The 288,358-nt window shown below is 36.3% G+C and overlaps 6 protein-coding genes and 1 long non-coding RNA gene across 13 annotated transcripts in view; 4 read left to right on the top strand and 3 right to left on the bottom strand.

Moving 5' to 3' along the window:
* Nucleotides 1-88,062, top strand: part of LOC133529021 (UNC93-like protein) — a 127,727-nt gene extending 39,665 nt beyond the window's left edge. Inside the window, exons 2-8 of one of the 3 annotated variants that reach the window (XM_061866649.1) lie at nucleotides 28,803-28,868; nucleotides 67,883-68,570; nucleotides 69,153-69,375; nucleotides 70,887-71,052; nucleotides 74,617-74,884; nucleotides 85,024-85,220; nucleotides 85,632-88,062. In XM_061866649.1, coding sequence (XP_061722633.1) covers nucleotides 67,904-68,570; nucleotides 69,153-69,375; nucleotides 70,887-71,052; nucleotides 74,617-74,884; nucleotides 85,024-85,220; nucleotides 85,632-85,754 — 1,644 coding nt within the window. In that variant the 5' untranslated portion in view covers nucleotides 28,803-28,868; nucleotides 67,883-67,903 and the 3' untranslated portion in view covers nucleotides 85,755-88,062. Of the gene's footprint in view, nucleotides 1-28,802; nucleotides 28,869-56,469; nucleotides 56,628-67,882; nucleotides 68,571-69,152; nucleotides 69,376-70,886; nucleotides 71,053-74,616; nucleotides 74,885-85,023; nucleotides 85,221-85,631 lie in introns of those variants that run through there. The other 2 variants (XM_061866802.1, XM_061866723.1) reach the window with 2 other exon arrangements.
* An 18,631-nt stretch (nucleotides 88,063-106,693) lies between these two features.
* LOC133529452 (uncharacterized) lies at nucleotides 106,694-155,049 on the top strand. Its single transcript, XM_061867165.1, has 8 exons — nucleotides 106,694-108,007; nucleotides 135,294-135,446; nucleotides 135,879-136,421; nucleotides 147,663-147,761; nucleotides 149,258-149,419; nucleotides 151,450-151,657; nucleotides 154,368-154,480; nucleotides 154,716-155,049. The coding sequence occupies exons 1-8, from the start codon at nucleotides 107,815-107,817 to the stop codon at nucleotides 154,985-154,987; spliced, it is 1,743 nt and encodes a 580-aa protein (XP_061723149.1). The 5' UTR covers nucleotides 106,694-107,814; the 3' UTR covers nucleotides 154,988-155,049.
* Nucleotides 155,050-155,472: 423 nt separating this feature from the next.
* On the bottom strand, nucleotides 155,473-209,938 carry LOC133529291 (cold shock domain-containing protein E1). The gene is made up of 17 exons (XM_061867017.1): nucleotides 209,711-209,938; nucleotides 208,913-209,392; nucleotides 206,282-206,514; nucleotides 194,717-194,896; nucleotides 192,277-192,473; nucleotides 190,803-191,010; nucleotides 183,172-183,357; nucleotides 181,499-181,650; nucleotides 180,873-181,056; nucleotides 171,221-171,412; nucleotides 170,525-170,650; nucleotides 169,919-170,103; nucleotides 167,546-167,763; nucleotides 165,980-166,156; nucleotides 164,593-164,770; nucleotides 163,484-163,650; nucleotides 155,473-160,578 (listed from the first exon to the last, which is right to left on the bottom strand). Exons 2-17 carry the CDS (start codon nucleotides 209,028-209,030, stop codon nucleotides 160,562-160,564), a joined length of 2,718 nt encoding a protein of 905 aa, XP_061723001.1. The 5' UTR covers nucleotides 209,031-209,392; nucleotides 209,711-209,938; the 3' UTR covers nucleotides 155,473-160,561.
* A 4,465-nt stretch (nucleotides 209,939-214,403) lies between these two features.
* LOC133529709 (uncharacterized) lies at nucleotides 214,404-227,406 on the bottom strand. Of its 2 annotated transcripts, XM_061867538.1 has the most exons (6): nucleotides 224,192-227,405; nucleotides 220,957-221,160; nucleotides 219,840-219,965; nucleotides 219,569-219,661; nucleotides 218,129-218,257; nucleotides 214,404-214,689 (listed from the first exon to the last, which is right to left on the bottom strand). In XM_061867538.1, the coding sequence occupies exons 1-6, from the start codon at nucleotides 224,493-224,495 to the stop codon at nucleotides 214,547-214,549; spliced, it is 999 nt and encodes a 332-aa protein (XP_061723522.1). In that variant the 5' UTR covers nucleotides 224,496-227,405; the 3' UTR covers nucleotides 214,404-214,546. The 2 variants fall into 2 exon arrangements, with proteins under 2 accessions (XP_061723522.1, XP_061723588.1); XM_061867604.1 differs by lacking the exon at nucleotides 219,569-219,661 and having other exon boundaries at nucleotides 224,192-227,406.
* Nucleotides 227,407-231,343: 3,937 nt separating this feature from the next.
* Nucleotides 231,344-269,059, bottom strand: LOC133528354 (uncharacterized). Of its 4 annotated transcripts, none has more exons than XM_061865757.1 (15): nucleotides 268,831-269,059; nucleotides 262,772-262,823; nucleotides 256,773-256,907; nucleotides 256,599-256,673; nucleotides 256,218-256,324; nucleotides 255,448-255,515; nucleotides 255,134-255,236; nucleotides 253,978-254,130; nucleotides 249,242-249,976; nucleotides 248,588-248,648; nucleotides 247,858-247,988; nucleotides 246,894-246,972; nucleotides 245,946-246,072; nucleotides 242,087-242,155; nucleotides 231,344-241,147 (listed from the first exon to the last, which is right to left on the bottom strand). In XM_061865757.1, exons 8-15 carry the CDS (start codon nucleotides 254,123-254,125, stop codon nucleotides 241,088-241,090), a joined length of 1,410 nt encoding a protein of 469 aa, XP_061721741.1. In that variant the 5' UTR covers nucleotides 254,126-254,130; nucleotides 255,134-255,236; nucleotides 255,448-255,515; nucleotides 256,218-256,324; nucleotides 256,599-256,673; nucleotides 256,773-256,907; nucleotides 262,772-262,823; nucleotides 268,831-269,059; the 3' UTR covers nucleotides 231,344-241,087. The 4 variants fall into 4 exon arrangements, with proteins under 4 accessions (XP_061721741.1, XP_061721819.1, XP_061721875.1 ...); XM_061865835.1 differs by having other exon boundaries at nucleotides 253,978-254,127; XM_061865891.1 differs by having other exon boundaries at nucleotides 247,858-247,916; nucleotides 268,831-269,018.
* LOC133528979 (uncharacterized) lies at nucleotides 249,990-252,382 on the top strand. The gene is made up of 2 exons (XR_009801085.1): nucleotides 249,990-250,952; nucleotides 251,351-252,382. It is a non-coding gene; the product is annotated as an uncharacterized LOC133528979 (long non-coding RNA).
* Nucleotides 264,593-283,169, top strand: LOC133528600 (bromodomain-containing protein 4-like). The gene is made up of 8 exons (XM_061866081.1): nucleotides 264,593-264,823; nucleotides 267,072-267,788; nucleotides 269,197-269,272; nucleotides 270,435-270,505; nucleotides 274,627-274,696; nucleotides 281,299-281,425; nucleotides 282,083-282,160; nucleotides 282,518-283,169. The coding sequence occupies exons 1-8, from the start codon at nucleotides 264,805-264,807 to the stop codon at nucleotides 282,593-282,595; spliced, it is 1,236 nt and encodes a 411-aa protein (XP_061722065.1). The 5' UTR covers nucleotides 264,593-264,804; the 3' UTR covers nucleotides 282,596-283,169.
* The last annotated feature ends 5,189 nt before the right edge of the window (nucleotides 283,170-288,358 follow it).

Raw genomic sequence — 288,358 nt, 5'->3', positions numbered from 1 at the left:
AATTCAACGTTTTGTCTACTAAACGTTACCCTGCGCGGCAATACCGTCAGTACGCCAGTACGCCCGTGACCACTGTCAGCGTCGGACCTGTGCTAGTTTAGCGGACGTTACATAAAATGAATAATCACACTATAAATACACAAATATGTTATACACACAATGTTTTCATCACACTTACGAAGAAAAACTAAAGTTTAAGCTACTTGATTCCTAAATACGGTGACATTTCAGACATCCGTCCGTCATATTATGTTTTTTGACAAGTTTTACACACGCATCATCCGGCATTCAGCCACGATTAACCAAAGGGTGAAATGGTGCCTTGCACCCGAGTTAAACACTCTACTTTTCATTTTTAATACGAGGAAGGTAAAATACATGTACATTTTAAAAAACACTGCTAAGTATAAAATTCAGTAGTACTTATTTCGTGGGGGGTACCTACTTTTAATTATCAATTTAGGTAAAATAATATTTTAAATGGCTATTACAGTAATAATCAAATTGAATACCTATTTTTAAACGTAAACAAATAAAATTAATCCGCTTGTTTATTTTATATAAGTCATTATATTGGAACAGCTTCATTTTTAACACATACAGGATGCAGGAGATATACTGGATTTAAATATGTGGGATTTAAATAGTGCTTAGTGAAAGGTACCATTTCACGTTTTTGTGGAAGTGCTCAAATGGCTGTAATAGTTTATGTTATAAGTGTTGAATTTGTTTGGTATTTCTGGTTTATTAACTTTCATATGGTATACACTTAAGACTTTATTTACAACATTTATCAACTATTTTATTTTGTAAGGTGAGCAGGAGTGATATTTACCCTTCAAATTCCATTCAAAATTTTGCAAGTACTCGGTTCGGAAGTTCGTATATATTTGTACCTCTCGCCAATATTTTTATTTCACTGGTTAATTATTCTGTAAATTCAAGAATGTCACTAAATTCCATTTTTGATAATGTTAAACATAAAGTCCTTTGTAAAGGTTTGGTATAATACTTTTATACCATGCTATTTCAGTTTTGTATGAAATGAAAACTGGTGACATTATATTTCTTTTTTCAAGTATACATTTCGATGACACTCTGCCGTCAATTTTACCTTCTTCTTTAAAACCTTGGACCTTGTTATGTCTTTGTGATATGCTTTTACTATTTTTCCTGCCAATACAAAATATAAGTGGAAAAATCGATCGAAAGTTTCGCAAAATATATTTTCTTCATTTTTGCATTAGGGTGCTTATGTGTAATATGTATATATTAAAATAGTTTATTTTGAAATGAATCACTAGTCAAGGCCTATAGTATATCCCTTCAAGTGGCAGAAGCCAAAACGTAAAAAGTAGTCACGTGGCGGGGCCCCGTCGGGTGTTCAGCGCGGATTTAGAGAATATTACAAATTCAACTATTTAAGCTTATCTATGTATAAAAGTATATATTCAATCAATCAATCAATCAATCAATCAATCATTTATTATTTCGTCATCATAGGTATAAAATACATTTAGTACAGGTGATAGGGTGTTTTTCATGTAGCAACTATGATGTACCTTTCCGGCGTACGACATTTTAAAACATAACTACCCAAATAAATTAATTTACAATTAAAATACATGTTACAAACAGAAAAAAAGCAAATAAATAAATAAAAAATGTCAATAAACCTTACATACTACACCTACAATTACTAATAAGAATGTACAGCCAGTTTAATATTAAATTACATTTAGGAATAATATAACAAATTCGATGTCACTATATTTATATACTACTATCACATAGAAAATCTTGAACATTATAGTAACATTTTTCCAAAAGAAATTTGCGCAACAACCTTTTAAATTTCTTCGGGCCAGTACTTTTGAAGTCAGAAGGCAGTTTATTATATAGCCTTGGGCCCATTGTCACAATACTGTTGAGCATAAGGCTAGTTTGACACGTTTCTAGGTGCACACCAGGGTTTCTAGGACGCAGATTGAAATCTTGTGGTGGCTCTCTCCTTTGGAACAGATCAGGGTTAGAGTTAACAAATACGCAGCACTCATATATGTAGAGAGATGGCAATGTTAATATACTTAACGTTTTAAAAAGAGTCTGGTGACTTTCCACGCGTTGTAATCCGCATATTGCTCTTATACATCTCTTTTGCGCTAGGAATAATACATTCTTATATGTTGAGATTCTGTTATATTGAAGCATATATCGTTAGAATAAGCACTAAATACGCTATTCGAATAGAACAATTAAATTATTGTCTTCTTCTTCTTGGTCCCTCAATGCTGAGGATCGTGACATCATGTCCTTCTGTTGAAGTTGTCCTTGTTGTTGTTAAATTATTGTAATATTTATGCATTTCGCCACATGTTTTTTTTGTTACTTTTTGTATGTTTTTAAACATATTAAGTTCATGTTCTTGGAAAATTTATGGATTAATATAAATTGGTACATTTTTTTATACGTAAAAATTAGTCTATTCAAATGGTACCTTGTGACTTTGATATCTGTCAAGAAGGTAGTCTAGACTAGGACACAAAGTGGCGACTAGTGACATAGCCATCAAAAAGGCGTTATGCACTAATACACAACGAAAAATATATTTTTTAATTGGTATTAACTCTGAAACTAGGCGATTTAAAAATGTTTATATGACATTTTTGCCTCTAAATACGATCCGGAATATACTGTTAATATTTTTCCTTTTCCTCGAGGGTACCGTGTATTTACAAAATAACCTCTTTAAAAATCAAGACAGAACTCGACCTAGGCGTTCGATCCCGGATGAACGGTCCTTAGTAACCAAGCGTTAACAAGCGTGTGTATGTATGTTTTCCTTGTCTAACTTGCTAGCTACTTTTGGGCGCTATAAGAGCGTAAATATACGTCAAAGCCTTTAATTTTGCCGCTAAATATGGCAACACCTCACTAACCACCCTCTGTTGGCCGACAGCTTTCTGGCTATCGCATCGACCCGTGAGTGGTGGGCCACCACTTGAAGGGATAAATAACATAGTTGACGATAAAATAATTTTGTTCATCGGAAAGTTTTGTATGTTAATTAACTTTACGGAACAGGTCTTAACTGTACTTCTTTCCAAAGGAAAATAATACTCATTGAGACAATTCTAACAACCTCAAACGCAATTTGGTTGCGATATTTTGACACAGAGTTCCTATGGCCACCTCCTCTCTCATGCATCAGATCAGCTCGATGGTACCATAATATTTCATTGTCACCCTACTTACATATGTATGCAGATTTTCAACTTCATCTGAAACCTCAGTGGGTCAAATATACTTGTAATATTTGATTACAGACAGAGTAGACAGACAACAGACTGATTCTTTATTAGACATTAATTAAAGTCAGTCAATTATACTCATTACTATATAACTTCGAAGTAGTAGTAGTATTATAAGTGCATTTTTGCCATTATAAACTTTAAATAATAAATAATAATAGCAGTTTTCTCGACTTTTGCATTTAAAATTTATAATCGTCTTCATTGTAGTCAATTCTAAAAATAATATAGAAATAGTCGTTACAGTTAGAGTCTTGGTTCTTTTTTGAGAAGATAGCATAATTTATCTACTTTTTGGAGCTACACATATGCTTGTGCATACCTTATGCTTATGTTTTCAGTTATCTCAATACCAGCAAAAACATGCTACCTTTTTACGTTCACTTCCACAAATTACTTAGCTTTGCTAGTATTCTTCCTTTTTTCACTACTTGCCCGAAATTGACTTCTATTGCATTTTTAAGGTCAACTAAGTTTTGAATAGGTATCTATATATGATTTAAAGCAGACAGTTGTAACTTTTGTCTGAATTAGTAAGTAATATTATTTCGACACAAAACATTTGGTATCATTTTACTAGGTTCTCAATTTGCCGCGGTATACTCTAGTATTATATAGAACTATCAAAATTTTAATTTCATTAAGTTTAAATCATAATCAATATAAATTTCCGGAAAAGATCCCAGAACTAACAAACCAGAATACGGATGGCGTCAGAATAAGGACGTAGGCTTGCTGCGAGCGCGGCGCGCGGGGCGCCCGCCTGCCTGCTTTACCACTTCGTCTGCTTCACCCCCTCAAAAACCTAAAATCTGTCTATAAGAGCGCCTTAATGGGAAATAGTAGATCAATATTCGGAAAAAAAGGTGAGATGGCAGTCACTTGGCTGAAATCTTATGTTGCCGCGCAGGTCTCTAGACGAGCCTTGGTAAAAAAAATGATGTCTGATTCCATTTTATCCTGTAAAAACTCACTTAGGTCTTAGTTTTTTGCAGACCAGCGGCGGTGGCGTGGTCGCGTTGTTTTCGGCTGTCGTGTCATGCGTCACTATAGTACTTACATACTTGTAAGAACGTGATAGGCATGATGACAGACGATAGAAAGGCGACCTTCTTAGCCCTCAGATATCAGATTAGACATTAGTCATCATTATTTAACTCCTTATTTAACTCCGCCTAACATGCCATATAAATAACACTCGCATGATTTAATACAGTTACTTAGTTAGGAATAGCACAGTTGTTTACCGAATATTCTTTCCAATCTTTACTGTTTGTATTGTAAACAATAAAAAAAGTTCAGAACAAACTTTTTTGGGAAATTTTTAAGGTACGGGGTGCAATCTGATAAGTTTTTGGCAAACATTTCATTTTTGATACAAGCTTTTATCGCGGACTGTACTTTTCTTTCCACAGGCAACTAATACTCTTGAAGACAATTCTAAGAAACAGAAACTCAATTGGCCTCCTCCTGTCTCCATCATCAGATCAGCTCCATGTCATCATAATATCTTAGCCATACAGTTTCCGACAAGCAGCAAGCAAATTCGTATTGTACGAAGGGTCGGCCTGAAAACCAGCGTTGTAGTAGGTAAGCCTGCTGCAACACATGCTGAGGTTCGCTCCTTTTTAGCATCATAATTTTAAAAGTTTTTTATATCTACATGTAAACATAAATTTGTGCCTAATTAAGTTTCATTTTAAGGCTTGTAATGTTTTGTAGCATTGCCTGTAAACATTTTTCAATGTGGTGTTAAATAAAAAAATTCTATGTCTATGTCTAATATTGCATTGTCATCCGATTTACATATGCATGCAAAATTTCAGCTCAATCAGAATTCGGGAAGTAGGTCAAATTTAGATTCCTAGATTTGGCCCACACTAACTTATACACACCCATACATTGTAAACGGCTAAAGCGAAAATAAATGAACACTAGGTTCTAAACAATATAATATTAAAAATATGTACGATAAAATAAACTAATATCCGTCAGTATGCGAGTCTAAACCAGTAAAATATCGTCACTGGCCTTAATTTTCTCGAATTCCAATCTTCGTAGAGGATGGAAGGATGAATTGCTGGCTGCTGCGGGCTGCGCGAGCTCACCAGGCGCAAGCAGATAAAAACTTCAGAAGCGAATATCGAGAAAATAAGTAACTTCAGTCATGCGTTTTCAGTTTAAGAAGAGAGGGCTGCGTTAGAGGCTGCTCACATATGAATTAACTTTTATCGCGAATAAATCATGAGAATCGAATAACATAAAAAAATACAATCAAAGTTTATGTTCAGATTTGCATTCATTCAGAGAGAAAGAAATTATGAAAAAAAAAACAAAAACGCGCGGAAAGGCCATGTTTTTTACTACTGGCCAGTGCGCGCAGTGGTGCACTATATACAGGTACGTTACAACATACCTGCATACTAACAGGCCAAGTAAAATAAAAGCTTGTAAAAATTTCTATAAAAAGATGATTGTCCACAAAATTCATAGTACTATACGTGGTAGCTACTACAGTTGTCAAAGTACATAGTATATTATATTGCGTCACGGGGCCTTCGACGGAAGAACAGAGGAAGACGCTTATCTCGCTCATTCTTGTCACATCTAGTGCCGGATGCTACGGGCTAATGAATTAGTACCCCCGGCGTAGATGGCTACAGTCAGATAACGTATAATAGCCCTGTTTAAACGCCATTTTCCTCTTCGCAGAATCAGAATGTACTCCATATAATTAATATGACATGGTAAGCATGCAGAGGACGTTTAGGGCCGTCGTTGTAATGTACGGCCAGTAGCACCTACCCTCCAGTTGCTTTTTTTGTCATTTAATTATAGCGCGTAATTTATGCAGCTAAGCTACGCTCATTGCGCGTGACATGACAAGATCTTTGATTCGAGCACCTTTCGGCCCGATTCGGAGAATGATTAAGACACGCACGGTTAAGATCTTGGAAAGATCTTTAAAAGATCGATAACTAAACGACATGTCAAAATTGCCGTTTATTTCGATTCCGCTGTGATCCCGTTAAGAACTGTCTACGATATTTCTAACGTCAAAGTGACATTGGTTGCCTGAATCGAGCTGCTTCCGTCAATTATACGACATACAAACGATATCTAAATGAGAACTTATCTAAAGCAGCGGTGGCATCATGGTTCCATTTTTATCACTTGTCACTATGCTTGTCACTTTCGCGCTTATATACTTGTTAGATAGTGACAGGCATGGTGACAAATGATAAAGAGCCGACCATATTAGCCCTACAGAACTTATCATTATCGTATCTCATTATACGAATCGGGCCGTTTAATTTTCTGATATCAAACGCTATTCGCCATATCATGTCCATATACGAGTACAAGTAGGTATTGTACAAGTATTGTAAATCCTTAAGGTTGCAATTTTTAGCCAATGACAAGATTTGGAATTTTGGTAAGACATTAAAATAATTTAAAAAAATTTATAAGTGATATACTATTGGCTAATAGTGTATTATGTTTTACCGTTCTTTAACGATACAACATGTAAAGCAGAAAATATTCATGCATACATACGAACATCGTCATTAGCGGACAAGCAATCTTTGCAGCAATTATATGCTGCGAGATGATATCTTCAATATATCCTCCTCGGCTAATAATACGATAATCCCAAGATGCTACTCACGACTGGTGTAAAACTTGAAAATATTCTACGAATATTCCTTCTTCTTTCATGACAATATGATTAATCTAAAGTGAAAAATCATCTCTAAATATTTAAAACCAGGATGGTAGTACATCATGCGTACTGCCCACCTATGGAAAACAGTTACATTAGTATATGGATTCTTGAGATTACAGAGCTACTAAGAATCAATCACGGCAAGTCCCATATACCTTTGCCTATACGTCTGTAGCGTTAGGTTTACATGTTGGTATGTATTAATAAGTGATATTGCTGAAAACAACACCAAGGCTACTCCACGGGGACCAACACATGAGAATAGGGACCGTGCGCGTTGGAGGGTCTGCCATCTTGTGGCCTGAATCGGAACAATAAACATGTAAATTTACACGTCACGTGTTTTGTTGTGCATGGTAGGTTCTGCCATCTTGTGGGCTACATCGGAACAATAAACATCACATTTACGCCTCGCGCCAAAAATCTGACGGCTCCTGTGCTGCCTCCTATAGTTCATGCACGCTCCCTATAGCATAGCACATATGTTTTTACTAACGGCGATAACATCTTCTATCCCCCCTCCCTTCCCATTTGCCTAGCTCCCCCCTCAACACTGGATTCCCTCGTGGCTTCTTTCAAAAAGCTACAACGCACCAGCAATTAGGTGTGCATGTAAACAGCTCCGGAAGACATTTAATTGGACGCTGACGCACTTTAATGTCACAACACATTTTAAACAGTGAATGAGATTGCGGAATCCCTTTTTCTTTACCTGTATGTTTATTCACTGAGAATATATCTGGTTTTTCCACTACCCAGTCGTATTTTTTGTGCAATTAATTTTATTATTACTTGACAAATAGCATACAATTTATGTTTAAAATGATCTCGAATAAATCCGTATTAACGTGTACTACTTACCCATTGCCACTAAATATTCGAGTTTAGTTTAAAAATAAAACTATTTGTATACTATGACAACTATGAGTCTATTCATAGTGTAAATAAGTTCATTACCGTACTCGGTAATCAAGACTAAAATCAAGAGGCCGTCCAAGCCACAAGAAATTGTGGCTTATTTTCCTACATATTTTATCTATGTATTTATATCAATTTCGAGGTGGACGGTTTATTTTCAGTTTAAGGCTTTGAACTAGCTTGGTTTACATGTACGGCATTTTAAAATTATGTTATAAGTGTGTACTACTCTTGATGAAATAAATAATAGAGACAACCGTTAGGAGTTGCCATTTATAGCAGAAAATTACATGTGACAGCCTCTTAATAGTACATTACGAATATTAGGATACAAGTGCGAAAGTAGGAAATTCGCAACAAATGGCGATAAATTAAAACAAGACCAAATGGAGTATATATAATCGACACGAGTTGCGAATTACCTATTCGCACGTGTATCGTATCGTATAAATATTTATATATTATATATATCGTTGTCTAAGTACCATCAACACAAGCCTTATTGAGCTTACTGTGGGCTTAGTCAATTTGTGTAATAACGTCCTATAATATTTATTATTTATTTAAAAAAATATATATGTATTGTAAACTCAATTATTTCCCATTAAATTCAAATTAATAATGCTAGAATTTAGAAGAATCGATTCCAGCTGCGCTGCAGTGTCGCATATTTAAGTTTAGATATAAAAGTTTTCATGGAAAAAAATAATGTGTCTAATCATAATAGGTAATTAAAATGGCAAAAAGAAGGATTTATTTACATTCTAGGTATAAATTGTGGTTATATTTAGAAAAAGTAAGCCATAAATATCTGTTATTAATTTTGCCGCAAACATTAAAACAAGAATAATTTATAGTTTAGCAAACATTGATGCGCGTTGCGGCCGCATTGCCTTTGCTGTCGGCTCTATGGAGCCGGTGGTGGTACCGCGTACGTGCTCCAAACAGCTGAGCCGTATAAGCAAACGGCTCACATTGTGATGTAGGACCTTTTATAAATAAAGTGAAGTTGGCTCCGATCCTGTACGACTTTCACTTCCCCGCGCAGCGCTCGCGCGCTTAAAAAACGTTTACCTTGTGAACAAGACTATTAAACTTAGATACAGAAGCGATCCTTACTTGTAAAATTCGATTGTAGCTTATCAAAAATGCAACTGCTGCAACATTGACACAATTTAATTGAGTACGATTGTGACCGTGGGTAATGATCGGCATCCAAGTAAACGAAAATGTATTACGGCAATATTTTTATAAAATTAATAATACTAGTTTCAAATACATTAACGGTAAAGGATTTAAACATATACATGTAAAGGCAACATCTTTATTGTGGTGACAATAAATGTTTAATGTGCGGTGGTACCGCAGATACCTAAATCTTCATCCCGAATGTATAGGTACTAATGCATAGCTACCGCTTTTATTCATCGGGCAATAACGGGTTAGACTATGTCGACTCTTTTTAATTGTTTTTTATTTATTTTCATACTTCAGTTAATTTCTTTGTCTGCATGGGATGATGACAACGATTATGTTTATTGATAAAAACTATCCTCTGTCCTTTCCATGGCCTCAAATTATCTCTAGGTCTATTAAAATTTCATCTAAAGCGGTTCAGCGATTAAACCGCTCATCACAATATAGGTATATTTAAAATTGTACACATACTCTGGGTGCATAGACAACATGTCAATCGTTAACGCTCCATAGCGATCGAAACAAAATTGTCACTGTCGCACTAATATTGAGTGATAGAGAGAGATGACGATTTGCATGTTGGCTAAGCACCCTGGTGTTGCGGGTGTCGCTCTAATCGCTCACCATCAGGCGATTCCTCTGTTCGATTATCTCCTTCTTCTTCCTCACGTTGTCCCGACATTTTGCCACGGCTCATGGGAGCCTGGGGTCCGCTTGACAACTAATTCCAAGATTTGGCGTAGACACTAGTTTTTACAAAAGCGACTGCCTTTCAACCCAGAGGGTAAACTAGTCCTTGTTGGAATTAGTCCAGTTTCTTCACGATGTTTTCCTTCACCGAAAAACGACTGGTAAATATCAAAATTTGATATTTACCAGTTTAATGATATTTCGTACATAAGTTCCGAAAAAATCATTAGTACGAGCCGGGGTTTGAACCCGCGACCTCCGGATTATAAGTCACACGCTTTTACCGCTAGGTGCGCTGGTGGCTTTTTTTGTTCGTTTATCTCCAATTCCCTTAAATGCATTTAAAAGTGCCCAAAAACATTCGATCAATCGGTTCTCAGGGACATTTGGAGGGTTGGCATCTTTTAGTACTTATAGTTATGCCACGAGCGCCTTAAATTAGTAAAAAAATCGGCCAGAAGCATGTCGAACCATGCTAGAATAGACTATTCGGAGGCTATTAGTAAGTATCATGTACATTACAAGCATTAGGGAGTACCTGCGCGGTAGACCTCGGTGTGTACGGGTAAACTCCGAACACAGCTTGGGTAGTATTAAGTAACCCCGGAAAAACCTGAATTTACTCAATATTCTAGCATTACCCGTAATAGGTATACTTAATTTAAGTAAACTGAAGTTTACTTGGGTATACCTAGTATTACCAAAACCTTTTGGGAAAAGCCTGAAAATTAAAACACTTTAATTTGTATTCGGCGTTTACTCGTATATTCGTCAGGTGACAAGCAAAACTCACTAATTAATAAAAAATAATTAAACAAAAATCAACATTATTTTAGTAGTAATATGGTTCATTATGGGTATAAACCTATGGTGGTAATTAGTGAGTATTGCTTGTATGTATGTTATGTATGTATGTATGTATAAACTCTTTATTGCACAAAAGACAAAATATAAATATGGCACAGGATAAGCAGTACATAGGCGAACTTATCCCTTTAAGGGATTTCTTCCAGTTAACCTTTGAGTTACCTGACGATATCAAGTTCTACGCAACACTTATGTGAAGGCAATGTTAGAAATGATGATGCAACACCTAACATTACTTAGCCAGTGTTGGGTAGACCTAGATGTGTACGGGTAAACGCCGAATGCAGATTAATGTTCTTTAAATTTTCGGACTTTACCCAAAAGACTTGGGTAATACTAGTTATACCAGGGTAAACTTGAGTTTAATTAACTTTCTAACATTACCCGTAACATATCCATGCCAAATTGCAGCTTTCTAGCACTAACGATCACGGCGCAAAGCCGCGGACGGACAGACAGACATGGCGAAACTATAAGGGTTCTTAGTTGACTACGGAACCCTAAAAACTGCCATTATATTTTTTTTTACGAAAACATGCACTTTTCAGTGGATTAATATTGAGAGGGATGGTCTTTCATAGATAGAAGCTAATATGCAAAAAGACAATTGCGAAAATTGGTTCAAACCTTGTCCAAAGTATGACGCGGACAGTGAGAAGATAGTAAATTCCAATGGGGGACTTAATGTTATATAGTGTTTTCTTATAATGTCAAATAAGGTTGAAGTCACTATGTAACTATAACATGACAAGATGTAATAATGAATATTCGGTTTTGAACACGGTCCGTTGCTCCTACGTGTAATTATCACAATATTCAACGGCTTGTTTCCTTGTTATGATTAGCGTAGAACTCACGGTATGCATTCAATTATGTACTAGAGAGACTATTTATTTTATGTACGAGTATATCACTAAGTACAGTATAAAGATAAAGGTGTATTTTTATGTAGCTCGAGTGACTTCACAAGTAGTAATTTAAATATATATTTATATATTTTTGGATTACTTTATGCAAGTTTTTTAAATGCTAATAAGTTAGAAAAAGTTCTTATAATTATGTTACTCCTTTAATGCCAGCAATTAATGTATTTTTGATACAACCACATAATCAAATGGTAGTTAGTTAAGGCTTTAATGAACATACTAACATAGGTTTTATAAAAAAATGGACGACTTTTATATTTTCATATAAAATGATTCAACAAGCAATGTACCACTACTTTGTTTTAACTCAATATGTCGCATTTAATGACGCAACGACATCTTTCACGGTATTTAAGATTAAATTTCAAAAATCTTTCAGTAGGTGCTTATAGCACTAAAACCTACGTCTAGTTTAAGTTTGCGGTTATTACAAAAATACACACTGAATTTATTCAAATTATATTGATTGTTAATAATTAATTATATTGATTGTTAATTGGCCCTAGTGAAAAAGGGTACAAGTCTCTGGCAGCGCAGGTGTAAAGAGGTGTAAGTGCCACGTAACACTTATGCCCTTATACACCTAAACTGCCAGAGACTTGTACCCTTTTTCACTAGGGCCACAGATATAGTCTTTGAACTAAAATAAATATTACAAATCAAAAGTGATAGATAAAAGTATTTCATTTTAAGAAGTAAAATCCAATCCAGAATTAATATTTCTGTAGGCACTTATTTCTATTCATAGTCTCAACTGCCTTTAAGACCTGTGTCGGCACTTGTGATGTCATTATTCCGCGACTGAAATACAGTAATAAAACTCGTGCCAGTATTTTTTGTCTCTTAACGGATTCTTCAAATGATCGTATCAATTAGTGGACCGAGCAATTTATTTAGGTGACGTCATTTATCATTAAGACTGTATCTCAAAGATACATTAGCAAGGATTTTTTACTAGAAGTTCATTAGCTCACGTGCGAAGCTGACGTTTGACATTATCTAAACGGGATTAGTGAGATACTATGTACATACCTAAAATGTTTCTTCTTTAACAGAATCAGTGTTAAGGTTAAATAAAGTAAGAGAAACATTTTAATAATAAAAATTCCGTGAGACACAGACATATTAATTATATTAAAACGGGTCACTCACGTATTTTAAGTCGAAAACGCTCGACATGTTTCCTCGGTACGGAGTGAAACATGTCGAGCGTTTTTGACATAAAATACGTGAGTGACCAGTTTTAATATATTTAAGAGAAACATTGGGGCGAAAGAGGTAGGGAATCCTCATACTGTTTCTTTTTCCCCGAGCAAAATAAACTATGTTTCTCTTATCCCACATCACATGGCCTTATATGTTTCCCAATGCGTGTTCCTCACACTGAAGTGAAGGATATTTTTTTGCAATCAGATAAATGGAAAAACAATGAGAGATCTCAATCCGTAAAGGCCCATAGTAGTTTTAAGGTGCAGTAGGTTTAGAAAACTGAGTTTTAAAAAGACGTAGCGCTTTTTTGAATCAAAATACGGCTGCCATAAATTTTATTAGCAATCCTGAGGCCTTTCTCAAGGGACTGTATCGATTCAATACCTGAGTCTTTGACTTTAACTCGATAGAAAATAATCCCGAACACAGGTCTAAAATGTACTTAAAAATTTGTAACAAATTATGTACAAAAGCTATTTATATGAAAATTACTTCTAAAAATCGACTAAATCATGTTTGAGGGGACGTGTCGATTACTTTTTTTTTTATTCAAACGTACAATTTTTTTAAATTAAATAACATGAAATTTGCGCTCTTAGGCACATACTTCCATGTCCCTCATTCTTACGCTCAGTGAGAGTGAGAAGAACACGATCTTACTTAAGCGAAAGTTGACGTCAGCAGCAACGCACATTGCACGTCACACCACCAAGTGTCACGTCACTTTTACACGTGTAATATTTCAATTAAGTAATATATAGTAATATGGAAACACTTATTATCTGTTGACACAATTTTAAAGATAACGTTCGGTTGATCAATTAAATGAACACGGTATGTCAACTACTAAGTTTACTCGTACATAGCAGTGGGATCCTTTTTTATGAGAGAAAAAAAGACCTGTTTCTCTTTCATCTTTGAAGGGTCATGGTTGTGATTGACATTTTGGTCTGCTTCTACGAATATGCTTCTAAGGGGCTGATAATGTTAATAATATCCGTAAATAATACTGAGTCGATCCTCTTAACCTATACTTTTGAACACAACCGAGTATTCGGTTGTGGCTATTTTTTTTCATTAAGTTGATCAGTAGGGCTGAGATGGTCGGCTCTTTATCATTTGTCACCATGCCTGTCACGTTCTAACAAGTATGTAAGCTCGAGAGTGACGGCCATAGTGACAAGTGATAAAAATGGAAACATGCTGCCACCGCAGCTCAGTTACTTAGTAAGTTCGTTAAAAAGAAGCCAACGTCCTCATCATCATTCGCTTGCCCTTATCCCATTCATTCATTCATTCATTCCCAGAAGCCAACGTCCTATTATTGTATAATCTACCTATACGGTTCCTATTAGACCAATATATGTGTAATTGCTCCTTAAATCATTGTCTACCTTTAGCAAATATTGGGTCGACATAGTCGATAACTTACCTATGTGTACAGTCGCCATCAGATATTGCGGAGAGGACAAGGAACCTTTATTGTCAAGGCGTTCGAGTGCGTGTTCAGATACATTCGAGCACCTCAGCCGCTCCCATATATCTGATGGTGACTGTACCGTACGCAATGAAAAACCGCCGGACCCCAATTGTTTTACGTTTTTTGTAAAACCTCGAATGTTCCAATGAAACGGACGTCAGTTCACCCGAGTTTTTGTAGACTCCGCCGTTTTCTCACGGGCTGAAAATAATGTGATTGTTTAACCTGACAGTTGTAAAGTCAATTTGGCGGGATCTCCAAACGCATTACGAATATTATACGTCCGGTTAATTTAAGCGTCTAAAGTAGGTAGTATCTAAAGTGAGATAAATTGACGTAAGCATATCTAATAATGTTGCCGAAAGAAGTCTTAAGGCACCGTTCGAATATTATACTTACTTTGCGTAGCAGCGTTCACCATTGTGGAGTGGTCAAGCGAGAGGTTGAGGAGGCACTTAGGCCCACTTGCACCATTCCACTAACCCGGGGTTACCCGGTTAAGCCTGGAGTTACCATGGTTACCAGTACAATTTGACACTGGGTTAACGTTTTAACCGGTTAGTGAAATGGTGCAAGTGGCCCTTAGGTGTCTTAGGCACTATTTATTTATTACGTAAGACGATTTATGACAGTGTTTGGGTTTTAGGTTGGAAGTTATTCCTGAGTCATGGGTGTTTTCTATGTATTTAAGTGTGTACATATTATATGTATCGTTGTCTGTGTAACAACTTTCCACAACTTGCACATCTGAATGTCTGTGTATCCACAAATTTGAGTGTCTTCTTGAGTTTACTGTGGGGCTTACAAGGAAAGGTACCCAACTGTCCGGTTCCGATTTGATTTATATTTATATATGTTATAGAGTAGTCTAAATTAACGGACACGTATTTTTTTTAGCTGCCCAAACTCAACCTATTGGGAGAAATTGTCCTCCAAAGTACTAAAAAGTTAGTTAATCTTCTAACTCCTATAGAAAGTGATGCTCAAGCAACTTGCTAGTTAATGGCTTGTTTGAGTATATGTTTGAGAACAGGAAAAAATAATGTACACGTGTTTTGTTATATCTGCTTAAACTCAAGTTTTCCTAAAAAAAAACACCCGTCTTTATGTGTAACTTTAGCGATAAGATATTATAAAATCATTTTTCTCGATTTTTTTAGGAAAAAATGAGTTTTAGCCGATATAACAAAACACGTGCTCATTATTTTTTGCTGCTTTCAAACATATACTCAAACCAGCCATTAACTAGCAACTTGCTTGAGCATCACTTTCTATAGGAGTTAGAAGATTTAGTAATTTTTTAGTACTTTGGAGGACAATTTCTCTCAATAGGTTGAGTTTGGGCAGCTAAAAAAAATACGTGTCTGTTATTTTAGACTACACTATAACATATATAAATATAAGTCAAATCGGAACCGGACAGTTGGGTACCTTTCCTTGTTAGTCAATTTGTGTAAGAATGTCCAATAATTATTTATTTAACTTATTTATTTATTTTAAGCCCTTTCCGCCCTAATGTAAGAAAAAATAAGAAAAGGCTAACCCCCTTCCCCCATTTAGTATTTATAACGGAAGAATCAAAAGGTTCGTTTTAATTTTTAATTTATAAATAAACAAATTTTAGCAACGTTTATTTGTCCGGTTAGTACATAAGCGGGAGTTCCCGGAAGGCGCAGTGCGGGCGCAAAATATTGAACCGACAATTATCCATAGTAAACAATTGGTGATGAAATGTTAGAAATGGGGAAAAAATGAATATATGAAGCAGAGTTTTTTATATTACGGTTCTGGCAAATTAAAGCGCAACTCTAAAAGTGCCTAAGTAACTTTAAAGCTCAGAAGTGTTGTGAGTGAGAGTTACCTACGAGTATAAACAGGTGTCACACACTGGCCGTATACTCGGCTATAATATATTCATATTGTTTTAGTATTTCGGTTATCCTTTTGTTCGCACTTTCGCTGCCATTCGGGTCAAGTTTAAACACTCGACCAACATTCAGTTTTTTTCACACAATGCGAGAATGTTAAAGTCAATATGAAAACTAAACAAAACATTTTCACATATAACCTTATACTAAAAGGTCCTACCCTACTTACCCTATGCAACATCTAAATCTTTTTTAGGGATCCGTACCTCAAAAGGAAAATACTGAACCCTTATAGGATCACTTTGTTGTTCGTCCGTCCGACTGTCTGTCAAGATCCTTTATCTCGGAAACACGTTGAGTTATTAAAACCATATAGTTTGGTACTCAGGTCTACAGTCCCTTTAAGTTGTGAAATAATCAAACATCTAAGTTAACGTAAGTAAAAACGGCCATGTATACTACAAAAAACGTATATTTCAACGCTCTGAAGGGAATCAAAATTTATAGGGTCTTAGAACTATGAAATTTGGCAAGTAATATCGTCTTATACTAGGGAAAAATCTAAAAACTAAATTTGTGTACAATAAAAAAACAACGGAACCTGTGCATGGAACCCTCGGTGGGCGAGTCCGACTCGCACTTCTCCGGTGTTCTAAGTGTAATTTAAGACGAGACGCCATAAGTCGAGTAAATTAGTGGTAAGCAAAGTTGGGCTGTCCTTACAAAGGTCGTGTTTACGGATTAAGCACTAGAAATACCTACATACATCAAAAGTATAAATAAATAATAGCAAATGTCGTCCCTCTGGCCATATCAGAAATAAGTCGTGAATACCAGATAAAACAAATGGTCCACGCTTTGTGTCTGTTTTTTCTCCTCGAAAATTAATGACTTCCATAGGATGCGAGCCAAGTGCGCAAAATAATGGCGTTAACGAAGCTTATTGTTCTCGGTAATTAGGGATGACCCCACGTCGCAAAATAATCTCGGGTTTTTATAACATCGTGCTTTTTACGGCCGCATTTTAAATCAGCCTGGTTATACACAACACATCCATAATTATTAAAACCTATTGTAATATTCTATACATGTGAAATAAACAAAAAATAAACAAGATTGTCCATACATTAGCATGGTGCAAAATGGACCTTTAAATTGGTAAATTATACGTGACAATTTTAATTTTAAATATAAACGACTGAACAGTCACTTTCTGTCACTATTATGGCTAATACATTTGGAGGCTTTACCTTGTAGGTAGGATCTTGATGAATGAGTTATCAGTATGGTAAGCTCGATCATAATACACCCGTTAAGAGTCTGTGCACAAAGAGAAGAATCGTGGAGTGTAAGACAAGTAAGTGTACGACTTTCTGCACAGACTCTATCAAGAACAAAAAATTTATTTCTCTTATGCCAGTGAGCCCCTTACTTACTCTATTGACAGCTTATTAGGTACAGTACCTGGGCGACCGAGCTTTGCTCGGTTATAACTATTTATTGTAATATGGTGGTGTATAGGTGATAATCTTAACTACATTTTTTTACTAAATTAAATTTTTCTAAAACAATAACAATTAAAAAATTATATATAAACTTAACATATAAAAAAAAAATAAGTTAGTCACCGGGCGAGATTCGAACCCGTAACACTCGTTTAGCAGTCCGTGTCTTAACCCGCTGGACCAGACGGACAGTGGCCGGCAACATGAAATTAGCGACTATATTCTGCATCGAAAGAAAAACGCATGAAAACTCGAAAACCCGCGTTTTCCCAAACATAAGACTAATCTAGATCGATTGTTTACCCCCAAAAACCTCCATATACCAAATTTCAGCAAAATCGTTAGAGCCGTTTCCGAGATACCGGTAATATTACAAGAATTGCTCGTTTAAAGGTATAAGATTAAGGTCGGATAGACATAGTGACAACATAGTATTAGCTAGTAGAGCTTCAGATTCAAACTTGGAATTTCGTGAAACTTAAGTTGTTTGCCGAGGTCGGCGAAGCGTAAAATTAAAGCAGTGTTAACCCGCCAAGAAATACGCCGAGGCTCGTTTCGCGCGCGAACTTTTTGTCAGAACCGGAATACTTTACAAAAACGTACCACGTATTAAGTATATTCTGTCTTTTAGAATAAGGAATAAAATATAAACAAATAGATTTGTTGTAATACTTTGGATTGTTGTTCACGTTTTTACCAATTACAGTTACCAGCAACAGTTAAGGTATACAAGATACGAATACCGATTGCGTACGAATCTGCTTAATATATCTTTTACTTATGTAGGTACTTATTACAGCGGACGTAAGTAATTGTAATTAAAATACTGAGTAACATTACTGTATAAGTTGAAATAAGATTTCATACCGTAATGTCGTTAAAATTATAAAATATACTATCGAATTTATAAAATATATATCATCGAACTCTATACCATAGCAAACCCAATTGACAAATTAAAGACAGGAAGAAACCTAGTTACCTTCAGTTCAAAGAAAAATTATAATACAAAAAACATGTTACCATCGATGTTTGGGGACGATTAAAGTGTAATCATCGCGTATTACTTCATTTATCTACGCCGAATCGGATTCACCAGATGACGGTTTATGTTTTAAATTTCATATCATACCTTACTTTACCGGCTGATGGCGGGTCGTGCGAAACGAATATCGTTCTTATTGCTGTTGCGACGTAGACATGGAGCTTTTTCTGCATAGACAATTGTTGTGATGCCTTTAGAATGCTTTTTCATCAGAATTAAGCATTATTTCCATATAAATTGACCATCCTAAGCTACGAACCTACGTACACACTTTGTGTATAAACGTAGCTCTGGTGGAAAATGCAGCCTTATACTAGTTGCACTTGATGAAGGTAGATTAGGTACACTTCCTAAGACAGGAATAACGGTCGAGTGGGTGTTCACGTGCAGCAAAGTTTATTTTATAAAGTTATTGTAGGTGCTTGAACCCGCTACCGTCCCTAACAAGCCTAATAGTCTTCTCCTTGGCCTACAAGTTGTCAAATATTTGTTCATTATACAAACATTTTTGGCCGACCTATTTGAATGTAATGACAATATTCGATGTTGACATATAAACAACATTCCATTATATAGCCGTAGGTAGGTATACCGAATTATCCTCGAGACGGCTAGAGGAGACTGATTTAAGTTGTTTTGATAATTATTTGCGAAAGTACAACAATATACTCGTACTCGTTAAGTTTTTGAACCGTAGATAGTTGAAGTTTAAATATGGCGTCGTGCGTTGAAAATTCTGAAATTGCGCCCCTGTTGTGTACTTACTATATGATGCTATAATGACAATCGCTTAGAACAAATGGTTCGTGAAGTGCATATCCAATAATGTCAATATATACCAAAGATACTTTTAACTGTTTTATTATACTAAAACAAAATACAGCTTGTAAAATTATATTAAAAATTAAAAATAAATATTTTATATTGATTGCTAAAATTTGGGGTAGGTCTGACTGTACATACCATGCTGGATGAGTGACTTCTCATACGGTACAATGGTTTGCTTAGGTTAAGTTAGTTTGGTTTAGAGGTTTAGAGGTAGAGGTAATAACCTGAGGAGGTTATGTTGTATGGCGCGTACAATAGGGTGGAGCGCGTCGATGTATAGGAAAAAATAAAAACTTGTTATCCAATGCGGAACCGGTACAAAAAGTTGTAGTTTGTCATATAAACACTACTTTTACGTAGCCCTCTACCCAGCCGCCAAAGAAATAAATTAAGGTAAATATTTGTCAATTATTTAAATGTCGATTACATTACACTGTTGTTTTGATAATTTAAATTTGTGGTAATAAAATATTGTTCTATTATTTAAATATAGGTACTACTTCACAATTATTTGAACGTTTTAGTTAAATAAATAATATTTAATAAGTAAATAAATTGAATAAAGAAAATACCACATTGATGGTGCTTTTTTCAATATTTATGAAATAATACAATTCCAAAATCTCATATTAAACAGCAATATCATGCAAAACAAAGAAAATGCTATAGTGTAAGAAAATGCTAGTATTATTTTGAATATCTTATAAAATTCACATTCGTTATCAGTTCTGTAACAAGTTGTAAACACCAATTTGTGCACAATATCCTGATTATAGGGCCTTTTCCATGAAACCACATTTATGTGATGTTCCGTATCATAAAAATACATGCTATAATATAGGAATCGATAATATTTGTTAATTGCAAAAATATGTTATTTAATGAATAAAACTTGTTATAAAAAAATAAGCATAAATATAATCTATTTTAAAATATTCGTATATTGCTTTATATAATCGATAGTTAAGGAGGCAAAAAGTATATACCAATATTTTATTATTATTATTATTCTCTTAAATGATAAAAAAATACTTCCTTTTAGAGGGGTTCCAATGCTATATGCAAGAATTTTGATTTCGCTCCACCCTAGCGTACACGCCGTACAATACAGTAATAAATCAAAACAATTAACATCCATTCACCTACCTATAGAGACGTAGGTGTCTCTTGTGAATAAACCTCTGCCTGAAACTCTGAGTGGCACATGTTTATTTTATTCTTATAAGTACGCATTGTTGCTTATTTCTTAACGCTTGTTTTCTAGAATTGCGTAAACAAGTCAAGTGCATAAATAGTTTAAAGATGACCGGAAGAAGAGCAGTATAAATAAAACATATTCTGTTGGAGATCAGAAGCGGAACTGAGGTGATCGCTATGACGCATGGTTTTCCGGACTCGTTGACTGCATACTCGAACACATGCCCCTCCATACAATATATGCAACTGTAACACTGGAAGTTGTAACGCTGTTGCCTAAAGTTCTTTGGGTTCTTCCCATCGAAAGTTCTTTTTATAAGTAGGTGTAATCAATTGCTACCTTCCTGACCGGGACAACAAAACGAAAATATACAAAGGTACCTACTTATAATTGCATTTGCGTGAATGAAAAAAAATTAAACATGATCATGATTAAACATGACCAATATAAAACCATAAAAAAATGTTCTGGATATTTGTAAAAGAATACGTAAAGCCATCCAGTACCACCTTCTAAAGGCTAAATCTATAAGTTCAGATCGAAAGGAAAGGGAAAAACACAGACTTAGCCGGAAAACTAAACACGTTAGGTGCCTATAAAGTGCAAATAAACAAATGTAAACATTGCCAGTACAATCCTTAGAAATCACGCCCGCAATGTAGTAAATATAAATCGCCTGAATGAACTGAAGCATGACGAATATCACACGTGATGTTCTCCAATCGACATTGTTCGTTTCGCCTTGGTTGGCGACACTTGCGCTAGGCCCTCAGATCACTCGCCTACTAACCACTAAATAATTACGGTTATCACTCATTGGTCACTAATTTAGTGTGAAGGCGCATAACATTACTAGGCGGTTCAGTTGGGAGAAAGGTATTTCCGTGTGACGTCCATAGTGCGTAAAAAGTACCTACCGAAGTCAATTTCATTAACTGTAACAAATTTTTCACTCACGGACTTTTTCATATATTACATTATTCATTAGCTTGCTATATTGCTACGTTACCAACGTAGGTAGTTGGTTGAGTAATGAGGTTTTACAAAATTCAACCTTTAATTTGATTATTTTCTCCACTGATTAACAAACCTGAGTCTGTTGACGGCTGCTAAAAAACAGTGAAAGTATGGTTTTGATTTGAGTTACGCGTAGTCGCGCACTTGCTATTGATCTCCAAGTCACTGTTCCTGCTGTGCACTGTGCTTGCACCAATAGAAATACACAAGAGATGCGAGACCGATCCTGCAATTCTTCGCTTGTCCGTGAGGTAAAGTCAATTTGAAATACACTGCCTATGTGATAAGTGCTATAATAGCGTGTGAAATAAAATGTAATAGCGCCTCTATGGAATTTATAAGATAAAAAATATGCTAAATTGTCGTGAGAAATAAAACAGGATTCTTAGAGCATTTTATGACTTATCAGCGATTATGTTTGTGCGGCGAATTAACACGGTGGTCACCGTCCATTGTGATAACCATCGCATAAATATTTTATGGTTGTACGATTGATTGTTTAAGGTCGACAACCAAGGACGAACTTAGTATCGCAGTTGTTCAGTATGGTTTTAATTATATAGATTTAGATTTATTTATTTCATAATATTTAATTACAGCATAATTAATACTAGACTAATCCATACAATTTACTACATATATAAAGATCGTCAAGTATTTAGGGCCATACCTAACTATTGATTATATAACTACGAAGGTAAAGCAATATACATTTTCAAAACCATCATTGGTAATTGAATAATGAACGAAATTATTACTCACAAACTTTAATTTCATATATGGAATAACCTTAATTGAGCAGTGTGCTGTATTCAACGGCTTCCTAACCTAATCGGTAGTGACAATGCCTACGAATCAGGATTCAAATCCTGGTAAGGGCATAAGTGTCTCATCACAGATAGTTGTTGTTCCTGTCTATTATACCTATTATCTATCTCTGATTCCGATTTATCTTCACCCACAACACAAGCATTTTTGAGCTTACTGTGGGGCTAGGTCAATTTGTGTAAGATTATCCCAGAATATTTATTATCCCATTCTACTTGAAAAGTTTCTCATACGAATGTCTGGCCAAGGGCGGATCCACCGTTGTGGGCACGATGGGCATGCCCACAACCCTAATAGGGTGTCCTATTAATTCCTCGAGTACAATTATACCAATTTTTGCTTCGCAGATGCTATGGCAGAGGAATCTTTGTAAAAATTTAATTACACAGAGTAGTCAGTTGGTTGGCATAACATTGATACGCGGATTTACTTTTCGTAAATTGATAGTTTGATAACTGTCACGCGCGCTTACCCAAGTCGAAAACAGATCATCTGGTGTTAATTAGAAATTCTCGCCACCACGAGTCCTAATTATTTGTAAAAAATAAAGATTATTTACTAACAGGGGCAATTACTTTTAGCTTATGGAGTCTTAGAAATGTTCAACATTCACAAATATTAGTACAATAATTTAAAATATTGCCAGCTTTCAATTTACAGCTGTAGGAGTTTTTTTTAGCGTAGTTAGCGTAGCGTTTATCTATCTATGTATAAAAAGTGCTCCATAGACTGCAATAAATCGTTTGCGATTTTAGATATATTGCCGACCCGAATGTTATAAGTAACTATCGCAATTGCTAAAATACTAATTTAACTGTTAGTTAAAGTTTAATTAAATTGTCACTTTATTCGAAAATAACTTTAGTCAGCAAGTTGAAAAATTTAGATACTGCTTCTAAAAATACATGTGGTACCTGATTAGATTCGGAATAAGTAATGTCTAGAAAAATGTATTCGAAGTGTATATTAGCATTAGCACATAAACAATAGCAAAAGTTAAAAATAATTATGGTATTTCGTTTTTAGCCGAATCTCATAAACTATAATACATTTAAGAAATGAAAATAGAATATTTCTAAAGAAGTAGAAATTTCCAATAAAAAAAATCCCAAGAACTATAACTCTATTCATTGTAGTTTTTATTTACCGCTGAAAATAGCCCTAAGTTAGGGAATAATTAATTTAAAAAAAATCTCGTTCATACGTCATTATGACGTATGAACGAGATTAGCGATTAGCGTAAACACATCAGCTAAGCATCAACTCACTGCATATTTTGTTAGTCTACCCACTAATGTAAGTATATGTATCGAATACGCTAAAGTAAATAACATTATATGATCACATTTTTTACCAATAAAAATTTACAAAAATACTAAAATTGCGCTAATTATATTTTGTACTGAGCGGTATATGGTCGCGTATGGCTAGATTTATTTTCTTACACCTAAGATTAATCCTACTAAGGTAAATTAAAGAGTTTGTTGTTTGTCAATGACCCGCATTTAGTGCAGAAATAATGTTTTGCCTTTTGCGTAGTTACACTAAATGAAAACTGTAGATATGTATATACTTTAAGGTAATTTACTTAAGGCACTTGTTAGTATTGTGTGAATGTAAATACGCATGCATACGCTCACCCGTACAATGTTAACTTATTTACTTCTAATTCTCATGTAAGTGAATTGTAAAAAAATCTTATGAGAAATAAAATTCTTTAAACCGATTATCGTAAATGTAAACAAAAAAAATGTTCAAATAATTGGCGTAAAAATATTTCGGTTATCTAAGGAATATCACGCTATAAAAACAATACTTTGGTTATAATATTGTTTTATATTTAACAATTTTACCTTGATTTATATTTTTTTGACAATTTTCACTATTATTCTGAAATTTTACACAAAGTATTAAATTTTTTGTGATCTTGTTAAGTGTATAAATTCGTCGATGTCGAGCCCATCTTGGGCTCCACGAAGCGAAATATTTTTACGCCAATTATTATAACATTTTTAAAAATTTACAATAGAGACGAAAGATCCAGAAAAAAGTGTTAATTAATAATTGCCTATCTTTTTGAAAAATCTACCTTTAAAATAATATTTAATGTTACGTATTTACTCGCATTTTCACGCCGCGCGCGCATCCCGAAAATGAGGCGCGGGGGGCTATTTTTAACGTTAAATTAAAACTGTAACGAATAGAGTTTAGAGTACCTAGAGTTGGATTTTTTATTGGAAAATTTTCTCTTCTTTATAGTATTTTTCAAACGGGAAGGGTACGCTGATAGATATCATCTCCATACAATTTATATCCTAAAAGTTCCACATCTCGCAAAATTGTATTGAGATGACATACAATTTTGCGAGAATGAGAATCTATCAGCATACCCTTCCTGTTTGAAAAATACTATAGGAATCTTTTGTTTTCATTTGTTAAATGTTGATAGTTTATGAGATATTGACAAAAACAAAATACCATATTTTTTATAACTTTGGAGTTTTTTGTGCTAATAAACGATTCGAATTCGAATACCTTTTTTCTAGACATTGTTTCAATTCCAATGAGGTATTTTTCAAGTATTTTTATTTCTATTTTTAACCATTTTGAACTTGTCGACTAGACTACTCAACGAAATATTTAAAAAATGTATAAAATATAAAAAAAGTTACTCTACTAATAATTCCTTAAACAAAAAGATTACTCTGCCAAACGAAATTCATACAATAATTGTTCTGTCAGTGTTCTGCTAATTAACAGAAAAGCGAATTGAACGGTATGTGAACCAAGACTAGCAAATGTCGACTAAAAGTTAGATCTACGATTAAATCCCTCTATGAAACGTTGACCTGCGAAACGTTGTCTGAGAATCGAGTATCTGCGAAAAATTGATAAGGTAGCCCCCTAATAGCCTTCTAACGTCACACTTTCAGTCTATTGAGATCGGTAGTACGATCGTTTAAGACTTGCAAGAGTCATGATTGTTCATGAACGAGTTCGGACACCGAATCGCACTTGGCCGATTTTCGGGTGGCTGTGCTGTGACCACAACCTTTTTTGAGGGCTGGATCCGCGCCTGTGTCTGGCTTGGACTTCGTTCACCAATCGAATCGCACGTTTTAGGAGTATTAAGTATATTTTAAGGCTTTTCACGCAATCACTTTTCGCTGAAAAAAGTATGTTCATGAAGACCTTATTCGACCTTCATCGTGTTATTTCCAACTTCGTTCTATAGAATCTTATATATATTATTACACACATTCTTAGAAACATAAAAACAATTACTTTGAGATTTACCAGAAAAATCAACTACACGTAATCTAGTTTTTCTTGAAACGATTTTCAATGCTTTACTATAAAACCTACTCATTTCGTCACATTTCGTAATAATTTAACTACTTCGAGAAATTTATGGTTGTTTTATGGTTTTTGCGTCGTGATATCCTGTATTTGTTTATTCGCTTTTGAATAAACCTGACGGCCTTACCGTAAATATATTATGATTATTTACAATTGAAAAGTAAAATAATAAAAGCTATAATGTGTCAATCATTCTCATTATTACTATGATGGCGCCGTCTAGTGAGATCTCTGACCCACATATTCGATTTGGCGTATTGATCTTAGCTAAACATCATGAGGTCATCTAGTGAGCGTTCTGAGCGAGTGAAAAAATACTGACGGTTTTTAATGCACCAGTGAAATATGTGGGTACAGGCCTGTATAATATGCTGTCTCTGATTATGAATTGCGTAGTGTAGTGAATTGTCATAAATGGGTTTTTCATAATGATTCATCGTCAAATAAAGTATTTAACCGTAACGTCTTCAACTGTACACCTGAATTGAAAGGCACCTATTTAGGATATCAATATGATACCAGCGGGATATTTGTCAGTTTATGAATAAATTCATATTGTTTCAATGAGTAATCTAGGTAAATACTGTTTGACGGCTTCTCTGCACTTTGTTTCGGTGTGATTGTTAATATTTTAAGGTTTGGTCAATAGTTTGGACATTCTTCGAAGTGTAAATAATAGCCTGCTGATTACGGGGTAAAACTAATAGATTATTACCGTTAAAAAATGATAATATAGATGATAAGTATTGTTTGACAACCAATATTGCTACGTAGAATATTGAAATATTTTAAATTGCTTAAAGTGCAAACAACATAAACAAATTACTGACAGTTTCAGTAGCTTTTATTCCGTATACACAGATATGACATAACTTAAGTTTCAGCTGTTATTAGTTTTCTTTTTTTTGGAACTATGCTTCTGCGAATGAATAAAATGTAAAGAAATCTTATTTCGTTCTAACAAGACGCCAATTTCTTGAACAGAGTGTCTGATTTTTATTTATGTTATGTTTCTGAAAAAAAAAACCTTATTTTACTTATTTTATTTGCTCTAGGATGAATGCTAGCGACCCCACGATGCTCCCCAAACCGGCAAGAGGGTGTAACGCCGCAGAGGGTTTAGTGGGTAGTCTTCTCTCCCCTTTCTGACTTAGAAAGGTGCGAGAGCTGTGAGTCCCACATACCCCCCACTATAGGCCGACACCCCATGGCCTGGGGATGATGCGTAAAAGCATTCCCTCTGCGAAAAAAAAAAAAAAAGGAATTACAAACCTGATACGAGTATTGTAGACCTTTATGTGATTATAATATAATAATATTATAGTATTTTATGCAAAAGTTGTATAAGAAGGGTCAAAAAAGGCGAGTGGCGTGAGTTACAATGTGAGCCGGAGCCGAAGGCGTAGGCGAACATTGTAAAGGAATACGCCACGAGAATTTTTTGACCTACTTATACAACGTTGCATACAATATTTTTCCTACGAGTCAACAAAAATAAATCTTAATTTAGGTAAACAAATTACAGCAAAAGTATATAGCCATGACGCGCGAGCATACCGGCCGGTCGGCGACACTCCTCGTAACTCATGAGGCCCTGGTACTTGCTACTTGCTAAATTAATTTTTTGGACAGTTTTTTCTCAATTTTGGCCACCGTAGCCTACGGAGACTAACAAGCAACGCTAAGCGGTCTTCGTAGTCTATGGGTGTTGCTATATTACGGGTGTCACATGCGTGTTTCTGACTTATTTTTACTATGCAACCAAATGAATATTTTGTAAGTTGGCATCAATGCACTTAGTTTAAAACTGTATTCGTTATGGTTTTGTTAGGTTGGTAGCCATTAATCGCAGTAACATTATAGCTTATAAAAGCACAAGAGCTTTTATGAGGAATAGACAATATAGACTTTTCTTGAAATCTTTTATATATGTTCTTATATTCGTGTTAATGAATGCATAAATGACAGATAACAGTAGAGGAGTAGGAAAAATATATATTTACATGTGGTAACAAAGGTGTGTTACGGTATACACATTTGGCCACGTTGGCCGTCACTATTTACATATTTGATTGAAATTAATTTCGTAGTCTTAATAAAAAGTAACAAAATTTTCTAATTATAAGAATCTTTACCAGGGCAATATCGTTGGTTTAAATATTTGATCATATTTATAAGTTCACAATGAACGAGTAAAGTAATTATTTAGGTGGTTAATGTACTTATTAATTACTGAAATATCTACCTGCTGTGCGAATTAAGGTGTTATATTCTAAAAAAATACCGATTTAGAATCATAACTGCACATTATTCATAAATTTAACAAATAACATAATTTAAACAAAAGTATAAATATAGATACATCTAAGTATTAAGTAGTTTTGATTATTTGTTTCATAAATATATAGACAGTAGTTATGGCCCCGGACTGAATATACTTATAATCATGACTTTTGTTATGCCTTACCATGCTTTACTGCCGTAATAGCCATTGGAAAACTTTTTTAATTTATTTATCTATAAAATAATTATATAACCTATGCCATATTCTCGCGTAATTAATGCCAAATTCACACTGGTTTTAAATCGCTGTTACGGTTATTATGCGTGGTGATCGTCACATTTTCCTATCAAAATAAAAGTTGAAAACTCACCGATTACCGACGGTCGGTGCAACCGGCCCTAAGGTAATATTTTTAGAGGTTCAGTACCCTAAAGGGCCTTGACTCCCGCTAAGTACTTATAAGCATACTGATCACTTAATACTAATTGCCACGCGAGAGCTGTGTCGGTTCTGGGCTGCGCTGACCGTTTTCGTCTGGTTGTAGCCGCCCGTCAGCAGCCGGGAGAGGCGCTTCGATCCGGTTCATCACACGCCACCAAGCGACCACGTAGTAAGTAACAAACTACTGTTTGACACAGTTATGTTACTTTCTGATAGGTGGAAATCTAATTCAATAGAATACTTTAAATCAAGCCAAGTGACCATCGTGTATTGAAATTATGATGTGACTTTTCATTTGCATCTGTCATCCCAATATATTTTACCTCGTAGTAAATGAGTACTTCATTTTTACTTTTCGATGACATTTATTGATATAGGATTATCATCTTGGCTACGGCCCCGCAGGCTTTACCAGAGTAAAATTTTAATAAGATTTATTAATCTCTCTTAATTGAGAACTAATTAATTGAGAAAAAGTCACAGAACAGTCAATAATCGTCTGATTACTTGGCTTTACATGATCAAAATTATTGTTTTTTATTTGGTGGTTTAACGTAACTTTCACTAAGTTATTTTTGTTACATTTTAAGGTCCTATCCTTAAATATTAATTGTATTAGATTTTCACCTGTATTGCCTTATTGATGACAATAATAAGATTAGATAACCACGAAGAAAAACTACAATTACTCGCATTCTAAATAACATTAACAAAACTATCAATTTGTGTGACATTTACGACGAGGTTGATGCAATTTAGTGCTTAACAAAGTCATTTTTCCTTATTTCTTTGCGTTTCATCTTTAAGTAATCGATAGAGTATTTAATTAGATTAAGTAATTATTTCAAGGAAAATACTGTTACTATGTGGGTATGTATTACTAAGCTTGATCGATTAGCAAAATGTAAAATTAAAACGTTCCTTTATTTTTACATTATTTTTTATACTATTTCTATAAAATACGAATGGTTAAAATAATAATTTAGATTTTCTGTTTTTTATTTAATCGTACCGTAATGTGAAAGTGACAAAAAATGGCACTGCAATATTAAAAAAACATGTAATATGTCAAATCCAAAGAAACAAAAACCACACAGAGTAGACTTTTTCGGGTTCCCGTCCTGACGACTGTAGCAACAATTTTTCATCTGTGGGGTTTAACCCCATTAAGAACGTACATAAGCATAATGACCCTCGGCATAAAACCTACAATGCACTCAATTAGGTGTCTTCAAACCTGATTTACGATTTCGTGCCTACGATAACAATGTTGACATCATACGACACGATAGAACCTCATCGTAGGATTTATGATCATTCGACGTAGGTAGTATTATAGCCACCCGTATCATAATGTTACATTTATTTACGACCACTATGTACCTAATGTAGGTATACGTCAGTATACTAATAAAACCTATTTACATCTACAAATATAATAATTGTGAAATCTAGTTATTTTCGGTTCCGTTCAGCACGTGTACCTACGATCCGCGGCAACTTTTCAATAATTATATAGATCAGTTTTTTCTTGGTCAACCATCTTGAAACTTAAAAGTTACTTTAAGTATTATTAGCATCATAAAAAATTTAAGAGTCTTGGCGGTAAAGCAATCTCCAGGTATTTCTTTCCTTGGCCTTTTCCTTGACAGCCTAATACGACACGACGTTACTCCTTCACTTGGTTCATGTATGTCCTTCTTGGCTTTCCTTCGACTTTCCCATCTATGATGGTCGTGATGAAGTCGTCGTGTCGTTACAGGTGTCCCAACATGTTTCCTCTTCTCTACTTTCAATGGTTATTAATAGGCACCGCTTTCCGTCATAGTTATTTATTAATTGTGTTTTCGGAAAGAGATAGTTATTATTGCAACAAAACAAAAACATCTACAAAATTTCAAGGACAATTGAAAAAACAAGTGATATAAAAATAAACAATAGAACAACCATTGTTAATATAACATTTTTATAATAACCACTGTCATCATAATTTTATAGATTTTTTAAAGATTTTTGACACAATTTTTTTTATATATATATATATATAATTTTATTGTGCTATTTGTCGATGTATTGTCACAGCCTTGTGTCAATTACGAACACCGGCATATGAACTTTTATGATATAGACTATATAAATTTTCATGTTTTCCCAATAATTGGCTTTATCTTCAACGTAGTAAAGTCTAAGATAGAAGCAAACGTGTTATGCAAATAAGCTTTTTTGAGAAGAGATTTTCAACTAAGAGTAGTACCCCCAGCTCGCCACAATGGGCCATTGTTACGTGTCATTGTGTTGCTGTTAGGTTTCCCGATACAGCCACTAAACTGTCGTTCAAAACGGTGATAATTGATGATTAGTAGTTTCTTTCTCTTTCAATATCTGGACATTATAACACCAACGAAGACACTCTGAACACCTAAATAAATATTACATTAATATACTTATCACAGATGGAAATTTATAGGTGAGTATGAAGTTACTGGGTTTTCTTTTCATTCAAGAAGATGTTAAGTGTGTGTACTATAATTGAGGTAGCTGGCGTAGACAGAACATAATTTAGTTAGATCGTTCAGTAGCTTTATGTGTGGCTTTATATGTCACGTGCGAGTTGCGGGCGATTAGAATGATTTTGTGTGGAGATAAAAAATATGAATTAGTGTTGTAAAATCGAATTTTGTTGCCGAAACTTAATACATCAGAATCTTTGGTTACTCGGGGTATGTACAGTCACGCGTCAAAATATCGATACGGACAAAGTACCAAAAATATGTATACACTTTCAAGGTCGCGTATACATATTTTTGACACGGTTGTCCGTATCTATATTATTAGATGTGACAGTACCTGTACGAACGTGACGGATGTTTAACCATGGCGACAGACGGCATATGTCAGACGTTTGTTTGGTATTATTTATTATAATGATTGCCAAACGTTTATTACGGATTGTAGAAAAAGAGGCTTGCTAAGGGCTAGTTGCACCAGCCACAACAGATTGAATGATCGTCACTGATCAGCAGTAAACTTTGTATAAAAATATATACTAATGATCATAACAAAAAGACGAACGTATTAACAACGTCAAATCCTTACGAAAAATCCTCAAAATTTACCCAAAGATTTTATACTGGCATGTCAATTTGCTATTCCATTGTGTAGGTAATATTTCTACAATAAATACACCGTTAATGCATCTACTACTATCCATTGCAAAAATCCGTGTCAAAAATATGTATACACTTTCAAGGTCGTGTATACATATTTTTGTCACGGTTGTCCGTATCTATATTATTAGATGTGACAGTACCTGTACGAACGTGACGGATGTTTAACCATGGCGACAGACGGCATATGCCTACTTAAATGGATAAATCCAACAATGCGACTTCGAATTACGATACATGTTTTGACTTTAGGCCTCTGCTACCTTTGTACCTACACATTTGCCTATTGAAGTGATTATAGAATTCATATTACCAAGATATCATTCGGTCTGGAAAAAATCCTATGTTGATGCTACAGCGTGCGTTGTGATCGATTTATCAGAGATAAAAAATTAGCTATGTGCGCGGAAGTGGCGTCCGCTTTATAGTTAGTGGTAAGAGGGAGCTTAGCCGAGATGACAAACGCTCCTGGAAAATGCTTATCGAAACTTACATAATATATGGAAATAGCCACGTGACTTCTCGTAGCTCCCGTCATCCCGATTGTTTCTTTTCGTTTGGCGTTTAGCGTCACTGTCATCATCAGGACCACTGAATAGAATACATTTATTTTTTGATAGTTAAAATAGTATGTCACGCTTTTAGTCACCGTCCCCCTACAACGCAATTAGTTCGTAGCTAAAAATCTTTCTATAAATGTATATAGTATCTGTCTGTGCGTGCATCAGATGACACAGTTCCATCAGTCTCACTAGGTCTGCAGGAAAAGTCATCATGTCAAGTATGGACTAGTTATCCTCGGCGAAAAACGTGGCAAAAAACTGAGCGCGAGATTCCACTTACATTTACTACAATACAACTTACGGTGATGGAATAATAGTTATAATCGCATGGCGATTACGCGATTCTACAAGTCGTTGTCACGGTCTTACTGACTTCTAATGGATAGTAGTAGATGCTTTAACGGTGTATTTATTGTAGAAATATTACCTACACAATGGAATAGCAAATTGACATGCCAGTATAAAATCTTTGGGTAGATTTTGAGGATTTTTCGTAACATTACGAAGTGTACAAAGACGTTTGACGTTGTTAATACGTTCGTCTTTTTGTTATGATCATTAGTATATATTTTTATACAAAGTTTACTGCTGATCAGTGACGATCATTCAATCTGTTGTGGCTGGTGCAACTAGCCCTTAGCAAGCCTCTTTTTCTACAGTCCGTAATAAACGTTTGGCAATCATTATAATAAATAATACCAAACAAACGTCTGACAGTAAGCAAACATATGGACGAGCGTATGTAATCACTGCGTCGGCAGGTTAATGTTACGAATATACGAATTCACGATGCAGGTATCTCATCCGCAGAGATCTCTGGCAACCTTACTTGCCATTAGGAACACGTCACTAATATCAACAACAGAGTAAGGCTCGCAGAACAACGCAGGTCTTCTTCTTCTTCCTCGCGTTGTCCCGGCATTTTTGCCACGGCTCATGGGAGCCTGGGGTCCGCTTGACAACTAATCCCAAGATTTGGCGTACGCACTAGTTTTTACGAAAGCGACTGCCATCTGACCTTCCAACCCAGAGGGTAAAATTAGGCCTTGTTGGGATTAGTCCGGTTTCCTCACGATGTTTTCCTTCACCGAAAAGCGACTGGTAAATATCAAATAACATTTCGTACATAAGTTCCGAAAAACTCATTGGTACGAGCCGGGGTTTGAACCCGCGACCTCCGGATTGCAAGTCGCACGCTCTTACCGCTAGGCCACCAGCGCTTCGAAAGCAGGTCTTAATAAGAAAAAATATAAATCCCAAAACATATTTTTCAAAAACTTGTGTACGGTGGTTATGGCCGACGCGCGTTTAGTTAGCCACAGCATCCAGCGCGCGTTCTTCGAATCGTGAGAGTCAAGAGCAAAAAACGCTTATATTTAGCGATCGCGTGTGCCTCGGAAATTGCGGTGATTAAAAAAAAACAATAGTACTTACCGCGGGGCAACAGGTCATACACGTAATTGACTATAGGGCTGACGCGTAATTGTCTCGTTGATCGATGATGAGTGTTTTTAATGTCTTTCTTCCTGGATTGTGGTATTAATTCGTTAGCATTTAATAATAAAAAGCTGGATATAAGATTATTAGCATTTCAATTACTTATTAATGCAGATGAAGCTGCAGAGCGATGTAAGTATAAGCTACTCGTATGTATCCGTGCGCTTGTTCCTATTACCGTTTTTATTGGTACATTTATTGTTATCAACCGATCTGTGACTAACACAATCATAACAGTTACACACTAATTTAACAATGGCATCTCCCAAAGTATAGGTACAGTATTAGCTCGTTATAATAATATATGGCTTCATATGCATAAGGTTCTCATTAAGGACCCTTCTCTGTGGTAAGCCACATATATTAGTTGAAATTTGCGATTTCGTTGAATTTTTGGTGACCAGAGCAGCTATGGTAAACATTCTTTAACATGGATAAGATGCCATGACCATCAGCATCACTACAACTTATGCATCTTACTTACTTTTAGAAATGGTAAAATTTATACTCGTAAGTAAATGAGTTTAAATGACTATTTTCAAAACAAAAGACGAGCCCGCAGAAGTATTTAATTTTTTGTATAGTAGATGTAGGTACTGTAGTACTGGCAGGCGATAATTCGAAAGCCACAGGATATGTCTGTTTGATTTGCTAAGATGTTGGCAACTGTCCAAACAAAGAACCACAGAGGACGCGTGAGTTGCAGGAGTGTGGGCACACGCAAGTTTTCCTTTTCAATTCGCTTCTGCAACTGTACATTTGTTCAACAACAATGTAACAGAAGTCAAGTACAGGAAGCAAATAAAGCCTTTGATTTCAGACAAAGGAAAACCAAGCCGCTTAAAGTAGTTACTTATACTTGAGAGTTGAACTCGGGTGCCACGTGTTTTTATTAGTGAAATAAATTATCAAATCGTAGCGCTTGACAATCTAGGGCAGTTTAACACGAACTATATTACTTGTTAATTTTCCGGTTATAATATTTCAATATTTTTAAAAATACTTAATTAATTTTATTTATTCGGTTAGCTGATAGTCCTTTGTCTATGGGCAAACTGAAGTGACTAGGCTAGCACAACCACAAAGAACATATTTCAGGAAAAGTCCCGTCCCTTAAAAAGTTGTGTATTAACGCACCGATGCCGTATGTATAGATATCCTCTATGATGCATTTTGGGCTTCTTAGTGTACAAAGTAACAAGTGACACGACCTACCCTCTTTGCGATTGGCAGCGGAAAACCAATAGAAGTGTATCGTAAATTAGGATTGGTAATAAGAGGGTCTTTGATATTCATTTGGTTACAGGTTGTCTTCCAAGAAATCGTTTTCCTCGTTCATTTAATCAATTGTAAGCACTTGTACGGTCTTGTCACTTTGGATTTCCGTTCACTCGACGGAATTTCCAGGCAGAATACTTATTAGACCAGGTTCTCTAGAATTGCATAATAATTAACCACAGTTTGAATCCTGATCCCTGTAGATAGTGGTGTTCCTAGACATCAAGAAATCAGAGGGTGCCAGGCTGAAAAGTGGTGCCGTGCCATCCAACCAACCAACATTTAATTTTAAATTTTGTTAAATAAGATAAGGTTCGAATTTCAAAAACTAAATTAAGTACTTAAAGTTACTAGGACTTAGGAAGTTAAGTCGGATTTGTAAACAAGGTGTGATTTTGTCGAAGGCGAATGTATGAGAATGGTAAAAGGGAAATTCATGGGGGCGTCGGGTTTCTTGAAGTCTATAGGAAAACCACTACGAGGATCACAAACTTCGGTCTAATAATTATGATAATAGATTTATGTTTGTCAGTTCCTTAAAATCTTTCTATTTTTCCTTATATTCAGAACTAGAAAGACTTAACTAACGGTTGAGGGCGCAGTCACTGTAAATTTTCTTGATAAAATTAGTAAGTTTATAGTCGCATAACTGCCGTGATTAAAACGTGACGATTGAAAGGTATTGTGCATGAGACCTTAGAGTGGTAAGAGTCCAAAGCCTCTCATCCACGCTTACACTCAGTCGGACCGCACGTTTGCTTGCACCGTTATGGTACAAAAAAATATTATATAGGTATATACACATTTAGAATGAGACGCGTAAAATTGTGGCGAAGGTAACAGCTATCTAAATAGACACGTCATGACCCCTTTGTTGGCTTCAATAGGAGCCATTGTCACGAACATTCAACACTGTTGCATGATATTTGAATTAAACAACTGTCAGTACGAAATCTGTCGTATAAATGTGCAACAGATTTTTACGTAATAGTCTATACAGCTAGGTAAATTACTAAATTGTACCTACCTATCGTATGCGATTCCCACCAACTGGGCGTAGATGGGAGCGCGTTATAGCCAATTCAAAGAAAACTTAAAGGTTATCATGTATAAGTACACTTGTAAGTGAAGTAGTATGGTAGTATTAATAGTTTAACCTTTTCCACGGGCAGAGACAGTGAAATGAAAAGCCAGAGGGAGTACAAAGATATACCATCCTACGAAAAAGCTAAATTTATTGTCGGTAAATCAAAAATGTATGCATAAGTAATATACATAAAAGAGTAAGATGAATTAACTCTGAACAGCCCCCTACCTACCCCTTATCACAAGTCACAGTATGATTTTTAACATTCTATTAAGAAAAAAACATTCAATACCTTTAAAGTTTACTTTGTTATGCTTACTTATTTTACTCTATGTTAATATTAAGCGAGGTGATCTGAAGTGCAGAGGTCAATTGAGTCGAGATAAATATTATTATTCTCATAATATCTATACGCATAATCATAAAAAGAACCTTTTTCTTAACATTAAAAGTATTGGATATCTGACGTGACGTCACTCAAACATGTTTGTGTTATTTTTATGAATATAATATAAGAACAATCATATTTGACCCGGTTTAAGCCGACAAGAACCAGTACACTTGACCAGGAAATTCCCTCCAACATGTTAGAGCAAGAATTAATCAAGGAGTGTCGTGCTATACCATCAATGAAATACCGACACCGCGTGTTAATAGCTTGATTCATTGATATTAAAATTGTTATGGTTTGTAGGCGAAAAAGGTTCGACAAACTATAGGAAGAAGGCAAAATGGGCTCTGAGTTTGCATTTATGAAATTGAAAAACAAGGCCACTTCTTTATTATTTTTAATATTAATAACTTTGTATTTTACTTTTATATCTACATCGCAAACCCTTAACGTAAGAAGGAACATTAGTTCCTTCAGCAACGAGGAGCTACTAATAGCGAAAGCGAATAGAATCAATATCAGGTTTTTTTTTGGTTTGGGCTGGATAGAATGAAAAAACTTCACCTGATATGAGCCCCTGCGCATGCCAAAAATCAATTTACTTTTAAAATATTAATATTAATACTATTATTTATGTACTAATAAAAACTCTATAAAGAACAAGACAACAACCTGTATGTAAAACACAAAACGTGATACCAAACTGCATAAGATACCTAAGTGATATCTCGCGTCGATTACAAATTACTTAATATCAAATCATGTCCCGACATGTTACATTGTTTTATTTATACTTTCTATGCCATGCCACTGACCTACCCAAACGAGTAATCTAATTCTGCCAATTCATAAAGAAACATCAGCGTAATTCGATTGGTCAAGTGTACAATTTTCCACGTGCATTGATCGCGGCGAGGCTTTAATCAAGAGATCATTGTGTCCAAACAATAATCGGTGATAGACGTCTAGGGCAAGTTACTCTTGGATAAACCTATATCTTTCGCCTCGATACTTTTATGCGTACCCATAGACTAGTTAACATTGTTAATTGATCAGCTTTACCCAGTGTATATTTGAAAGTGAATTAAATTTACTTATTTTGAAAGAAACAGATATTATAATTAAGGTACATTATGAGTTTTATGGAACTGTGCTATTTGATAGCAATAAACGTGTAAACATTTTTCATATCATATTACCTATACAGGAATAAGTTTGTTTGTTATAAATTACAAAGTATACCACCTACTATAAGAAGCAGTAACAAAATAGGTAATAAATTACCTATCGTTAGTAAAACGGGCTAGCTATTAAACATAAGTTCATTCCTTCTTATAAAAAATGTACGATTAAGAAAAAAATGCCATAGGTAAACATATTTGAAAAAAAAAAAAAAAATATTATAGGACATTATTACACAAATTGACTAAGTCCCACAGTAAGCTCAATAAGTCTTGTATTGAGGGTACTTAGACAACGATATATATAATATATAAATACTTAAATACATAGAAAACACCCATGACTCAGGAACAAATATCCATGCTCATCACACGAATAAATGCCCTTACCAGGATTTGAACCCGGGACCATCAGCTTCGTAGGCAGGGTCACTACCCACTAGGCCAAACCGGTCGTCAAAATTAAATATTTGGTTCGTAATTTCGCCTCTTTCATTGGTTTTAATATTAAAAACATTTTTTTTGCATTAATTATCACAAAAAGCGTATCCAACATAGATAAACGTGTCTTCTTAAATGTTACGATGTATTGTGGCCGCGGGGCCGAGTGGCTGACCTCTCGCGCATGTCTCGTGGTAATGGAAAGAGTTGCACTGCGTGCGTTCTTTAAGGGCCCTCACCGGTTAGCACCGGTTTGCACCGGATCGCCATTATCGCCTCATGCCCGAGCAAATCCATTCCGGTTTTAAAATACAAATTGTAACGAAGAAAGTGTCTTTGCATTCCAACGACGTGATATATTTCGGAAAGTTTTAACAATGAATGTAGGCACTCTCTTCAATGCAGCTGATTGTTTTCTTTTTGATTAATCTTAATTCTGCTTGCGCTACTTAGAGCCGGTCTTTAATATTCAACCTAGATTGACAATGACGTCATTTTCCAAATGATGTTTCAATTGTCTGTTCAGTGTACCTATATTTTTTTTTTATTCCGTAGACTAAAATGACAGTTCATGAGGTACTAAGAAATGTCATGTCTCACATTTGAAACGTTATTTTAGTCTACGGAATAAAAAAAACAGACCTATAGTGTTTGAAGTTAGTCTATATGTGTATACCTTGTTGTTTATGTCACTAACATTTAGAAATGGGACAATGCTTCAGGAATTATTTATTTAAGTAAGTTGAATAGAAAGTCTCCGGCTTTTGTCTTAGTGCCTTAATCTTGAATAAAACTCGAAATATATATAGGTATATATTACATAAATATAGGCAGGCGTTTGACCACGATCTCACCTGATGGTGAGTGAGTTACTATTCATAACTGAAATAGCATCGTCAACTAGCATGGTATATTCTGTAGGGTATTTGACGAGCCTTTCTAGTTTGAAAATGAAATGTGAAAATGGAAAAATATTTATTTGGATAAATATTTCAATTTGACGATACGGTTAATGGAATCTCTTAGTAAGTATATCCTACAGGCCAATTCTAATAATATAATGTAATACTGATCTAACATGGATCTAATATCATTCCAATATAAGATGTTTCCAATCTCATTTAAGGCCACTTGCACCAATAGTGACCCGGGTTAACAGTTTAACCAGTTAACCCCTGGTTAGTGGGATGGTGCAAGTGGCCCTTAGAGGACCTGCTGAATTGCGCATTATCTCAACCTTCAACCAAAAACGTCACTTTTGACACGACAGATCAGTATCAGGTCAGTATCATATTGGAATGAGATTAAATAAGTAAAACTCGAATTGGCCTGCTAGTATAGTTTATTGTGTTTATCAATTGGTTTAGCAGTAAATGTAAATGACAAACTTACAAAATTTAACACACCTAAATACGTTGGCAAGTTACCTAATAAGTTGTATATATTTGTGTGTTAAGAATGTAAATACTGATTTATTTCCGTAGGTATAAAATTATTCAAAGATTGATTTTAAAAATATTTAAACCATCGAAGTTTCTATATTGGCTCTGAGTTGAGAGATACTATTAATTATGTAGCAGCAGGACGTCGTAAGCTTAATCTGGACTAGGTGCGTAGCCAATATATTCGCTCCGTAGTGAACGAAAGGCAACTGTCACTGTCGCACTAAAATGGAAGAGAGATAAAGAGAGATGACTACGCTACGCTACGGAGCGTTAACGATTTGCACGTTGGGTAAGCACCCTGATACGCGAATCAATTAAACCAAGTGCAGTATAAATAGCGACTCGTTAGGCGAGCTCGCTCGTTTGGTCCGAGTGATTATGCCCATAAAATAGCCTTCTATTAATAGGTTTAACTTTTACTGTCTTCAATGAAGTTTATTTCAACTTTTTTTACCACTACTTTTAAAACTCAAAATCGTCTAAAGCATGTCGGTCCATGCTCAGTGAAGGCTTCCGTGGCAACCCGTGGCAATAGGCTGCATTGAACCCCCGGGCTATTAGTAGATTTCATTTCATGTGGGTACATAATAAGCAAAAGTTACTTACTCCGCCTTCGCAGCACGTATTTATATAGATATTTTAGCGATTATTTCCGATAATATACAATTTTATAAATAAAATATTGAACCACACCATAATAGGGTTGAAGCAAAAAAATGTCATTACACTTTACGTATACCTTCTAATACTTCGTCTTCGATTTTAACTTGTTTTAATTTTACCTTTTTGTTGGAGTGAATAATTTATATAGGTACTCATGCTTAATTGCAGCTATGACCAATTGGCCAGTGGCTAAGCTGCGGATGGACAGAGAGAAAGACATACAGACAGACAAATGGACATAAAAATTTACACACACCCTATCATCATTGGCACAAGCGAGCCAAGATAAAGCTGACTAGATAACTATTATGAAGGTTCATTTGACATCGTATGCCATAATACTTATTAGCCTTATTGGCTCTAAGGGCACGACCACGCATAACGACCGCACCTAAGTGAAATAAGAAAACCACATGCACCTAGAAATTTATTGCCCGAGAAAACCGTAAACAATTGAATGAATCTTCTACTGTCACTTGCGGTATTTATAAGGCAGTAAGCAAGTCTGTATATTGTAACAAATAATCATGTTGCACTCAACATGGCACACGATAGTGTCAAATAAGCGTTAAATATTGTAACTGCACTAAGTGCAAAAGTTTCGAAGTACGACTTTCATAATATAACAGCAATAGCATTTCTATCTAGTCAATAAAAACTATAGTGAGTACCGAAATATTAACAACTACGTGTCTATTTACAATGAACTATCATAATTCTAATTGTGTTTATATAAGCAGCAATAATCTTGCACTAATACATACTAATAAACAATAGTCAGCTTAAAACTCTCTAGTTAAATTTGCAACTCAAGCGGCGAGGCGCTTATGGTCGATTTTCGGTCATGAATTTATTTTCGACTTACTGCTTTCCAATTCCAAAAGCGTACCGATTTCGTGACTTAGTATTCGCGTACAATTATGTTTCCGATACCTAATAAGACGGGGAATTCGCAATGCGTCCTCGACCCGTAATTGTGGTCTTGGTGACGGTCGGACACAACAGCGCGAATTCTATGTCGGCAAACATTTGTGAAGTGCTAAGTGCATATGATCGCAGATCGTGAGAGGCATTCTAGTTTAAGGTGGATCTGCTTTTACGAATTCCATACAACATTCTTGACACATTTTCTTATGTTATCATATTATATAGGTTTTTAGCACTTAAATCCCTAATAGATTCGCACGAAAATTGTTTTTTTATTATAATATAGTATTTGGTGAAATTACGACATACGAGTATATCAAGACAGACCGAAGTGAAATAAAAACGTGATTTTAGAAAAGATATATTAAAATTTATCGACAATAATGAAGTTAATTACGCAAATAAATATTTCATAACACGTGACCACTCACAGATATAATATATAAGGAAAAAAGTGCGTGAAACTACGTGGAAAATATCTTATACATGGTTTTTCTAAAGTAGAAGGAAAACTCGATAAAAAATCATGAATATAATACTTGATCGTAATCTACATAATCTGCAAATATATTGTCTCCACGGTAAATAAAAACGAATATGAACTACATTACACTAAGAGTTAATCTAGTCTTGATTCTTAAAACTAGTGGTTTTGAAGTCCGAGAGGTAAACGAACTTTAAGAATATGAGAATCTATGTCTCGTTCCCTGAGTCGACGGAGCCTCGCTATGCTAGGCTACGCGGGGCTCCTATTTCTGGATAAGTAGTTTGCCCTTTGGTCATTTGAAGCAACCTAACGAACCTATATATCCTACCTATCTATTGGGTTAATGTGACTACTGTCAAAACATTACACAGGAACATTACGATCTGCCTGATCTTAAGATCGGCCGCCGACATAGATACCACTTTTAAATTGAACTCCTCGCTCGCTACTGCCCGCTGTGACGTACATAGGTATTGCTAATAAAATTCAAGATGAGTTGTAGATCAAAAGTCCGAAGTCACGGGCTAATTAATATATTTAACGCACGTGACCAGATATTTATCGCAAACAATTAGTTTTATAGCAAACAAGCGTATTTAAATACAATAAACATGTCATCAACTATCATTATATAAGTAATAAACAAATCCTATTATTTACATAATTGCGGAACACTGGCCACGTACATACTGTGCAGACACAGTAAAGTATATAGCAATCACGTGTAGATATAGATACTGTTAGTTAATAGCTATCCCAATAACGTACAGTTGACACTGATATATAAGTTTTCCACTTCAGTAATATCTGACTAAAGTCTAAATAAACACAGACACTATGAAAGAAGCTTTAACTTGTACTTACTTGATAATGTTATTCAATACTTTCCCTACAAATAATGGTAATAATTAGGAATGTATAGAAGATTGTTAACCAAGGGATGAAAGCACGCATTTCTGATGAGATCTGCGAGTCAGAATGGGAGGGAGGCTTTCATCCGAGTTAAACACTCTACTTTTCATTTCAAATAGGTAAGAGGAAGGTAAAATTCATGTGTATTTTACAAAAAATGACTAAGTATATACTTGTATAGTATTTATGAGGGTAAGTTTCAATTAACAATCTAGGTAAATGATCGTTATTTATGGACTCGCGAGTTAAATATCAAATCCATTTAAAACCTAGTTATTGCTAATCGTAAAAAATAATAAATAAAAACGTACCGCGAAAGTAAAACTCCCTAGAGCCGAAAAGTGTGTTTCAACCCGCTTAATACATAAACGATGCGCCACTTTCGACGCATGAGAAACGAAAAACAGTTATTTTATTTGAGAAACCTATTAACCCTAACACATACTTCTGAACACTTATAAAAAAAAATTGGTACACATTTTATTCAAGAAACCACATACGGTGTAAGTACATGATATTTGTTAAGATCATTGATTTGATGATTGATTGTCAAGAGCAACGATAAGAAATTGTATGTAGGTACTCATACAAACATAATTTTATTAACATGCAGAGCAGCATTCAAACAAACGTTTCAACAACAAGCTGTTGGCTTTTGCGAAATTTCGAACTAGGGTCTGAGCACATATACGAACGCTACCGCTTATGTTTTCCAGCATTCATGGAGGATTACTTGTCATGCTTGCAAATTGTTACATACGACCATCACAATAATATTGAATGAGTTAGTGTTAACAGGTTCAGATTTGTGTATCAACGGTGAAGTACAAATAAGACTCATCGCATGGGGCGAAGTGTTAAGAGTGTAGCACCGATGGCCACAGAACTTTTTATTTTTAATGTACCTACTAATAAATTTTTCGTTTAACGAAGGAGACAGAAAAATCGTTATTTTGTTAATATTATATATATCTAAACTAAAACGAAACAATTGATTAAAAAAAATCGAAAGTTCACAAACTTTAACGCCACCTGATATACACATATATAGATGTGGCTAGAATATGTGCCCTGTACTCGCAGTGTCTCGCACCACGAGTTTTGCGCGGCCTTAAACGCTAGCGACTCCGTCCACTCAAACAGTGCATCTCGCTCCACCAATGAAAGAAATATAGGTACACAACATTGTAATGTCAACGATACATAAATTACATAATAGAAAAATGTAAAATAAAAAATAAAAATATTACATAGTCATTGGCAGTTCCATTATTTCATTATAAGTATTAAATTTTTGCAGCCAATATTCTAAGTTCCTTTTAAAGGATAGGTGAGACGGTGCATCTATTATGCTATCTGGGAGGCGATTGTATGTCGCGGGGCCCGTGGTGTACACCGACTGTTGTGATCTTCTGAGTTTGTGAAGCGGTGCTACTAGACGGTCTCAATGTGAATTACTTCGTAGATTATGTGAGGTTACTATGCCTTTACGTTTAAATTTGTTTATGTTTGTGTGAGTAAAGGTCGCGATTTGGAGAATAACTAAACTTGGTAGGGTTAAAATGCGCAAGTTTTTGAAGTGATCGCGGACTGATTCGTCACTACGTATACCTACGATGCCTCGCACTGTGCGCTTCTGCATACGAAAGGCACGGTCAAAATTCGATGCTCGGCCCCACAGCTCAGTGCCGTACGATAGTATCGAATGGACGGTGGCGAAGTAACACGATCTAACTGTATCTCTGCTATCTGTCAATGCAAGGCGTCGTAATGCATAGCATGCTCGGCCTAGTCGTGCACATACACCATCGATATGTTCCCGCCAAGAAAAAGAGCTGTCAAGTACAAATCCGAGGAGTTTAGTGGTCGTTACTTGTTCTATTTTTGTGCGCCCTGCGTGGATCTCCAGGTCAGCACTAGGGTGACCGTTTAGGCTAACGCGTAGAAAGCAGGTTTTTTCCGTATTAAGTGGTAGACAGTTTCGCGTAAACCAAACATGTAAGAGCCACTTCTAGTAATTGTTCGTCCGGTGCTGTGATCGCTACGGTCACATCGTCAGCGTACATATACGTCAGCGTAGATCGTTGAGCAGCACTGTAAACAGCGTATTAGATAAACAGGAGCCCTGTGGAACTTCCATTATGCTACATTGTTCCGCAGACCGTACTCTTCCTCGGTCTCCTACCACGGTTTGGGTTATGTTTCTCATGAAGGACACTAGTATGCTGAGCGCGGGTCCACAGAAGCCGTAGTGATCAAGCTTGGCCTCGACGAGACTGTGGTCCGCGGTGTCGAAGCCGCGCGAATGTCAATGGAAATGTGTTGTGAGTTAGTTTACGCAGTTGCAAGCGAATACATGACAGTGTCAAACTGATGCTAAGGATACTGAACTCCGCGGGGACGATGTATTTCGGCGTAACATCGCGAACTAAAGGTAATACTAAACTAAAGGTAATTGGTACAAACTTTGTTCATATGTCACGCCTACGTGCTGACAATGTCACTCATCATGTGTCAACATGTTCTTCAGCTGTGGCTGCGATGACGATGACAAATATTATACATTTCCTACACACATACACATACCTACACTCATATTTACACCCGTATACATATTTTACATATAAAGTAAAAATTTAGCCTTAAAGAGCCTTATATTATAATGACATCATATTTTAAAGTTCTAAATGCGCTTCCATTGAACAACATCTACGAAGTAAATTCGCTCGCCAGTTAACTCCTATACTTGACTTAATGGTCTTAATGCCACTTTGATCATTTTTATTTTGAAGGCGCTTCGTGTAAAATTATGAGGGCATATTAGAATTTAGGAAAAGAGTGGCGTGCTGACCCATTTCAAGGAAAACCAATGTATCATACTTGTTTACTGGTTTTGACAAAGAGAGAAAAATAATAATCTGTAATTTTCCGTAAACGAGATCATAAAGTATCAATAAACAACGCTTCATTTTGCAAAAATACCTTTGTAAGAACCCTACAAACCATTTAAACTTAATTTAATGATTATTCAAAGAACGTTATTTACCTATGTAGGCAAAGACAGCAATAAGGAAAACGACAAAAGAAATGATTGTGTAAATTCAAATGCGTTAACATTTGTTACATCTAAAGCATACACGATTTTCCCTAACATTACTATACAGAGAGGTTTTTTTATACACTACGTCGGTGGCAAACAAGCATAGGGCCCGCTTGATGGTGAGCAGTCTCCAGAGGAGTTACATGCGCGTTGCCGACCCTAACACTCCGCACCCTCGTTGAGCTCTGGCAACCTTACTCACCGGCAGGAGCACAACACTATAAGTAGGGTCTAGTGTTATTTGGCTGCGGTTTTCTGTAAGGTGGAGGATCCCCAGTCGGGCTCTGCTCTAGATCTGGAATGACATCTGCTGTGCTGTGCACTACAACACAAAGCGAGATGACATTCACAATGCCCATACCTCTCTTCTGGAAGTAGTTTAAGGACGCACCCGGGTCCAAAGGACGAGGAGGAGGTTAATATAATTTTGTCACGGCCTGAAAATACACAGAGCACACTGTCTGCAAGTAACATTATAAAAATCACAACAAAACATCAAACAGCGACAGAATATGCACGAAGTTCTTAGTACATTTATAACTACAAAAAACATGACACCTGTCAATGACAGTAAAAATAGAACCGATCCTTGAATTTGATAACAAACGGCCAGAGCAAAGACATCCTGTATGTTGTTTAACAACAATAAAGCATAACTTAATATTTGCATGTACTAATAGGATCGTAGAAGTTCCTGATTTTCCTTATGGCTTGATTAAGAGTCCCCGGCGGGTTTCGTTCTCATTTTAAAACTACGCGTTGGATTATAATGAAACTTTGCATCTACAATGACATGAAGTATATTTGGGACTGAAATTAGTTTATATTGCTCTACCTTATAAAACAAACGAAATAGAGCAAAAACAAATTTTGTATGAAAATCTTAAATTCGCTGTATTTTTTTAACTATGGTATCCGAGGCTACATAAACTATTTGAGTACAAAGTTTAAAGAGCAATCTAGCTAGTCGTTGTAAAATGAGAGCGTAATTACGTTTGTATGGAGAACCGAGCATGCTGCGAACTCTTAAGTAAAGTTACATTGTCGTTTGTTTTAATAATAATAAATAATGTGTTTATATCTTTTGTATTGTTTTGTAAGTGTTTTTATATTTTACTTTTATATACATATTGTAAAAAGCCTAATCTGAGAGAAAAAGATAAATAAAGGAAATAAATAATAATAATAATAAATGAGAATCTCGTGAAAGCCGAGAAGGACAAGTCCAGTAAGTACCTAGACTTGGCTCACGAGATAACCGCCATGTGGGATGTTGATTCGACGATCATTGTCCCGATAGTCGTTTCAGCGAATGGTCTCATAGCGAAGAGTCTCGACCAACACCTTGAGAGACTCTCGCTAGGTGGTTGGATCAAGGGTCAGATGCAGAAGGCGGTGATCTTGGACACGGCGCGGATAGTCCGCCGGTTCCTCTCTCTGCGGCCCTGACCACCGGCAGCTTGGACCCTGCCCCGCTGCTGGCGGCACCCTAGGTTAGGTTTTTTATAATGTGTTTATATGTATTTTGTATTATTTTTGTATGATTTGTTGTATTTTACTTTTATATTCATATTATAAAATGCCTAATCTAAGACACAAGATAAATAAAGAGATAAATAATAATAATAACAATATTTTTTATTATATGTTATATAGTACGCATTTTTTTTGTGATATTTGTCATCAAGCTAGTAATAGTTATTTACGATACAAGTGCGAAAAAAAGGAAACTCGTAACAAGTGGCGAATTACCTATTCGCACATGTATCGTACAACTTTTTACAGTACATATGACCATTTAAATTTTCGACATAGTTATGTAATTTGCTAATTATCACTCTAGTGCGGTAAAGTAGACATTTTTACCGTAAATATTTGTAGACACATTGGCTCCCAGCGAATTAATTCAACATCTTTCTTCTTCGCTGAATATTATAAAGTTTCTTGTATAAGCATAAGAACCCCTAGTGTAAATTCATTCGATAGCGTGACGTGACGTACGTTAAGTCTCATTTTGTATGGGATTTAGAAACAGCGCGCCAAGCGGGAACTTTTGGAAACTCAAAATCCCATACAAAATGAGACTTAACGCAAACGCGTACATCACGTCACGCTATCGAATAAATTTATACTAGGGGTAAAGTAATTCATTATAATTAGATAGTAGATAAAACTATTTAGTAAAACTAGAAATTTACTATCTATCTAGTCCTTGTTCACGTGTCATTCCCTTCAATGCCGTGGCGCATCAGCCATAATTATAGACATTTCTATGAATAAACTAGTCGCAAGCAGGAAGCGAAGAACTCGAGGAGAATGTAAACCGTCCGAGCCTACACGATGTAGAAACACCATTAAGTGCTAATCAAGTAATGAAAAATAATTATTGTTTCACTTTGCTCTTGTAAATGTAGATTGCATTGTCTGTTCCCTTCTCCAGTTTTGAGCCTGAATAAATTCTTACTCACTAGAAAGTGACGTATGCCTTATATCGACGATACACAGTGGATACCTGGCGAGCCTGTTTGAGATGGGATTCGCTCAATGACGGACGCTTCGAACGTCGTTATACTTCTATCTGACACGTGTAACCATCGTGTATCCGAACGCTTAACAATTAGAAATGTTCGCTGCTGTGTATGGGCCCTGTTTGTTTGTACAGATACAGAGCTGGGTGCGGCGATTACGCGGTGCGCCGAACCGACGCGGATGTGCGTTTTCGCATATATTAAAAGAACTAAAGCTTTTTGCAAACGAAACATTTTAGCGACCGGTTGGTCTAGTTTTGATATGACAGTGATTAGTTTGCTCAGTTGTAAATAAACTTGAATAAATAAATGATTCTAATATATCGGAGTCGGAAGAAACATTCAATTAAAGATTCGTTCGACTTCTTGATTCAATTGCGATTGGCCGTGGTGTCTACGTGGGTACTACTTAAAATATACGGAGATAATTACAAGCATTAATATAGTTATATCTTGAGGACATATTCTATTTATAAGACTCTTATTTTAAATTTACTTTTTATCATTAGTTTTAAGTTTATTTATATTCTATTTTTAGAGTGTAAAATGTTACTTATGTATTCGTAAGAAACGAATAACATACTTTTTATAGAGTCATCTGCGAATAAAAATTACATATGTACTTGGAGGTAAAAGGATCAATTTTGTGCACCTAGGATAAAGTGGTGTTCAAGAGAAATGGCAAATAACGTAAACATAATGTCAGATTTTGTTAGCATTTTACATGTAACTTAAAAGTTTTACTGTGTTTTCATTGAAATATTTATAGTTTAATTAGGAATTGGTATAAATATAAGATATATAAACTGTTGATAAAGTGCGGGATTACGAAGAAATGAAGGTAAATTGGTTTGTTTCCATTATTTGCCATTTCAATTGAACTCCTCTTTACCTAGAGTCTTCCGTATTTTTTATACGTAATGAATTTTGTTAAATAATAAATTAGATGAGTTACGAGAGCGCAGTAGTATAAAAAATAATAATGTTTCAATTGACCAGTCTCTCCTAAAACTGCCTTCTCAAAAAAACATGAAATAAGTTGTCCATATACAACATTAATCGAAATTATCACCTATCCTCCTTTGTTTGTTGCACTTCGTCAGCGGTAAAAACGTGTCTTATCGTGGTATTCGTGAATCTGGTGCTTTTCCCTGAAAGCTACAACCGTACACTAGGCGTTATGCCAAGCGCACGGCAAGAGATTAGATGTACTTATATTGTCCCATTTCTAAAATGGCCTTAGGCCATCAACCGCGAAGGCCATAAAACGAATAAAAGTTCCTACTTTAAGTACGTACGTCATACCTACAACAATGATGAAATAGAAGTATTACAGTGCGTCATGCGTACGACGTCGCCGGCCATGATCCCCATAATCCCCCCTGATCCCGCCCCTAGACCGACTTTCTGACACAAGCAGCGACACAGACTTAACGGCAGATTCTTTCTTGGGGTTTTTTGACCGTGTTTACACCTTAATGTACTAAATGTATAAAATAATATTATTAATTAGTCAATCCATTGCGTAATTTATTGGTATGTATATGTACATATATTTTATTATTCTATATTGACTTCCGCGATTTTTATGTTTTGTATTGAGTCGATAGCATCGATTAGATTGAAATAATTTATCAGTAATGTTTTAAAACGTTAAAAATATTGTTGACCCTTAGTAATTGTATGCAAGTGACAAACGGGAACTATACAAAAATATCAGATATAACTGTTCATCATGAACTTGTATAATTTATTTTATAGCTGGGTAATCGATGTTTTATTAGCATAAGCAAGCAGTTAATGAAGCCAACAAAAATGACCTCGCTTTATAACTAAGTTCAAGTTTTACGAGTGCGTACTCAAATTCATTCGGTCTTGAAACATATTATTGTCTTCTAGATACTTAATTGCGGGACCTGCATTTAAAGTTATTACATTCTAAATCTTTAATTCTAACTTAATTTGAGTACTAACAATGCCTCGTTCTCAAAAATCTATTAGGTTTATTCTACTGCATTGTTACCTACTATTTTAAATTACCTATTGGTATCGTCAAATAACCCCGACCTTTCAATTACTTACAAAAAGTCACCCGGATAAAGATGAGAAAGCGACATCATACTGTACCTCACCAATTTACTATGGTAGGCTTCTAAAAGTTCTTGAGATAAAGTTCTGATCACGAAGACCATAAAATTATCAGCGGAACTCCGTAATGGAACACGGTATACTGCCACTGCCGTGTTTGGGCTAATTGTAATTGTCACGAGATGTAGATGTACTATAGCCATCAATGATTTTAATGACATTTTAAACTGTTTTGTGTATTCACTTTTTTTAAAGATCATTTACTTAGTAGTCACTGTGTTCTTTTAAGCTATATTTATTTCCTCAATATAGAACCTTAGGTTTTATATTAGACATAAGTATTTGTTTCCTGTGTATAATAATTCTGTTTCTATACTTTCTATATATTTAGGTCCAATCCCTACTAAATCTCTAATAATAATGGCACCTAACACGCTGCTAGCTTGTCTTTTGGCATCCTATGGATGTCAAAGAACTTATTCCACGACTACCTATTAGACTGGTTAAAAAAGAGATTCTCCTAAAAACACAAAAAAAAAACGGGCATCTACATGCGTTTTTTGCTTATGTCGTTGGGGACCAGACTTGAAAACCTGCTTCGTACGTCGTATTTCCGAAAGAACGCTGGTAACCGACCTTGAGGGTCATTCCAACTGACTTCCAACATCCACCTGAGAACTGAAAAGACGTATCTCCTAACTACTCATAGCAGCACACGACTTTATGACCCGGTGTAAACGAATATATCGGGTTTTTATACGAGCTTTCGTTACCGTTGGAAGGAATGAGGAAACGGCGCGCTTGCGTGAGGATTCGCAAAAAATATTAACTACTGGTGCTTAAATAAATGATACATTATAAAGTACGTAATGCTGGTTTTTGCGCTGTAAATGCTTATTTGTGTAAATAGTTTTAACTGTCTTGTTGTTACAGTATATATAATAATGAAATCAGATACTTTGTTGTTGGAATCCTTTTCAAAATATTTATTCTTGGTTCCAAATGTATTTAATAATATAATAAATTGTACATTCCTGTTTAATAATATTTATTCGCATACCTACTTATAGTACTTATACTCTATTCTCTTGTTACTCTATTGTATGTACTTAGATTATTATATTAGATATTTTTTTCCGTTAACTTAATTTATTATACTTTTTATATACAAAATATACACATTAGCAGTTTTGGGGCATCGTCCCCAGGACGCTTGCTGCATTTCACCGTTGGATTGGCAGACTTAGCCGCTGAGCGAAATATTCCTCGGCACGAAGATCGCCGAACACCCAGACAAGTTTATGAGAAATTTCTTTCACAACTTGTTTGGTCTCTGATGACCATGGCCCAAAGGTGTCGACTGCAAGTGCTGCAAATTTAAAGAAAATAAACAAATAAACAAGAGCCAAACGAGGTGTCTCACGTCAATATTACTAGATGTGCGACGTGCGAATATAACATACGAATAATTCTCTCGAATTCTCCAGGATCCAATTATCATATAGTGGCATGATAACAAAGGGACCAACTTCTCAATAAAATAATTTTTCAACACACTTGCTCGTAACGTGGAACTTATTGAAACGCTTTTTTAGGCTCATAACCCTAGATATTACGCGCATGTGCCTTTTTAATATATTATCGCACTTGTGCGGTAATGTATCATAATCCGATTGAGTTAAGATTGTAACTAATTGCTAGTAAGAGTATGGAGACGGGGCTTTCTAAAGTTGGTCCAGTAAATTTTACAACAAGGACTCACGGACTCCGGTGTCCGCCGGGACGCCAGCGGCAGGGCCGAGATCCGGCATGCAATAGGACATATGCAAGACTTTTATTATTTTAACAGTACAAATTTGGTTAGCATGATTTTTTACCTTTATTTCCTCGCAAGTGTAGTAACGCGTGAGAATTGTTCATTACACACATCAGCTTTCTTATTGCGCGCTCGCTTTCAGCTCGTACGCACAATACCGCCTCGTGTGTACGTACACATCACCAACGTAGCATTCCAAAACGGTATATGTAGCTTCATAGTAAAATTAGGGAACACTTTCAGTTGACTAGGATTAACAATATTTGAGTTTCGTCATTAATTCAGACAGCTATTTAGATTGTCTTGTTTTTTGTCCTCTTTGTGCGAAATGCGATGACGGCGTTGGCTGTAAACTTATCCAAGTGTACCAACACAACACATAACGTTTACTTGTCCGTGAACTATAAATAGCAGCAACTTAGCAACAATTACTAATCGGGAAAAGTTAAAATAAATCATTTTACTTCTATCGATGCATTACTTTTCAATTTGTGGTATTCTATTACTTAGATGCAATGGTAACGTGTTTTATATGTTAATTTATTACGACATTATTTATAAATCTCCCAATTAACACCTACTTCTACTCTGAAAACTTGTTTCGCTTCTTTTATTGAGGTATATATATATAGAGGTAATAGTTCATTACGATACAAGTGCGCGAAGTAGTAAATTCGCAACGAGTGGCGATACTCGTAAATTAAAACACGACGGAAGGGAGTGATTTAAATCGATACGAGTTGCGAATTACCTTTACGCACGTGTATTGTACAACGATTTACAGTACATATGGCCCTTTAAAATTTTTCACGTGCGTATGTCGAAAAAAATATTAGTTACCGCGCTAGGGCGGTAAGATAGCACCATATATACTGTTAAGAGTATTGTAATCATTAACACATTAACGTTATTGCGTACGTACCTACTAATGTACCGCCAACCTTTGTGAAAGACTTAGCGCAAAAACTATTCGTTTTGGGCAAAGGTATGCCCCTGCTAGTAAGTCATATATATTTTTTTATTACATTATATTACATTATATATTTCGAGGATGTCAGAAACGGCTTTAACGATTTCGATGAAATTTACTATATTGGGGTTCTAGTGGGCGAAAAATCGATCTAGCTAGGTCTTATCTCTGGGAAAACGCGCATGTTTGAGTTTTTATATGTTTTCGAGCAAAGTTTGGTCTCCCAGATATTAATTTAAGAAACATGTAGTCTGTTCGAACAAAAAGATAAAACATACTAAGTAAGACCAGCTTTATCATAACCGATTCGTATCCGTTTAACCGTCCTGAGTCCGATTGGTCTGGAGATAACCAGACTAACCGTCCCGAGTCCGATCAGTCCGGATCCATCCAGACGGGGCCGGACCCAGCCAGGATTAATTGTGATTAGTACCGATGCGAAAAACTTACTCCAGACTCACACTGATTAGCCATCATCCGACTGGTGTGCTATTTTCAAAGTATGCATCGTATGTACAGTTGTTACTGTCCCATGGCTAAATAAAGAATTAATTTAATCCCATTTCTTGTTGTTACACTATTTACCTCCATAAAACTGTTTCTAAAATTTACCTTATTTACATTTTGATTTATCTAAATAAGATCGTATGGGTAATGGAACCTATTTAGTAAAATAACGTAAATTTACTAAATTCTTATACCTCATATTATTAACTTTTTAACACCAAACAAGGTATAACGACTGAGCAAAAACCAATTATCTTTTTTCCGACATCCGACTTATGTATTTATGTACACAGGCAACCGTTTTGCAAAATGGACGTTCGTAAATCTCAAATTTCCGGAGATCATTCTAAAATCGTGGTTATTTAACACTTAAATTGTTGATATATTATATCTACTCAAATATCAAATTACTCCGTAACTCAAAAAATCTTTTGAATTTAAGATTAGTAGTTAAGTTTAATATTATGTAATGTGATTTTTATTGAAATAAACTGCTTAATTTTTTTATTTTTTTTTACTCAAGGTGAAATACTCAGGTATACATATATGTATGCGTATTTGTATATATGTGTGATATTCTGGATTCAATTATCTAAGAAGTAATTTAGTAGTATAGCTTTAATTAACGACACAACTAATAAGTTACAAGATAAATAAGGTAGGTAGGTAAGTAATCTACAAAAAGTTCACTTGCCAGACAATTAAATCAAAATTTGTTACAGCAATTCTGCTTCAGAATAAATTAACATTATGCTCATACCTACAAATAATATTACTGGATTATTGTTTAAAAAAAATTTTTACTTACATGTAAAATGAATTTTAAAGGAAAATAGAACCAGGTAACAATAGGCGGTCTTATCGCTAAAAAGCGATCTCTAAATTCGGTTTTTAAGTAATATTTTTTAAAATTATCGCTGAATACATTATTATTAAGATAATAATGATAAAAATACTTATTCTGCTTTTAAACTTTGCTTTTATGTTGTGTGTAAACTGAGTAAAGTGGCTATTTAAGTAAAATCATCTTTGAAGTATTTTATTGCCTTAGCACTAAAATCACAACACGAGGCCCGGGCGGGCGGCGCACTACGCGCGCTGCTGTGCTCCTCCCACGCGTATAAGCGATCTGGCCTACGGTCCTTTTAGAATTTAAATACGATTAAATAGCATAAAATATATTACATTTCTGTATATATTCCTCGCAATCATAGTTTAAAGCAGAGTGTATAACATTACCATAAATACCCATACTTTATCCTCGACTATATCTCTAGGTACTTACTTAGCTTTTGAATAATCCGCCATATTGACCGCCCCAAGGCTCTGACATTAAATTTATATAAGTAACAGTTAAATATATTTCTGCGTCAATAATTTAAATTAAATGTCTCCTGTCATTCATTATTTTTTACCCCAACACTAGTTAAGTGATGTATTCTAGACACAGAGACGGGATAGGTGATTTAATCTTTCTTTTTTTGTATTATCGATTTTAGTAGTAATATTAAATCAGTTTATTTACAATAACAATATACATAATGGATATATACAGAGGATTAATATAACTAGCTTAAATCTAAAATAGGTCTTTGAGGCATTGTACCAAGGATGCTGGCGGCATTTCCTCGTTGTGTCGCTATACTGATACGTTGTGCGAGGAAGCCGCCAGCTCTTCGGTCACCAATTATGTCAACCGGATGTTTCGCGATTTCAATTTTAGTAGTTATAATAATTATATTATAATTGCTCGCAGATCAATCCTTGTCGACAGCGTAAACTGATGTATTTTATGGCTATCTAATTTAAGGAGCTATATAATTTACATACAAAAATATTTTGCTCTTACAAAATTATAACACATAACAACAACTCTATTGTCAGTTTAAAACTCCGCTGAACAAGTTGCAGGCTGAAAAGCATCACGCCGCAAGCAGGTCGCAGGCCGAAAAGATTTTCTCTTACTTAATTGACCGCAACGAAAATGGATGAGAAAACAACAGCCCACCCGGGGAAAGGTTGAGGTCGTATCGCTAGGAACCCGGACATGTGATCTGCAGCTTAACCTAAATCAATTGATTGACATACTCGACGATTCAGCTTGAATGCCGTTCGGCCGAACGTATTATATTCATATTATATATAATGTCATTTTTACATTGCTTGTTTAAGTATTCGAAATGAGTAATAATATATTAATGTATATTCGGAAAAAAAATAACAATAACAAAAATAGTTCATATATAAGTAGGTTTAAAACGATAGCGACCCACCGCTTAGCCATACAAATGTAGTCCCCATTTTTCCCTGAGATTAACATTACAGAAAATATTCTTACGCAATTTAATCATTAACAAAAAGCTTACTCCATATGGATTTCGCAAACGTCTTAAAATAGCTGCAAATGAAATTTTATTATGGTTGATGAAGATAAAACAATTTCTAGAGGCGAGCCGAAGCCGCCTGCCTTGAGGAGCGTCGGAACCTCTTATCTCGCGCAATTAAATTCTATAGCGACCTATAGCTACAAGTATATCATAACACTGAAATGCAGTCTTTATACAGTCTTGTATACTCGGTCAAGTATTTTTAAGTACTTTTAGTTTCAATCCTTAGGTGTAAGGGTTGAGTGGACGCTCGAGTTGGGCATGCAGCGGGGCGGGGCGTGCGGAGTATATAATGCAAACGTATAGGAGCGGCCTTAGTGCACGCTGCTCAAATCACTTGTGAGCCCGACGCCACGCTACACGCCCCGTCAAACGCTCCGCTTCGAGCGTCCACTCAGCTTACACAAACTCCCACCAAAGTATTTACAAAAACATATATGCCTCTTCTTCATTAACGGCCTCCTAGCCTAGTCGGCCCCGTGTTCGAATCCTGGTACGAGTAAGGACATTTCTTTGTGTGTTCATTTATTTTATTTTTCATTTTATTGCTATCAACAGTAACATCAGTGTCGTCACAAGTATTTGAGTTTGGTTATTTTCTATGTACAGTGGACTCCGGTTAGTATGACTTCACATATAACGACCAATTGCTTTTATCGACATAAGTAGGTATAGGCACATGTTTGGTTTTAGTATCCGCTATTATGAAATTACAACTGGTTATAACGACTCCGCTTATAACTAGAAAATTTCACATAAAATCCGATCATCAATAATGAATTAATTAAAAAAATAAATACCTTAAAACTAGCAAACATATTAAAAAAATATATTTTAAAACTAAATACTACAAATCGATGCATTACGCAACCCCACAGTGTCAGGGAGCCGGCCGCGGAACCGCGGAATGTATAAGTATATGTATTTATTAAAAAAAATAGTACAACTAAATATGTACATATATGCATATCTCAATATATATTCTTATACCCACAACACAAGCCTTATTGAGCGTACTATGGGCCTAGGTCGATCTGTGTGAAATTGTCTTATAATATTTATTTATTTATGGCTGTATAAATTAATTATAACTAGTGAGCCTATCTTGGCTGTCCTACAAACCCTGACCGCTTACAATCCTATCAATAATGTTTATGTATTATTATTTATAGGAATTGTTACTAGTACTTATATGAGTTCTTAAACAAATTAAAAGACAATTAGCCTTGGCAACCAATTCAAAAGTGGCGGAAACTTTTATGAAACAGTTCCATTGAGTCTAGATAAAGAAGCATCGCTTTTATAAATGACACATGTGCTGTGTCCGGAAATAAAGGCTTATTACAGTACATTAGTGCGTGGTCCTAATTGGTGCACAAGGTCGGGGGACAATGGTGGCACAACAATCGTCGCGGACCGCCATTGTGGGAAAATTCACTCACTAAGAGGAAAATTTCTTGCTGGACGCAGATTTTCTTCGTTTAGGAGGAACTTTTGTACTTCAGCCAGAAAAGGCTACATAGCACACTTTGTGCCGCTTTCACGTTATACGACATATTTGGCGCAGCATATGCATTAAAAAAACTGTAATGCTAACTAATAACAGAAGTCGCCATTAGTAGCGCTAAGCGCCACTACCTTTTAGTTGTATTCTGGGGGCCGCTGCGGGCGAGCCTACGATGGTCGCGCTGTTATCGTCTATCATAATGGCCGTCAAGTTCTAACAAGTTGGAATCTTAATGCGACAGTGACGAATGTCACGATAAACGTTAAAACCGCAACCTTCCTACCTTTACTGGCCACTGATCGCGGCGATACTACACTAGTTACTTGTATGTATTTGAATTTATGTGACAGCTTGTAAACTTTCTTGCATTACCTACTTAAGTATTGTATGACCGTAAGTGCGCATTTTACGATCTTCTTTATAGATGTTTTGGTTTGTAATGTTATTAAGTAGAGCAACTACTTATTAAATGACTGCGTAGAAGGGAATATGTCGTATCCATTATTACGTTAAAGGCATGCACCCAATGCACTTTATTTTATCTTTAATTTACCTATGATATTGTTAAAAATCATTTAAACCACATATTAAAATATTTGTACGATTACTAATTTAGTTCTCAAACAAGCAAATATGATGAAAGAGAGAAAGATCGATAGCTATGTTTTGTTTTCAGGAAAATTAGCTTCCTGAGTTTTCTCAACAACCAATGCTTATACATATTTATTCTTGAATCTAGTTATGTGTATATAGAAGATAAATTTTAAAAAGTAGCATATATTCGCACAAAGCTTTTCGTTATTCATTTACGTTACCTAGCTCTCAAACTATCGTGCAAACTTGGCTTCAGCTTCCAAACAGGCTCCGTGCGATTATATGCACATGTGCGCTCTCCGTGACCCCACGACCTGTGGCAACATCCCACATCGCCGTACCATCGTTGAGTCTATATATTAACTGTCCATTCGTAAACCTTATTGCAAAGACATAAGCTCTACTAATGGATAGAGAATGTACCTTTTAGTACCTGTGAGCTGCCACACATTCGTATGTGCAACGGACACGGTATGCAGCGCTAATCTTATCTGCCGTATCCGTGTTCCAAAACACATTTAATGTTATACCTTACTGCATAAAAATAAGGTTGATAACTAAATGAGATGTCGGGTACAGATACGACGCACGTGATTAGCAATGCATATTGTGCTTATACCGGTTTGAAAATGCAGATCCACAAATGTCAGTGCAGCCAAATAACTCATCGGACATGTGAAGTAACCCCAGCAAGTTTGGCTCGAGAATTACGACGCTGCTGATATTAATACATTTTGTACCAAAAAGTAACGTTTTAGACACAAAACGCAATATTTAATTTGACATTCGACAAAACGGCAGGACTGAGAAAATTTCTAAATAAATAAATAAAAACTTGGCAATTAACTGTCTACACTTAACTGGAAACACACTAGTCTATTATATTAAAACTGGAAACACACGATGTCTAGGCACTTTCGACTTAAAAAACGCGAGTGACTCGATTTAATATATTTAATGGATATATTCGGTATCGTGTTCTGATTAGAACAAAGCAGAAGAAAAATTGTACGCGTCAAAAAAAAAAATTTCTACTTTTGTGTAGAGGGTTGGCCTACTCGGACGACCCACCCCATAGAAATAAAATTACCTACATACATCCGCAGCAGTAATGCCGCAACAGTAATATAGCTGCAGTTTTCATCTGAATGTCAACCTATATTTTAATAATAAGCTTTCCTGATGGTGCGACCAATTATGACTTGTTTTTGTGCAAGCAACAACAAGCTGTCAAAATCAGTGCGGTATTGAGTCCTAGGCGTGTTTACCATTTTTAACGAATGGCCAAGTTGAAAGCATCATAACCTCGCATCGCAAGGGATCATTAACGCCGGATGCTGCTATTGTGACGTTATTCACATGTTCTAAATAATAGTAATGTGCTCAAATAATAGTTATTTCCCTACAATTTTATTCTATAGTACAGTGCCGAGTAAAGGTTGAGTAAATAAGCAACATTTCACTGTTCATATTCGTAAACTGACATTTCCACTTTAAGGACAGGCGAGCAAAACTGTTTTTAGATACCTTAAAATCATTTTATAATTCACTTTTCCGGCTTACTCAAGCTAAGGGTAGTACTAGTTTACCCTTGAGAGTCCATGTAAGCAAACTCTGGACCGGTTTCGACGTGAAGAAGTGTGCCAGATATTTTCATAGAAATTTTACATGTTTCGTGATTATTCCACATTTTCAGTTTGTTTTTGCAGTCTGGACAGCTTGGTCTAACAGAGTATTACTAAGGAGTTTTATCACCTGTAGGCTCTTTAACATTTGTCACCACGCCTATGACGTTCTTCTAACAAGTATGTACGCGCGATAGTGACGGGCATAGTGACAAGTGATAAAAATGGAACCGTGCTACCAACGCTGCGGTAGCAGTATGGTTCCGTTGTTATCACCTGTCACTATGCTCGTCACTTTCGCGCTTACATACTTGTTAGAACGTGACAGGTATGGTGACAAATGATAAAGAGCCGACCATCTTAGCCCTACTGGAAATCTATAGTAAAAACATAGATTAACCTTATTTTTCTGACTTTGAAATGTTACCTACCCATGACCTAATTTTAAGTACCTTAAAATTGTGGCCTGCCAAGTGTCCATGAAGTAGGTGAAGTACAGACATAATTACAGAATGTTTTATTTTTAACCATATCTCGTTATTTAAAGTAATTATAATTAGTTTCATTTATTAATACTGATCGTTGGTTCATTTACTAACATTAACACTACCTTTTAATTGAACACCCAGGAACAGTATTAAAAGATATATTCAGCAAATTATACTAAAATTAAAATAAAAAACATTTTGTCTATATAGTAAGGATAAAATGACACACTAAGCATCGACATAATGGCATACTAAAATTCTTAAGACATAATTTACAAAATAATGTTTGGTTTTCTTTATAACATCAGCACATGAAGCATGAGCCCAACGAGGACAATTTTTACATCGTAACCAGTCTTCACCGGGCTTAGAACGGGATTAAAGTTAATTGTAGTTATTATAGGGTTCAGTTGTCGTCATCCTCTGTATAGCATAGACTATGCCGTTTTGTTTAGAGTATACGTACGAACAAACGCATTGAAAATCATATTTAATTAAAATAACTGCCCATTATAGTAAAATTAAGATAGATCAGTAGCTGATATCGTTGGTATTCAGTTTTAGTCAAAATAATTACAAATTACTACACATAATTTTCATGAAAACTGAAGAAACTCTTGTATAAAATTAACTTATGTGGGCACCAAAAACGTACACACTCATTACTTCGATGCGACTGAGCCAATGATGCTGGGCATCTCGCAGAGTTGTAAAAGCGGCCAAGTGCGAGTCGGACTCGCCCATGAAGGGTTCCGTACCATTAATGACGTATTTAAAAAAACTACTTACTAGATCTCGTTCAAACCAATTTTCGGTGGAAGTTTGCATATATTTTTTTTAGATTTTTCATTCTGTTATTTTAGAAGTTACAGGGGGGGGGGGACACATTTTACCACTTTGGAAGATGGTAATATATATCATATATTTTTTTTTCTAGACTTTAGTTAGAATAAAAACACATCTATAAATTAGGCAATGTAATTAATTACTTATTCATACAAAAATAATAGGACCTATGTTGTTATTTTAATCCAAATATAAAAGGTTATCGGTAATGTAATCAACTAATCACTTATTCAGCCAAAAATAACCTGTAGTTATTTTAATTCAAATATAAATAATTTTATTATTTAACGTAATCAACAAATTCAAATGTTTAGGTAATTAGTGACACTAAGATGCAAGCTCCGCAATCACTGGACAACTGAGGCCTGCGCAGGCGAACGCCACACACGCTCAGTTTTACCTGTACAGTTCAAGAGCCCATAGGTAAAAAATATCTGTTTTCATATGTATTTGGGCAGGTCACCTGTGTGGTCGTAGAAAACTGCACAGTCAAATGCCACATACACTTCTTTCTACCTGTGCTGTTGAACTGTACAGGTAAAACTGCGCAGGCATACCCTAGTGTGTATGGCCAGCTTAAAGCATTAAATCCGCCATTTGTGCTTTTTTTGTCTAAATATATAAAATAAAGAAACACAGACCGGGAACCTTAGACCGCACAAGAAAAAGTTTAAAATCAAATAACAACGCTCATTCATCCTAGTTTGTCATCATTGAAGGTTACAAAATTTGCGAGAGCCAATTGTAATATATCGGATTTGGTTCGGAGCGGAGCCAATTTTGGCGAGCCTTGAAATGTTCGTTACACCGGCAATGACGGGGATGACAGGAAGTGACGACCACAGATACCGTGGGAAGGCTTCAGGGGATTCAATCGACTTGTTATAATGACAGCTCATGACATTGCCCACATTTTCTAACGTCGAGATAACGAATATCACTTTGTCTCTTATTTCCCAACGAACATGCTAAATTCTGACGGTGGCAAGATTTATTTTTTCTAAACTTGCTCGTTGTTTCAATCGGAGTACGCCAAAATGGCAATCTGCGATCTTAAGAACTCTAATTTAAAAAGGAGTCGATATAAGCTTTGGGACTTTGGATAGCATAACAGTTCTGCTGCTTTCTCTACATAGTTAGGAATCATGTATATTATAACTCTCAGTCCCGGATTTAAGACATTTTGATAACCTAAGAATTTTTAGGCCATGAGCACCCTCATCTCTCCTTCATCCATAAAATGTGATTGGTACAAGTAATCACTCTCCCTCTTACATGGAATAAAAGAGGCCATATAATTTTCCCATTTGGCAGCAGCTATGTTTACCCCAATCCCATACGCAAAAATAGTACTTCGAGCCGGATTTGTACAAACCACATGTAGATTTGGCACATCCGTTATCCGATGAGCCTTTTGTTCGCATATGCATTATGTATTTTCATAAGTGGATGATAATTAAGAATTTTATGATACAACACTGGCTGTATAGAATCAGGCAGATATGACTTTTCGAATGATTATTTCATGCGAATCTCTACTTGTTTGGTGTAAGAGCCGACGGCCATAAGGTACCTTGCACGTGTTTATTGTCACAGATGATTCCATGGAATCGTTACATCCATGACCGTGCAGATTTGTCGTCTGACAGGACAATGGGTTCGCATTATTTATGTTATTTGCGCCTAAAACCCGGTTATAAAGGTACACGATACCGAGTAATTGCATAAAATTAGGGTTAAGATAATTCTAGTTCGCAGTTAAGAGATATTGTTCAAACGATTGCTAATGATCTTGCGACTAAGTACAAATACAAATGGAAGACTTTTCAGTTAGATATTACCGTCTGCCTCTATTATTACATGTCAACAATGAAAAATACTTGACTACTTAGGTAGTCCAGCATTTTCCTTAATTAAGAGAATTCTTAATCTCTCTACTTAGTCGCTTATGCTTTATCCACGATAAAAATGAATCTCATAAAGAATTTGACTGAATCAGTTAACATTGTTGACTTTGACGACCGGTTTGGCCTAGTGGGTAGTGACCCTGCCTACGAAGCTGATGGTCCCAGGTTCAAATCCTGGTAAGGGCATTTATTCGTGTGATGAGCATGGATATTTGTTCCTGAGTCATGGGTGTTTTCTATGTATTTAAGTATTTATAAATATTTATATATTATATATATCATTGTCTAAGTACCCTCAACACAAGCCTTATTGAGCTTACTGTGGGACTTAGTCAATTTGTGTAATAATGTCCTATAATATTTATTTATTTAATATTTATTATTTATTGTTTCAATATATCACTGACATTAGGAATGTTTAAAGATATATCCACTTCCATTTGTTATATCCACTGCATCGCTTATGATTTCCCTATAGATACTAATTTAGCATCCGAACAGATATATATTTAGCCCATAAATTTAAGTAGCAATAATATAGGCCATAAAACAGGTATAAGAATAAGGTGTACCAAAACAATTGTTTGGTACATTAATTTCACAATGGTACAGCTGTGCCGCCATCACCGCCTATTTGGGTGCTACCCGATCAGCATACAAGCGCGCATTTCGTCACCACCATGAGTGAACTGAACTCAAAACACAAACTATTATGAACTCTTATCCCTTGTCTTAAGATTAAGTTTCTAACCCAAAATTATCTTGTTAGAAGGAAGTGAATTAATGTATTCAGTTTTTGTGCGGAGTGTTGACATATTAAATGTAGTAAATACATTACATATTTAATTTTGTTATAGAGGTAGATTTTTTTGTCAGGAAACAATAATGTAGTGATTATAATGTATCGCCTGTGTTTGCCATTAGTAAGTAATGTATATGTATATGTATTTTCTACCCAATTACAATACATTATTTCGTTTCTTCTCAAACGAAACCTAAGGCGCAAATTACATATATAAGGGGCATTCCATGAGCTGTCCTGTACAAACGTATTTTATTCCGTATATTAGATACATTTTTTCAATTTGATTATTTTAGGGGGCATTTTCTACATCAATGGTGACAAAAAAAAATAACTCCTATACCTGCATATAAGTACTATCTTCAGAAAATTCGCGTATATACAAGAAAACGGTCTAAAATTTCATGGAATGCTCCAAAAATACTTTTTTTATTCCTGTTATGTGCTCTTAATATTTGTCGGTCGCTCGTAATATTCCAACATTTTCAGGTTTTTAAATACGAATAAGTTCCTAATAATACCATTGAAGGTTTCAAGCACGTCACGACAGTCATCACGTACTATTTCGGAATAAACCTGTACATATTACTAAATACTATTGCTTCGATTGCTTTTATTTTGTCACTGTCAAGTATCTACCTTATACACTACTACCTATGCACACAAAGTTTTCAACTCTGATAGGAATAGGAATATGTTCACATTTGACGAGGGCAAAGTGAAACTTGAGTTAAGAGAATATAATTATAACCACTACGTCTTAAATAGAGCACTACGTTTTAAACTGATCTTCATTTGTCTTGTCAGTTTCATAAGAATAGCAGACGGATCGTAAAAACATTACCCTTGTAATTAGTCTGCTAGATACATTTTTATTCCGCAAATGTGTCGAACGCTTGTCTTATGTTGACGCGAGTGACGAGCTGTCTCTGCTATAATTATTGGTCTATAGGTAAGTATGAATTAAAAATAATGTGGCATTGTTAGTTTTTTTATTAGTCAGGAACATCTGCAAACGATATCACGATGATTAAGAAATAAAGGAAAAAAGTGAAAGTGGATTAAAAGTGGAAAACTCACTGTTTCGGCTAGTGATCCCAGAGTTGCGAGTTTGATTCTCTTTTGTTTTATTTCGAAGCAACGTGGCATTGTGTTATCGCTTCAATTATTTTATATTTTAAGGGAAAAAATATGTATGCTAGTATCTAAATTAATTTACATTGCGACTGAATGCGATTGATGCGACTGAACGCAAATGCGAATTGTATTATTATTTGCCTTATATGTCCCCACAAACATTATTTTAGTAAATAGATACATTATGGAACTTGGAATATTTTATTAGTCAATACTACAACTGAACAAAAAAGTAATAATAGTATAGGGGGACGGCAAATGTATCGGCTGATGATGATGACTGAATGATGAATAGCGGGTAGCATATTCGTAGCGGATAATAAAATAAAGGGCAAATATAAATAAAAATATTTTTTTTCCACCTATTGTGAGTCATCTGACAAACGCGTAGCGTGCATGCTTCATAAAATATGGAAATGTACGAGTATATGACAAACAATGCATGATATGTTGTGATATGGTTGGCAGAAATATGCCGGTCTTATTTAAACACTGTTAATATTATAGCGTGAATTGTCGTCAGTGGTACGAAGGTCTTCTTTGAAGACTCGTTTTATTGACACGTGTCAATTACGGTTAATCTATTTATTTTCTAATGTTTTTTTTACTTAATAGGAAAGTGGACGACCGCTTGCCCATATAAATGTAATCTCTATTGTTCTCTTTTGGCTATTGTCATTGTGAAAAATATTTAAAACACATTTTTATGTAATGTAACTAAAGTCAAACGGAGGGGGGTTTGACTTTTAGATTTTTAATTTTTATAAAAGCTAGAAGAGATAACAAATTGCGAACAAACTTTGGAAGCTCGCAAAAAGAGGGGTGTTATCTGGCCAAGACGAGCAAAGCGAAGCGCAACCTACCTACCTTTTCTCGAAGTGCTTCGTCATTTTTTTAACCCTCATAACTAGGGTTTGGATTATACCAGATAAACGAAATTCTCAGGATATAATGTCAATAGTAGATTTATTAAGCATAACAAATTTCAATTGCATAGCTCTCATACTTTGGTTTTTATTCATATCTAGAAAAACCTTGATTTCGTCTCAACAAGTATGTCGTACAAGACGTATTGTATAATAAAAAACAATGAAAGTGAATAATTTTTTCACCTTACCCCATGACACGGTAGCGAAAAGGCCAAATTATATACTTTGACTAAGGTGTAGAGTTTGTGAAGTTAGGGCTTGTAGAGTTAGAAGCTTGGCTCTACTATTAGAGATCTGATAACATTATGACAGTGCGAGCCTTATGGTTTCGTCTTGGCCACATTTTACATGAAAATGTTTTTGATGGGATATGTTGGACGCCAATGTGAGTCGCTTAACTTCAAACACGGATAAATCCATTCGACCCTCTTAGGAAATATCTACCGTGTTACCTGTTCCTAATGTCAAAATCGCAAAAACTGACAGTTGGATTTACCCGATTGTTTTCTTGCGGTGGTTATTATTATGTAGGTTGGCATATGCATATGCGTATCTATATAGATATAGAGTTAGACCAAGATAAGTCTGCGACAATTTTGGTAGCACATGCAGTGCCAGTGTTATTTTAAAGGTCAAACTTCTATGAAATTACGAAGTATAAATAACACTTGCACTGCATGTGCTAAAAAATTGTTGCAGGCTTATCGTGGTGGCTCTAGCGTAGGGTTTTTTTTATTTTTATTATTATAGTTATTTCATACCTATATTACATAGTGATTTAAAAATGCATGTAACGCATATTAGCAGAATTTTATTAAATTTTAAGATCCATTTCAGTTAATGCTTACAATCGGTCTGACCAGGGTATCGGTTTCTGTTTGTAAACTTTAACCAGTGATGTGTATATCAAGTGTAGACGTCGAACACCTGTCTATCCTGTTACCTTACTTTTATTTTATTTTCTGAGTCAAAAAAATAACAAGCAGCTCTGAATAGAATATAAAATTAAGTACATATTTCTGTATGGTGTATGCTTCAAATTAAAGTCACTGCTGCCAAATCCGTCCACGGGCTGATTCCGTATACTGCGTAACCAACTATTCAAGAGACAGTGCGCGATTGCCGGTTTGATTAATTAAACAGCAATAGTATTTAGTTCCAACTGTCAAAAGAACGCTCTGCAACTAAGCGCGGATTAAAAAAAAAGAATTTTGTACTCGACAGAAAGATTTTGCACCACTGGCCTCTACCGATGTAAAATTATGCGGGCTGCTAATGTCGAGTTTGCCTATATTTCTTCTCGGAATATTATTTCATTTCTAAGCGAATTTCTATTGCAAGCTGTAAGATGATTGCTCAAGTTTTTTTAGTTGAAATATTCAATACTTAAATCATTTTGTCATACACATACTTAAACACGCGTAGTAATAAAGGGTTTAAAAAAAAAAAATTTAGGGTGTCAAAGCAGCTATGATATTATTATATTTCGACCGTGTTGATTATGTCATGATGAAACAAAGTACCTGTACCTAATTCGTAACACTATGAGAGTGTGCTCAGCTGCTCGGTCATTGTGCACACCGCGCCATCGCTCAACCAAAAATATACACATTGACGCAATAAAAAACCAGGTATCTTATACTCCTATTTTCATCATGAAATATCTATGTAATCTGAGAACTCTCGTCTCGAAATACAGTCTCGAAAACGACAATTGACAACGTGAAATTAAGTTATGCAAAACATGTAGGTTAATAAGTTAATAACTATATTTAGTGTCACGCTGCTGACATAAATACCATATCTGCCAGTCTCGTGTTTAATTATAATTGTTTAACCCCAGTCTGTTTTGCTCGTGTCATCCTTTAAATAAAATTGCAAACATTAACGAGTAGGGATCGTTTTGTTTACAGGGCTGCAAGCGATAACCCGGTATGACGGCCACACACGGAGGGGGACGTGAAGATGACCGCCCCGACAAGGACTCGGTGTACACGCTCAAGACCGGCTTCAAGAACGACGGCTACCAGCACGACAAGGACAACGACGACATCGTCAAACCCCCACCACTACCCATAGAAGATGAAAACTACCCATCAGGAAAAGTTAAACTATCAAGAAACGAGAAATGGAGAATACTGAAGAACGTAGCGGCAGTGAGCGCCGCCTTCATGGTGCAATTCACCGCTTTCCAAGGGACGGCTAATCTACAGTCGTCTATCAACGCCAAGGACGGGCTGGGCACGGTATCGCTAAGTTCCATTTATGCGGCGCTCGTCGTATCCTGTATATTTGTTCCCACCTTCCTAATCAAGAGGCTAACTGTGAAATGGACCCTGTGTTTGTCCATGATGTGCTACGCGCCGTACATCGCGGCGCAATTCTACCCGGCTTTCTACACGCTGGTGCCGGCCGGAGTAGTGGTGGGGATGGGAGCGGCACCCATGTGGACGTCGAAGGCCACGTACCTGACGCAGGCTGGTAGCGTCTACGCGAAGCTGACGGATCAAGCTGTCGATGGCATCATCGTGCGATTCTTCGGCTTCTTCTTCCTCGCTTGGCAAACGGCTGAGCTTTGGGGAAATTTGATCTCAAGTTTGGGTAAGTTTCATTATCTGTAATACCTAGTTAAACATGATCTTACAATAACCAAGTGGCATACAGGTTAGCGTATTTAACGATTAAAAGGAAAATAATCTTAATATATGCTGCTTCTGATTGTATTTGCAATGGATTTTTAAGTTATCGTTTATGTTTGTGACATTTCTTTACGACACCTGGAACAGAATCCACTCTTACAACCAATTTCAATGTATCGTTCTTTACTATTTCGATGAAACGAACTTGACCTGTTGATGAAGACCCAGTCAAAAACACCAACTCAGATCCAAAGAAAACTTATGTGAAATAATGTATTACGTCAACTAAGTACCCACCGAAATATTGTAGAACACTTCCAATTCCTTGACGCGCGTCCACTTAAACCAAACATAGCCAGGTCTTTTTTGACTTGCTACCCTAAGCTAGCCACATAATATGTCTCCCAAGTTGCAAATTGTGCAATTTCTGCATATTATGGGTACTTACTTTTTTTCTGGCCATTTCACAGTCGAACAGATTTTTTTAAATACATCACACGAGTAAAATAGGGCTGCGGACATTACAACTATTCCTACATTGCAGTGTTCTCATCGGGCGTGCACAGCTCTAACGGCACCACTGAAAACAACACCAAGACCCTGCTGACTTGCGGAGCCAACTTCTGCATGATCGGCGGCGGCCAGCACGAGAACCAGAACCTGCATCGGCCGCCCGACAGCGAGATCTACGAGATCAGCGCCATCTACCTGGCATGCGTCGTGGTCGCCGTGCTCATGGTCGCGCTTCTGGTGGACCCACTATCCAGGTACGATAACCCTTATTATTCATGAACTAAACTGAAGTACTTCCCAAATATTCCGAAAAGTTCTCACAGCACACCATCTAGAAAATGCTCGTATGTACTCTTTATCAAAAAATAACAAAACTTCAAGAATCATTATGATCAGATTTAACATTAAATATGTCGAAAACGAAAAAACCAATATACGACGCAAATTAATTTGTTCTTAAAACCTGATTCAGGTTAGGTATACAAAAAATGGGTAAATATAAATATGAACATGTTCTGTGATCATTTTAATTTATTTCGTCTTAGAGACTGACTTGCATGACACGTGTTAAGGCTAAGTACGTCACATACATTTAAACTGTTAGTACGAGTATTTGCTCGCCTAAAATCTCACGCTTTACAAATTGTTATAGATATATTATGTGATATGCATGTCATATCATAGTCCATATACCTAATTAACAAGGACACGTCACAATTTTATGAAGTTTAAAATTTAACTCTTATTTTAAATGTAAATTAACTTAGAGTCATTTTTGTGGGTCTTGATAAGTGAGATCGTTTATAGTAAACGTCAATCGATATCTATATAGTGTATGACGAAATTTAAAAATAAACGATAATTAGAGTTTCTGTGTATTTCTGTAATTGTCGATTGAAAAGTAAACATATATGGCCCCTATACCCTTTTCAGAAGACCGCAACTACATATGTGCATTTTTAAATCTGCCTCACAAACAATATCTCACCCCACGCGTCTTATGAGTTTCACTGTTTCCGTTTTGTCAAGAGTAAAAAGATAAATTACAATGAAAAGCGGAACAGCCCACTGCAGTGTGTATAAGCTACAGAGACGAAATGTGTAGACCCACTGAGCCGATCACGAAATATGAACCTAAAGTCATGAGGCGGTCAAAAATATGAAAAATATTGAAGTCGCAGTAGTAATTCGCCTTAACCTCCGTCTAACGCGAACTGCCAAGCTCTTTTTCTGTATGTCCCATTTCTTAGTTTGATTGATACTCGCCGGGTAGAGGCCGGCACGCTTTTTGCCGGCTCGTGAATTCCTGAGAACGGCATGTCATTGCCTTGATGTATTTGTATGTATACAGAGATGTTCAGCAAAAATTACGTATGTCTAAATAAATTCAGATAATCATATATATGATACTTTGTAAACAAAACTACTTTGGAAGGCTTAGCCTGTACTATCAATCCGTTTTCGTTTCTTGTTTCAGTTATGAATGGTTTAACCTCATAAAAATTGACTTTTCGACAAGATTAGATGGAATGCAGTAAGAGGAAATACAAAAAAAAAACAACTTTCATATGTATAAACATGAACGTTCTCGTAACATAACGCTCTTACTGATATCTCCTTAAACTTTAAATCTCTGGTTGTTCCAGCTATGCTGAGTACAAAACATTTTGGATTGCATGCAGTTTCAATAATAGTATATTTATGTAACAATCTCTTTCTAATGGCATGTTGTTCTTGTTTTTTCTAAAGTGCCTTCGTTCTCCAGATACGGTGAAAAACAGAGGAAGGCTGACCCGGCTAAGGAGCTGTCCGGTATCCAGCTGCTGTCGGCCACGGCCTACCAGTTGAAGAAGCCTAACCAACAGCTGCTCATCCCCATCACGTTGTGGATCGGCATGGAGCAGGCGTTTATCGGAGCAGACTATACTCAGGTAAGGACTCGAAATAAGAAATAAAAAACCTAGGGGGCAGAGCCAACGGTGCGATGGAATATCACCCGAAAAGCGATCGAAATTAGTGCCAGTTTAAGGGTTAGTTAAGTTTAGCTTAGGATACCACTGAATAATCAATAATAAGAAACGCAGAGAAAGACCAACCAGTAGGGCTAAGATGGTCGGCTCTTTATTATTTGTCACTATGTCTGTCACGTTCTAACAAATATGTAAGCGGGAAAGTGACGGGCATAGTGACAAGTAATAAAAAAAGCGGCCAAGTGCGAGTCGGACTCGCCCATGAAGGGTTCCGTACCATTTATGACGTATTAAAAAAACTACTTACTAGATCTGGTTCAAACCAATTTTCGTTGGAAGTTTGCATGGTAATGTATATCATATATTTTTTTTAGATTTTTCATTCCGTTATTTTAGAAGTTACGGGGGGGGGGGGGGGGGACACTTTTTACCACTTTGGAAGTGTCTCTCGCGCAAACTATTTAGTTTAGAAAAAAATGATATTAGAAACCTCAATATCATTTTTAAAGACCTATCCATAGATACCCCACACGTATGGGTTTGATGAAAAAAGATATTTTGAGTTTCAGTTCTAAGTATGGGGAACCCCCAAAATTTATTGTTTTTTTTTCTATTTTTGTGTAAACATCATAATGCGGTTCATAGAATACATCTACTTACCAAGTTTGAACAGTATAGCTTTTATAGTTTCGGAAAAAAGTGGCTGTGACAGAATCGGACAGACAGACGGACATGACGAATCTATAAGGGTTCCGTTTTTTGCCATTTGGCTACGGAACCCTAAAAATGGATCCATGTTGCCACCGCTGACCAAGCAGTCTATAACCCAGTGGTAGATGGCTACAGTTAACTTTTATAACTGATGCTAATACACTTCTACAAATATTACTTTTTTTTTATACTACGTCGGTGGCAAACAAGCATACGGCCCGCCTGATGGTAAGCAGTCTCCGTAGCCTATGTACGCCTGCAACTCCAGAGGAGTTACATGCGCGCTGCCGACCCTAAACCCGCCCCCCCCCTCGTTGAGCTCTGGCAACCTTACTCACCGGCAGGAACACAACACTATGAGTAGGGTCTAGTGTTATTTGGCTGCGTTTTTCTGTAAGGTGGAGGTACTTCCCCAGCTGGGCTCTGCTCTAGATCTGGAATGACATCTGCTGTGCTGTGCCCTACCACACAAAGCGAGATGACATTCACAATGCCCATACCTCTCTTATGGACGTAGTTTAAGGACGTACCCGGGTCCGAACAACTACTTACATATATTAAAATATTACTAAAGTTTCACACAAACTCATGATTTGCCTGCTTAAAAAAATTAAATATATAAAAGGATATTAACCCTAAGAAATAATAGCCAAGCGAAACTGGACAGTTACCAATTGTGTTTAAGGGTCTCAGCACACTAACGGCGCGCGTATAGGCACAAGAATCGTTATAATATATCGATATATTATATTTAAAATATATAGGAAATTGTGAAGCTTGTAAACCACATTAGATTATATTTGTCCAAGATCGTTAAAAGTAAATCTGCTCTAATTATTGATATTTAGCGCTTTACAGAGATATAAATCAACGTTTACTTGCCGTAAAATGGCGTTACCTTTATGCAAACTACAAATGCGAGTCCCATATCTCGCAATTCTTACATAAATCACTCACAATTTAACTAAGTACTTAGTAAATAATAGTTGTTTATCACCTATAGTTACTTTATAGTTCGCGCGACTCAAAACCACTAAATCATACTTAACAAGACACGTATCTATTTCAAGCAAAAACCTATTTATATTATTCGCTTTTTTGCCAAGCGGAAGCGGTCAGTATTCAGTCCGGACCTCGTCACGTTTTGAACGACCATCAAACGCGTGGAGATGTTTCGATTGATTGCCAGTACGTGATTGGGTTTCACGCATAATGCCCATATGGCTAAAAGCGTTAACTACATATTGGTCTCATATGGAGTTAATGCGTTCTTCTTTCGCGATAGGTATCAGCTGGACATTGACATGAGAGAAACGGTGCATATGTTCTGTTCAATTTGCACAAAGACGTTAGATCTGCCTGCAATACTAGGCAAACTGAAACTTACGTGCTTCAGCAATATTTTTACTTAAGTAATATGCAATACCTTCTTGAATCTAATTACTAGTTGCGCGTTAGTTTCGCTAACTGATTACAACGCCACAAGTGACTGACGCATTTTCATAAGTCACGATGTCTCTTTTTACAAAAAACGAACCCTGACGACAACATGTTAACGCTGAAATTTCAACAGACAAAGATGCTACATATTACCGTGGCAGTTGAAACCGAAACGATTTGTTAAGGAATGCGTGCTCCTAATATTTATCGTTGATTTTGATTGCGAGTTAAGACATTGCATTTTCTACCTATATAACTACTTTAGAATCTTTGTTTAGCCAAACGTGAAATGAATAAGAAATAATTATACACATAGTTCTAGAAAATCGTTGATGGTATAATGTCCTGTTCTGAATAAAAAGTAATGATATCAATGATTATTTCCCATGATGAGAATCTCGTAAAAGGCGAGAAGGACAAGTCCAGTAAGTACCTAGCCTTGGCATACGAGATAACCGCGATTTTGTGCAATGTGTTTGGTAAATGCATTCTGTATTGTTTTAGTGTCCTTTTGTATTTTATTGTTATGTACATACATATTGTAAAAAATTAAGATTATTAAAATTAGAATTACAAGATTAATCGGGGGTTTTTATTTCAAACGAAACGATCAGTGAGGACAGTGAGACAGTAAAATTATAATAAAATTCTCCCCCAATTTATGGGTGCAAGCCCCGATCGATACATATTATGCTCTCGTCTAGTTAGATCATTTTCTGAGATTCTCTGATGGTACAGTCAGCATCAAAAGTATCTAATATTCAGATAACTTTTCCAAGTATAGATAATTCTCTAAAAATCACCTTCAAAACTATATCTTTTACAGTCTAAATTGGTCTACAAATAGAACCATCAACTTTTGTTAAGATATTACAGAATGTATAAATAATGAAAATCAATGAAAAAAAGAAGTTTATTAGATTATTATGGTAGGCATTTTAAAGATGTAGAAAGGGCACTCCACACGGATCTGCCATTATACTAACAATTTAGCGTCGAGACCATTCATAATTTCTATTTTTAAATAAGTACAAAAACTTCACTGCATCGGGACCCGTGTACTTTTTTACGTTATTTGCTAAGAAACTTTAATGTAAGATAACAAAACTCTTCCACACCTCAATAAAAGAAAACAGTACAAAATCACAATCTTAAAAGTAAAAATAACACAATGGGCGGTCTTATCTTTAAATAATAGTATACATAGAAACCTGCCTATAATGATCGATTACTACAAATTAAAGATAATTTAAAATCCAATACTTTTTCAAGAAATATTTAAGCGAGCCATGGCATACTGCCGGAGCGACGCTATGAAGATAAAAGTTTACCTATTTAAGAAACGTAAATGATGTATGTATATTTTTTTCACAGGCCTATGTGTCCTGCGCACTCGGCATCCGTTCCATCGGCTACGTGATGATCTGCTTCGGGGTCGTCAACGCCATCTGCTCTCTCGTCTTCGGCTCGGCCATGAAGTACATCGGCAGATTCCCGATCCTCGTTATGGGCGCCGCGCTGCACTTGGGGCTGATCGTGTGGCTGCTCATCTGGCGGCCCAACCCCGAGACTCCCAGCACCTTCTTCGTGATCTCGGGCCTATGGGGCGTGGGCGACGCCGTGTGGCAGACGCAGGTTAACGGTGAGTTCAATGACCGAGCCAATTCAGCGCGTTGCAATTCAAGAGGCGTTCGCGAGTCGCGTGCCGAGATACGAGTACATAAGATTTAGAAACTTCGGTATTTTACATAAAAAGTCTTTTAACTTATTTTGGACTTGCCTTTTAAGCTCATTACAAGTGGTTTAGTATAATCTAATTATAAGTAACATAAAATTATCAATTCAATAATCTAAATCCAATTAAAAACGAATTAATTACACGTCGATCGCCATGAGTTGCCACCTGAGCCGCCCTTGCACCATGAACGCTTATAAGTTACGAGTATAAAGGTGACAGTCCATTTCTGACCGCAGCTGCACTACTGTTCCGACATTACTGCAGCGGCCTGATCGTGTCGGTGTTATTGTCAATTTCCATAGTAAAATCAATGACGGTACCGACTGCACGTAATATGGTAATTTTAACGTATTTCCGACCGCAGCTGCACTACTGCTCCGACATTACTGCAGCGGCCTGAATACGTCAGTGTTATTGTCAAATTCCATAGTAAAATGATGACAAGACCGACTGCACGTAGCATGGTGATTTTTAGTGTTTCGTGTACATACGACCGCAACTGCAAACCGCACGTCAAATCTTTACAGAAATGTCTTTGGTCACAGATATTAGTAGCTCTAAGCAAAGAGGATATAACCACTACAATATAAGGAGTTTATTACACCCGCGGATAAACAACCCCGATAGTTTCTGTGTTTCGCGGTAGTTCCTCTGTATCTTGGCGTTGCTCTTATTGTTTTTGTTTAATGTTTCCTGATAAATTCATTTTGCCTACCTTGAAAATCTTAATTTGAAAATCGTATATTTGGCTCTCTATCGTTCTTGCCCTTTCGAGCTTATAGCTGTTCTCGGAAAACTACGAAAAAAGGAAAGAACTGTTTATTTAATGAATTTATCAGGTAACTAATAATAGTGAAAAAACTGGAAAACTAGTTCGCCTTTGTATTAATGATGAGTGTTTTTTTCCTGTTTTGTGTTCATTTTTGTACAATAAAAAGTTTTACTACTACTACTACTACTAAATTACAGGACGCACTTATGTGTTAGAATAAGATCGATGTAGGTATGCTAACCATTATCGTACAATCATGTACACATAGCATAAAAATGTGACAACATAATATTTCTATGATGATTCTAATACTGAACGGAGTGGTCGTATGCAATTTCCTCTCTCTTTCCTCTTTCTCTCTTTTTCCAAATTTTGACTGAGAAAATGTTTTGAATGAAAATATAGCTTACTCTGTATCCTCTATATTTGTGTTAGGATACTACGACACCACAGTAGATTACATTTTTTAGTGGCAACAATGGTCGCGCACTGTGCGGCTTAAGAGGAATTTCCTCCCGCGGGCGCTCCGGCTTTAGTATGAGCTCCCTGCCGAGGTTTTTCTGAAGGTCTACAGTAGGGGTTCTTGAAAAAAGAAGTGTACAGGTTTTTAAAGGGTCGGCAACGCGCATGTATCACTTCTGGAGTTGGAGGCGTGCTTAGGAGTTTCAGTGACGCTTATATTTAACAGGATTAATTACTGAATTCTCGCTGACAGTACCGTGGCACAGTGAATTTGGCGTGATAAAATGTGAAAGTGTCGTAATATCATATTATATACACCGTGGGTTGGTAAAATCCGACAGATCTTAACCACGCATTCCTGAGGATCAAAAAATGTTTAGTAAAATTCGGAAAAAAAATGTTCTGTTTTTTTTTTAGCCGATTTAAAAGCCATTTTCTGCACACAGCACGTTATTTCTTTCTACATCATGGCGAAAAAAAAAACATTACAACGAAGATGTAAAGTTTTCTTAATTCATCTATAGATCAAAATTGCGAATGTTCTTTTTAGTTGAGTAATGTTTGTCAGAAGGTATGACTAAACCAAGTCACATAGAGGCAGCGCCGCAGCGAAAAAGGCGTTTTTCACAAAGTTATTGCAGAAACAAATTTTCGCAAGAATTGCCATTATCTCTGAAAGAAGACCGATTACAGAAAATTTGTATGATATTTTAGCCTCTAAATGCGATTAAGAATACAACTTTAAAACTATCAGGTTTTACCAGCCCACGGTGTATAATATCGTGACACTTTCTCACTTTGTCATTTCAAAGCCATTTTTGAGATAAAAGAAGCAATAATTCAGTTGTATTACCTAGAAATACAAAAGGCAAAGTTGTTGTTTAACACCTCATGGTAGCATATGGATACTCAAACGTAAGAAAAATTACAAAATTGAACCACAAGAGAAGCGACAGCGGTTTTAAAATAAAATTGTATTGACAGTTGCGGGGACTTCAAGGCATGAGGGTTAAACAAACTTTGCTACAGAGCGCAACACGAATTTATTTTATCACACCATCACGAGGAAAATATTTATTATTCCAATTAATTTATTAAATATTCTTTCTATCAGCCCCTTGGCTAACGTAAATAGCTTTCTTCATAAAGGATTTCTTGTCTCGCCCATCAAGTTTTATATGGTCTAGTCATACACTGTATCTGCCACCACCACGAGTGCCGTCACCCATGGACACCTGCAACACAAGAGCGATTATAAGATTTAAATTTGTGCTTTAGTTTGAAATAGGAAACTGGACAATATTAAGTGTAAATTGCGTAATTATAGCTCTTACAAATCAATTTATTCGTTTATTCTTTACTTTTAGGTAACTAATGAAAGATTGGTTTAATATGAAAACTCAGAAAGATAAATCTGTAATATTTTGCTAACACTGAACGACTGCATTGGAGAATTTATTTTGTCGCATCGCCATCTCCGAAGCCCACGAATCCCTTTGCAAAAATAAAGTAAACCCGGGATAAAAGAGCCTACCTAGCATTTTGAGGGGACGTTTATCGCAGACTTCTACATCCAGGCGGTACTAGGCCACTAAAAACGTGCAGACACCACCGGCTGGATTTGGCTGCATCACGTGATGCAAGTGGATCAAGTGCGCATACCGTATCCATCACGAGCAACATGAGTCCCGCTCTCGTCGGGTTGCTGTGTGCAGTGGTCACGCATTTAGTCAAGAGGATGGGGAAGATAATTTCAAAATGTTAACTTACCTTAAGTGAAGAAATATTTCTCCTCTGCATTCATTTAATTTGAGTAATTTGGTTGTATTTCTTCAATTTGAAGTTAAATTGTTATTCATTTAATCGGCAAACAAACGATCACCAACAATATCTGGTTTTTTAATAATATTGCGTAGCTGCCTTCGACTGAATGTGAGTTTTGTAGAAAGGCAAACTGTTTTTCGTTTTCGTGTACCATGTAGCATTATCGTCACTTACTTCTTCTCGTAAAAAATACAAATAAGTAAATTAGTAATTTTATTTATACGTCTGACAGTGACATTATTCATTGACTTTGGCAATCAACTGACGAACGCTGCCGCGACTGCACGCCGCAAACAGCAGCAGTCGGCCGCTGCAGTAATGTCGCACCAGTAATGTCGCAACGGTAGTGCAGCTGCAGTTGGAAATGGACTGTCACCTTAGTGTTACGGCGTAGTTCGAGTAGGTAAAGTTCTAAGTAGTAACTTTGTAGTAGTATCACATGAAAGAGTTCTTCATTCTCTTAACTTTGAAACTTGTTCTGTTTTGCCTCATTAAGATAAAAACAGTACTATGTAGTTCAAATGTCATTCCCGACTCAAGATGACACTTACTTTGCGACATTATTTGAGACTCATACAAATATATGTTTGCGATATGAAGCCACAGTAAATATTGCATTTCATTGAATCGATTAACTTCATGTACACGATTCAAACTTGAAATGTGGGTATTATAAATATTGGAGGGCGCCGCTCGCTGTTTCTAAACCCGTTTTAAATGCAGTGGAACCTCAATAAGTCGAACCTCGTAAAGCTAAAAGTTATAATCGCCCTTCCATCCTAACCACTAAAGTCATATCACTCGTAAAGACCTCGATATGCCTAAGGACACGTCCACGGTCTATTATTATATTTATCTTTTCATAAGTTCTTTTATCTTCACACATTGTTAGTATTTAAATTAAATCATTATTCTGTCATCTTCATACTAGGTATAAGGTTCGTAACCTGACCTGAATCTACGTAACTCGAAAAAAGAGAGCACAGCTAAGTACCACAACTACGAGTAGGTATGATGTGTTTGATTAACTTACTCCAAAAATCGAAATCATGTTAATGAAAATGCTTTTAATAAAAAATTAACCTAAAGAGCCTCTACATGTTTACACCAATCTTAGCGTTATGCTTGAAATTCGTGTTATGTAGGTTTGACTGTAAACCGTTCGAGTGCGAGTCCCTGCAGCAAAGAGTAAAGTAAGTATGCCCTGCAGGCTCTCACGCGTGCCTAGGCACATCACCCGCGCTTTTCGCATCGTCTAGTTCTATCCTAGAACCTGTTCTCTAACTAAACTCGGACTTAGGTCATAGATTGAGAGGAAAGGGGACGGCCGCTGCTCCATACAAACGTAATCCCTGTTTTCATCTGTGGATGTTGACATTATGGATTTTTCTTAAACGCTCCCCTACGTTTGACTATTTCATTTATTTTTATAAAAACTTGGAGCGAACAGATACCATACAATTTTTTTAATGCACCTAACTGTTATAATAATTAATACTTCGGAAAAAATATATTGATGTACAATATATTGTGTCAAAATATTTGTAATAATTTTAATATCCAGAACGAAATATCATTTGATATTTACCACCAGCTTTTTGGTAAAGGAAAACGCGAGGTAACCTGCATAAATCTGCGAAGAATTGCAAACGTGTATGTGAAGTCCCTAATCAGTATTGGCTATACTCCCCACAGGCTAACGTCCAACTTTATAGCAGATACTTCACTATGAAAAAAAGAAACATTAACTTCGACAGTAACAATATTTCAGAAACGTGTTTGTATCGAGATCAGCGCATCTACTTGATCCTGAAAATACTGAGTGGCTAATATGACACGGAAAAACGATTTTTCTGAGAAAATGACAATTAGATCGATTTCTTGTCTTCATGGTTACATGCATTACATCATAATTAATCTAAATCGTTAGAGCCGTTGTCAAGAACTGCTTTACAAATATACATATTTACAAGAGCTTATTGCCTTTATAATGGAATAGAATACAATAAAATCTTGTTAATAACTGTGCTTAGGTCGCCTCCACACGTGCGACATCACGTGCGTTCAGACGTGACAGACACTCGTGATTTACGCCACTAGAGCGCTCATTTGATAAGTGGTGAAAAACACAGTGTTTAAAAACATAAATATGTAATGATGCCACGTTTAATGTGTTTAAGTGCTAACTGCGTACAAGTAAGTATGTCTTGCCCGTGTCAGTTCTACGGAATTCTTAGCATTTTCATGTTTATGTGAAAATGATTACCTATAGTGGTATTAGGTCAAATTTTGTACAATGTATGTAATTGCAGTAGGTACAGATACATTTTAAATGTTATTATGTTTGTTTCTTAAGTTTACTTGATATTGTGAGGTTTTTTTATACTACGTCGGTGGCAAACAAGCATACGGCCCGCCTGATGGGAAGCAGTCTCTGTAGCCTATGTACGCCTGCAACTCCAGAAGAGTTACATGCTCGTTGCCGACCCTAACACCCCTCCCACCCCTCGTTGAGCTCTGGCAACCTTACTCACCGGCAGGAACACAACACTAAGAGTAGGGTCTAGTGTTATTTGGCTGCGTTTTTCTGTAAGGTGGAGGTACTTCCCCAGCTGGGCTCTGCTCTAGATCTGGAATGACATCTGCTGTGCTGTGCCCTACCACACAAAGCGAGATGACATTCACAATGCCCATACCTCTCTTGTGGACGTAGTTTAAGGACGTACCCGGGTCCGGGTGAGGTATAGCCAAGTTAACAATCATTGCAATACAATTTGGATGGGATAACAGATGCACATAAAAAATCAAATGCAAATAGATGATAACGTGTATTATTTCATTTTTGATTGGTTTTAACGATTAACTCATCAAAACCATTTCAATATATTATTTCTTCAATAACCATTATCTTTCGATAAAGTCAAGACATTTTGCAAGGGACCTAAATTTGGACATTTGTCATTTCTACGTATTTTAAGTGTAACTAAAAGATAATGTAGGTACTTATGTAGGTGCAACCGAGTAACGGAAGGCCGCGCAATAATAAGTGCATTGTAAGATACATATCAATGATTTCGCCACGCATTTTTACCATTCATTGCAGTATAGAATAGAAATCATAGATTGTAAATTGATTGCGTTTTTACGGTTGGCACGGCAACTTGATGCTTTATCTAGCGTGGAAAAATGTATAAGCTATACAATTCTATAAACGTGTACCTTTCCACGTGTAACTGTCAAATATAGCCGATCAAACAATGTACCTATGCTGGGTGATTTTGTAGTCAGGAACACGACCCCAAAATCACCCAGCTTACTGAACAAACCCTATGGAACTAACCACAACATCGCGAAAGAAAATATAATTGGCACCTTGAGGGCCCAAAGTAGATGAAACGTTTGGGCCCAGGGGTACAATGTTTTCACGATTTTTCCATCGGTCCCATGGTAAACCTTGTTTAGTATGACCATCTTAATACATTTTTGACATTCGGTATCATGACCTTAGAATCAATTCTATACAAAGATTAAATTATTTTAATGAAAGTTTTTTTTTTTTTTTTAATCTTATTTACAAGTAGTTTACTACATGTAATCTAATTTGTAGTTAAAATTACATAAGTAATTTGAATACGCCCAACACTGCTGCGCGGCACAAGCATTTTTATATTGAATATGCTTGTGCCGCAGATAGGTGGAATCCCGCCTTTAAGTGTCATTACATTCATCTCAATTGTAGCAGTGTTATATTATAGGGTACTGAGGCATATAAAAATTGCTTGCAAAGCCTAACCCAAATAGTTTTTTTTTTTTCATTTTTCATTTTGTTCGACTTGGTTTAATATGCCTTTTAAAATATGATTTGACACAAATACATAGCATAAACAAGTAAAAGCAAAATGGCGTATATGAATAACAAATGACTACCGGCATATATGATATTAAATAACTGCTTCCTGTATATAAATAGACCTGACAAAGTAGTGTCATGAGACAATTAAGTGTTATTTTGTAATGTGGCCAGCACATCCTTGAGGCATCTTCCTGTTGCACGTACAATATCTACGGCATCAGTCCGCAGATACCGATCTGCAAGTAATAGTACAATAGGGCTGTCACATACTGACAGATCTAGTATGACGCTAACACTTAAAGATAATTGATGTTTGCAAAAGGGAGGCCATCACGTATTATGACCATTTCATGATTGCAAACGAGGCAGACTACAAGTGAAAAAGTGACCATTTTTAAGTTTAACAATGGCCGCTTGAATGTACCAATACTTAAGGTCAGAGGTTTGGAAAATAGAAAAAGTGGGTATACGATGGGTGATTATAATTATCTTGGAATATACTGTTATATTCGTAAAAGCAAATAATTTACGCAATCACTTAATTCCGGCTTTGGTCACACTTTTGACACTTAATATATTTGTCAGGCAATCTTATACTTTGTAAATATGAGAGTGTGTTACCGCCCATTTTATTTTGCTTAACATAGCCTCAGAACTTTAAGTATCCACCACCTTTCCTATTATAGACACGTTCAACCTTATTTCAAGGCAAATGCAAAAAGTAGTTGCCAACTAGAGGATTTTTTGGTTGATATTATTAATCACAAATATCATGGACATTGTCTTTATCACGCTGTTACGTAAATAATTAGGGCCTCCCAACACCAATGGACGCGGTATCGGCAAAAGCCGATAGGAAAAAGGATTTATGGCTCGGCTCGTGGTCACATCTTTTTCGCTCTTAAGAAAACACATTCGTACTTTACTCGTAAAGCTTTTTTCTATAACCTTTTACCGATTCCACGTCGATCGGCATTTTAAAAGTTTTAACTTCAACTTTTGTGTTAGATTGGGAATTTTAAATTACCTATTCCTACTCAGAATTATAATAAGATTCCCCTTTTTTGGTCTAATTGATTACTCTTTCAATACAACTTTCTGTGACTACCTATATGGCTATACCTACTAGTTTGATTTTATTATTAAGTTAAAAGCGAAAAACAAATACCACGCAAAATTTTAAATGCTCCTAGGAGCAATCCTAGTTATTATATTAATTAAAAAAACGAAGGGGGTGTTAGGGGGTTGATATGTACGTCAAATAGTGTTAAAATATTTTCATTTATGTTAATATTCAAAGAGGAAAATAGAAATTACGTTTGTATGGAAAGGTGGTTTCGGGGCGGTCGTCCACTTTCGTCTTCAGCCAATTCGTCATCGCTAAATAGGGTGACACCCTAAGAAGAGTAAATAATTAAATTTAATTATCATATACATAATACTAAACTGCATGGTATCCTGTAGAAAACAAAATATTTTTAAATTGCACTAATTATCTAGAAATGTTCTTAATTGAAACATTCACTAGGTACGACTAAATTCATAAAAATATTGAACAAGACATTCGAAGATAACGTAAAAACGTCACTTGACAAATTTTATTATTACTCAAACATCCGAGTTATAAAAATACATATGATCCATAGTGAATAAGTAGAATAAAGATAGGTAAATTATCCTGCTATACAAATAAAGTAGGTACATAGGCTCTCGTATGGATCTATATGGTCTATAAAGATATCAATTCAATCAATTGATTTGCATTCAAACTGCACTCATAGCAATAAAGGAGTGCAAATACGAAGCTGTATATTACATTATGTAGCTGCTCGTAGTTTAAAAACAATGTAAATTGTAAAATACTTTCATGGGGTTCCCAAGAATCTTAGCTGGATGGCTCTTAGTACGTGAGCGGACCTAGAATCCTTTCCGCATCCACACTTATCTAAAGTTTAATAGCTTACAATTTTACTAAACTATAGTTTTCCATTTTAGATCTAGATATTACCGAAATACACGTCAATCATGAAAACAGTTTTTGCGCTAACTTTGAAAACGTCAGTACCTAAAGTATACCTACCAGAGGGCCTACCGCGAACCACGTTCGACGTGTTGCCTCCCTGTCACACTTACGTACGAACTAATAAGTGCGACAGAGTGGCAACACGTCGAACGTGGTTCGCGGTAGGCCCTCAGGACCTATATATAATTACCTTAAAACTTCAATTTACGTTAAGTCAGCACAACCGTGCATACTTTATATATACACGTAATAATTTCCCGAGTAATAAGTAACAATAATTGAGTGCAGTGCGTCAAAGGACTGAATGGGCTGAGTAATGAATGTGTTTCTTATTGATGACGTGCGTTGACGGCAGGGGTGCGCGCGGCGGCACAGTTAAGGTCCGACCACACCGCTGCTTAAACGCGTCAATGCGATTACGTACGCTTACGACGCGTCACTGCGACTCCGAAACGGCACCGTTTTTTAAGCAGCGGTGTGGTCGGACCTTTACCTGCAATTTTCTGTTTCATACATGGTGGGACACATGGTGGCACTCTTGAAATCTTAACACAATACTATGGCATTTGCAATTAAACTCTTTTAAATTTTAAATTAAAACTTAATAATATAAAAACATAACAAGCACCATAAGACATGTATAAATTCAAGAAAATCACAGGTTATTTTAAATGGAAGTTTTCTGAATTTGTTTCCCTTGGCTTATTTATCCGTTTCACGTTACACATTTTGGGTTCTGTTCAAAGCAAAAACATACATAGGTTCGTCACTTGTTCAGAAGGGATAGGTAACTATCAAGAACAGAGGGTTTTTAATTATTTATAGCCATTTTTATTATGCTATGAAGACATGCATCTCTGTAGTCACGGTAAGCTTTTAGCTAGTAATACCTCTAGTAGTAAAACAGCCGAGTCTCCGTCTAATAAATCTACATAAACGCCTTTTCCTTGTATTTTGAAGTGCAAACTTTCACAAAGTGGTGTTCGTCCTTGCATGACACCAATCTACTCTTATTCCCTAGTCTTACCTACCGCCACAATTTGCGTGCTCGAAGAGAGGCCTATGAAATGATAATGACGATGTCTTACCTAGCATCTCCGCCTTTCCAGGACTGTACGGCGTCCTCTTCCGGCGCAACAAGGAGGCCGCCTTCTCCAACTTTCGGCTGTGGGAGAGCGCCGGGTTCGTGGTCGCGTACGCCTACTCCACGCACCTCTGCGCGCGCATGAAGCTCTACGTCATGATGGTGGTGCTTCTTATCGGCTTCTGCGGGTACATCATTGTCGAGATCCTGCACAAGAGAAAGGTAAAACATCTAAACTAGTCTTTTATCTTTTAGAAGCTATAAATAAAAAACGGATTCCGCTAAACTAAATCTTAATAAATCACCTTGATTCTGATGTCGATGGCTTAAGCATAATATAATCTAGGGTTGTGGATTTCGCTTTAAAAAAAATACTTTCGTTTTAGTATTACAAATTTTAGATGATGATATTAGATGTTGAAAAACGTTTTTCTCTTTTTGTATAAACGAGTTCGTTGTATACTTCCCTCTTAAGTATATTCTTAGGTATTAAGTAGGCTTGATAATATTTATAATGCTGTTATTATATAAATAGAACATAGACCTTCGTTTGAAATTATATTATTAGGTCTATTATAAGCAAAGCTATGATAATTTTATGTTTCAGTAGTTTAATAGCATGTTCGTTTGCAGGCCCGTCGTCTGAAGGCGATCGCCGAGGACCCAGCCGTGGCCGCCGAGGCTGCCAAGCAGCCTCCCGAGGAGGACGACGAAAAGGACGAGATCGACGACGAGATCGTCATCACGCACCTGTGAGCACCCAAAAACACCCACATTTGCCCTGGGAAATTGATGTGTCCACAAATCGAATACGAAGCGCAACAACGGACGACTTTTTTTGAAATCATCAGCGATAGAACGTGAACGTGAAACTGTCCAACAGTTGTAACAGTTTATCCATGATATTTTAATGGACAAGTTTACTTCCCGGGGCAAAAATGGACAGTTTCGCGGTGCTAATCGACACGGACCAAAAGGACTCCACACAAATCTTTACAAATATTATGTTTAACCATAAGAAGGTACAATTGACTATCTGGGACAAGGATACTCAACGTGACGCACTCAAACATTGTGTATAATTGCGTTCATTTGACAACTAATTTTGGACCCCTACTTCGTATTTGTTTTATAGAACAGTGAAATTAATTAGGTACTAAAATTGGTTATATAGAACCCTCAGAAAGTAGTCCTACTTAATTATAAATTGTAAAACTGCGAGTGCCATGCCCGGCAAGACGCTTGCCCCTAAATATTTACCATTTCGTTAAGCAAGTGAGTGTCGAAATGGAAATTAATGTGATTTTTCAATACTTTTAACAGAATTTGGGAATTTTATTTGCCCAGTCCGATTATTTGGTCCGTCAATTAAAGACGAGCTGTATTTAAACTCGAATTTATTTAGAATTATTTATATTTCCAATAGATGAATGTTGATGAGTATTAAAAAGTACAAATTTTCTTCATTTCGGATTCGACCGAATCGGGAAAAATCACATGTGCCAGCGCAAGCATTTAAAACTACCACATGGGTTATCTCTACATATTGTGGCAACCTTTTACACGAGTTAAAAGACCGGTGAGCCTTTCCTAAGGCTGGTCTTGTAATACCTATGTTGTTAAAATTACTCAGAAGTTATTATAGAAAGACTCGAACCATTGATTTATTAGAAAAATATAAAAATTCTGTTGTCGACTATGCAGTGCAGATTATAATTGAGAGCAGCTGTTCAGTGGTTCGGCACAATGAATTACTGATTACGAGCGTGCATAACCAACTGTGTTGACAGTTCGTGCGTAATTGCGCGCTTTATTCTTCTGTTCCAATGACTGTGGTCTTTAATCGACTCTTGTGCGTGTTTTGTAAGTAATCAAACAATAACATGTGGGTGCGAGCTCGAAACACTTCCACCTGCAAGAAGTGACGAGCCTTGTTCTCATCTATTGTTGAGTATTATTTTGTATTTTACTTGGATCATGAAGTGGCTTCACTCGTATTATTTTAAATATGAATTATTCGACTTTCTATTGTATTATTTTATTAAAATCATTGATAACGTTATTTCTAAATACGAATAATGCAATACGATAAAGACTGCTCAATTCGTTTAAAGAGTGATTTTATATTGCATTATTGTTTTAACAATGACTGTAATATGTATTTCCAGCTAAGGACTTAGAAGCGAACGCATTGATTCCAATATTATACAATCCATAGCTCCATTCATACAATGTTAGGTAATGTAGGTAAGATTGTTGATATTATTTTTAATTATTTTTGATAATATCGTGAGACAGGTTTTCGTGTACAGAAATATGTCAATCGTAAACGACTCGGGCAGCGGTGTAGAGCGGCCCAGGTCCTATTGTAGGTACTTAGATCAAATAAATTAATTGTGTAACCCTTACAAGCTTATAAATACTTAGGTAGTTACTTAAGTTTGTGCGTATGTTTTGTGAGCAACTCACAGCGCTCTGTAGAACTATCCATATGTTTTTTGACCGAAGCAAAGAGCCTGTGGAATGGAACCGTAGGTTTCAATGTTGCTGAACTTTAATTTACATCCCAAGTGCCGGAGGGGCCAATAAAGAAAACATATCAAAACAAAAATGGTCACAATTTGAAATGAAAATAAAAAATAATTTGTTTAAACAATGCAATGAGCAGTACTTGTTTGGGCCTGTGATAGACGCTGAAATGTATTGTGACCACTTACAATTTAAACGTGAACTGTCGAAATTGATCGGAGTTTGTAACATTTATATAAATTCTCTTCTTGGCCTACACAGCTTTATATAATTTAATTTATAATAAAATTATATAGTACGACGAGGTGTGTACCGATTGCTAGGGTAACAAAACCACGTGATAATTACAGTAAAATGTATAAATATAAGCATATTATTATTTTAATGTAAATTTAAATTAGTGGTAGTATATAATATAAATAAAATTGCTCTATTTTTGAGATAACCATTATTATTTGTTTGATTAAATATTATGTTATATTATTAACGATGTGAATGAGTTTGTGATGAAAATAAACATAGAAATTGTTTGGTCTTTGCGTGTTTCTATTACCTTGACGAGGACCTCAGATACTTAATTAGCTGAGCTTGCTATTTGGGAAACTTAGGTTCTGTAACAACAAAAGGTAGGCACACCTCAGTACATGGCAAAACGACGATAAACCTGAATGTCCGCCGCCTTCTTGGTTTAGTCCCAGTTGAGTAATCAGTCCCAGTCAAATCAGGTCGGGCTTCCCTACAATTTTATTTACGCGCTTCCACTGATCCGACTAGGGACACAATTAAAAATAAATGGACACAACTGTTTTCTTTTGCTGAACCAGCAAGAGTCTGTCTAAATGGAGAGTATGTCCTTGCAGCGTGCTAGCTTAAAGTCAAATCACTGCTGCTACAATATATATTTTATACTTATAAATTGAATGTTAAATAGGGCATCCAGAGGTGAACAAGAGAACTCGTCTAACGACTTGATATTGACGCTAAATCGTAAATCGATTTAAAGCCTGACCAGTAATATATGATCACGCGCCATATTGCGGAATTTCGTCAGAACTAAATTTTTCATACTAAACTGGACTGTCACCCTATACATGAGAATAACAGCGCCGTTGACAAGTTTCTAGAATATTCATTTAAGTACCACTGCGTTAACCCTTTTCCAGGCATAGTACGATTTATCGACCACATACGCGCCATTAGAATTTCAACTTTAGCATTCTGATTTAAGGTTCAAATTAGATTACACTTTCAGGAAATGTTACTTGTCTTCAAATGAATCATCAAGACTGTATTAATTGGAATATATTTGGATTTTTTGGGAAAACTTTGTAGATTGGTGCGGCCTGGAAAAGGGTTAAAACTGTTAAAAGCCTTGCATACAACGTAGCTGCCCAGCCCGCGTAGCCAACGTGCATATCGTTCACGCTCCGTGGCGAACGAAACGCAACTGTCACAGTCGCACTAATATGGAGAGTGATAGAGAGAGATGACTACGCTACGCTACGGAGCGTTAACGATTGTAACGTTGGCTACGCGGCCTGATTCCTGCGCTATGAAAGAATATTACCATATTATGCAGGATAATGATATACAATTGAAAATAAATGAAAATTAGACATTTTATCGTGTTTTTTTGCAGTTTTGCTTAGAGTCTGTGCCTCAAAAATATAAACTAACTTCCGAGTGAATTTTTTCATGGCGATTGCCCTTGATTAATACGTGGATAAACTCAATATTATTAAAAACTGCAATTTTGCATTAGGCCCCTTTTATTTATACACCGTGTTTTTTTTGATTTGCGTTAATTTCGAGGGTGCATTCCTGAGCTTAAATTAAGTAACTTTCTCAAAGACACCGATATTCTAATTAACTCCATTTCGGAGATAATCAATTATTAATTTTTATCTTATAAGGCCTTTACGAGCGTGTACACTTGCCTTAGGGCCTGTTTACTTATTGATTAGTGTTTAGTGTGAGTTCATACATTTGCTACTAAACATAAGTACTATCTCAGACGATCGATGTTCGAAATGACATTGATATGTCACAGTTTTCAATTGTTTGGTTGAGTTAAATGTAATGCCCGTGTTACAACAATTCTGTATGCAACATTTAGTTACTTTTTATAAAAATAAAGATAGTAATTTTTTTTTTTTAAATTAATTATGCCATTTAGTTTCCTTAAACGTACTTACCGATACCCCGAAGTTAACTGAATTCAATAAAAACACGGTGTGTATATATATATATTGTTGCTATGCATATAAATAAGGTGGTTTAAAAAAAAATATTAGTGAAGGGCCCTCATACTAAGAACACTAGGAACGGACTTTTGGTTTCGGCGTATATGACCTACTAAATGTCAAGATCGTCGTAAACTTAGGTATATTATTTATTTTCAGATAGTGTGTATTTTCTCTTTCAGGTGCTAACAAATTAATTACCAATATTTTTACAGCAAATAGTACTCGGCTCCTGCCTGGAACATATTTAAGTATGAAACATTATAGATTTTATGACGTTTAAGGAGAAAAATGGAAAAAAAATTGCTAGGTACATAAAAACTCCTGTTAATGAGATAATTAAATGAGACCTCATTGAACAGATTCTAGAACCTCTTTTACCTAACTCTTAAAAGGAAAAGGGACGGCCGCATCTCCATACAAACGTAGTCCACGTTTTCTCTGGACATTAAGGATTATGGTAAATATTTTTACATAATTTGATGTATGTATGTAGTAACAATAGCTATGCCTCTACGTTTTAACTTTTCGATTTTTTGATTACTGTTAAAATTAAGAATGTTAATATCCAGAGAGGAAAATGGTACGTTTATATGAAAAGGCGTCTTCGCGCGGGTCCACTTTCGTCGTAACGGGCCACTTCACGTTGATAAATCAAATGAAACGTTGATTATGAATATTATGATTATGACATTTAAGTCAAACAATGTTGACATGACAGTGTTAAACTTCTGGTCAGTTATATGCACAAAAAGTTAAACTTCTTGTCAGTTATATGCAAATGCCGATTATTTTTAGATAGATTAATATTTTTTTGGTCGGTGAATGAAAACAAAAAAACATATTGATAGCAACTAGGTCCGTTAGACTGCTCGAGAGTGACACCATTCTTAGTGTCCGTAAGGCCCGTCCTTAGATATGTCAATGTTTACAACATCTGTAGGGCTAAGATGGTCGGCTCTTTATCATTTGTCACAATACCTGTCACGTTCTAACAAGTATGTAAGCGCGAAAGTACCGGGCATAGTGACAAATGATAAAAATGGAACCATAGGTATCATGGTTGCCGCCGCTGGAAATTAGGTTTGGATAAATGCTTTTTGCGCATTATAGACACGTTTACCCAGATTACACTATTTTCTATATGAGGTCGTTAATTACTGTTTTTGATCCCTTGTATTGGCTACATCTTGTAGAATACTGTAGGTATTGAAAACATGTTTCATAAAGAGCGTAGCCGTTTTTTAGGGTTCCGTAGTCAACTAGGAACCCTTATAGTTTCGCCATGTCCGTCTGTCTGTCTGTCTGTCCGAGGCTTTGCTCCGTGGTCGTTAGTGCTAGAAAGCTGAAATTCGGCATGGATATATAAATCAATAAAGCCGACAAAGTCGTACAATAAAAATCTAAAAATTTAATTTTTTTGAGTGTACCTCCCCTACACGTAAAGTGGGGGTGATTTTTTTTTTTGCTTCAGTGTGGGGTATCGTTGAAAAGGTCTTTCAAAACTAATAGGAGTCTTCAACAAAAATTTTTTGATAAAGTGAATATATTCGGAGATAATCGCTCCGAAAGAAAAAAAAATTGTCCCCCCCCCCCCTCTAACTTTTGAACCATAGGTCCAAAAATTATGAAAAAAAATCGTGGAAGTAGAGCTTAAGAAAGACATTAAATGAAAACTATAGCGGACATGATCAGTTTAGCTGTTTTTAAGTTATCGCAAAATGTTCCCCCTTCATAGTAAAAAGACTTACTTAATTACTTACTTACTTTAATTAGGTACTGATTATGCAAATTTGCCTATTTTTTTAACTCGCGTGAAAGGTACCGTTTCATCCTTTGGTTAACAATTTACTATACTTTAAGCTCCAGTTTAGCTTATTGTGACGGAAGAGTAACTACGGAACCCTACACTGAGCGTGGCCCGACATGCTCTTGGCCGGTTTTTTTATAGAAAATCGGCTCTTCCACGAAATGTTTACAGTTTTTACAAGCTTTTATTTACTTTCACCTGACCGTTGTCTGTTTGTAATGAAATCTTGCAAGTTAAGTTTGATCCACTTCCCATAAGTCGGGTGACAATGCAATATTATGGTGCCATCGAGCTAATCTGATGATGGAGACAAGAGGTGGACATAGGAACTCTGTGATAAAACAACGCAACCTAATTGTGTTTGGGGTTTTTAGAATTGACTCGATGAGTATTAGTTGCCTGTGGAAAGAAAAGTACAGTCAGCGATAAAAGCTTGTACCAAAAATGAAATTTTTGCCAAAAACTTATTTTTTTATTAAGAGCCCTCATAACAAGTATTATTTCTTGTAAGTTTCAGTTTATTATCTCTGCTATTTTCTGAGATATGATTTTATTTAACTTTTTATAATTAATAATTAAAATCCTACACTGGCTAATGCGATTTACGTAAACTTTTGGTACAGTAATCTCTATATTGGCCGGGTGCAGACGGCTTGGCGGGAAAACAAAAACGACCGCAGCGCTTGATGTGGCCAAAGTTGGCGACAAATTTCGCTGTGTATGGGTATTTCTCAGTTAGTATGTTCGCGATAAACTCAAAAACTACTGAACGGATTTTCATGTTGTTTTCACCTATTAATAGAGCGATTCTCGAGGAAGATTTAAGTGTATAATTTGTTAAAGTTTTGTGTAAATTGGTTGAAATATGACGATGTTTGCAAAAGATGTCGGACAAAATGACGCTGTCTAGGAGCTTTATTCGAAAACGTAGAGTTAGACCAAGCTGGCAGTGATTTTGATAGCACTGACTGCAAATGTTATTTTCAACGTCCATCTTCTATGAATTTATCAATTATCTCCTCATCTTCATTCTGTCTATCGTCTGTCAAGTCAAGCGTATGGCCGAGAACAATGACGAACGAGATAACATAATCGTACTTGTAAGTTGCTGTTTAAAATCCATAAAAAAAGAACGTTTTTAAAATTGAAAACATCATACGTATTCCCTAAAAGACGATCACAAGGCATGCTATCAAAACACAACAAAACATTTTTTTTTTCCTTTAATTTGTAACGAAAGATGATCGAATAATATTTACATAATATTACACATATAATTCTTACTACTTCTTACATTACACAAATAATTCTTACTACTTTCAGTAAAGCTAAAAACCAAATGTGTTTAACCTTAGAAACGAATATTTCGCACATTAAACTGCATTATAAAACATGTTTTTAAGGAGTATAAAATATTTTATAAACCGGTGACGCCCTTATCCCGGTTGACCTGGTAATTTTTAAGCAATCATTTTGGTAATGATTTGTATAGAGATATATAAGTTAATAGGTACTCCATGTTTCTGGATGTTCATGTTCCAAGTTTCTGGATTAGACATAATATTTATAAATATTTTGATTATAGTAAGTCAAAATATTTGTCCAAAAGTTAGAATTATGGTAACAAATAAGAAAAACAACGTTTTACCAGTGGTAACAACTTGATGGTATGAACGGAAAATAACCCAAAACTTTTACATTTCACATAAACCGACTAAATATGTTTTAGCTGTAATATTAGATAATATTTGTTAGCACGAAACGACAGTACCTGTACCTGCCTATACCAAACATTTGTCATTTAATTAATTGCAAACTTATGTAAAAACATTTGCCGAACTAAAACCACAAGGCGTTAATTTCTGGTAAGTGGAAATCATCATGCCGGCACAGCGTAAAATTGCCCTCTTTTATTTGGTAAAAACAACCAACTAGTCTCAAAAGGGTTTTTATTGGCAGTTGAAAGACCGAAATAATCATATTAGGACACAAAGTGCTTACCCTACCCACAGGATTACTTACAGGCACATGGCGTATATTCGTATGGAACATGCATTGGTAAGGGGCCACTAGAGTTAGACCAAGCTAACTTGGCAGCGGTTTGAATAGCATAGATTGTGCATATGTTACTTTATACGTCACAATTTCATAGACGTTTGACGTTTAAAATGACACTTGTATAGTCTGTGCTATGCTGTGTTGTATATCGCCGCCAAGTTGGCTTGGTCTGACTCTACCACCAATATTTCAGGGAATATCTCCCTCTATAGGGTAATACGCAAGCAATTGTTTTCTGTTCGGAATATTTTTACTTATTCGTATTTGATAGGTAGTAGGTATTTCTTTACTATTCTCTTTATAATAGCTTTTATTGTGTTTTTGCGTGTCAAAAAAATGTAGGTAATAATACCAGGCCCTCAAATACTCGTACATACCTACCTATTGGAGCCAACACCTTTTTGGACACATGTGAACACCTTGTTATTTTTAATACACGTGCGACTATAATAATAGGTACCTACGCAAATAGGTAATACAGTAAGTTTTAAGAATTTGTAGCAACAGTGCCCCACGAGTGCCGCCGAAGGCAGGGAATCGTTCTGGCGAAGCATATAATGAAATTGCCCTCGTCAAGATTATTTCAGTTACCTACTGTTATGTAATTGACGAGTTCTCGACACATATTTTTTGACCGTAAGGTATTCAACCTTTTTCAGCGAGACATTTGAAATAAAAATTACAAATCAAATTTTTTAAGAATGTCTTTACGATTTGTATCAGAAGATGATTGACGAAACGAAAATATTACACTATTGTTTAAGTGATAGAATATATTTGTGGCTGTAGTAAAAAAGAGGGGTACAATTCGTGCAGTGCAGGTGAATAAAGGTATAACTTATAAGTTCCATACAACACTTGTAGAGTCTGTGCGGAAAGAGAAGAGTCGTGGAATGTACACTGAAAAAAATAGATAGCCGAACTGGTTTTGTAACTTTACTAAATAACTAAACTACGGTTATAAGAAAATAAACTTTGCATAAATTTACAAACTTATTTTGTAGTGCAAGCGGTTTTGTAACATATAACACATAGTTCGCAAGTCCCAATTTTTGTGTAAACAGTAACCAAAATTTTGTTACAGTTATGCAAACCATTTCTTTCAGTGTATGGGGCATAATACATTCCACGACTCTTTTCTTTCCGAACAGACTATATTCTTTTTTCACCCAAGGGCGGATGCGACAAAAAAAAAGCTAGATTGGACTAGAGACACTAGGCAAGGCCGGTCGTCAAAAAAATAAATACAATTTACATTACTATAGAAATTATGCAATTACTTTTCTTTATCGAAATTTGACAAAAAATAAAATATCAAATCATACAAATACGTAGTAGCTCTTGCAGAAAACATCAAATTCTTACAAAAGGGAAAGAAAATAAAATTAATAAAGAAATGAGAATATACATTATATAAATCTGACTTTCTTACCTGAGCTGTGTCACCTATAACTCTACACATAATACAATGATTTTAATTGCTACTTGTTTTTATTACAGTTTCTGGTTTGGACCATGCATGTTTGTCTGTCAAGTAGTCCTCGACTCTGTAATAAGCCTTCAACATCAGTGACTTTTTTAAGTAATTCTTAAGAGCTTGCAAAGGAGCCAGATGGAGCATGATCTAGACATGTCACCATCTGGCTCCTGCTAAGTTTATTAGTTTATTTCCAAACATTTTCCCTCAAGTTAAACAAGAATATCGTGCCAGTGCGTCATTGATTTGCAGGTAATTAATAAAACAAGAGCAAGACAATAAAAATAGCGGTGTCTTATATGAATATTATTTAAGTACATTTACTTTCTTAAACCAAAATTTCTTTATAGTTATTTAAGTAGTAATAAGAAGGAATGTTTTTTATAAAATTATTAATAAAGGCTATTATTGTATTATTATTATTCTTATTCATCTTTCTTTTTAGGTGAGGTTTTATACAATATCTTATCTTATACCTTTAAACGAGCAATTCTTGTATATATATTTCTGTGATCTCGGAAACGGCTCTAACGATTTCGCTGAAATTTGGTATATGGGGGTTTTTGGGGGTATACAATCTATCTAGATTAGTCTTATGTTTGGGAAAACGCGTGTTTTCGAGTTTTCATGCGTTTTTCTTTCGACGCAGAATATGGTCGCTAATTTCGTGTTACCGGCCACTGTCCGTCTGGTCCAGCGGGTTAAGACGCGGACTGCTAAACGAGCGTTACGGGTTCGAATCTCGCCCGGTGACTAACTTTTGTTTTTTTTTATGTGTTCAAGTATATACAATTTTTTTAATTTTTATTGTTTTAGACAAGTTTAAAAAAATGTAGTTAATGTTTGAGATAACAATATATACTCCTCAAAAGAAAATAAGGGCCACTGAGTTTTTTGGCTATAACTTAAAACATACTTATTTTATGTGATACATTTTTTTACAATAAAAAATGGCATTCTTTTTTTACAATTTAAGTGTATTTCTGTAACCATTAACGAATAAAAAAAAACAAATTAAAGTTTTAATGAAAATTTACTTCTCTAATAAAAAAACTAAAAACTTAGAAATCACTGAAAATTAAACAAAATGACTTTAAATCACTAAGTAATTTTGCTAACGATTGTTGTTGGTCGCGTCGCGTGGAGTCGCGGCCATTTGAATGTCATAAAGTGACAACGTTTTATTACAGCAGATGATGCCAACAATATGAACTCATTTTGTTATTTTTATTACTGTTTTGTATATATTTAGGTACCTACCTGTCGTAATTCAAAATAAAAATTATTATGCGCTTGAGAAAGGGTGGCGCTGCTGACGCCGTGCGTTATCAAACCGCGCGTTAATTAATTCGTAAAAATAGTAAAAGTTAAACTAAAGTGACAAAAAAGTGTTTTAAATGATAGACTAAAGTGTAATTGATAACAGTAAATGTTATCTCAATAAACTGTAGTGTTACAACGTCGCTGCTGGTTCAAATAGTGTGCCCTTACTTAAATCTTTCAAATTGTGACTTTTTACGTAAAAACTATAATATTATTCCACCTATCTCATTACAGTGATTAAAAATAGTGTTTACATGCGTATATAAACAAAGATTCATGCTCTAAATTAGTGCGAATATCGAAAAAATTCAAATTACATAACTGCCGCCGAAAGGACGCTACCTACTACGGTCAATGACCTGTAGCCAAAATTTTGTAAATATTGTAAAAAAATGCCATATAGGCGAACAGGATTGTTTATAAGTGCAGTGTAGTTATAATCTCAGTGTTTTGGCAATATTGACATCATTAATAAAGTGAATTATCCAAGCTAAACATTTGATAAATTGAACTTAAAGTTGCCGCTTAAACCTTAAACCTTGCGTAATTACTCATTACAGTGATCAAAAACAGTGTTCACTTACTTACATAAACAAGGATTTATACACAGAATTAGTGTAAATATCGAAAAAATTCAAATTAAATAACTGCTGCCGAATGGACGCTACCTACAAGGGTCAATGACTTTTACCCAAAACTTTGTGAATAATTGTAAATAGTACTATATAGGTGGACAGCATTGTTTATAAGTATAGTGTAATTATAATTTTAATGCATTTTGACACTATTACAGACAGACTATTATTTTACATTTGCTTAACGCTTAATCCGGCAGTGTTATCATTACCTCTACTAGAGGGACACAGAAAATACCATTAGACACAGAGATACAAGTTATGCAAATGAATGCAACAGAGAGCGCTCTTGGTACTATTTCTTACTTAAGAGGTAAAGTAAACAGCAAATAACCGTAATAATTTTACCAAGAAGAAATATTGAGTTACGAGTAAATCTGCATATTTTAAGGTAAAATGAATCCAAAGAAAATTCAGTCGCACGATTACTTAAAGTGCTCATCATGTCATAAAACCTACGATATACTGAATACTAATGTAACTTTTAAAAGATATCAGTTAATGACAAAAGAGAACAAAATAAATTGGAAATGTTCCATTTGTCATAACGCATCGCAATTGTCACAACTAAAGTCTACTCTTAACAACATAGCTGGCCCCAGTAAAATAAGGTTGCAAGAATCGCTGGTTCATACGATAAAAATGGAATCTAGACAGCTATCCCCGTCAGTAAGAAGAGTTATTACTTCAGAGCACTCTCTAGACAGCCCGAATACCACTTTGGGCGATGATACATACCGTAGCCTACCTAATATATCTATGACGGAAAGTGTTATAGTGACCGAATTAAAACACCAAGTCACGAATTTAATTACACAGTTGACCAATGCCAACACAGAGATAGACAGGCTAAACTCTGAGTCTATAGCCTTAAAAAAGGTATTAGAAGAGCAACGTTTGAAAATTCAAAATATGACTGAAAGCCATTGTAACAAGCGTCAAATGCCACCACAACAAAGCTCAAAAGGCAGAATCGACTCACCGTGTCCGAACTCATTAGAAATAGAAACTGGCTCACCCAATAAAATTCAGAATGAACTAGAATACCAACTGTCGCCCACTATAAGCAAACCAAAACATAGAAAAATAAAACAGAAAGCATTGCAGCATGTACCACAACCACAAACAATGAAAAAATGTGATGACTTGGCAAACCAGACTGCGCCCGATATTAATAAATATCGTACTATAGAACAGACAGACTACAGCACACCCGAGAATAAAAATCAACACACAACCAAGAACAAAGAAAGCACAAAAAACCGAATATGCGTCATTAGTTCCATCAGTAGCAGGAAAAGTAGGAAAATCTTGAATAGCATGCTAAATATATTTCATACATATCAGTGCTTACATATTACAACTCCTGGCGGTGGAATTAAAGAACTCGTAGCTAACGTGTACGATCATCTTCAAGGGTACACATTACAAGACTACTTCATTTTAATAATTGGAGAAGAAGATTTTAAGATATCTCAAGAATATGATCAGTCAGCACTAGTGCAAAAAGTAAAGCTTGCATTAGAAAAAATAACTCATACGAATGTAATAGTCTGCACACCTACTTACATTTGTGGTGCTCCAATATATAATTATAGAATTGAGTTATTTAATACACTCTTAAATCAAGACATCCAAGAAAATAATTATGCATACTTCTTAGATTCAAATTTTGAACTATCGTTAAACATGTTCTCATTCCGCTCAGGCAAGATCACAGATATGGGAATGGAATGCATACTCAAAAATATTGAAAGAATGGTCGAGGAAATTAAACAATCTCCTGTAAATATGGGCTCACCAGAGGATAATATGTCGACACATTTTCCCCGTGACAAACAACAGTTCAGCACGCCAGCGATACCAGCATCTACGGACAACGTGAACAACGTACCGACTAGTACACCAACAGCGGATAAGTACCATAATAGTAACATTTGTGTTCAATGTGACCATAATACTTTTTTTCGTGTATAAACATATACATGTACTTCATCAGAACATTAACGGTCTAATTAATAAAGCTAACGCACTATCTGTAAATTTGCATGAGTTATCTATATCTAAACAGCCAATTGATGTAATCTGTATCACTGAGCATAATATGAAACAAGGAGATGAAAACCAACTAACTATAGACAATTATGTACTGGCAGCATATAACTCTAGAAATAGTAGAAATGGTGGTTCTTGTATATTGGTCAGAAATATACATAAATACAAAGTGCTCACCGATATTTCAGACACTTCGGTTTCACGCTTATTTGAATGTTCTGCGATCGAGCTTACAGAAAGCAACGTAATCGTTATTTGTATATATAGAATTCCTACATACAACGCTTCTGATGTAGACATTTTTTTGAGCAAATTAGGTAATATACTTAGCCGAATTTCTGATAATAAGAAAAAAATCATAATTTGCGGTGATTTCAATATTGATACTTTAAAGCGGACGAAACACTCAATTGATTTTATTGATCTTGTATCTGGTTACAACCTTCGTTTCGGTATAACGAAGCCTACAAGACTACAAAGCAATACCTGTATTGACAATATCATACACAACGTTCGTGGAGGGAAAGCACAGGTCATAGAACTTGCCCTTTCAGACCACACGGCCCAACTAATAAAATGTCCGGTAAAACCAACGTGTCTGCTGTCACATTGGTTTAGTCCCAAAAGGGATATGAGCAAAGAGAATATTGTTAAGTTTACGGAATGCTTAAATGTCCTTAACTTTAATGAAGTTTACATGTCTCATGACCCAAATGAAGCCTTTAATTATTTTAACGAACAATTTTCACTCTTTTACGACTTATGTTTTCCCTTTCTAAAATGCAAAATATCTTCCTCGACTAATCCAAAATGGATCACCCGTGGCATACGGAAATGCTGTAAAAAGAAAAGAGAATTATTATGGAAAAGTAGACACCAGCCAACCACTGACAATAAAAATGAATTTAAACACTACTCTAAAAAACTTAAAAAAATAATGTTGCTCACAAAAAAATCTCAAAATAATTTCTATATAAAAAATTCATCAAATAAGTCTAAAGCCACTTGGAATATTATAAATAGTTCAAAAATGAAACACATAAAAGATAACATTTCAGAAATCAACTTGAATGGAAAAATTATAACTGACCCTAAAGATATAGCACAGGCATTCAATAACCACTATGTTCATCTCAATACAATAGGTGTTGATTCAACTACCATAAGTAACACGACATTGACGTACACTTCTATTAATTCGATTTTTATGAAGCCAACAAATCCAGATGACATAAGAATAATTATCAACTCTCTGAAAAACACCAATAGTACAGGAAACGACGGGATAAGCACAAAAATAATTAAAACAGTTTCAGAAATTATTGCAACACCGCTTAGTTATATTATTAACATGTGTATCGAACATGGAATATTTCCGGACAAATTAAAAACGACCATCGTTCGACCTATGTATAAAAAAGGAGACAAACAAGATATAAATAATTACAGACCAGTGGCATTGATTCCTATTTTCTCCAAGATAATAGAAAAAGTAATCTATCTCAATTTAAGTAGCTTTTTTGAAACACATAACCTTTTTGCTGACGAGCAAAAAGGTTTCCGCAAAAATAAATCCATAAATATGGCCATTTATGATCTACTCAATACAATTACGACACAGTTAGATAAAAAAGTGCCTGTTACAGCATTGTATATGGATTTAACAAAAGCTTTTGATTTTGTAGATCATAAAATCTTATTATCAAAACTATATAATTATGGTATCCGCGGAAATACCTACAATCTACTACAATCCTACTTGATGAATCGAGAGCAAGTCACACAGATAACTCGAATTTGTGTTAAGTCTAAGAAAGAAGTCACGTTTTCTTCAGACTTAAAACAAATAAATTCTGGCGTCCCCCAAGGAAGTGTCTTAGGCCCGCTCCTCTTTTTAATCTACATTAATGATCTGCCAGAAGCAATCACAGATAAGATAGTTCTATTTGCAGATGATAGTACAGTGATTTTTACTAGCGAAAACCCATCATCATTTGAACCACACGTCAACAAAACAATAGAACTAATAATTGATTGGCTACAGAAAAATAATCTATCTATCAATTTAAATAAAACCAAAATAATGACCTTTAAACAGCGAAAAGAACTTATTTCTGATTTAAAAATTACATACAAAGACCAAGACATTGAGGAGACGGATGCAACAACTTTTTTAGGGCTAAGTTTAGATCGTACTTTAAGTTGGAACAACCATATAGATAACGTTTGTAAAAAGTTAAACAAATATTCATTTGCCTTGCATAATTTACGAAAAGTAGTAAATCAGTCGACTGTTTTAATCTCTTATAACGCTCACGTTACATCAACTTTGAGGTACGGGGTTATATTTTGGGGTAATGGTACTGATAGAGAATTAGTATTTAGAGCTCAAAAAAAATGCTTACGATCAGTATGTGGTATACAATACACAGAATCATGTAAACCCTACTTCATTAAGTTAAATATTCTCACCCTTCCCTGTCTTTATATATACGAAGTCGCATTATACATTAAGTATAACCCTAACCAGTTCTCCTATTTCAATAGTTATCGCCAACAATATAAAATAAACTCTAGGTCATGTAAAACAGCATTACTAGCAAAAAGCTTTTTTGGAATGGCACCAAGAATTTACAATAAACTGCCAAAAGAGATTTTAAAAATTAATGATTTAAAGAAATTTAAAAAAATGTTGTATGATTTCTTAATAACTAAAGCGTACTACTCAATACAAGATTTTTTGTCAGACTCAGGAAATTTTATTACCCTTTAATATGTAGTGTTATATTGTATGTCATGTCTTCATTATTCACCATAGATTTAGTTTGTAAATGCGTGCTACATGTCCTCTGTAGCTATTTGTATGCCATGTGGCGTAGCATAGTGATACTTTATTATAAATTTAAGACCTACTGTTGTACATACCTATGTTTAACAAATAAATAATTTGGAATTGGAATTGGAATTGGAACATTTTGTTAGTAACGGGTATGTCCTCCTCTTTTAACATTACATTCTTGCACCCTTGAGTGCATGCTTTCGATCAATGATTCACATTCTCCTCTGGAATAGCATCCCAAGCCCTTTTAAAAACGTTTATGAGTTGCTGCTGGTTGTTAACCTCTTGCTGACTCTCCCTAACACGTCGTTTTAACTGGTCCCACAAGTGTTCTATCGGATTTAAATCAGGGCTGTTGGCAGGCCATGGTAAGACATCAATGTGAGCTTCATCAAGTACAGCTTTAGTCGCTCGAGCTGTATGAGCACGGCCATTGTCCTACATTTGGATGAAGCCAGGGTCCACTCGCTGTGAAAATGGGATCACTTGGGGTCTAATAACGCTTTCGATGTACCGCTGTGCAGTTACGGTACCTTCATTTAAAATGACCAGCTCCGTTTTCCCGTGTAGGCTTATGCCGGCCCAAACCATAACATTGGGCCCTCCGAAACGGTCAACTTCATGGATGCAAGCTTCAGAAAAGCGTTCGCCACGTCGTCTCCAAACTCTAACACGCCGATGGTCATTAAAAAACTTTACTTTGCACTCGTCTGTAAAAAGAACCATGCCCCACTGGTTAAGGTTCCAGTTCAAATATCAGCGACAGAAATTTCTACGATTTGTACGTTGAACCCTGGACAGCGGAATTAGAACCACTCGTCGTCTGGATGTTTGGCAGAAAATCATGTCTTAAAAAAGGCTAGGCGCCAGTTCAAAAAAATCTTCCTAAGAAAAATCATTTTTAAAACATGATTTTCTCAGTTATTTAAACTTAACAGATTATACCTTAAAGGTACTAATTCCTGGCGTAATAAAAATAATTCTACCTTAGCGTTTTTTCTTAAAAATGAGATCGATAACTTGAAAAATGATTACGCCTGCGAAATTGTAATAGCAAGCAAAATATAAAATGAGTAAAACTTGGAAACCGCAAATAAAATGGCTTATATTATAATTGAATATGAAGGTACAATAAAGGTACAAAAATTTGGCTCACGGGAACATAGCGTAATAAACTGTTTTTAGGGTTCCGTAGTCAACAAGGAACCCTTATAGTTTTTTGATGATAACTTTGTGTACCGTGAGGTACATATTTTTTTTAACGGAGGTACTAAATAGTACAAATTGGGTACAAAAATATGGTATGCTTTTCATTTATTTAGGTACTACCCGCCATTCTGACTCTCACGATGTTTGGTGATCTTCATGCAGTCGGTTACGAATCGTTTGGTCACTGACACGAGTACCTGTCGTCAACCGTAGTCGATTTTGTAGTGTACGAGCCGTAACTGAGCGTTCTCGTCGGGCACTTAATCGGATGTAACGGTCCTCTTGAGCAGTAGTAGCACGAATCCTACCTGACCCAGGTCTCCTTGCAACACTACCGGTTCGCTGAAAGCGATTCCAAGCATTTTGGATTGCTTGACGAGAAAATCCTAGCCCCAAAGCCACCGAACGCTGTGAATTACCTTCTGCAACCAGTGTAGCAGCCCTGGCTGCAGTATTCATGTCCATATGTCTTCGATGTCTCTCCATTATTCATTAAAACGAATTTAATGAATTTCTTTAGGAAAACCTTATTTTTTTGGACAAAAACGTACGAAAAAGAGCAATTATTGAACACCGTAAAACAAAACAAAAGATCATAAAAATTAAATCGTTCTATTTTTTTTAATCAGCCAGTATATTTCAACAAAAAAATAAAGTTCAGATTCCAGAGTTCGTGACATGCCTAAATTGAATCTTACTTTTTAAGTTACGCTGATTAAACTTAAATAAAGTAGCAGTCGTCAGTTGGCCCTTATTTTCTTTTGAGTGGTATATATTTCTCATAAATATGTCTAACGTTTACCTATACTGATTACGTGGATAAGATTTATGCTTTCGAGTTTTTATTTTATTGAGACTTATTTTGTGCAAAACGAAAAATTTACCGATACAAATTTTAAATACAGTTTCTAGGGTAGTTTTTGTGATGCCATCTCTCGGATAATGCCATAAAAACTAACTACTATGTCTCGCACAATGCGTATTGACCTAAATTGAACCATAGCTCACGAGCTATATAATAAGAGAAATTGACAATAGATGGCGTTACTCTGTGACAAGTGCTGTAAGGCTGAGATTACGAATATTGAAAAAACAAATAAATTAATGTGGATAACATCACAAGTAAGTAGCTAAAGCACTTTTGTCATGGAAATCAGAAAGAATGACGGTACCACAAACACCCAGACCTGAGACAATGTAGAAAAGCGACATCTTGAAAATCTATCAGAAATATCTATGGTATGTTTAGCTGTGATAGTCTTAGGGCACTTCTTCGATCTGAGCGTATTATGTGACTTTGGTGGCCCAATTTTTTAAATTATATTTTAATATTCGAATAAATAAATAAAAAAGTAAGGAAAGCCTTCATGTGATCATATCAGTTTTTAGTATCACTGAAATCAAACACCTGATCTACACTGAAACCGATTGTAAATAATAATAATTGTCAGTTCACATTTTACTTTTTTAAGTTTATGTTATAAATAGTTATAACCGAGCAAAGCTCGGTCGCCCAGGTACTGTATATAAAAGTATAATATAAAAACACATACAAAACTATAATAAATACATTATATCCTTTATTCATCTTTCTTCTCTAGGTTGGTTTTTACAATATCTTATACCTTTAAACGAGCAATTCTTGTATATATATATATATATATATATTTCCGGGATCTCGGAAACGGCTCTAACGATTTTGCTGAAATTTGGTATATGGGGGTTTTTGGGGGTAAACAATCGATCTAGATTAGTCTTATGTTTGGGAAAACGCGTGTTTTCGAGTTTTCATGCGTTTTTCTTTCGACGCAGAATATGGTCGCTAATTTCGTGTTACCGGCCACTGTCCGTCTGGTCCAGCGGGTTAAGACGCGGACTGCTAAACGAGTGTTACGGGTTCGAATCTCGCCCGGTGACTAACTTTTGTTTTTTTCTTTATATGTTCAAGTTTATATATAATCTTTTAATTTTTATTGTTTTAGACAAGTTTAATTTAGTAATAAAATTTAGTTAATATTATTACCTATACACCACCATATTACAATAAATAGTTAAAACCGAGCAAAGCTCGGTCGCCCAGGTACTGATTATTATACATAAAAAACACATTTTATGAACCTAACCTAGGATGCCGCAGGCAGCGGGGCAGGGCCCAAGCTGTCAGTGGTCAGGGCCGCAGAGAGAGGAACCGACGGACTATCTGCTCGTGTCCAAGACAACCGCCTTCTGCATCTGACCCTTGTTACAACCAACTAGCGAGTCTCACAAGATGTTGGTCGTGATTCTTCGCTATGAGACAGTTCATTGAAATGACTATCGGGATAATGATGTGTCAGTGATGAAGATCGATCCCAATAGAGCGTGGCACGGCCATTTTTGAGAACTGGCGCAAGTGAGTACTTATAGTACGGTACGTCGCGGTCCACAAGACCGTATATAGAAGAGCAAGTCGCTGGTGAATAATCCTGGCTACAAGATTATGTCTGTGCAAGTACTCGCCGTTAGCAAGATGAGAACAACCGGATATACATGCCTGAGTGACTCTCCGGGACGACGGCATGCCCGACAGATGTCGACCGTACCGCCCTTCGGGATATATTTCCGGTAGTTGTTCGTCATCATAACTTCGTCCGCAACTGCACAGACAAAAACCCTCGGTTTCTCTGAAGAGATCCCCGAATCGTAACCAGTTCACCGATGCGGGCAGGTCCACGTCAGGCCCCGTGAAAGCCTTATAGAACCGCCCGAGTAGTACCTTACTCTCCCATCTCGCCTTGCGATCCGCAGTACTTAGTACCAGAGGTCTATGCCAGTTCTCGTTTGGCAAGAAGAGCGGCGAGCTGTTCCTGTCTACTGCTACCGCATCACGATGCATCCCACTCTTGTTGTTAAGAAAATAATTCCCTCGCGGTTGTGAAGATTATTGGCGATTAGGAAGCCTCGACCTTCACACTTCCGTGGGATGTACAATCTCATAATTGACGAGCGTGGGTGTAGCATACGGTGTGTGGTGAGTAGTAGCCGGGCTCTTCTCTCTAGGGCATCCAGCTCGCTCTGAGTGCACCTTAGTATACCAAAGGACTTTAGTGAGCAGGCTTAAAAATGCGCTCCTTCACCGACCGTTTAGATATGTACATTATGTTATTATTATACTAGTTAATAAATATGAAACATACAACTTATAGTTTATAATAACGACAGAATTGGTAAGAAAGATTGTAAGTATCAGAGTCTCGTGCCGGGGAATTACCTTAACGTTATAACGCCGCCGAAATAATTCAAGGTTCGCCGAATATTCGCAGAGGCATACTTCCTTATCTATAATGATGACACTTACGAAACACGGCAACACTAATTTAATATTGAATCTTATCACATATTTAGCCGCTTTATCTAAACTAAGTCCTTAGGTATTTAGCTAAGTATTGATAATAGGTACAATATAAAATTAAATAAAAAGCTTTTGTTTACCTTCTGCAATAACTATTGTCAATCAGATGTTTCGCTCAAAAAGATGCGTTAGATTCGTTAAGACAGCTGCATTCAAGTTCTTTCAGACAGCATTGTCTGTCTTTCAAAACGACCCTCGGCTGGTGTATTTGCGAAAATATATATGCTTATTTTTTTGCGACTAACGCGCCATCGTAAATCTTACTGGAAGGCATGGAGGTTTAATAATTAAACTGCAACCGCACCGTACGGGTGTGACCGTGTTTGGCGGTCAAAGGGTTACAACAGACACAAAGTAAAAGACAAATGCAATCACCTAGAACTATTTTATTAGAATTCGGCGTTTCGGCAATCACTTTTCGTTCATGGTTGCGTAATAAACCAATATCAATGGATAGTAAATGAAGATTCATAATAAGTTTATGACAAATTCTCAGTGTCCAATTAAGTTTACAGATTCCTTTAACTCGCGCTGACACTAAATGAAACAAGTTGACAGGTTACATTTTAAAGTAATAGGGTCTAAAGACCCACCGCGAAGAACGAAGATAGAAATCTATTTATCTGCCTCTCTATCACTCGAACGCGCAAGAGCGATAAAACATTTTTTTTTTTTCAATAAATTTAATTAGATTTTCGTTATCCGCACAGTTTGAGATGGAGTGTTGGAATGTGTATTCTGTATGTACTCATTGAATATAGGATACGTCTACTTATTTTAGCTGTCACGAGAAGTATTATCACCAAACAGTTGCTAATGGTTGACCGATGATAAAAAGTAAACGGCTAATTCTACGAATGCACGGACGGCGAGGTCGAGCCACGACGAGACTGACGTCAGATAGCTCGGGAAACCCGGCCCACAGCACGACCACTACGACCAGTGGTCTAGAGAACACACTTCATGGAACCGGCCGTTACTCACGATCCGTGCGGTCTCTCATTTATGCACACTGTAATTTATTTTATTATTTTATTAAAGTATCCTCAAAAAGAGACACAAGATACTCGCGCATGGAGTGTGAGGGAGACATTAATAATAATAAGTAATTAGTTATAAACATTATCACATGTAACGCGTGTAAACAGGGTTTCGCGCAGATTATGTTTATCGCCGGAGTGAAGTCAGTCGCGTTCTGAGACCGGCGCAGAGACATTGTGTGTGAGTCATTGTGATTCGTTAAAGTGATGTGGTCGCCCAGTGACCAGGGCATGTCCAGCTCGGAGATGGCGGTGGTGTCGAGCATGCCACCCACGGAGCTGGCGGCTCGGACGACGCCCGTGGTGTCCACCATGAACATCACCAGGTCGTCACGGGTGCACATAGGCCCGAAGTTCGTCTCGGTCACGCAGAACGTGGAGAACGCTGAGCTGGTAAAGGGTGAGTAATAGATACCTACTAAGTAGTACTATTGATGCGCCTGCGACTCGCACTTGTTTGTTTTTCAATACGCTCGGCCCAATATTTATATTTGTGTTTCTTTATAATTTTGCCGCTTAAATTATATAATATATTTAAATAATTTAATACCAACACTAATTATCAATGGTTCGGCCTTATTGTAAGTGCCAATATATTAGTTCAAATGAGACTTTTAGAAAATATAGTGTTGTCTTTACGAGTACTTTCATAATTTCAGGACTAACAAGTCTTTCAAAATTGCAGTAACTTTTCACAACTTTTGCACATGTAATTTGATTAATTAAATATATCTTATTATTCTTATTAGGACTCCCTTGTGTAACATAATTGGCAAAATTGTCGCGAACACACTGCATATCACCTTTTTAGGGTTCCGTATTTTTGGAATTATATGGAATGACAAATGTAAGCAACCTGCCCGATGTAAACAAGTTTTAATTTGAAGATTAATAAACATTTGCACCCATTAAAATCAAATATGTACATAAATAATTAAAAAAATACGTAGCTAAATTGATTAGCCAAAGCCAACTGTCCCGCCACGCATAGACACTGCCCTCATAAGCCATTGGGTGCTATCTCAAAAATAAATGTGGTTGAATATCGAATTTAAAGATAGAATTTAAGGTATATTGTTTGCATTCAATTTTGATTTGCGATACCGCTAATTGGTTTATGGAGACAGCCTTAACAGCCATTGAATATAACAGTAATTGTTTGCCGTATTATCTCACTAGAAATTCATAAATTTAAACTTTTTTCTATAGCTGTTACGGCAGTCCCACCACGCATAACAACTAACAACTACACGGGTATTGATGGCAGTTTAGCTTAGAGCTTTGCGACTCTAGTATTAAGATATATATTGCGAAGTTTAATTGATGCAATGGGCTTTTCTCTGGACACTACACACATATGGTTATGATATTTATTTATATACGCCGCGTCCTTCGATCCTTTGTCCTGCTGTACTAAGGAAAAACGAAACAACAACACATTCAACTCACCGAGATGATATAGGTACTTACTCATAGATAGTAAATTAGGTCTGAAGTCTGTTACATACTCCTTGTTTATCGAGGTATTTTATTATTACTGAACATTAAAAAGCTTTTGGTTGCAATAAGGTAAAGGGATTTTTTCTCAGTTGTCCCCCGTGGTACCAGCTAGAAATAGTCCAAGTAAGTTATACTTAGTCGGTCAAACAATATTGTCAGTAGAAAAGGCTCGAATTTCAAATTTTCTTTGGGCTATAACCCTCCCTCTATTTTTTTTTTATTTGTCGCTTTTTTTCTACTGACGGATGTGGCTTGACAAACTATATCAATATACTTAGGTACCAGCAAGACGGGACGTAAAGGTGGACTGGAACTATGTAATAAATAATAATGGCAAAGTAAAAATACAATCAATTGCTAAAGCTTGTACAGGTACCTTTTTTTAATACTACTTCGGTGGCAAACAAGCATACGGCCCGCCTGATGATAAGCAGTCTCCGTAGCCTATGGACACAATTATTTATGGTTATGGAAAATTATAACATTTTAAAACAAACGGTGTTTACAAGGTTTAAACAGTTGAGTTGAAATTTAGCATACCTGCTACCCACTTCTTCGATGATAAATAAACAATATTATATTATAGGACATTATTACACAAATTGACTAAGTCCGACAGTAAGCTCAATAAGGCTTGTGTTGTGTTGTGTTGTGGGTACTTAGACGAGGATGTAATTATATAATATATAAATATTTACTTAATTACTCAGGAACAAATATCACACAAATAAATGCCCTTATCAGGATTTGAGCCCGGGACCATCGGCTTCATATGCAGGGTCACTATCACTACCCACTAGGCCAGACAAGTATTTAAAAGTTATGGTAGGTAATATGAGTTGGTAATGGAGGCCGCGCTTTAATGGAATAAACAACATTGAAAATGGGCTAGTTAGAATCGTACTAGCCTGACGGATAGTAGATGACAGTTTACAGCCATAGATAATGTCGAAAACCTCTAAGTCCCAGGGCTTTATGACATTTTGTATGAAACCGCGTGCGGTATCGCAACGCATGACTAATACTACCTTTTATCACATGAACTTCCGACATATGAGACTCGGTATATTAGGGAGTTAGGGACTACCAGCATTGCATATATGTATAGGTACAGTCGGCATCAGATATATCAGAGCGGGCAAGGTACTCACAAATATCTGAACACGCCTTTATATTCAAGGCGTTAGAAAGCGTGTTCAGATATTTTTGAGCACCTCGGCCGCTCCGACATATCTGATGGCAACTGTACCTATACATATATTGTTATAAGTTTGATGTATTTATATATGAGATGAGACTTATACGATACAATTGACTAGGTTGATAAAAAAAATTAATAATCGTCAATATACTGGTTACAGGCAATATCAGTTGTCATAACTACCTGCCTCATTATTAAATAATATTTAATAGTACATTGTGCAACGAGGGGGGTAAGCGAAACATTGGACACGAGGGTGATAATTCCCGAAAGCCGCAGGCTGGAGGGAATTAAAGACCCGACTTGGCAATATTCGTACCCGGAGTTACACACAATGTTTTTCATCACTCTTGCGAATAAAAAACTAAATTATAAGCTAAATAATTCTTAAATACGGTGACATTTCAAACATTCGTCCGCCATATTGTTATTGTTTGACAGGTTAGGCATGGAAGGCAGACTGTGTGGCATTCAGCCACGATTGAAAATTGTGTAAAAATATTTTAAACGGCTATTAAATTAATGAAAAAAATCCTTAAAAAAACATAAACAAAAACATTAAATTAGAAACGTCAGTATTTTCAAAGTAAAACTTACATGGTTCGTGTGAATTAGTGACAGAATTAAAAAAAGCTATAATTAGGGAGTTATAGCTTTTTTTCACAATCCATAACTCCCTCTAGGGAAAAATATAGGCCTTTGTCCTTCAGGACACCTGCATGAAATAAAACCGTTTTCGAGCAAGTGTGATGAAAAAAATATATACTTATATACCTACGTTCTGTAAGTAACTAATGCTGAATGTCCTTTGGAATACAAACAAAAAAAACGCGCACTGATAAAAAAAGACGAATCTACACTTTATCACGTGATATTCCTGCTGAACTGATAATATAGAGGTACCCAATTGTATACTTAAGCACATTATTACACCGGATGTTTGTAGATAAGCTTTCCGATTCAAAGTTTGTTAAATATAAATTATATTGGTACCTATACCTACTTTCGAAATTGCGATAACTAATGCAATAAAAAGAAAGAGAAAGAAGTGCTAAACTCTTTACATGAAACCATTGGTAGGGTGGCAATAATTTCTATTTAATGCAATAAAATGTTGTCTTAGAGCTGATCTGATAAATTGATGAAACAGACAGTAGGTAACCAAAAAACATATCGATAAAAAAGCAATCACATCAAATTCAACAATTTAAAAATGTATTTAGGTGAAGTCACGTGCTCACGTGCAAATTATACTTTTAGTGGAATCGACAGTGCTAAAATAATGAAAATCGTATCAAACTATATATACCTATAGTCCTAAGTAAAATAGTGTCCCAACGCGCTTAAGAGCCACAGCCAGGAAATAAGAAGGAAACGTAAGATGGCATGCCACGTAAAATTTGCAACGGAAGATATGGACTCTGAAAACATACACAAGTATGAAACAAACATTTTTTTAAGGTTTTTGTTTTGGCTGAAGTCTGCCCTTGCGAAACGTGTATAAATTCAATAATATTTTGCGTTAGAGTCTGGCTACCGAAATATTACACAATTTGTTGGCGGGAAATTAAAAAAAATGTTGGGCTGGTCACACTTTGTGTAGTGGGAATTATAGTTTTGATACCAGAACATATCCCTTAAAGGGATAAGTTCGCCTTTGTACTGCTTATCCTGTGCCATATTTCTATTTTGTATTTTGTACAATAAAGAGTTTATACATACATACATATTTTTGATTTTCTGTGCACACGTAAGGTACCTAAGGAAATCAATTAAATATACGTTGACTCAAAGTCAGCTCATATAATTTCTACCATTATGTAAAAAACAAAGGCATATATAGACATGTTTCGCCAATATATTTTTGTATATTTTATATTGTTAAATCAAATTACTACTGACCAGTCACTTCACTCCACAGATTTCTTATAAATATTGGTTTTCAGTAACTAATTACATTCCAATGTTTGGATTTTATTGATATTTTCCAGATCTTCCAGTTTATCCGTTTCTTTACACACTTCTCCTGTTCATAAGATTCAGGTATTAATAAATTCACGTACTTAATTAAAGTTATAGGCAAATGTTAGAACTAGTACTTAAAGTATCAAAATAGTAATAGAGAACCAACTTACTAAATTGTTTACGACTTGTAAACATAGCAGTTTTTCGTTATACAGCGCTTCACGTCAACTTCGCACATTGTCGTAATTATTTACGAGCTTAAATAATAGTTTGCGGACCTCATTTGGTATAGTCATTATTAATATTATTTAAAATAAACCCCTTAAACCGCGAACAATTTGAATGAATGACATAAATTGACAACAGCCTTTAGGTTTTTTTTAAATCATAGACAATTGATGATACAACAAGGAAAAATCTGTCAACAATATTTGGCTAGCCAGACTCTAGCCCCACTTAACAGAAGTATACAGTGTTTGTAGAACCAGTTTGAAATTGGAATTTACCTTGAATTTACAGTGCGAAAATACCTACGCTTAAAACATGGTGTCTCAAACTTAATAACCACACCCTACCCTTGTAGCTCTTTTCAGCCGACTTCAAAGGCAAACCTCTTTTTTTACATCTAATATTTTGAATATGAAACCGAACCAGTCACCCGTTTTCTATTATACGTGTCGTTTCACGAAAATTTTACAATCAATATTGGGTCCTTGCGAGTTCACGTACGTACTTTGAGAAACCCTACGGTTGAATTTACGGTTTCCGAAACGATTCCATTAAAATTATTACTTCATGTTTCAAAACTAAGTTGAGATTTTTTTTGTATGTTGGGTTAGTTCCCATTTGCAAAACTACGTCCAATCAAGGGCGTCGCCAGGGGGAGAACAAAATGTATAACTAAGTGTATGCCCCTCCCCCTCCCCTCGGCCATCGCCCATATCAACTGCCTATCCTTGTAAAACAAATAACTATTTTATAATGTTAATATTTAGAGAGGAAACTAGAGCCTTTTTAGGATTATATGGAGAAGCGGTCACGAGACTACATCCACTTTCGTCGTAACAAAATGAAGCATCGACAAACCTGTTACCGATAAGCAGATAAAAAAAAGAAATTACCTGTAACTAGGTTTATAAATCAAATCGATATCTTTAGTACCCGTAAAAGCCAACACTTTTGTATTATAGTGGATAGGTACCCTAAAGTCAACATAAATGGCTATTCTATCAAAGAATATAGGCTACTACTATTTCGCAGCAGCTATCATCATGTTTAACAATGTTAGCATTTTCTAAGTTGACCTACGTATCAATAACAGTATTTCGATATATTGTCGATATTTAATTTTGTCAATTCCTTAGTTTTAGCTAGATTTTTTTTAAGTGTATTCAAAACTTAAACTAATAGAGCCAGACCAAGCTAAATTGGAAGCGATTTTGATAGCCCATGGGCCTTATTCGAGATGCACAACTGTCAAATTTCGCGTCCACATCAAATCAACACTTGATTCTATCGCATGTTGATTGTATCAAGTGTTGATTCTATCAACTGTGGATATTATCATTTGGAACAATCAAAACTCATTCATAGAAAAAATAATCAAACAAAAATCAACTTTGTTTATTACTACTATATAGTTTGAAATGGCTCTGAACTCGAAGTGGTTCGGTTTGATTTGATTGTCACCTGACTGTGGATTGCTAATGTCAAATTTTGACAAGTGTTGATTTTATTGCTAGACTTTTTTGTCTATGGGCTTGGGCACCATCTTGGATTTTTTGACGTACGACAGGGAATACCCTTCCTTTCCTACAATATATGGCATAGAGTAAAGCGTCTTTTTTTTTTAAACATAAGTTTACAGGAATCAGCGACATCTTGTATTCGATAGGATAAGTAATGCGCTATGAACAATGCGGCGGCGAGTAGTGAAACTGTACCTGACAACGTCAATCAATTAAAAAGTGACCACACAGTTGATGGTCGATAAAGGCGATTATTAATTGAATTTTAACGACAATAAAGAACTATTGACATGCGATCTTTTTGTTGAACCCACACCTACACGTCGAATAATGCTCGCTCCACATATTCTCCTATAATCGCTCAAAATTGTAAAAAAAATTGATGCAATTTACTCCGCACCCAGTCTCAAGTTGCTTCTAAACCACGTTCACGAACCAAGTTGTAACCTAACACATCTGTAAATATAAGGCATATGATTTAGAGATAAAGACCGTTTTTTTTAAATTACGAGATGGTTCATGAAATAACCTTTATTACTATAAAAATAATACTACATTTTTCAAAAAAAAATTCTGTATTGCGCTATTACATAATGCATAAAATTGATATAAAGATAGGTACCATAGTAGCTCGCTCACTTGGTCTATCAACAACTATTTTAATGCTCTTTGTACTCGTATACGCGACCCCATTGTATGTACAGTCGCCATCAGATATATCGCAACGCATGTATGAGATCTCAAATTATTAAGATAAGACCTACTGTACTGTCTATATTACTTACCAAGACCTAAGTACCTATTATTTATATGTACCTACACAAAGAGAATTCCTATGTTAAAAGGAGATTAAATACATATTTTGTTATTCAACTACAAATAAAATAAAATATATCTTTTTCAGTTAACACATTTTTTTACCGATTTCTTTAATAAAATAAAACATTAAAGTATTATGTGACTATATTTCATTGTCTTCGGTGTAGATTATTTACTGATGTTCCAATTTCCTGTATCAGTTTGGTACCAGGAAATATAAAAACTACACCTCTTCAAAAACTTTGCTGGTAGTTCGACATCTGTAAGTTTAAATATAAAACATGATAAAAACACTTAAGTCAAAAACGTATACATAAAATATTTGCCCTATATTCTGGTCGCTCGGTAGGGTGCCCAGAAGGCTGGGTGCATTTCCGCGCTGGTTAACAATGCTGATCCTCTGGTCACCAGAAGCCTATATAAGGCGCTCTCATAGAGCCACGCTAGTGCCCTAGAGTTTCAAATTCAACCCCAAGTGCCACAAATATGTAGTTAAGGGTTTAAATTCTGGATCAGGAACATGGAATACTATTCGCTAGTAAGGCCATAGGTATTAGAAAAAAATAATAGTAGGAGACGGCCGTGGTCATGGTAGGTGGTACAGGTGGGCCAGGCAAGCTCTGAAATTATGCACCTATTTTACTATAACTTTGTTCACCTGTGTATATTTACTGTTTCCATGATAATCATTTTTAATATGTAGCCCGTGTAATCGGGCTGTATAATTGGTCTCATATTTTTTTAACACAAAATCATAATTTAAATTCAATAATTAATGGTGTTTTACATATTAATCATTAATGTACCTATTTTGCAAAATTTTCTTGCATATAATAATATTGTTTACTTCAATTGACGTGTTTATTATTTTCGTTACTATGTCAACGTTAATACTTAAAAAATTATAACGTGAAGGTTGAGTCCGCAGTACAGTTACAGTTTACGTACATAGTGGCATTAGCACAGTCGGATTAGGACCAAACTCGAAATGTCTGAACAGTCATGAAATTTGGTATGTATATACGCCCCTTAAAGGCCCTTTTTCATGCCCACACCATTTGACATTTGGGGACCTCGAGGAACCGCAGCCATCTTGGAAAATGTGGACCATCCAGGAGAAATTCGCGTTTTAGTCTAAATCTACGTTCTTTATTCAATAATCGTGTAAGGCAACATTCAAGCTTATAAAATTCTACATAAAATAGTTTTAGACATCTTTGCGAAAAAAAATGATCTTGCTGTAAAAAATACTTGCTAAACCCAGATTTAGCCCTTATACCCTTTCATGGGATATTCTCTTAATAGGAAACTTGGAAGTATACATTTGTACATAATCTACCCCAATATCAATATTTTACTTGACTGCAACTTAACCAGAAAGTAGGGTTATGGGTATAAGTACTGAGGATTCAGGACACCCTGTACCTTAGGATACTGGACGGATTTTTTAAATGACGTATTATTTAGCCCTAAACTTTTTTCTTCCGTTAATTTTAGTAACTTTGTATTGCATAGCACTTGTATACTAACTGTGGATCTACTGATGTCTGTTTTACTGTACTCCGCTCAATAGTTTAGGCGCTAGAAGAAAAAATATGATTTAATATTCGGAGTCCTCTCAAGGCGGCTGTATTGATTTTTCTTTAATATAACAAGTAAAAGTAGGTTGTGAATGGCAAGAGAAATCTAACGATACGTCATTTAAAAAAATCCGTCCAGTATCCTAATACCTAGCTACTGGGTGTACTGAATCATCAGTACATTCAGTACTTACACCCATAACCCTTCTTTCTGGTTTAGTCACAGTAGAGTAAAATGTTAATATTGGGGTAGACCACGTACAAATGTATGGTTAAAAATAGAATTCATATTCCTCCGAGTTTCCTTTTAAGAGAATGTCCCCTGGAAGTGTATAAGCGTTAAACTTAGATTCAGCAAGTATTCTCTATAACAAGATGTATTGTTCTGCAAAGATATCGAGGACTTTTTTGTGTAGAATTTAATAAGTTTTAATGTTGACTGTTGTGTTGATGGTACACATTTTCCAAGATGGCTCGGATTCCTCGAGGTCCCCAAATGTTAAATGGTTTGGGCATGAAAAAGGGGCCTTTAATTTATATACATAATAAATTTCATGACTGTTACAGAGATTTCGAGGTTGGTCCTAATCCGATTATGCTACATTGTGCGTCCGCAGCAAATTCGGTTCTCCATACAAATGTAGTTACGCTCTCATTTTAAAATGACTTGCTAGATTGCTCTGAAACTTTGTACTTACAATAGGATATGGTATGTCTATGCCTATAATTAATTTAAAACATAAATGTGAAATGAGAGCCAATTAAGTTCAATATTAAGAATATGTGTCGTTGTTGACTCGCCGACAACGGAATTGAGACCTATATGGGTGCCATGTTCTGTGCTGTGTAGAAAATCCTGAAATTATAAAGGATTTGTCTTGGCTAGTTTTTACGTATAGGCTACGTATCACCGAAACGTCACAAACACCACGAAGGTTCGGCTTGTACGGGCCCTCGTTTTTCCTATATTCTTATACGCTGCGGAGACCTGGACTATCCGAAAGACAGAGGAAAAGACGATAGACGCCCTAGAAATATGGTGCTGGAGGAAAATGCTGGGGATATCCTGGACCGAGTTTTGGACTAATGTCTCCATCCTTAAAGAACTCCGTATCAAGCAGCGCCTTTCGACTCTCGTAAAGACCCGCATACTCAGTTTTTTCGGTCACGTCTCGAGGAGGAACAATGACTCCATAGAGCGTCTAGTGGTGCAGGGTAGAGCAAACGGAAAAAGACCGCGCAAAAGGCCACCTATGCGATGGACTGACCAAATCAAATCTGCCATGAAGGGTCCCCTGAACGCATTTGCCAGAATGGCCCCCAACCGCGAAAAATGGCGAGAAATCGTACGGCAAGCAACATCTGCGCCTGATATCAGCAGTTGACCACGACGCTCTGCAAAGAGTACAACGACAAAGAAGAAGAAGACGTATCATATTTGTCTAAAATTTGGTTTGTTGGTACACACACAAGGGATAGTCTCTAGCTAGGTACGGGGTGCCACACTCGTCAGCGCGACGGCGATATTTTTTACCTTTTACCTAAAAATCTCAAATTTGTGTACGGGCTCAGCTCCTGTTTCGTCTTAAGCCTGAATTTAACAGATTCTGACTCACAGGGGGCTTTGAGCATGCTGTTGCGTTCGTTTTCAAATTTTGAAAAAAAGAACTAGCCTAACAACACAATAAATGCTTGTTTTTCCGCATTCTTCACTATATCTCCCTGTCTCACTACTATCTGACCTTCTAACCCAGAGGGGAAAATATACCTTATTGGGGCTACTCCATCTTCCTCATGATAATATATTTTACTTTACTGAAAAGCAATCGGTACACGTTACAAGATGCACATTGTTAAGAGCCGGGGTTAGAACCCACGACCATTGGTTTTAAAATGAAGCTTTGTATATAATTTGTATTTTTATAATAAATCTGTTTTCTTGTTGACATTTTGTGGTATTGTATTGCTTTATGTTAATTGTCAAGATAGTTCTTTCATCCTGGACAATTGTCACATGCGTCACATGTACGTTTTATGATAGATCTACATCGACGCAACTGCATGTCATTGTCAAAGAGCATATAATCACTACGTTTTAAGAGACGGGACTTCCATACTAGCGAGTGGAATCAGTTTGTTTCGCAAAACATTACCAAAATGTACGACAAAGAACTGTCAAAGAACCTTAGTACCAACATAAGCAATTTAAATAGTGTCTGTCTACAAATTTTGTACTCGAAATCAGGTTAGCATCGAGTCCACATTTAAATTGTATGTTATATAGTGGATAGTTCTTACTATCTGGTCGGGCTTAATGTGGACCCGAATTATTTAAATACAGTTTTTAAGTCGTGTTTTTTTATTTTATTAAATGCTTGATTTTCATAATTATGTGCACATACATGTTTGAATAAATGTAACTTTTCTATGGGAAGATGTATCAGGTCTTCGTTCCCAACAAATTTGGCCCACTGCCTGCATCTGAAAACATACAGCCTTGGAAAAACATGACTTTATCTACAGTTTATATTCCATGTGTTTGCTAATGAGATGATCAACTGATTATTTCGCGCTAATATGCATCTATAAATCATGTTTTTCGGCATCCAGTTATCAACAACCCTTTATCAATGCTTTAACTTTTTATGTATTTATATGTCTGTTAATCATGAGAACGGATCTGGCCTTGTTGGCAGCGACCCTGCCTATGAAGCCGATGGTCCCAGGTTCAAATCCTGGAACGGGCATTTATTAGTGTGATGAGCATGAATATTTGTTCCTGAGACATGGGTATTTTCTATGTATTTATAAATACTTATAAATTAGGTCTATGTACATATATATATATATATATATTATTGCACAAACTGACTTAGTACTAAAGTATGAATGGCATGTGTTGTGGGTATATATATATATATATATATATATATATATATATATATATATATATATATATATATATATCGTTGTCTAAGTACCCACAACACATGCCATTCATACTTTAGTACTAAGTCAGTTTGTGTAATAATGTCCTATAATATTTCTTTATTTATCATAAAAACAGAGATTAATTTTCTTACATTTTAGGTTAATATATTAAATAATCACTAGATAAAAAAAATATGTTAACTAATGACCATTAATGCATAAGTAATAGATAATTTATGCATTATTAATCTTCGACGAATTAATTATGGTCATATTGCATGCTAGTTCTAAGGAAATTTCACATATTTAATTTAATTATTTACACTGATATACAAATAAAACTACAGTTATCGATAGTTATAGTACATCCCTAGTTCACAACGAAAAATAATGTAAAATATCTAATTTTCGATGTGTTTATAGCCTGCTGACCCAAAAAAGGTCAAAAGTATCTAAAGCAATACTTTACCAGTCTTCATCCAAGGGAAATTTCGCCATAAAATCCCTTTTTTCGTGATTTTCTCGAGTGGCTCGCTTGCCACATATTTCACACTTAGTAAACCGTTTTCTCGCTGGCATTGTAACAAACTCGCTCTTTACTCTGATCACGGTTGACTATTTTCGATTTTTTCACTAAATAATAAAGAAATTACACGAAATACCCGAACAAAACATTGAAGCCTTCAAAACAAACAAAGCAATTAGGCTGACAGTAGACTTGATGTAAACTTGACAGAATAAATAGCACTGACGTTTTCTTTTTCTTCGTTGGCAATGATTTGCGAAACAAATTCCATACAAAACTTTTTTCTTCCTAGTTGCGTCAGCCTGATCGGAATTTGGCAGCTAACTCCATCTTGCGTCCAGTAGAAGAATCAAAATCGTACAGAAAAAACTACTCTCTGCCTTAGGATCCCCTTTTAAATGTCATAAATCCAAACATGGCAGCCATACCCATCGACAAAAAAGTCTACCGTTGATCTAATTTCATTTGACAGTTAACTAATACGTATTCGACACGCTTATATTTGACAACTAGAATCCTGACTAGAGCTGGGACTGCGTACCAAAAGTACGTCTCTGTTACTCGTACCAAAAGTACGTCTAAAATACCAGTTTTACGAGTATGACCCCCAATAGGCAGTTTACGTATTTGCCGTGCTTAGGCGTCTTACAAATAAGGATTATTTATACAAATATCGACTTATTATTTCGGTAAGGGTCGGAAATATGGTGACGTTTTGAGTGAAGGCTATGAATCTATTGTCATATTTTTGTTATATATTATTACATTATTTTTCGATACAACAGACACCCAGACGACCATCTGTTAACAAAATTTTATTTTACCTAAAGTAACGGTAAGAATGGAGGTACGAGGTGATAAAAGTTTCATATTTGTTTTATTTCAGAAATCAAAGTCCGTACTTTTAAATACTCGACAAGCTAAAAGTAGTCTATTACAAATAACCTGTTCCAAAAACTATTCCGGTACAACGCCCCGCCTCTAGTGTGGATATTGTTCACTGACAGGTGGTGATAATAGCAATTCGACAAGTCACAATATTTCTCACATCAAATGGAAATCAACACGAAACGTCACTTTTAGCATGTCGAATAAGGGCCCAGCCTATGAATGTGTTAATCAAGTAAACGTCATAATACTTCGACTGTCTGGGCCAGGGATCGGAAACCAGTATTTTTGTATGGAAACGAAAAAGATATTTTTCGTTCTTTGTTAATTATTTCATTTCTAAGTAGGCAATATAATAATATGAAGTCGTTACCTAAAAACACCACTGAGTCCTACATTTGGAATATAAAATAATATTTCGAAGTTTTTGCAAAAAGCCGGTTCCGATCCCCGATCTGGGCTATCAAAATCGCTGCCAACTTAATCATTAATCTTGGTCTGACTCTCTTGTCTCTGAAGGTTGCCATCGTCTTTGAAGATATTTTTGACTTTGAACACATATCAATAGATATTTTTAAAGTGGAGAGAGGTGACTGATATGACCTGTGCCAGTAAAATGCCGTCAATGCCGATAAAAATGAAAGGTGTACAAGACTATCATAAGGCCGGTTCTCACTTATGGCAATGAAATATGGCCAGTAACGCAGCGACATGTCCAAGCCATCCATATGGCGGTGATGAAGAAGCTGAGGTGGATGTCAGGCGTCTCCAGAACATAGGGTTCGAAACGAACACATACGTTTTAGACTCGGAGTAAGATACATCGCCGATAACCTCCAAGAAAGTCAGCAGAGGTGGTTTGGGCATGTCAAACGAAGGCCACCTGAATACGTAATAGGCAATAGATCAGAGCCCTTATTTTGCCTTGGGCAGCGGTGCCCAGGATAGAGAGAAGTGGAATAAGAAAAGCAAGAAAACAGACCCTGTCACAGTACGGGACAATGATAACTGTTGATATACCAATAGATATTTTTAAGGTTAGCTGGGTTTCAGTGAAGCCCAGCTTTCTCATCACGAGTCGAACTCGGTGTACCTACAGCGCGACACACGCCTTTTCTAGTTCAATCTTAAGCCTAGACAATAAAATCAATTATTAATCTAAGTAGGTAAAGTGCCTCTTGTTGCACGGATGACGACCAAGGAGTGTCTATTTTACCTACGAGTAATAACTAGGGCTCCTGATATCCGTGATACACGCCGATCCGTAGCTACGGGTTCTTAAGCCCGGCGGTACTAAGATCACGAATTTCACGAACACGCCAAGGTACGTACCTCGTACCTGCGTTCGCGACCGGATTCACGTGACACGCCGTGACCGTGACACGCCATGATACGTAGCCCGTACCTGCGTTCGTGTGCGGAGCTTCGGGCTCGGTTCCGTTGGATAGGTACTTATCGCACGTCTCGTAGTTTCGACACGCCCGGGAGAAAAATAAATAAGGCCTAGGTATTATTGAATTAAGTTACCACTTAGTATTGTATTTTTTGCATCGATTTGAATATAATGGTTATATCTAAATAATTTATGGGGTTATCCTGTTTTTTGTATAACCAGCTAATGATTAATAGTCAAAACTAGCGACCTGCTCGTTGCATAGCACTAATATAAATATAAGGTGTAAAACTCCCTAGTAAGTATCATTATAATTATGAACTTAAGCAACGCTGTGCTACTGGTTGTCATTATTAAATCAAGAGAAGACATTTTTCTCTGTTAAGTATTAATGAAATGAATGAAAAAGCAAACTTGAACTTGTAAAAGCTTGCTACTATCAAAGAATATAACGTAGCCTAAATATAAACAAGGCAATCCTAATCCAAAGAAACAAAAGGGTCTGCAAATCTTCGGTAGGTATGATAAAATTGATAAAGGTAATACAGGTAAACAAATTCAACAAAAACACATGTACGGGGCCACGGAAAAAAAGTACGCAGCTGCAGTTCTTATCAGTTTCGGACTTTCGGGGCATTAAAGAGTACTGTTTATTTCTAGATTGAAGGTATAGTTTCTATTTTCCTCCGTGAGCTTCTACGGGTTATCGTCTTATCTATTGTTTAAAAACCGCAAAGGCGCGTGCCACTATAAAAAAATGGTTAGGCCGCATAGGTAGCGTTTATTGAATTACTACTCTATTGAGCACGGAATAAGATTCATTATGAACTAATACAGAATTCTAACAGAATAGCTGTCTGATCTCTATTGGTGCGTCTAAGGTAGGCGACTAAACGCTCTCAAACCAGCTTAACTTGTGACACTGCGATCCGAAACAAAGATACGTATTCGAAGACCTCGCTTGCACTGGTAATGCGAGCGCACGGCTAGCTAGCGCAAAGGAAGCAATGTTATGTTTCTCGAGGAGCAGGTAAAAAACAGGGCCGGATTTTCACACAAATATATTTGGGTGGTTTTACGTTGTTTAATTTAAAGAGATAAAACATAACACTATTTAAATAGTAGGTACACATCTAACAGAATGGGTTTGTGTAATTACAATAATAACGAGATATACTCATTTTTACTTAATAAATTATATTTTACTTAATAATAAATTATAATAATGACATATTATTGTTAGAGCGTTTTATTGTATGACTAACAAGCTAAGCCAACATACCGGTTTTTTTTTGGAGATAAGAAGTGCAGTTGCACTTGCAGACAAAGATAATAAGATTTGCGAGCGACTTATTAAAATGAAACAAACAATATACATAAGTAGCTGTGGGCTTTACCTTTTATTCGTGAAGTTGAAAGAAGTGACCGCGATGTTTTGTTTTACAAATTCGTGGTATTTTTTATTTAATCTGGAGGGAGCAGTTTAGAATTTTGAACTCACATTCATTGTCATTAGTTACTCCTGACATCATAGTTGGTCTCCTGACACACAGTGTTGTTGTATTATTTTAGCAACTCGTTTGTGTTCCTGCCGGTGAGTAAGGTTGCCAGAGCTCAACGAGGGGGGGGGGGGGGGGGGGGGCGGGTTTAGGGTCGGCAACGCGCATGTAACTCCTCTGGAGTTGCAGGCGTACATAGGCTACGGAGACTGCTTACCATCAGGCGGGCCGTATGCTTGTTTGCCACCGACGTAGTATAAAAAAAAATATATTAAAGTAGCTATTCATTGTAATTAATGTTTGGTTCTTTTCATTTATTACTCATTAATATTTAAAAGGCCTTACTATTGAAAATAAATTTTAATTGAAAAGTAATGAAACGGAATTAGAGCTATGAATAAAAAATTCATGATAAATATTTATTCGTAGCTCTTAGAGACCGCATCGTATCTTCACTCAACGTCGCGGGCGGACCGAACCGGCGTGTTCTTAAGATACGTGAAGCCGTGATCACGCCTACACGGATCTACACGGATTCACGTACCCTAATTTCACGTAGCCGAATGTCACGTGCGGAACGGACCAGAAAACCGTAGCCGTGAATCACGAAACCGGGCGCACGGCTACGGGTTCACGAATCACGGACACGACCGCGAGCCCTAGTAATAACCACGACTCTACGACTTTTAAATATTTACTTCTTCAAACCGGAATACGCATTGCAAGTTCGCTGTTATTTGACGAAATATTTGACATTCATTAATACTAATCACGAACACTGTTCACACAAGGCATGGATTAAAAAACCGGCCAAGTGCGAGTCGGACTCGCGCACGAAGGGTTCTGTACCATTATCTATAAAAACGAGCAAAAAAATCATGTTTGTTGCATGGGAGCTCCCTTGAATATTTATTGTATTCTGTTGTTATAGCTGCAACAGAAATACGTCATCTGTGAAAATTTCAACTGTCTATCACGGTTCATGAGATACAGCCTGGTGACAAGCGGACAGACGGACAGACGGACAGCGGAGTGTTAGTAATAGGGTTTTACCCATTGGGTACGGAACCCTAAAAATACTCAAATAAGTCAACATAATAGGTATTTGCACAAGCACATACATGCGAACGACGATGTATGTGTTTAACCATAGATATAGTAGATTTTTAATAGATGAAGCGAAAGCCAGCTGTCACCGCCACCGCTTAGTTTTTATGTACGATTAACACCACCAAACGAGGTAACCAGGGGCCTTATTCGACATGCACAACTGTCAAATTTCGCGTCCACATCAAATCAACACTTGATTCTATCGCATGTTGATTGTATCAAGTGTTGATTCTATCAACTGTGGATATTATCATTTGGAACAATCAAAACTCATTCATAGAAAAAATAATCAAACTAAAATCAACTTTGTTTATTACTACTATACAGTTTGTAATGGCTCTGAACTCGAAGTGGATCGGTTTGATTTGATTGTCACCTGACTGTGGATTGCTAATGTCAAATTTTGACAAGTGTTGATTTTATTGCTAGACTTTATTGTCTATGGGCTTGGGCACCATCTTGGATTTTTTGACGTACGACAGGGAATACCCTTCCTTTCATACAATATATGGCATAGAGTAAGGCGTCTTTTTTTTTTAAAACATAACTTTACAAGAATCAGCGACATCTTGTATCCGATAGTATAAGTAATGCGCTATGAATAATGCGGCGGCGAGTAGTGAAACTATACCTGACAATGTCAATCAATTAAAAAGTGACCACACAGTTGATGGTCGATAAAGGCGATTATTAATTGAATTTTAACGACAATAAAGCACTATTGACATGCGATCTTTTTGTTGAACCCACACCTACACGTCGAATAATGCTCGCTCCACATATTCTCCTAGAAACGCTCAAAATTGTAAAAAAAATTGATGCAATTTACTCCGCACCCAGTCTCAAGTTGCTTCTAAACCACGTTAACGAACCAAGTTGTAACCTAACACATCTGTAAATATAAGGCATATGATTTAGAGATAAAGTCCGTTTTTTTTAAATTACGAGATGGTTCATGAATAACCTTTATTACTATAAAAATAATACTACATTTGTCAAAAAAAAAATCTGTATTGCGCTATTACATAATGCATAAAATTGATATAAAGATAGGTACCATAGTAGCTCGCTCACTTGGTCTATCAACAACTATTTTAATGCTCTTTGTACTCGTATACGCGACCCCATTGTATGTACAGTCGCCATCAGATATATCGGAACGCATGTATGAGATCTCAAATTATTAAGATAAGACCTACTGTCCTGTCTATATTACTTACCAAGACCTAAGTACCTATTATTTATATGTACCTACACAAAGAGAATTCCTATGTTAAAAGGAGATTAAATACATATTTTGTTATTCAACTACAAATAAAATAAAATTTATCTTTTTCAGTTAACACATTTTTTTACCGATTTCTTTAATAAAATAAAACATTAAAGTATTATGTGACTATATTTCATTGTCTTCGGTGTAGATTATTTACTGATGTTCCAATTTCCTGTATCAGTTTGGTACCAGGAAATATAAAAACTACACCTCTTCAAAAACTTTGCTGGTAGTTCGACATCTGTAAGTTTAAATATAATACATGATAAAAACACTTAAGTCAAAAACGTATACATAAAATATTTGCCCTATATTCTGGTCGCTCGGTAGGGTGCCCAGAAGGCTGGGTGCATTTCCGCGCTGGTTAACAATGCTGATCCTCTGGTCACCAGAAGCCTATATAAGGCGCTCTCATAGAGCCACGCTAGTGCCCTAGAGTTTCAAATTCAACCCCAAGTGCCACAAATATGTAGTTAAGGGTATAAATTCTGGATCAAGAACATGGAATACTATTCGCTAGTAAGGCCATAGGTATTAGAAAAAAATAATAGTAGGAGACGGCCGTGGTCATGGTAGGTGGTACAGGTGGGCCAGGCAAGCTCTGAAATTATGCACCTATTTTACTATAACTTTGTTCACCTGTGTATATTTACTGTTTCCATGATAATCATTTTTAATATGTAGCCCGTGTAATCGGGCTGTATAATTGGTCTCATATTTTTTAACACAAAATCATAATTTTAATTCAATAATTAATGGTGTTTTACATATTAATCATTAATGTTTAATGTACCTATTTTGCAAAATTTTCATGCATATAATAATATTGTTTACTTCAATTGACGTGTTTATTATTTTCGTTACTATGTCAACGTTAATACTTAAAAAATTATAACGTGAAGGTTGAGTCCGCAGTACAGTTACAGTTTACGTACATAGTGGCATTAGCACAGTCGGATTAGGACCAAACTCGAAATGTCTGAACAGTCATGAAATTTGGTATGTATATACGCCCCTTAAAGACCCCTTTTTCATGCCCACACCATTTGACATTTGGGGACCTCGAGGAACCGCAGCCATCTTGGAAAATGTGGACCATCCAGGAGAAATTCGCGTTTTACTCTAAATCTACGTTCTTTATTCAATAATCGTGTAAGGCAACATTCAAGCTTATAAAATTCTACATAAAATAGTTTTAGACATCTTTGCGAAAAAAAAATGATCTTGCTGTAAAAAATACTTGCTAAACCCAGATTTAGCCCTTATACCCTTTCATGGGATATTCTCTTAATAGGAAACTTGGAACAATAAAAATTCCACTTTTAACTATACATTTGTACATAATCTACCCCAATATCAATATTTTACTTGACTGCAACTTAACCAGAAAGTAGGGTTATGGGTATAAGTACTGAGGATTCAGGACACCCTGTACCTTAGGATACTGGACGGATTTTTTAAATGACGTATTATTTAGCCCTAAACTTTTTTCTTCCGATAATTTTAGTAACTTTGTATTGCATAGCACTTGTATACTAACTGTGGATCTACTGATGTCTGTTTTACTGTACTCCGCTCAATAGTTTAGGCGCTAGAAGAAAAAATATGATTTAATATTCGGAGTCCTCTCAAGGCGGCTGTATTGATTTTTCTTTAATAGAACAAGTAAAAGTAGGTTGTGAATGGCAAGAGAAATCTAACGATACGTCATTTAAAAAAATCCGTCCAGTATCCTAATACCTAGCTACTGGGTGTACTGAATCATCAGTACGTACACCCATAACCCTTCTTTCTGGTATAGTCACAGTAGAGTAAAATGTTAATATTGGGGTAGACCACGTACAAATGTATAGTTAAAAATAGAATTCATATTCCTCCGAGTTTCCTTTTAAGAGAATGTCCCCTGGAAGTGTATAAGCGTTAAACTTAGATTCAGCAAGTATTCTCTATAACAAGATGTATTGTTCTGCAAAGATATCGAGGACTTTTTTGTGTAGAATTTAATAAGTTTTAATGTTGACTGTTGTGTTGATGGTACACATTTTCCAAGTTGGCTCGGATTCCTCGAGATCCCCAAATGTTAAATGGTTTGGGCATGAAAAAGGGGCCTTTAATTTATATACATAATAAATTTCATGACTGTTACAGAGATTTCGAGGTTGGTCCTAATCCGATTATGCTACATAGTGCGTCCGCAGCAAATTCGGTTCTCCATACAAATGTAGTTACGCTCTCATTTTAAAATGACTTGCTAGATTGCTCTGAAACTTTGTACTTACAATATGATATGGTATGTCTATGCCTATAATTAATTTAAAACATAAATGTGAAATGAGAGCCAGTTAAGTTCAATATTAAGAATATGAGTCGTTGTTGATTCGCCGACAACGGAATTGAGATCTATATGGGTCCCATGTTCTGTGCTGTGTAGAAAATCCTGAAATTATAAAGGATTTGTCTTGGCTAGTTTTTACGTATAGGCTACGTATCACCGAAACGTCACAAACACCACGAAGGTTCGGCTTGTACGGGCCCTCGTTTTTCCTATATTCTTACACGCTGCGGAGACCTGGACTATCCGAAAGACAGAGGAAAAGACGATAGACGCCCTAGAAATATGGTGCTGGAGGAAAATGCTGGGGATATCCTGGACCGAGTTTTGGACTAATGTCTCCATCCTTAAAGAACTCCGTATCAAGCAGCGCCTTTCGACTCTCGTAAAGACCCGCATACTCAGTTTTTTCGGTCACGTCTCGAGGAGGAACAACGACTCCATAGAGCGTCTAGTGGTGCAGGGTAGAGCAAACGGAAAAAGACCGCGCAAAAGGCCACCTATGCGATGGACTGACCAAATCAAATCTGCCATGAAGGGTCCCCTGAACGCATTTGCCAGAATGGCCCCCAACCGCGAAAAATGGCGAGAAATCGTACGGCAAGCAACATCTGCGCCTGATATCAGCAGTTGACCACGACGCTCTGCAAAGAGTACAACGACAAAGAAGAAGAAGACGTATCATATTTGTCTAAAATTTGGTTTGTTGGTACACACACAAGGGATAGTCTCTAGCTAGGTACGGGGTTCCACACTCGTCAGCGCGACGGCGATATTTTTTACCTTTTACCTAAAAATCTCAAATTTGTGTACGGGCTCAGCTCCTGTTTCGTCTTAAGCCTGAATTTAACAGATTCTGACTCACAAGGGGCTTTGAGCATGCTGTTGCGTTCGTTTTCAAATTTTGAAAAAAAGAACTAGCCTAACAACACAATAAATGCTTGTTTTTCCGCATTCTTCACTATATCTCCCTGTCTCACTACTATCTGACCTTCTAACCCAGAGGGGAAAATATACCTTATTGGGGCTACTCCATCTTCCTCATGATAATTATATATTTTACTTTACTGTAAAGCAATCGGTACATGTTACAAGATGCACATTGTTAAGAGCCGGGGTTAGAACCCACGACCATTGGTTTTAAAATGAAGCTTTGTATATAATTTGTATTTTTATAATAAATCTGTTTTCTTGTTGACATTTTGTGGTATTGTATTGCTTTATGTTAATTGTCAAGATAGTTCTTTCATCCTGGACAATTGTCACATGCGTCACATGTACGTTTTATGATAGATCTACATCGACGCAACTGCATGTCATTGTCAAAGAGCATATAATCACTACGTTTTAAGAGACGGGACTTCCATACTAGCGAGTGGAATCAGTTTGTTTCGCAAATCATTACCAAAATGTACGACAAAGAACCGTCAAAGAACCATAGTACCAACATAAGCGATTTAAATAGTGTAGTACGCTACACGCTTACGATTCTTATCGATATCGATAAAATGGGGAGGGTTGAAACATAGGCTCCTGTCTACAAATTTTGTACTCGAAATCAGGTTAGCATCGAGTCCACATTTAAGTTGTATGTTATATAGTGGATAGTTCTTAATTGGACTACTATCTGGTCGGGCTTAATGTGGACCCGAATTATTTTAATACAGTTTTTAAGTCGTGATTTTTTTATTTTATTAAATGCTTGATTTTCATAATTATGTGCACATACATGTTTGAATAAATGTAACTTTTCTATGGGAAAATGTATCAGGTCTTCGTTCCCAACAAATTTGGCCCACTGCATGCATCTGAAAACATACAGCCTTGGAAAAACATGACTTTATCTACAGTATCGATTTTTGCACTAAATAATAAAGAAATTACACGAAATACCCGAACAAAACATTGAAGCCTTCAAAACAAACAAAGTAATTAGGCTGACAGTAGACTTGATGTAAACTTGACAGAATAAATAGCACTGACGTTTTCTTTTTCTTCGTTGGCAATGATTTGCGAAACAAATTCCATACAAACATTTTTCTTCCTAGTTGCGTCAGCCTGATCGGAATTTGGCAGCTAACTCCATCTTGCGTCCAGTAGAAGAATCAAAATCGTACAGGTAAAACTACTCTCTGCCTTAGGATCCCCTTTTAAATGTCATAAATCCAAACATGGCAGCCATACCCATCGACAAAAAAGTCTACCGTTGATCTAATTTCATTTGACATTTAACTAATACGTATTCGACACGCTTATATTTGACAACTAGAATCCTGACTAGAGCTGGGACTGCGTACCAAAAGTACGTCTCTGTTACTCGTACCAAAAGTACGTCTAAAATACCAGTTTTACGAGTATGACCCCCAATAGGCAGTTTACGTATTTGCCGTGCTTAGGCGTCTTACAAATAAGGATTATTTATACAAATATCGACTTATTATTTCGGTAAGGGTCGGAAATATGGTGACGTTTTGAGTGAAGGCTATGAATCTATTGTCATATTTTTGTTATATATTATTACATTATTTTTAGATACAACAGACACCCAGACGACCATCTGTTAACAAAATTTTATTTTACCTAAAGTAACGGTAAGAATGGAGGTACGAGGTGATAAAAGTTTCATATTTGTTTTATTTCAGAAATCAAAGTCCGTACTTTTAAATACTCGACAAGCTAAAAGTAGTCTATTACAAATAACCTGTTCCAAAAACTATTCCGGTACAACGCCCCGCCTCTAGTGTGGATATTGTTCACTGACAGGTGGTGATAATAGCAATTCGACAAGTCACAATATTTCTCACATCAAATGGAAATCAACACGAAACGTCACTTTTAGCATGTCGAATAAGGGCCCAGGTTGCTGTGGCCCGGTCGATAAAGTCTTATCGAGAAACTGTCGATATTTCTTACAATTTTAACTTTACTTGAAAGGATGTACCTAAAAAACAGAAAATGCGTTTATTCTTCATCGTGGTTATAAGGTACGACACAGGTTGAAACAAAAAGAAAGTCTGGATTTTTAATTACATTACATAAATAACTACTAAAATATGTTTTCCGCAAGAATTGAGTTACTTTATTATATTATAAAATATTATATTAGCATATCTATGTGATTTTTTAGTGAAGATATCGAAGCTTCAAGTAGATTAATAAATTTTACTGAATTAATAATTACATAATAAGACATTTGCAGGAAGTATGCACATGGCCACTTGTACTATTGTTCTTTGTTCAAATACAGTTAGTGCTCAAGCACTAACCTCCCTCAGCTCGGCCTTCAGTCTCGCGTGTAGCCACTCCTCTTCAGGACGTTTTCGGCCTTCGTCTCTAAGCGAATCTCGGCATTCTGCTTTCGAAATAGCTGTCCTTTCCACGTTTCACGTAAACCATTGCGGCTGTGTCCCTATAACAGCCTAACAGCATTTATGTCCAAAAATCTAACTCACACTTGACTGTAGATTTCTAATAGGTTTTCTTGATATATTTAGGTAAAGAACTATTTTGTGTATTTTTATCAAGTTTTTAAACCCAGTAGTTTCGGAGATAAAGGGGGGGGGGGGGGGGGCATTAAGCATGATAAGTTTTGTAAAATAACTTCTAAATTATTATTATTTTAAATTATAAAAAATATATATTTGAGATCCTCACAATGAACCCTTTCATTCGATTTGTAACACGATTTAGTTTGCAAAATTTTGTTTTTTTAATTTCTCATTATCCGTTCCGTAGCGGTGCGCAGTAACCATAGCAATTGGCTATGACTAGCAAGTCACCAGAACTGGTGAGGGCCACATGTACTTGTAGAACCGCGCGACGAAATCGCGGAGTGAGCCAAGCCTGATATAGGTAAGCAGAGGCATCTTTTAACCTTTGGATGAAATGAGTTCATACCTACGGGGAAAATTAAGAACAACAAACAACTATGAATAATTAATAATGATCACGGAATAGCGAAGCGTCTTCCTCGAACAAGCTACCATACAACACAAAACATATTATTATACAAATATGTATACCTACAATCTACACACAAAACCAAAGTCGTTCAAATCTTGCGAAGGTCAGCTCAACATTTGCCGTCACGTGGGCTCCGTTAAACAAATAGTTAACTTCGTTAAGACGACGCATTGTAAAATTTGGCGTCAGGTATCTTGATTTATTTCACCAATTACAAAACGTACAAAAGTAAGCATTGTTTGATGAATTCATGTTATCAACTTCATTTCTGTTTATAGTTGCCATTAGACGATTCGTTAACTTTTAGCAGAGAAAATCGTATCAAAGATGCATCTTTTTAAACAAACATTTTCATTGTACATACAGGCAAATGGGACCGTGAATGAAAAATCTCCACTATATGAAAATTTATAGACTTGAATGTCTATAAATTTTCATATAGTGGAGATTTTTCAAATAATTTTTGTTTTTTTTTATATGAAACGGTAAAACCCGTTTTGGCGCATACGACCTTATAGAATAAGCTAGCGTAATGGAAAATACACTACACGCGAAGTATCGGGATGAGCGCGCAAGTTCAACTTCGTTAAACGTTAAAGTGTTATATTTCGGAAGATTTAACGCAAGTTAACGTTAACCTACATCATAACTTCATAACAGAGAAGGTTAGCCCTACAACGTACACAATCGCTAGCACCGACGAACCCTGTATTTCTCTCGGAAGATACTCAGGACCTTACCCGTAAAGATAACGACGACGGCGATACCCCAAGAACTGGTGTTCCGTACCCGAGAGGATTTGTGGACGTCCAGCTAATGCTGATAGGACTGATAGGGTACGGGGACGTTCTCCAGGACTAGATGAGTAGATTAAAGTAAACCGGTTTACTAATGAATAGCCAAAATACATTTCCCAAAGTATCACATAGCAAACTATTTTATTCAAATTATCATTTGCCAAAAAATCGTTTGTCAAAACAACTTATCGCAATTTTACTGTTAGCAAAACTCTTTTTTGGCAAGTTATTGCTTAGCAAATAATTGATTGGTCCTAATTTATTTTACCAAGTATTATTTAGTCGAATGTATCGTTTGGCATAACGTACTCCTATATCCGGTATGATACTAAATAATCTTTCAAAATCTAACCATGCTGTACAATTTTTCCTAAGAAACTACCCTATAAAAGCGAATAACCTGGAAAACATATTTGTCAAATTTCGTGAATTCCCATCTGTCACCGCCGGGCACAAATGGGAAGGATCCATTCCCAACAGTAGCCGGCGGGGTCAAATGGGAATGAGTATTTCCCATCTGTGACCGCCTCGGATTCTTCCTGTCTTTTTTAGGGTTTCGTAGTTACCCGGAAACCCTTATGAATGAATGAATGAATTAATTAATGATGCTTTTATTCGAAACACATACACAACAACATAAAAATATACTTAAGTCTAGGTAAATTAGAAGTTACAGTGCTGCGGGTGGTGCGAAAATGATAACACTCAGCATGTGTCGCAGGACATGAGTAGTGTTGTGACGCTGATTTTCAGTGTACCCATTGACACGTAAAACAACACAGAACATAAAACAGAACCGAAGCAGAATACAACAGAATGTGCAGTTGACATTGTAATTTAGACATATAATACGTACAAGAAAACCAAGACATGTTTATTAATAAATACAGGTTCAAATACAGGTGGGTGTAGTCGGCTAGGTGGAGATCGTTTGTTTCTTGAGAAGGTGCAGTTTCAGTTTAGTTTTGAACACGAATAGTGAACTGGCATTTCTAATTGGTGGCGGAAGATTATTCCAGCTCCGCGTGGCTGCGTACCGGAAGCTGCCACGGAAACTAGCCGACCTGTGTCTAGGACAGATGAGGCAGATCGCTTTGCACCATGATCGTTAGTGCTAGAAAGCTGCAATTTGGCATGGATATATTAATCATGCATTGCGACAAAACGGTAAAATAAAAACTTCAAAAAAAAGATTTGGGTACCTACCATACAAATTGTTTTTTTAAATTGTTTTTTTTTCTTAAATAATTTTATTTTCGGGTGTCATCCCTCCGAAAGAAAGAAAAATTGTGCCTCCGCCCTCGAACTTTTGAACCATGGTACCAAAAAATACTTATAAGTAAAAACGTGAAACAAAAGCTTAATAAATACTTTCAGTGAAACCTATATCGAATATGATCGGTCCAGTCGTTTTTGGGTTATTGCCAAAAATCTTCTCTTCTTATTAAACTGACGTACTGGGCGCTGCAAAGGTTCATGTATGCTTGTTATGTACTAATAGCCCCCGTTTGGCCTATTATGATAGAATGGTAACTACGAGACCCTACACTGCTTGCACACATGTTTCTCCGATGACATGCTCTTGGCCGATTTTTTTATTATACAAATGTGGATTTTGACAGTTGCTATAACAGATAAAATTCCAATTCGTGAAATACAAAACTTTTACTTTTAATACTAAAATAGTGATCAAACCTCCTACATAACTCTATACTTGTTATAGGTAGTCTATAGGTAGTTGTTATTACGAAACAAGTGAACATTTTTTCACATTTATGATATAAATTATTTAATGCTGCACCGCGTAAAGTGGGGACCTACATTATATGATTTTTATTTCACGAATTGAAATTTTAACTGTTCAAAATAGCAACTATCAACATAATAAACCCTTTTGTCCCTTTTTGGTACGGAGCCCCAAAAAGACAGAAAGAAACTGAGGCAGTCACAGATGGGCTTGGATCCTTCCCATGGGCACAGATGGGAATTCACCTCAAATTTAGGATAGGCCCCATTATACAATTTCAGCAGTATGATTTACACGTTCAACTCCCTGAGCATGGCTAAACGTTGAAACGTATACCGATATAGATATTTCCATTTAAACATTAAATTGACTCTTGCAAAGGGCTAAAAAGTTTGTTGTTTGGTAATGTTTCAGGCCGAATACTGGGCCTAGAGTTGGTGGCGCCGGTGAAATCTAACGGCCTCCGCTGTAGCGTCGCCGTGTTTGTTTGCTGGGCCCTCGTGGTGGCCGTCGGCCTCGGCCTCTACCTCTTCCAACTCGCCACCAAGCCCACCAGAATAGACCTAGGTAATATTCGGACTGATCCCCTAACATCTTAACATACTGGTCTGTTAGGTACGAACTAAGTACCTTTATTCTCTTCTGATTTGTTACATACTAACAATTTCTCTCTGTTACATTTTTTAACAAAAGAGCTACTCAAGCTGCATCTTTGGTGGTGCATATATCCAATCCATGGAATCAAAAAAAAGATAAATAGTATTATGGAGTTAACATATGACAAGACTTTCAAATCTTTCAACACCTTAAATCAGATTATTTGAAATGGTTTCACATAGAAAATCCAAGCGCTTACGAATTTCTGAAACTCATTTAACACAAATTTGATATAATGACCATAACTAGGCATCACATTTTAAATAACTGGTAGATATGCTTATAAATAACTATAATTTGGAACTAAACAAGCACAAAATAATGCGTATTTTTTTGGGTTAGGTCTGAATGAAACCTGGTATTTCCGGCGTGACGATTGGCAAGCGATGCCTCCGTACAACACAGACTACCTGTCCCTGCCAGTCCACAACGTTGTAATAGGCCACACGGGCGCGGGCTACTGTAACCAGACTCGCCGCTGCATTGAAGCAATGCTAGCAACACAACAAGACAATCTACGAAGAGATTTTGACGATATCGTCCCTAACTTTTTAATCGGCGGTGAAGGAACGGTCTTCGAAGGACGAGGAGCAAACGTCGTAGGGGCAATGGTGAAGGGTTACAACTCAAAGAGTATAAGCATCATGTTCATGGGAGACTACAATACAGATATGACAGCTGATATCCAGTTTACACACTTGAAGATTCTGATAGAGCAGCTCGTGAAGGATGGCGTGCTGGACCCAGACTACGTGGTGCACGGCCAGTGCCAGTTGTCGCCGGACACGGTGCAGCCGGGGCGACACGTGTTGGACCACTTACACAAAGTGCCGCATTGGAATCCCGCAAACACAGAACATTGTCTTAAATATTTTAGGACTTCGTAGGGAAACATATATCGTAAACTAAAAAAAAATATGGGACGTGAAATGTTAATAGATTATAAACAGAAAACCCTTGGAACCTCTTCTAAGTATTATGAGTAAATGAAAAGAGAGTATTAGTTACCAGACTTAATAAATGCGTGTGACGTTTTCAAGTAAAAGGTACCACATTGTCGGTCGTCGATAAAATTGATTTCAAATTGAAGCTTTAAGGAAATAGCGCCTTATTAACAAACGACAATAAGTACCCTTTTGGTTGAAAACGGCACAAATAGCTAGTTTAAACTAGAGTTCCTAAAAAAAAAATTTGAATTTTATCAAAGTAATATAAATCTTTATTCACTTGGAAACAGATACCAAAAATCTAATCAGATATAATTCATTTTAGTCTCGGGTACAGAAATTGTGTCTAGCTGTGCCTAGAATTTGAAAAAAAATCGTAGATTGATTCTCGAATGTGCTGTGCACCGGGTTGCTATGGGTTCTACGTTGTACTCTGGTCTAAACATCTCAAGTCGAATAATCTATTGGTTGGGCTAAATTTAAAAAAAATGAATTAAATATTATGTATTGAACCCGTATTAGTATTACTTAAATGTTAAATTTCTAAATAAATGAATGTGCTAAGCTCTCAAAAAATATTTACAAATAAATTACGTGCCATCTAATCGTACCTACTCCATCATTCGACACGAGAGGTACAATCAATTATTTAATAAATACATGAAGTAAACGTATTGTAATTAAAATATCAAATTTATTATTCATTAATTTAAAAAATATATATAGGTAACACATGGGGCTTTTTTATCGATTTTTATTTCGTTAGATTTGGGTAAATCATGGCTGGTTTGAAGAGCTCCTCATTCTGGGTCAACTTGTCCTGAAAAAACTAAGAACTTAATTTTCCTTTGAGTTACGAAATTACCATACATTTCGTAACATAGCGAATGATTTTTTGGTCAAATTGCGATTATATTATACAGAATAGGAAACTAATTATCCACCGTATCGAATTCTGACGAAACAAAAGCTCGACAACAAAAATAATTGGCTAAGATTTCCGTCCCTCATATCATAAGTGTCTTAAAATATCGTCAGGTGACAAGCAAAACTCATTAATTACCTACTAAAATATAAACAAAAATCAAAATTATTTTAGTAGTAATATGAAAATTAGTGAGTTTTGCTTGTCACCTGACGATATTTAAGTGTATTCGAACGCATCCTAACGTTTACTGCAGTATTGTATTGACTTTACAATTTAGAGTTTTTCAGTAGCAGCCGTAGGCATGGTATAATATAGACCTTGTCATTCACGAGGACTCGTGCCTTGTCATGCCATTAAAGGTTAGATCTATAGAAGGTGGAGGTAAGAAATGGAATCTCCATGTACCAAAAAGGGTCATCAAAAAACCTTAAATAGGTGACGCTACAATACCTAAAATACTTGAATTTTTAATCAAATAATAAACAGCGCACACTTCACTCCGTCAATAACGCCTAGGTTCTTAGCTACTCTAGCGCTGGTGTGGAACGATTTGGAACTATTATTTATAGCTGACCGCTGGACACTTTTGCATCAGTTCTACCATAAGAGATTTCACTCCTTTTAATTCCACGCTCCTTAGTTAGATCTGTCAAATACGCGCGTCATCGTGAATGACACGACCTAAAATTGTAAATATTAGAAGATAGAGATGACATTATCCCATTGTATATATATATTTTATTCTTTGTTGTCAACTTGTCATAAGTATGTCATTTTGATGTGGGCATTGCAAGATGCTGGCTTTGTCTTTATGGTATTAGTAGATTAACTTAGATTATCTAGACTGATAGCGAACAAATTTCGCAGCGAATTGATCTCCTAATTAAATGTTGTGTTTATCAATAAAAGTCTCACTTTATAAGAATCCATTCATTGTTTTCAATACATGAATATCTACATGTCGGCGACCGAAGGTGAAATCATGCAAATCATGGCATTCCTAAGCATATCGTGAACCTTTAAAATCATTGTCTCGTTTCCTGAGTCGACGGAGCTCCGCTACGCGGGGCTCCTATTTCTGAACAGTTTGCCCTTCGGGAATCTGATGCAACTGAAAGAACCTATCCTACAGCTATTGGCTTAATGTGACTACCGACAAAACATTCCGCAGGAACTTTCCAATCGGCCTGATTTCATGATCGGCCGCCGTCATATATAACCCGACATACATAATCCACGTTGAACGCCGAAAGTGACGAGATTGCGCCATACTTTTATAAACAGTATCTACTCGTACGTGACTATCGATTGCCCGGGTCGATTCAACGGGAAGTACCCTATACATACATTTTAATACCCTTGAGAGTGTCGAAATATACGTTTTATGCGACATAATAACCGTATCTTTTTCTTACGTTTACTAAAAAAATTGATTGTGTCACAGCTTCAAGGGATTGTAGACCTGAGTAGGTGATTTTAATTTCAACTCGATACCTCCAGGCGTTCCCGAGATAAAGGGTCTTGACAAGCAGACGAACGGACAACGAAGTGAAAAGGATACCGTTTTATTTTTATTTTAAGGTACCCTGCATCCGAAAGCAGTATCTTTAGCAACTTTAGTATAAAATAGCTAGTTTAGCCGAGGGACGTGTCGAGACGGGTCTTGGATCAACATATACACATTGAATCAAAATTAAACTTTTTATTTGATAATTTGTTACTTGATGCAAGAAAGTAGTTTTTGGCCCAAGATCATTTTAAGACATTTTATTTCTTAGACGAAGACAATTTCGAGTTTTCTTATAAGTATTGAAATTCGAAAAATCTTGAAACAAATGAAGTCAGAAAATTGAAGGAAACAATAAATATGGAGCGCCCCGCGAAACTTACGATTGAAGATTTGGCCGTCGTGCGGGGTTTTACTTTTTATCTCAACAACTACACGGATAAAAAAGGTCTTGAACCAAGGAATATTATTTGTTTCAAAACCTTGAGATAAAACGCGCCGGCTAAATCTTCTGTAACTAATAGGTAAGTTTCGCACGACGCGAATATTTTAGTACTCGTATTCGGTTCTAATTTTCTGGCTTTAGGTATACACGTCCCTCTTAGTTGTAATACGAAATTATTGTGTGTGTGTGTGTGTGTGTGTGAACTTTAATGTCTAACTACCTTGGGTGTTTTCTCAGTCGCCCTGTTGCGGGCGTTACTTGCGTTCCTAGCTTTAGTTTAGTTTTAGTTAGAACAACTAGAACAAGACAAGATATAAATTCCTAAGTAGGTAAATAGAAAAGTCTAATGTGCATACCACAATGCAATATGTAATAGATAAAGATTTTTATAACAGAAGTGGAATATAAATACAATAAATAACCGTGTTGCCTTTGCAATTGAAATCAGAAATATTTATTGTGAAAACTGTGTAGGTACAAGAATATGACTAGGTACATTTTTGATGAGTAACAACAGTTTTACCCTTTTCGGGCATACAATTTATTTTATCTTAAACTAGGTTTTAATATTTTATCTTAAACTATTTTTTAATACACATTTAGGTTTACATACTTAGTTATAAAATTATTTTAAGTTATAGAAGACTTATTGCGATTCGTGTGAATGTAAAGCTATCGATACCGTAACCTAGTGCACTTTTGTCTCGTTAAGCTTCCTTCAAGGCGTAACACATGTATCCCTCCTAGATTTCCTCTACATAGCCTATATAAGTTAATATAAGTGAGTTGTAAATCAGATAATATGGACAATATCTAAATTTATTCCGTGACCATAGAGATACCGGTGCTGAATTTCTGATCATTTCAGCCCACGTGTAGTGCGCACATTCGAAGAAAAAGAAAAAATAAAGTTGTAATCTAGGAGGGCTACGCCTCGCAGTTATCCACATACTTATTACTTACTTATTAGGGATTATTTTAACTGTGTTGTTTTGTGATGTCACCATTTAAAAGTGGAATATGTGCCTTGCTAATATGAAAAATCAAGTCTAGTAAAGTGAAAATGTGTGTTGTAAATTTAGTTTTATTCAGTTAATACAATTTGGTTATATTTATAAAGATTGTAAGACTGGACTTGGAAATTATAAATTTGTAATATTAAATATCTTATGTTGAAACGATACACGGATACAAGTTTTATTTATTTTTCCAGTATTTTTTTATTTAATTTTATTTAAATGTCATACAGATAAATACTCGTAGCACACTAATGTTGTAAGGGTTAACAATTTCTACTGTTGAACTAAATAAAATAGAATAGCTTCGTACAAGGTCTAGAGTACACTCGATATTATGAAGTTATTTTTATTGATTCCTCCTGTTAGAAGAATGGCATACTACTTACTTACAACTACTTATACCTATACGTATACGCTAGTAAAATTTTGTCTCTATGGTCAAAACTTATTCAGACAAGAAAACAGAAATCAGGTATTAAATAATACAATAATATATACTCGTAGTGAACTTAAAGAGAGTATTTCTTAGAGAATCTTAAAATACAAACTTTTCACTCTGTGTTGATAGGGTAGGCAGTAGACCGAGGCAAATCGGATCTAACTAAATAATCTGTTAATATTTAAAATACTGCCTATGACTGGGCGTTGCAAGATAAGAGGAGATACTTATAGGCACCGTGCAATTCAATTGGGCTGGTATCAAATATATCAAATATCAACGGTTTTTTTCTTGGTCCGTTTTGCTCTGTGATCCAATTCGCCTCGGTCTACCCTACTGATCTAAGACGCATTCGTCAGATTCCTTTTTTGTCAGGATAAATTTCAGCCTGTTTTCTTTCGGACGAAAACAGACTTTTGGTCAGATTCCGCTTTCGTCAGAATAAAACCGCACTGTTTGGTGTCTTATTAGACCCAGCAGTCGCTTTTAGCTACATACGGGTTTTCGCATGTTATTGGCTTCGCTCGCGTAGCTCGCGCTGGCACTGAATGTGATAGGGCTATGACGTCGCTGCCACACAGCAGACTGGGCACGGTCGGAAATGTGTACACACCAGGCAAGCATAACGCGAGAGCAAGTTTTTAGAGCGCCAAGAAAGCCTAATCTTATATATTCTTCCTTGCATACGGCTGTGATGTCGCTGTCGCAAAACCGACTGGGAACGGTCGGAAACGTGTACACACCAGGCAAGCATAGCACGAGAGCAAGGACTTCGCTGAATATAAAAAAATAAACCCATTTAATTTGTAATGAAGAGAAAATTACATCAAAACAAACGTCAAAGATGGCGTCAGCATTTCAGGAGTACCTACCTAATATTAAATGTGTGTATGTAACAAGTAATTTATACATATAACATTACAACATTACATACACAAAAATCACTATGTCAAAACTTAAAATCTATAAGCTATATGCACATAAAAGACAAAAAAACCAAACAAAGACACTAAAACTAAAAAATAATAATAATTAATATACTGCCCTACTTATAATATCAACCCCATTCCGACTCCCCAGTCCAAAAGTACCAAAAATACTTGCGTAATTGCCGCGCTGGATGGCAAGCGATAATTGTTGGACTAAGTTGGAGCCTGAACAGGGATCGCACCCTCTGTCACGTAGACGCCGCCTCAAGTCCCTAACCAATTTTTCAGCCTCCGAACACCACGGCCCTGCCGTTTCGACCGCAACCGGAACAAAATCATACGCTGGTTCCAGGTTGGCATATTTTAATCGCTTGAGCCTCGCGGCATTTTCCGCGGCTGCGCCTGCCAACCTGCTAGTAGTGGGAGCAAGATGAGTAGGCGCAAATGTACTCACGCAAGTTGCATCCCACAGCAAGCAGCGGCCTTTGGCCCATGGAACAAGCATTAGGCCATTGGGGCGCTTGCCGTCTGTACGGCTTAAGCTTTGAGGCTTCTAAAGGGTATGTATGTATGTATAAACTTTATGAATAGGTAATATATATATACAGAGTGTTTCCTGTAACAGGAGCAATAATTAAACTATAGGCTGTACTCCTCAAACTGACCAACATTTGTTCATTTTTATACCATATTTGTTTTGTTGATTTTTATACCACATTGAAGTTAATTCTAAGCCGCAATGTATTGCGAATTTGTTTTTGTTTAAAGCGTGACAAGCAACGTCAAACACACTGATGTCAGCGTACATTGAAAATTTAATTAAATTTGTATGAAAAAGTTAAAGTCAAAAGATTTCATAATTTTTAAAAGTTGTTAATCAAAAGTTATATCGTTTCAGGAGTACAATATATGGTTTAATTATTAGCTCGTGTTACAGGAAACACCCGGTATACCCGGTACTCGACTGAAAAGCTGTCTATTAAGTATCTCAGTGGACAAAAATATGCGGTATACAAGGTGCCCGTGAGCATTGCGAAGTTTTTTTTTCCCTTTTTTTAAACCAGGAGTGTTTTAAAAAAGAGGAAAAAAACAAACGTAATTTTTATTGATAAACACATAACCTAAATTTAACTAAAAAGTTTTTTTTTATTTGGGGGTAGCCTCTCGAATAATTTTTTTTAATTTTCCGATGTCAATCAATAGGTATGTCCAGACTAAACCTCAAAGTGGCAATACCGCAGTCAAAAATGTGTTATGTACCGACTTATGGCGAAAGAATGATTTCGAAAAACATTTAATTATCTCTGAAACTAGGCCTAATCCAGAGAATTTTATATGACATTTTAGTAAAATGTCTCGCAATGCTCACGGGCACCTTGTATATGATCAATCACGGCGGCACGTGAATGGTCTTTTTTTATAGTTGACTACTGCGTATCAAAATGAATCTTGTAGTTGATGAAAAGTACGCAATTATAGTTTGGTATATGAAATATTAATTCAACCATTGCAGTTGACGAGTAGAAAAAAATATTTTATGTGGGAAACCAATATGTTGGCGAGTCATGAAAACTACCTTTTGTTGATGTTTGCTGCCTGCCATGCCCATTTCCCAACTGCACACATATACAATTATGCACGTCGATCGATAACGGACTGTACCTAAGTTCGAAAACTTAAAGAGAAAGAGAAAGTGCCGAGTGCGGCTAACTTCTTGCCAGTAAATCAATGCACTAGACTTGCACTAGAAATTAGTCATAACAATTTGTCACTTAAGCTTCGGAAAGTAACGTCGTTTGAAAGCAGTCGAACCGCCAGAAGTCCCTAACCTCTTACCATTTCACGAATTTTATACACCAGGATACCATTTCCGCCTAAGAGGTCGACATAACCAAGCGCAGGAGCATTGAGACACAAGTAGTGTCAGCGTTATTTGATTGTAGAATTTATTTCTAGACGATAGGGTTGTTATTTCTTTACGAGCCTCACATATTTACGTCGAAATGGTTATAAGAACAGCGATACTAGGCCAGAGGGTGGTTACCACCCGCTGCACCCCGTTAGCACATACAAATGAGCTTCCTATGTAGTCGTGAATGCACTAGACTTGCGCACTGCAAGGCCTAGATCAAGGTAAGTGTGCCTTATCCCGAATAATGCATTTCGAGTTAGTAAAGTTTTCTAATATTCAAATTTATGTCTGAAAATCATGAAATGTATTATTACAGTCAAGCGTGAGTCAGACTTATGAACAAATACTTATGCTTTTAGACTGTTTTAGAGACACAGCGTTTACGTGAAACGTGGTGAGGACAGCTATTGCGAAGGCCGAAGCCCGAGATCCGCTTAGAGATGAAGGCCCGAAACGTCCCCAAGAAGAGTGGCTACACGCGAGACTGAAGGCCGAGCTGAAGGAGATTAGTGCTTGAGCACTGTGTTTGAACCATAGACATATATTTTACTTCGTAAATACTGGCCTTACGAGCACTACGAATGGGGCCAATACATGGGTGTCAAAATCCCACTTAGTTACACCGCTGCGCTCAGTCGTCTGGCGAATTGCGCACTGGAAACGCGTCACGTAATGCCATTGCCAATTTAGAAAAAATGCCTAATTGTGTTGTGAAATTGTGTAAAAACTATTACAGAAAAATCAAATACAGTTATGAGATTTCATATCATTATAAATCATTTAAAATTACATTAATTTCTTGCTTAAAACAAATTTTAAACGATAATTTTGTTTCATATTGACCTTGCACGGCGCGAGACGCGATGAGGCAGTAGGCAGTACACAGACACACATTAAAGTAGACTGCACTCTCACCTCTAAAAATCGTGCCGAGCGAGATAGTTCGAGTGAGACCTCTGCTTTTACAAAATTTTACAAAGAATAGTCCTTTTGAATAGTCCTTTATTCCATCATCAGGATTTGGAAACTAGTCAAATTTATAATTGTAAACGTTAATTTAAGCACATGTGAGAAATAACCTAGAAATCAAGTTTTGTCTTTACATTGAGATTATTTCGTAACTTTTTACTACTAATATTTAATTGTAGATACCTAATGAAGTAATAAAAAAGTTATTTTTAGGGTTCCGTACCTCGAAAGGAAAAAACGGAACCCTTATAGGATCACTTTGTTGTCCGTCCGTCCGTCTGTCTGTCTATCAAAACCCTTTTTCTCAGGAACGCGTGGAGGTATCAAGCTGGAATTTATATCAAACACTCAGGTCTACTGTCCCTTGGAGCTGTGAAAAAATCAAGCTTTTAAGCCAACGCAATCAAAAGATACAGTCGTTTATGCCGCAAATTTTCGACAATCGCAAGGGAATCAAAACCTACAGTGTACTTCCCGTGAACTCAGAATCTTGAAATTAGGTACGAAGCAACGTCTTATAGCACAAATAAAGGAAAAATTGCGAAAACCGTTTATTTTTAGTTACAGCATATAATAATATATACCTACAGGTTTGTACGGAACCCTCGGTGCGCGCGTACGACTCGCACTTGGCCGGTTTTTTTAACTTTTAATTAATGATATAGAAATACATTTGAAAAAATATATTTAATTTCTCATATTAGCGAATTACTTTGGAAAATATTATATTTAATTAACTTGAATAGCTTAGGTACATCAAAGATTATATAACTTGGTACCTAATATCAAACCGGATCCGGTCCGGCCGATATAGAAAACGAAGTGTCGGACGCCCCGGCCGGTCTAACGTGCTTAATAACTTCTTAATAACTTAATGACTTCACGTATTCGCGTAAACACGACTGTAAAAAAGCTTGGTAATAAAATTATGCTACAAAACGTATACGCTTCACAAGAATCATCATCATCGTCCACAATGTTCATGCTTTAATTGATACTTCAATGGTTAGTTATTGTCACCTCTACCCTAGCGATTAGAATTGCTGCAACTGCAGTTTCTACACCTTTGGAATTTGAAATCAATGAGCTAGAAAATAAGACTCAGAACCCGACTGTATTCATTTCTCAACTACACATTATGCAGTTTGAAATGAACCGCTTGCAGTTATGCGCTCCTGGTGGCTTGATGCACATATTTCGCGACGTTGCATCACTGGCGGTGTGCTGCAATTGTTGCATATTGCACATAATGCACTTGACTCCGTCTAAGCTGACATTGCACCCAATTGAATAGAAAAAGTGAGGCGTTGGTATTATAAACGATATATTTATAAAATGTGACATATTAATGATGACATTCCACACTTTATCATTGCAAATGCCACGCAGTTACCTTGGTCCAACTCTTTTCGATTCGAGGTTTTCTGACTCGAAATTCAATCGACGCATAACAGCTTACCTATGTTACAGTGGGAATGGAGGGAAGGCATGGGAGGTTTGTATGAATATCGTATTCCTACAGGTTTAATCAAACTCTCTCTCCTATACAACTTAGGGCTGCTAAGCGTGGTGGCTCAAATTGGCCTACTATGATTCGGCCTTCGAATATTTTATACCAACAATATCAATACTTACCTAAATAGTAGTATACATCATAGTTACACATAATCATTATTTACGGTGGGTAATGTCGAGGTAACGGGTGTGGCTGACCACTTCAAACGGATAGGGCTGCTGTTTTTAGGGTTCCGTAGCCAATTGGCAAAGAGAATGATAAACCTAAAAAATATATGATGTACATTACCATGCAAACTTCCACCGAAAATTGGTTTGAACGAGATCTAGTGAGTAGTTTTTAGGGTTCCGTAGCCAAATGGCAAAAAACGGAACCCTTATAGATTCGTCATGTCCGTCTGTCTGTCCGATTCTGTCACAGCCACTTTTTTTTAATACGTCATAAAATTTTAAAAAAATTTTTTTTCATAAAACTCATACGGGGTATCTATGGATAGGTCTTCAAAAATGATATTTAGGTTTCTAATATAATTTTTTTCTAAACTGAATAGTTTGCGCGAGAGACACTTCCAAAGTGGTAAAATGTGTCCCCCCCCCTGTAACTTCTAAAATAACAGAATGAAAAATCTAAAAAAAATATATGATATACATTATCATGCAAACTTCCACCGAAAATTGGTTTGAACGAGATCTAGTAAGTAGTTTTTTTAATACGTCATAAATGGTACGGAACCCTTCATGGGCGAGTTCGACTCGCACTTGGCCGCTTTTTTTTAATACTTAAAATCCGATTAAAGGACACGAAAACGGACTCTTAAGATGAAGACGGAACTCAGATTTTTCAAATTTAGCAGATTTTTTATAATATATAACCCATCTATTTAATAAATACGATCACTTAGGTATTTAACCGTGCAGCTAAATGGCCGAATTCGGATAGCTTCAAATAATAGAAATGGATACTTAAATTAATAGGTTGGCATCAAATTGAAAGCTATTTGTTTCAGATACCAAATAGAAATACTGTCAACGAATAATAATGTAGAAGACCATTTTAAGGACACTTTTTTAAAGAATTAACGAGCTACTTATTAATTTTAAAATGAAGTATATAATACTTTAATAAATCCTCCTAAAGAAAATATACACTTAAATTGCATCATTACAATATTAGATTCTCTAGATATAGAAGATCTTTTCTCGGTTCCATCTTAAAGGCCCGTTGTCCGTTTTGGCGACCTAATCCCAAGAATGAGCTTAGGCGCTATTTTCGAAAACGGTAGTATCTGACCCTCCCACCCAGAAAAGAAACTACTCAGGCGTTATTGGTCTCTTAGATTAGTTATGGATCAGATTAATCCAGATCTAATTCACGACCTGTTATTAAAATCAGAATACGCCTGTGATTGGCGCTAAAATATTTATAAACATCCAAATTGTGTTATTGCTTAAATGTTACAATAAGTATAGGAAGGATGACCGACAAACTTAATAAAATAAAAATGCTTTGTGGTAGGTACGTCGTTGGAACGTCTTCTGGAGGCTGAGGAAAGCGAAACAGAGTTCGATAGTTGGCGCGAGTATCAAGAACACATACGTAACCCTACACCGGCAAGTAGGTAGCGAGTTTTATCTTAGGCCCCATACGCACTATGCGGCCAGCCGTGTGCAGTTGCGGCGGACCGCTTAGTGCGTTCAGTATTTATGGTTGCGGTTTCATACATTCTTAACCGTCATGCGGCTGTCCGCACGCGGCTAGCCGCTAAGTGCGTACGTAGCCTTAGGATTATTTATAAACCCTTCACTTACATCCATAAAACGCTCCTCAAGGCCTCAGTAGTGAAGACAATTATTTGACATCGAATCAAAAATATATAGGGTTCGCCTTCAGCGACGGAATATATACAGACGAAGCTCTTAGTACGTTTTTGTCTACCAAAGTCCATAAGAGTGATTAAATAAATAAAAAAAAGGAAAATATGAGAAAAATAATTTCAGCGTTTTTGAAAATTCGTCCCCTAACAGGGTTAGGAAAGGGTTGAAAATTTGTAACGGGAATGATTTAATTAGGGACATGAATTTAGTAGGAAGTGAAAATAATAGAAAATAAGAAATAGTAAATTGTGCAACGAGGGGGGTAAGCGAAATTTTCGACACGAGGGTGAGGAGCGCGAGGGTGGAATTAAAGACCCGAGTTTGCAATATTCTTACCCCCGGAGTTACACACAATGTTTTTCATCACACTTGGGAAGAAAAAAACTTAAATTTAAGCGAGATAATTCTTAAATAGGGTGACATTTCAAACATTCGTCCGCCATTTTGGAATTTCTTGGCAGGTGAGGCATCGAAGGCACAGACCTATTCGGCATTCAGCCACGATTGAAAATTATGTAAAAATTAATCAAATGAAATAATTTTAAACATAAACAAAAATATTAAATTATATACGTCAGTATTTTAAAAGTAAAACTCATTTATGCTACTCGGTTTGTATGAATAAGTGACATAATTAAAAAAAAAGCTATAACTCCCAAGGGAATTATATTGATAACTCCCGCGGGAACAAAATAGGCCTTTGTCCTTTAGCACACCTGCATGAAACAAGATCTTTTTCGAGCAAGTGTGATGAAAAATAATTTTAGTGCTTATGAAAATTCTACCCATTATAAATAAATTCGAGGGCTGGGAGGTCAAACCCGATAAATCAAAATATATTTTCGTTCAAATTAGGACTCCACGTCGTATGTCACATATAGCTTCCAGTTTCAAAAACTGTTTTGCTTGAGTTATCTGGTTTGACCACCCAGGCACCCACCCCTCGATATGTAGGATCAAAAAGAAATTGAAAGTGTGTTTCGGGAAATAAATCCACGCGGACAAAGTCGTGGGCAACAGCCAGTTGTATAAATGTCAACAATTTTTCCTGTTCAAAAAATCAAAACCAATTTTACAATTTCATTGCAAGTGAGAAAAATAGGAAATGAGCAACGAGTGGCGATAAATTAAAACACGACCGAAGGGAGTGATTTAAATCGACACTAGTCACGATTGTAAACGCCTCTTGATCATATTGTTTCGTTTACCTCGATTGACGTATTTATGTATTCGCAGCGTACTCTTGCCCGCTGTACGTGTGGACGGTGGTGCGCAACACGTCGCGCGCGGAGCGGCTCTCGTGCGCGTGCGCTGCGCTCGCGCTGGTACTTTGCACGGCGCTCATACTCTACTTCACGCTCGTGGTCAAGAGGGGCGAGCTCAACGTCGTCGATAGAGGTACCGCTGCTATATACTATACATTATAGCCCGCTATACCATGATCAACACTGTTAAAACTGTGTGTGTGTTGTGTTATGTGTTGCAAAGACATAAGGTCCTCCGAGATTCAGCTAAAACATTTACTTCCAGTGCAAGCTACGCGCTACGAGCGTAGCCGATGACACGGGAAAACCGTATGTAGCTAAAAGGGCCTACGAACACACAACACGCCTAGCGGGTCTCTGGCAGTGAACGTGATACGCAACTTGTCGTGTTCGGAGCATTTCTCGTGCGCATGCGCTGCTCGCGCTGGTGCTGTGCACGGCTCTTTCTATTCATACTCTACTTCAATCTTAAGATTAAATATGGCTGGAAATTGATCGAAAAGTTTTTTAGTATCAGTTAAACCAGGGGTTCCCAATCTTTTTCAACATGCGGCGCAGTTACAAGTTTAGTATTTTGCAACGGCGCCCTTGTCAATTTAAAATCACGGTCGAAAAAGAGTGACACGGCGCTATATTATTTACCGATGCGAGCGTTCAAATAGGTACCCGCGAATATTTGTGGTTTCGGATAATGATAGAACTCACGGCGCCCCTCTTTACTTTCTACGGCGCACCAGGGCGCCGCGGCGCACACTTTGGGAACCCCTGAGTTAAACCCTTAACTGCGTCTTTCCTGTAGGTAGACCTCATAAAATAAAAGGACTTCTTAATGTTCAAAACTTCTACTTACTATTTTAAAGCTCTATGACGAAAGTCTTAGTGATATCAAAGATAATGTATGTATTTTTTGTCTATGTAAAATGAAACCATACCTTAACTTTTACATTGTTTAAAGACAAAACGCCGGTTCTCTGGAACGATTTTGACTCAAATTGATAACTACTTAATTATTTCTAAAAAATAGACTCCATTAAAACTAAGTGACACATCAAGATTTAGGTAAAGTCGGTATGACAGCCAAGAGTGCCACGTGAGTGCAAACTTAGCGTAGTCGGAATCTATTAGGGTCAGGTATACTTGTGCCGTTCTCGAAAACGTTCTCAGTTTTGTATAGGTAGTGTTATCGCACGAGAACATTCCCTATACAAAACTGAGAACGTTTTCGAGAACGGCACAAGTATACCGTCAGATCAGGTTTGTTTGAAAGAGCGGCATTAATGCAGACATAAAAGTGCATAGTTCATGGGAAATGGGTATAATAACTAGTGCTATGAGTAACAAATTTTATTACTAAATAATAAAAATTAACTCAGCTTAGCATCAGAGTCATTGACATATGTATATCCAAGCCATCCAAGGACGGGCCTTACGGGCAATAAGAATGTGGCCAGTACAGTGCAGCGGTGTTACGCACACACAGTGAGTGTCACCGCTGAACTAGCCCCATTCTTAGTGCCCGTAAGGCCCGTATAGATGTCAATAATATGTATTTGCTAAGTTCATTTGACCCGAATAAATAGTTAGATATTTAATTAGGCACCAAAGATAGCGTTTTAGATATCACCACAAATCAGCACTTTTTTTATCGTCCCACCATTTTGTCGCGTACTCGTACCATTAAGTCTTATAGATTATCTTTAGCCATACCATCTATTGCAGTACTAGTATCAAGTAAAAATGTATCCGGCTTATCAGTACGATTATATCGAAGTATGTTTATTTAAACATTTACATCAGTGTGAATAGCAAACTCTTATCAGTTTGTTTGGTTTGTATAAAGTGCTTAATTCTTAGAAGACGAGAAATTACATGGAATCCTATCAATAGCATTCGATATTAATTAAGGCTAAGCTAATTAATGACAAAACTTTCCGCATTAAACAGTAGTAGCAAAGATTGATAGGCTGTAGAACCGGCAGTACAGAGTACAAAGGAGGAAATACTACCCGCATCTTTGGTACAATACCACAGGCTTCTTTGGTACAATTTACTTCGTTGTAATTAATTTTAGTTTCATAGCTACTTTTAGATTTAACGATATTATGACGTCGGTATTTATAATACCACTTTTTATAAGAAAATAAAAAATCTCTCGTTTCCCAGCCCCTCACGAGTGGAACATCACCCGCGAAGACTGGCTGGCGCGCGACATGACGGGCAACAACACGGTGGCACGATTTGCACCGCTCAAGCTGGTGGTGGTGCAACACACCGTCAGCCCCGAGTGCCACCGGTTCACTAACTGCGCTGCAGAACTGCGGAACTTGCAGAATTACTTCTTGGAGTCGAAGCATCTTGGATACGATATACCGTAAGTTGTAATACTCAAGCTGGTGGTGGTGCAACACACCGTCAGCTCCGAGTGCCACCGGTTCACTAACTGCGCTGCGGAACTGCGGAACTTGCAGAATTACTTCTTGGAGTCGAAGCATCTTGGATACGATATACCGTAAGTTGTAATACTCAAGCTGGTGGTGGTGCAACACACCGTCAGCTCCGAGTGCCACCGGTTCACTAACTGCGCTGCGGAACTGCGGAACTTGCAGAATTACTTCTTGGAGTCGAAGCATCTTGGATACGATATCCCGTAAGTAGTAATACTCAAGCTAGTAGTGGTGCAACACACCGTCAGCCCCGAGTGCCACCGGTTCACCAACTGCGCTGCGGAACTGCGGAACTTGCAGAATTACTTCTTGTAGTCGAATCATCTTGGATACGATATACCGTAAATAGTAATACTCAAGCTGGTGGTGGTGCAACACACCGTCAGCCCAGAGTGCCACCGGTGCACCGGACCGGGCAGAATTACTTCTTGGAGTCGAAGCATCTTGGATACGATATGCCGTAAGTAGTAATACTTACTCAAGCTGGTGGTGGTGCAACACACCGTCAGCTCCGGGTGCCACCGGATCACCACCTGCGCCGCGGAGCTGCGGAACTTGCTCTTTGTTTACATTATTTGTCATTTATATCGAATTCCCATTTAGATCTGCTAGTTATTTGTCATGAAAATTGTGTTGATGTTTTTTAAACTGATTACATGTTCTACTACTTATTTATTATTATTTATCACTTTGTTGTACCTACAGAAACAGGTTTAAATACATACAATTTACAGAAATTGAGGCACAAGGGCGAACTTATTCCTATCAGTATTCAGTTATCTTTACTATCGCGTTGTCGCATTTGTCGATCTTACAATAATACCAGAGGAAGTACCTAGGCACGTATTTCCATATCGAGTGCATGTGCATTGGTTCCGTTACAATATTAAAGCTTGGCAAGATTGTATTTGGCCTTCGATTGTTCCGGCGTTCAGTGGTCCATCTTAGAGTTGTGCGTGCTCGTTCACTGAAAAGATCGCTCCAAACTAGTACAAAGTACAATCTCACAAATGTACTAGTTCGCTCTACAGTAGTAAATTTAAAATTAGTTGTCTCGCTTACTCTCGTGCAGTTGCAACGAAATGACGGCTATGTGCTAGCAGAATCATTTAGGAATAGTTCGGTCTAGACAGTGCAGAGAATTGCGTCCGTTTGACTTTAGCACATGTACTACTATACACAAGCCTAGTCCATCCCTTCTCAAAGTCGTCCAATGCATACGCAGTCTTGCCATAAAAATAGTGTTATAGATAGGTAATATAATAGAGGTGGCACTAAAGAGTAAAGTATTACCAATAATGTGACGTAAACCACAAAATTAAATCGTGTATACTTACTTAGTTAGTTCATTAAGTTCTGTCACAAAGGTTTTGACTGATAAAATGTAATGCATTTTAATTAAAAAAGTTTGCCATGATTTAAAAGCTTGTTTATATATAATTATAGATCAAAACGTAGTGTAATTCGTTTAAAATATTTTTTTTAGTTTTATCATTCTGTTATTTTAGAAGTTACATGGGGGGGGGACACATTCTACCACTTTGGAAGTGTCTCTCGCGCAAACTATTCAGTTTAGAAAAAAAATGATATTAGAAACCTCAATATCATTTTTGAAGACCTATCCATAGATACCCCACACGTATGGGTTTGATGAAAAAAACATTTTTGAGTTTCAGTTCTATGGGGAACCCCCAAAATTTATTGTTCTTTTTTTGTGTGAAAAAACTTACCAAGTTTGAACAGTATAGTTCTTACAGTTTCGGAAAAAAGTGGCTGTGACATAAACGGATAGACAGACGGACATGACGAATCTATAAGGGTTCCGTTTTTTGCCATTTGGCTACGGAACCCTAAAAAGGGAGTAAAAAATCAGTGTCACATTAATAAAATGGGTTTAATTGTTTATTTGTATCAACCTACTTTATAAGGACGTTATTTTATCTCCAGCATTTAGTTCTCCGACAAGTCTGTACTTCAGCTATTACCCTTCAAACTTAGGGTACTTTTCAGTGACACGCTAATTTTTGACAGCCATCCAACGAGTAGGTACAGTCAGCGTCAAATACTTTGTAGCAACCAAAGTAGCCAAATAGTTCGGTACACCCTATATTTAGTATGGTGTACCGAACTATTTGGCCACTTTGACTGCTACAAAGTATTTGACGCTGACTGTACTGTACGAGTAGGCACGCATCGAGTTTGGTATCGTTTTCAAGCAGCAATTCATTTCTGATGATATTTGAAGTGTAGGTACGGATCTTTGTGGATGTGGTGGAGCGTGTGCAGACTAACACCCGTATGCTAAGACTTTTGCAACTTCTTCGCATCGCTGACGAATACCTACCGACTAGACTAGGTAATTTAATTTAATAATGTATTTACGAATATGATCATTAGGACTGACAATCAATCTTACATGCCAATCTTCTTAATTCCAATCAGTAGGTAACTATAAATTAAATTAATACGTTTCTATAGAGAATTTTTCTAAAAATGATAGGAATACAAAATGACGTTGTACGAATACGACATTGTACGAATATTTCCTTCGTAGGTACTTATTTACAATCAAAATGTCTGATTCTAAGGGTTGACGTATTTATTTCAACTAATTTACCTTATAAATTTATTGATCAGATACAACTTCTTGATCGGAAACGACGGGCGCGTGTACCAAGGCCGCGGTTGGAACCGAGAGGGCGCGCACACGCTTGGCTTCAATCGGTGCTCGCTTGGCGTCGCTTTTATAGGTAGGTACACGTTGAGGATCTATTGAAATTTTACAAGCGAGCAATTATGTAGATATACTTAATTACTTTAAAGCAAAAAAAATATTTTAACTGTCGCTAGAAGCATCTTGTTCTGTGAAGATATCATGGCCGCGCGGGTGTTTGCGTCCACAGCACGTCTTCACAGACCAAGCTCCTGTTGCGTAAATTTAATGGTTTCTTGCCGTGTGACAATTCACTGATCAAATCGTTACAGGAGACTACAGGGAAGAGTTGTCCATCCACAGCCGCGTGACTGATCTCCAGCTGCAGCGGTTCAACATGCTTCTGGAAGACGGCGTGACTCTGGGTTTTCTCCGCCCGGACTACTCCATCGTCCCTGCTAAAGACATCCAGAATAGCGCGAGCCCCGGGAGCAACCTCTACCGCGCTTTACAGAAATTAGATCACTATGAGAAAATCCATAGCTTTAGGGACATGAGCTGTGTGGCAATATACGATAAATTAGGTTTACCTTATCAGTTATGAATTAGTTTGTAAATATATGACTTTTATACTACCAATAATAAATTAATTATAAAACTCTGCGAGGTAAGTATTTTACTTCATATCCTATGGCCATAATCATTGAAATGGTAAGTAATTATGAGGTTTTGTCGCCAAAAGTTATACCATACTAATATAGTCATAGTAACTTATAGCACGTAGGTACAAATTTTTACGTTATTTTTTTACTGAACTTGACTTACTAACTAGTCGTTGCAAAAATAACTACCTAAATTAAAATGATACGATTTGGCCTGTGCATGTCGACTCCACATAATTTATCACAGTAATACCTTCTTCTGATTTCTGATTTCTCGACCTTGTTTCTGTATGGAGCTGTACAGCGCCATCTCGTTTACCTCTCAAATTCGAAGCACGAAATTGTCTTACATTTTACACATCTTAATCAATGTATCTTTGCCAATGTGTAACATAAAGTTGTTCTGGTTTAAATAATAAAACTGTAATGGCGTAATCACATCGTTTATTGGTATATGTATGTATCTATTCGCACGAGTCGTACAAGCTATAAACATGGTGTGCCGGCCCGCGGGGCCGGCCGTCGGCAAACAATCACAAAAACTTTAGAATATGCATTCGTTCTAACGTATACAGCGTCATAAACGTCCAACGAGCTAACCAACACGGCTACGTTAACCCTTCGTCTCGTCGCCGTGCTACGTCGTTCGAGGGCGCGGGTTAGGCATCGGTGACGATTATGATCAGTGAAAATCGCGAGACGCGACGCCGTCGAGCCATCTCACTTCTATTCTATTAACTTTCTCAGTGGAATGAGAAACCTAACTATAAAATGAAGTCCGGATTACAAAATAACGTGAAAAGATAGGTACATGATTCTGAGAAAGTAATAGTATAGTGAGACCATTTCTTGTCCCCGATTACGATTAATTTAAGCCCGAGCGGCGGCGCGACCGGCATTTTTCACAACAGCACGTTAACGGATCGTGTAAAGTAGCCAGTTCCTCAACAACTCCTATAAAGGCATCACATATATAAAAATTATCACGTTAACATTAAAATTCGAAAGTTGTACCGTGTTAATGGCTCCTCTACAAGAAACTCACGTAGTAAAATACATCTCATGGTGAAACTAAATGGACAGTCGGCATGGAGTGAGAAGCGTGGATGGCCCCACAGCGCTCTTCGGCGGCGCGGTGGAGCCCGCGAACGTGACCTACATCCATTTCATTCGCGCACCCAAAACCGTATGGGGTTGTATAAACATTTGGCATAAATAACTTGACTAACGAATACATTCCAACTAAATTAAAATAAACTCTTATGATTACTTTAAAAGTTTGTAATTCTGAAAGGCTTATATATTTTTTATAACATTTTTTTTAGGTTAGACATTTCTTTTCAGAGGTTCTTTTAGGCACTGGCATTTACGAGTGGTTCGCCAAATTACAGCTACGTGTCGTGGCTTGTCACGGAACAGTGGGTGCGCTCGTCACGCGGCCACGAGGCCAGGCAGCTCCCGGCGGCGACGGGCGTCGCTAGCACTACATCTATCATCTGCGTAGTATGATAATCGGCGTAATCGTTTAAGACTAGTATAATAATAATACCTATACCCGAACAGACCCGGGGCTTACCTTCGTACGCTACAACACCAAGTATCCTGATTATTATATTATTAAGACTATTACTAAGTTATGGTTACATGAGCATACATATGATACAGCAATTAAAATCTTGTATTATAAAGCGCAATTTTTAACGTTTGTCCAAAATTCCTTTTTTTTACATTTTTAAATTCTAAAGTTTATTTTGACTTACAGGTTAAATTTATTTTACATATTTTCAAACAATACTCGCACAATGTGTGTAATCGACAATAAGTGCAGTGCGCGAATTAAGCACTAGCAAAGCAATTGATAGTAACGATAAGAAAGAGGGAGGATAAGATGGTCGCGGTGCAGAGGACGGGCGGGGAGGGAAGCGTCCTTCCGTGACCAGCTTACCTACGATCCCTTCGTCTGAATACGATCTTGAACACATTATCGTATTGCTTATATACTTTCAGTCTACACAACTGATAGCTAGGCGCCGTTAGAAATCAACATCAATTGATTCCGAAAAAGCTACGTTTAATTAAAGAACGTAACAACGCGCCACACATCCGTCAGTCATAGATTTGCCACAAAACAATATCGAACGATGACAAACTTTAAAATTACTACGACCGCAAAGTGAATAGTTCTCAACATACCGTTAATTAAAATAATCTAACACCAATATTATTATTGTAATAAATATTTTTTTTTCAGTCTTTGGTTCCATTCCAGTACATTGCATACTTCTATAAATGCTTTTTTATCCGATTAGTTTGATTTTTGTTCATTTAGTTTTTAAATCGTAAATATAAGGTAGAGTGGGATTAGGAATCAGCACTTGTGGATCGGGCGACACATACCAGATGAAGACGGACCGCGGACTGGGCTCGCCAACCGGTGACCGACGCTGCGGGGTGGCCGACACACACCGCCAAACCCATTTTAACTTTTCGCACTATACATTCAAAATGAACTCAACGTTATATTCGTCACATAAACAACTACAAATAAACACGTGTTTCATTTACAGTAATGTACATTGGGACAATTTCGACAGTTAAACACAAAAACCTAATACTCGGACGTTTTGGTGTAAGTGTTGCCAAAGTATAAATTACTTCTTTTGTCTTTTTCAAACTCGTAGAGTAGGCTGACACAGTATGTCAAAAAGTTATAAGTTATAGGGTTGTGACAATGCAAAGTAAAAACGATTTTTTGGCAGCAGATTTAACCGAGAACGATTAAACCTGCTGCCATATAATCGATTCTATTGATGATTTATATTTTTAAGTTTCACAATTCGACGGGATTGAAACGATTTGACACGAGCGGAATCGAGTCGGTCGATAAGTAGAGACAAACTTTATTGCAATTGAGTTCCATTTTACATAATGAAACTCAACGACATTAAAATTTATCTCTTTATTTTTATAACATAACATTATATATTTTTGTGATTTGTGTCTATTATATTGAGATATTCTAAGCTACGAAGATGTGTATTTTTGTCCATTAGGGATCCAAGTTATTTTTGTTAAAAAAAAGGATTGGTCCGAAACGTCAATGGCACGAAATGAAAAAAAAAAACAAATGTCACCCTACCCCTCGCGTTTGAAAAAGTCTATAGTAAACATTTTAGTTTTTTTTTTCGATACAACTGCTTTACAATTAGGTATGATAGAATAAGATTAGTCTGTGCGGGCCACCCAATGTAATGAAGTTGTATTGAATCGGCAAGATTAAACGCTATAATCAGATATAATAAAAGCGGAAGTTCGCCAGTGTGGTCGCTCCGCACAACAGTGGCGCGTGTGCCAAATTTAATTGATAAGTAATAAATAACCTACCGCTTTTTTTCCTTTCAGTGTGATAATTATAACTCACCCATATTCAAAGAATGGTATCTTAGAGTATATACAGATTACAATGGGATCTTTATTGTTTAAAATACAGACAAGCAGCTGATTAATTTGATTCCAGTTTGAATAAACAACGATTTACACTACAAAAACTGATATAGAGTTTTATAAAAAAGATCATCTTTATTTTTATTTACAGTACATATGGCTCTAATTTACCGCCCTAGTGCAGTAAACTAGCACTATACGTGCGTATGTCGAAAATTTAAAGGGCCATATGTACTGTAAAACACAACACACGTGCAATGTTGTACAATACACGTGCGAAAAAGTAATTCGCAACTTGTGTCGATTTAAAACACTGCCTTTGGTCGTTTTAATTTATCGCCACTTGTTGCGAATTTCCTACTTTTCACACTTGTATCTTAATTTACTATTTTAATTTGATTTATAAAAAAAAGGTACAGTAATATAATTTTTCTCGAACTTGCAATTAAATGTTGCAACATTTTTTTTATTGCAAGTTTGAGAAAAACACTAATTATACAAATCTCGGCGAGAAACGGGGTTGCCGGCCGAGCATCCCTATCTATATCTACTTGGCCTGCAACCCTTCGTTTCCCGGCCTCTATAGTAATGTACTACTGTCTACACAACGTGATTCAAATTCCACCGTTAAATTTCATAGAAAAATATTAACTGTCTACTTCAGAAAAACGTATTTAATTTTATTTATCGACTGACCCAGACACGTAGTCACACCAAGTTAGAGTACTCCATGATCCTCTAGTCCTTTGGTAAACATTGATTTGGTATATAACAAGAACCTATCCTCCTCAGAATAATTTACAAACAAAATATTTGCGAATATCTTTAAGTGGGTTAGGCAACACAAACAATACAACACCACTTATTCGTAAATACAACCAAAACGGCAAACTGCGTCTATAAGACTTATTTCATCAAGGAACCTGTTTTCATAGTTGGGGTGCATCCATTTCGTGAATTAATATTGCTGTCATTCGTGATACAGCGCCTAGTTTCACAAATGAGTATGTACAGTCAGCGTCAAATAGTTTGTAGCAACCAAAGTAGCCAAATAGTTCGGTACACCATATATTTAGTATGGTGTACCGAACTATTTTGCCACTTTGACTGCTACGAAGTATTTGACGCTGACTGTACAATTGGCTAAAAATATAATCATGAGCAATGAAACCGGGTAGTTTGTATTAAATAACATTGCTCGTGGGTATATTTAAAGATTAATTCACATGGTGAAAGGACGCTCGTTAAGACTTGGAAAATATGCCGCCGTTGCTAGGGGTTCGTAAGGTCAGCGAAAAGAACTTACAAAGCATCAAGCGACGCGCCATACCGCCCTAAACGTGCCGCTTTTGTTTTACAAATGTATTGCACAAAAAAATTACATCATCACAGAAGAGACTAAACCGACAGAGATCTACTTGCAATAAGTTACAATAACGTGAGATCTAGAAACCCTCATTTGTTATGTGTCACCTACGTACAGACAGAACGCGTCGTGGGTACAGAACACTAACGAGTCAGAGATGATATTTCTCCTTACAAATAAGCACATAAAATATTCAATGGATGTCCAACGCAGCAGTCAGTCGGTTACAGATCAGGCGGCTGACGGCTGCGGTGGGTATTTACATTAGTATTCGAGAGCTGGATGCCACAGGCACTGAACTTGGCAAACCATAAGAACAGCTAGAGTACAATATGTGAAACGGAATTTTGAACAAAGTAACCATGCGAAAAAGAACCTCTTACCGACGTAATAAGGAAATTTGTAATTAAGCAAATAATAAGGTCCGGTTAAAGTTGATATGTTCATCGCTCATTGATCACAAGCCGCAACGTGGATGTAACTTGATCGGTATCATGGCAGCTGCCAATTTATTAACAGAGTTTTTTCTCCTACAATTAGTAAAAATCACAAAACAATTTCTCTAAATGCTGCTAAAGAAAAGAGAATCAGTCAGTCTCTCGTGAATACAATGAAACAATTTGAATCGAAAATCAAACCATTAGGAGATTTACCTACAAACGTAGCTGCCGGTGTCCAGAGGCCGCGGTGCGTCGCCCGCTGATGTTCACTCGGCTAATAATTCTGAAAACAACCACCAATATTTGTAACAACATAACTTCAAAACTGACTAGTAATATCGAAAGAGGTTGAAAACGCAGATAACCCTGCTTTTAACATTTGTTGTACATATAGTGTGTGTTGTGATTACAACCGCAAACTTAAAATTGATGTACGTTTTAGTGCTATGAAACAATTCTGTAAGATTGTTTTTAACTACTAGAGCATAATATTTTTTTCCGAGCGGAATTTATTTCGTACATTATGGTCACGTTTCACGCGTCATTAAATGCGACGTTTGAGCAAAGATATATTGATTGAGTAAGATGCGTAATTTGGCAGGTAAACAAGATGGCGCTATACAGCTCCATACATTTTGCGGTAACTCTTGACTGTCAAAGATTGACGTTTGACAATTCAGTGACCGCAAAACATATGGCGCAGTACAGCGCCATCTGTTTTAGATGTCAAAGTAAGGAGCACATTTACTTTGATTTGAGTCAAAACAAAGTACTAACATTGCTTGCTGAAATGCTGAATTGTTTTATATGGAAAAATAAAACTCGTCCTTTTTAGGGTTCCGTAGCCAAATGGCAAAAAACGGAACCCTTATAGATTCGTCATGTCCGTCTGTCTGTCCGATTCTGTCACAGCCACTTTTTTCCGAAACTATAAAAGCTATACTGTTCAAACTTGGTAAGTAGATGTATTCTATGAACCGCATTATGATGTTTACACAAAAATAGAAAAAGAAACAATAAATTTTGGGGGTTCCCCATACTTAGAACTGAAACTCAAAAAATCTTTTTTCATCAAACCCATACGTGTGGGATAGATACCCCACACGTATGGGTTTGATGAATATCCACACGGATAGGTCTTTAAAAATGATATTGAGGTTTCTAATATCATTTTTTTCTAAACTGAATAGTTTGCGCGAGAGACACTTCCAAAGTGGTAAAAAGTGTGTCCCCCCCCCCCCGTAACTTCTAAAATAACAGAATGAAAAATCTTAAAAAAAATATATGATATACATTGCCATGCAAACTTCCACCGAAAATTGGTTCGAACGAGATCTAGTAAGTAGTTTTTTTTTAATACGTCATAAAAATTAAAAAAAAAAATTTTTTTCATCAAACCCATAGGTACGTGTGGGGTATCTAAGGATAGGTCTTCAAAAATGATATTTAGGTTTCTAATATCATTTTTTTCTAAACTGAATAGTTTGCGCGAGAGACACTTCCAAAGTGAAAAAAAGTGTGTCCCCCCCCTGTAACTTCTAAAATAACGGAATGAAAAATCAAAAAAAAATATATGATATACATTACCATGCAAACTTCCAACGAAAATTGGTTTGAACCAGATCTAGTAAGTAGTTTTTTTAATACGTCATAAATGGTACGGAACCCTTCATGGGCGAGTCCGACTCGCACTTGGCCGCTTTTTTTTTTATAAAACCTGAATGTTATTCATTAAAACCGTAACCTTTGATTATGCGGTTGTATCAAAAATACACTTTGTATACAATTGAGATTTTTCGCATTAGTTCTATCTTGGCCTCCGGACTGGGTTTAATATTTTCAAATAAGACTGTTGTTTGACGCAACAGAATACAGCGGTGGCGCGTGTACACTTGTGTGATCTGTTTTGTCGCATACTCTCCCCCAACCTCTGCGCACGGGACTCGATATAATATCTGATGGGTCACATTAGATGCCGTGTCAACACACGCCATCATAACAGAACGCGACAGATTAATGTAAATTAAGCCATCCTAAATGTATGTAACTGATACTGTTCGGTCGGCTTCTCTTCGGCCCTCCATCGACATATCACGTATAGTAGTCATAGTATTTTTCAAGTTAATTTCCGTACACGGCGGCAAGAAGTTGGCAACTCGAGAGAAAACATCAAAGAAATTTGCGCCTTATATTATTAAATTTTAAAATCAAATTTCTTCGATTTTATATCTCGAGTTATCAACTTCTTCCCGCCGTGTACCGATTTTATTAAGACTAGCTTTTCCCGCGACTTCGTCTGGGTGGAATGATGATTGATAAAAATTATCCTGTCCTTCCCCAGGCTTCAAACTATTTCCATAGCATATTTCATAATCGGTTCAGCTGTTTAAGTCTGAAGAGATAACAGGCAGACAGACATAGTTACATTCACATGTATAATATTATTAAGTATAAACACCGCACTTAAATAGATTTTATTACTTGAAGTATTTCAACGCTATAGAACATACTAACATTAGTAATAGGCCAGGCAACGAATGCTTGGAGCACTATTTTTTGACTTCGTAACTTTATTTGGATTTGTTAGGGGGTGAACATATATTATTGAGATATCCGCTGAATGTTTATTTAGGGCTCTTAATTCAATATATCAGAAACGCTGCTAGGCCGTTTTTGGTATCGTTTTCGTATAAATCGGGGGTGCTGAATTTATTTATGGTTTCGGACAAAATAACGAAGTAAAAAATTGCGTTCCACGCATTTCCTTCTATAATCTTCTTGTTGCTTGGCCTGTTAAGATGATAGCTACCGTAAAATACAGGTAAAATAGCCTTGATCTTCTTTGATATCATTTCTATGGCTATAATCGTTTTTTATTATTTTTAAGTACTATAGTATATAATGAGCAAATGCATGTTAATTTCCATTAAAACTCCATATATTTTATTCAAACAACACAAATACGGAATAATAAAAAGTATACTTACTGTTTACCTAAGTAATATTTTTAACTCTTCATACAATGTAACTTTGATTAATATAAATTTTTATTTCAATGTTTTTAAACTAGCCATCGCTTGGATTTGATTTTTTATGATGGCAATACATTTCTTTAAATTTTTCGATCTCGAATTCGATCACCGACTTTAATTATGTCTAATACAATGTATTATGTTTATGGTGGGTACCTGCGATGGGTCGGCGCGGACGGAAGCCGCGGGAGCCGTCGGGCCCGCGCGGGCCGCGGAGCACGATGACGCGCGGCGCGCCCGACTCCTCCAGCGAGGCGGTGCGCAGCCGCGCCAGCAGCCGCTCGGGCCGCTCCGGGCGGGGCTTCGCGCCCGTCTTGCCGCTACTGAACACGGCAAGCGACATTGTATATAAATATTTAAAATAGGCAGTCAAATTTTAAGCAATGGTATTAGAAATTAGAATGCTTTAAAACTGAACGATGCATAACAAAAATCAACTCTGTTCCATTTAATAATGACAATATAAATTTCAATTGAATCGCAGGTAATTACTAATAGTATTAGCACCGTGTGACGCTAAACATTAAATCGGTGCCAAAAACAAGAATAGAATTTATCTAATTTCGACCTAATTTTGACGTCACATGGTCGGAAATGACTATAAACAGGATATTTTTATTGAAATTTGACATGTATACTAACACTTCCATACTTTTAACTGTAATAATAATAATAGCGCACACGCATGCGTCCTAGAGGGGTACAACAGACGCAACACAGCTAATTAAAAAACACATCTAAAAATCGCTAACATCATACCATAATCAATGTACCTAATCAATGTACCTCAAAGTCAGATTACCGTAATTCAATACGAAGAAAAACAAGACACCTTCCGTTTTGAAGTCATACTTCACACTTTTTAGATAGCGATTAGGACAATAAAAAAGCTTTCTCTTCTACGTCTATTGACAATTTTATAAAACTATCCCGTTCCGTTCTGGTAGGCCTTATTCTTACGCTCTTACAAGCTTTTATTAGTTTACCCTATTTATACCCACTTCCCTTCACCCGAATAAAATGAAACTTCACATACATCTGGGCGACAATACAATATTATGGTACCATCTAGCTGATCTTATGTTGGACACAGGAGGTGGCCACAGGAACCCTGTAATAAATCAACCCAACCTTATTGTGATTGGGTTTATTAGAATTATCTCGATGGGTATTTATCTCGTTGAGCCTCTTGAATGAAAAGTACAATCAACGACAGAGGACGAAGAAAGACCTTATTATGTATTTGCCTAAATGAGAGAACTCACGAGACTTTAACGACATTGCAGGCGCTGCTCTTGCCGTTGCGCGGGTTGGTGAGCATGACGAACTCGACCGTGTCGCCGGGCTGCAGCTCGGCGGGGTTGCCGCGCACCTCCGACATGTGGAAGAACAGCCGCCGCTGCTCCTCCGCCTCCACCGACAGCGACAGGAATCCGAAGCCTCCTGTATCATTCAATAAACTTAACATATAAAACTTAGCAAGCTTATTTTTATTTGTCTCTTTCTAAAAACACTCATGTATAAATGACGGATAAGGACAAACGATTATCAAAGGCTTATTAGACTTGACAAGTGTTTCTGTATAGGGACCGTGCGCGTTGGAGGGTCTGCCATCTTGTGGCCTGAATCGGAATCATAAACATGTACATTTACACGTCACATGTTTTCTTGTGCATAGTAGGTTCTGCTATTTTGTGAGCTACATCGGAACAATAAACATCGCATTTACGATTCCCGCTAAAAATCTGACGACTCCTGTGTTGCCTCCTACAGTGCATGCACGCTCCCTATAACGCAAGTTTGCAGTTAAACGAGATGGCGCTGTACAGCTCCGTACATTATGCGGTAACTTTAGTTGTCAAAATTTGCCGTTTGACAATAGGGAATATTACGCGAAACTCTGCGTAGGGGGTGCCACTACCACAATCCATCACAATACGAGGGTATATTGTGAAACAAGAAAATCGAAATTTCGTTATCTAACCTCTATATCACTAGCATATTTGAGCGATGAAGAGGCAGATAACTAAATTTCGTTTTTGCGTTTCCCGGTAGGCCCTTTGTAAACAAACCGCCTTAATGCATCGATGTCATATTTTATTATCTGTAAATACCTGTCAAAAAACAGTTTAAGGCACAGGATGAATAAGTTACTCTATAGTTTATGAAAGGTGCTAGTGCTGCACTCTGGCGGCAAAACATTGGAGTAATACTCCCTATTCAGTGACCACAAAACAAAAAGTGAAGTAAGTATATAGCCAGAAAGCATGGTGCAGTACAGCGCCATTTATTCCGGCTGTCAAACCAGCAGGCACAGGTTTTATCATGGACCTTAGACCTCTATTATAAATATTATAATCAGCATCTCTCTGATAACGCCATTATTGTTTGTACACCGATCGAGCGGGGCGTGTAGCGCAGCGTACGGCGCGGCATCGATGTTAAACAAATGAAAAAGTAGGTATGCGTCTTAGTACATACTGCTTAAATCCCATTAAATTCGGGCTATCGGGTTCAAGGAGGTAAAGGTCCTTTTTTAGTTTTTCGTAAATACCTTGTAAACGGTGGTCCATAGAAAAAAAAATCTTACACACTAGTTTTTCTACAAAAAAGATTTAGTACATTTTTTCGCTACAAGTGAATATGATTGACCTTTGATGGCGTCAACGGTGGCGCGTCGCTTCTTGCGTATAGGCACGATGTTAGTGGCGCGGCCCTCTGCGTCCGCTTGGAAGGTGACCGGGTCGCCGACTTGCAGGATCTCGCGCTTGCACGCCAGCCCCATGATTCCGAACTCGTAAGATGTGCCGCCCTCCATTTGAATCAGACCTGAAATTTGTTAATATTGGATTCGGTATCGCTTGAGAAATATCCGTATCGATCCCCTGATACATAAAACTTAAAACACATATGTTTAATCTAATTTTAATACATTAATTAATTATAATACATACTACGGTCAAAAATTAAGGCGAAAACACGCAGATGATTGTACAGTTGGCCACTGTATGCCAAATCATGGCGGCTGCATAATAAAGTGTTACACATACGCAGAACGGGCGAACGCCCATCTCTTCCACTAATCGCAACGCATGCAACGCCTTACAACAAATTATTTAGATTTACACGTCTACGGTAAGCTTCTATCTTCTTACTTAATGACGCAGCAACACAAAATTAGTCTTTGCCACCAACACAAGTACACGCCAGCTGTTTCGATCCTGTGCCATCTCCCACCAGTTATCGGCTTGGAGATCGTGCAAGTCCGCTTCAATAGCATCGCCCCAGCGATACCTGGTTCATCCGACAGGCCTCCGCCCTACCAAGTGTCCCAGGCATGCCCTTTTACCGCCGCGTTCCTCCTCCATTCTCAAAACTTGGTCGAGCCAGCGGAGACGGTGAGCTTTCGTCTCGCCGATAACATTGGGCAGCCACAAGATCGTCAATTTTATAATCACGTTTTTGCGGAGTCTAAAACTACCATCTTCTCTTCTCACATGGCTCAGGATCTTTCTTAGTATTCCCCGTTCTGCCACCAGGAGCTATTTTTTCTCGTATACCTACATGAGTATCAGCCGTATAACCGTCTTATGTATGCGTATTTTTGTGTTCTTGATCAGGAGTATGGACACTAAATTCCCAGCAAGCTGAAAATCGTTTTATTAACTTCATTAGATGCTAAATGCGTGTAATCTGAGTTTGCACAATCCCAGGTGGGAATAAATTTTAGTAGCGTTGGGAGATATTTTTTTTCTTAGATTGCCCAAGCACTCGACGTAGAAGAAACCCAATCAATTACAATAGCAGTAGCAGTAAGGTTTGGTGAATTAGACACAGGTGAAAAGGCGTTTTCAGATTTACACATGATCATAGCAAAAGTAACGAAAAAATCAAGATGGCGAAACTACGAATTTATATTAAGGTACCTTTCGGATCCTCGGATATCAATATTCATCGGAATTACAGCAAATTTTCCGACCGACGTACCATTGGTTTGCACAAAGATCCTCCCATCTCAAACGCATATACCGTCTCCGTTCCGTCGTGGGTAAAAAAAGCAAAAATGTTGCACACCTAACACGCATTTATGACCAAATGAAGGTACCTATAAAAAAATTATGTTTTTCCAGATTGCTGGGAATTAATTTTTCGAAAAAATCTAATTGATTGGCCTAAAAGGGAATATGTTTTTGAAGAACGCCTTAGATAGTTACGTACCGCAATATTTAGGTTGATCCGGGTTAAGCGCCCGCAGCGTGCGGGTGACGGTGCCGTTGAGCGCGGGCTCGAGCGGCTTGGCGAGCGGCACGGTGCCGCGCGGCAGCACGCGCACGAACTCGGCGCTGGCGCAGCCGCCGCCCGAGCCGCCCGCGCGCCCCAGCCCGTACTCCACCTCCGTGCCCAGCTCCAGGTTGTCCGGGTTACCCTCCAGATTGCTGTTTATATACGATAATGTATACGTATACTGATATACGACAATGTATACGCAATTATCACAATAATGCAAATCCGCACGCCACTCCCGTGTGTGCTCGAGACAACCCTATGCACTTCCCAGCGTGCGGATCCGCATTCAATATGAAGACTGCCTTACCGGCTGATTCTTACAGTAAATACACGTGAAAATGGTTCACATTACAACAATATAAAGGCAGTGCGCTTCGATAAATAAAAAAATATATATTCGCCAAAAGCTCGTAAGTCTCTTGCAGCAGCAAGCATAATGCGAATATTTTGCAATATATTGGTCTATCAATCACATTAAATAAAGAGTGTGTCAGGACGACTAAAGCAAGGCAATACTATAAAACTGAATAATAGGAATGCACACGTAAATTTACAAAATCGATGAAATTTATTTTAACTTGACTGGACACACTGTCGTATGGCTCGATTTGTAATTGCTGGAAAAAAGAGATAATTCAGACTTCAGAGTTTGCCACATACCTTGAACGTAAAATGAATAAATAGGACAATTATTACGTAATGAAACTAATCAATCGATTTATGCTGAAATAATACCATGTACGAAATACAACACCATAGGTCGTCAAGCTTGCACAATCGCACATTTCGTCCTTTAAACCATTTTAAGAACGTAAGATTTTGTTTATGATTAAGGGCATTAAAGACAATTCTATTTTCGCCTGCCCTTTTATTTCCATCATCTTTTGACGCTTCTATTTTTATTTTCTTTTTATTGGAGAAACAACAGATGTATGCGACAGGATAATAGGTTACATTGTTAGGTACAACCAATATAGAGATGAACACTTACTTCCTAAAACGCTTAATTATTCAGCAATGTGACCATACTTACAGAAATTTCCCAAAATAAGCTTTTTAGCATAATTCTGTCCAATTGAACCCAAGGTATTCAGTTCAAATTAGTCCTAAAATTAACCTACGAGTAATACCATGGACAGTCACGATCTTATTTGTAAAGCCTTATGAGCGTGTCACATTTCCTCTTTTAGAAGCTCGCATTTCGCTAAGCAAATATTCAGTGCGCAAAGCAATTAAAAATAAACAAAAGCAATAAAAAAATAAAACGCATCGCATAAAACATTTTACTTAAAACTTTTAACAGAATAAAGTTTACTATGTTAGTCGATTTTTTTTTAACAATGAGTCGTCGGTGCTTTTTCGTAGCATTGGCAAGAATATTTTAATGTGCTTAATTAAGCCAACTTAACCAGATAAAGTATGTAATTCACTTTCAGGCAATCAAAACAAATTTATTTGAAGAAATTATTATTTGTTAGACTCTGGCCATATTCACTTTGGAAGTAATTATTTCTGTTATCTTTGGTACGCCATAATGAAGTCAGTTCGCCGACGATGGCTTTGTTGTGTGATTCGTGTATGGAGCTTTTATGTATAGCTCTATAAGATCCATAATATTTGACGTAGCACATGGCATGAAAACTTAGCATGGCCGGACTCTCCTGTCACTGAATACACCTACTGTCAGACAGTAATCAACTTGTTCACAAATAGCGGCCCAAATGTTGTTCATATCCTCTTTACTGACAAGTAACTCGAATCATGAAACAAAACCTTCGTCGTCGAACTGATGACATTATTGCGTACGAAAGATAAGAACAGAAATAATAAAATGCTATCGAAATTCAACTCACAAATGGTCAACTTTAATTTTTTTTATCTTGTTTTGCACTTCTGCAAGGCATGCCTTACTCAGGGGTCGTCAAATTGTAAGTCGTAAGCCTCATGTGCCTCTTTGGATTTGATATTGCAGCTCTTCAAGTCACCCAAACAATTAATATTTAAATATGCATCTAAATTAACTTAACGTGTCTTTAACATTGGTTGTCTGTCCCTTCAAAAGTATGCCGACCCCCGTCGTAACTTATTGGTTTAGCCCAGGAGTCGGCAAACCGCTTTTCGTGAGCTGCATGCTACTCTTTAAGCCACACAAAAAATTACACTAGAGAGTTTTTTCACCACCGAAAACAATACTTGTGGCTCTTTGATACGCCATATTATTGGTAATTTTTGCAGTGTTTGGCTCTTTTTCTCAAAAGTTTTCGAAGCCCAGGTTTACCTAATAATGAGGTGAAGGGTGGGTACCTGAAGTGGAAGAACACCTCCTTGCTGTGATCGGAGGTCTCGATGAAGCCGAAGCCGTCCTTGAGCGCGGCGATGAAGCCGTGCAGCACGCCCCGCGACGCGGCGCTCCCGTTGCTGGAGCCGCCGTTCGTGAGGCTGTGTTGGATCGTCACTGACATCGCTACCAGTTCCTTGGTTCTCTTCACCTGGGGCAAGCAGTACATGATACCAAACCACCTAATACCAACAAAGTTAATGTAAGCTAAGATTTATAGTCAGCCATGGTGCTAGAAAATATCTGAAGATGTACTCTATCGTCTTGAAAATAAAGGCATGCTCAGCACATTGTATGTGTGACCACATAAGCTGATGGCAAGACACAGCTGCAAAAGTACACACATTTATGAATGCAGCTGTACAGTATCACGTTAAGCACGCGTAGAGCCGCATACGAGTAAAACTAACCACCTCATTATAACAATAACTGTAAACGTATCCTTCATGGTGAAATCTAAAGGCGGTCTCAATAAACACGAAAAATACGGACACAATAAGAAAAGACACTCCAACTCATCTTCGATAACCTTGGACATATTATAGGTAATGAGAGAGATAATGAGTAGGCACCTGATAAATATCGAAGATGACCTTATCGCCAACTCGAGGCAGCATCTTGGAGTCGCACTTCTTGGCCATGTAGGTAAGATTCTTCTTAGCTCCGTTGATTTGACAACTGATAACGCCATTGTATTCCTGGGTAAATACACAGCACATGTTTTAACAAAGACAGACTCCATTATAACCGTTAAAAGTATCTATGTACAGATATTTTCTAGAGTTAAGTTTCCTTGAAGGCAGTATATTCCTTAGGTTAAATAAAGTTAATTTTTTTAATACATTTGTAGACTGACTAGTACTGCCTTTGTCGGTCCATGCATAAGTTCCTAGAAATTTATTATTTGAAAATTGCATCGTATGTAAGTTATTTGAAAATAATATGAAAGGCAACTGACGGCAGCTGTCTTTCATATTATTTTTCGTAATTCTATTTCAGATTACACTTGTATTTTTAAATAACTTATTATAGTGCAGTCACTATACTGAGAATCCTGCACAGTTAGACACGTACCGCCATTTTTGTACACAAGGCTGTAAATTTCTAACTAAGTTAGGAAATAATACGCTATTTGTATCGTCTCCAGAAACTAATGGGTATATCACTGAGCACAAGTGATTATTTACCGGCTGCTTTCCGAACCTCGTGACTAAAAGCTTGAGTAGGTACATATGCGCAACGCGAGAAGAGATTTGGATTTAACTCACTGGAGGCGGGTTCCTAGTAGGGCTGGAGTTGGAGCTGTAGAGCTGAGCCTCTTTAGTGACGACGCCGCGCACTCCCCGCTCGACCAGGGTCTCGAAATGCACGGAGCCGGGCGGCAGGTGCTTGATGCGGATAGCGCTCTGGCGGGTGTTCATGTTGGAGAACGACGTCACTGGGTCCACGGTGAATTCCACCTGAGGAAGGCGTATCGGGGCATAAATACCATGTTATGGACATTTTCATTTACTCCTGTACCAAACTTCAAAACAAGTCGTTTAACTCTCCGTTTTGTCACAAGACCAATCGCGTTTGTTGGTTTTTATTTAAACCACCTCATTACAAAAAGTCACAGTAGAATAAAGAATCAAGATTGCATTTGGCTTTTCAAGTGACGTTTCACACCAATGGCCATGAAAAGGCTAAATTCAGTTACCTAAGCATCAGTTAGACCCTATACTAAAATAAATGCGTGTGTCGTACAATCGATTTTAATGCAATTATACATACATATTTAAAATCTACATTACAATAATTAGCAAGTAAAAATTAAACTGAAGTAGCGAGTAAAACTAGGAATAAAATCTGATGCAGTGTTGTTTAGGACAGGTTTATTCAATTTACTCTCTTTTTTTAATTATTTAGACACGTAAAATTGGGTCACGTATATAAAATTGGGTCACGTAGTAGTAGTGTAGCAATAAAGAAATTCAATTTATCGTTAAAATAGTAACAACTCATAAAATGAATGTGAAAATGCCCTAAGCTCCAGCCGTGGTATGCAGCGTGTTCTATGCATGTACTCTGTAACTTGATAAAAAGGTCTAATATCGATCACCGTCCCCCCCTGGTGTAACAGACGTATGTCCGTATTAATATTTAACGTTTAAATGCCCTTTGCAACTGAACCGGCTGAATAACCGAGCGACCGGACGCTCGGCGATGCATAAATGTGGTTATGAATACGTGTGTGATAATTGAATCAGTCGCAACGAAATAACTACGTTTTAATGTTATGTACGAGTGCAGACTGTTGCATAGCTTTCTAATTAAATGTTATTATCTTCTTACATAAACCACATTTAAAAAATAGGTGTACTTATAACCAAACCTTTGCTGGATTTAAACTACTTGAGGTCAATGAAATTGTGGGGTAGTAAACAAATATCTATGTATATTTCGTTTTACATACTTAATAATAAGTCACTAAAATACAATAAAATTATGCTTCGCACTTTTAGTACTAACTGTATTGTAACATCTATGAATTACTCCTTGAGAAGTAACGAATGACCCCATACCCCATATGGTTCCATATTTTCGTAAAATAGTTCCTTATAAATCACGGGAATTTGCACCCAGTTTAAATTTAGAAATCGCCATACTTCTATACTTCATTCCTCCTGGGTTCCATTCGCTTGTCTCTAAATTGCAACGACACAAGAAATTACGGAAGTTTAGCAATTTACAGGATATCTGATACCAGGACAGGTTCAGCTTAAAAGATTTGAACTAGTGTGGTAAAATTTTAATGAGATGCGAGATAGCGTTGTTTTAATAGTACATTACGATACAAGTGTGAAAAATAGGAAATTCAAAACGAGTGGCGATAAATTAAAACACGACCAAAGGGAGTGTTTTAAATCGACACGAGTTGCGAATTACCTATTCGCACATGTATCGTACAACGTTTTACAGTACATATGGCCCTTTAAATATTCGACACAGTAACGTAATATGCTAATTTTCGCATAGTGCGGTAAAGTACCACCATATGTACTGTAAATTATATTTCGTAGACTGGCTGGTCTTTACCGATATATTTAATGTCAACCAACTGATTGGTTTAAAAAGAAAAGTGACTTCATAAATGATAAAGAAAGTACACCTGCAATCCCAAAGACAATTTGGTTTTCGGAATAACAGATCTTCTGAATAAGCCGCCACCTTACTGGTTAACCTTGTGTCTTCCTGTCTTGACATAGGAGAGTCCTGCACGGGAATCTTCCTGGATCTGGCTAAGGCGTTTGACACCGTGTCAATCCCGATATTGCTAAGGAAGCTTGAACTGTTGGTCATTCGCGGTATTTCATGGAACTGCTTCAAAAGTTACCTTACAAATCGGAAGCAGTGTGTAAGACTCGGCACCTTAGTCAGTGACTCAGCACCGATAACCTTCGGTGTGCCGCAGGGAAGCATACTCGGCCCCACCCTTTTGTCTGTGGTCGCCAGGTGGCTTGCTGACAACCTGCTCTCTCTCAATATTTCAAAAAGAAAATACTTATATTTTCATAAAATGGCTTCTTCTGCCCCCAGCTCACGGCCAGATCTCAAGCTACGTGTCAGCAGTTCAGCTGACTGAGCTAGTAATTGTACCACCGTAAAGTACCTGGGCATTACCCTTGATGAAAATCTCAATTTCAAAAAGCACATCGAAGTAAAGTCAGCTAGAGTCAGAAAGGTGGTATTTATTATGAAGCTGCTACGAAATTCTGCTACGAGGGAGTTGCTAAAGCTCGTATACATTTCGATATGGAATCGATCTTATCATATTGCATTGGCGTGTGGGGTGGCTCCACTAGCTCTGCACTACTGCCTCTCGAAAGGGCCCAAAGTTTTGTGCTCAATATCATGCTTGGGAAGTCCCGGTGGTTCACGACGGTCACCCTTTATAAAAATGCAGAAGTCCTTATTATAAGGCAATAAAAAAAAAAAAAAAAATATGGGCATTAAGGTAAGTACATTTTAGTGATTGAAGTCCCTGACTTCTGAGCTAGGTAAAAACCTGTGTTACAGAAGTCAGTGTCCTCTCCCAAACATAATAGTAACTATTAAGACTTTAACCATTTTCATTTTTGACTTAAAGTAGATAATTAAGGCTTGTTTTAATATTATAAAACAAATGCCATTCTAATAAGAATACAATGCAATTTATTTTAATTTATTATTGATCCTTTGAGCTGCAACTCACGTTCATCAAAAAACTATAAATTCGGAAGAATATCCTGACTTAATCCGCAATCGAATCTATAAAATCCCTATTGCCATCACAAAAACCGCTTTCGCAAGGCGTTTCCCTAACTCCCTAGATCCGTATATTTACAATACAGTGGTAAAGGCTTGAAAACATATCTAAAAAGTCTTCTCGTAAAGCAAAATTCATAATTAAGAACTGGTTGAACGGTCTTAACTACAGTCAAAACGAGATGCTGCTGAAGGTTATCACCTAATCGCTTACATGCTAATAATCTCTGTAGCCTTCCATACGCGACTCCATGCCCACACACAAAAACACACACACACTGTCAAATTTTTGGTGCATTATTTCATTATTAGATTACATATTAGACATACATTTGTCTTACTTATGTTATCTAGTACTTAATTAACCTTATCTTTGGCTGTATGTTACCGCAGTAACTAACTTCTTTATGTAACTACTTTTTTAAAACTGAATCTGGCTGCCACGTGACAGGCATAGCCTAGTGTGGGGTCGCAGGTTATCTTTTAAATGTCAATAAGGTTTTTTCTTTTAAATAAACAATTCTTATTCTTAATTTATTGGCAAAAATGTCATTTTTGGTACAAGTTTTTATCGCTGACTGTCTTAGAACATTTAACCAACCGGAGTCGCCTTATGTCGCCCATACTCGCTTCTTACTTATTGTATGGACTGGCAAACTGTTTTGTACAGAAAACTACAGACAAAATTACAGGTTAAATGAGCTAACTAGTACTTTTCTCTCCCATAAGCAACTAATAAATCTTAGAAACAATTCTAACAACTCCTAAAAATAAGTTAAAATAAGGTTTCGTTATAGGTATGCACTATTGTTCTTAAAATATGCAAATTTTCATCGGAAACCAGGACATGGGTCAAATTTGACTTGCTAGTTTTGATTACAGACAGACAACGAGACACTTGTAAAAACAGTTTCCCTATAAGGTGCAAATGCATGGCCTCCTGTCTTGGGAGTGTTGTGTAATTACCGGGTGATTGTCGCTTGTAAAAATGGCGGTGAGCTCTGTGACCCTACGCACCCACCGCAAATTTTGCCGACGGTTGGATGCATCAGCTTTAAATAACCCGTGACAAGGGAGCTAAATTGCTAAATTAGCGTCGATGCAGAGACCAAATAGGATGGAAGGTGTGACGTTGCAGAGTTATTTGGTTTGACACCGCAGTGTCATATTTTACAGTACCATTGCATATAAATAAATAAATAAATAAAATAATAAATAAATATTATAGGACATTATTACACAAATTGACTAAGTCCCACAGTAAGCTCAATAAGGCTTGTGTTGAGGGTACTTAGACAACGATATATATAATATATACATATTTATAAATACATAAATACATAGAAAACACCCATGACTCAGGAACAAATATCCATGCTCATCACACGAATAAATGCCCTTACCAGGATTTGAACCCGGGACCATCAGCTTCGTAGGCAGGGTCACTACCCACTAGGCCAAACCGGACGTCAAAACATAACATCGATCGATATATATAACAGTTGCGATTTATTGGTAAAATGTTATTCATGTTTCTCTACTTCGAATTTATCCATAGCCACAATGCCAAAACACCCAGACTGCGCCATTTTCAGTACTGGATCTTCATTTTTAGTCCAATTTATCTACTTATAGCCAAAATAGTGTAAACCATCCGTGTGCCGTCTGTCATCCGCTGGAAACGCAGCTAAGAGGGCGCGGGGAAGAGGTGATCAAAATTATCTGCGCACTAGAACTCTCTTAGCAACTAGTAAGAACTCTCTTAGCATTTACACTTTCGGTGCCAGGCGCCCCGTTCCCAGTTGAACACACATGTGTGTTCTTGGCGGTAAATGTCGTAAGCTCTCAAAAACAAAATGCTGCGTCTCCAACATTCAAGAGTCAGTGTCAAGTGGCAGTTTTCTTTAAGGTTAAAAATAATTGAAAAGCCGCACAAATAACAAGAATAACTTCAAAATTGCAATCGAATGAAGAGTATAACTTGAACGGAAATGAAAACGCCACTCGCCCTCCCTGTCAGTCCTGTACGGGACACATTAATTCGAGAGAAACTACAAAGAAATACAGAAACAGGATACTTTTATATACAAATCTGCAGTTTTATTGTTATTGCAGACTTTTGAAGAGTCTGTTAGGTATTTTATTGAGCAAGAGAATCCTTCAAGTCAATAAATTTAACTCGATGTGCTAAAACTTAGTTTTACTACGACAATACTTACTCAAAGTAACAATGAAGTTGCTGTCAGAATCAGAATCAGAACATTTATTTGCTTTCACGTATAAATACATGCAAATACAATTGTAAAATATACTCTAAAGTACTTACATGCTAAAACTGATTATTCTAAGGTTAGGTATGTATGGGAGTTATGCATTTTAAAATTAAGGGGTACGTACATATCATTCAATAGGATTAAGTAAAAATAATAATCAATCATGATAATGTGAGGAGTAATTAGTCAAGTGAATTCGCGAAATATTCATTAATTGTGTAATACGGCCTATTAATAAAGAAGTCTTTTACTTTTTTGTCAAATAATCTAAAATCTTGACAATCCTTAATGTCTTGGTTTAACTTATTAAATATTTTGATTGCCATGTTATTAAAACTATTATTAAAGTGGCCATAACTTGATTTAGTACGTGCTAGTTTGTTTTTGTTTCTCAGATTGAAATCATGACAATCACTAGATGTGGGATACTTATTCCTATGTAGGTAAACATAAACACATATGCGATAGAGATACACTGAGGTGATCGTCATGATTTTTTGATCTTTGAACATATCTCTGTGGGTAATTGGTATACGTGTGGATCCAGTAATAAGACGTAGTGCCTTTTTCTGCAAGAGTAACACCGAATTAATGCCTGAGCCGTTACCCCAAACTTCAATACAGTATCTAATTATACTTTCAAAATATGAGAAGTAAACAGTTTTTAAGATAGTGGAATCTGCAATTTTCGAAATGCTTTTTAGTGAGTAACATGCACTGGCTAACCTTTTGCATACTGTCTCTATCTGGCTATGCCACCTCAGATATGGATCAAGATCTATTCCCAAAAATCGAATACAATCAGATTTTTCTATAGGCAAATTACAACATAAATCAGTACTTCTAAAGCTCCGGCGAAAGATGGTGTAAAAACTTTTCCCACAATTCATTTTCAAACCATTGCAAGTAAACCAACTTTCGAGTTCCATCCAGCATGATTCTATTTGTGAACAAAACTCGTGAGCAGTGTTCGCATTTAATATTATGCTGGTGTCGTCGGCGTACAAGTATGGTGTGCCATGAGTAAGATTTACTGGTAAATCATTAATAAATATAAGAAATAATAAGGGCCCAAGTACTGAACCCTGTGGCACCCCGTATTTAATTATACCTTCATCAGAACGACATAAGTTAATATTATCTCCACAGGAAATCTCTACATACTGTGTACGATCAGTCAGATAAGATTCAAAAAGATTAAGAGCTGTGCCACGAACTCCGTAGTACTCAAGCTTATTTAGGAGTATTTCATGACTGACACAATCAAAAGCCTTTGTCAGGTCACAGAATACGCCTCCACAGTGGCGCCCTTTGTTAAGGTTGGACATTACCTCAGTTACAAGGTTTATTACAGCATCGGAAGTATTCCTCCCTTTCCTGAAACCGTACTGACATGAAGTGAACAGGTTGTTTTTCTCAAAATGCTTTTCCAATCTTTCAGCTAGGCATTTCTCAAATATTTTGGAGACTACTGATAGAAGAGATATAGGTCTGTAATTGTTCAGTTCAGAACGGCTTCCTTTTTTAAATATCGTAACGACTTTGGCTTTTTTCAGAATATTAGGAAAAATACCTTTTTCTAAACATTCATTAAAAATTATACATAACGGTGTACATAAAAAGCTTATGTTTTTTTTTACAAAATTTGTGTTGAGGTTATCTGGCCCACTCGAGTTGCTGTTTTTAAGGTTATTTGCTATTTTAACAATTTCTAATTCAGATATGGGACTTAAAAATATAGAGTTAACGTTTTTAATCTTTAGGTTATGCATATTTCTCATGTGTTTCTTGTCTACAGTGTCGACGGTTGTCTTCCCTACGCTTAAGAAATAGTGATTAAAAGCATTTGCAATCGTATTGACATCATTGGTTTGGCCATTCTCAAGTTGTATCACTAATTTGGGCAGGGACTTAGTACCCTTGCCCGTACTCTCTTTTACAAACTTCCAAATGGTTTTGACCTTGTTTTTAGCCGTGGAAATAGTTTTATGCATTTGCAGTTTTTTTGCGTAGGTTATTACTGTTTTAAGAGTGTTCTTATATTGTTTAAAATATTCGACAAAATGGTCATCGTTTGTCTGTCGAGCTTTAATTAATAATTTACGTTTAGTACGACTGGATGTTCTGATACCTTTTGTGATCCAATTGTTTGATTTTAATCGGGATTGTACTGTTTTGAGCGGAAAATGCTTGTCAATTAGAGTTAATAATATATTGTAAAATTCCTGTAATTTATTGTTACAGTCTTTGTTATCAAGAACTGATAGCCAGTCGATGCACGTAAGTTCGTTATGAAACTTATACGTTGCTTTTTTACTGTATATACGTTTCTTTGTACTTTTCTGTTGTTTTTTTGTTTGTTTGAGCAAAGGTGGTAATTCAAGTATTTGAACGTCATGGTCTGAGAAACTACAGGGAGTCACGTAGGCAGTTACATAATCGCTATAATCAGTCATTATGTTGTCTAATGCTGTTTTAGTTTTGGCTGTGACCCGTGTAAAGTCTGATATCGTAGGTTTGATGTTATGTTCCAACAATGTCTGTAAAAATAGTATAGTCTTACTATCGTTCTTATCTGCGATGTTAATATTGAAGTCTCCTGCAATAAATATGTTGTGTGAGTTGAATTTTTTGAAAAAATTACTTAATTGTTTTATAAAAATATCAAAACTGGAATTCGGTGACCTATAGAGTACGAGCAAAAATATGTTTGTACCACTGCCCAACTTTAACATAATTTCACAAACCTCAAAATGTTTTTCGATATAATATTGTGAGACATCCATTGCTTGAAAACTATTTGAGTACTCGTTGCTAACAAAAATGATGGTGCCACCACCTTTTACCACAGTTCTCGAGGAGTTGGTTGCGACTGAGTATCCCGGCAGATTGATATACGCGTGTTCCGTGGGTTCAAGCCATGTTTCAGTAAGCATTATTACTATTGGTTTACTCGGTTACTGTAATCATGCTATTTTCTTAATAGGAATATATCGGGATAATTTGATTAATCAATAGCAATTTAGTTTTGTAATATTTCCTATTACTTCGCCCTAGTAAAGACCCTAAAACGATATAGAATATTTAGCCATTTGAGGGTAGATGAGAATATCACACGATTAAGTGAAATAGGTAAGTAGTTAAACTAGAACAATGAAGGAACAGATCCAGGCAGTTTTCTATTTGGTTGGTTAACTGATAAATGTTTCAAGTACGCGAAAATGTAAAAAACACATTGTTTACATTTATTTAACTACCTAAAGATACAGACTATAGTGACTGAAATGTGTTACCAGGTACGGCAAAAGAAAGGGAGGTTATGATTTTTTTTTAATATATCTGACGTCCTCTGTCGTAGTCTATCACTTCGGTAATTTTAGTGGAGGCTTACATTTAGCTTAATGCTATCAGCCGTACACTGAATATTCTGTTCTTACCTGTGTCGTGCACTGCTACTTAGTGGGAAGACTTATGCGAGATATGCATAACATGATGCATATTTAAAAATACCTATTTTGGCCTTAGAATGCGTATTAGTGAATAGAAGTGGTCAAACCTCTGACTATAAATTCGGTTAATAGCAGTGTAACGGTTGACAGTGAGTGCGGGTGGCATGGGCCGTACCATTCAATAATTTCTTTTTGCAAGACGCCAGCTAATGGCTGACCGCATGCCGCAAACTATACGCTAAAGGTATGTCCACATCCGGCCTATGTGCAAACCGCTCGCGTACTGCATGCGCTTTGCTAATCGTACTGCAATAATGTAAGTAAGCTGTTAGTTAACTGTTCGCAGAATATGGACGCACCTTATATACTCTGGCAAACCAACTTTGTGAGTAGAAAAGGGCGCGTAATTAAAATTTTCTATGGCTGAACAATCCCTACGCGCCTACATTTTTCAAATTTGCCACCATTTACTACTGACGGAAATCGCTTGCCAGGGTATAAATACTTCTCACGTCGAATGATGGTCGACAGTACCTTCAAGTCTTTTTGGTGGGCCGTATTTGTATATGCATTGGTATGTTTTTTTATCATATTTTTATTACTTTGCTACATTTCTATATTAATTTGTGCTTAACTTCCAAAAAATGTCTACAAACATTTTACGTGACATCTGTAGACCTAAGACAGGAGTGGCTCGACAATATCTCGCCCTCTAGATAGATTACCCGGCCTTCTCTAATGAATACAGTGAAAGAAGAGTAGTTTATCGCGCGGGCGAGATACTGTCGTCCCACTCCTGTGCAAGGACTACTGCTCCATATAAAAATAAACTGTCATAGGAACCGCACCATTCTTCAACGCGGAAGATATAATGAAAACGTTTCGTTAGATTTCGCAGAGGCAAGACGTACCTCGTCTCCGACACTGAGTATATACTTGTTGGCGTTGTTAGGGTCCTTAGGGTCCTTGGGGTTCTCTGCCATGAGGCCGAAGCGCAGCACCTCCGCGAAGTGGAAGAACATCGTCTGCTCGCGCTCCACGCAGCGGAGGAAGCCGAAACCTTCCCGAAGAGAGCACACCACGCCTTGCTCCCGTCTGTACACATTTCAACTTATAAATTGTTGACATTACATACAAGTCGTTTTTAATGTCAGGATTTAAGTTGTAAGCTAAACTACTCACTAATTACTATCACAAGTTCACAGCCAGAGTGAGCCGTAGTAATTCAAAACAAGGTTGATTTTTGTTTAATTATTTAACTGACGATATAGGTAGGTTATTTTATTATGAGACCAACTAAGAAGATTCGAAAAGATTAGCTGTTCTCAAAACAATAATCTGGATTTAATCAGCCTCAAAAGTATGACCTGTAGCAACCTAGATGTTTAATAAACACTTGTAGCAGAGGTTTGTAAATATTCAAGACGAAAAACCTTCATACAACACCCGGTCCTCGCGAGCCTATTTAATATTTTTCCATTTTAGCTCTGATAAACATAAAATCCGACTTTCCTGACGCTACAAAGCCCCAACTTACCTCTCTCCAGAAACATTGAAAGACTCATCCAGCAAGGAGATATTTGTGGCGCGCTTGAGTTGATCCCTGCGGTCGGTGGCCACTTGGAACTGCACCCAGTCGCCATGCTTCAGCGTGAACTCGCCACACTGATCCTTATCGCCGAACGGCACCTGACAATACCATATTTTTTTTAAGCCTAAGCTTAAAAACGGAGCGACTAATTTATGCTCACGTAGTCTCTCAGTCACATTTTTGTAGTGGAATATATAGATGGACTAGGGCTCAAGTGCGAGAGCTTTATGTTCAAATTATTCTACACTTAAACTTACTTAAACTCTTGCGTTCCATGTATCTCGACAACGTAACTGACGAACATTAAAAAAAAACTTGATAAATCTAAGAATCCCGTATAAACTTTAACCAAGAAAACGAGAATCATTTTCATAGCAGTAACACCTAGTTCTGAAACGAATAGTTCGGTACATTTATGTCACCGGAAGATATTTCAAAACATGAATTATAGATTTGAACCGGAACATTTCTCGCCTTGCGGTGTTCGTCTTCTGAGATGTAAGTATTTCTCAATATAAGGGGCGCACGAGGGCTGGTTCGAAAGTTGTTAGCTGCTCCGGGTCTACTCATGCGTTTTGAATAATATTTATACAATTGAGAGGGATCATTCAGTCTTTTATAGTTTTCCGCCAATCCAGATAAAATAGCCAACACCATCTATGGTGTTCCATGGGTCCCACTCGGTAACCATTTTGGCCCACCTTTCAGGGTGCATGCGGCAGACATGTTCAGCCCAGTCCCACTAAGCTTAGCGGTTTTGACACCTACATCTACAACTCGAGTTCTGGAGCGCAGTTCCGTGTTTCTGACTCTATCATTTCTGCGAACACCTAGTATACTAGGAGTAATAAATTTTTTTTATTTCGACGTGTCGAATCGAAGCTTAAAACTAACAGTCAATAATGGTCAGTAATTGAGATGCCATATAAATAAATAAAAAATATAGGGCCATTCTTACACAAATTGACTAAGTCCCACGGTAAGCTCAAGAAGACTTGTGTTGTGGGTACTCAGACAACGATATATATATAATATACAAATACTTAAATACATAGAAAACATCTATGACTCAAGAACGAATATCTGTGCTTATCACAAAAATAAATGCCCTTACCGGGATTCGAAGCCAGGACCATCGGCTTCATAGGCAGGGTCACTAGTATCACTACCCATTAGGCCAGACCCGTCGTCAAACCATATGTGCTGTCATTTTATAAAACAAACAGTATTTATATTTAAATGTCAATGCTATTTTTTCATGGCCATTATTGGCATTGAAATATGTCTTACAATGCTATGAATGTTATTTATATCGCATAAGTAGATCCGAAGCAGCTAAGTAGTAGGGCAAGTACGCCCTCGTAATTATTAAGTGTGGCTTTTCGTCTTTGTGCTTGCAAATTTCGCTAAGATAACACTTCTAATTAGCATCGCATCAACGTTCAAAGTTTTGTAAGAAGTGTGGCACAAGTTGTGCCGTTACCTACGCTACGACGTTTACTCATATTTTGTGCGTGTGTAAAAATAGTAACAAGTATTGTAATCTATTCTTGTTTAAAATGGCGTGGGATGGAACTGATAAATAGATAATATCACCCCACAGTAGACACACTACTGACCTCGACCTCGGAGTGGTCCGCGGCTCGGTACCGGATGCGGCCGGGGAGCGGGTCGTTCTGCGGCGCGCGCGCAGCGCCCTTCTCCAGAGGCTTCAGCACCTGCCCCTTCATCATTTCGGGGCTCACGTCCTCGAACACGACGGAGCCGCTTGGCAGCTTCGTTATGTTGCAGGCTACTTCCTTTCCCTGGATGGACAACAATATTTATTTTGTTCATTTGTTTTAGACAGAGATAGATTATAGTATCCAATCCAATTAAGTAATATTGCATTAAGTACTACCGAGGGCATTAAATAAGGGATTGCCGGCCAAGTATTGATAGACGGCCGAGTGTAGCGAGAAAGGATATACGAGGCTGGCATCCCTTATTTCACGCCGAGGTACATATGTATATCGAATATATTACCTAATAACCAATATAATATGATATTTCAACAAACAACAGACGGTAAGCTTAGCACAAAAACGCCGCGATACTACGTCACGCGCGGGACAGACTACCCGTCTTTTTCCAACTGTATTTACTAGAGAGGGACGGGTAATCTAACTTGTTTCGCGAGGTACTGTCGCAGCGCTTATTTTCCAGACCTGGAAATGCTTCTCACTTGTAGAGAGGTAGCACTTATGGATCTTCTGTATATAATGTAAACAATGTTTGTGGAGTGCATGTTCTAAATGATATTTCCAGTCCATAGCCAAGCCACTCACGTTCAACTACATATTATGAATATTATGATGAACTGATGAACAGCGGTCAAATATGCAGGTTACTAAACAGGACGATTTGCTTCCTAATTCCCGGTGGCAAATACCCAATTAGCAATTCGGGAAAACCTAAAAAACCCTATTATAAGAGTAGGTATATTTTGATTGGAATAAAGCCCCATCCATACATTTTATCAATAATGCAATCAAATGTATGGTTAAACGAGAATCCTTTATTAAAACAAGATGATTAAAACAGTAACCGTAGATATACAATATCACCTGCAGTCTCCTGTACCCAAGACAACACGGCCTCTTCGGTCAAATAGGTATAACCCTATCACTTCTAGTTCACTTACGCGTAATTATTGATTTTATAACTTCTCAAAATCCTCATCTGCTTCTACTCCACCTTAAAGTCACATACACAAGTAGTGTTGAAGAAATGTAATTGAACCAATTCGCCATACAGGTTTTCCCAGAGATCGGATATAAAATAAAACAACCCCTATTTCAGTATTTGATGCTTTACTCTAATGAAGAGATGTATCAGACTTTTGTCAACGAATAACACCATTATAGTAATTAGTATATTAACATACCATACACAGCAAAGCATATTATCCAAAAAAGTCAATAAACACAAAATGCAATACATTGGCAGGCTAAAATAAATGGCTTTACCAAGTCGCCCTATTAGTGTTTCAATTTTAATGCTTTTAAAACGGCGCAGCCGGTCGATTCCGAATGCATATGTAATAGAATAGTTAATTGCGCCTTATGGCTTCGACTCCTTAACCGCCTTTCAAAGAATACAAACTAGGCCCAAAATAATTATTACGTATATTTCAGAAGACTGCCCAATTTCAACCAAACCCTCTTGAATGTCTCTGCCAATTTTATTAATGATTAATATCGAAACTTATTAAGCTAAGAATTAATTTAAAAGCGAAAAAAATATTGCCTTGGGTGAGACTAGAACTCACGGCCTCTAGATCGATACTCTAGCGCTCTGCCAACTACGCCACCAAGACCTCATCCATAGCCAGAAAATTTAAGCTTAACAACATCGTTCCAGGCGTTTTTGCTTGTTAAAAATGTATGTAGTATGGGTAGCACATCGTAACTGGTGATCCAGAGGCCGTGGTATCGTCTTGGCTCGTCTCAATCGTTTTTTTGCCAGTTCTTAAATTCATCCCATTCTGCTTTCGTCACCCATTCTTCATTCGTCACTTTCGTGGGTCGGCTAACAACAAACATTACCAAAGATGATATGGACAACTCACGAAAGTGACGAATGAAGAATGAGTGACGAAAGCAGAACGGGACGAATTTAAGAACTTGACTAAAAAACGATTGAGACGAGCCAAGACGATACCGAGGCCGTGCATTCAAGTCTCACCCCCAAAGCAGTAATTTTTCCAGCTTTGAATGTATTCTAAGCTTAATAGCATCGTTCGCAGACGTTTCTGCTTGTTAAACATTAATCGAAACATATTTCTGTTACCGAGTACCGAATTTTCTTTGCACAGTGATCGACTGCTGATCCACTACGATGTTGTAAAACGTTGTGAATGTGTTCGCCAATGTTTGTAAGGAAGATGATTTGCTATCGCTATCACATTAAACTAAATTCAATTCAAGTAAGTCAAGGCAATTTAGGCAAGCTTTTACTGAAGGCCCCGTAGCTTAGTATTTTTCTCTCACTCTCACTGAGCGTCAGCGTGGGCGAGATAGATAATTAAAATTTAATAGTTTGTAAGTTTTAACAAAAAAAAACTATGAATAACCTCAAAAATAAAATCAAACATTTTCAGAAGAAAATTTAGCTTATGTGCATAGCTTGTTACAAATTTTTAAAGCGTGTTTTAGACCTATGAGGTATTTTTCTATCGAGGGATAGTCTAAAAATCAGAGTTTGAATCGATGAAGTCACATTAGAGGAAATCCTCAAATTGCTAATTAAAATTTTGGCAACCGTACTGCAATCTAAGAAAGCGGTACTATATTTCAAAAACTCCCCTCTCCGACACTTCAAATAAAAACTACGCAAGCATGGTACCTATTTATCCTGAATGTTATGGCACAGTTGACCAAGCCATCTTCACGGACTACCACCCTACGTACGGGGCGCAGATCTACGGGGAACTTGCAATATCGAGAACACGCAAAAAGAAATATACATGATAAATACTCCATTTGATTTAAAATAGTTATAATAGTAAACCGTTTCTGATAAACACGGCATATCAAACTCATGCCTACTAATTAATGACTATTGAATTTATCAATAGCGTAATGAGGTTTCATCAAATATTAAATTCATAAAATCTCTCGTACATTATTCATAATGTAATACCCTTTATAGAGAGGTTCGGTAATGAAGGACATAATGCGACTACGGTAAACATACGCAGGTTTGATTTCTTGTGCTAAATTAATTCGTATTCCCAGAAAACTAATTTTAACACTGTGGTTTTTTTCGTTAATTTCAAGGGTGATTCTTGAGCTTAAATTATGTAACCTTCTCAAAGACACCGGTATTCTAATTAGCTCAATTTCGGAGATAATCAATAATTTATTTTTATCTTATAAGGCCCCTACGAGCGTGGACACTTGCCTTAGGGCCTGTTTACATATTATTGTTTAGTACGAGTTAATACATTTGCTACTAAACGTAATACTATCTCGGACGATCGATGGTTGAAATGTAGTGTTGTGAATTTAAGCTACGAGGCGTAAACTACAAGACTCGAGTCACGACTGCTGAGTCTAGAAGCCTCGAACCTTAAAGCCTCGACCGTAATATAATCCTCAAATTCATAAGTTCGCGTTGCTGCTTACGATCACAGAATCTCGAGTCTTTAGGCCTCAAGCTTTAAAGCCTCCTAAGCTTTGAAAGTTTAAGTCATTAAGGAAGCTTTTAACAAATTAGGTCAATCTAAGCCATATTTGAAAGTTACATGGTGCCTGTGAGGAACCCGAGAGATTTTAAAAGCCTAATCCTGAGGTCATTAGAATTAAAAAATTATTAAATCAATTTTTGTGAAATAGGGGAAACAGAAAAAAAAATATTCGGACTGGATCGCACTTATCAATTAGAGTGGATAAACGATACCTCTAAACGTAAAATTAAAGATTTTTTTCACGTCAGCAGCTCGAACAAGGGTAATTTGCTGCTTAAAAACAATGAGCAAAATCGCATTTTGCTCACTGAGTGAGACAAAATAACATTCAAGTGACCTTTATATTCGAATGTCATTTCAACGTGCGGGGCCTAATACAAGTTCGAAATATTTGGATTCTATTGTCTTTGTCCCTTTCACGTCATTAGCAATAAGAAAGAGACAAAAAGAATTCACACGTAGTTCGACGGTATATTGACGGTTAACAATAGACCCCCGAAATAAGTCAGACCGTATTGTTCTAAAACACCATACGAGTCTTTATTCGTAATAATTAATTAATGAAATAAAAGTTTTAAATTAAATAAAAACATGTATTAGATTATTAGAATTTTAAATTTACAAACTCTAATGCATTTTTTTCCTATTTAACTGTTATTTTCTCAAGAAAAATATTATTCGTTGTACATAATAAATGTTTCTAAACATTAAAGAACACTTTTTCAAAATGTGTCATCATGCCTATTGTGAGAACATTGGTCTTTACTATTTTTACTCTAATCGACCTGCGGCCCAGAATCCTGGCAAACAGAATGCAACAAACGCGGCGAATACCGTGAACGGCAAAGAGAACAAACGTTATATATTATCCGGAACTGATAGCCACCACTTGCTATCAAATAATTCACAGTCATTATAGACATGTAGCCCGCTGCGAACCGGACAACTTGGAAAAGGCCGGGATGGGAATGATTGGTGACAGAAGTCAACAAAAGACTTCAAGACGGTCAAGGCTTTCAGCAATGAAAATAAAGACTTAGATGGATGTAAACTAGTTTATGTAAAAGTGGCTAATTCAATGTTCGACATTAAGGCTGCATTTCCACCAGAGATGTGCTAGGATGTGTAGCGATGTGTTTGTTAAGAACCAATAGAATCACTTCATTTGTTTTCTACGCTCAGCGTGCAGTCGGCCAGTCGCACATCTCTGGTGGAAGCGCAGCATAAGTAGCCGCATATTTTTTAAACAAAGTGTACGCATATTTTTTGTTCTGCTTTTAATTTATAAAATGTTAAATATTGCTTATATTGCCTTATATCGCCTTCATTTTTTATGACAGGCAATGTCACTCGATAGTCAACAGAATATGAGAAAATCTGAAAGCAGTTTTAATTGGACGCGTCAGTACAAACATATCGGTTCATTAGTTCAACAGCTCAGACCCACGAGAGCAGCTCTCGTTATAAATAAAATAATAGCTGCTATTATTACATGTATATATATACGCTTTTCGCAGGAAGCCGGTCGGTAGTCTAGCAACGCGGCCGTCAGTTCAGGATATTAATTTTGATGTACGCTACATATATATTTGATGTTACGATTTTGCTTTATTCTAGATTCAAGGAATTCCAAGCTGTTAATATTGCTCATCCAATGTTGTCGAAAACCAGAGTTTCAGTGCACCGACTTTGGGTTTTTAGACAAGATTATATTCACCTTGCAATGTTTGTATGTATAATTATGTCACGTCAGTAAGTTTTCCATGACATACGTATCAATGACAATGCAATAGTATATTGTGGTACAGATGCGGACTTTAATTGTTGACCCACTTAGGGTTTAGATTGAAAACTTCATACCGTAAGTAAATAAGCTTCAACCCTAAATGGATCAAGACTTAAAATCTGTGACCGTATTCATCGTAGTGACCTATTAATAACGATTGGCATCTTGTCTACGCACCCTGAGGACGCAGATGAAATCGCAAAATCATCGAGTTTAAGCTCGTAACTATAATTTTACGTTTGTTCTTTTGTAACGTTACAAAAGAACTTAACGCAAAGTCCGCTACCATTTCTAATAAAAAATATAATAAGTTTAGATTGTATTGTTTTTGAGACGGACATGTTTGAAAAACCATGCCATAAACTTGTCACGAGCTCAGAACGATCCAATCGTAGATTCTTAGTGAACTTCTTTCATGTATATAAGTGTATCTGACTTAATCCGATACCTACACTTTATTGTCGTTTTGTTTATTCCTTAATCGATTTTGCAGCTATTATTAGCTCTAGTTCTAAGTAAAAGAAGGCGTAAAAAAGTCTGTAACCTTTTTTCTTTTTTTTTAAATCTCGATACGTATAAGTCGTAGATACAGTATAGTTCACAGTTCTTCAACTTAATCCACTGCAATAAGGTGAAAAAATGTATACATATCTATGAACTCCACTGTACAATGAAATCGAGATTCCAAGAATGATTTCTCCCAGCTTGGCTATAATGGATTTATTATTAGAAACTACATTGAGAAAATTTTTGTTAACTTAGCTTCGGCATTAGTACCTTTCGGCAAAAGTAAGAAATTCGCAACTAATGGCAATAGATTAAAACACGAGCGAAGGGAGTTGAGTGCCGGGAACCCGCTCGGCGGGCGCTCTGTTCGTAGTCGCCTTCCTCTACAGAGCGGGAAAATGCTAAAATCGTCTACGCGTTTAGCGCTAGGAAAACGTTGGCAAATCAACACGAGTTGCGAATTAACTATTCGCATGTGTATTGTACAGCGTTTTACAGTACATTTTCAGCAATGATTTTTTTATGCAAATACTAATGCAAAAACTGTTACATATTACAATATCATTACCCGCTGCCGCTGTGATGTTTATTTTTACTTTCCTTTGCCTGTTAATCAAGGTTTCCCGTGCCTACTTCCTGTGTGACACGAGGAGAACATTTCCGAGAACATTGAGGAAAAGTTTATATTTCTAAGTATCCATTGCTTTTCTTGTTGATATATTATATGGTTGCTACGAGTAGGCACTGCAACGTTGTTACAGCGAGAAAAGGGTCCGTGTCCCTGTCAACCTTCTTGGTAAAATACATCACTATCGATCACGTCGTTTACGACCTAATTACGACAATGCGCGTGTCGCTGAAATTAGTAGTGACATCGCCAATAACCCGCTGCTGCAACGCTGCACCAGCTACGCAGCAGCAAAGGGAGTCGCCAGGGGGTGGCACAGTGGCAAGAAGGACAGCTGATCTTTGTACAAGTTTTTTCCCAATCTGTTACAAATTCCGTAAAAATGTACAGAAAAATTGGCTCATTTATTTCCTTTGTCTAAGGCTTCTTTTATATTTAGAATTAAATTCCCGTGTTTTTTAAAGTCAAGTATTAAAAATTAAAAAGCTAATAGGATCAATCATGAATAATCAGTTTTAGACACAGAATAAGACTGTTGTTGAGTATGTGTAGCATCCAGTAGCATAGAGTATGTGTAGATCTAATACCTAATCCAAGAACATAGAAAAGCAAATTTGAATAATTAACTTGACATCGTTGTCCAGCGCTTTTATTATTATGAGCCCATATCGTCCCAGTGTTGGGCAAATATTTACACGTATCCCTATCCTCGGAAGTCTCCCACCAGTCTTTGTTAAAAGCGTCAAGCTCGTCTCGCCATCTCCGACAAGGTCTACTGTGACGCCTTACAATTTGTGGGACCCACCGGGTGCCGTTTTGATCCACAGGGCATCCGGAATACGGCAGACGTGTCCTGACCAGTCCCATTTGAGCTTGGCGGCAGATTCAACTACATCAGTTATTCTAGTTTTGGAACGTAGTATTGCATCCTTTGATCTTGGCTGAGTAAAAAAGAAAATCTCCTTGGCTGTGACTTGATGACGCTGATAGATTCATGTCTATATACATAACCCATTCAGGGTTCCATGGATCAATATTTAATACCTATCCCTGTAAGAAACCTGAAATTGAACAACATTAAAAACAAAATCGCACTTACATTTCTAGTCTGAATGATAAACTCAACGTCGTCACCCAGCGCGAGCTCCTCTTTGGTCTTGGTCTCCGAGTAGTGGAAGAAGATCTCCTTGACCACGTCGGCGCGCTCGATGAAACCGAAGTTGTCCTTCATGGAGCATACCACGCCGTGATACTTCACCGGGTGCACGGGGTTCTCGAAGCGCACATGGCAGGCGCCTAGGGTGCCCCTGCAGGTAGAAGGTATATTCAGCACAGATACATTCACAAGAAATGCAAAAGGTAGGTGTTCAAAGCTGAACCTTATTAATAAAGAAGAGCGCGTGTAGATCAGTTTCACACGTCACCCGATTTACTTTTGCTGGCTATAAGGAATTTTAACTTTATGTACAAATGTGTAATGTGTACTATAAGTGCTACGTCGTAGCCCGTAGGATTGCGTGTAATGTCTTTACGATACATATACTGTAAGAGTGTTTCTTCGTAAGGATCATCGGCACAGAAAGTGGTAATTTTACGCGGGCTTTGTATGATAGAAATATGGCAAGTGATATTAAAGAAATTAAGTTTTCTGTTTTCTTGCAAAACCATAACGCTTTACGAAATATTTTGTACAGTCAACAAAGTGACAGAAATATGTACACACTACCTTAATATATAGGCAATAAGTTAGTGTATACATATTTTAGCACTTTGTACGTATCGATATTTAATACCTTGACTGTACCTATTTCCAACTTTCTACTTAAAGGGAATTGTTTACTTTTTAAACTTGCATCACATAATTATTCCAATAAGTAGAAAATCCAAATAACTTCAAGAAGGTAAAGAAAGGGAAATTTAACTGCATAAAACGCCTCACCTCAAGTTCCGAGTCAGATTATCACTCGATATTCTACAAACGACGAAGCCTTTTGGGAGCTGCGGGAAACCCGACTCTAGTATGAAACGCCATTTTGAGGGTACTGGATTTTAAATAGTAAAATATTGAATTGTATTTAGTTGCGGGGTATGCGAGGACAAATTGAACAATTCAAACACATTAAAAGCATAGTCATTATGCAGTACATAAATGTGACGTTATCTATGAGAAGGCACCTTGTCGATGGCGCTTACGGCGCACTGCGGCGCGCAGCGTTGTATTTGTATCGGAACATCGTTTATAACGGCAGAAGCGCCATCGACAATAAGGTCCCTTTTCATCGATAACGTCACAAATATGTTTTTACTCACCCAGTCAGAGTAAAGCATATATCAATGTTCATGTGATGACATGAAATACTGCGTGATGCGTCTATGAAATTAACGCTACAAAAGACGCAGGACACACAGCACACACAGCACATCTCCGGTAAAAAAAAAAAAAAAAAACATTTTTAAACCAAGCGCTGGAATAACATATTTTGATTCACCGTTATAAATTTAAGTTGGTGATTAACAAAAGCACCATTCATCAAAAAGGTGTGTATTCAAAAAACGCTGTAACCGCTACTTGCCTCTGATTGGTAGCGATTTGAAAACTGACAGCGTCGCCGGTATGCAGCGTGACGTTGCCCTCGACGTCATCCTTCGTGTAGGGCAGGAAGAAGCACTCGCCGCGGTTCTCGTACGATATCCTGCCCGTGTTGTCGCCGGAGCCCTCGCCCTTCACTTCGGTGGTCACAGTGCCCGTTACTCGCGCTTCGCTCAATACCTTCGCAAACAAATACAACGGTATTGGCTTTTTTGACGTTTTAGTAAACAACGGCAACATATCCGTCGGATTTTTATGTTTTGCTTTTATCGATGGAGAAAAAACGCATCGCAAGAGAATTCTAGAAAAGTTTATAGGATATTTTAGCCATTCAATATGCTGGAGTACACTGTTAATATCTTGCGGGTTCCTCGTGAACACCGTGTATACCGATAAAAAACACTACAACGTACACTACGTACAGCCACCAGCAAAAGTAGTTACTATTAGTACATTACGATTCAAGTGCAACACACAAGTGATACAAAATAGGAAATCCGAAACGAGTGGCGAACTCGACACGAGCTGCAAATTACCTATTCGCACATGTATCGTACAACGTTTTACAGTACATATGGCCCTTTAAATGTTCGACACAGTAACGTAATATGTTAATTTTCGCACTAGTGCGGTAAAGTAGCACCATATGTACTGTAATAGTACATTACGATACAAGTGCGAAAAATAGGAAATTTGTAACGAGTGACGATAAATTAAAACACGACCGAAGGGAGTGTTTTAAATCGACACGAGTTGCGAATTACCTATTCGCACATGTATGGTACAACGTTTTACAGTACATATGACCCTTTAAATTTTTGACATAGTTACATAATGTGCTAATTTAAAACGCACTAGTGCGGAAAAGTAGCAACATATGTACTGTAAAATAATATTTTTAGTTTGATCTGCGGTGGCAGCGTGGTTCCATTTTTTTCACTCGTCACTATGCCCGTCACTTTCGCGCTTACTTACTTATTAGAACGTGACAGACATAGTGACAAATGATAAAGAGCCGACCATCTTAGCCCTACTGGATAAGCCATATATAACAAGCAAAGTCTGCTGCTGACTGTACGGAGACTTAAGTCACTGTACAGCCACACGCTAAAGCCGAGTACCTGGATTACTAAATGGACTCAATCGATATGGAATCAAATGGTACTCAGGCGTTGCATGTGCCTTCACAGACTGCATAAAATAAGGTGGGAGGCGATAGCAAGGGATCCTATTGACCTAAGTTCCTACTTCCCTAGCCCTAACTTATTCTATGACAAGGATGTCCGTACCCGGAGACCTATCGGTAACAGATGGATTCCCTACGGGGGGGGAGATCAAGGTGGTTGGATCGTTCGTTCTCATAACGCTGCGTCAACAATTCCCACGCGGTGTCGTAATTGTTTTCGCTAATACTCAATTGTTGAATCATTTTTGCAGGCTCTCCCTTTAAATGTGTTTTTAATTTTAAATATTGCATTTTCTCTGTGTTTGATAACGTATCGTCGTTGTGGATAACGACGGGGGGGATCAAGGTGGTTGGATACTTGCTGCCGATCGCCCAGGCTCAAGCGACCGATTAAGGCTGAAGATGTCTTATGCCACAGCAAGGGTTCCTGTAAAAAGGTGATGGATGGGAGCCTCTACTCTCAGTGTCGCCCTGAGCAAGCAGAGGTTTTGGGTATAGAGGTAGTGAAACACCAACGGACAATTGGTATCTCATTTATTTACAATTTACATTTCTTGATATACACAGCTTTACCTATATAGCACACATATGTAAATCTTATTTGTATTCCATCCGTGTAAAGTGCAACTAAGAAAATATGTTTCTGGTTGCTTATGCCCTAGATTAGATCGGCGTGGATCAGCGCGATGCGCTGACGAAATCTGTTGCTTAAACAGTCACCTTGGTCAATAATGCAATGTCCGTGTCAAATAATTAAATAAAACCATGTACGTGCTTATATTCACCAAAGGGAAGTATTTCTGAAGCATAGAATTTAATCATAGGCCTACAACAATACGATTCGAAACGCTTAATTCGTAAAATTGACAAACCATTAAAGGGCAAACTAAAATCACATCACCTGTATGTAAGATCTCAAAAGCCAACCAACTAATACGGAATATATTAAGTATTAGTTCGAGAATGAAAGTGTTCACTTGTGCATGAATGTGTTAAGCCGATCAAGTCGAATGAATACAATAAACGCGATTCGCTTTGTTGTTTTTATATTTATTAACAGTGGTATTATTGTTCAGTAAAGTATTCAAAACGATTCGAGATTAACTTCAGTATAAGCCCTTAAACACTGCACTTGTTGATAAAAGCGAGTAAAATAAACTTGAAAAATAACTCGATATGCCCACAGGATCAGGAAAAGTAGTGAGTATGAAACTAAACAAAACTCGTTAAAACTTACCACTTCAGGTGCTATTTTGGTGACTGTAGAGGCAATAGGCTTGCCCGTGCGTCGATCGTAAGTCATCTCAAACTCCACGGGATCCCCGATCTTGAGGTGCTCAATGTTTCCACTAAACTGGCTAAAATGAAAGAACAGGCGCGCCTGCCTCTCACAACACTGTATGAATCCGTAGGAATGCTAAAACAAGAAAATAAGAATCAATACGAATTCACTCCCGACACAAACAAATGTTTTATAATTCAAAAGGGTATATAACGCGTCCTAAATAGAAAGCCGTACGCTCTAATTTCAGTAGATATACTCAATAGACTTCACAATAGGGGTAAGTATGAGTAGGTATATTTGTTTTCACCCTCAACTATTGTATAATATTTAGGCTCTTAAAAGTAGATTTATGTTTACGTGTCTAATATTGTTTTTAAAGGATCGCTTAGGGTGTGATAAAGGCCTCGAAAACCAGAGGTTGCAAGAAGGCATAGTTTTCCTCGTAGTTTAATATCAAATGAAAGGTGACTGTTCCGAAAACTTTACGACGAGTGATTGGTTACATTCTATATAAAACTGTAAGATTTTGGTTTCGCCTTTTTGGCTGAGTAACCCTAAAATATTCTTAAATAACTCCTATTCTAAAAAGTGCATTTTAGCCAAAATCACTAAAATAGACATAGATCTTACGGTAGTATTAGAAACACAAACATTGTTCTATACTGTTTAATTCATATTGTTTGAAAACAAATCGTTAAATGATCGGTGATTAGCGAGGTCACGATGCTACGTTTGAGATAAGAGATAGCGGGATTAGTAGGTAACCCCGGCCGCGAAGTCAATGTATGTCAAGAAAATGTCAAAGGGCATGTATTTGTTATATTTACTAAAAACTCATTTTTATTGCACCTAGGGTGACCAGATATCCCGTATTTTACGGGTTGTCCCCTATTTCAGGCACGAATTTTTCATTTTCCCGTAATATTCCTCCCGCGAACGCTTCGGCTGTGGAATGAGCTTCCTGCCGAGGTTTTCCCGAGGGGCTACAGTATGGGGTTCTTCAAAAAAGGAGTGTACAGATATTTAAAGGGTCGGCAACGCGCATGTAATGCCTCTGGTGTTGCAGGCGTCCATAGGCTACGGTGACTGCTTACCATCAGGCGGGCCGTATGCTTGTTTGCCACCGTCGTGGTATAAATAAAAAAAAATATATATGGCGAAACCCATAAGGGACACTACATTGGTGAGAGTCAGAATGGCGGGTGTACCTAAATAAAATTAAATGAAAACCATACCATATTTTTGTACCTAATTTGTACTATTTAGTACCTCCTTTAAAAAAAATTATACCTCACGGTACTTAAAGTTATCACCAAAAAACAGGTCACCCGCCATCCTGACAGTCAGAATGGCGGGTGTACTTTATTACGCTATGTTCCCGTGGTTATTGATAAATTCTATAAAAGCCAAATTTTTGTACCTTTTTTGTACCTTCATATTCAATTATAATACGAGTCATTTTATTTTTGGTTTCCAAGTTTTACTCATTTTATATTGTGCTTGCTATTACAATTTTGCAGGCGTTATAATTTTTCAAATTATCGATTTCATTTTTAAGAAAAAACGCTAAGGTACAATTATTTTTATTACGCCAGGATTTAGTACCTTTAATGTTTAATCTGTTAAGTTCAAATAACTCAGTAAATCATGTCTAGGGGTACAGATAAGTCATACATTAAGAAATTTATTTTACTGATTATGTCAAATTTTAGTAACAAAAAAAGTTGATATTTAATAAAATAAATATTAAAAGAAATGTAAATAAATACGACTGATAGCATAAATACACTACGACATATAAATGGCTTCTTTTTTATGGATCTGAAATACAAACATACCAGTAACCCGTAAAAATCCGACTATTAGCTTTGGTTGGAAGGTAAAACAAATTCTTCACCAATTGGGTAAAATAATATGAGCAAACATAGGACGTAAGAACCGTTCTAATTCTGTACCCCTAGTGTAAATGTAATCAACAGCGTGACCTGACGACCGTGTTTGCGTTAAGTCTCATTTCGTATGGGATTTTGAGTTTCAAAAACGTCCCGCTTGGCGCGCTGTTTCTAAATCCCATATAAAATGAGACTTAACGCAAACGCGTACGTCACGTCACGCTATCGAATAAATGTACACTAGGGATTCTGAAAGCTCCATTAGGGGCTCGATAAATTATTTACTACACGGTAGACTTTGTTACTAAGCCAATTATCGTATACCCTTACCACGACTGCCTTAGCAGTTTCAAACGTCTGCGTAAATTATTTTCTATACATTTCGTTCACACTAATATACTAGTAAGAGCGAGATACATAGAAAAGTAAGTTACGCACAAGCTAGCGAGTATGTCAGTGACAAACAGGTGGTAGCCGCACTAGAAACCAGGGAGAAATTTAATTCCGATTTACTATCAGAACTTTAGCACAGTCGGTTTATTTTTGTTTAAACGCATCCTTGTTACCACATCAGTACCCCTAGTGTAAATAAATTCGATTTCGAAACGTGACGTACGCGTTTGCGTTTAGTCTCATTTTGTATTGGATTTAGATAGAGCGCGCCAAGCGGGATGTTTTGGAAACTCAAAATCCTATACAAAATGAGACTTAACGCAAACGCGTTCGTCACGTTTCGAAATCGAATTTATTTACACTAGGGGTACAGAAGAAAATTAGTCAACTTGATAATTAAGGCGATTTAGGTTCGTGTTCTTCTCTCGCTCTCACTGAGCATAAGCGTGAGCGAGATGGGTGTGTGTGCTCGGCACCGCGGATATCCTGTTTTTGAATTTTAATATGTTATAAGTTTTAAACTTTTAACAAAAAAAGCAATCGATGATATACCTCAAAAATAAAATTGCGTATTTTTAGAAGTCACGTTCCCGACCAAGTAGGTCTATTTGCGGAATGCGCCTATTGTTTTAATACGTAAAAATATTTCGTTACTTTAGTATACATTTTGTATGAATAAGAGCCAAAACACAATTACTCGATAAGACATTGTGTTACGTTGCGACTTCGTAATGTGGAAATCTACGATTTGCATTGATTTATTCACGACACGATGTCGTATCGTAGTATTACCCGACCGCAATCAGAGTACGATTTGAAAGTTCCGTCAGCACAACAGTACTTATAATTAATAAATATAATCATACGTCAATCTATAATAATATAGGACTGAGCGAGCGAAAGCAAACGAAGTGTCTCCGTTTCCAGTTTAGGCATATATGCTTTCGTATGTACGCCGTTTGTCCGGCTGCTCGGCGCCCTCGGCGGGTTGCATTTCTCAATGGATTCATTTCAAAATTTGGTTCCTTACAAAAAAACTTACGGTTCGACTCTGTCCGTCTGTCTGTCATGTCTCTATAAAATATGAATCGTGGAAAATTATTGAATGAAAGGTGCTGGGAAGTTATCTCAATATAATTCAATATATGTGTAACGAAAACTTTAAAATGAATTTGAAGTTTATTTCCTAGCTTTAGGCTTCTTCGTACTGAAATAAGTCCATCCAAGACCACTGCGCTCTCCACACGCTGGACCAGTATGATGGCCCATCGTATAGAGGAGCCATAACGTGTAATTGTGTTTTGGCCCTAACCTACGCCTGACCTTTACGTTTCAGGAATAAATCTGATTGTTTATTTTTTATGGTCTACATATTTCTGTGAGATTTCGATATTATTTGAGTAATTAATACGAATCACACTAAAAAACAATGAAAACGGCTAATATTGTATAGAATTTCCAAATGAGTATACACATTACTTATGCAAGAAGTTTAAGTTAACCCATGTCCAATCTAATATTCCTATTCTGTTGAATAGTTTATAATCAGGGCGTAGGTATCTGGACATTGAATCAGGATTATCGAATATATAATTTAAAAGCTAATTATAATTATTGATTAATACAAAGGACTAAAATATTGTATGGTAACTAGGTTGCTAACAGATAATTAAATTTATTAATGAAGTTTCGTTCATTAGTGAATTCTAACATATGAAGTAAATGAAGCCAAAAAAATGTTTAGATACCTAATCAATGACCAATTTTAAAATGCATGCCCCTCTAGACCGCTTAGAAACACATCTAAAATAATCTAAGCTAATCTTACAGATGCTACAATAGTATTTCGTGCAACAAGTACATAATAAGGGTTCTTCAAATTCAAGGGCCGTAGTTACAAAACGAAACGAAGTCGAATGTTGTAAAAATACGCCAGAGAATTTTTAAACCAAATTACGAGTATGTACCGTTACACACAATATTTTTTCTAAGACAGCAGCAACACCTTACATTATAAATAAGAACAAAGTTAATATTGGTTTGTAGATATTTGCCTAAAAATAGAATTAAAAAAAAAACATTTGCATAATTGAACACTACTTTTAAGATCCCATACAAGGGGCCCCGCCCCCGCCGCGTCGCGCCAAGCCACGCGGCCGGGCTTCTTATGAAGTTGATTTCGATAACACTGGCAGTCATTTAATCAACAAATAAAAGTGCTGGAGTAGAAAATAGTACATTACGATACAAGTGCGAAAAATAGGATGTTCTCAACGAGTGGCGATAAATTAAAACACGACCGTAAGGAGTGTTTTATGGTGCACATTGGCTGTTATAGCACTAAATGCAACATACACGAGAGCGACGGTCAGACGACGTTTCCGTGTAATTAAATGAAGCTTTTTTCGATGTAATGGATAGCATTCTGCCACTGTCTAGGTAATTGGACGGCCGACATTGACGGTGTTTAACGGGGGCTACGAACGATCAGCCTTTAAAGTGTATGGCGACTTTATCAATAAATTCATTCATAATTTCGCAGCTCACAGTACGTTGTAGGCATGAAATCTTAAGGCTGTATGATGGTGCGAGAAGTCCGTTGTGAGTTTCGTTACATTGCACACTACTATGTAACGAAACTCTCGTCTAAATGAGTATTTTGTGGTTGTTGTGTGGTCAGTCAGGGCCAGGAATGTAGTACCCCGCCCTACCACAAGAGTACTGACAGTACTGTACCACAGTATATAAAAAAAATTCCACACAAATTCCTGTTATTGGTGCCTTTTTCACATGCATCCGGCCATCCCGAAAGGTACAGACGCCATCAGATGTATGATGGAGTAGCCAAGGTAGTCAAAATGTCATGATGTGTGCTAACTCGGAGCACGTTCTAGGGATTTGATATCGATTCAATAAGATATCGATTATATCGATATATATTTTATTACTATAAAGAGGTTCGATATCATGTCTGATATAATAAAAATCACTAAGTATTAATGCTCCGTATGTTACATGTATTCTGATGAGAAAACAGGCTTTATTCATATATTTATATGTGAAAACCTTCGAGCTTCGCCGCTCCGATACATCTGATGGCGAGTGTAAAAATCTAATTACGTTTCGTACGCAGCGACCCTAACCTGCTACGGGTTACGACGTAGCTCTTCAAGCGTTGCTTTGCTGCATACGTACCCGTTTGTACAGTTAATATAATCACAAAATTTTAATTGAATCAACGATATGAAGCGAAGTGTCGTAATCATTAGATCATTAAATTTATTTTCCTAAAAACTTACAATTATTTTGGAACATGATAAGGTTTTTTTTTTTTCAATTCCCAAGTAATAACCTAAATAATTTTCGACCGATCGATACAATTTGGATCCCTATTCTGTGCATAATAAGCACAATATCACCGTCTGTCCTAAAAAATCTATTTCATTGCATTTTTCGGTCCATTCCGTTACCCTCGTTCCAAGTCTAAAGGTAAAGAAATTGTCAAAAACTTGGGATTACTTTTTTCTCTTATCAGGTTCCAAGGAACTCGTGATGGAAAAAAGAGTTGCGAACAATTTTCCGTAATTGAAATGGCCCGTTTACATTATTATTAGTATTAATACTATTTGAAACGAATATTACACGATTATAATTTCCGAAGATTTCCTAGTATTTTCAGAAGACTGGACCGAGTGGCGTCCGTATGCAAGCTCTGGTGGAATGTTCCAGCGGTAGAAAGTGTTTAGTCCTTTGATCATCAAAGGAATCGCCTAGCCTATATACTCGCACGTAACAGGGATACACAGGCATGTAGTTTATATTGAAACTAGGATACACAGGCATGTAGTTTATAGTAAAACTAGGAGTGACACTTGAACCATCGGGTACAGGCAGGGGTGGGCAGGGGTAATGATATCAATGTGGCCAAAAGATACATGATTTTACGAATATAGTGGGGAACCGTTTAAACATATTCCGATTAGGAAAAAGAAGAAGAAATAGTTTGCCCTTAAACAGATCCCCACTATTTTTGTTACATCCTGTAGGCCTAGCACATGATTGGCACGACAGTATCTCGCGGCGACGTAGACTACGCGTAATTTGTGAGAAAGAAGACGAGAAGATTATAGAAAATCCAGCGGGCCCGCTCCACGAGTGAATAACAAGTAATTTTATCTTACTAACAAGGTACTGTATTGTGGTATTGTGTTCCTAACATAAAGTTTGGTACTATCATGCTGAATTATGGAGCCAGGAGCTCTTCGGTGGCCACGAGTACTAGTAGACCCTCGAGATTGGGTTCATGATTTACTTTGAGAAGTACAATCGTTTAATGGTGAGAACACTTAGGCCCTACCGCAAACACCGAAGTTCGCAAATTGTGGGCATCTTTCTCTGTCACTCTAATTACGCCTTAATTGGAGTAAAAGAGAAAGATGCCCGAATTTGCTGGCTTCGGTGTTCGCGGTAGGCCCTCTGACACGCTGTGAAACCTTGTCATATTCACGTCATAGTAAAATTATTATAATACTTCCTGTGAAAATGTTCTAAGGTGGGTCACAATTCAGATTGTTCGATTGCACAGTATAGCAATAAATCTGTGTATTTTAGACAGACACATATTTAAGTTCGAGGAAAGCATTAAATTAAGTTATCGACTGCTATTATTGTAAAGGTCGGGTCGTCAGTTGCATGTCCTTTCTGACCTCTGAAAAAACTTAAATGATAAAGAAGATATAATTTTACTTTTTCATACTGTTATAGATAGGATAAGGTTTGTGACCTTTCTTACGTTGATGTTTGTAATAAATAAGTATGACTAAATATAATGGCAACCTCGCAACAATAGTCTTTAATAGAAAAAAATACTTCAAGAGTTAAGGATAAAATTTGCGCGATAGAAAAAAATCACGAAATCATGACTAATTTTTATAAATTTTCGGTTGTATATAACGATCTAACGAGAACGTTAAGCTGCAATAGCAGTATAATTTTAGTATAATATAGTTTTTTTGTCGTTATGAGGTAACCTAAGTGGTAATTTGTTCATACAAACGTTCTCGACATTTTTCTGTCTGGATTTTGGCCCTAGATGATTATTTTCTTTATATGACTTCAATATTAGCAATATCTATTTTTTTCAGGTATTCTTGTTTTGATAAGAGCTTACTTTAAAAAGCGCTGGAAACGGCCAAAAAAATGTGCCATAAAATCAAAATAGTCAGAAACAGATAATGTCTTTCTCTGCCGTTCCTAAAATTTCGTTAAGTTTTACAGGCGGAAAATGTCGGGACCAATACCTCGATTTCTGAAATTTTTACGAAGGTTTTTTCGCCGATGCTGCAATTGTCCTTATCGCACTTTTTTTAGGAGCCGCCCCCGTCAGCGCGACGGAGATATAAACCAAAAATTCCCAAATCTGAGAAGGGGCTCAGCTGGTATTTCCTCTTAAGTGTCCCCCCAGCAATTTAATATATAAACTGGGGCTATATAAACTAATTACAGGACTACAGGACTCATGCCATCATATACCGTGCAAAGTTTCATTACAATTCAACACGTAGTTTTAGAATGAGAACAAAACTCAGTTTGTATAGGAACGTGAAATTCGGCCGAACTTGCCGGGGACTCGAAAGCGGCGGACCCGCGCGAAATCACCTTTTCATACAAACGTAGTCCTCGTTCCTCTCTGCATATTAACATTTTGAAAATATTTTGACACAATTTGTTGTATATCAACCACAGCTATGCCCCTGTTTGATTTTTTTTTTAGATTTTTTTTATCTTTATAGTAGTAAGAAGCATTATAATTTTTTGTGAAAGCGGCTTTTTGCTCCTATGTTTACAATAATACAAAACTCGAAAAAAGTCAAACGTAGGGGCATAGCTATGGTTAATACATCAATTTATGTAAAAAATCCAAAATGTCAATATCCAGAGAGGAAAATGGGGCCTACGTTTGTATGGAAAATCGGCCGTCTTCTTTCCTCTTAACATCTCCACCTGACGCAATCCCATGCCTCAGGTGAGACACATAATTTTGTTGTATATTTTCTTTTTATCCCCCACGGAATGGAGACGGTATGCACTCAGAGGCTGTTTGTTTCATTTCAGGTGTCTGTGCATGCAAATGAATGTTCCCAAATATCTCTAATTTATCGACCGCATGGGGACATACCCGAAAAGTTTAGGTAACGCAGCGGGCGCTGAAATCTTTTTAAAACAATAAATGTCATTAGCTATAAATAAGTTTAACAAGCATGACGGGTCATGCTCAGTGTAGGGTTCCGTAGTTACCCTTCAGTCATAATCGGCTAAACGGGAGCTATTAGTACCTATAGTAGATTGTTAACCAAGGGATAAAATAGTGCCTTACAATTACAACAGAGTTACTGTATACTTTTCATATCGAATGCGAGGAAGCAAATTTATTTATTATAATTTAAGCAATGTTATCTTATATTATACTTCATTCACATGAATATAGCCAAATAACTTTAAAAATCCAAAACTTTGTTCGTCATGATGTACTGATGTTAAACTTTAAAATGTTTAACTCTACCTATGGCTTTTCGTGTACAACTATATGAAACGTAATTAGTCTATTTATTATTTAAGAACGTACGAATACGAATACACATTTACGGTTCCTCCACCCGCAAAACACCGTGAAACTAAGTTACTCTAAACCATTATATTAACTATGACACACTTTGAGCAAAAAAAAAACAATCTACAAGATATGAGCAATGATAATATAGTTTTTAATTTCTGGAAATCTATTTTAATTTAAATATGTGAAGAAAAATAATCTCGAAAACTACTGCAACTGTTATCGAAAATATATAAAACTTTACAATCTTTTTTACTAAACGCATGGTTCTGCGCGCTCGATCTTTTGCAGCGGGTGGTGCAGTGAGGGGTATAAGCTCCGCCCACACGCGCGAGGTCGTTGGTGTCGGGTGCAGCCTTAAGAGTCACACGAGCGTGTCCGTTTTCGTCGCCGTCATACAATCGAAGTTACGCTCTCATATTATTTAAAACGATATTCTGAAATAACATGATGAAACTGCTTGCTCAACTAATACCAAAGATATGTATATTAATTGAGTAAGATGTGTAAAATCTAAGACAATTTCGTGCGTGCAATTTGGTAACAACTTGGTGGTAACTAGTGGGAATAACGCCTTCGAATTTGACAGGTAAACGAGATGGCGCTGTACAGCTCCATACATTTTGCGGTAACTCTGATTTTCAAAAATTGATATTTGACAATTCAGCGACCGGTAAACATATAGCGCAGTACAGCGCCATCTGTTTTGGATGTCAAACTAAAGGGCACGTTTTTTTCTTAGAATTTAACTCTCTATTACAATCAATTCTTTTCGCGAATACATTACCAAGCACTATATCTAGTACAATGTCTACATAGGTATATGTTACGCAAATGTTCGTGTCGTGTCAAGTTTCAAGTAATTTAACGCACGTTATTTTAAAATGAGAGCGTAACTTCCATCGTATGGGAGCGGCTTTTCGACGGCGGGTTCGTGTGTGTCTTAATATTCGACGAATACGAATATTTGTATTAGTATTCGTTGCATCACTGGTTATTACTGACCAGTGTTGGCCGAAAGTTAATTAGAACCGTAAACCGTAACGGACGGTTACAGTTTACGGTTGAATGTGTAATGGTTAATTTTCAATATGGTCAATTCTAATTAACGTTCGGCCAACACTGTAACTGACATCTGAAATGTTTCTGTAGCATACGCCCTATTTAGTCATATCATATGACATTGCAAATCGTGCCCTACTCAAATAAGCCGGGCAAATTATTCGCACCCCTTTTATTTCGTTCTTTCTTTCACATTTTCAAGGTCGATTGTGGCACTATTAAACGTTTGTTGTTGAGATTCGTAGTCCCCAATAGTCTCGAATAAACAGTGAACATGATAAATATAATGATACGGCCCTTAAGCGTGTTACGATATATTTGGCCACTTCGGCCGTCACTATTTATTGGATGGTGACTGTATAGCATAATTTTATGGCACGTACCGCCTTTTTAACTCCAATAACAAGAAAGAGAGGTGTTATATTTAATACAATAATGAAACACGATGAGCCTTAATTGGGATTCAACCTGTTGACACACTAGATTTACAAGTATTTAGTAAGAAATTGTATTCTATCGCATTAAAGGGAACTAACTGCAGAGTGCAGGGGCCCGACTGAACAAAGTTTTACACCATTCACACCGCACATTGATAATCACCCACTTAGGCCCAGCGCCAACTAACGACAAGGCACGGCAAGGGATCCGAGGCGTCCTCAGGGAGGCCGAGGCATGCCTGAGGACGCCTCGGCATGCCTGGGGACGCCTCGGCACGCCTGACGTCTCGGCAAAATGCCGAAGGATCCCTTGTCGATAGTGGGCGCCGTTGCAACAGAAGCACGAAACCAAAATTGTCGTTACTTGACTAGGACCATTACTCAGTATAATCGTAACCATAACATACTACAAATATAACATAGAACTTCATACTTTTGAGTAATCGACGAAATACATTTTTATCAAATGTTTACGGAACAGTCATTAAATTCACACGAACAATCTTCCGATATTAAGAGTTCGTGCACACTAGCGGCGGCCGCTCGGCAGTTTTCCGGCGTTTCCATACTAATCAGCACGCGACGTGGACGCAGCGGCTCCGCGACGTGTAATTTTGTATGGAAAAGCCGAGGGATCGCTGGGCAGAAACGCTAGTGTGCAGTTTGTGCACAGGCCTTTAGAAAAAATCTTATTTACAAACGACCAAGGTACCTTCACAATAGGTAATAAACTCGAACACAACCAAATTGAGCACTGTTCTACACACCCAACATTATAGTTCGTTATTTTAACCATTAGAAAGAAGGTAAGAGATCTTGACGTGTCTTTTTATGAAATACCACGTTTGAAAAATAAGTCACAGCAAATATGTAACAATTATAATCATATACGATTATAATTGTAATTACGAAAGAATGTAAAAGACATAAAAGCGTTTTCAATCATTTTCAATAAAAAGACACACCAAGTTGTTTACGTTTTTTTTGATGTAAAACAAAACGACCTAAAAATATAGTCCTTATTGTGAGTTCATACATTTGCCACTAAAAAAGTTCGCAGCAAAACGGTGTCATTTGTGAAATGCTTGTGAAGTTTTTGTAGTGCTTATAAGAAACTTACCAGTAGCTTTTCAATAATCCCAGTTTCTCTGATAGGCGGGTGGTTGACAGAGTCGTATTGCTGGGATGATGTGTTGTTGGAGCTGGAGGAGTAGACCCCCACCGAGTCGCCCATCGGGCACCCATCTATGTTGTAGTTGGCGAGAGTGAAGCGGTTGCCGCCACCCCCGCCAGTCTTTCCCACGTTGTTATAATTATCTCTTGGAGAACTTGGATAATCGCTGCTAAACGTACCTGTTGGTTCCAAGAGAAATATAGTGTAATTGGATGACACACTGTCAGTGTGAGATGAGGGATGGTAGCCTAGTGGTAAGAGCGTCCTACTTTCACCCCGGAGTTCGCGGTTCCAACCCCGACTCGACTTTACGATATATCATTTTATATTTACGAGTCGCTTTCGGTAAAGTAAACCATAATGAAGGTGAGAAAAGAGGTCTAATCCCAATAAGGCCTAGTTTCGTCTCTGGGTTAAAGCCAGATGGCAGTCGCTTTCGTAAATTTTGGGATTAGTTGCCAAGTGGACCCCAGGCTGCCACAACACGAGGAAGATGATGTTGATGACTGTCACACAGCTCTCATAGAGAGTTTATAATATGTATGTAACCGTAACTGTACTGTACATAATAAAGTATTGAAACACTTTTGTGATCCCATATAAAACATAAATCGACACTCGTATTTTAATGCCTTTCATTATGCAGCAGTCACATAAACTGTCAATACCTGGGAAACCGAGCTTTGCTCTGGACACATGTAAAAACGCAAAATTGCGCGTTCTCAGAGGTAAGACCTAGATAGATCGATTTTTCGCCCCCGAACCCTAAACCCGCCCCCCCTCATTGAGCTCTGGCAACCTTACTCACCGGCAGGAACACAACACTATGATTCATGATTTTGTTATTACTATCATAAAAAGGTAAAGCACTTATTTTTACATGTTCATGCGATCAGCTGACGTTCTTACCACCGCGATACAACCGGCGGACGATTTTTTTTAGTAACCATAGCATCTGAACTATCATCTCACAAAGTATCAAGTGGGAGGCGATGACTATATTTATTTATTTGTTTCAGTGGCTGCCATTCTTCAACCCACCAACAGAACGGCAGCTGATGTCCACGAGGGTTTCCCATACATAGCCATTAACCACTATACGAGTTTTCGCCCGTAGGCGATTGGTCATAGAAATCTGTTCCTGGCTTGCGGTCTATAAGATTGATAGAAATTTATAACTCAGATACATATTTATAACTGACTTCTAACTTTATCTGCATTGAATGATGATGATTGCTAAAAAATATCCTGTCCTTCCCCGGGCCTCAAATTATCTCAAAATTGGTTCAGCAGTTTAGGTGTGAATAGGTAACTGATGGTTACTTTTGCATTTATAATATTAATAGGGATGTACCAGATATATCTCCTTGCTAGGATTCAAACCCAGGACCTTCAGCTTTAGGAGTTGCCAATGGAAATGATAAATAATATACTTACAAATGTAAAAACTTCAATAATAAAAGCTATTTTTATTTTATTTTATTTATTATCTTTAGTCAAGGGCCAGAAATATGGGAGCAATTTAGAACCAATTTATCAAGTGCACTCTGTGCACTCGAGTATGTGGGATCTTTACCATTTCTAATTGTAGTCAAGATTATAAAACATTTAGTGTGTAAAGCAAGTGGGATGAGAGATTTTGAATTATTAGATTATCAAAATTATTAACATTCAAGGTTGTAGAAGATTTGTCCATTAAGTAATATTACAAATAAATAATTCATAAATATTATAGGATATTATTACACAAATTTACTAATACCCATAGTAAGCTCAAGAAGGCTTGTGTTGTGAGTACTCAGAGTATACATCAAATATGTATATGTATACATCATCACACAAATAAATGCACTTACAGGGATTTGAACCCAGAATCATCGGCTTCATGAATCAGGGCTTCATGAACCCACTAGGTCAGAGCTTCTCTCTCTTTAGCTTATAATATTGTATTTATCCATTCTACACCAAATAAAAAAAACACAATGGATTATTTAAATTTTAGCAGCATTGTTGTTAAAATAATGGGCAAAAGTATGAACACATTGAAGGCCACAAAAATGTGGCACACAGACACAAATAAGATTGTGTCAGATATTTTTGCAGCCTTTGTTGTGTAACATATTTTTGCAGGTGGCTGTACTCACAAAATAAGTATAAATGGTCTCAGAGAGATATAATCATAAAATTGGTATCCATTTAATAATAAAAAGTTACTAGGCAACTTTAATGCCCATAGCAACATCTAAACAGCTGCTCAATGTCTTGTACTCAATATGAAAGTAGGTATATAATTACAGGGCTAACCTCAAAGATATAGCCAAATTAATTGAAGTTAAAGACCAGTAAATTGTATGGAATCTCTTATTAATATCTAGCAAATTACTCACAGGCTGCAATAGACATTCATGTTGGGTTAAAAAGAAAAAGGATCAATATATTCCACATGTCACAGACTTCAGATACTGCCAGTATCATCTAAGGTAAAATTATTACAAACTTTTTTCAGAGACCAACAATTGCTGCCCTATGACCGAATTAAGAAAATATTGCACAGTGATAATAAAGTGCAAAACTCACCATTTCGATAGGCCTGTTTGGCCTGCATGTTAGAATGCTGGAGATCTAGAATATCCTGCAGGGGTGATGAGTGTGAATCTGGCGGCTGGAACATCTTCCACTGAGGATTGCTTGACATTATTCCTTGTTTAATGCAGTATCTTCTGTGTATATTTCTCAAAAAACGCTGTATTTACGAATATATCACAGAATAATGTATTTTAAAAAGTGGTTACAATTTATTGAAAACAAATCACATTTTCTTTAGTCTTTGTGTTCATTGGAACACCAACATGTCTCTTTCACAAGTGTCACAATTTCTTCACCAAAACCACTAATATTGAAAAATAAATCTACTTATGATTATGATATACTAGATCCTCAGATGTCTTCAATGCTTGCTGAATCGGAGCTCTGTGGTACATCGGCTTGTTGAAGGTAATCGTATATTCTGTTTCTATCTATAGGCTATACCGTTTGCCCGAAACCGACACTCACAAGCTGCAATAGACATTCGTATTAGTTAAAATATTACTACGTATCTCCATAAGTTGAATCAATATCAAAAACGGCTCATTAATGCAACAAAGCGGAGCGTCGAAATTCAGTTTTACATTTTATTATTGCTATCTATGTAGGTATCGGCCGCACGATCAAACCGAGATCTGCACAAATTATATCGCCGTCGGCCGATGCCAAACGGTAATCTATAAACTTTATTTATGGCAGGTCGATTACAAATACACACTAGTTACGATTTTTGGAAACGTTAATCTAAGATGGAGATATGTACAAGACGACGAAATTATTAAATCTCACCACGACACAGCATAGCACTGACGACATACCGCCATATTGAATGTCAACATTCACGACTTCACTCCGGCCACACAAACTATATAAAAGTGGTATATTAAAAATCATCCATTAGAAATATTTTAGTTGTAAAAAATTATAAATAAAATAAGAGGGTTTTTAAATTTTGTCCTTATTTTTTTGTCTGAAGTTGATTTCTATCAATCAGAGAGATTTAATTTTCACGAGATTTATGGCTGAAATAAAGATTAAAATTAGCGGCCAATATTTGTTTTTGCAATAATAAATTTTAAGTTTTTATATTGAGAAAAGTAGTGCTAAAAAATGTTGTTAATTTTTTGAGATGCATAATGACAACAGTTGATCCATAAATATTGTTTCAAGAAATTATTAGTTTATAAGAATAATCAATAATGTTTTTGGAACTTTTAATGGAACATTATTAGTGTAGTATATATATAATTAATTCGTATTTTTATTACTTATTGTCGTGGTAAAAACCATTTAAAAGGAGGTTATGTAAATACTTTTCATATTAGTATTGGCAATTGTCCTTTTGTTTTTGCACACTGGCAACATTGCTGTGGTCTGCTGTCACATAGCGTTTTATTTCTACTCAAGCTATTTTTAACAGATTTCACATTATGTTTTGTCATTATGTGTTATATTAATAACTCACTTTGAGATTTGATAGATAAACAATGCATTGACATTAATGGTTGATTAATGGCATCATGCACCCAGTCAAGTGGGTTCTAGTTAAGGCTCCAGCAGAATAGTAGAAATAACGGGACTCGGGACTTTATTAATTGTGTTGAATCGAAACGGTGAAATTTTTCTAGTGGCGCCAAATTTAAAAGATGTTAGGTGAGTACAAAAGGTATACATCATAGATTTGATGGAGGCCATATTTTAAAAGAAGAAGAATAAGCTATACTCAAAGAGCATATAATCACTACGTTCTATACTCTATGATGTTATCTACCGTAATAAAGTCATGCATTTACTTTGCAGCTACATTTTATATTGCTTTAGTGTCTTTTTAACCTGAATCGGTCATTGGTTTCATCCCATAGTGCCTAAGTATGAAATTGTCCCATAAAATAATAAGTCACATAAAATTGCAAATAAAACTTTGTCTTGATAATACTGCGGACTGGTCTAATCGACTGAGGGTTGGACTTAAGTTATGATTTTTTCAAACCAACTTGCATTTTAATAAAAGGTAAAATATGCATCTTTGTGTAAAAAAAAAACTGTGCGAGATTCTTATGTGGATAATGCAAAAAGTAAATTAAGTATATAAAGGTATATGATGGGTATATGTCCCCCATTTAGACTCGTTTTTATTTAATATACGAATGGAAAGCTAGGTGGCGCTATTCCGTGTAATAAAAATGCTGGATCACGCTAACATTTTTTCTAAGGAAACCCCTAGGATTGCCCTGACCTACTTTATTTATGTATTACAATTTAGTAGATAGCATTCACGGTAATAAAAACTAATAAAATGAGCGGTAAGGATCTACTGTATCACTATCACTTTATGTAGAGAAAAAGAAAGTCTTTTCGTACTTTTGTACAATGTCGCATAGGCCAGACCCACTGGGACTCATCCCAGACTATTTGGAATGTTTAGAAATGTGACATTTATAAGGGCCGGTATAGACGGACTGCAACTTGTGCGGTTCGTGCGATCGGAAACGCCGCATGCAGTTCCCATACAAATTGCAGTCGGGTTGCACTCCGTCTGTATCGGCCCCTAATATCATCTTAAATTAAAAGAGATGTTTTATAGGGCCTGTACTTGTTGGATTGTCTGCCACCTTGCGGCTTATGATATCAAAGAATGTAAAACTGACATTGATAATTCACGTCTAGTTTATTAAACAGGTACTTACTGCATCCCAAGTTTACTCACTCTCATCACAGGCCTTTGCGTCTATTGCAGACGATTTAAGCATTGCTGTTTAGACAAAGGGTTTGGTGACTGTGGAGGCCGATGCGTGAGCGGCACGACCTCCCACATTTTTGGCAGAGAAAGCTCATGCCACCTGAGGTTTCAGTCCCGATTTGCTTTCTGCGACACCTTCTGCTATCTAGTGTATTAAGCCGGGCTTGGTCGCATAGCCTTCTCCCCTCCACAACACGCTTGCGCTATCCAATCCATCACGGTCTTCAGCTAAGGTCTCCCAGGCATGGTGGTCGATTTCAACTGCTGACATGTCTCGCTTAACACAGGCTTTAAAGCGCAACAACGGTCTCCCAACGTTCCTTTTAGCATATTACGCAACTACACCCAAGCTAGACACGTCGAGGTATTCTAGAGGGTTCCATCCGGTGCACATGCCCCAGCCACCACAAGCGTCTCTGTTTGAGATGAGCGGCAAGACTGGGCAGCTGCGCTTTTTCAAGAACCCTTTGATTTGTCACTTTGTCCTGCCAAGTTATGCCTAAAATGTTGCGTAGACAGCGCATGTGAAAAGTGTTGAGCCGTTGCTCCTGTTTTGCATACGTCGTCCAGGTTTCTGCTCCGTACAAAAGTATACTTAGAACGCAAAAAGTCACTCTCACTATAAAGTCTAAGAAAAAAAATCTTGACCCGAGTTTGCCAGCTGAAGAAGATAGCGCATAATGCGCCTTAAGTTTTGTTGGATATGAATTGTTAATATAAATTTTGGACAATCATCAATCAAATTCGAAGCACAAATTCACATCTATACTTCGTTTTTTTAGCATTAGAAAGAAGGGAAGTGATCTTGACGCGTCTTTTTACTGAAAACACTTGAAAAATAAATTGCAATTATATTTAATAATTATATAGGATTATGATCATTTACATACTTTTGGTTTGATAAGTAATAGTTAGGTACTATTTTTTAAATTGTGTTATCCAATAAAAATACACATCAATATTGTACCTTAAGCTTGACATACACACTTCGCGCCAATATAAATACGGAAGGATCCAGTGCTGCAAAAAAGTTAGGACCCTCTTGTACTCTTGTATGTAGCAGTGAAGTGTTCGGGTAGACATTCTATTATCTACTTATTTTTTGTTGACATATTTACACATTATTCGTTTATAAATATTTTAATGCTTTAAAAGTAGTTGGTCCGGAAATGTACTTGATCACATGAAAAGACTTTCTCCTTCGACAAATCTAACGATATTTAATATATTTAAACATGTAATTATTCAATTTATTCATACTTACATCTCTGCGACCGTCAGAGGAAGAAGGTTCCATTTCCGGAATTATTTTTGCATACCGCTATGAGTGTAAGTGCTTGCAGCGGGTCAGTCGTCTTCGTTCCACAGGTTTCCGAGCTAGACTATCTACTTGACCGGCGCAATATATCGCTTATCGTACCGTGGTCGACTTACTTAGTTTCGTAAACTTTATTGCAACTATATAAGGTCCATCATAGATCAGCCAAACGTGATGTTGTTAGTACGCTCAAAATTATCCTTTTCATAGGTTCACAATGGACTTGCTCCCCATGCTTCCTCGGCCCTATGTCTGGGAACCTGTCACTCTTATTACGCCATAATTGGAGTAAAAGAGAAAGATGCCCGCAATTTGCGAACTTCGGTGTTCGCGGTAAGTAGGTACTCAGAGTTTTGCGACTGTGACAGCAAACGCCTCGGTTTCAGAGCGATGCAGTTTGGCGCCATTATTCGAAATTTCTAGTAAGTAAATAAGTTTAGAAGTCTTCAGTTGGAAGCTTTAGGAGCAGGTATAGGTAAGTAGGTAAACAATAGATTTGCATAGTTTTTTCGTTTCCGTTTTAGACCGATCTGGCCTAGTGAGTAGTGACCCTGCCTATGAAGCCGATGGTTCCGGGTTCAAATCCTGGTAAGGGCATTTATTTGTGTGATGAACACAGATATTTGTTCCTAAATCATGAGTGTTATGTATTTAAGTATTTATAAAATATTTATTAGTACATTACGATACAAGTGCGAAAAATAGGAAATTCGAAACGAGTGGCAATTTCAGTCGTGTTTTAAATCGACACGAGTTGCGAATTACCTATTCGCACATGTATCGTACAACGTTTTACAGTACATATGGCCCTTTAAATGTTCGACACAGTAACGTAATATTCTAATTATTGCTATAAAGTAGCACCATATGTACTGTAAATATTATATATCGGTTATATCGTTATCTAAGTACGTGGGTAACACAAGCCTTAGTGAACTTACTGTGGGACTTAGTTAATTCGTGTAATAATGTCATGTAATATTTATTTATTTGTAATATTATTCCCTTCATTCTCGATAGATCCAACCAGTAGATCCAAGATGGATCTCTTATGATACGTGCGCCGTATTCGTGAAACGTACCACCTATGTATATTCCTAAAATTTTGTAAGGCGCCATCTCGTCCACCCTTCGTTATTTTCCCTTTCTGAAATTTGCAATTTTATATAGGTAGTAGAAGATAACATTTATGGTTTCCAATTTTTATTAAACTTTTTTTTTATTAAATTCTCTTTATTGTATTTATTTTTATTCACATATACCTACCCAGAAAAAAATATTAAAATCCTGCTTGAGTTCTTCATAAGAAAAATGATTGAAGGGCGTAGGCAGTTACGACTTCAAAATAATATGGCTCACATATTGCACACTGGGCGCGAGGATAACATGAGTAGGGATTAAATAGGGTTGAAAACACGACTGTGTATTGCTACTATTTAATGTTGTATTTATTTGTAATAGAAAATAAATCTTTCAACACTCAATGACCCATCCTTTATTTGGTACGCTCAATATTTATTCACAGCAAACAATGTGTCAATAGTTGTAAGGTTGAATATTGCGATGTTTACCTCGCAGAAACAATGTATGTGATCCAGTCTTTATAATGTGCTATGTCCAGTATTACGAACGGGAGCCCTCTGCCTTTAGAGTCACCCCACGTAAATATCCCGACGTACTCTGATTTTATCGCCAATACTGCTCCAGGGGCTAAAAAAATTATGACAGTCTTGAGAATACACGAAATAAATAAATACTATAGGTACATAGTATAGTAGGATTAACCAAGCAGTAAGTAAGTGAGCAGTTGCTTTAGGCCCTCAGCACACGGCGCGTAAGTGTAAGAGACGCGTAAGCGTATCGTAATACACGCGTAGAACGAGAGCGCTACGAGCACGAACAAGTTCAAAGAAGTCCGCATACAAAGCGTCGTCGTAGCGTAGATTTCTGTCATTATGACGACAGGCGTAGCGTAATACAGGCGTAAAAAACAAAACTTCTGACCTAATCAAACAATAAAATTCTTCTTCTTCTCTGACGAGAAAGTATAAGGTCGTCGATACATATGCCGAAGACATCTGACGCCGGTGACGCCATGATTTCAACTAATGAGATTTCACTTATAATGCGATTAAGCTTACGCGACGCTTGGTGCCAAGAACTCTACGCGTCTCTTACTCGTATCGTTTTTACGATACGCTTACGCTAACGCTCCGTGTGTTTAGGGCCTTAGCTTGCTTATGGCGCGACGTCTTGAAAGACACCAAAATCTCAGGGTCCGATCGAATCTGTTGAATGACTTCGGGGCGACAAGGACACTAAGTATGTACATGAATGATACTTTAAGCTTTAGACTGTCGCACTGGTAGATTGCAAGGCGTCGTCTTTATATTAAATGGACAGCCGGTCCCACGACCGGTCCGGACTCAGCGGTGTCCGACGGTACACTTTATTTCATTTTAAATTTCTGATACTGTCAAATATGCCTACTGTGTGCTTCAACATTCAAAATTTAATGTATTATTTAATATATATATATATATATATATATATACATATATATATTAAATAATACATATATATATATATCGGTATAATATATATATTAGGGCTTCCAATCTCGGTATACCGAGATCTCGAAATACCGAGATCCCGCACGATTTTTCACTCCCGCTTACTGCGGGATTAGACATGCGGGATCCGCGGGATTTGCGGGATTGAAAAGTATAGCGGGGACACATACTTTTGCGAGCGCTGTCGCTCGGACACTGACGAGCGAGACGACGGCGGCCGGCGGCGCGGCGCGCGCAACGCACACGGACTACGCATGCGTGAAAACTAACAGCTAAGATGCGTTGCGCGTGGTCGCCCGCCTGGTTAATCGTTCGATTGTTTTTGTTAAGAGAACTTATCTTAATTGATTTCTTATTTAATGTTAGTTTGTTACCTTTTAACCTTTTTTTATCAACAAACGCGGGATCCCTTTCTACCGGGATCCCGCACCAAAAAAAAATCTTGGTCCCGCCGATACCGAGATCCCGCAAGGGCATGCGGGATTGGAAGCCCTAATATATATATATATATTATACCGATTTAAAGTAGACCATCACTACTATCACTTTGTAACACTTAAACTTAAACGAGGTTGTGATATAAGTATAAAAACTGTTGGAGCACAGTCACCTAGTAAGGAGCAAAGTAGGGACATTTTACGGTAGGTACGAGTATTTAATTAGTTGCTACGGGCTACGTCGTAGCACTTCAAAGCTATCTTCGCCCTTCAAGTTTTTCTGAGAACGATAAGTTTAGCTCAGAAACAGTTACTCGAATCACTACAAATGTAATCCTAATGAAATGAATATGGGAAATTGAGGTAGATGAAGTTAGTTAACATATATTTAAATAATTCCAATATTTTACGAAAATTACCCTTATAAATTGTTTTGTATTTATTGACTCATAACATAATCATTAATCATATTCATAGCATATACGTTTACATTTCAACACACATGCATGTAGCTTAACTTAAAATGTAGGTACTATTTCGTAACACAATTAATGGAATTAATTGAACTAGTGGCTCTGAAAGCTGTGGACCTCGCAAACCGATTCCGATATTATAAAAAAATAACTGAATAGGCAAAAAAACTATACAAAATATACTAACTACTATACAACGTATTAAAAGCGTTTCAAAAGATTGGGAACAACCCTATTGACAACATTTTATATTTCTGACCCTTTAATTTTATTGCATCTCTACATTTTAATTGACGCGAGGAATACGCTGATAGTTCAATTTTTTCACTAGGACTTGTGTTTAATTTATTATTAATTTGTTTAATGTGTACTTATCCTAAAATGGCGTAACTCCAATTCTACGCTAGAAGCTAAACTTAACTCGATCGAAAAAAAAACTCAATGACGAGACGTTGTCTTTTGTCAATGTTTTAAACTAGGCCGTTTTTGTTTTCTATTTTCTATCAGATTTCTACGACGATTTTGAGTATAATAACGAATACGATACCAGGCTTTCATACGGACACGACGGACTGAGGGATAAATACTAACGAATGTAAGTTTGTAATGTAATTAAATGTTTGTCTTCGACGAATTATTTTTGCAGTAGGTAACGGACGAGACAATATTTGGTATACTTTGGAGGAGTATATATGAGTAGGGCATACACGGCTTTGTCCATTTTAAAAGTACCTACTGATTTATGCTTGTAACACCTACAATGAAATAAAGAGTAAAGAAAGAAATACGACCTTGTAAGCGAGAACAGCTGGACAGCTAGCGGAACAGTATGATTGCATCGCTCGATCAAATCCAGATTTTAATTATATACCTACACATTTTTCGCCTTACAATCTTTCATGAAAACTCGGAACTCAAAACTTTCGAACGCTATTTACGTGTCCATCAACTATCGTATTAATAATTTACGTTTGTCTTATGATTAAGGTGGTTTATATTAGGAATTCAACTTTCTGTTCCTAAAGAAAAATTTCGACGTAGACACTTTAGGCGGTTACCACGCTGTTGACAGTCGACGGTTTGATATGATAAGTTGATAACCACCTTAGACATAATGTTAAATGTGGCGTCATGGATATGGAAGGAATGAAATCTCCATGTACCGAAAAGTAAATAAATATTATAGGACATGGTTACACAAATTGACTAAGTCCCACAGTAAGCTCAATAAGGCTTGTATTGAGGGTACTTAGACAACGATATATGTATATAAAATATAAATATTTATAAATACTTAAATACATGGAAAACACCCATGACTCAGGAACAAATATCCATGCTCATCACACGAATAAATGCCCTTACCAGGATTTGAACTCGGGACCATCGGCTTCATAGGCAGGGTCACTACCCACTAGGTCAGACCGGTCGTCAACAAAAGTGTCCGTCAGAAAGCCTTAAATAGGTGGCGCTACAATACCTAGAATATTTGAAAAAAAAATCACATCATAGACAGCGCACTTCACGCTTTCAAAAACGCCTAGGTTTTATAACTATTATTTAATAGCTGACAGCTGGACACTTGCAACAGTTCTAGATCCTATGGAGATTTCTACCTTCCATAGTCATGGGTATGAATGGGTGAGTACTAACCATAGATACTAACCTATAGTCACATTCCGTCTCTCCGTCATTGTTACGCAGTGTTCATAATCCCTAATATCCACAACTGGAGAAACGTACAGCTTACATTTTTCCGGTGACAACGGCTGAACGGGATTTTGAACGACGTGACCTATTGAAATTTTGTTATTGTTATTACATACTCAATATCAACCTAATAATATGAATTGAATAAGGCATTGGGCGTTGGTGGCCAAGCGGAAAGGCGTGCTACTTTCAAATCGTATTTAACCCCGACTCGTAGCAATAGAATTTCTAGGAATCATTTAATATTTTGGGTACCAATTGCTGTTCAGTGAGGGAAAACATCAACAAATAAAGCAGACTAAACCCAATAAGTCCGAGCTTCTCTTCAGGGATGCAGTCGCTTTCGTAAAAATTAGAGGCTACCAACTCTTGGGAATAGGTTGCCAAAGCGGTACTTGGGCTCATTTAAGATGCTATTGGGAAAACGCTGAGATGACGAGAAGGAACAAACTAATCCGAATCAGAGCACTGTTTGCGTTTTTGCAGAGTATTTACTGCGCGCCTAACTTCTACGCAGATATGCGTTGCGAAAACATTTTGTTAACCTTTTGAACGCCACGCCTATCGCACGCGGCGCGTAATCGTGAACCTTGTCTGTACGCATGAAGGTTGATATTGGGCTGTAGACGCGCGCGTCATATGATGTCTTTGGCGGTCAAAAGGTTAACTGTAAAAACGATATACCTACGGCATTGAGTTCCTATATCAATAAATTAAACCAGGTATCGGAACCGGTTTTTTACAAAAACATCGAATTAACCATATATTTCGGTTTATTTTATACTCTAAATGTATCTATCGGATATATAGGACTAGGATATATAGGACTCAGTTGTGTTTTCAGATAACGACTTCGTATTATTAGATTGCCTAATTAGAAATGAAGTAATTAACAAAGAACGAAAAAATACCGTTTTCGTTCCCATACAAAAAATACCGGTTTCCGATCCCTGAATTAAACTATCGATACTTTTTCCTTATTACAAATGGTCGCCCTCAGCAACTTCGTTTATAACTGTATAATATTTGTAAGTAAATATTAGATATTTCAGGGTCGGTGATAACTTTATAAGTTCACACGAAGCATATTTTATTTTTTAATCGCTAGGTTTGAAAAAAGTTAGGATGAGGTTTCAAAAATGTCTTTAAGATTAAGGAGGAAATTGAGTTATAATTTTTCATATTAATACTTTTAATAAAATTATTTTTTACGAGCCATACTTGGAGCGATGACTAGTAAATGGGGAAAGTACCTTTCAATAGTCGAGTTTATCAATATAGAAACGCCCTACCTGACAATAAGTTGTGCCACTTAGAATCCGATGTCCGATTATGAATTTACTTTTACACTTAATATTTATTTGTTACTCCGGGGCCCCTGGGCCCTGTAACTTACCATGTAGATGCCACGAGTCTTCCCAACTGATCAATTTTAAATCGTTTGCATTGGTCCTAAGTGTGTAATCGTTCAAGGAGACATCGCTCATATCTATAAAATACATGTTGCATATCATAGCCACATAACACATAACGTATAAGGAATATTTTGAAATTACCGAAATTAAGAAAAACACGGTGTATATATATTATATTGCAAAAGTTTTAAATGACGATTAGTGAACCTTATGTCATTGCATACAAATGTTCACTTACCTAACCATACTTACACGAGTTTGAAAATACATGATGTAAAGCATCCTCATGTTGAAACAGACCGATGTTATTTTCGAAGTCGTCTCTGTTGAAATGAGGATGTGGCACGCTGCGTGCTATCCGTGTTTCTGAAAAGTCATCTATAAAAAAAAAAAAAAACAGAAGTATAGGAAAAACTTTGCTAAAGGCCTCTTTTTGTGTGAATGAAGTGTTCAGGTAGACTTAACGGCACCACTTTTCTATCACTTTTCAGCATGGCAATATCGGGTTTCTTGATGCTTAGGAACACTACTACAATTATCAGAAGTCATATATGTACATGCATACGACACTGTTCTAAGACTCTTTGTTTAATTAGCTAAAAAAAATTGATTATATCTGCCCAAGTGCCACCTTATTAATGGAATTTTTACGACAATATTTAAATTAAATTACAAACGTACGTATCGTTAAACCAGTCGGGTTTATCTTGATACTCCATTCTACCGTTGATTGATTTGTTACATTAATTATCTTTCTCATACTTAACATAAACCAAATGACAGACACAATAAGTTTTTGTAAAAAATTTAATTTTTGGTACAAGCTTTTATCGCTGACTGTACTTTTCTTTCCACAGGCAACTAAAACTCATCGAGCCAATTCTAAAAACCCTAAACACAATTAGGTTGCGTTGTTTTATCACAGTTCCTATGTCCAACTCTTGTCTCCATCATCAGATCAGCTCGGTGGTACCATAATATTGCATTGTCACCCTACTTACATATATATGCAAATTTTCAGCTCAATCGGAAATCGGAAACCGGGAAGTGGATCAAATTTAACTTGCAAGATTTGAATATAGACAACGGGACAGGTGAAACTAAATAAAAGCTTGTAATAAAAATGATGACCTATATACAGAAAACTTGCTCATGTCTGTTAAAAAACTTTTTTTTGCACGTTTGCCAATCTTTGGAAGTTTCTGACCGCGGCCGGCAAAACGTCCCACTTTATCGCTTGCCATAAGGACGCCATGATAGGTTATTCATATAAAGATACAAGCAAACCTCGTCCTTATAGCAAGTGACAAAGCAGGACGTTTTGCTGGCCGCGGTCACATAAGTGTGTAAGTAAAACCACAGCAAGTACCTGACTCGTCTGAAGTGTCAATATTTGGTTCATACGTTATTCGCCAGCTTGGTAGAGCATAAGCCAAGTCCGGGTCAGATCGGGCAGCCACACAGTGCGCTGGTGCTACTGACCAGCGCGGACGCAAGAGCAGACAGTTGCACATATAATAGTCCGGCAGAACATATACAACGCCTACTGGTGGGGAGTCTGATTGCTCGTCAGCTATAATGAAAATTCGATAAGTGTTATAAGTATGAAATATATGTCATATACTTGTGTCGCTTAACTTCAAATTCAGATAAATCCATTCGACCCTCTCAGCAAATATCTACCTTATTACCTTTTCATAATACCAAAATCGCATAATCCGACAGAAGGATTTACCTGAGTTTGAAGCTAAGCGACTCACTTATACTAAATAAAAAGGGACCAAGCCCTCCAGTAACCGAAGCTAACAGCAGCTTACGAGCAGCGGTAGTGGTAAGCTAAACACGCCGGTTCGATTCCGGCCTAGGTCACGGGGGGAAAATTCATTTTATTTTAGTAAATAACATATATTTCAGTTTATAGTGTGACATAAAACCACGAATCAAAATATTTAATACAAAAATTTGAATCGTTCCCTAATCCCTAGCTCAATAAGAGGGTTATTCTTACTTGTATTAGTGATAACTACTCGTCATTTGTCACCACTGGTACCAGCTGGATTTTTTCGTCTGTTACCAGAGGAATATAGGAAAATACTGCGAAAAATTGGTGAATTACAAGTAATTTCTGAGATATTTTTTCCCAGTACTTTCAACCAATTTATTTCAGTAGGGAGTAGCTAGGATTTACTCTCATTTATTACCATAGCTTTAAGCTTACATATTTAAGATAATCTATGGGGACAACACCAATAAGGCTAAAGTACCTGGGCGACCGAGCTTTGCTCGGTTATAACTATTTATTGTAATATGGTGGTGTATAGGTGATAATCTTAACTACATTTTTTTACTAAATTAAACTTGTCTAAAACAATAAAAATGAAAAAATTATAAATAAAATTGAACATATAAAAAAAAAAACAAAAGTTAGTCACCGGGCGAGATTCGAACCCGTAACACTCGTTTAGCAGTCCGCGTCTTAACCCGCTGGACCAGACGGACAGTGGCCGGCAACACGAAATTAGCAACCATATTCTGCGTCGAAAGAAAAACGCATGAAAACTCGAAATCACGCGTTTTCCCAAACATAAGACTAATCTAGATCGATTGTTTACCCCCAAAAACCCCCATATACCAAATTTCAGCAAAATCGTTAGAGCCGTTTCCGAGATCCCGGAAATATATATATATATATATATATACAAATATATATATATACAAGAATTGCTCGTTTAAAGGTATAAGATAAGAGTGTCATTTGGGTCAAAGAAAAATTTTAGTTCTTTAAAATTCGCTCGTGTAGGTATTCTAGATATGCGATCATTCGGAAGGTAATTGACAAGCCTCCCTAAATGTAATATTGTAGCACTGTTTTTCTTATGGTCCATTTAGGAATGTCTATAAACATGAAATTACCACGGGAAACAAATAAGAAAAAAATCCCAGTAGTGAAGCCTCCAGCTATAGCACAAGCTAACAGCTGGGAATAATCGGCTAAATCGCTAATCAGCAATATATCTATCATATGTTCTCTGAATACAGATTCTTTAATATTGCGTCCAGTACTCGACTGTTCTGTTTGTGTTGTCTTGATAATATTAAGCACGTTAGAACTTTATAACGCCATATGATTATCAAGTTAATGTACTTCAGTTGTTACGGTACGGAATATTTTGTTGGTGGATTAATAATGGCACGAGTTTGGGAGTAATTATTCTAGGAATCTCAGATCATAGAATATATTTCTGCTACGAATAATCTTCAGTCTTCATAGGGCGATGCTAGACTTTACATTGTCAAAATAAAATCTTAATAGCGCGATTTAAGGTTTTTACTTATCGTAACAGCGCCATTTATATACTGGACAAAAAAGACTGACTGTGTGCGTCAGGGGTTGGTCTGTAATCAATATTCTATCTTCAATGCGGCCGCTAGTAAATAGAAAATGCTAACAACCTTCATATAACGCCACGGAAATATCAAGTCAGTATTGATGATGGTGCTATTTTAATAACTTTGAAATGTAAAATTGGACTGTCTTGATCGACCACTTTTCCAAAGAGCTCACAAGAGGCGTCATTAAATAGGAATATGCCTAGAATGTTTTTATTGTACTTTTGTTCCAATGTTAGCGGCCAAGCATGTTCAATTTTACATTTAGAAGCCATAGATATGATGAAGACTTTCATACATACATATTTAACTAAAACGAAAAAAAATATCGGTGTCGGATAGTCGGATGCAAGTTAAATAGTTTTAGTTAAATACATATGTATGAATGTCATCATCAGAGCTAGTATGGTGTCGGCTGTATGTATGCACCTTCCTTTCAATATTGCAAGTCACATCTCAAAAAAGTTTTTGTTATGTAAACTTCCAAGGGCATCTGTTTTTAATTTGGGTTATTAGTAATAATAGGTACAAACTGGTTGAGTTGGTGTTCCAAATAGCCTGTACGCACACTCTTTACCTACTTCTTTAGTCTTAATAAACCAAATCGGCCAAGAGCATTTCGGGCCATGCTCAGTGTAGTGTTCCGTAGTTACTCTTCCGTCACAATAAACTAAACTGGAGCTTAAAGTATAGTAGATTGTTAACCAAGAGTGAAACGGTACCTTTCACCCGAGTTAAACAAATGTGCAAATTTGCATAATCAGTACCTTATTAAAGTAGATAACTGACTTACTTGCAATCGGAGACCTATGATTCAAAAGTTAGAGGGGGGGGGGGGGGACACACATTTTTTTTCTTCCGGAGCGAGTATCTCAGAATATATTAACTTTATCAAAATATGTTTGTTGAAAACCCCTATTAGTTTTGAAAGACCTTTCCTTTCACACTGTAGGGTAGAAGCAAAAAAAAGGGGGTACCCTAAAGAAATTAAATTTTCGATTTCATTGTACGCCTTTGTTGGCTTTATTGAATATGTCCATGCCAAATTTCATCTTTCTAGCACTAACGACAACGGAGCAAAGCCGCGGACAGACAGACAGACAGACGGACATGGCGAAACGATAAGGGTTCCTAGTTGACTACGGATCCCTAAAAAATGGGAAACTTTCTATGGATTCCATTTTAAAAAGTGGTAACTGTATGTAAATTCTCACCTACTCCTCTTCTCAATATGCCTTCAAACATTTCATTTCCATGATGTCTCACCAAGTATAAGTGCACCACGAAAACGATAAACAGCAGCAGCAGGATAGCGAAAGTCACCACCAAATGAGTAAATAAGCATTTTTCGCCTCTTGTGAACTTTGAAGCTGGTCTTAGTCTACGGTAGACAGCTGCACTTCTACTTGTACTCGCAGCTTGACCATCATTTGATGCAGGCTCTGTAGATTCAGCATTTGTAGCGGAAATCTTATTATCAGAAACTGAAGGCGCGTTGCTAATGGGCGGTGAAGACATTTTTGACGTAATTACCGTAATAATACCGGTAATATTTTTGAGCCACCCAGATTTTTAGCCGGTAGGAACTTTTTAATAACAATGAAGCTCAATCATAAAACCTTTTATTTTTAACCGACTTCAAGATTTCAAAAGGAGGAGGTTCTCAATTCGGTTGTATGTTTTTTAATGTTTCTTACTTCATAATAACTCCTTCATTTTTGAACCGATTTAGAATTTTTTTTATTGAATGTATAAGTAAGTATTTTCATCAACAAATCAAGCATTTACATTAAAAAACATGGCATTCGATGAAGTTGAACTACTGATGCTGATCAGGATGGAACTCTTCGACGACGCATAGTTGCCGCTTGGTGATTTGTCGTCTTCGTTATGTTTGTTAGGCAAATTAGGTTTTCAAAACAATTTTTTGCCATGCTCGAGATCTGATGGTAGAATCTATGTGGAATTGAGGAAACTCCTCAAATGTTAAAGGCATACATATAGTGATTTTTGTATTTTCTTTAACAAATCAAGCATTTACATTTAAAAAAGTGACATTTGATGAACTGGAACTGCTGATGATCAGAATGGAACTCTTCAACGACACATAGTTCACGTTTGGCGATTTGTCCTCTTCGCTGTGTTTGTTGGATTATTCCCACTAGTTACCACCAACTTTGGTTTGGTGGTAACTACAGGGATTTTTTTTCTCTGTAGTTACCACTGGTAAAAAGGTGAGAATTTTTTTCCCAGTTACCACCAAAATTTGGTTAACATTCAATACTAATAAAACAGTCAAAATATAGTGTGCTTTTATCAATAATTAATTTAAAGTCGAATTAATTATAAGTTAATTAGTTATTAATTTAATTATACGTCGATTGCTGTTTCAGTAAACTGCCTTAAAAGTGATCAAAAATAATCGGTCTTGGACTGACTTGTTTGTTCGTCTGTATAATTCTGACGTTATTTATTGAAACAGACCTTATAGTCGATGGCGCTTACGCCATTATCAGCGATTCTCTTATATAAATACAACGCAACGCTACGCAGTACGGCGTAAGCGATCTCGACAAGATCCAGAGGGCCTACCGCAAACCACGTTCGACGTGTTGCCTCTCTGTCGCACTTGTAAATTCGTACGTAAATGTGACAAGGAGGCAATACGTCGAATGTGGTTTGCGGTAGGCCCTCTGGATCTTTTGTCGAGATCGCTTACGCCGTACTGCGTAGCGTTGCGTTGTATTTATATAAGAGAATCGCTGATAATGGCGTGGATCGCGGTAGGCCCTCAGGTTTCATAGATAACATCACAATTCATTCAATTTACAAGATAAATTTCAACCAAACGTTAATTTCTCTTTAACTTTTAATTTTATGCACTTGCACCGGTTTTAATACTTTTGATCACTTTTAAAGCAGTTACCTGAAACACTAATCGACTTAAAATTATTTATTAAAGCACACTTTATTTAGACTACACTTCTTCTACTGTTTTTATTAGTATTGAACTCTAACAAAGTTTTGGTGGTAACTACTGGGGAAAAATATCCCACCTTTTACCAGTGGTAACTACTGGGAAAAAAAATGATGACCTGGGTACTGATCCTGCCTATGAAGCCGATAAATTCCCGTAAATTCGCACGTAAGTGTGACAGTACGTACGTACGTACACTTACGTACGAATTTACAAGTGCAACAGGGAGGCAACACGTCGAACGTTGTTCGCGGTAGGCCCTCTGATACTTTCGGGCATTCTCGGCTCCGTTCGGCTCAGCATTGCTAGGAGCCATTATTGGCACAACTTGACGTCTCTTTGCGTTCGCAACTACAAATAAGATAATGACTTGAATTTTGACAACCCTAAATAGCCGAAAGGGATAGTGCCATATATTATATTACAAAGGGGCAGTATGATTCGACCCTGAAGCGCTGTCAAACTTCGGTTTTGTAGTAAGTTTATTTTCTGTTACGGTAGTAGTATTACTTATTCGGTGCTAAAAGTAACTGCGCCATCTAGCTGGCCATTCTATTAGTTTCAGTTAGTAGTATTAGTTTAACTTATTTTTCATGTTATTTAAGTTCCACATTTTTACAATAATGATCATCGGGGTTTAAAGCAAAGGTGGTACTTATCGTGGATTCGAGACAGTAGTAAATAAGCCCTAACCTAAACTGGGTGAGGTTATGTTGTTTTAGTTACTTTCGTCATCATCAGACCAAATTAATACCATTGTAACTGAATATTACCACAGAATAAATAATAGTACTCATTATCTTATCTGTGGTCGAACACTTATAGGGACGTCAAGTTGTGCCAACCCTATTAATTGCTCGGAGCAATGCTGAGCCGAGAAAAGCCGAACGGGGGAGTGTCTCCCCACTGGTATTACTATATATCTATATATGTATAAATGCACGTGTCCTGACTGACTCATCAACGCAGAGCCGAAACTACACATGCTAGAAAGTTGAAATTTACACACTAGGTTGCATTTATAAAGTGTACAAGAGCTAAGAAGCGATTTTGAGAAATTCAACCCCTAAGAGGGTCAAAAAGGGGATGAAAATTTGTATGGGTGGGTCAAGTTTTATTTTGAGCTAGGAACTTGAAACTTTGTAAATAGGTATTTTATTAAAATAGAAAAAAACGAATTTCAGCGTTTTTGAAAATTCATCCCTCAAGGCGGTGAAAAGGGGGTTGAAAGTTTGTATGGAGATCAAACATTTTTGTGAGTGAGAGAGAGATTTTAAACTTTATATGTAGGCATATTATCAAAAGACAAGAAAAGTAATTTCAGCGTTTTTAAAAATTCATCCCCTAAAGGGGTTGAAAGTTTGAATCCATTACCAATGCTTAGAAACTTTATAGAAAAACATAATGTAAGATTAAAAAATTTATTTTAACGTTTTTGATAATTCAAACCCTAAGGGGGTCAAAAAGGGGATAGAAGTTTATATGTGATACGAGTTTTCTTTTAAGCTAGGAACTTGAAACTTGGTATACGGGTATTACCTCTATATTCAAATAGACAAAAACTGATACATGTCAGCTTTTTGAAAATTCATTCCCTAAGTTAATGAAAAAAAGGTTGTGTGTGTGTGTGTGGTTTGCATCGGGAACGATATTTTTTGTAAATAGTGATCTTGAAATGTCGTAAAAAGACATAATAATAGAAAACAAAGTGATTTCAGCGTTTTTAGAAATTAATTCCCCTAAGGGAGTTAAAATGGCGTTAGTTGAAAGTTTGTATTAATCCCCTAAATTGGTTTGCATTCGATTGAATAGTGGACTTGAAAATGTTCTTAAGGGATTGAGAGGGATTATATCGAGAACAATTTTTTTCACTTAGGGGCTTGAAACTTCGTAGGTTGTGTCAGACAAATCTGATACGTTGTATAATTATTAACAAGTGATTAACCGTCCCTACTGCTACCTTTTGCTGCATAATGTTCTATGCTCATGTATATAACCACCAACATACAAATCCACGCGTACGCAGTCGCGGGCAACAACTAGTATATATATATATATAGGATTTAATAGGATGCGTAAAGTAGGTACTTAGTGAAAAATATTATTCTTATTAATTTGATAACTATACCTACTTAATGTACGGAGCCATACAGTAAAACTTGGGTGTTTTTATTTTAGGGAAATACACTACGCCTCTTAAGTATGTAGTACAATATTTTTTCGTCTATAGTATAGGCAAATAAAATAACTATAGTTTGGCAAGCCATTTTAGTCAGTAGAAAAACGCAGAAAATTGAAAAAAATTTAGGGTAGGCGTTAAGAGTTGCTCTCCCATAGAAAATTTCGCGTTTTTTTCTACTGACAAAGTGGATTTGCCAGAATATAAGTATTAGGTAGATAATATTGACTCCTAAAAATTAGTTAGCGTGAAATGTGCATACTTTGCTCTAAAATACGTTTTTTTTTTAATCGACTTCAAAATCATAGTTAAGTTATATTATAGTAGCTAACATAGTAACATACATGCAGATTTAAAATAAACTATCCTTACAAGCACTGGTTTTTCTTTCAGTTGTTATCACTGATAACATCCTGATGGTAACTACCTAGTGGGAATAACGTTGATACTATGCTTTATACGTAGGTCACTAGATAAGTTTTGCAATAGACAAATATGGAACAATGAGGTGGCCTATCACTATCACATATATATTTTATAACTATATTTTCATTGACAATGTTTGGGCGGAAAACATTTACTTTATTTTAAAATTTACTTATTAAAAAATATATTTAAACTTTGAAATCGTCGACGTGGGCTAAGGGCGATTTACGCATATTTTATACAACATTTTCATTTCATACAAAGTTTTTAATAAGTAAATTAAAAAAAGTTAATGTTTTCCAGCCAATCATTGTGATATATGTGATAGGCCACCTGTTTGTTTCATATTTGTCTATTGCAAAACTTATCTAGTGACCTATGTAATATCTATACTTAATATTATGAATGCCTGGATGTTACCTAGTCACGCTTAAGCCGTTGAACCGATTTAGTTGAAAATAGGTATAGAGATAGTTCAGAGTCCCGGGGAAGCCCATATGATAGTTTTTATCCTTTTTATCCCAGACATCATCTCTCAAGAGCAGGCGCGGATACAAGATTTGGCTTAGGGGGGGGCCATTTTGAGAAAATCATATATTTTTGGTAAAAAATAAAATTTACTCAATTTAGTAATGTGAGAGCCAGGGTTTTAGGGGGGGGGCATTGCCCCTATGCCCCCCCCCCCCCCCCTTGTATCCGCGCCTGCTCAAGAGGGTGGAAGAGAGATAATTGATGCATCGCCTGATAACTGATACTCGTACAAGTTGAATGCTCAAATTGAATGATAGCCATTACATTTTTTCTTTATCTTGGCGTTAAAGTTGCATGTATATCAAATAAAGAAGTTTGTTTGGGGAATTAATAAAAAGCAAATTGGATACAAAATAAGCTTCCCAAATTACTAATTCCACGCAGACGAAATCGCAGGGAAAAGCTAGTGTACACATACGTAAAGTAGTAGAAAATCACCGCGCTTCGTGCCAACCGCTTGGGACTACTATAGGTAGTTGGTAGCCCTAAGACAGCAAGTGGTTGAAACATTTTTATTTTTGAATTTTGCAACGGCTTTATACTTACTTATCTACTGATTCAATACCTACGTTTAGTCGGCAGCCAGCTCCATCTTTCAAGACGTAATACAAACCTTTATCTCCAGTGATACAAAATCATACATACTGTGGAATAAAACACTACACATGCAAAGAAATTACAGATTTAGCTATTAGCCCATAGAATTGGTACATTTTACCTAACATCAAATGAGGTAGTTCTGTTTTTTTAATATGTTGGTAGTGATGAAAATAACAAATCCAAGTTTTCGACCTCGAAAGGCCTTGGGATCATTGAAAAGTACATGAAAATCCATTAAATTTAAGATTTTTTTTTAGTTTTTGTAATTTTTTTCCACTAAGAACCGGAGTTAAGGCAAAAGTCACTATGCACACTTTATGATATTTGCAATTAATTGAGTATAATTTAGTCTTAGTAAGCCAAATAGTATCTAAGATACCGCTTTTCAAAGGTTTGCAAAATTTTGCACTAACATGTAACTGCAAAAAAGGTTGTAGCAGCACTTGTGGTTGCAGGAAAGCAGGACTCAAATACTCAGCTGTTTGCAACTATAGCGATGGTCAATCCTGTGAGAATATACAGGACCGGAGATGTGTGCCGACATTGAAAAACCATTCATTGATAATCCACCATCAAATAACAATTTCGACCGGCCTGATCAGGTTGACGAAGAAATGCTACCACACGCGCTGGCCCCAAAAGGAGTGCTGTGGATCCAAAGGACAAGCCTGGTCCATCAAAGATATACAAGAGATACGAGTTATAACAATTTACCTTTCTGTACTGTATATTATACACACAATGATCCGAAGGGCTTTCGAGGTGGAAAACTTGGATTTGTGATTACTATTTCATTACTACCAATATATATATATATATATAATAAAACAGAACTACCTCATTTGATGTAAGGCAACACCTCTTTTTTGGTATGATTTCCATGTATTATATGGACAGACAGAAGTCTTTATGCCACATTTTTTTACTACTACTACATAGTATACATATTATATTGTAATTTAAATAAGTTGTTCCATTTATTTCTTAGTGGTTCCACAAATTAATACGTATGTGGCCGTTTACAAAGGCACTTAAACAATGCTCGTTAACTGAAGAAATATGCTATCTCAGAAACCTACTTAATGTGTCAATAGTACGAGTAACATAATGTGTATGTATGTACTTTTTCCTCGCACTTACATTTACTGATGAGATTAATAAAATTGGCAAGTACAGTCAGCCAAGAAAGTGGTTTACCACTTTTCGACTCTATTTGTCAAGTAATAGAGTCAAAAAGTGGTAAACCACTTTCTTGGCTGACTATACCTTAATTTTTTATTTAACTTTGATTTTTAATTTTTTTAGGGCCGGCGGTTTTTTTAGCGGATTCTGAGAAAAAACGCCTGTGACGGACGGACGGACACAGATCGTTCTGTGAACCAATCGTATGAAACACTGAAAACTTGAGTTAACACTAACAAGAAATCGTTCGCAAGTGCAAAGCTAAACAGCGGGGCAAGCACAAGTAAGTAAGCGTGACTATACCAGGACAGAAGAGTCGCGTTATTGCTTATGCTAACCCGCTGTATTTTTGACAAATTTGCTTTCCAAACTGCTTAATACAGACGGACGAACTGTAGGGAATTCTGTTTCAGTACATCGACTAAATTACTAATTGAATATATCGCTAGCATGAGGAATAAAAAACTCAAGTTTTAACAAATTCACAAATGTTTATTGCAATGTCATTATAAAAATAATGCGTACATACACACACAGACAAATTTTAAAATAAGCACCTTAAAAATAAATATAAAACGTTCGCGCTCATCTTGCACAAGTTGCACATAAAACAGTGTACATTCAAGTGTCAAAAAGCCCTGGCAACTATCTGCGTGTACTTAGACGTTGATGTACCATTGGAGATATGCCGCAGAAGGCAAATTTTATTGGAGATTCGACTTAACATAGACAACTTTAAAAGTCCCGTCCAAACTAATTATATGCCACGCAGTGTTGCGCAAGCGGTGTTTTATATTCGTCGGGCTGGGCAGTGGGCACGTAAGTTGGAACAAGCTCATTCCCAAGCCGACCAACAACAAACTTTGACCATTTTTTGTTCCGTCTGCGGTCCGCATGGTCGACGAAGGAATCGTGCCTTTATTGTTAGAAATTTAATTCATGTGTATTTGGACGCTATGCAGACGTATCAGTAAAGATAAATCTTAACATTAAATTAATCCATCAGCGGAAAAATGTCTTAATTTTCCAACAGCTTAACTGTTTTATTGTATAGCCAAAGCATTTCACTCTATATCGCTGAAACGAATTCAAGCGTAGATCAGTTTTTCGCTGGTGGTCCTAGATATAATAGTTACGAATTTGCGCAGAAAATAAAGACTTACAAAATATGCTTACACCTAAAAATATTATTTCATTCTAAACATCTAAGTATATTATAAACGTTAAAATCTATTTTAAATTGGATTCATATGTACAATATTGTAATTTTCATGATAATTCGCTTCGTCATATAAATTAAAATAAGATGACTGAATGATGTATTATATTTAAGTTCGGTGAATCCCGAGCTCCGTATAAGATTCCGATCTTGTTCCCTACGAATCCCGAACCTCCTAATAGGCAATCATCACTTTCTTTGTTTTACTGTAGGCGGAAAATTTAAGCAGCTTAATAGCAGCAAACTGGCTGCATGCGGTCATAACTACTTGCGAGAGCAGAACCATACATTTTATTTAGCTTAGACTGAAAGCATTGGTGGCAAACTTTTAAGAAGAGCCAACCGCAGTACAGCAACTTCGAACACCCACAAAGTTCGATTTTAAATACTTACTTAATATCCTAAATTTTTTTTATTATCCTAAAAGCATTTTACCTTAAAAAGCTAGCTCGGTTTGTAAGCGACGTTATAGTGACTTTATTGTTCTTGAATAAACTTAAAAAATGCGTCCAGACCTAGCGATTGCACCGCACGACGAGTAATTAGACATCGCGCGTCTAATTAGATAATGTATAATATAATTCTCTTGCATCTTTGCAACGGGCAACATACAGCAAACATGCGTGCGCGATTGCTTAATCTGGACGCATCTCAAATACCATATAATTCTAAACGCAATAAAATAGGTAAGCATGCAATATTTAAAAGAAAATGTTTTAACCAAGGGCAAGTAACAAGAATTAATTAAAAACCAAATTTGCTAAAAAAACATAAGTATGTAAAAAATCACACAAGAATAAATATGTAATATTAAGGAATAAATATGTAAATATTACTATTTATTTATTCCTAAATGTTAACGTGGCGCTTTTTTACAGGAATTTCGTGCTTACTTGGTTATTCGAGACTATATGTTTAAGCGCGACATTTGTTAATAAATTTTCCTGACGACCATCACGACCATGACCGACCGCAGAATGCAATTGCATGACGAAAGGGAATGCCCGCAGCGTTGGCAGTACAAAATAGTTATTTGTAGGTTCGTCAAAATTTAAAGAATGCCACTTGCGGTTTAATTATAGTAAGTAGGTGCGAATAGGTTTTTTAAGAGTTACACAAATTAGTTTCGTCGTTTTGTTAAAGTCGTACACACGCAATACAATATAAATATGTATGATGAAACTGCCGTCTTAAACCACACTTAAATCTCTAAGGCCTTTTCGTCACTGTATCTGGTGTGTTTTTCATATGTTACAGCGCAACTACTGATACTACCATTCTAACCACTAATGCATTTCAGTTTCAATATAGCAAAAGATCATTCACAGCTGCAAACAAAATAGCGCAAACTATTGGGTTCCTAATGTTGAATTCCAAAAATGGCATGTTTGTCAAATTAAGTCAGTAAGCTTTTAAATACTAATTATTATGTGTTGCTTGTATTAAGATTGAAATCTCACAATGCCAGCAATTTTCAGTCTTCATATAAGTAACATGTTATTGATAAAAAGTTGCTCCATATTTATGAATTACAAAGTAGATGGAAAATGTCTGAATATCTGAAGCACATGCAGCTATAATAAATCATACCAAATAGAAGTAAGCGGTAGCACAAAACTTCATGGTATACTATATCTTGCACACACAAAATTGTGAAATTAACTGTAGTGATGGTCAAAGTTTTCAAACTAAGGGCTGATTTAGATGGCACGCGAACTGGCAGGCGATTTTAATTACATTGCGGACTATTGAGCTTACAACCAATTCGGCGACCGATCAAATACCGCAATGTAATAAAACTCGTATGCGAGTTCTCGCACCGTCTAAATGAGCTAATACTATTTAAACTAGAAGTAAAATTGTTAGTAACATAAGATGGAAGGTGGAGATAATAATGGAAGGTAGCGCCTCGCCACTAAATTGACTAAATAGAAAAGGCCGATATTTGTTACATCGACATACTTATTTTTACAGCAGTATAAAATCGACCCTAAACAATATTTGGATTATTTATTGCCTCTTGTTTTTGAACTCATAGTCGTAACAAACACCAAGTAAAACGATTTTGTACTAATTAAGGCTTTGCGGATTTAATCTAGTTAGTAATAGTAATTATTTAATAACCCTGTCCAATTTTACATCCAAGTTACCCGGAATACTCCATATAGTTAGAAATCACGTATCTCAAATTGTATATTAGAAATTATATTAGATTACCCTTTTAATAAAATGATCTGCAATAACTTGGAAAGAGGTTGGAAATCTTATTTTAGTGAATCCTGTTCCAAAAAATTTCAACCATCATTATCAATACCGTCTGCAGTTGGACGGGCGCCGCGTGAATCTCAACTTAAATGAATGATGCCGATGCCAATGTTATTATAAAATAATGCTAGTTAAATTACACCTCTTTTGGTTCGTGCTGAAATGTTCGCATAGATACGAAATTATATTGTTTTTTTTTTTTCAATACATATAAGTAGAGGAATCTGGATTATATACAGCAACATGCGGATTGTTACTAACGCTGTTGTGTATGGAACACATTTTATAAAGTAACTTCCTTAAACTGACTTCTTTCTGAATTTTCAGCGAATTGATCATAAAATTACAAATACGTGTACTGATGACTAACCTAATGGAGTATTTTGTATTTATTCTAAAATACTTTCGGCTAGCAATAGCTACTATCGCATATAGCCACTTCAGACTCACTAAAACACCAGGGAATACTTTGATACCGGCTAATGTAACTGGAACTGCTCAATATGATTGGATGATGGAATAGCTGACAAAAGACAAATCAAACGATTCGCTTCGCAAGGAAATTGCCGCGCAAAGCAGTGCTCGGTCTATGTAGTGCGTCGCCCGAGGCATCGTGGTCTCGTGTGCGTCTACATAAACCGAGCTGCTATGTAGTGGATGGTCTCCAGAACAAGGCTCCCAGGCTTCAAGATACCGGCTGTGATTTTTTTTGATGGCGAATGTACGAGAATTTTATGGGGGAAATTGAAGGAGCTGGTGGGAGGAACGGAACAACTTTTCAGCCTGCTACAAGGATCAGAAGACAAACTGCGGTCCCATGGTTGTGCATACGACGGTCCAATAGTTATGCATAGGCCTTGAACTACCACGGGCGGCAATGTTATCGCATGAAGGCTCGTTCTGTGCGAACCAGAGTACAAGCTATATATATTTTTTGAAAAATATAGTGCGTGAAGTGAGTTTTTTAAAGTGAATATGAATACTAGTCTACTCTTTCGAATGCATGCAAAAATATAGTTAGCATCTAATGCATCCGGAATTTGTTATTTGTTGAAAACAATGTAAGCACATTTTCAGTAATTTCTACAGCTTGGCTTAATTTCTACGCTGAAACACGAAAATCTTAGCAGGAAGAATTCCCTACAAAGAGTAGACATCATTTTCGGCAAATAATACTAACAAGAAATAAGCTATCATAAAGGTTCACTCATTAAACAGCAAAGAACAAACTAAATTTATGAGCAATGGATCGAGAAATGCCACGCCACGAGTAACTATGAAACTCGAGTTAATAAAAAGATCATGCACTGCACTGACGAATCATGCGAGATATTACTGTTTAACTTGACGAAAAGTACATAACAGTAAATAGCACGTGCGCAAACGATACAAACAGATAGACAGGTCAATGTACGAAATTCCTCCTACTCCATAGTACATACCAATGACAGACTTGTACTCGTCAAGTTGTGTACAGATATGGCGAACGCAGCGAAGTATTTTCAATATGACGAGCTTCCCAAAAAATATGCAGCTCGGCCCGGCCCCGAACCGTTCTAGCGTGAGTCATTCTTAATTCGTCTTTCAGTGTAGTGATAATTTTAACTTCAAAGACTGTTATAAGAAATATCCCTGCAATTCATCGGTACACCTTCTGGCGACCTTAGCACGGTGCATTTGTACTCTACTACGCTAAATGGCGACCAAGATATATATTAGTGTTTAATCAATAGATAACAAACGTGAAAGCTTCAGTTTAGAGTATTCCCAGTGTTAGTTTTAGTTAGAAGGAAGTTTTGTTATCCCGCCACCGTAAAAACTATATCTTATACGAATTCTTAGAACTACTGTCAACGTTTCATTATCATTAAGATTGTCTAGCATTTACTAACGTGTTTATTACTGATATTGATTTATGTACACTCGAAAGCTAATAAACAGGGGCATACTTTGAAAAATTCTGTACACTATATTTTCATTGCTTGGAATACTGCACGCTGTTACTCTTCCTACGCATGTCGCAGCATAATAGGCGATAACAATATTTGAACGAGCGTTTTACTGAAAGATTATACAAATTTGTTCTATATTTTTCTATATTATAATAGTAACACTTTTGCCGTAAATGTAAGTTACCAATGTAAATTTTATGTCCATTTTTCTGAAAACAACCGACAACTATCTCGAACAACTCCTATCCAGTATTACGAATGATCAGTTTACTATTTCAAGTACCTTAACAACGCTATAACCGGCAACGTAATATCTGTACTAAATAATTCAGATTACTTTGGGCATCTGCTCTATAGAATGTAAGTTACACAGACGTTAGCGAATATGTCAATTTAACACTGTTAAGGCAGACGTGGTAATGGTAAGGCTACAAATGGCGAGTGTAAAGATGCATCCACACCGCAGTAAGTAACTAGGTAAGTAACCTAATGTTACCATGTTGCTCCATAAAATTTAACGGCGATATAGATCCATCTTAAGATTGAAAAGTCAAAAAAAAACTCGCTAAACTCAAGATGATAGAAATGATACTGGTTAACCTTACATTTACGGTAAAAATGGTGAAGGTCGCGTCGCGCCGCTTTAATTTGCTCATTTGTTAATCTTTCTATCAGCACAGTATTGAAATAATATAAAAGCAATCTCACAGAACACACCTGTGACTGTGACCTGTGACATATAACACAGATAAATGACTGTTTTTTTGTCAGATATCTTTAGAGCGTTAAATACTAATTGATAGGTGAAACTTGCAATGGTGTTGAACTCAACAATTATTTCCACTGATTACTAGTTACTAGTATTCGGTGTTTTGAAACAAACGACACAGAAACACATTCATTCAATCTACTTTAACGACGGTAATATCTAAATTTTACATCATTGGTTTAAGATTGTATAAAATATTTTGAGATTAAAGTAGTTTACGGTGTCTATGTTTAAATAAAAAGGTAATATTATCCCATCCAGAAAAAATATGAAACATGGCATTCAGGTAGCAAAATGAACCCACTAATAAAAACTGTTTTATTTGATTTCAGTAAGAAGTTAGAAAGTTCTATTTTTCAGTATATGTATGCCAAGATTCATATTTAAGTCTGTTAGGACCTTATTTGAATATAATACCCCAATAAAAACCTATTTACATTAAAACGGCCGGTACTGAGCCCTCGGTCTGCTTCATGTCTACATTCTTAATTTCACGAGACAGTTGACAGTTTCTTAAATTATCTACGACGTAATTAACGACATATCTATAACTAATTATGTACTATTTTGTTTGGTACTATTCCGTTAGCTGCTAAAATTACGTATCAAGAAGAACAAATTAATATAGATAATAAAATTAATAATAGCGAGGTTGCCCAATTCATAAGTTTTTAAATGCCAAATGCTTGGAGCTTATCGTTATGTCCACAAAAATAGTGTCCGTAGATCTTTTTGATTTAGTCTACTTTGACGGGTTTCTTAAAACTATACGCGTAGCGAAATCATTTAATCGACAATTGTAATGTCCCGTTGTAACCAGTGAGAACTGTTTACGGCAGTATTCTGTACAGTATACACACGGTCACCCGCAATAATGTGTTGCCCAACGAAGCAACAATATCTGACACGATCTGATCTGCAGAGCCATAAGGATGGGCGTCCACTACACTAGCCCTAAACCACCGACATATTTTTATGGTTATAACGACTCAGTGATTAAGGCCTAAAGTAGCGCGAGGTATCGCCGCGATTCGAGGATGGTTCCTCGTATTAGACTACTAAGGACCTCGCGCACTAACTCGCTCATGCTCGTTGTGTGGTGTTATAATATTTATGCGCGTTTCGTCGTGCATCACATTATTTCAAGGTGAATACAATATATAGGTAACAAAAATGACGAATATTTTTTCTAAGTGCACAAACAGGTCGTATGTCAATAAATTTAATACATTTTGAATTGGTAACAGAAATCAATAGTCAAATGCAACGAGAACTTTTGCACAATCGAGGAAAGCAAATATTTTGAATTTTGGACTCTATCTCAATGCCGTGAAGGTTCAAAAGCGACAGGCCTTAGCTTTTCGTGACTGTGCTAAAATTGTTGCAGGTAAAAAATATATAAAAAGGCGTGATTTTACTTTGTAAATCCAAGTATAAATATTTATTACTTCATTAAAATCATTAAAGCATGCGAATCAGATGGTTTTTATGTAAAATATTTTGTAATTATAAAATTATTCAATTAGTTGTTTCTTTAAGGCATGCAAAATCAGATGGTTTTCGTGTAAAATATTTTGTAATTATAAAATTATTCAATTAGTTGTTTCATTAAGAAATGCAAAATCAGATAGATGGTTTTCGTGTAAAATATTTTGTAATTATGAAATTATTCAATTAGTTGTTTCATTAAGGCATGCAAAATCAGATAGTTTTCGTGTAAAATATTTTGTAATTATAAAATTATTCAATTAGTTTTTTCATTAAGGCATGCAAAATCAGATGGTTTTCGTGTAAAATATTTTGTAATTATAAAATTATTCAATTAATTGTTTCATTAAGGCATGCAAAATCAGATGGTTTTCGTGTAAAATATTTTGTAATTATAAAATTATTCAATTAGTTGTTTCATTAAGGCATGCAAAATCAGATGGTTTTCGTGTAAAATATTTTGTAATTATAAAATTATTCAATTAGTTTTTTCATTAAGGCATGCAAAATCAGATGGTGTCCGTGTAAAATATTTTGTAATTATAAAATTATTCAATTAATTGTTTCATTAAGGCATGCAAAGTCAGATAGTTTTCGTGTAAAATATTTTGTAATTATAAAATTATTCAATTAGTTTTTTCATTAAGGCATGCAAAATCAGATGGTTTTCGTGTAAAATATTTTGTAATTATAAAATTATTCAATTAGTTGTTTCTTTAAGGCATGCAAAATCAGATGGTTTTCGTGTAAAATATTTTGTAATTATAAAATTATTCAATTAATTGTTTCATTAAGGCATGCAAAATCAGATGGTTTTCGTGTAAAATATTTTGTAATTATAAAATAATTCAATTAGTTGTTTCATTAACGCATGCAAAATCAGATGGTTTTCGTGTAAAATATTTTGTAATTATAAAATTATTCAATTAATTGTTTCATTAAGGCATGCAAAATCAGATGGTTTTCGTGTAAAATATTTTGTAATTATAAAATTATTCAATTAGTTGTTTCATTAAGGCATGCAAAATCAGATGGTTTTCGTGTAAAATATTTTGTAATTATAAAATTATTCAATTAGTTGTTTCATTAAGGCATGCAAAATCAGATGGTTTTCGTGTAAAATATTTTGTAATTATAAAATTATTCAATTAATTGTTTCATTAGGGCATGCAAAATCAGATGGTTTTCGTGTAAAATATTTTGTAAATATAAAATTACTCAATTAATTGTTTCATTAAGGCATGCAAAATCAGATGGATTTCGTGTAAAATATTTTGTAATTATAAAATTATTCAATTAGTTTTTTCATTAAGGCATGCAAAATCAGATGGTGTCCGTGTAAAATATTTTGTAATTATAAAATTATTCAATTAATTGTTTCATTAAGGCATGCAAAATCAGATGGTTTTCGTGTAAAATATTTTGTAATTATAAAATTATTCAATTAGTTGTTTCATTAAGGCATGCAAAATCAGATGGTTTTCGTGTAAAATATTTTGTAATTATAAAATTATCCAATTAGTTGTTTCATTAAGGCATGCAAATCAGATGGTTTTCGTGTAAAATATTTTGAACCTAATAGTAAAAGTATTCAATTTGTTGCTTTATTAAGGCATGCGAATCAGATGGTTTTTGTGTAAAATATTTAGTGATTATAAAATTATTCTATTAGTTACTTTAAAAAGTATAATCACTGAAAAGCAACATGAAATTTTCATTTGGGGCGGCAAGGGCGAGGCGTATGAGGGGTATACATAATAACGGGTATGAGACGTATGGGGACAAATTTTGTGTGATAAAGTGAGAAAAATATTCGTCAACGGTTACAAACAATCTAGAAAGCAACTTTCTAACCTAACTAGAATTACAGATCTGTACTGTAGTGCAGACTACACCACTATTGGTTTCAGTTAGTGATTAACGGATGGCTTTTATTCTATTTGCTACATTTAGGTAACACAAAAGAAATGATATATCGTTAGACATAATCGTACTAACATTATATAATTTTACGACTTTACTGACGTGCATTTTGTCGTTCCGAGAGACATGTTTCGAGCTTGGCGGATTTAACTGGAGACGCCTCGTCTGTAATTTACTGTACTGCTAGATCATCCAAGTTTCGGAGAGTCTAGGCCCCCATTCTCAATCACCGAGACTTCAGTACGTACTGCAGTCGTTCGGCGCGCAGGCCGCTGGGCTCGCTATGATAACATATGATAACACTCGTTGATGGTACTTGCGCCGGTGTTTCCCGGAATTCGGGTCCTGGGTTCTCCAGTCTCAGTGCATGAGTTTGGAGACCTAGGTTCTCCGATACATGTCGCGCGTAATTCTAAATACACGCGTGTCTAATAATGAAACTATCTGTCAATCACAAACTTAACGTAATCATGGTGTCAGTAGGTAAAATCTGGTTATGTTAAAATACTGTGCACCGTCTGCGTTTTGTATTGTGATGTTGGAAGACACATTGGTGGTCATCCTAATAATTACATATTAATACTAAATATGGCTTTAGCTTACATAATATTGCTACTGACTTGTGAGCTGTGGTTCTCAATGATTTTCTGAAGTACTTCCTGAAAAACAAAAGGAAAGGGGTTAACTTTTTTCGCAAGTTCTAAGTGGGCGTTCGGACTTCGTGGGCAATGATTTGGGTAATTAAAAATAAAATAGATCTCTTCGTCCTTAAATTTGAGATAAAAAAAAACAACTATTTAACAAATACTTTACGTAAAAACAGAAACGTTTCATAATAAATAATAATAATAATTGCAGACTTTTGCGTTTCTTGTTACAATAATAGACAGACACATAAGATACACACCCAGTCACACACATGGTTTGAAATATTGAGGAAACATGAAAAAAGTAGGAATTACTACACAATTAATCGTAGTTTATATGGTATTCGTTTACTTTTAAATTGATGCTTATTTAGATCGGTACGAATCAAATTAATAATATCGTCATTCCTTCGTTTATTTTATTTCATAAATTCATATAGATTAACATAAGAATAATTTATCGTTATGAAAATAAATAAATCAAATCATTATTTAAAAGTAACGATTCTCTACTGACAGTATCTGCCGATCTAGCCAAGGTGACAATCGCTATCGCTTCGACAACGAGGCTTTGTGTCTCTCTATCACTCTTCCATATTAGTGCGACAGTGACAATTGTGATTCGATCGCTACGGAGCGCAAGCAATTTGCATGTTGGCTACGCGGCCAGGGGGCCGATTTTTGTATTTCGATCGGTCTTCTTCAGCGGCGCTGTGCACTTTATGTGATGGAGAAAAAATGTTAAACTCGCGACAGGTCACGTGACCGACAGATTCGTTCGATTGGAAATTCGTAAGACGGACACGTGACCTGATCAATAAACTGTTACAATGTCATTGAAGCCATACTGATAACCATTCCAAAATATCAAAAATGCATAACGTTAATATTCAAGTTTTCACTTCTGCCGGCACTCCCGGAGTTTTTATAGTTTTAAACTATCATACATACCCTTTCTTTTTCTCCGCACATATTCAGCCTTGCTTTTAATTTGTTGTACCCGTTAACTGACTCCGCCTGCTGTAAAATTAATACATTGATTTTAATTTTTTTCGTTCGTGAGTCGAACCACAAAAAGGATGTTTTGACATGGTAAAAGAAATGTAAAAGCTAGTGTCCGACCTAAGTTTCTGTTACGGTTTCGGCAGTATTCGGCATAAAAACGCACTTTAGACCTATGGAATAAACTGGCTGCCAGATCAGAACTTTCTTTTCGAATTAGATAGATAGATAGTACTCTTTATTGGCAGTCCTCAGTAAAAGATACAGTTTAAGGAATAACAATTGTTTAATGATAGAAGCAGACAACAGGCGATCTTATCGCTAAAGAACGATCTCTTCCAGTCAACCTTTGGGTAGCAAATTTATGACAAAAATGTAGTGTTCTGGCCCTGGTAAATTAATCTGGTCAAATTTTGTGTACATTTTGTCATCCATTAAAATGTAATAAGATGAATCTTTAAGTAAAATTTTGTACACTTAGCCGCTTTTTTCGACCGCGTTTGCTGCTCGATAATTCTTTTGCTTTTTATGGGATTGTATGTTTTCCTAATATTTTGAACTGTGCCTGCGCCTAACGCCTGCTTTCTTGTGAATTTCGTGAACCGATAGGTAATATTTCGATTTTAGCAGCCGCATGACAATCCTTCGGTTTGTGGATTGCCGGGCCACTTCTGTGCCAGGATTTTGAAAAACTGCTCTACGTTTTAATTATTTGGTTCACGTTTGACTTGGAGAATTTGTAAATATTAAAGATTTTTTGGTGTTAATTTGCCAGTTCAGTGTAGCACAGGTAACTCCATCGAGAATAATATTTGACTATTAGGGAACAAATACGTAGCAATTGATAATAAGGGATTGATAATTATATTGGTGTGAGCAGATTAAAAGAGGTGTATGAATGCCCGCTTAGTAAATTTATCATAGCCTCTTATTGGTTAATTGTGGTATTTTAAAATTAAACTCACGATACAGTTACATTACGTTTTTTACTAAACTTGTTTTATTTTGTACAGTCGCCATCAGATATTTCGAAGCAACCTAGGTGTCCAAATATTTCTGAGCAAGACTAAGTTTCAATAAATTCTGCACACTGCAAATGCCATTTATAGTGTGCAGAATTTATTGAAATGTAGTCTTGCTCAGAAATATTTGGACACCTTGGCTGCTTCGAAATATCTGATGGCGACTGTACCACCCACACGAATGATATTTCATTGTTCATATGCCTAAAAGGAACGGTCCAACGATCCATTGATATTTTATTTTGCAATTGTAATACGTCTATAAAAGTTTCGGTTTCGGCCGAAATTAGAGCCAAAACCGAACCTTCGGTCTCGGCAAAAAAATGTGTTGGTTGGACACTAGTAAAAGCCAAGATTCGTTTATCGTATTAGATGTAGATTGACAATTCAATTATAGGCGCTTTTCGCTATATGGTTTTCCCCATATTATCGGCTACGCTTACGCTCGTATAGATGTGTCATTCAAGAAGACGCGTGCCTTGTCTCGTATTGTCATATTATTAAAGGTTATTGTAATGAAATGGCTGACACAGCATATGCTGAGCCCGTTTCTTTAGCCGCGCATGCCAATTTCTGACACAGCATAAGCTGAGCCCGTTCCTTTTGCCGCGCATGCCAATTTTTTTAAAGTTATTCTTTGTACTTTGTAACCTATATGTATTTTTTTATTGTGTGGCAATAAATGGTTTCTTATTCTTATCTAGATTTGACAAATCTGCACGTCGTCGCGGATGATACGAACTATAGCGTGTAGCAAGTATTTCAAGTAAGTCACATGTCTGGCTATGTTATGCAGGGTAATGATATATGTACAATTGAAAATAAATTAAAATTGGACATAATTTTTTTTTTTTTTTATAAAGCCAATTTTATTTTTATTAAAGTATTGCTAAGAGTCTACCTTCGCAAATATAGCCTGGTTTCAATGTTTTCATGGCATTTGCCCTTGATTTGGACGTCTAAAAATTCAATATAAAAATTGCAATTTTGCGTAAAATAAATAAGGTAAGGTGGGGTAAGACTATCACAGAGAGAGGTGAGAAGACAAGGCAAAAGGTATGGAATCCTCATATCACATAGTTTATCCTGTCCTAAGCAAAATAAACTATGTTCGTCTTACCCCACCTTACCTCATCAAAAACAGTCATTTTGTATGTGGAAGTTCTCATAGTTCTCATACGTATTTTATTGCACTTGAGTGTAATAAGAGTGCTTTAAAAAAATTGGGTTATTCCCACCACCAGTTACCACCAACTTGGTTTAGTGGTAACTACTGGGATTTTTTTTCCCAGTAGTCACCACCAAAATTTGGTTAGCGTTCAATACTAATAAAAACAGTATAAATATAGAGTGCTTTAATCAATAATTAATTAAAAGTCGAATTAATTATAAGTTAATTAGTTTTTGGTTTAATTATAAGTCGATATGTCGATCACTGTTTTAGTAAACTGCCTTGTGATCATAAATAGTCAGTATTTGACTGATTTGTTTGTTCGTTCCTATAATTGTGTCATTTTTTATTGAAAGGGACCTTATTGTATAGATGGGCGCTTACGCCATTATCAACGATGTTCCTGTTTAAATACAACGCTGCGCTACGCAGTGCGGCGTAAGCGCCCTCGACAAAAGATCCAAGTTACATATACACGGTGTTTTTTTTTTCGTTAAGGGTGCATTCTTAAACTTAAATTAAGTAACTTTCTCAAAGACACCGGCATTCTAATTAACTCCATTTCGGAGATAATCAATAATTATGTTTTTATCTTACAAGGCTTTTTATCTTATATTTTATTTACGAGCGTATACACTTGCCTTAGGGCCTGTTTACATATTGATCAGTGTACATTTGCTACTAAACGTAAATACTATCTCGAACAATTGATGTTCGAAATTACAGTTTTCAATTGTTTGGTTGAATTAAATGTAATTCTTGACTTACAACAACGATATATGCAACATTTAATAACTTAGACTTACCCATACCCCGGAGTTAACGGAATTCAATAAAAACACGGTGTATAACGTCACAATTAATTCAATTTACAATTAATAAGATCAATTTCATCCAAACGTTAATTTCTCCTTAACTATTTATTTTTTGCACTCACACCGGTTTTTATATTTTTGATCACTTTTAAGGCAGTTTACTGACTTTACTGAAACGGTAATAGACTTATAATTATCTATATTTATAGTATACTATGTCTACTATTTTATTAGTTTTTGGTGGTAACTACTGGGAATAAAAATTCCCACCTTTTACCAGTAACAACTACTGGGAAAAAGCATCCCACTAGTTACCACCAACTCGGTTTGGTGGTAACTACCATGATTTTTTGTACACGCTAATTAACAGTGGCAAAAGGTAGGTGGTGGGAACTAGTGGGAATAACCCAAAAAAATCAAATATTACCGTAATAATAATAAAAAGGACTTTATCCTAACATGCTTGCTCGAAAAAGTACTATGAGTCCTCAAAATAAGTGACAAAATGCTACCAGATAAGTACAAAGTCACAAACAGCTTTCAAACTTGACCCACTGCTAACTCAGAAGAACAACATTATCGCCCGTCCAGTGGCCGCCCTCATTAGGGGAATTGTATTTTCTAATGATTCTAATGAACCAATTTATTTATGTATAAATCATTATATTAATATTGTTGTCCTATTGATTCCCCAACTTTTGGTCAGTGTCACTATTTTTTTGCTTTATCACCTAAACGGAAAAATGCGGCCACCGTTTGCTCTTGATTATAGTTAATACGAATGATAAAATGATTCTTACCTCTTTTATTACTGTAAGGAGGATGGTGAAAAGGTTTTGGCTCTTATGCGTGAGGAGCTTAGACTTCATTTTAAGTTCTTTACTGGTCTTCTCTATTGCCTCGAGTTTTTCTTTATTATATTGAAGTCTGTAACAGAAAGTACAATTATATTTATCTAAATAAAGTTATAGGACGAGTAAAAAAATACATACATATAATATAAACATAAATAGTATATATATTTTAAACATTACATAGGTACTGTAAAATAATAAATGTTTTGAATTTGTGTATATTCTTCAAAAAAAACTTAGAAAAACTTACTTAATATCGCTTAAGCATTTTATTTTCTGGAATTATGTAAATTTTATTTTTTAAACTCTAATATGAACCGTTTCATTGGGTAATAATATAGATACACTCCAATATACTAGTTGGGTCAGACCCTTGCGCGCTAGGTGCCTATGTAAGGACGCGGGGCAGTGCAGTGTCCGCGTCCACATACTATACATTCTCCACAGGAATCCATTGAGTTTTTATAATAATAATATAATTCGCCACAAATATCATGACGATCACTTAATAAACAATAAGCATTAAGCTGCGTCGCTATTTTTCTTTCTATAAAGTTGTCTAATAGTTTGTCCCCATGACTTGTTTATCACAAGGGCGACTGCAGCGCCGCATGGCTTTGTTGTAGTTCTCCCAAAACATGTACAATTTGGGGGCGAGATGCAGGTAGTATTCAACTTTATTGCAATGCATCAATAAATCATAAGTATTTACTTTAATAAAAATATGCGTGCACTTTAAATGGGCTTACATTGCAATACTCATCAGCATCACTGTTAATTCTGCAATAATATCATGCTACTCTGAGCTATAGCTAATATATATGTCCTCGCCCAAACACAAAAATTTCATTGCATAATTTTAACAGATAATACAATATGTAGAAAATATCAAACCTGATGTCCGTACTGTCGCAATGTTTACATTTTTTTGTGAAGAGTTGTTTGTGGTCGATGTCGCGCGGCGGGGAGCTGACTGCAGACAAAATCAATCGAATATAACAAGTCGCTTAGCGCAACAGTCCACTAGCACAACAGTACGCACGGCATTCGGACCAACCACGTGGCTTCACCGAGACTGCTCTCTGCCAACTCTCGGTATTTTATAAGCTGTTTTTATATATTAAAAACAATTGCCAGTCATTTATAATTTAATTTTAAGGAGCAATAGCAGGGGTATCGGTTACATCACCCTTTCAATTCGAAGCCAAGCATGAAGTATTTCTTTAAACTGTATGTAAATGCCGTATTGCAAATTGAAAAACAAATACAGATGCTTCGTGTGCTACAATTCATTTCTAGAATTGTGTTAATGCTAATGTATCTTTGTGTTATTTGCCACTATTAATTTTGTTAAGCTGTTAACCATAATAGGACCATATGAATGAAAAAAAAAAAAACAAATTCGCTTGCTATTGTTGATATATCAGTTAGCAACATTCTTGAATACTGCCGTGTAGCCAGTTCTTACTAAACGGTAATCCAATGCAAATAGATCCTGGCTCCAGAACCCATTGCAATGGAAAACACAGGGTTCGAACCTGCAATGGCTTGGCAAAATTACATGATTATTGATTCTCCAAGTCAACATTAATTGAATTCATTATTTCACTTTATTAATAATCAATTTGTTTTCAGCAAAGTTAACTCTAGCAGCATTATCAAGCAAGTATGTCTAAGAAAATAACAGTAAACCTCTACAATTGATTGTTAATTATACTATTGTTTTTGGCCAGCAAAGAGGCCAATTATTATATGTCAATAAAACAATATTTAATTAATTAATTAACAGAAAACTTAAGTTATGTTGAATTTCAATACTGCTTGTTCTTTTCATTATTAATTAAGAACATTTACTTACATGGGTCTATTGAGTTCCAGTCTCTTTTCAGTGGCGAAGTAATGGCTTGTATCATGTGCCTGAAATCATTCTCGGCTGGTTTAGACTCCAATTTAGACACAGGCACACAGCTTATTAAAGGCTTTTCTGAACTAGAATACAAAAAATACCATTAGACGAATGTTATACACTCCATATAACCTCAACCAGCCAACACCGGACATGCAACACTGTGACAGAAAATTACCAGTTAAAATACTACACAAGTGTTAAATTTTATTATTAAAATACAATTAGAACATACAAAAAATATGTGTACACTCAAGAATAATGAGAATGGATCACCTTGTCTGGAATTTCCTTACAAAGTGACCACTTTTCATTGCTCTTAAATGTATTAATAAAAATCATGATTTCTATCCCACACACTTTAAAAACAGATCTTGCCATAGCAACTTCCTGAAGAGATAACCATTTTTTCACATTTCAACTACTTATGAACTCAGGGTACAAAGATAGAGAGAATTAGTTTCAATCAAATAGAGTGACACAGATAGCTTGCCAGACCAAACCGCTACTATATTGATCTTGATGACACAACCCAGCCAAATCTCTCCATGTTTTGTATAAAGTTGATACAGTAAGACCTCATTTCAAAGTGATATTTTGTGGAGAATTGAATTATAATTGCAAATTTTTGTATTCATCACAGTATCACAACGTGTCCACTTCCAAAATAGGTTGTACTTACGGATTTCGACGAAGGGCAACCGCGTTAAGCACCTCTGGAGTGCATGGAGGGCTTGAGTTTACTGAAACATTTTAATCTTTTTTTAATTTTTATAAAACTAAGATGTTTTATCATTTTATTTTCACTTAACTTCAGAAAACAAATATGTTGTCAGGAATGAAAAAAGAACAGTAAGTATTTAAAGTAAATAAGGATATGCTAAAACCCAATTTTTCATCTCAGTTAAACAGACGGATTGTATATATGAATAGTTATCGGGCGAGTTAAATGGTAACTAAAAAATCAGCTCTAAGACGAATTAGGTGAACCTGTTTACAATATTTTTTAAATTCGTATTTTACATTTATAAAATTATAGACTACTGGCAGTAAGCCTAAAGGTGTACGAACATGTATGTACGAAATTCTTCTTGCTTAGCATCCTTAATTTAGACGAAAGACTATTTATATCTTGTTGTCATAACACTGGTAAGGTAAACTCACCCACATACATATGAGCTCTGGTAATCTATCACTACAGATTGCACTCATTGTGTTAAAAAGAGACATCAAGTGCAATTGATATTTAAAAACCTGAAGATTACCAAATCACACCATTTTATGCATAATGTAAAAAATACAAGCAATATGTAAGATAGCTCATGCAAGCTAGTACCTTCAGGTGGTGGAGGTGGGGGTGGTGGAGGCGGCAGCATATAGAAAGCCTTTTTTAAGTGATATTGGGCGTGTGCTGGTAGGACTCCAGTTCTATAGAACTCTTGCTCTTCGAACACTGTAGCATGGACATATTTGCACTGAGGTAATGTGCAGACTGTGTTTTGATAATTGCGGCAGAATGTATACACCCCAGTTAATTGTGACAGGTCCCTTTGGTGCGCATATTTGCACCCCACTCTAACACATGTGCCTCTAATAAAATCCCGACAAACAGTCACTTTTGGTCTTTCTGTGACCTGGCTGTCTTGCTCCTCATTTAATCTTAGTGAAGGTTCTTCTGTTTCTGCTGTTGACAGTTCAGCTGTTGACAGATTTGGAGATTCTTGCCCACTTTCTTGGTCTGGGTAATCATTATCAATAATTTCATTCTTAATAGGCACAGGCATAACAGGTAGTTTGTCCGGGGGTGGCGGTTCTAAAGGTAAAGGGGGATGGACAACTGGTTTCACAGGGGAAGGCTGTTCCTCCTTTTCCATCGGCTGGTTATTTCTGGGCGGGCTCTCTGACGTATTTGGCGTAGTCTGCTCACAATTGCCATTTGGCGGAGACTGACTTGATGATTCTGAATAATCAATTTTATATTTCAAAAACTTCTTCATATTTTTGAAATTGGGCGAAGGCCGAAATTTGATGAACTGTTCATCAACTCCGAGTCTCCGACAATTGTCAGGATCTGTTGAGACAAATATATGATTAGCTGTTTATCACTAGAATACCTTATCAAGCAAATAGAAACTACAAGTGGTCTAGCCATCTTTGACAGATTGAGAATTGAAAACCTTTTACTTCATAGTTTTGATATTGGTGTGGTGTGAACAAAAAATACAGGTCAACTAAACAAGTTTTTAACAAAGACAGGTGAAATAATTGGCAAAAAAGGCCATGGCCCAGGGTGGCAGTTTTGGATAGCTATAGAGTGAGCAGCAAACCTTTCTAGACAATGTGCATTAGCAATAAAGACATCATTCTAATGATAAATAACGAAATACGGAAGGTAGAGGCAAGGAACAAAATCTCCATATCGTCGGGGATAGTGCAATACCGCGTAACTAACAAATGCAGTAAGGTCCAATTACCTTGTACATTGTTTGAATTTCGAACTCTTACGACTTTGTTAGTTGCGCGGTATTGCACTATCCCCGACGATATACTAAAAAGTGTCCAACAAAAAACCATAAATAGGTGGCGCTACAATACCTAGAATACTTGAGAAAAAAATCTAATTATAGACAGCACACTACACTCCATCAATAACGCCTAGGTTCTTAAATACTCTAGCACTACTCTAAGGAGATTTGGAACTATTATTTATTCTTTCTGCCTAAGGAGTTTCTGTTCCTTGCCTCTACCTTCCGTATAACGAAACACCAGTCATCTGTCAATTTGACATTTTAAGGTTCCATAGCCAACTAGGAACCCTTATAGGTTCGCCGCTCGTGTTTAGTTTCAAGTCAAGTTTGCAAGTTAGGTTATTTTATTATGGTGCCATGTTAGGTACCATAATAAAATATATTTTTTTCTCTTTAACCTAATGGTGTGGGGTATTGTTGGATAGGTGTTTCAAAATGAAAACTATTGCGAAAATGATTGGTCCAGCTGTTTTTGAGTTATCACAGAAAACCTTCTCTCTTAGTAAAAAGACTGCAAAGGTATTCCCTTATGCTTGTAATGTACATGTTACTTACTAATAGTACCCCGTTTAGCCTATTCTGACAGACCCTACACTGAGCATGGCCCAATATGTAGTTGGCCGATTTTTACACTACGCTCTGACCACATATATACGTAACCTTATAAGCTCCATTCTTGACATAGCACTTGGCATGAAAACTTAGTGTGGTCCGACTCTAGTGCCCTGTGTTAAGTTTTGCATAAATATACTATTCATTTTAAACATTGATGACATTACTGTCAATTTCTACCTATTTAAGTAATAAAGCATAAGCAAGATAACTACAACTACCTACCAAAGTCATAGGTTATGTAAGGTCACTTTAATAACTATTGATCAAGCATTTCTTTAAATATGATTCTTTCGTCTTTGCAGGCATGGTAAAACATTAACTACGTTCAATTTTAAATTTTATCTGAAATTGTTTAGTAGGTAGCCAGTAAAAGTACTTTTGGTAAAGCAAATGCTTTCAGGCAAAAGTTAAGGAAAGGATTTCATAGTCTAAAGAAGAACACGACTAAATCCGCCAAGTCAGCAAAAAATAATAAGTAATGACACTGGGAACGAGAAAGTACAGACATCGCAAATATCCATTGTCCAGGGTAAAGTAGATAAATGAGTCTTCTAAAAATTACACAATATTAATACATTTTAATAACAATCTCTTAGACATGTTGCTGAAATCATAAGCGTTTAATTTACATTCAAAATAAAAGAAAGTAACCTAGATAAATAGCCAATGAAGGTGATTAACCTAACAACCGTCCTAGAGTTAAAGAATGAATTCGCACTGGCCGAGTACGTGGACAATAAGCCTTATTTTTGAAAAACAAGAAGTAAATAAATGACACATGCAGATTACTTAAATGTCGACTTAATTAAATATTGTACGAACCTGTCTGTGTATCCTGCATTTAATTTCACTTCACTTGTTTCCTCTATAAAGAGCATAAACTCATCCGCTACTTAGCTCAGGGGAATGTAGACTAGAAATTATTAAATTGTTCCAATGTTCGATCAGATTCAGGTTGTTATCTCCAGTAATAAGAACATTAAAAAATGCGCATTAAGATTATCTTCTTCCTCTGGTCGTCACGTAAAACCATGAAGATGAACTACTAACCATCGCACAACACAATAACAAACAAAATGGCCGCTTCACAGGAATCGGTGAGGGCGGGAGGTTAGAAAAAGACCACTGCAGACTGCAGACAGACTAACGAATGGCTTTGGGATATCTTGCTGACGCAGCTATAAATAGCTAATGTGCTAGCTATAGATAGATGGCAGCCGTGTCGTTTATTTATAAAAAAATGAAGCTGAAAATCGCCGTATTATTTGTAATAGATGAATTTCTTTGTGTTAAAATATTTAAACTAAAATAAACAATATTGTTAACAGTAAAAACGCGGGAAGTTTTTTTCAAAATATTGCCATGTTTTAATTAAAGCATGGCAATATTGATATTTTTTGTTATGGTATTTTCAAAGTGTTTTCAAAGCGCTAATTACATCCACACTTCCCGATTTCGGTACAGGGGGCCTACCGCAAAAATCTAAATTAGGAAATAGCGGTGATCTTTCTCTTTTTTGAAAAATGCCCGTAAATCACGAACTTCGATTTTCGCTATTATAGCCCTGGGCTATATCCGCGCAAATCGAAGTTCGTAAAAGTAGAAAGATCCCAGCAATTTGCGAATTTCGGTTTTCGCGGTAGGCCCCCTGATAATCGTTATCGTTTCACGGAATATTAGCACATCGTTAACAATATTTGAAATGTAAATAAAACTTTGTCTGTAATTGCCAAAAATGTTTAATGTTTGATATTTTTGCATATGAAACATTTTTTTTACATTTCAAATATTTTAAACGTCGCGTTGTGCTGATATTTGGTGAAATGGAAAAATATTATTTATTGGGCCCGAAATCGGGGGCCCTACCGCGAAAATCGAAATTCACAAATTGCGGGGATCTTTCTCTTTTACTCTTACTAAGACGTAATTAGAGTGACAGAAAAAAATGTCCGCAATTGACTAACTTCGATTTTCGCGGTTATAGCCCGGGTGTGATATCACCTGATAAAGTGTGGATGTAAGTCAATCACAAGCATAAGCGAAGGTCTCCGTTTTAAATTGGGCATTTTTGCTTTCGTATATCCGAATACAGGTCGCAATATTTAACCAATTCTTGTGGAATTTTATGATCAGATTATATGAAAAAGTTTTTTTTTTATCCAGTTTTTAGAAAAATTTCAAAATGCGGAAATTAACATAAAGATCTTAAGCGGCAAAATAGCGTCTATGGCGCCTAAGACCATTGTGAGTTCACTGCGATAACGACTCAAAGAACGAAGTATTTTTGACTTATACATTTTCTAAGCTTAACGAGAGGTCTACCGCTCACAGAGCCACTAGTTAAAAACTTTAGTAGGTATATTAAATTAAAACTAATTTGCTACACCCTGTCAGGGTTAATGTTTAAAAATATATTATGTCACTTTGTACAGTTTATTTTGGTTTGTACTGTATTTACACTACTTACTATGTTCTACTCTACATTAATGCAATAGGGACCGTGCGCGTTGGAGGATCTGCCATCTTGTGGCCTGAATCGGAACAATAAACATGTACATTCACACGTCACGTCTTTTCTTGTGCATAGTAGGTTCTGCCATCTTGTGGGCTACATCGGAACAGTAAACATCACATTTACGCCTCGAGCCAAAAATCTGACGGCTCCTGTGCTCCCTCCTACAGTTCGTGCTCGCTCCCTATAGAGTCAGACCAAGATAAGTTGGTAGCGATTTTCACAGCCTAGACAGTGCAGGTATTATTTTAAACGTCAAACTTCTATGAAATTGTGACGTTTACTTTACATTTACACCGTCTATCCGGCCGGCTATCAAAATCGTTGCCAACTTATCTTGGTCTAACTCTATCTGCCTATCGCTCTTATTCGCAGATATAATGATATAAGGCAGATAGAGTATAAGATTATGATTACCAGTGACGGCTTTGCGGCTACGGGAACTAGTGCCACTAGTTGAGGGTGCACTTTTGATTTGTGACGGTCCAGCGTCACCAGGCTTCGTCGCAGGCGTCGCAGGGGCCGTCCGACGGGCTCGTACAGCCTTAGCGGCGACTCGCACCATGCCTGCTGCAGACAAAAACATTAAAGAGCCAATTACAGACAATTACAATTACTCTATCAGACCTGATATCAGGAGGCGTACCGCGATCTTTCTCTTTTACTCTTACTAAGACGTAATTAGAGTGACAGAGAAAAATGCCTGCAATTGACGAACTTCGTTTTTCGCGGTTATACCCCAGGCCCAACGTCGGGCACCAGCAAGAGTATTTTTCCGTTTCACCAAACATTAGAACATCGTTAACAATATTTGAAATGTAAAAAAAAAATCCTTTGCAAAAAATTGAAACCTTGATTTTTGGCAATTAGAGACTAAGTATTTTTTAAATAAGTATCAAATATTGTTAAGGGTTTGCTGATATTCCGTGAAACGGAAAACGATTATCATGATTTCGGGATCGGTAATTGGCCCATACGGATGTATTCGTAATATTTTTTTTTAAATATAATATAATAATTCAGCCTATATACGTCCCACTGCCGGGCACAGGCTTCCTCTCATGCGCGAGAGGGCTCGGGCTATAGTCCCCACGCTTGCCCAATGCAAATTGGGGGATGGAGAGATTTTTAATATAAATAGTCTTAAAAACAGCCCAGCTGTTACGATTGAACTTGAACTTTGTTTTTTTTTTCTTCCTCGCGTTGTGCCGGCATATTGCCACGGCTCATGGGAGCCTGAGGTCCGCTTGACAACTAATCCCAAGATTTGGCGTAGGCACTAGTTTTTACGAAAGCGACTGCCATCTGACCTTCCAACCCAGAGGGTAAACTAGGCCTGGTTGGGATTAGTCCGGTTTCCTCACGATGTTTTTTCCTTCACCGAAAAGCGACTGGTAAATATCAAATGATATTTCGTACATAAGTTCCGAAAAACTCATTGGTACGAGCCGGGGTTTGAACCCGCGACTTCCGGATTGCAAGTCGCACACTCTTACCGCTAGGCCACTTTGTACCCCCAAAATGTGTAGTATTAGTATGTGTTATATGTCTTAGAGGTTTCTGTTGTACCTACCCTCCCGTTTCTTCCAAGAGTAGTCTGAATTCTACTTGTGGTTGTACGATTGTCGCTGGTCCCAGAACAAAATTGCCAAGGAGACGAATTATTGGTCTGGTCTCTGTGGAAAATATTAACGCATTAATTACATACGAAAAATATCTCCGCTCGTAGGGTGCCTAGAATGTTCCTGCCCGAACAAAAGACCCCCCTACAAGGCTGATGTTGCAGTGGCAGCCATTGGTCATGCAGGGTTCAAATTGCCAGAAAACCTCCCATATTCGGCAGATCTATCCCCAAGGGCGATTTTCGCAATATTTTTTTTAACTTACAGTAGTTTAAAAGTAGATAGTAACCGCCGCGGCCACCTCAAAGCCAGTTGCCTATCCCGACCGTCGTCCTGAAAGTTATATTCTTTTATTATAATTATTCAATGACTACTTCGTACCTACTAAATTGGCATTTTAATTTTGCAGGTATAGGCTATCCATCTGCAGTCATAACTAACTTATAATTTATAGCTCTACGAGTATACACCGTGTTTTTTTTTATTTCCGTTAATTTCAAGGGCTTCCCTGAGTTTAAATTAAGTAACTTTCTCAAAGATACCGGTATTCTAATTAACTCCATTTCGGAGATAATCAATAATTAATTTTTATCTTATAAGACCCTTACGAGCGTGTACACTTGCCTTAGAGTGTACATATTGATTAGTGTTTAGTACAAGTTCATACATTTGTTAATAAACGTAAGTACTACCTCGGACGATCGATGTTCGAAATGACATTGATATAATATCACAGTTTTCAATTGTTTAGTCGAGTTCAATGTGATGTCCGTGTTATAACAACGCTATATGCAACATTTAGTTACTTTTTATGAAAATAATTAAAAAAATAACAAAAAAAATGTTTTATGAGAAAATTAACTATGCCATTTAGTTTCCTTAAACGTATTTACCGATACCCCGAAGTTAACGGAATTCAATAAAAACACGGTGTATACTTACTCGTAACTATATATTAAACAAATAAATAAATAAAACCTTATGTAAGTAACGTGACCATGGAAGTATAGGTAGGTAAGTATATAAAAAACTTACAGATTCAAACTTTGTTCGTTTTCATTCGAATGCGGCACGCTCCTAGCCACATAGAAACGTGCCCTGTCGCAGTTGCGCATAAAATGTTACGTTGCGTATGAAATCACCTGAAATGAAAACTTAGACAACAATGGTCGCTTTTCTATTTTACGGTGTTACGGTGGACCTGACATCCACAATGCGTTTCACCGACAGGTTAAATCGGGTGACCTAAGTTATATGCTGAGTTGCTGACGACGCTATTAATTTACCATTGACGGCCGATGACGATAGGTATATCGTGGACGTCACAGAATTTAGGTTTCATTAATTATGAAAGCTAACAGAAGTCTGTTGCGTCTGGTGTGAAGATTAAGAGTACACTACATGAAGCTTACTTACCACAGTATCTATAAACAGATATCGTCGCTGACGTCGCTAACACTTCAAAGCCCCTCGCCTATTACGCCCGTCATTCTGAAAGATACATTTTAGCTATTATTTATTGATTGAAAAAAAAATACCTCATTTAATAGAAATACATTGAAAACATAGGTAAGTAAACTAAAAACTTACGGATATTAAGATAATGTAATTATTGTAATGTTGTAACTATCTGGTATCGTAGTGCGAACGCAACGTACTCCCTGCCCCAACTAAACTTGCGCATGAGTCTCTACGTCTCATACTAAAAATGTAACCTTGTGTGTGCTGAAAAAAAAAACAACAGGTTGCAATCCGGGAGTGCCGGCGAAGTGAAAACAATATAATATACAAGTGCATTTTTGATATACGACTCTTACACCATCTAGAAAAATCATTGAGTTTTTCGATCAGGTTACGTGTCCGTCTTAAGAATTTTCAATCTGACGAATCTATCGCCCAACTAGCAAAGTAGTGATAATAGAAAATTTCTTATCCCTAACCAGAGTTACAAGAGTCGTATAACAGCAATGCGGTGACCGTTTGTTGTATATTGGTGACTAGTATCATTATTCAGCGTTATAATCTTGTACAGCCAAATAGTGATAATAACTGATGATAGAAACGTTTCCTGGACCGCATTATATAGCACATATAACGCAGCTGTTTAACCCTGTTCATAACAGTGATTTGGAGCAAATCTCTTGCATAGCAGCTATAAACGGTACTGTTGTACAGCTATGTCATTCTATTGCTGATTTTAAGTCACTATAATAACACTTGTGATATATCTGGCACAAATATAACTATTCAATGATATATAAGGTCATAACGCAGCTGATATACGTCTTATTTATCGCACATGCGCTTCTATGGGGACAAGTTTACGTTAACAGCATTAAGGCCTAACGGGATCTGTATTAACCCTTAATAGTTGTTAAACGATTTCGTGAGACCTTATTTATCACCAATTATATAGCACATATAACGCAGCTGTTCAACACTGTTTACAACAGTGATTTAGAGCAAATCTCTTGCATAGGAGCGATAAACGGTACTGTTGTACAGTTATGTCACTCTATTGCGGATTTTAAATCACTATAATAACACTTGTGATATATATGGCACAAATATGACTACGCGATGATATATAAGGTCATAACGCAGATGATATAAATCTTATTTATCGCACATTAGCTTTTAAGGGGATAATTTTACGCTAGCAGCATTAAAGTCTTAACGGGATCTATATTAACCCTTAATAATTGTTAATGGATTTCGTGAGACCTTATTTATCACCAAATACTTATAAACGTCTGTCTTGCCCCAATATATAGTTGTATAGACACATATTGGTTGTTTTAAACTCTTCTATAGAAAAAAGATGCTCTAAGGGAAAGAATTAAACACTTAAATATCAAAATACGGTCGTTGTATCACATTAATAATTGAAAATTTGGATTTATTGCAATAAAATGGATTTAAAGTCTTGGAAAATATTTAAGAGAAGTGGTTCTTACAAAAGAAAAGTTAAAAGCAAACTTCAACAATCGCGATTTATATTGGACAACAATGAACCTGAAAATAATAATCATAAACAAGTCAGCATCGAGAATTTACAAGCAGGTTCCGTACATACGGAAAAAAATGTTGAATCAGAACCGTGTGTCAGCGTGAAAGATGACTCATTTGTAAATTTGGATGATAATTCTGGAGCTCAAAAAGCCAGTTTTGGCCAATACTATGTAATGTTCATGAGATTCCGCAACTTCCTCCAATTGTAATTGGAATTTATTCTGGTTATGGGAAACCGCCCGAAGTAAAAACATACTTGAGGAGCTTTGTGGACGAAATAAAACAGCTTTTCGAAGATGGTGTCGTTGTAACAAATGAACGAGGTTCCGAATTAAAAGTCATTCTAAACATAAGAGCCTTTATATGTGATTCTCCTGCACGGGCTTTTGTTAAAGTTAACTTTTATGTACAATTATGCATTTCTCTACTATATAATTTCGTATACTATCGCTTAGTACTCACTTATATGTACTTAAACAATAAAAATATTATTTGGTGTATGAAAAAATTATATTACTTATAGAAACAATAATTTTTAGGTGTATGTAATTTTAATGGAAAAGATGGATGCCAAAAATGCACAGTATATGGGGAGTACTGACATGTATCTCATACTGTCGTTTTTCCAAAAATTGGTTGCCCGAAGAGGATTGATACAGACTTTCGAGCTAGCAATATATAGTATAAAGTTGTACACTAACGTGTATAATTATGAAGGTTTACTTCTATTTTCCTAAGGAACCCTAAAGCATTGTAATGGCGGCGAGAAACTACATATCAATGATATATCAGTAATCTGAACATGTATTAGTTATATATCGGTGACTACAAAATAATAAGCTAATTTAAACATTTTATAATTAATTAAATAAGCATTTTTAATGGGGGGCGTGGAAAAAACATTAATAATATGCTACTACTTTATCAATACAATTTAAAGCGCAAGGTAAATTAACTGCGCTATGCACGCACATCAATACTTACTTACTTAAAAGTCTTAAAACATGATGTGATAAAAACATGATATTGTAACTTACCGATATTCTCCTTTTTATTTTGTGCTTTGACACCACTTTTTCACCGAGTCACTGAGCTTCGAACATACGAATACAACAGAAATTATATCAACAAAATATCAACTAAAAGCTTACTAGCGGAATAGTGGTAGCTCTTATGTGTGTATTAGTGATATAGCGATTATAGTGTCATTGATATAACACCAATTTGATTTCTGCAACATTGAAATAACGCTGATATACATCTAAGTTATTGTCAAACGACATCAATATACAAACGATATATCATCAATTAGTTGTAAAAGTGGGGCCACTTTCCAATGATAGAAACATTTCTATCACGGATATAACACTCCATATATCATTGATATACCACAAAATCTGCGCATTTTTGCTAGTTGGGCGGTTACGTGACCTGTCGCGAGTTTAACATTTTTTCCCCATCACAAAAAGTGCACAGCGCCGCTATAGTACATTGTGCAACGAGGGGGGTAAGTGAAATTTTGGACACGAAGGTGGTAATTCCCGACAGCCGCAGGCTGGAGGGAATTAAAGACCCCAGTTTGCAATATTCTTACCCCCGGAGTTAGACACAATATTTTTCATCACACTTGCGAAGAAACAACGAAATTTTAACGAAATAATTCTTAAATACGGTGACATATCAAACATTAGTCCGCCGTTAGGTATGTAATTCCTTGACAGGTGAGGCATCGAGGGCACAGACCTTTTCGGCATTCAGCCACGATTAAAAATTATGTCAAAATATTTTAAACGGCTGTTAAATTCAAAGAGCATATAATCACTACGTGTTAAATTAATCAAATTATTTAATTTTAAACATAAACAAAAATATAAAATTATAAACGTCAGTATTTTAAAAATAAAACTCATTTATGCTACTTGGTTTGTATAAGTGACATAATTAAAAAAAAAAGCTATGGCTATAAGCCATAGCTATAGGGAGTTATAGCTTTTTTTTCACTATCCATAACTCCCACGGGAACAAAATAGGCCTTTGTCCTTCAATACACCTGCATGAAATAAGAACTTTTTCAAGCAAGTGTGATGAAAAAATATTTTAAAGTGCTGTTAAATTAATCAAATTAAATCATTTTAAACATAAACAAAATATTGAATTATAAACGTCAGTATTTTATAAGTAAAACTCATTTATACTATTTAGTTGTATGAATAAGTGACATAATTTAAAAAAATGCTATAACTCCTAGGGAGTTATAGCTTTCTTTTTCACAATCCATAACTCCCGTGGGAATAATATATGCCTTTATCCTTCAGTACACCTGCATGAAATAAGATCTTTTTCAGAAAACGAAGTTTCCACTTCAAAAAAAAAATAGTGAAAAATCTGCTTTAGACAAGAAGTAATCAATCCTACTGACATTATTATTAAAAGAAATGAAGATGTGCCACTTTTTGGTTACCTACTGATATAATTTATGTAGTCACGTCTGAAAACATCGACACGATCGAAATGCCAAAAATATGTATACACGACTTTATGGCTCATATATTAGTGTAGTGTATACATATTTCCGGCACTTTGTCCGTATCGATATTTTCAGACGTAACCGTACCATTTGACACGCTGATTAAGTTCAAAATAATCAAAACGACCGAAGTGTGGAGTATTTAATATAACTTGTCTGGTTTTATATTATTATAAAACCGGACAAGTGCGAGTTGGACTCGCGTTCCAAGGGTTCCGTACATCGCGATATTTTCAATGTTTTTTTTTTTAATGAAACGTCAGTGAAACATCTTGAAACCCTGAGAGGATCGGAATCGGATCAAAAACCGAAAGTGTAATGTAACAGAAAGTGTTATGTTGCAGTGGTTTATAGGTAAGGTATCTTTACGTCTATAATAGCTAATGTACAAATTTTATATCGGTGTTTAGGAAAGAAGCTATTATTTGGGATTTAATGTAGCGCTGACAGAGATGGCGCTGACTTTGCACTAAAATACTTAAACCAAGCGCGATATATATATTATCGAATACCGTAGTGACAGCAAAATTTGTATGCCACATTCGGCCCTACTCGGACCTCGGCCATCGGTCTTCGCATTTAATATACTTGTGAAAGAGACCCTTCCACAAAATGTTTACAGTATTTTTTTATTAAGAGCCCTCATGACAAGTATTGAATCCTGTAAGTTTCAGCATCTTATCTCTGTTATTTTCTGAGATATGATTTTTTAAACTTTTTATAAATAATAAACAAAAAAACCCACAATGGCTAATGCGATTTACGTAAAATTTTGGTACGATAATCTCTATATAGATACTCATATATTCTTTAAATAATATTTTATTTTTCTTTAGAAAATCTTGGATAAATGTAGGAATTAAAACTTCAGTATTTTTTATTCTTGCTTTCTAGAAGAGCGAAACCAACAGTTCTTCATTACGTTATTGCTTGTATAAAGGTCTACAATATATATTTTTTTCAAAATAATTTAGTTGGTACTTCATACTAGAAAATAGAAAAAAAAGGATAAGGTATATCCATACAAGATAATTTTGTCGCAAAAGAGATTTTGCACATTGCAACCTTGCCTTGCAAGACTTTGAAATTTTGCCCCCTCTTCATATTGAGCATTTTCCATACTTAATAAAAATAAAATAACAAAATAATACTTTTAATGTGTCTGGGTTGGCATTGTTCATAACTATTCCAAATTTCAAATCAATAGCTTAAGTGGTTCTCGAGATATTTAGAGATGTGACAGACGGACGGACGGACAGAGTCGCACCATAAGGGTTCCTTTAGTACCTTTTTGGTACGGAACCCTAAAAAGAAGTATAGAGAAGCTACATATAAATTCCTAACTATTGCCAACAGTCTCATCTAAGTATCAGATGACGTAAATTTCACTTTTTTTGTCACCGGAAGTGGTACAGTCACGTCTGAAAATATCGGTACGAAAAATGTGCCAAGAATATGTATACACTGCCTTAATATATGGGCAATAAAGTCGTGCATACATATTTTTGGCACTTTATCGTATCGATATTTTCAGACATGACCGTACTGTTTTCGTGCTTTCAGCCAATTCTATTTTTTTTTACTATTTTTTCGAAACATAGCATCACCTTTATGAATGTGTGCCATAGGGTTTATCAGGGTATCAGATTACGTAGCAGATCATACGGTCCTCGCCCGTACTATTAGAAAAGAAGGTATCAATGGGAAGGTATGGGTCACTTTACTATTTATTATAGGTAGGATTTACGAACAAAGTGACCCATTGAATTTATTTTTTATTGCAGTTATGAAACATTAAAAATTACAGCTATAATTTGCACTATTTGCGATATTGTATGGCAGTCAGCCAGCCACTCCTATTCGAGTAAAAATGACTTCGTAGTTGACACTTGTGACGGCTAGGTAATTATGAGGTATTATTTATTTTATTTTGATAGGCACAAAAACACAACGCAGGCAAATAACATTTTAAAATATTCCATACATATAAGTATCTTATACACTACCCAAGTACCCACATCACTATGATATGAAATTGGTTTTAACTTACCAAAATGTGGCCCTTTTCCGCCTCGAAGCCCGTCGCCTATTCCACCATCGTCCTGAAATATACATATATACTTTTCATCATGTAGATTATATATATATTAGTATTTTCCTTACGTTGGTGTGGTGAAAATTTTTGTGTTTCACTGGGTGGCAAAGTTTGTTGAAAAAATATAATTAGACCTCTATCTTGGTAACTTTTTTTTAAATTAACAATAAACATTTCCGAATTCAGTTTGAAATTTAACCAACTTTATATGTGTTTATTACATTTGAAATTTCTATGAGATTATATTAAAACCCCCTTTTTTCAAATAAAAGAACAATTTTTTTAAATCGGTTCACATGATAGAGAATTATCTTCGAAAAACCAACATACGTGCATTACGAGTACATCGCGCAAATTTGTTAGATAATGTGCCGATAGATATCGCTCTATACAATTATACTTAGTATAGATACTTCTGATCAAGTCTCGCCTTTGTAATTAATTAAACGAGATAATTCGAAGTTTGTACGGAATCCTTGTAAAACGAACTCGACCTTGACCGGTTTCTTTTATTTATGAATATTCAAGAAAATGTACGTTTATCTCTTTTGTATGTTCTAGCTCTACCTACTGGTAAAATTAGCGTTTTTTTTTCATTGATTCTACCTATTAAACAAATTAATGTTAGTAGAGCTAGCGTGATTCACGTTCTCCGTTTTGTATGGGGAACGTTCTCGCTCGTGAAAGTCGTGAATATTTCCTATAGCTATAGGTAACCACCACAGATTAATAATATGTAGCTAGCTAGTAACCACAAGTAAACAGAGCTGAAACAGAGAACATTTCTGAGGACGGCACAACGCACTATGGAAAGTAGAGGTAAGGAATGAAATTTCCATGTACCAAAAAGTGTTCGTCAAAAAACCTTAAATAGGTGGCGCTACAAAACCTAGAATATTTGAAAAAAAAAATCAAATCATAGAGAGCGCACTTCACTCCGTCAATAACGCCTAGGTTCTTAGCTACTCTGGAGAGATTTGGAACTATTATTTATAGCTGACAGCTGGACACTTTTACAACAGTTCTGCCTATGGAGATTGCATTCCTTAGCTCTACTTACATACAACGCACAACTGTATCCGTGACACTGACATTCGTTTTAGAAAAAAATATCCCACGAGTTCTAGAGTCAGGCCAAGCTACTTGGCAGCGATTTTGATAGCCCAGAGGGTGCAAGTGTTACTTTAAACGTCAAACTTCTATGAATTTATGACGAATACTTAACACTTGCAGCGTCTGGGCTATCAAACTCTGAGCCAACTTAGCTTAGTGTGACTCTACGATGTTCCACTCTAAAAGTGACTATAACCAAACAAGTGTGGAGTGAAACGAAACGTTTTTTTTTTGTATACGACTTCTCACGATTACCTGGATAAGATTCCATCTCTTTCGGATGCAGTGCAGGTAAAAAAGATGCAAAACTACTTAAGATTAAGTGTATGTAGTGTGGATTTAAGAGGAGAGAAATCTCTTATGATAGAACTGTCGCAAAAGTGTCTAGCTGTCAGGTATAAATAATAGTTCCAAATCTCTCCAGAGTAGCTAACAACCTAGGCGTTATTGACGAAGTGAAGTGTGCTGTCTATGATTTGATTTTTTTGTTCAAGTACTCTAGGTATTGTAGCGCCACCTATTTAAGGTTTTTTGATGACACTTTTTGGTATATGGAGATTTCTTTCCTTACCTCCACCTTCCATAATTAAGTGGTTTCTCTACATATAAATGGTTTCTCTACATTTCTTGAATGTCATATCTGACAGCCGAGGCTAGCCTGCCTGCCATTTTGTAATGTTCAGTAATGTAATGTTACTTGATTAGACTGTGTTGTTTGGGTGCGGTTAATGTCGTCGTGTTATTTATTCGCGATAGAGCTGTCTATGCCTTGTTTTCGTATAATAAACGACAAAACATATTGACTAATGATGCCTGGCAATGTCTAAAAGCAGATTTAGAGTCTACTGTGAAGTATAATTATATTTGTGAATTAAATGCAGAATTCGCAAGCAGGTACGTACGTATGGTATTGATATAGCAACATGTTGCTATATATTATGTTGGTTTTGTATTTGTGATGCCATTCGGACGTGTGTATTTGTTTTGTTGTAAAATTAGTTCAACTTTTTTTGGTCATTTGGATGCAATGCACTTGGCTTATTCCCGTTACGTAAATATGAAAGTTTGAAAGTAGGTAACTTGGCAGAATCATCAACACCTTGATGGAGCCATAACACGAAAAATTTGTTGAACATCAATACGAGTTCATTTTTCGGTCGATTTATTCTGCTGAAATATATAAAAATACCTATAATCTCAAAAGTGAGAACAGTGAAACGGGGTCAAAAGACTAGAGAAATTTTAAGGCCTTTTCATATAGTTGTAATTCAAAATACACCATTACAAAGTTATTTCGAGATATATAGGTATTTTCATTTAGTAGATTCTTCACATTTGTCACACATAGAAAGAAAGATACTTAGAAAGTGCCTGTAAACTATATGTACCTATACACCGTGTTTTTATTTAATTCCGTTAACTTCAAGGTATCGGTAAGAATGTTAAGAGAAACAATGGCATAGTTAATGAAAAAAAAAAAACAATTTTAAATTTTTTAGTTATTTTTATTTTTATAAAAAGTAATTAAATGTTGCATATAGCATTGTTGTAACACAGGATTTACATTTAACTCAACCAAACAATTGAAAACTGTGACATATCTGTGATGTTTAGTAGCAAATGTTATATCTCATACTAAACACTAATCAATATGTAAACAGGCCCTAAGGCAAGTGTACACACTTGTAAGGGCCTTATAAGATAAAAATTAAATATTGATTATCTCCGAAATGGAGTTAATTAGAATACCGGTGTCTTTGAAAAAGTTACTTAATTTAAGCTCAGGGATACACCCTTGAAATTAACGGAAATAAAGAAAACACGGTGTATATCAAATGATAAAACTATTTTTTTTCTACATTGGTCTAAAATTAAGACTCATAATAAACCGGCCAAGAGCATGTCGGGCCACGCTCTGTGTAGGGTTCCGTAGTTACTCTTCCGTCACAATAAACTAAACTGGAGCTTAAAGTATAGTAAATTGTTAACCAAGGGATGAAACAGTACCTTTCACGCGAGTTAAACAAATAGGCAAATTTGCATAATCAGTACCTAATTAAAAGTAAGTCTTTTTACTATGAAGGGGAAACTTTTTGCGATAACTCAAAAACAGCTAAACTGATGATGTCCGCTATAGTTTTCATTTAATGTCTTTCTTAAGCTCTACCTACACGTTTTTTTCATATTTTTTGGACCTATGGTTCAAAAGTTAGAGGGGGGGGGGACACATTTTTTTTCTTTCGGAGTGATTATCTCCGAATATATACACTATCAAAAAATGTTTGTTGAAGACCCCTATTAGTTTTGAAAGACCTTTCCAACGATACCCCACACTGTAGGGTTGAAGCACAAAAAAAAATTCACCCCCACTTTACGTGTAGGGGAGGTACCCTCAAAAAAATTAAATTTTTAGATTTTATTGTACGACTTTGTCGGCTTTATTGATTTATACATCCATGCCGAATTTCAGCTTTCTAGCACTAACGACCACGGAGCAAAGCCTCGGACAGACAGACAGACAGACAGACAGACAGACAGACAGACGGTCATGGCGAAACTATAAGGGTTCCTAGTTGACTACGGAACCCTAATAAGAAAAAAAGGCACATAAGTAAGGCGAGTTAGCAATCATTAAACGGACAGGGAGTTCTTTTTTTACTCAGCATAAGCGAACCAATCATTATCTGAGTGACAATAAAAAAAACAATGTATAAACAAATTTCATTAATATAAGTAAAGTAAAACAAATTATTCCATAGAGATTAATCCCGATTAGCCCTAGTTTTCTTGGGGTTGGAAAGTCTGGTGGCATCCTTTTACATAAAAATGATTACTTACATCTCAAGAGCTGGTTTAGGTTGCCATGCTCACCCCTTGTTGAGCCGTGGCGTGTACAGTTGAGGAATTATTCTTTAGCAATTTGCGGTTCAAGAAAATTTGGTTGTAAATACTTTTGCTGAGCTGTCCAATATAAAGTGACCCTTAAACTGCATGTCAATTTCCTCGAACGTACCTACTTAATACTATTCAAGTTACTGAACTTGATATAGTAATCTGCATGTCAATTTCCTCGAATGTTCCTACTTAATACTGTTCAAGTTACTGAACTTGATATACTAATGAAATTATTTTTTATTTCCAGATGTTGCTAAGGGCTACAGAGTTGGGACGGAAGAAACATTAATAAAATTTCGTCCTTCGCCTAATTTCAAAAATATGAAGAAGTTCTTAAAGTCAAAAATAGATTTTACAGAAAACAGCAACCAGTCCCCTATTCATGGGACAGAAAATTCACCAACAAATACTTCACCAGAACCAATAACGTCACTGGAGGAGCAGAAAGCTTTGCTGGAAAAGGCGAAGCCTGCACAACCTCCTTTACCACTAGATCCTCCACCCACCACCCCAATTGACTTTAGCCTACCACATAAACAAGAAATTGAAGATCGTGGATATCAGACCAGATTAGGACCACCTACACTAAGTCTCCAAGAGGCTAGTGAGGTCTCACTATCATCAGCAACAAATTATGAAACATCACAAGCGGAAGCCAGTGAAAAACCAAAAAAAACCATCTGCAGAGACTTCATAAGAGGAACTTGCAGTAGGGCAGGCACTTGCAAATATGCTCATGAACGAGATCTGTCACAGTTACCTGGTGTATACACATTCTGTAAAAACTTTCAGAATACAGTTTGTACTTATCCATATTGCAAATATGTACATGCCTCAATATTTGAAGAACAAAGGTTTTACAGGACTGGAATTCTACCTCCCCATGCCTTGGCCCACCACAAGAAGCCTCCGCCAGCTCCGATGCCAACAATACTACCTCCACCTCCTCCACCACCTCCTGAAGGTAAGATCTATACCAGATTTGGGCACTCATGATTAAAATCGGTGATTAAATTGAAATGATGATGACTTAATCATGATTCTTTCGTATAGCGGCGGTCTTCAAAAAAAAATACTACTCATCCATATTATTTTGTATGGGGACGGCCGCTGTATGACGGCACCGCTATCCTAAGAAACCAGAGCTTAACACGCGGAATATTCTTACACATGCACGCCCACTGGTTACGTAACCTTTAATGTCGGTAGTTTCATTTTAAATTTCATTAAAAGTAAGGATCACCTCTACTAATATCACTTATTGTTAGTCATGCTAGAGTCCAAGTGTTGTCAGAGTCCTTTATTATCATATTATGATCCTATTTGACAGTAATCCTACAATTATGATCATATACATCAATTTTGCTAAAATTGTCGTTATTACACCATCATAGGTTCTTCATATTTAAATGTCTCCTAATATCTACGTTCATATTTCTATGATAGTCTAATTGTAGCCTACTTACAATAAAAACTATAAGATGTAGACTGTTGTAGCAAGGGTTTTGGTATGCATTTGGGTCCTTACAATTACCTACATAGCAGTTAAGAGGCAATTTACCACATGACCGTCCATCAAAAAAGGGAACACTTGTTTCTACTTCTAAATTATATATATACATATATAAATTTTCCTTTCGTCATGATTTTTTAGTATGTTATTGACACAATGAAACTAGGTTTATAGGTTTACCTATTTTTTCAAAATTTGCTAAACAAAAAAACACTTTTTTAAAAGCGAAACCTATAAACCTTATTATATATTATGCTGAAGCGATCGGCATCAAAATCAAAGTGATTTGTTAAGATTTAGTTATTAGAAAACGTTTTCTCCCGAAATGGAATTTCATAGAAAAAATATCGTTATTTCACTAGGATCGCACAGCTATTCTTTCCTCTTAAGTTCACGGCTTTAAGCAGTTGCTGTCTAAAGGAGTTGTTTTAAAATCTAGGTAGGTATATGAATCATTTCTAACTTATTAAAGTAAAATAAAATTATAACTTACATTTTTCGAGGTGGTCGTTCCGCGGTGGCTCTCGATGGAAAGGGAGGACTTAGCCGTTATTTTGTTCACACCGTAGCTACGTTCTTTTTGATTACCCTCATTTTAAAATATCATGTTCGAATAAGCCTACCGCTAAGATTTTCTATCTGGGTCCCTGTCACTCGAATACGTAAGAGAGATAAAGAGGCAAGATAAACTGAAAGAGTGATCACAGTGGCTCAAGCGGATATAGCCGTCTATGGTCTCATACCAACGTTTTTAAATAAAGCCTCCTATACACTTTGTAGGCAGTTTATATAAGGGATGCGTTCTTTCTCTCTCCTTTTAAATAGTTGCCTATACTAAACAGTATATTTTTATTTTCAGAGCCAGCTCCGCCGGTCGCTGTAGAAGTTCCGATATTTGCAAATCCCCCACCGGTATTGGTTCCTACTGTTCCCAGGTAAATATGTATATATATACTAGCATTTCAGCGTGACTCCGGCGTCGTAGAAGTCGTAAATAACTTTTATAAAATGGTCTTCTAAGACAAGCAATAAATTAGAAAAAATGTTTCAAATTTCAACAACAAACAAAGACAAAGTGTTGATTAAGAAATATTCAAGTGTATTTTTATTTGTTATACCTACACACATATCATTCTATGATACGCTCAATAAACTGTTTTGTTAAAACAAATTTCTTATCTGTGAAGAGGTTTATTGCGCAGTAATAATCTCTTAACATAGAATTCGATTTTGTATATGACATTCAAATTTCGTTGATGCTGTTCATTATGTAGCAGTCACATAAATTACGAGTTTGGAACGACACATAATTAGGGCTTAAATACATGGGTATGTAATGTACGCGGCTATACCTCGCATCTACCCTCGAATTTTAGGAGCCCTTTTTGTTGCATGCAACAATCATGCAGGCATGTGCGATTTTGCTTATTGCATTTACTTTGAGAATCAGGTAGTTTAGATATGTTATTTGACTTTGACTTACTTCAGGACTTTTGTCTTAAAAAGAAAATGTTTTTGCTGTGTCGGTTCAAAATGAAAATTAGTATTCAATCAGACAAGCATTATCATTAAAATCATTAATTGATGGAAAATTCGATGTTTAGATTTATTTGAACGCAGCCATATTACTGATATTACAAATTCAACCAGCACCAGCTTATTGTCTATGCTATTAGGCTATTTAAAAAGTTTTGTAATACTAAACGTACTAAACAATAATGAGTTCTTCAATATTCTGGTAGTGAGTACATATAACTAATACAAAATATTTTATTTTCCGCAAATATTGTTTGAAGTTGTCTTATTGTCTACCGTTGTCTCGTACAAACGCGAAGCAGATCTTTTCTGAAGATTTGCTGGTATATCAGTTTCTTTTTCTGGGTCAATCCGTCAAATTCCATTCGTCCATTGTGCATTGTTCAACACAACGTTCGACCGAGTCTAGATATCTTTAACATGTAGGTGTATCTGTGTTGCCTATAGGTATAATACATACTATTATTTACAGTTATTACATTTAATATTAACTTAACGAATTTATAGATATCCACTTTAAATAGTGTTATTGTTATTATAATGTAAAATACCTTTTTCCAGTGTTGACAAACCTCTTATCTCGTGCGTGCCAACTGCAAACTTGGAGTCAAGACCTATGGACGATTTCATAAGTAAGTCACTATTGATTAACAATTATTTAAGCGAATGACTTGACACAGGATAGTTAAAGGGAAAATAAAATAGACACTTGTTTATTTATTAACGATAAAATGTTGTAGACATATTTAAAACAAAAGATAAGTTTTTACATTTTTATCTTGCTGAAACAATATAGCTTAGGCACGTATAGTCAGGACCAGTTAAAAGAAGACTGTTTAGATGTAACATTTGGTTGTAGTTACACACAGATATTCTAAGTTCCAACCCACAAGCATTTGTCACAAAAATATAACCTTTGAAACAGTAATAACAATTATTAGTTTCACTTACAAATTTTGTGGGTTGGAACATCGTTTGTTCGTAACTACGTCCATTTGTACTTATTGTATCCTTTTTCATTGATTATGAGTGTAAACAGAAAGAATTGTGGAATACCCAACAAAGGTATTATGATGAGTTTACTTAAAAAATATGTTATAACTAATAAATTGTAACAAATAAACTTAAATAAATACACAAATTTAGGAACATTTTAACTTTACTGATTAAACATCCGCGTCTAACATATTGTTAGTTTAGTATTTGTTTAAAAGTAAAATTTGTTTTTCGTTTTATATGTAAGTATTCGCAACATTCCAGCGAAGTAAATACAAACACATCATAATAATACTTAATACTCATTAACAAATACACCAGCAACAATAAGCAAGCGAATGCAATACGAAAGTACACTTTCACAAAACATTACTATTTCATTGACAACATTTCATATTTTTTTGAGTGCAACGCTTTATTGTCTGGGTCAAAAGAAAGTGAAGGTTAAACATAGGTACAGTAATTTTTACCATGAAATTATTACTTTTCATTTCAAAAATATCCATTTAGATTCTTACTTTGATCCAAAAGCTATCCTATGGAACAAACGTGTCCGCAGCGTGCGTGCCGTATCCGCAGTGTGACGTCACACATTTACATGAGTAAATGACACGTTAATAAATGATTATGTCAACAGGCAGCTCTCAAATAACTTGACACAGTTCCCATCACTACACCTTATAAAACGAAGTCCCCCGCCGCGCCTGTCTGTGTGTATGTATGTTCGCGATAAACTCAAAAACTACTAAACGGATTTTCATGCGGTTTTCACCTATCGATAGAGTGATTCTTGAGGAAGGTTTAGGTCTATATATAATGAATAAGGTTTTTAAATGTGTTGAAATATGACGATGTTTGCTAATGATATCGGAAAAATCACGTAGTCTAGGAGCTGTAAATGAAAACGGTTCCTAATCCGTATGAGATATAACAACACAATGTATGGTGAGATTATCTCTCTTTAATGGGTCTACAAAAAATGGAATATATATTATAACAAACATTGAGCATTTAATACAGATTACAATTATACAATTTAAATGAATATCTTAAGAGTTATCGTAAATTGAAAAAATCGCGCGTAAAATTTCAGCGGGCTATAGTATTATATAATACTTTGCGAGATTTTGCGTTTCAAGATTATAAATTATATGGATTTGACATCGGTCACCGTACCCTTGCTGTTTGAAAAATACTATAGTTGCTGCACCAAAGGTGACTCGATTCGCGAAAATTAAAAATGTATTTCAATTATATGTATTTTGCGTTGCGTTTGCGTTTTTCTCGAAATGGTTTTCTATTTAAGGCAAATGAAAAATATGAAATGTTGCCGGTGTGGGATATATTAGAGTGGTGTACAATACCGAGATATTATTTTTTATTTCCGGTAACTTCAGTATACGATCTATTACAATTTATACCTAATGACATAATAAATGTATTAAACAATTATGTGTGCTAATATGTACGAGAAAAATATTTGTATCTAATTAACTACGGCATTTTATTAATACAAATACGGCCCTCCGATTTTAAGAACCGTTATTATGTAAATGCAGCATGAAATAACTATCTAAACACGGACAAAATAGAAAAAAAACTAGAAATTAAGGAAAATAACCTTATTTAAACTTAAGGAAGTTTTTCCTTTGAAGTTAACGTAGACAAAAAACCGTAAATGTATGAATGAATAAAATAATGTTGCAATTGCCAGCAAAATGATTGTTATTTTGCTAATGCTATTTACGAGGAGGGCCGTTTGATAAGTTTTTTTTTTTCAAGTCAAAAAACATATTTTTTTATACAAATTACATTTATTTCTCAACATAATCTCCTTAAACACTTATTCCGGCTTGTTCCCAATTTTTTATCCCCTCCAAAAATTATGATTTGTCGATGTCTCCAAAATAGCCGGACACGCCTGCGTTTATAGTCCTCATTCGTCGAAAATTTTTGTCCACCAAGCCATCTTTTCCAATTTGGAAATAGGTAATAATCACACGGAGCTAAGTCCGTATTCACCGCGCATGAACCAGCTCGAAGCCTAGTTCGTGAATTTTTGCCATTGCAATAGTTGAGGTGTGCACTGGGGCATTGTCTTGATGAAAGAGGACTTTCGTGTGGGATAATTTTGGTCGTTTTTCCAACAGTTCGGCTTTAAAACGGTCCAATAAGTATGCGTAATAACGGCCAGTGAGTCTTCCCCTTTTCTAGGTAGTCAATCATGATAATTCCTTCGCCATCCCAGAAGTTGCCATCACCTTGCCAGCCGACAATACATTATTTGCTTTCTTTGGGGCACGTTCACAAACAGCTATCCATTGGTTGGACTGTTGTTTTGATTCTGGCGTATAATGGTGGGCTCAAGTTTCGTCTATCTGCTTAGCTATTTCACACACCTTTACTGTTTGTCCTCCTTTGTTGAGTACGATATTATGGACTTCTTCAACAACATCCTCAGTTGTGACTTCAATTGGCCGACCAGAGCGTGGAGCATCAGATGTGCGTGACCGACCACGTTTAAAATCTTTTAACCAGTTATAAATAGTTTGCAACGTTGGTGCGTTAGTGCCGTGAAGTTCTGTTTGTATTGTGGCAGCACTGCAACCCTTCATAAAAAAGTGTTTAATAATGGCACGAAATTCTGATTTTTCTGGTATAAAATTATAGGTGATCACAGTTAAGCAATAGTTTAAGTGACAATTTGTTGTTTTTTCTTGCTAAATTTTCTACATTTGAATTTTCGTTTGATAGATTGTGTCCGCCAGTGTTAATGCCATTTACCAAAAAAGGTTTTATAAAAAGTTTTTTAAAAAACTTATCAAACGGCCCTCATATTATACACGGTGTAACATGAGGAAACCGAAAGATTATATAACAGTGTATTCCTGATCACATTTAGATACTAAAATATCATACAAACTTTTCTGGATTTCGCCTACTTTTAGAGTTAATACCCATTTAAATAAAACATCTTATTATTGTAACTTAGTGCAAAACGCCTTTTTGATGGCGATGATCCCATTATGCGGCGTAGTCTAAATATTCTTACTGATAGATGTCAAAAGTGACAAGTAACCTTTGCAAAAACTGGTTTTACAAAAACAAAACAAATAAAAATCATTATTAGTACCAGTTTTACCATAATATTAACTTTGTATGTACAAATGCATTTTGCCACCTATCTGAGGAAGTTATCGGAAATGAAAATACTAGTTATCTCGCGTGAAAGCCAATTTATTAATTTCCATCATTTGTTAGACAACGGCTCAGTTCAACTAAAACTTTTCCTTTTCGTTAATCTTTGTAATTAAGTAATGAGCATATGGCTGTTACTTACTTAATTACAACGATACGCATAACTATATTTGAGCAGGTAGTTTAGCTTGGGTAATTCTTTGACATTGAGGACCCTAAACACTATTGTATTTTGGGAACGTACCTATTCGAAGTACGGTCGGAAAATAATGTTCCTTATCGCAGGTATAAAAATACCAGGTACAAAACCTTCTCAAAGAATCATCCAGCTGAGATCAGATACCAATGCCCCGTTTCCTTTTAGCCAAAAGTAGTGTTATTTTAAGCATCTAACAAATTAATCTGCGAAATGTTATTGATTTGCCACTTGTATCGTCGGATGATGCTTAATAATGTTTCTTAGCGTATTATAGGTGCTAACACAAGGGTATGTGAAGATTTGCCGAGCGACGACTGTTGCGCTAAGCGACTTGTTATATGTTATTGATTTTGTCTGCAGTCACTCCAGCGCCGCGCGACATCGACCACAAGCCAAAAAAATGCAAAAATTGCGACACAATGGAATTCAGGTTTGCTATTTTGCATAACTTACGTTTATTTTTATTTTATTTTACTACTGTTTATACATGCAACAAGAGCTCTGCTATTTATATTATTTATTAGTAAATTTGAACTGCGCAAAATTTTTAATTATTTTCCTACAGTTTATAGCGACATACAGATATGGTAAAGCATTTATGTAAATTATTACGAGAGGGGTCTCTAATTTTAATATATGTATATGTATTTTACGTAACATAGGTACCTACGCCAATGGGATGGATGAAAATTTTAAAATGTAGTAACACGTTTGTTTTTTGCATTTTGTGTAAATGCTGTCCGTCTTCTTGGTTTTTTCGTCCATCGTACGATAAACGATAAGTTGCGTTGGGGTAAGGCGAAAACAGCGATAAGACAAAAAGCCCTTCGTAATTTCGAATCAAGTGTAATATTTTTAGTGCAAGCCACATTGTTCCAAATGCAATTTAGTTGTGCCTCGTAGTTCAGTGTTCAATCCCCACTAGAAGTGCGGAATTGTCAGCTATGAGCAAATTTGTCACTGCTGGTGGTGGTAGTATTATGGTCATCCCGACGATGTTTAATCTTCCCCGTCTCCTGTAACTTGCATTATGTAAAAGTTAAGTTGCAACTAATTCTTTTGTTGAAATTGTATTTATTAGGTTTTTTCTTCATAACATAGATAAGGTATCGATGGAATAGAAATGTGTATTATTTACTCTTACCTCCTAATGTACAATTTGTCGACACAAACCATTATATTTTGTTTTATGGTGGTTCAAATGCAACACTGCTCATTTCATCAAAAACCCATTCCATCTTGGCCAACGCACCTTACCAAATAAAATACATAAATTCATTTCAAAAACAAAAACCGTTATCTTATCACCATTATTTACCAACAAAATTTTAAAGTTATTGATACACTTACCGGTTTCATTCCTCAGTCCGTGTGAACACAACCTCTTTTCGTACATTATAGTGTAACTGCAAACTGGGAGCAATATTACAAAAGTTCTTCAATAATCCTTTTACTCTTGTTATGGGTAAGATATTCCGCAAAAATCAAAGAATAAATGAATCTGATCGTACAACGTTTTACAGTACCTATGGCTCTTTAAAGTTTCCACATATGCACGGAAAGTGCTCATTCCTGCACGTGTGCGGGAAAGTAGCACCATATGTACTGTAAAAATATTTGTGTCAGACCAAGTAAAACGTTTTATTTTATATGTATTTGTGGTCAGCAAATGTGTGTCGGTAGTTGCTGACTGTTTTGGTCAAAAGGTTAAATAACGTAATTGATTGAATACCATGGTTTTTCTAGTTGTATGCATGATACAGGAAAAAACTAATGTTTTCATCCATCCCCATTGACTGGTCTCAGGTAAAAATGGAATGTACTGGAAGGGTGGTGGAATTATGAATGCATTAGTTTATTATACTATGAATATTAATATCTACAAACCAATCCTTACATTAGTATCTACCTACATAAAAATACACTGTTTTTGAAACAATGAAACGTAATCAAAGGATCTCTGTTATGATTACGAAAATTGATAATATTAGGTCCTTGCTATTTTTTAAATATGAATAGAGAGTTGATAAACTATTTATAGGAACTGGAATTAGGTAGGTATGTAAATTTAGAGGCAAAACATTAGTAATTGTTATGATAGAGCGTGTTAATTTGCCAGATGGGCTGAATAAATAGACGTACCGGGATTGTAAAATAGTCCCTTTAATAACAATGCGTTCAATTTTGTGTCAGGTATAAGGGTATTTTCTGTAAAATAGGAACATGATACCTACCTATCTTAATTTTGGGTTTACCTATTTGCGCACTTATCTGTTGTATATTTGAACCTACCTGCATGACTATGAATGACAGTTTTATTTAACAAGTGAAGATCCACAAGTCGCTACTAGGTACCTGAGTTTACAAGATAATGAATCAGGAAATATCGAAGGTGGTTTACCAGGTACTATTTGTCATGGTTTCTCATTTCTGATTAAATCAATGTACCTATTTATTTAAAAAAAATAGTTATTTACGATACAAGTGCAAAAAATAGGAAATTTGCAACGAGTGGTGATAAAATAAAACACGAGTGTTTTAAATTAACACGAGTTGCGGATTACCTATTCGCACGTGTATCGCACAACGTTTAACAGTACATATGGCTGTTTAAAGTTTCGACGTCTGCACGGAAAGTGCTCGGAAAGTAGCACCATATATACTGTAAGAGGTATTTATATAATTCGTATCCAGTATAATCGTTATATGTATCAAGGGACTTTGGAAAGCTCATTAATATTATTATCGAGTGTACATTTTTATGTCTTTTATTGTTTATAAATGAATGTGGTGAACGATGCTTGTATGTATACTTATATATCTATGTATATCAATGACACGGTAAGTCAAATTGAACAATGTTTAGTTACTGGTTTTTGTATAAATAATACAAACACTAGATATATACAGCACCTACACGAACTACACCTTATATAAAAAATAAGTTAAGCCATAAGCAATTTAATATTGTGATTAGGAAGAAATTTAATTGATTTTCCGTTACCAAACAATCTGAAATAAATAATCCAGTCCATATATTTTTTAAATATAGACACATTTTTAATTGACTTCAAAATACCAAGAAGAAGGTTCCCAATTCGTTTGTAGTTACGTTTTTGTTATAGGGTAGTGGCACCAATAGATGAATGACTAAGCGACTACCCTTACTATATATTTTTTTCTATATGTTAGAACGCGTTAATTTCCAGTGACTATTGTTTTTTATATATGATTCAGCATATACACCGTGTTTTTATTGAATTCCGTTAACTCCGGGATATGAGTAAGTACGTTTAAGGAAACTAAGTGGCATAGTTAACGTGCAACAAAAAAAAAATATTTTTATATATTTTATATTTTTATAAAAAGTAACTAAATGTTGCATATGGCGTTGTTGTAACACGGGCATTACATTTAATTTAACCAAGCAAATGAAAACTGTGACATATCAATGTCATTTCGAACATCGATCGTCCGAGATAGTACTTTCGTTTAGTAGCAAATGCATACATTCGTACTAAACACTAATCAATAAGCAAACAGGCTCTAAGGTAAGTGTATACGCTTGTAAGGGCCTTATAAGATAAAAATAAATTATTGATTATTTTCGAAATGGAGTTAATTAGAATACCGGTGTCTTTGAGAAAGTTACTTAATTTGAGCTCAGAGTAAGTAAAGATGAAACCACTCCAACCTCTCTTATCATTATACAGTATTTTTATAAAAATAAATTAGTCCCGGAATAGGCCGATTTGCCCAGAAGATGAACAATGTGTTCTAATTATGAACAATTTGGTCCTATAGTTTAACCAAAATAAATGATAACCTCCAGTATAAAAATGTAACAAATAAATTTAATGATTTTATAGTATTATTTAAAAAGCAATATTACTAATACAATATTAAGTAAAAACGTTCATCTTATACATTACTTAAAAATGAACAAACTGAGAACACTAATGAATATTGACTGTTATTTTTTTGGACTAAACGCTAAAAGTTGAACTAGTAACTTTCTTCGTTCCAGATTTAGGCATAAGGAGAAGTAGATGAACCAACTAAAACCAACCGTAAAATAACCGTGTTAGATATAAACAGTTACATTCATCTTTTGGCTAAAAAGTCAACTATCTACAGATGATTAATTTAAGACAAAAGTGTTATCTACCTTTTAGTGGAGAGTCAATATCAGCATTTGAAAAAACTAGGTCTTGCCTAAAAGATGTACACCGTTCATCTATTGGTTTATACGCACTATATTGGAACCATATGTAATAGTATATGTAAATAGTAAATAACGTAAACTAAAAAATAGTCTAGAATCTACACGAAGCAAAATCATATCAATATATGTATTATTTTATTTTTTACGCAACTTACGCCAGTATATTGTTTTGTTATATTTTGACCGGCCATCTTAATAAGATTTCCATACAAACGGTGTTTTTGGCGCGAAACATATACGCGGCGACCGGTCACGACCGCATACGTGGCTTTATTGTCTTATATCTGAAATATTAGTCTCGGGGAAGAGTTACAGTTTTAGTAATAAATACTATTAACCGTGGAAAGTACGTAAGGATATAATTATTTCGATTTTAAAGCCAAATGTTCATTTTCTGGGTCGGTCATATTTTGAACTGTCCTAAATCATTATTGCCTCTGATCTCCGTCATTTCTCCACCGATACAGAAAATTAATTTTTAGTTTTAAACTGTATACTTCCAGATTTGTCCCATTTTTGTCGAAGTCGAGTTCTGATAATGCGTTCCACGAGAAATTGAGGAAGCGCCGTACTGTAGTCTAAAAACCATGATTTTGCATAAACTGTGCTATTTGGTGAAATGGGACTACTGATGAAGACCAGAAATGAACTATTCCACGATCACTTGGCGCTTACAGTAATTGTTATGAGATGCACTATGGTCGTAAATAGTTTAAATGTAATTTGAAACCGTTATGTGAAGTCGGTTTCTTTTTTATTAAAGACTATCCTTAATAATGTAAAATTATTATGTAGGTGATTATAAGGCCTCTAGAATTTGTGCTTTTCGCTCCTTGATTTCTTTTACCGCTTGATATACTGATTGTGAGTGAAGTCATTTATACGTAAAATATAGTGTTGATTTCCTAGTTCAATTTCAATGTCCAACTCTTTATTGAATAATCGCAAGGTGTATATTTGAAATATTTTCAATTTTCATCTAAGTGCGTTCGTGCGGTTTTGAGAAATTAGTTCCTATTGACCCAGGCATATGTTGTTGAATGTCACCGGTTTACCCTTGCCCTTAACGCGGTAAGGTCATGAGAAGGTACGTAAATAGTCCGCTAAACCGAAACGAATATTGTACGAAGAAATTAAAAAATCTTTCATCACTATCATTTATTTATTATTCACCTACCATTAGGCTTGCCATCATCATAATTGGGTCATTAATATTAAAAACTCCGTTTTCCGAAAGGTACACTACACTTTTTTTCGGATTTGGAAATTTTTAAGTTATTTCTACTATTTCGATCCTGGTTTCAAGGTAACACCTAACATAACAATGCGAAGTCAAACAGACATTAAAACATACAAATGAGTTTACCTAATTAAAAATATTTTAATGTTTTAGCTATAATTTTTGGTATAAGTGTTCCCATTTAGATCTTTACTTTCTTTAATCCGATATAGCGAGTTTACATGAACAGTTAAACACCCTTATTTAATTATAATCGAAGCAGCCATCAATGCTATAGCAATTTTTCTAAAAAAATATATAAACTTTGTATTTTTTTTTCACTTGTGTATCAGCAAATTGTACGATATATATACTGCCTCTATTTTATAAACGTCTCTGTAGCTTATTTTGTCTAAAGACTTGGTAGTGTAATACCTTTACACTCTTCTAATTATCAAAAACTGACCGTAACCATTTAAAATTAAACAAGCAAGTTTTAGAAGTGTCCTAAACTAAAAATAAATTATTAATAAGTTTATTAAAATTCAATATACCTACGTTTTTATTACATCAATTTTAAATGACATTTGCATATGGGGTGGGCGTTACGTAGGTATATAGACCAAATACAAACTCTATAAAAATCGCAATAAAAAAACGTAAACAGATAAATGTTTTCGCAACGCGAATGCTGTGTTCTACAGCAAAGACATGTAAATTACCGTTCCTATTATTTTTTTAAGAAGTCTGATGCGTTTCGTAAAAAGATGCTAATTATGTAAGCAGCGCGGTGTAGGCCGGCATCGTGGTACCTACGTAAGTACGTGGAGCAGTTTAACCGCTGTATGACTTTGCGGTAGTCGATAGAACGCAGGCGACTTTCTCTTGCGCCGCTGCCATTGTCCATGAGCGCCAGTCGCGGGCTCGTACGTCTTGTCAGGCCCCGATCATAGACTAATGCGTATATAAAAAAAACCTACATGTTCGAAAATTAAATCACATTATTTTCATCATACACTAAACTGAGTTCAAAACACTGCAGTTCTTGTTCGAAGGAAACTCGTCTAGCTGATTCTTGGTACTTACCTAGTGAAAGTATTAAACCGCTGAACGTGATGTTTGGCATGACAAAATACTTAAATGCAACATGCAAATAAAACAAGGACATAATTGAGTAGTAGGTACCTATTTATTTTTTGCGTGTTCCAAAAAAAATAAAATTTCCAGCATTTTTTTTTTTTCTTTCGTTGCAATATAAACTGAATTATAATTATTACACGGTACAAACATACTTACTTTTGAAATACATGCTAAACACATTAATACACATTTTGTGCGAATGGGCCTGGCGAGACAACGGACCGCCTCTACGTTTTCTACCGTCGATTTTAATAAAAAATTAAAATGCTTGGTCGAATATCGTTTCCGTTTTTCTGCAACAAATTAAATGTGTAATGTGTGTTGCCTCGAATATAATATGTGCATTAGCGATGGGCGATGTACGCAAAAATAGCGGTGCCGTTGAGATTTTTACGGAACCCTGCTTTATCCCATCATTGCCGAGAATGACGTAGCACTTCTGTTACAGATTGCAATTCAATAAGGATAAGACTGAAAATATGAGACAGTCGACAGTGGAGCTAAAGAATAAAGTGGCGCGTTTGTCGAGGAAGTCGCACACGTTATATACTGTGCTGTTGTCGCTTATGAAGCCGGTAAGTTTTGTGCAAATAAGTCAAGACAAACTCTTTCGGCGCTTTTAATTCTTGCGTTTGTACACATACTCCACTTACAGAAGGTTGGTGGAGCAGAAGGAACGAAGCTCTTACTTTCTGACTGTGTCTGAGCGACGTGCGTATACAAATAAGATAGTTCTTGCTCTATGACGGTCTTCCCTGCTATAAATTGTATATGTCGGTCTTCTCCACATTGACCTTAATTGTAGCTGGGTTGTTGACTGAGGCTACGAAGTTGTAATAACTAGTTGTATAAAATACTAACGATACCCAACGGATATACAATTGTCAAATTCTAGAATACAAATTATAACCGAATAAATGTAAAAGAATAGACGAAGACTTATAAAATGAGTATTTTTCTAAGTATGTTTCTACTTAGTGGCTCAACTCAGTGCCTAAGTGCATTACCAGTATTGCACAAAATTATACAGGAACGAAATTATTCAAGTAGACATTTGTATACATCGCCATATTTCCTTATATCATAGTCCAAACACGCATAAATCGTGTGTTAAAATAGTAATATGTATGAACTTGCCTGTAGTAAGTTTTTAGGTGTTTCGTTATTAATGAAATAAATTCCTATATTATCTTGTACATAAATTATCTAATTTTTTTTTAAATGTATTACAGCAAGTTAGTAAAAGACAAGAAGGCTTCAACGGGTTGTCGATGTCTTCACTTCTCAGCATTGTCGGTGACTCAGAGAAGGTAATTTATCATAATAATATTGTAAAGTCATTAAATATGTACTTAGCAATAAGTGAATCAATGCCTCGCCTTATTCCGTACTTGCCCGATCCGTGCCGCGGTATATTTTATATATATTTTTTTATTATTCAGGATTACAACAGCTTATATAATAATTACATGTGCAATTTTAAATATATAAAGCCAATTACAGTAATCCACAAGGTCAAATCGTGATCTTCGTAAATAGTTAAGAAGGTAGTTACAAAATAGTAGGTATACATTAGTGAACATGATTGAGCACTTACTTAGACACAGTTTAGGCGAATAGTTGCCCAAGCGAATAAATAAATTTATATGAAAACCTCTCGTTTCCAGAACCTTCTATCTAATCTGCTGCTGAAGGACACCTCTGAGCAGAGCCTTGTCTCCGAGGCCCGGGACCCGTGCTTGTGACTTACACACGGGCCCTGACTTATGATACGCCGTGAGACTTTATATAGACACAGTGCCGTGCAATTGTTCCATCCTATAAACAAATAATCCTACTTTTATACTTTCAAAGCGAAACTAGGGTAAACTATACCGAGGGTTGCCTACCCACACCAGCTGCACGAACTCCTAGTCGAGAGGCCAGCAAGAGTACAGTTTACCCTATTACTTGTTGTGCCAAACGCGAAGGCAGGTTACGTACTTCCCATTTTTATAGAACTGTGAACGAATGACTGAAATAAGAGTTCAGAATCGTACGAAAATAATCAGTTCTGTAGAATGATGGGAGGTGATGTTCAGATCACTAGCCTTAAGAGACTAGCGAACCGCTTGTAGCGAAGTAAACAACGTCAAATAACATATACATATATGATAAATGGCGCCTACCTTTTATGTGGGCTTTAAGATTCATCTCAGAGTAGCTATTTATTATATATGATTATGTGATTTTAAAGTTCTGAATACGGTTGATGTTATGGCGTTAAAGAAGCTTTCAGCAAGCGAGTATAAAATTTTATTAAAGCCGGCGATAATACAATTTACCATTTTACATCCCTAATAACGTATCATGCCACACTACGTTTCAAAATTTAAAAAGTAATTTCTTCCGAAATACAAACTTTACGGAATCAGCAGTAAGTACCAATATGTTGCATAAAAATTCAGTCAATGTCTTTTTAATGTCAGTAAATGTTGAATCCAAATCTGAATAAATAATTATTAAATAGTTCAGTTCCTGAACACATTCTAGAGCGTATAAATTATGAGATAGATAAATAGATATATGCCTTGTGCAACTGCACATTATTTGGGATTCAAGCACTGATATAATTGCGTGTTAGTTATATAAAGTTGCATATATATAGGTAAGTAAGTAACTAAAAAATAATGTCGACATGATTATGGAGTTGAGTGAAAAACGAAATATAATATTTTAATTATGAATAATTTAAATACTTTTCCGGGTAATTATTAGAGGAATGATAATTTTAAGTAAATATAGTTTACGACAAATATTACATGAGTATGTAAGTTTTGGTAATGTTTAGTTATTAGTATAAGTAGGTATATAGATACGGAGCGATGGGAGCACGCGCTAATTATTGTAATTCGCAGCCAAATATACCTTTCACTTCAATATTTACATTACTTGCCTTTTGGGCACGAAGCTATACCTAAAGCGGAGGAAGCTCTGCGACCAAAATGTGTGACCGAATGAGAAGTCAAACTACAGAATTTCATCTAGTTTGGAATACGGGAGAAATGACGTCATTTGACAATATAGTTAGCAATTCAAAAAACATTAGTGCTCGTCCTTCGAGCAACACCGGGAAGGGAGATTGCATTCATACTATTTCCCCTCTGTCGAAGCATAGGTACAACTGTACCTATGGCGGTGCATGTTGTGACTCGTCCGTACACAAAAAGAGATCGAGGTGTGCAAGATTTGTCTTTGACGTGTGTCATTTTCTATGTATTTGTGTCGTCATTACAGATTGGCTTTTATATGTAGTGAGTTAGAAGTGCGACTGTGTGCACGTTTCCCCCAGCAAAAAATGGCAGAATGATTTGTTCGGTAAGATATCGCTTAGGCTCCTCCCTTCCGACGTGTCGGAAGCCGGTGTTGCTCGAAGTTCACGTCAATCCACGGTGACTCGCGTTACTTCATAGTACGTGACGATCTTGTCTTATATTTTTTAAATCTATTGCTGTTTATATCTATCGAAAACTTATATATCGTACTAATATCACAAAGGACATCAGTGTGAATAATAATAAATAGTTATCTCAATATATATAATAATAACTTGTGTAAGTGAGACACAGTTCTTGGGTTCGATGTTCTCTTCTAGACCGCACTTTTTGGTCATAGAGCTCAATCTACTCTAGGTATGTCTTCGTGATTTTGGGTCGGAACGTGATGTTTATGACTCGCACTTTATTGAAATGACAGGTCTGAAAATTGGCCTCCAAACGGCGTCAATATATTATTATTTTTAATGAAACGTGACGGGAGTTATAATAATGATGTAGATTGTAGAGTATGAGAAACTCACAGATGAATATATACGCTAAAAAAATATTATGTAGGCCGTTAAACATAGACAATACAGTTAGCAGCAGAAGTGACTAAGCGCACACGCATGCTCTTATTTTCTTAACAATAAAGTTGTATCCAAATTATGTCTTACTCGCCCGGCTACTTTTGCTGCTTAATGTGTGTATCTACATTATAATTCTTCTGATCTCATAAATTATTTAAAAAAAGTGCCTATTAGTTAGGTTAGGATAATCAATCGTTTTATAGAATGGTCAAAATTATAAGTGTTATGCGTGTTGTATAAGAAAAGATGAACTTTCAACTTTCAATGTGTTAGTCATAAGAAAATTATTAGAAAGCTATCTAAATAAAGGTTGCTAAGAAATTAATAATATTTAGTAAAGAGACCAGGGTGCGTAGCCAACGTGCCAATCGTTAACGATCCGTAGCGAAAGAAACGCAACTGTCACTGTCGCACTAATGTCGAAGAATGATAAGGAGAGATGACTACGCTACGCTACGGAGCGTTAACGATTGGCACGTTGGCTAAGCACCCAGACCGTTTACCATGACTTGCGTTTTCGTAGGCGGTTTCATGGTCAAGCACGACTTTGAATACGGAGTCGCACGCGACAGTGCTAGTCATGCTAACTGGTAAGGAACACGATTATATACTCTTATTAAAAATCATTTTATATTTTTTATCAGTTTTATCACGTCATATATGTACGTTCAGTGCCACTTTTATCGATACGATGGAAGTGCTGAAATTACAGTACGAACAGATGTGCGTCTTTTTAATTGAAGTGCACAAGTATGTCCATAATATTATATTAAATTTTTATAATATTAAAGATATTTGGAACAGCAAACTTTAAAACCACGGGTAAACTTTACTACGCATTTAATATTATTCTATCGCAACAGCCACATACAGATGATACCACTTTGTCAGTATAAAAAACAATTTCGAAAGCTTCGCACTTAAGTAGGGCTAAGATGGTGGCAATTTATCATTTGTCACTGCCTGTCACGTTCTAACAAGTAAGTGCGAAAGTGACGGGCATAGTGACAAGTGATAAAAATGGAACCATGCTGTGGGTGTGTGTGTGTTCATGTATGTGGTTCTGATACCTGGGTCAAACACATTTTAGAAAAAGATCACTTCAGTGGACAATATTATAAAAGTTAACGACTGTGGTACATACAACATATGTATCCCGTTTTTCTTATTTGCGTCTCAAGTACTGAGAAAATGTATTAATTGTATAAGGGTGTTGCGTAAAAATTGCTTTAGATTTCCTTAACTTTGCTATGTCTACAGGAAAGGCGCGAACGAGTTAACCATACTATAAAATGTGTACGACCCACCTACGTTCTTTTTATTTAAAAGGTACTCGTATAACGACGGGTGCTCAAAAGTTGTTGTGTGTATAGGCTAGCTAGCAGATATCCTTTACAAACAAGTAATATAATGTATTATACGAACTTATCCACAACGAAAAATTCTTCGACGAAAGCAATATTTTACTGAAATCTGACGTACTCTGGGTACAGTAAACTGCAGAGATAAGTGACCCCCCCCCTGCAAACAAGTTTCTATGCAGGGGTGGGGGTCACATATATCTGCAGCCTACCGTACGGTTACAGACTTTAATCGGTACCTTAACCCCCTTATTTATAAACGTCTACTAAAGTTGACAAGCCGCTAATAATCGTTTGTCCCTTTCCATCACACCAATAAGTTGGAAAGGGACAAACGATTATTAGCGACAAGCCGCTAATAAAATAAACTTTAGTAGACGTTTATGAATAAGGGGGTAAATGGCTCAACAATTAAAGTCCGTGACTGATCGTAAGCGAGAGTTAATTTGTCAATCTCCAAATGAATTATTTTTCTAAATTCTATTGATAAGGACATGCCCAGTACCTGACTTTATTGACTTTAGTGTCACCAAAAAACTACGTAGAAATATTTATTGGAGTCTGTTCATTTTGTCGTTTTGTACGCTAAATTGTTGCATCTCTTTTGTTAGCATTAACATAGGATGGAAATAGATGCAACACTTATATTTGTGAAATCATTTTATATTATTTTATCAGGTATTAGTCTAACGTGTGCTCTCATCGTGCCGGCCTTCGTTGACCATAATGTAAATACATACGAGTTAGCTCATTAAATGCACTTATTAAGCAATAGACACTATCATAAAACACTTAAGGTAAGTAGTTATATTTATATTTATTATGACATTAAGGAGAAAAATACGTACTTGCGCAATCATTAGGATAAGTGACCGTATTGTTGTAGATAAACTAAGACTGGCCAGCCAAAGGTGGCAGCGGTAAGTAGGTATGTACTTCGGATATTAACACATTTTTGTGATAGTACTGTAAAAGAGATACGGTCTATCTGGGGTGGGGAATGTAAACGCTCCAGGGAGCCTACCGTGAAAATCGAAGTTCGTCATTTGCGGACATTTTTCTCTGTCACTCTAATTACGTCTTAGTGAGAGTAAAAGAGAAAGATCCCCGCAATTGGCGAATTTCGGTTTTCGCGGTAGGCCCCCAGGTAGATTCTGATAATATTTATATATTCTTTTTTCAAACATCACAATACAACTCCCGAGTGTAAGAAAGAGTTTTCCTTCTCTACTGCCACAGTTGGCTGTCCAGGCATATGTAAAAGCTAGCGAGCAATGGCGGTGTAGCACGACAAAGTACATATTTTAAATTCTTTAGATCTGCCGATTGCCCCGCTACCGCGAAGTAGTGAGCCTTTCCCTTTATACAGACTCACTCGCCAGACCAGTACCCCTAGTGTAACTAAATTCGATTTCCAAACGTGACGTACGCGTTTGCGTTTAGTCTCATTTTGTATTGGATTTCGAAAGAGCGCGCCAAGCGGGACGTTTTGGAACCTCAAAATCCTATACAAAATGAGACTTAACGCAAACGCGTTCGTCACGTTATGATGTCGATCAAAGTTACACTAGGGGTACTGGACGGACTTACGTAATTTTACGTGATATTTGACTCGACCAAATGATAGACAAGGCACAGTCGTGAATTTTACATTGTCATTGTAATTGAGAAATTAAAATAACTCAATAGGAAATTTTGTCTAATTTGTACATACAACAGTTTTCGATATTAATGACAGATTCCTATTCCTATAGCTGCACCGGCAATGCTCGCTCGCTAGTGGAAAGCAGAGATTTTGGCGGATGAAATTTCTGATCGACATAGCCGTTATCACCAGACTGTTTCTAATATTTATTCACGGATTTGCTTCAGCGACTTGCGAGTCTACAGAAAATTTAAATTTACTCGCGTTGTTCTTTGTTTTCGTCAAAATAGTACAGTGTCAATTTAAAAATTAATTGAATACGTAAATATATACCTACAATAGCGTTTGTTACTTTAATTAATTGCTTTCATATTTTTGCTTGAAATTATATTTTTTTAATAAATGAAGTCATATTTTCTGGAGATTCACATATAATTATATTTGTGACTAAAGAATGTGATTATAACAAGATATAAAAATGTTTTCAAACCGTATAAATGAACGTGCATGAACTTTGTAGGTATATGCTCATGTAGTCATGTCAGTGTATCTAGTCTACTAGGTCCAACTTTCGCAATGGCGCTCCCACAAAGCTGTTATTAAAGTATTGCGTGAA

The sequence above is a fragment of the Cydia pomonella genome, chromosome 1 (genome assembly GCF_033807575.1).
Source record: "Cydia pomonella isolate Wapato2018A chromosome 1, ilCydPomo1, whole genome shotgun sequence".
NCBI lineage: Eukaryota > Metazoa > Arthropoda > Insecta > Lepidoptera > Tortricidae > Cydia > Cydia pomonella.
Note: the sequence above shows the minus strand (reverse complement) of the source record. Positions and strands in the feature narration are given on the sequence as shown.

Excerpts from the sequence above, each read along its gene's own strand:
- LOC133529291 (XM_061867017.1), bottom strand. The coding sequence starts at position 209,030 with ATGTCAAGCAATCCTCAGTGGAAGATGTTCCAGCCGCCAGATTCACAC. Across the intron at positions 194,897-206,281 it reads GGATTATTGAAAAGCTACTG|CATTCCTACGGATTCATACA; the intron begins GTAAGTTTCTTA and ends TTCTTGTTTTAG. Across the intron at positions 171,413-180,872 it reads TACTCAGTGTCGGAGACGAG|GTGGAATTCACCGTGGACCC; the intron begins GTACGTCTTGCC and ends CGCCTTCCTCAG.
- LOC133529709 (XM_061867538.1), bottom strand. The coding sequence starts at position 224,495 with ATGTCTTCACCGCCCATTAGCAACGCGCCTTCAGTTTCTGATAATAAG. Across the intron at positions 218,258-219,568 it reads AGACTCGTGGCATCTACATG|GTCACGTCGTTCAAAATCCC; the intron begins GTAAGTTACAGG and ends AAATTTCAATAG. Across the intron at positions 214,690-218,128 it reads GAGACGGAATGTGACTATAG|CCCCTGGAGCAGTATTGGCG; the intron begins GTTAGTATCTAT and ends TAATTTTTTTAG.
- LOC133529452 (XM_061867165.1), top strand. The coding sequence starts at position 107,815 with ATGTGGTCGCCCAGTGACCAGGGCATGTCCAGCTCGGAGATGGCGGTG. Across the intron at positions 151,658-154,367 it reads CATCTTGGATACGATATACC|ATACAACTTCTTGATCGGAA; the intron begins GTAAGTTGTAAT and ends TTTATTGATCAG. Across the intron at positions 154,481-154,715 it reads GCTTGGCGTCGCTTTTATAG|GAGACTACAGGGAAGAGTTG; the intron begins GTAGGTACACGT and ends AAATCGTTACAG.
- LOC133528354 (XM_061865757.1), bottom strand. The coding sequence starts at position 254,125 with ATGGTGCGAGTCGCCGCTAAGGCTGTACGAGCCCGTCGGACGGCCCCT. Across the intron at positions 248,649-249,241 it reads CCCACCTCCACCACCTGAAG|TAAACTCAAGCCCTCCATGC; the intron begins GTACTAGCTTGC and ends AAAATGTTTCAG. Across the intron at positions 246,973-247,857 it reads CTGGAACTCAATAGACCCAT|TCAGCTCCCCGCCGCGCGAC; the intron begins GTAAGTAAATGT and ends TTTTGTCTGCAG.
- LOC133528600 (XM_061866081.1), top strand. Across the intron at positions 274,697-281,298 it reads TGCGACACAATGGAATTCAG|ATTGCAATTCAATAAGGATA; the intron begins GTTTGCTATTTT and ends CTTCTGTTACAG. Across the intron at positions 282,161-282,517 it reads TTGTCGGTGACTCAGAGAAG|AACCTTCTATCTAATCTGCT; the intron begins GTAATTTATCAT and ends TCTCGTTTCCAG.